We start from the raw sequence: 203520 nt of genomic DNA on the forward strand, positions 1-203520 counted from the left end.
CAAGAATGGATCTAAATTTCCTATGTAGAATTCTGATTGCGCAATTTGAGGGGTAATGGTTTGTTGAAGGACTAATAGTAGAAGATATCAAAGTTTTTAAACCTGAAGGGATAGCATCAAACACAATTGCATATTCTCTTGGGAGTACCGGAATTTTATATTCTAACAAAAATTCACTATAAGTAAATAAGTAACCTTCCTTGTTAAACAACTGACAGACAAGCAGTATTCCGTAATCATCCCAGTTCTTTAAAAACAATGACGTACGTTTGAAACATATTTTCTAGTTATTCCATATATAACATTTGTGAGGGGAAAAGTTATGCTTATATACCAAAGACCACCATAAAAGTAACTGTTTATGAAAATTAGAAAGTTTAACAGGAAGCTTTTCTATATTGTAGTTACATCTTGATTCAAAGTTAAATCCTCCTAAAGCCTCAAATACATATGTAGAAATAAAGTTCCATCATGAATTTGGGTGTATTAAGTACCTTTTGACCAATTTAATCTTAAATGTGGAGTGCAGAGTATGAAAATCGAGGATTCATTGGTCGAACTACAGTCACGTGACCAGTCGACAGTGACGTATGAGGAAGCGTTCGTGCATTCACAGGAAAATCCATGCTTAGATATAACGTGAGTACCTAAAAGCTTTACATTTATCACATCTATGACACACCTGTACATCTAACTGAATATTAATGTTGAACATAAGCCTATAAACCTAATAACTGAATGTTTAACTCGTAACGGCAAAGCTTTAGGTTATTTTTGTTTATAAAAAAAACCGTGCTAATCGAATAAATAGATTACATTCAGGGAAAGATTGTCTTACACACAAACACATTTGATCTGTTTTTATTTACTGTGTGGATGAACGACTGTTGTCATTATAAAAGATGTGCGTGAACGCTCACTACAGTATAAAAAACACGGATAGGTTTTAAACAACCAGCAGCAGAGGATTCCACATAGACCAGGGCTGTCCAACTCATTTTAGTTCAGTTCCACATTCAGCCTAATTTGATCTGAAATGGGCCGGACCAGTAAAATAATAACTGTGAAAAAAGTTTAATTATATTATGATCAGGTTTACATCTACAAAGTTTCCGTAAAAATCTGAATAACATGAACAACTTGAATTGTCTTAAGAAAAACAAAAGCAATTTTAACAATATTATGCCTCGGTTTATTAGTTTATCATTTACACATGTGCATTACAATCACACAAAACATTTAGTAACGGGCAGAATATTGGTAAAATTGCATTTACTTTTCTTAAGACATTTCCGTTTGTTCATATTTGTTCAGGTTATTCCCTTTTTTTTTTTTTTTTTTTTAAGTGTCATTTGGTAATGGAAGCATTTTCATGTAATTTTACTTATTTGCACCAAAAAACAAAGAGAAAATTTGGGGTGTCATTATTTATAGGTTATTATGATAATATTTTACTGGTCTGACCCACTTGAAATCCAACTGTATAACTGTAACTGTAATTGGACTGTATGTGGAACCTGAATTAAAATGATTTTGACACCATTGTTTGTTAATATCTTCAGTGTAATTGTTGCATTTCACAAATTTATCCTGTGGGCTGGATTGGACCCTTTGGCCCCTGGGCCGCATGTTTGACACCTGTGACATAGTGACACACCATTAGGTTTATCATATGACATTGTGTATTAGATTTATCTATTTAAATATTTAGATGTTGTGGTTGCTCTGTTCCATTAATGACAAGAAACTTCTTATTGTTCAGGTTAAAGATTTGATAAGAGCAGAAAAATGCCAATTTTTCCAAGAATTTCTCTAAAGCCAGAAGTTTGTGACCACCTAAAGAGCATCTTCTTAAACAAAGAGGTAGGATTAATTCATTTGTGTATTTATGTATTTATTTTTATGATGAATTCTAATGTTTTTGGAAAAGCATAGACCTCAGTCTAGGGTTTTCCCTTGATTTTCAGAGATCACCTGTTGTTTGGGTTCCAGTATATTGCTTAAGTTTTGGAGTTAGGTACATGGTTTCAGAGTCTGGCAGTTCTTGCACAAGGACATTTTGTGTTTTTCAATAAAGAAATATCTAGTGTTGAATCATTTTGGACCATTTTATTGTCATCCATGTGTAGAAAAAATTAAAAGATAAAAAAAAATTGTCCATATGTCTTCAGTGTACTGGCATTGATAACTGGCATAAGGCGTGGAAATGTATAGCATGTATGGCTTAATTTTTTTTTTTTTTATTTCATTTTTTGTTATTATTTTATCATATTTTGTCTTTTATAAAAGAAAAACTCAATAAAGATCAAGTCATAAAAAAATAAATAAAAGATTTAAAAAAAAAAAAAAAAGCATCCAAAATATAATTAAAACAATGCACACTGGGAACTAACTGCAATCATTAGATCCTGGAAAAGACTTTATAGTTACTTTTGATAGTCTCCACACTGATGTTGCCTTAATTTGGCTTAGGTGGTTCCCAAAATGGTTTGACTGTGATGTCCAAATGGTGGAGAAAACTGTGTATGTCTTTAAAAAAAGAAATGTCTTGTATTTCCACTAAACCATTTATGTATTTTTTTTTACTCTGACTTTATCTTGTTTTTGCTGCCTTCAGCTCTTAGCAGCTGTTGGCCATCAGGAAGCAGAATCCCGTTTCCAGAGGCTGCTCATGTGTCTGTCACACCCTCCGTCATACACATGTGTACGGGCCAGTACTCACCTAGCTCCACTGGAGGACATCAGACAAAAGCTGGGAGAAGAGCTGAAAAGGGTGAGGCTGTAAGGGTGACAAAGGAGATTTAGTCACTGTCTGAAGTTTTTGTGTGAGTTGACATCCCACACTGGGGGCAGGGTCAGTAGTTTAAAGCTCATCTGGAGCCATGTTGTTGTTGCAGCAGCAGCAGCAGATGTGCAGCTCATCACCAGAAGACGTCTATGCTCAGATTCTTCCACACCCACACATTCCAGATGTGCTTCTCCTTCCTGTGGATGGTCCGAGGTATGTAAGGAATGCCAGAAAAACATCCAACCGATCCGAATAAGTTACATAAAGTACACAGTCACAGCTAAATCACCGGGATTTGTTAAACCACTGGACTGTCTGTAGTTCAAGCCAATCCCACATAGAATTTCATGGAATGACTACAGAAAAACAGTGATGGGATCTAAGTACATTTACTTAAGTACACATTTTAGGTACTTTTACTTGATTCCTGTATTTCCATTTTATGCTACGTTATCCTTCTTCTCCGTTACATTTCAGAGGCAGATCTTTTTATTCCATTACATTAATACCTATCTTTCCCATCTTGGTCAGGACTCCCTCGAAAAAAAGGTTCTTAATGTCAGTGTTATTTTCCTGGTTAAATAAAGGGTAAATGGAATAAATAAATAAATAAATAAATAAATAAAAACATATGAGAGCTTTAGTTACTTTTCAGTTGTAGATTTGATTTGGTGACTAACAAGTTTTGAAGACATTATTTAAGAAGAAAACAGTGGTTTCCAATCTTAAGGTCTTCTGTCAAAAAGCAGAGTGTATCAGTGTATGTCAGATGTGTAGGAGGTGTTAACAGCCCCCCCAAACAAACTCTAAATTCAGCACATAGTTTATAGCCAATAAATGTTCATATTTATTACCTCTGCCAAGGAGGTTATGTTTTTGCTGGCGTTGGTTTGTCTGTCTGTCTGTCTGTCTGTCTATTTGTCTGTCTGTCCGTGTGCAAGATAACTCAAAAAGTTATGGACGGATTTGGATGAAAATTTCAGGAAATGTTGATACTGGCACAAGGAACAAATGATTAAATTTTGGTGGTGATTGGTGGGGGGGGGGGCACTGATCTGCCTTGGCGGAGGTCTGCGCTCTCCGAGTACTTTTCTAGTTTTTAAAAATGTTTCACCTAAAATCAATGTTTAGGGAAAAAGTCCACAAAATGAAAGTGGATTTGTGCATCACAGCATCCCTCTCCTATTAATCATGTCATTAGCCTTCACATTTATTCAATGTCCCTTTGTATTAAACTGGATCTAAACTAGTTAAAACTATCTCCACCTCCAGTAGCTCCATTAAGTCTTTCGGTGCCAGACAGTTAAGGGGCTAATAAGCCTTAAAAGCCTTAAAAGTGCCACAGAATTTTTCAGTATTTCGCGTCGTTCTTATAATATTCGAAGAATCCTGCAGGAAACCGCTCGGTAACATCCGGCATGTTCTCCAAAGCCGATCTGATCGGCCCGCGGCACTTTAAAGGTTGTATTCGTAAAGCCGATTTAATCGGCCCATGGCACTGAAAGAGTTAACATGCTGCAACAACAATGATGCATCACCATCAATAGTCTGTGACAACACAGGTCAGACAGTGGGACCAAACCAGTATGTTTACTTGAACTACATTTTGTTTCTAATACATGTGTAGTTTTACTTAAATAGGTTCTTTCATGAAGAACTTTTACTTATAATGTAATATTTTACTAGGTGTATTGGTTGTTTCATTAAGTAAACAATGAGAGTCCTGCTACTGTCATACCCAACCAACATCTCTTCACATGATTCTGAAATGATGATAGATGTTTTGAGCGTATGCAGCTTTTCATTGGTTTTTGATGCATAAAGTTGGAGATGTCTTATCATACCCATGCCTTCATTCTGTATTTCCAGACCTGTGCAGCAGCTCAGCTCCGAGGTGGTGGTTGGTGCTCAGTGTGGCAACGCTGTTCTGAGAGGAGCTCATGTTTTCGCTCCAGGGATCATTGCGAGTCCAAAGTGTAGGACATACTTTACATATTTTTAAATATTTCTGTATTTTCAAAAGATTATGTATTCATATCATGTTGTGTGTTTACTGTCTATTTGTCTGAGGACAGACATGAAGGCTGGAGATCTAGTGTCTGTCTTCTCAGACACTGAAGGGAAATGCACCAGAGGAGCCACAAGTTTCCAGGGGTTGAAAGTGTTTGTGGGTAATGGTGTTGCTGAGATGGATCGCTCCAGCATATTTTGCACAGATGAGCCTAAAAAGTAAGTGGCAAATAAGTAAAGAATGTTAAAATACATAATTAGAAAGACCACACACCCAAAAGTCACATCAGTGAAATAATTCTAGCTTTTGCCTCTCTGCAAGCTACCCAGTTGTGATTTTTAAAATTAATTTATTCAATCATTGATGACATATATTGTGTTAGTGGCCATTTTGGTGTTGCTGGCATCTATCACATGAGCTGAGAGACGCAACCACTGAACTAGAGATACAGCTGTGTTTATGACAAACATAACTTTCAACACTTTACCTTACACATTTTTTAAAAATTGATAAACATCATTTGTGTGATTGATGGCATAATTCAGACAAGGTCAAAAATTAATTTGTGTCGTGCGTGCCATTTACTACTGTACTGTAAGGTCTCATGGGGCACACAGGAAGAGGTGGGACTAAGGATCTCTATACATAACTGCAAACAATGGTGCACTAATTATCCCACCCATACAAATTCCAGGCCATTGTAACCTTGGAACATTATGGTTGGTACACATGATGTATGATGGCAAATGTGTGTTGTTGTTTTTTTCCATTTAGGGGTATAGGTGTACGAATGACAGAGCCACTTTATCAAAGTCCATCTTTTGATGGTGTTCTGCCCAGCCTGGCCTTCCTACAGGTATTATTATGTTACTGTATTATTATATTCTGTGTCAGAGTAATTACCTGTAATTTTCTATTAGCGTTAGAATGACACTATTCAGGTCAGTGTTTTTCAGCAGAATAGTCTCTTGTAAATGACAGTCATAGTTTTTAACCAATCACATAAATAACAAGTGTTGTTGCTCATATTTGTTCTCTCCTGTTTCTCGTATAGAATCTGCCTTCTGTGGTTGTGGGACATGTGCTTGGGCCTCGTCCAGGAGAACGTGTCCTGGATATGTGTGCAGCACCTGGAGGGAAGACCTGTCACATCGCTGCTCTCATGGGGGATCAGGTAACACCTGCAACGCTGGAGGCTAATGTTTGCTCCTTTGGGATTGGACTAAATATTCAGGCGTTAAAGGAGTTTAGTTCACAGATTAGTGAGTTTTGGTTTTTTTTTATTTATTTAATTATTTGTTTTTGATTTCAGGTTAGAGTTAGTTGGTTCCACAAGCACATACGTAATTTGGTTGTATTTCTGTTTTGAGCGATTGACCAGTTTTAGTTTTTTAAGTTGAGTTAGTTTACTTTTTCAGGTTTTATTAGCAAAGCCTTGACTTAGAGATGCTGAAAAAAATAAAATCAATTAATCACATCTAATGCGATTTACCAGACCATTGATATTAAAGATCACATACTGAACAAAGTCATTTTATTCTTGTACATTGTGAGAGCCTAAAATATTTATATAAGTATTTTTATTATTAAGTATTAGTACTTTTTATATAAGTATTACAAATTAGGTTACTGTCCAAATAGTTATGATTTTTTTTTCTTCTAGATTTTCGTGTAGTAGTAACTCCATTTACATTTTTATGTTGTTTCTTCCTGTCTCACACAGGGTGAGGTTGTGGCTCTTGACAGAATCCGAAACAAGATAGATCGCATTGGTCAAAATGCCCAGATGTTGCATTTACACTCTATCAAAGTTTATTGCTTCAACAGTACTCAGGCTGTGAGCAGTGACCCATCCCAGGACAGTGAAGGTACGGAATGAAGGCACTGTGTAAAACAGTATTCTGTGGAAATATATGAGTATGTACGGAGGTAACACTAGTAACCTGATCCAGGGCCTCCGTTCCCACCTGAGAGTTTTGACCGGGTGCTGTTGGATGCTCCCTGTAGTGGCCTTGGACAGAGACCCAACATGGCCAGCACTTGGAGCCTTAAGGAGATCTGTTCATACCAACCACTGCAGCGCAAATTAATACAAGCCGTAAGTTCAACCACACACACTAGCACTTTATCGCTACTATGTCAGTGATTCAATAGGATGTAGACAGTAACAGATTTTGACCAGTAGATGGCAGCATGGGACAGTTGCGCCGCACTGCTGAGTTTCAATGTAATTCCTTTATCACATCATAAAAGGGAAAGTAACTTAGCTAACTTAGCTTTTTTTTTTTTTTTTTTACATAATTAGATTTTTGAGTAGGTTTGTGGTTAAAAATGACTATGTTGCTGAAATATGTCACTGAGACAAACGAGGATGTGATTCACTGATACTGATACTGGTGTTCTGATAGATTAGAATAGCTTTTTACACTCAAATGAATGTCAGTCAATGCTGTTACAGGGAAAAAAGGGAATCACTGCTTTTTATTGTTACTACCCATATTTGTTCTTCTGTGTCAATGTGTATTATTCAGGCAATGTCTTTTATTATAGTAGCTTTCATATGTGTTGTATTGTGTTTATATGTGTTATTGTAAATGTGTACAGTATATGAGTGTTGATTAACAGAACAGAAAATGTAAAGGGTGTGGATACTTAAGCCTTAAGTATGTTTAGCAGCAGATGGATTACTAGACTTACTACTACTACTACTACTTACAGATTAGCGTCAATGCAGAGAACATTTATCCCAGTGACATATAGAACTCTGTCAGTATTTCCTGAAGGTTATTCAGTGTGCAGAATGCTCTTTTTGGAAGATACATGTCACCGTTTGTACATAAAACATGTTGAGAGCCTGTGAATTATGTGACAAGGTCTTAATATATTTATGAGCTGAAGCATAAATCCATGGGTGTTGTGTGTGTGTTTGCAGGCGGTGCGTTTGTTGAGGAAAGGCGGGGTTTTGGTGTACAGCACCTGCACAGTGACGCTCGCAGAGAACGAGGAGCAGGTAGCCTGGGCGCTCAGAACCTTCCCGTGCCTCACACTTCAACCTCAGGTAAAAGTCGTGTAAATCGATGCAAGTCTGCTCTATAATGTTAAGAAACCTCAGCAGCGCCTCTGTTCCTGCTTTTCTCAGGAGCCTCACATCGGTGCAGAGGGCATGTTGGGGGCTGGCTTGTCACCTGAGCAGCTGCGCCTCCTCCAGAGGTTCAGTCCCGAGCTGAACTGGGACCAGACGGAATCAGCTGTTCCACTCCCACACAGAGCCAACACAGACACTATAGGTTTTTTTATCGCCAAGTTCCTCAAACACTGACTGGAGGCCATGAATTCTGTTTCAAAACGGCAGCATCGGCTCTCACACGAGACTGCAGACGGGAACAATGGTGTTTATATTCAAACACTGTGTGCTTTGATGGGGCGGTGTTGACAAAGACGCTCGCTGCGCTGTTTACAGCATCTGCCTCTTAACAGCTGCTCTCTGAAACTGCGGGCCATATAGGGATAAGCTTTATAAACACAGAGGGCAGGAGAGAGAGAGAGAGGGGATGGGAGGGGGAGGCACGTGGGGATGGAGCAGGGGGGAGAGACTCAATGAGTATTGGCAAATGCAGCAGTGCTAGCGTCGCCATAACAACAGTGACGACACAGCTGCCATGGTGACAGAGGATTCGCTGGATCTCACAGCGTAGATCAGGAAGTAGCGTGCGGAAAGAGGTCATAAGAGGTATTAACAATTTAGTGCCTTTTAGCAGCGGGACAACTGGGACCTCTAATTAGCACTTCAGCTTCAAACAGAAAAACAACGCTGTGCTACGTTTGGTCAATATGTGCATTTGTCCAATTAAATGGAAGTTTCTTTAAACACTTGTTTGTGTGTACACTTTTTATGAGTTATTAAATTATTGGGGTACACTGGTGAAATGTGAAATACACACTGCAGTGCACTAATTCATCCAACGATAGCAGAGTTATGTGTCCATAAATCTGCACTGACACTCATCTATAGAATTTATGCCTGCAGTCTCCAAACGTGGGGCTGGTTCTCCTGTTGTGAGGCATATTGAGGACCTTCACACCGACCTCAGCCCAGTCCTTTGTTTTCTGTGGGATACCATCAGACTCTTATCAGTCCGTCCACACATCTGTCTGGAAATGCCAGCAGTCTGCACCTCAGCTCTCTACAGCTGTGCATTTTATGCAGGGAGGGTGGACTGTTAAAATGGCTGCTTCATTCATTGCAGTAGCTCGAGGTTTTCAAACTAGAGAGTGATTTTTCTTTGTTTAACAACAGCGAAAAGATTCTGGGATCACATCAGATCAGTCTGTGTCTTTGGGAGTTGCTTGTTCAGGTTATTTTGGAAGCATCTGTGTGTGAAGAAGCAGAAAAAAAACACAGCAGTTTCTTATTTTAGATTCATCCCCGCAGTATTGTCATTCATGTCCATGTTGTCATGACAACTCAGGAGGCATGACGGTGAGTCTACCTCAATTTTTCAGTAGAGTTTCAGACAACTATTTATAGACACTGTCTTCCTCCTGTCTGAGTCTTCTGACAAAACACACATCAAAATCTTCTCCCCTTCATCAATCCTTTGTTGCCAACTTTATTCTTTATATTTATGCATTATGTACATACACATGTACACTGTTAAAAAATCTGTAGTGCTACAAATGTAGCATAGAAATGGAGGAAGTACAATTTTCAGGCAAAATCAAACTAAAGTGAGGGATGGGGTGGGTGGAAATGTAAACAGAGGGACAGAGTGCATTCAAACCTATGTAATAAAGTCTATTCGAGTTAGGTTTCCAGTATCATGAACACAATCATGATATCTGCAGACGTTTAAAGTTGATCCAACCACCACAGTGTCTCTTTTAACAAGCACATGAGTAGGTGTTGGTGTGTCTTGAAACATCTTTTACACCATCACTTAGCGTTAATTAGATCCTGTTTGTGAGTCAGGGAGGTGGCTCAGGAAAGAGAGCAAATGACAAAAAGACTGTCATTGTCTTGGTAAACATTTAATTGTTTGGATTAGCTTTTGCAAATTAATTTCAGTGAGGAATATACTGAAGAGGATATCCAAACTTAACATTCTTTTAACTATGAACTGGGAATTAAAGTGGGAGTTCAACAACATTCATTAGAAAAAGGGGTCAGACTTAATAAAAGATTAACCTAAATGGAGGTTTGGTAGTAGACCAGCATTAAGTTGCAATGTTATATCAAATTGCTTTCACTTGAAACCAATGTGAATCAGTAAAAGTGCAGAATAAAGGGTGTATCAATGTTATAAAATGTTTCTGGACCCATACAAAGAGAACAGTACTGCATGTAAGAGAGGACGTTATTGAAGAACTCTTTTTGTCTTGTAAGGCAAGACTAAGGTGCACCTCGAAGGAGGCATAAATATGTCTGAATGTCTAGAACCATGGATGCAGAATTTAAAAAAAAAAAGGAACTACGCAATTAATGAACATAAAATTAAAAAGACCTCTGCAAATACAGCATCAAACTAAGTTTAGTCAACCATAGCTGTCAACCCCAGCAGTAGTCTGAAGGAACAAATTATTCAAGTGGTAGCAAGCAAAAAACAAAACAAAAAAAAAAAAAAACTAAACCAAAATATTAAAAACATTAAAAATTAAATTGCTAATCACAGAAAGCACAGCTCAGTACAGAAAAAAATTCTGCTTTCGTGTCATGCTTTGTCAAACACAGGTTTAAAATATGCATATTTGAGAATATTCATGCATATCCACACATAAACAACGTCTATGCATAGATACACACATACATATATATATATTTATATATATTTATATATTTATATTTGTATCTATGTAATCAAAATCCTGTCAATTAAAAAGTTGCAACAGCATTTACAAAGGACGTGTACATAAATAGGATGCTGTGGTTTCAGGGCATAGCAGCACGATGGGACAACAAAATGGTCTTTAAGAGGAAGTGAGTCCAAAAAGCTTCCCCTCTGTCTTTTTGGAGGAATCATGGGATTTTGGTCTGTTACTGGTGGATGTATGAGTCTCTGGCCCACTCCCCTGTGTCACCCCTCTTTTTGGGAGCCACCTCCCCCTCTCGGTCCCTGTCTCTATCCCGGTCGTAGTAGTGATGGTGGTGGTCGCGCGTGGGCCTGTGGTGGTGGTGCGAGCGCTGCTTGTTGCGTTCGTTATGGTCCTGTTCGCGCTCCTTGGACCGATGGTGTCCCGTGCTGTGGCCGGCCTCGTCCGCCCCGCGGTGATGGTGGTGGTGGTGGTGGTGGTTGTGGTCCCGGTGGGGCAGCGGCTCGTAACGTTGTTGCTGCTGGGGATGGCCTTCCCCTAGATCCTCCTCCACCTCCTCCTCCTCGTCCTCCTCCTCCTCCTCCTCCTGGTGGAGGAGCTGAGTACGCTGCTCCATGTAGGTAGAGTCTTTGCTCTCTCTGCTTTCTCTGCTCTCGGGTGTTTCTGAGTCCAGCGTCTCCTGCCGGGACAGGCCCCTGGCTCGACTGCTGTGGTGGTGGTGGTGATGGTGGTGATTGTGGTGCTCAGTCCTGGTGGAAGACGAACGGTGGTGGACGTGCTGGGCCCTCCTGGATGACTCTGTCCTTAGGGGCCTCTCCTCCTCGATGCCCTCTCCCTCGGCCTCAGCGTCTGCGTCCCCCTGGTCTTGGCTCTGGTGGTGGTGGTGGTGGTGGTGGTGATGGTGCTGGTGATCCTCTCTGGAGCCCTTTCTCTCCACTACTGCTTTATCTCCTTTCTGGTCAGTACCACTGCCCTATAGTAAATAACAAATGCCAGTCAACACAGGATCATGGATGGATGGGATTTTTAAACTATATATACAAATACATATTGTGCATATTAGAATGTTATATTAGAATATTATAACATAATTATTATGACTGCTTTGCTATAATTTCTATGTGCAATTGCAATTTTTTGCTACTGTTTTTTTAAAACAGTTATTGTATTGCTATTTTTCTTGTGGTATCGTATGTATATTCTGTGTTGTGCTGCTATTGGATCAATAAAATTCTATCTAATCTAATCTAATCTAATCTAATCTAATCTAATCTAATCTAATCTAATCAACATGACAAATCAACCACTGCAAACACACACACACAACCCATGCAGATTTATAGTTAGTGGTGGAATGTACATTTTGTGGTACATACATTGTTTCATAGTAGTAGTTCTACTTCACTTCTTCTCAGATGCCGAATCATGTGCTTTTTATTTCGCTACATTCTGCTTCAGTCACTTTTAAGATGAAGATTTAACACAATAAATAAATTAACAAGCTTTTAAGGACATTGTTAAAGATTAAACTAGTAGGTTCTAATCTTTGTGGCTTGTGTCTTTCAGATCTTTCACCTTTCATTTGTCTTTGAATTGTTAACTCCATCAAACAGTGATTTTTCTCTCTGAACTTTTCAGATGATTCATTCATTAATTATACACTTGTAATCATGAATTACGTCACCAGGAATGAAAGATGAGAGCCGTCATGTGATAAGGCCGTCTCTGTCTGTAAAACTGGATGTAAAACTAATGCTGCGATATTAATTACCTGTTGATGTCAAAAGCATTTTTCTGCTAATCCATCTCCATTTATTTTTGGGATATTTACTTGTAAAGGATTGTATTTGTATGAGTAAGGTAGAGGATCTAAGTAATTCTTCCACTGCTGTGAATATTCCCCCCACTCTGATCAGTGCGTTGGCTCATGTGCACATACATTCACAAAATGTGGAAGTATAAGATGTCACTACACCACACACTCTTGCTTGTCAACCTTCCATTTCAGATGAACAGATACTAGAGGGCACACATCTTAAAGGAAAAGGATGGCTTGCGTTTGTGTCCAGAACACAAGCAGAATCACCTGATCACTCAAGACCCTTTAACCAAGACCTCACACCGACTCACCACAAATAATCACAAGTCAAGCTCATTCCTGATCTTCTGAAAATTCAGCAAATTCCTCATTTTCAGTCTTACGTTTCCCATTGTGTTAGCAGTGAATGGAAAGAGGACAATTTAACCGGAGTGAAAAATAAATACACTTTATGTGAAAGTAATCATGTTATCTTATCAATTCCTGTACATCTCCATCTTCTATTTAGCTCCCTCTCATTGGAAGTACACTACATCCTCCTCTTTTCCACCGTTTTAACCTCTAGCGCTGCTTCTTGTCACCTCTCGTGCTATTTATAGGAACAGCTCCTCCACCTTTTCGAGTCTAGCGTCCTCTCGTACCTGCACACCAGGGACGGGGGCTGTGCTGGAGGGCAGAGGGGCTGTGGGCAGCTTTGTTAGCAGTGGGTCTGGTGGACTTGAGCTGGTGGGGTGAGTGCTTTTCCAGTAGGCCTCCAGGTAATCGGCCATGTGCTCACATGCGTCCTCCAGCTGGTTCTCATCCAGGATGATGTCAAACATTTCCTGAGACAGGGAAAGGCGCAGTCAGAGTTAAAGGAAAGCCAAAGGATACACGGCAAGGTCATGAAAACAACATGGTCTGTGACACTTAAGTATGACTTCCAAACATTTGTTCAAAAGAAAAAAATATTCTTGGAATGTTTTGAGAAAGAAGAAAAATCCTACTCATATTTTTATATAGAGAAAGGCAGAGCTGTTTGCGGGAAAACTGAATAAGACAATAAATAGCATGAGGCATTCATTCTGAGAAAATCTTTAACAGTAATTCCCAAAGGATATACGCTGCTCTTTGAATTACATTAAGCCTTCATTTTCACAAGCCTGGATGCTTGCTTCATTTTGTGAAATAATAACTAAGCAGATTACAGATGAACTGAAATAGAACTGGCAGGCAATGATAAAGCGCTGAAAAAATCGGACTTATCAGATGTGCATTAAGCTCAGAGCCAAAACTATCTCTAAAGGACAAAACTGGGTTTAAGTCAGCACTGATTTGGCTCGGCGGTGGGTACTCACAGGAGTGCACTGAGCCAGTTTGTCGGCTGCCACCATCTGGACGTTGAGGTGTTTGGCTTGAGACTTGCCTCTGGACTTGATGAGCCTCTGCAGCACCTGAAAGAACAGACCGTTTATAAAAAAGATTAAGCTCATTTCACCAGACAAACCTGAAGTAAAAAAAAAAAAAAAAAAATCTCCAACTTGTACTTCTTGTACTCTCAATTTCTGTGTCAATTTAAACTGTGAAAATTTCCTCAATGATTATCATCAGCCCTTGGTCCCTTCATCTTCTCCCAAGTCCTACATAGCTTTTTTTTTCTTGCTGCTAACAGTATTTTGACAGGATAACTGTAGCTCATAACACATTCATCTCTGAATCTTACAACTCACAGGATTTTACACCCCAGTATTTGTAATAACATTTCACACATCATTTATCATATATTGATTGAGGCTCACTATTTTGCAGGATTAATGGTTTAAACCAGTGGTGTCAAACTCATGTTAGTTCAGGGGCCACATAAGCCCAATATGACCTGCAGTGGGCTGGATCATTAAAATAACAAATAATAACATAATAATACATAAATAATATCAATTCTAAAACTTGTATGTCTTATTTCTGTGATTTAGAGTGAAAAAAGTAAAATTATATTATCAAAATTTCTACATCTACAAACTATCTTTTAAAAAAATAAGGAAAAACATGAACCATAACCAAAATGAAATTTATTAGGGAAAAAAAGTGCAATTTTAACAATTTATGCCATTATTTGGCCTCAGCTTCTCAGTTTTACATGTTCATTACAAAATACAGACCACAGTAGATCTACAAATCCACAAAACATTTAATAACAGACAGAATATTAGTTAAATTACTCTTAAATCTCTTAAGACACTTCAGATTGTTCATATTTGTTCAGGTTTTTCACATTTTTTGTAAAAGGCTTGTCTGTAAATGTTAACATTTTTGTGTAATTTTACTTTTTTTTTTACACTGAAACAAAGAGAAAAACATGTGGTTTTCGTTATTTATACTTTATTATGATAGTATTTTACTGGTCTGACCCACTTTAGATGGAATTGAACAAATTTTATTTTGACATCCTTGACTGTTAATATCTTCAGTGTAATTTTTGTATTTCACGTTCATCCTGCAGGCCGGATCGGACCCTTTGGTGGGCCGGTTTTGGCCCCTTGTCCGCCTGTTTGACACCCCTGGTTTAAACTGCCATGTTACTTTTTGCTACGTGCTTAGCATTAGCGCTAAAACAATTACTAATGGGGTAATAACTTTTATAAAAGACCCTCAGTGTAAAATATGAAATATAACCATTTATTAATAAGTTACTAACATTTGGCTTGTGTCAGTTATCTATCCCGTGTGTACACTTAAGAAATAACAATGAAACTTGTTACTGTTTTAAGTTAGCCTACGACACAAGAGTAGAGCCCTTATCTTTAGCTTAAAATTATATTGTATTGTTAACTCAAGCAAAATACAACACTTTTAACAAACTGCTTATGTATAACTGAAATTACACCAGTATTACATTAAACACCCTCGTAGCCCTTCATGTTAAGTGTATTGGTCATCATTATACAAACTACATTAGCAATTTACATAATGCTAAAAAATATCCTTTTAGCTAGTGCACTCACTGTTAGCATGCTAATTGCTAACAGTTTCCCCCAAAACAAACGATTTATAAATCTTTTATAATATGTTTATAATTCAAGGTGGTACCTAAATGACTAATAAACATTAGTCACTTTTATTTTTTTTTTTTTTAGAACTTCAAACCATGCTGTTCTTCCTGCTTTACTTGAGGCGTCTGCAGGAGGGCATTGAGAACAGGTGGTAAAGAGTATTTTATGTTCAGTGAAGTGTGATTCACACTGATGCCACTTTGGTTTAAAGCGTGCGTCTCATGCCTCCTTTCGCTCTCTGTGATTCTCTGTGTTTTCATAATTTAATTGATCACTGAATCATGGGTCTTTTTTTTAACGTGCTGAAGGTCACAGTGATGACTCAGATCCCTCGTGCATTCGCGGGCTTCGGGCGAGCAGTCACGTCTGACATGTCGCATTCCAAGTCACGGCCAGGGAGAAGCTCAGCGACACCAACACAACACGAACAGTGACGAGGCTCGGTGAGGAGGCACAAACACCAGAGTAAAGACGAGTAAAACTGAGATCACTCGTCACTCTGTAAGACTTGTTACTTGCTACTTTCTGCACTTATTTCAACATCAGCAAAGTACAAATTTGTGGTACTTCTACTTTAATCAAGTAATTCAGTTTTATTCATACTTCTCCTTCATGACATCCAAGAGGCAAATACTGTCTTTCACCACTATAGTATTTTAGATGCTTTAGATCAGTGATTCCCAACCTTTTTGAGCCATGGCACATATTTTACATTAGAAAAATCGCAAGGCACACCACCAAACAAAAATGTCCCAAAAAGTATATTTACCGTGTTATACGGATCGTATTAAATGGGAGTTGAATGTGACTTTAAATTTTGCAATGTCAGGTGAATATCATACATCATGCATCATGAACCAAAATGAAGAAGAGGAAAAGTAACGTTAGTAGTTGTCTCCTTAATCTTTACATTACAAAGTTGTTTTGCTCTCTTTTTATTTTTGCAAGTCTTAAGTTATATTCTGAGTTATATTTTCCAACTGTATCTTGTATTTTTATTTTAAGAGGTACTGAACAGTCAGGTTTGATTCGTGTGAGTGTGTGTGGTTTTGATTGAACTCACACCTGCCTGTGTTGAACTTAGAGCAAAGGTCATATTCAACCTAAAAGATCTAATTTTACATCTTTAGAAAGTAGTTGTGGTAAAAAGAGCATAGAGCAGAAAAACCAGAATATGAACTAGAGGATTTTTGTGGTCAGGACATGCTAGCCTAACAGTGCAGGTGCTAAGCCAAAGCGGTGCACATGTAAAAGCATGTGCTTTTCTTAGAATTAGCTTATGGAGTGACTGACATGTTCTGCCCAGTAACTATGATTAACCAATAATAAGCCTACGACAAATGACGTCATTGAATAATGGGAGTCTCCAAGAGTCACTAAAGACTATAAAAAGTAACAAAGGAAACTCTTATTAGGTCTGGCTTTTTTGCTTTTTCTCTCTGTAACGAAATGTGTGTTTGATGCCAGATTCTTTTTTTTTTAACTTCTGCCTGAAGCAATAAACAAAGCTATTGTTTTAACTTCTTAAACCTCAACCTTGCTTTTTGGTGACTTTTTCTTCATTCTCCTGTTGTGTTTCTCCAACACCGACTTCAAGTGGTAAGTCTTTTACCATATAGGTGAACCCCCATCTCCTGGCAGTTTGGGTTTTTATCCTAGCCTTTCAAACTTCACTGGGCATCTGAGTAGATAAAGAGACACCGATTTTGTACTTTGCATCACGTAGACGTTTCCAGTTATCCGCAAAGTTACTCTTCCGGTGGAACAATAATGGAAAATTTTGGAACAACGATCCATTTAACTAACGTAACTGTAGTTTTTTGAGATTCTTGAGTCTACGTGTTTTTCACCTGAAATAATGCAAATCTAGTCTCAGAACGAGAAAGCTGAGAGAGGTGCATCAGCGACCCCTCAGTTTATGGATTGAGGTCCGTTGTAGTATGATAGAGGCATAACCCCTCTGCCCCAACCCGATCTGTGGGTCCTGTGGATAACTTGCTGATCCACACATCACTAGTGAGGGGGGCTCAACAGAATGCACCACAAAGGGGCTGGTTCACTTTCACTTTTCACTTTGCAGAGGGAAACAGTAGACTGTTGTTATAGAGTGGATCATTGGTGCGTGTTGTCGTACAAATCTATATCACGCCGCTCCCTTAGAGTACCAATCAGGTGAAATTAGATAATCCTCCACGGCACACCTGATGATTTCTCACAGCACACTTATATGCCACGGCACAGTGGTTGGGAAACACTGCTTTAGATAAATACAATGTTCCATCCTTTTTCCTGACAGAGGAAACAAATGTGTTGATTTTGAATGTTTGTGACAAACACAAGGATTAAGCATTCCTTCATATGTTGAGAAAAGTCTGCATATTTCTAAGCTAAATAAACTCTATAAAAAAACATGGATTCACTGTAAAATGCACTAACAGAGATGAAAACAGGGCTGTTGGAAAAGATAATATTTTAGAGACATTTTATTTCTCAATGGACAACCTTGTGGATAATCTTATTAATGTATATTATATGAATAATATACAGTTACCCTGCACATCCTTAAAGAGGGTAACTGGTATTTGTGTATATTTTATTACTTATCATATTGATAATATTTGTCCAGTACATATTATACAAATTGTTTGTTCTATTAGTGTTTTAAGATGTATATTTAGGTATATTAAATGTACTTGAATGGAGCAACACATATTTGCATGGAGCACCTGTAACCACTCAGTTTCCTCCAGGATTAATAAAGTATTCTGAATCTGAATGAACTGAATGTGATGCATCGGAACACAACTTTAACTGTATAATACACACTTAAGCAGCAGTAATATAGATGAACAGACATGACAGACAGACAGATAGATAGATAGATTGAATTGAATTTATATTTAATCTAGAATATGATATAAAAACACTGACACAGGGACCATTTTACTGCATAATAACTCTAATTTTGTGTATTTTCACAGTAAGCTACAGCCTACTTCTTCCACTACTTCTTACCTTGGGAGAGGTGATCTTGACATAAACGATAATGGGTGCGAGGGACGTCTTCCCCAGCTGCGACGGGTGGTTGATGGTGTCTGCGTCCAGAACCACGAGCTGTAATGTCCGAGCCAGTTCGAAAATCCGCTCGATCTCACTCTGGACTTCAGCTGAGGGAACAGAGATGGTCGTCAGTGTAGAGGTTATACTGTTTACTCAGTAATGCACCTCAATGAGAGCAATGAAATGAAAAAGACCAATCCAACCACTTCATTATTTACAAAATCCTTCCAAGATGAAAATAAAACATAACTGCAGGTTCATGTAGTTTCTTGAGATCATGGTGTACAAGTATAAAATCAGTTTACACCGTCTGACTGTTAATAGACGGTGGTTTTATATTTGATGTCACGCATGGCTTCATCACGTTTTTTCAGCTTCTGTAAATGAAGATCTTGCAAATACTTGAAAAACTTTCCACCAAAAATATGTCTCAACAAAGTAAAGTAAATCTGCCACAATTAATTGATTGTCAACTACAAATTAATCAACAACCACTACATTTTGAAAATCAATAAATGGTTTGACTGCATTTTTAAGACAGAAAATGTCAAAATTCTCACATTCCATCATCTTGAACATGAACATTTTCTACTTTCTTTCCTCCTCAGTGATAACAAAATAAATATCTTTGTCCATTTATGGACATGCTGTGCTTTAGGAAACACATTTCTGACATTATATAGATTTAAAGACAGTGGTGTAGTCCAGGGAATACAGTGGTATGCGGCGTATACCTACTTATTTTTTAGTCAGCATTGTGTATACCCACTTCTAAATCCCCCTGATGTGCACCATTCAGTAGGATCTGAGCCCAGTTGCCCATTTTTTCTTCTAGGATGGTGAAGCCATGACCCACCCTACTCGGCCTCTAATTGGCTAGTACTGGCTGCCTTCACTGATTAGATTGGTTAACTTTAGGCATGAGGACTCAATGAGCCAATCAGAGGTAGAGAAGGGCGGGTCATTCCGAGGAAAATATTGCTAACTAGTGCTGGCCACCTCTGGAACCTGATTGACAGGTCACTGCACGTCTTGTTGAATGAAGTGCGATTATTGGAAATGTGAATGAGAAAGGCAGAATAAACGTCTTTCAAATGAGTGACACACATTGAGAGAACCTACTTTAATGGAATCCATAATTCTGAGGTAAGTTTTAAGGTGGTTTCAGAATGAGTCACTGTTTTAAACTACTGTCCATATGACTGCACAGTTAGAGGAGAAGAGATGTTGTCACCATTAGTTAAACCGTGTGAGTAGGCTAACGTTATGAAAGGCTAACGTTATGAAAGGCTAACATTATCCTATTGTAACTTGAGGGTTCGTTGGTGGTTAATAGTTCATTCTTGATAAAATGAGACTGCAGGATTGAGACGGATTTCTTCATACAACAGTGCTTTACTTTTCATGTGCCGTGACAGCTACAACACTTCCTGAAACAACATCTCACATGACCGAACCAGCCAATCAGGAACTAACAGTACCTAGATCAGTAAATGTAAATGATTTAGAGAACGCACATTCAACACATTATTTTAGCTGCTTATATACAACAAATGAAAATAATTAAATGTGTATATGTGTAAATAATAATTCTGCAAACATAAATGTAAATAGTTATTTGTGTAAACACTGTCAATATATTTTTTAACAAATACCTGAATTAACTTATTCCCTGTAATTTACTCCACTGTTAAACCTTGCATTCCTTCAACATAAATTATTCTAACTTCTGAGCCTTACACTATGTTAACCTCATGTTGAATACATTTGACATTCATGCAGCTGCTTGTGTGACCAATAATACCTACAAACTGCTCCTGATCAAGTCAAGGTGATAACAGTTTTGGATTTTTCATTATAGTTTAGTTTTACTTAGTTTTGACCTTTTTTTTTTCTCTAATTCAGTTAGTTTTAATTAGTTTTTAGAGCAAGTTTGCTAGTTTTTATTAGTTTTCGTTCTTTTCTAAATGCTTAGTTTTAGTTTTATTTTTTTCATATCATCGCGGTCGTATTCACATAAATCCCAGACAGGACTGTGCTGCTTTCTCCTAACTTTAGTCTCCATGTTGCCATGTAGAGTGGGGACGAGAGGACGACTCTAAACCACAAGTGACCAGAAGTGACGGACCATTAAGTGTCGTATGGTGGTGCTAGCTAAAATTGCTCGAGCAAAATAAATTAAAAATAAATCAATTTCATATCAATCCGACATTGATAAAAATGAAAATGATGGGAATTTTATCCATAATTTTTATATGTTTTAGTTAGGTTTGTAAGCACACAATACAGTTTCAGTTATCATTTTTTTCTTTTAATTATAGTTTTTATTTATCTCAGTTAACGAAAATGTTTTTTCAATTCTAGTTTTCATCCTTTCGTTAGTTTTTGTTAAGAATAATAACCATGGATCAAGTCATGATAATTTTATAATCGTGAGCAAATACTACTGATGGATTTTTGGGTAAACTAGAGTAGTCTGACATGTTATTGTTTCTAGAACAGGGCTTTTTTTCTGGACTACTTTAAAAAAAAACAGGCAAATATTGAGCGTAAACCCACTTCTCCAGGGACCACTACACCACTGCCTAAAGATGATTTAACTAACCAAAAATATGAGAGTAATTGACAATGAAAGTAATGTTAGTTGCAGCCGTATTATAATGGCAGTTCTTCAGAATAAAAATAACTACTTCTGGACTGTGACATGAAAATCAAAAACCAGAGCTCACACAGGAACATTCTTTACTGCCATCATATTGATCTCAAACTCACTGCCCTGCCGTTTTTCTTATTTTGTAATGATTTGCAATAACATGAGTTATTACTTCCTGTCAACAGCATCCATCATCCCTGTTGCCTAGATCCAAAATCCATCAGTCAGACTCCGATTTCCTCCGTTCTTTTTCCCTTAAATATTCATAAGACAGTGTGACCTGAGGGACAAGGTGTGAAACTACAATATCCCCGAGTAGAACAGCAAGTTATAACTTCTGTTACCTCTAATACATAGTGACTGTTACATCATACAACTCCCACTCCAGCAGATGACGATGACGACGGGGCACAATTCCCACTCTGAGAAACACAGCCAGGCTTCGTGAGTCCCAGTCACGACAAAGACTGAAGTAAACTGATAATAACAGGAAAACATTCCAGGCTAACAGCTCACGACTGAGTCACAAATTCACAAATTTTCCAGCTAATATGCCAGATGGGTGAGATAATTTCACTTGGTCCCAATGGAGAATTTTCCAGAAATGTTTTATTGTAATGAAGTTAGTGAATCAAGTGCTATTTTTGATTCAGGATAAGTGATTTAAATCTTGCATGAAATCTTGCATTTTAACCCATAAAGACTCAAACATCCTCCGCTGACCAAAACCATCTACCGACAGAAAATGAACCTCTAATCCTATCAATGCATGAAAATAATTCACATAAAATACAGTTTGTTTTCTTTTAATGGTCATCATCAGATAGGACCAATTTGGGCATTAAGAGGCTCTGTAGTTACCATAGAAACACCATCAACTACAGCACTGATGAAGTTACTACAGTTGTCCCTCACTATAACGTGGTTCACCTTTTGTGGCCTCGGTGTTTCACGGATTTTTTTTAGTGCAATTTTGCATGCTTTTTTTACAGTGTATGAACGTGCATTGAGTTCTGCATCCTGATTGGCTAAGGGACTGTAGACCATTGTCAATCAGTCTCCTCTGTGCCGTGTCTCCTGTACAGTACAGAATGCGTTCGACTTGCTAAATTTACATAAATGTTCGATCACTACCAATAACTATGTTCTTCACTTGGAAAAGACACCTGCACCGAGGCCTTCAGTGGAAAAAGATGCTACAGCGGCGCGGCGCCAGGACAAAGAGGCCCGGTCAATAAAGGTTATTCTACTTTTCTTCTGATTCACCAGTAAAACCCATGCAGTTTGACAAATGACAGTGGTTGTAGACACTTGTTCTATGGTCAGTCAATGATATATTTTGTGGGAAATGTCATTTTCCCCTCATTTAATTTTTTTTTAATATGATTACCTTTGAATTCACTCTGAGCTTTAATAAATATCTACATGATCATTAAATTAAATACAGGAAAATACATGATTTATATTTAAAAATGCTAAATGCAGAGGATAATAGTATAATAAATGGTGATAAATAAAAAAAAATACTAAATCATTTTTGAAGTTGTGACAAAGTTGTGTCACCAGTCACAAGTGTTTGCTCCTGGAGGATTCTGTTGGGTTTCTATAAATTTGATTTGATTTTGATTTGATTTGATAAAGCACTTTGTGAATCTGTCTGTGAAAAGTGCTCTATAAATAAAATTTATTTACTTACTTACAAAAACAGGTGTGGGTCTTTAAGGGTTAATGGATTAGTTACCTCCGCCAAGGAGGTTATGTTTTTGCCAGGGTTTGTCTGTTTGTTTGTCTGTCTGTTTGTTTGTTTGTCTGTCCGTTAGTGTGCAACATAACTCAAAAAGTTATGGACAGATTTGGATGAAATTTTCAGGGTTTGTTGGAAATGCGATGAGGAAGAAATTATTAAATTTTGGTGGTGATCGGGGGTGGGGGGGCCCACGGGGGGTGGGGGGGGGGGCACTGATCAGCCTTGGCGGAGGTCTGCGCTCTCCGAGTGCTTCTAGTTTCTTTTCTTTTCTTTTTTTTTTTAAACAAAAATTCTGTGTAATTTAAAGGCTCAGTGCAAAATGATTTAAGAGGATTTTTTTTTTGCAGAGAATGCAGTGAAGTGATTTAAATCCATGTGACACTCACTAAAATGATTCAGCTTTAATATTCTGTGTTCATTCATCATTGAAGTAGAGGTAACAGACACTTCCTCTTTATATTAGAGTATAATGGATGTCTGTAATCAGAGACAAACTGAGGTAAACTCTTTCTTTTCAGTCCTTTCCTGGGACTTCATGGGTTTATTTTTGGACTCTGCTGCAGCCGCTGACTGATGCTTACACTGATACATAACAAAAGTTGAGCCTTGCCACCCCTGTCTGACTCAGGAATCTGGGCCTTTCTAAACACATCAGCGCTCCAATCAAGCCCCGTCAAATCAGTACAGTTCTTGAACTTGTTATCGTGCGTTTTGCGCTATCTTTCATTCCTAACAGAAGAAATCAGCCAAGGCCACTCTGGGCCGTCGGGAGTTATCATTACCATTGTCAAGAGTTTTCTTTAATCGTTTCCTTCCTTTTCCACAAAAGCTGGTCTCCTTGAAAACATTATGAATCAAAACACCAGATGTTCCCAGGCATCGCAGTCATTTCTAGGACAAACATACCCAAGTTGGAGCGTGTGTTGGAGCGTTCAATGATGGCGTGCTTGCTGGGGTTGTTGAGGACTGAGCGTTTGGCAAGAGAGATGTCCGCCGTCACGCGAGTGATTGATATTCTGCCACAAGAGACAAGAAAAAACACCGGTTAACTACAAAGTATGCAGCTGATTTGATATGAAATAGAAACGCATACACTTATTTAGCCTAGGTAACAGATGTGAACTTTCTGATGTGTTAAAGAAAGACTTTTTCAGCCCAAATGTCTCAAGTAAACACACTGGGGCGAGGTCAAGGGAAGGTTAACGTCTGGTCAAAAAAATTCAATTCCAATAATTTACACCAAACTTATATTTTTGGGTAGGTAATTGCTAATATTTTCAAGGAAATGTATTTTGAAATGAAAAAAAAGATGTGAAAAAAAATGGAAGAGTTTTATGAGCATGAATGTTTGTAAAGTGACAAAGTTTTGTGCCATAATTCTGGGTTCATTATAAAAACTCGCACAAATAAACTAAATTTATTCCAAATACATTGATATTTGACTATTATATTATTTATGTCATATTCTAAACACACAGTGTTTAAACTTAATAAATGCATATATCTATGCAAAATACATTTGAATATAATGTTAATATTATTTGTATGATGTAAATATTGTAAAAAAAAAATAAAAAAATTATATGATATTGATAATTGAAATAAAAAAGTTTAATTTGATATTTACTTTTATTGTCCATCCATGACGCTGCCATTTGTCAAAACTCTTGCTATTTAAGTATGATAAAATATTTTTTTCCTCTAACCAGTTATTTGGTTGTCAGAGGAACATCACTTTTGAGAACTTTGTAATTCTCGCAAAAAATAGATGTTAATTTTTTGTCCATCCGTGATGCAGTAGTTTTTGAAAATTTTCATTTAAAAATATTTGAAACAAAATTTTGCCCTTTGAGTATGTTTAAGATGGCATTCAGACCTTTCCAATTATGTGTAATATTTGTCTTAAACTTGTCTGGTTCAAAAGTTATGAATCAAAAAGTAGTGGGCTGTCCATCTGTGACACCTTTGACCTCACCCACTGATCAACCATAACATTATGACCACTGACAGGAAAAGTGGCCACAACACTGATAATCTTTAGAGCTGAAACAATTAATCAATTAATCGGCTCGAATCAATTACAAAAAATATTCAGTTACAATTTTTCCTTTATTTATTATTATTTTAATTTCCTTTATTTTGCTGAAGCTAATCACTGGTTCCACTGTTGTGTTTCACACGGACGTTCATTGTGACGCACATGACGCCAGGATCAACACAAACAACATGGAGACGGGAACAAAAAGGCAGAAAATGTCAATATGTTCACTTTTCGTCACTGGAACCAGCACTTACTCCTCTAAACTTTCATACAAACATTAAAAATAATTTGTCTTCTTTTTTTCAGTTGTATATTAGTTCCATCTTAAGTTGTTAGTAGTTAGATACACATGTGTTGAAGACTGCAGTGAACATACTGTTTGTAGATGTCATTTGACTGGTTTGTTTCTATATAGATATTTTTTCTATATCATTTTAGTTTTATACTTTTTTAGTTGTTGTTTCAGCTGGTTCTGGAATAAAGGAAAAATTATTTGTCATTTAGGCATGTCTTTTTCACATTTTTACTATTTTTTTCCCACCAGTTCAAATAATCGTTGAAGTGAATGAAAGAGAATAATTGATAGATTAATTGATTTCAAAAAATAATCAATAACCGCAGCTTCAATTATCTTATTATAATGGGAGCTGTCTGTGGGTGGGACATATAAGCCAGAACGTGAACATTTAGTCTTTGAAACTAATGTGTTAGTAACAGATAGATGGGATCTGAGCCAATTTGACAAAAAAGTAACTCTGACGGACAGATCACTGGGTCAGAACATCTCCAGATGTTGTTGGGGATGTAATGGCTGATCAGCGTACATCATGAATTATCATAATGTTCACATTTTCAACACGATTTTGATTCTTGTTACATCTTAAGAGTAGTAACACCTCAGTGGAAGATGAGTTATGGACAATTAGACAAATAAAGAAGGTAGATGGACAATAAATGAAAGAGAAAAGTTACATGTTGACTCCAATGCTGAGACATAAACTACATTACATCAAACATTAGACCGAGCCCGTATGTAAAAGTATGTTAAAGTATACAACATGACCAGTGGAGTAGTCCAGACTTATTTTTCCAGTCAGCATTGTGTATACCCACTTCTAAATCCCCCTGATGTGCACCATTCAGTAATATTTGAGCCAAATTGTCCATTTTTTTCCTCAGATGGTGAAGCCTTGACCCACCCTCCTCTGCCTCTAATTGGCTAGTACTGGCTGCCTTCACTGATTAGATTGGTTAACTTTAGGCATGAGGACCGATGAGCCAATCAGAGGCAGAATAGGGCGGGTCATTCCAAGGAAAATATTGCCTCTGGAATCTGATTGGACACCTCAGGTGCCAGTGCCACCCCAGCTGATTGACAGGTTACTGCATGTCTCACTGAAAGATGCACAATTATTGGAAATGCGACCAAGAAAGGCAGAATAAACATCTGTCAAATGAGTGACACATATCGAGAGAACCTACTTTCATGGAATACATAATTCTGAGGTAAGTTTTAAGGTGGTTTCTAAATGAGTCACAGTTTTAAACTACTTTCCATATGACTGCACATTTAGAGGAGAAGTGATTTTGTTGCCAATAGCTAAACTGTGTGAGTAGGCTAACGTTATGAAAGGCTAACGTTATCCTAAGATTCCCTCATGTTGAATACATTTACATTTATGCAGCTGCTTGTGTGACCAATAATACCTACAAACTGCTCCTGATCAAGTCATGATAATTTGATGGATTTTGGGGTAAACTAAATAGAATAGTCTGACATGTCACTGTTTCTAGAACAGGGCTTTTTTCTGGACTACTTAAAAAAAAAGGCAAATATTGAGACCATACCTACTTCTCCAGGGACCTAAAGTCTCTTTTTAACATAGGTTTTGTCTTTTTAATATATTTTACACGTTTTTTCATCTTTTTACATACTTTGTTTCATGTTTGTCTTGTGTGTTTTCTGTTTTTTTCATCTCGTTACATAGTTTTTAGTGTTTTTTTTTCTCATCTGTTACATTTTCACCTTGTATTTTTGCATCATTTTTGTCATAATTTTTTTTTAATGTCGTTTTCATCTTGATATATTTACTTTGTTTACATCTTGCTATGTGTTGTTATGTCTTTTTTGTGTTGTATTTTATTTTATTTTATTTTATTTTTTTTACATTGTTTCTGTTTTGCTGCATCTTTGGCATCACTGTCATCTTATTCATTTCATATTATTTTCTTTTTTTACGAGGTCTTTTATGCAGTTTTCATCTTATCTCATCTTTTACGTTGCTGCGTGCTGTACGTCTTTTACACTTTTTCCTCTTGTTGACACACACTTCTTCTGTTTTGCTTAGAAAAATCAATTCACTTGTCATCATATTGTCACATATTTTACTTTTTATTTACCCTAACCCATTGAAAACACTTCCTTGACTCATGTTTAGTCCTGACCCTGAGTTTGGGAAAGGCAGCGTTAAAGAGTGAGAGTCAAAGCAAGAAAACAAACTGAATGGAGGTGAATATTTGTTAAATAAACACAAACTGATGTGATACAAGCAGTTCAATAAGCAAACAGTATTTCCTGCAGCTGCTGATGGCCTGAGTGGATTTCAGCGTTGTGTAACTCTGTGGCTTCTGTGGATGGTTCGATGGGAGGATAACTGAGCAGAGGACTCAGCGGTGAACAAGGAGAATCCTGCGTCGCTCTAGAGCCCATTATGGCCTATTAAGGACATGTACGGGGCCTATTTAAAGCAGCAGCACACACATCTCCAGGCCAAACAAACTTGTTACACACTCCCTCGGCTAACCTCAGGGGACAGATAAATACCAGCCTATAGAGTCGGAGACAGACGAGGAATGAGGAACGAGGAAGGAAGCAGGATGAGAGCTTGGATAGAAAAGTGAAGAACTCACCTTCCCTCGAATCTGTGTTTCAAAAAGTCGAACAGTGCTTTTTGCATCATGTCTGTCACCTGTGAACACAACATTTAGAGAAAAAAACAGTTAAAGGTGCTTGGACTTTGCTAATTAACTGAAAAACCAAGGCAATGATGTGTGCCCCATATTATATATCATTAGCCTCATAGCAGAATTGCCTGAGTCAGGGGTTCCCAAAGTGGGGGTTGGGACCCCCCGGGGGGTCGTGAGATGATTTTCAGAATCCTCTTGTTGTGACCTCTGAGATGATTAACACATTAATGACAGTATTGACACACTTAAAGACTGAAGGTATTAAGTTTTGCTTAGTACACTACCAGTCAAAAGTTTGGACTCACCTTCTCATTTACATGATATGAGATGGACCACAGATGGCCCACAAGTGCTCAGCATCTCTGGGAACTCCTTCAAGAATTTTGGAAAACATTTCAGGTGACTACCTTATGAAGCTCATCGAGAGAATGCCAAGAATGTGAAAAGCAGTAATAAAAGAAAAATGTGGCTATTTTTAAGAGTCTAAAATATAAAACATGCTTTGAGTTATGTCATACTTTTTTAAACTACATAATTCCATATGGGTTCATTCATACTTTTGATGCCTTCAGTGAGAATCTACGATGTAAATAATCAAGAAAATAAAGAAAAACCAGATGAGTCCAAACTTTTGACTGGTAGTGTAGGTCTTATGGAGAATAAGAGATGCTTTTATTTTGCAAGGGCAAAAGTTAGAATAATAGCAAATGGACAACAACCTGACGTTGACAAACAGGTAAGGCTTTGTTGGGTACAGGTTTGACTAATGGCATCGCATTAATGAAAATAAAAATAAAAAGGCCAATAAACGTTGTAAAACAGACACATTAACCTAAACTAGAAGCACTCGGAGAGCACAGACCTCCGCCAAGGCAGATCAGTGCCCTGGATTTGGATGAAAATTTCAGGAAATGTTGATACTGGCATAAGGAACAAATGATTACATTTTGGTGGTGATCGGGGATGGGCGTGGGGGGGGGGCACTGATCTGCCTTGGTGGAGGTCTGCGCTGTCTTTTCTAGAAAAGCACTCGTACAGCACAGACCTCTGCCAAGGCAGATCAGTGCCCACCCCCGATCATCACCAAAATTTAATCATCTATTCCTTGTGTCAGTATCAACATTTCCTGAAATTTTCATCCAAATCTGTCCATAACTTTTTGAGTTATCTTGCACACAGACAAATAGACAAACAGACAAACCAATGCTGACAAAAACATAACCTCCTTGGCGGAGGTAAAAAAACATTAACATAAAACCCTCTGTGAACCCCTAAACATAAAACAGAACACAATGAGTAGAATGTCAAGTACCCACAATGCAATGCAGCAAATATGCCACAGTATCATTTAAATCATATCCTGGTTAGGCTGTTCTGTTCTTTTGTGTTATGCCTGTGTTCGGATATGCCTGTTAGTGTGTGAGCGCACGTTTTTTTTTAATGCTTCAGTCACTTCAGGGATAGTGGGGGTCACCAGTCTCTGGCGCCATTATTTTGGGGGTCACGACTTTAAAAGTTTGGGAACCCCTGGCCTAACTCAAACACAAAAGGACAAAAGTATTGGGACACGTTGAATTCAGGTTTTTCTTTTCTAACAGAAGTCTGGGATACAAAACAATAATGACAAATATCATAATATACTTTTATGTTGTGAAAAATATTATTGCATTGGTTAGTTTGGTTTAAATTGTTATCTTTGCTTCCTAAATGCCTCAGAGATGGTTTTGACTTCATTTCTCTCAACTCTGATTTTTTTATGACTGTGATTTGAAATGTTTCACCTTTAAATTTCTAAAATATTTTTCATACTCTGATTGAAAATAATAATTTTCTACCACAACTAACCATCTACTTTCTTCACATCTCACTGAGGAAGAAAAATCTACCATTAAACTTTAAGGAAATATTGACGTTTAGAAGCTATATGGACAAAAATATTGGGACACATCATGGCTACAGCTGTAAGATAGAGATATAAACATCAATATTAATAAACAATATGATATTTATCACAATGTAAAACTATATTATGACATTTGTTATTATTGTTGTATATCCCAGACCCCTGTTAGAAAAGAAACACTTGAATTCAACGTGTCCCATTACTTTTGTCCATTTGTGTATGAGTTAGGCAGTTATACTATGAGGCTAATGAAATGTATGGCCTCCTGAGCTGGGAAAAAATGATCAAATCTACAAATTCATGTTTGTTCAGTTTGTAGATATAAGAACCGCCTCGTACTGAAATATGAGAGATGCAGCCAGAGGAGACTGCATAGAAAAAGTGCATTTGATCATGTCCGGTGTCAATCTTTGTATCTTTGCACCATGAACTCTGTTTTTTTTTCACCCTATCCCCCGAATCCTATCAAATCCATGAAAAAATACCAGCATGCGTCCATGTGTAATGTGTGAAAACTCTATGATGTCTTATATTTGTGCTTTGCATTATCCTGTGCTCTTCACTGCAAATTTCGAAGAAAAGGGTTCTGTGGTAGCGCACCAGTTGAGTCGCGATGTCCCTAATCACTGATCGCGATCTCGTTTGATGTACTCTGTGCTGGATGTACTCTGTGCTGTCAAATGACAATAAATAGCAATTCAATTCAATTCAATGAATACATTACTTGAAATTATAAATGTTATATATGGTTCTTTAAATGCTGAAAAGTTCTATAAATAAAGTTTAAAAAGAAAAAAAAAGAAGTGCATTTGGTGGGGACTCATTTGCAGTTACAGCTGCACATGAGTGGAACTCTATTCCAGAGAACTGACCTCTTTAAAATGCATCTAAAAACTGGTACATTAATAATTAAATCTGCCCACATTAGACGTTTTTAGCCCCGTCTCTTGTATTTTTAATAGGCTTAAGTCCAATGTGTATTTTACCAATCTTTTACTAAACTTACTATGTCTGATGTGTACTTAATTGTAATTTTTGTATTATAACACTCATCTTGTACTCTATGTAATTTCAATTTTATATTTTTTAGTTTATAACTTCATGCTACTTTTGAAAGTGACTATTTAACATCTGTCCAGGGACTGCAGATGAAAAATAGACATTGGGCAAACTGGCGCATTTACAGCAATGTTAATTAACGTACAATGTCCCTGTTAAATAAACCAATGAAATAAAAATAAATGAATATGACATGTGAAAGTTTTGGTGGCGGCGTTCACCTCATAGCCCTTCAGTGACGGTCCAACCAGAACCACAGGCCGCATGGAAGGCACAACATCGTACGGAGGAATGTGTTCCGTCTTCAGACAAGAGAAGAAGAAAAACATTTGCACACATTTACGGAGAAACACTGGCCTTTACAAATCACTAGAAGGGTTGGAACAAAAACTAGACCAAGACAATTTAAAAGCACTGGAATATTCTGAACCATGAAATGAGATGTTTAGGCCCATCTGGCAAAAAAAAAAAAAAAAAAAAAAAAAGTGTTTACTTCATTATTGTGTTGCAAAAATTCCAATAAACTACAATAACTCTTGACAAATTATAATCCAAAGTGAACTGTGTCATCTCATGGTTCAGGTGTGAGTAAAAAGGGAATATTTAACAGGAGACGTTAGTCGGACAGTGACAGAGGAGACAACTGAAAGACTTGGGAAGTTAAAGACGAAGACAGAGACGTATTATAAGTGTTTGGACACAGCGGGACCTCAGGTTGTGTCAAAGGACTGTATATGCTATGAAGCATTTAAATATAAGGTCAAAACACGGCATTCGAAATCTCTCTGACGGGACATTTTAGAGACAACTTGACAGATTAGTGTTGCTAAATGACCCACATTTTTACTTTTAAATTCATTTTTGCTTTAGTTGGACCATAAGGGATTATCCAAAACAAGGAGCTACTTTATATTGAAATAAATGTTGAAATGGCAGTCAATTAATGTTCCCTCTCTGATGGGACGTTACTGTGTTTTGACCCTATACTGTATTTCTATTCTTTTACTCTCTTTTATTATGATTTTATGTTCTGTACTCTTTTCTGACTGCATTTTAATTTTTTATTTTTTTTATCAGTTATTGTTTTAGCACTTTCCTTCTATTTACCTCTGGATGTTAATTTTATTTATGTAAAACTCATTGATTTGCCGTTGTGTATTAAATGTCTTATATAAATGCACTTGCCTTGCCCTTTATATTGAAACTTTAATTGATTATTGATGAGTATTTGAGCCAAAAAAAAAAAAAAAGCCTCTCCAGTGTACACATTTTCAGGTCTGTTTAGTTTCTGATGATCATAAACCAACTCAATATCTGTGTTTTTTATAGTTTTGATTAGAAAAAAACAAAAACAAAAACAAAAACAAAAACAAACAAACAAACAAAAAATTTATATATATATGTGAACCGATGCCTTGGGTAACTTTAATGAACTTGCATGCATGTGTCCACCCTACTGCATCCTTGCAGACTAGAACTACATCTGCAAATGGACGTCCATCAGTCCTGGTGCATCTATAGCCTGTCCATCCATGGGAGTGGATCTCTCCTTCACTGTGGTTCTCCCCGAGGTTTCTCCCTTTTCCCACTGGGTTTTGAGTTTTTCCTTGCCGAGAAGGAGGGTCTAAGGACGGGGGATGCCCAGGACGCTACTCATTTTCTTGCTGTTTATTTGACTGTTGTTTACTCCAACTGACTCTGTAAAGCCCTTTGAGATAACCTTGTTGTGATATTGGGCTATACAAATAAAGTTGAATTGAATTGAATATAATGAGTAAATTAAGAAATAACTATAACCTTAAAGTATTGGAAATGTGTTGAAACTATAGCATAGTAAAGCACTATATTGATTAAAAATGCCAAAATCAGGATTACTAGTAATTTTTTAATGACAGTTAGAGCTGATATAGAAAAAAATAACAAGTCCACATCAGTTGTAATAAATCCACAGCATCTTTTTTTTTTTTATCATTATTTTATTATTTCTCTAATTCTTCTCCTTGTGTCCATTGTAGATTATCAGAAACTTTGACAAAAACTAATATTAAATTTAAAAAAAAAGTCTAAAGAAGCATGTTCCTGTCGCCATCTGCTAGCGAATTAGTGAATTTGACACATCTAAGAATCCCAGGAGTCATCGGGAACTTCTAAAGCTAGAGAAATTAAAGGACATTGTTGGATTTTTCTAACGCAGTAAGACAATCTAAACTATAACAACTGTCACCACACTGAACTCCATAAAGTCATCACTCTGGTGTTTTCTTCCTCTTCAACTGCTTCACTCAATGTATCCTTAAAAATCATTTCCTATACTGTGCAATAACCCTACAAATGTGAATTATGTGCAATAAGTCATGACATAATCTTCTGTTCTGCAATAACAATTCAATATTTCTTCAGTATTTATCAAAATATGAATGCACTATTTTTCTATAGACTTGGGTTCATAGGTATACGTACTGTTAATACTGATAATATCATTCATAGATATACATACTGTCACACACTGTTAATACTGTTAATATCGTTCATACATACTGTCACACACTGTTAGTACTGAAAATTCGCATCTATTCATATTTTGTCTAATTTTTTAAATATTTCTTATTCTTTTTTAGCTCTATTCTTATGATACTTTGTAAAATGATAGAATTTCTATTCGATGTTCTTATCTTATTTTTAGTTTTGTAATGTTCTGTTTCCTCTATTCTTATTTTCTGCAGTACTAGTGTTTTATTAATATTGTTGCACTGCCTGGAGTACCATTCCTATTATACTGTATACACAATGACAATAAAGGCTATTGTACTGTAATGTACTGTATTGTATTCTACTGTATTGTATTGTATTGTATTTTATTGTATTGTATTGTATTCTACTGTATTCTACTGTACTGTATTGTATTCTACTGTATTCTACTGCATTGTATTGTATTTTATTGTATTGTATTATACTGTATTGTATTCTATTGTATAGCATTCTACTGTATTCTACTGTATTTTTTTGTATTGTATTGTATTCTACTGTATTCTTTTGTGTTGCATTGTCTTGTATTGTATTCTACTGTATTGTATTGTATTTTATTCCATTGTATTCTATTGTACTCTATTGTACTGTATTGTATTGTATTCTACTGTATTCTGTTGTATTCTACTGTATTGTATTGTATTGTATTGTATTGTATTCTTTTCTTTTCTTTTCTCCACTGGAGTCCAGACATCTCAGAGGTAGAGGACAGGTTGACTCCTTGTCTAGCTTCTCAAAAATACATTAGCTGAATGCATTAATGCAGTATATTTTCTGTCATTTCCTCCGGCCTGCTCTTATCTGCCTCCTGTCGTCACTATGATGAATGTTTAAGCGAATCTCACGTCGCCGTCTACCACCATTCTTCTTCCTTCCCTCCACTTCTAAACACTTTCTCTCTGACTAACATTTGCTGTCGTCATTGGGCCTCTCCCGGGACGCTGTGGGAACTGATGCACACACTCCTGCTGACTAACATGAGGGTATTCATGGACAATGCGGTTGGGCTCGAATACCTTTCACAGCCTGCGTTCGTCTTTGGTTTACTCTGTTAACGTCAGTAAGTCATGGGTGTTAACCATAATAACAGGTACTGTATTATCAGCCTGAAACCTGAAACTGCTGAGGTTTTCCTTTATTTGTGTGACCAGATACCTATGACACTGAAACAGTCCACTGCATTAAACACCAGTGTTGTATTTTTTCTATTTTCTGCCTACATATACTTTTTTGTGTGAACTGAACAAACATATTTTCAAACATTTATTTATATTTCCAGCACACCCTCACTCTGTCCACACTCGTATAATACAGTATAAATACATCACATTTGGGTGAAACTGAAGTTCTCACTATACTGATGTGTAAATCATTACCAGTGACAACTTTAACCCCATAACGCCAAATGCTTCATATTTGATACATGCGTTTTGAAGCCCTCTATATGATCAGTGTGATAGTTTTTTCTTGAAAAACCTGATGTATACAATTAGATACATGCAATACATGGATAATCCACCAGGGGGGAGGAATTCATTCACCAGAGGCCTTTCCAATGACACTACAAAACTGTCATTAATGAGGAAGGAGGTAGAACTTTGACAATTTTGAAAAGGAATTACTAATTTGTGAGACATTTTTGTGTTATATTATGTCGAGGCTTAAATCTGAAGGTGACCACGCCTTTTCTGTCAGGACCCCTCGACTTTGGAACGGCCTGCCCGAGGAGATAATCAGTGACATCTTTTAAATCACTTCTTAAAACACATTTTTATAGACTTGCTTTTATGTGATGTTTGTCCCTTTTTAATTTTTTAATTTTTTTTTTTTTTATTTTAATTTTATCCTGTTTGATTGTTAATTTATATTCTCATACATCATGTTGCTTTATCTCATTTCTTCATTTTTGCATTGATTTGACAGCATCATGTTATGTTATCCCTGCCCTCTTACTCCAATTCACTTAATTTATTTGAAGTGTCATGTTTTTGCATTTGTGGTACACATCTCTCTTATTGTGTTGCTTCTGTTTTTGTGTTTTTACTTACATCTTGTATCCTGTGTTGTGCCCTCTGCTTTGTCTGTCAAAGCACTTTGTAAACTTTGTTTTTAAAAGGTGCTATATAAATAAAGCTATTATTATTATTATTGGGCGACACGGTGGTGCAGTGGTTAGCACTCGTGCCTCACAGCAAGAAGGTCCTGGGTTCGATTCCAACACCAGTCGACGGGGGTGGGACCTTTCTGTGTGGAGTTTGCATGTTCTCCCCGTGTCTGCGTGGGTTCTCTCCGGGTACTCCGGCTTCCTCCCACCATCCAAAGACATGCACTAATAGGTTAACTGGTTAATCTAAATTGCCCATAGGTGTGAATGTGAGAGTGATTGTTTGTCTCTGTATGTTCAGCCCTGCGATGAACTGGCGACTTGTCCAGGGTGTACCCCGCCTTCACCCCTATGTAGCTGGGATAGGGTCCAAGCGACCCCCGTGACCCTAGTGAGGATAAAGCGGGTTCAGAAAATGAATGAATGAATTATTATTATTATTATGTATTTTTTGTTCAAAAATAATAATATTTGAGCATTGAGACCCAATGTATCAAATATGATACAAAATTGAAACTCATACATGGAAATTGATATTTGAAAAAAAAAAAAAAAAATTGGAGGTTGTTCAGAAGGACCAAAAAAGGCTCCAGTTTCAAAGAACTGGAATTTTCTGTTAATGGTTTAATGGTTCAGGCTTTACAGGGTTAACAAAGGATAACACTGAATAAAGAATTTAGTAGAATTTAGTAGAAATTAGTTATGGTCAGTGAGGGTGAACTTTGACTGTGTTTTGATATGAAAAATCATTATTTCTAAAGCTATTTTTAAAGCATTCTCTTGTATTTGTGTTATCTTCATTAAATAACATCAGACTAAACATTAATTCTTCAGATATGGCCAAAAACATGCTTTGTGAACTCACAGTGACTTTTAACCTCTGACACATCAGTCAATTTTGTGCCAAATGTCACCCATAAAGACCCAAACATTCACCGCCGACCTAAACCATCTACTGATGTAAAATATCCAATACCTGTTGATCCACTAATTCTATCAATACATGTAAATAATTGGTGTAAAATACAGTTTGTCATCTTTTCATGGTCATCAGACATGACCCATTTGCACGTTCATAGGCTCCATAGTGAACGTAGAAACACCATCATCTTGTACAACATTGATTGAACAGTAAAACCCATAGAGTTTGAGCAATGACAGTGGATGGGACACTTGTTTTATATTTAGTTAATGATATATTTGAGTGAAAAAGTCACTTTTTCTTCATTTTTTTCATTTTTGGTATAATAACTTTCAATTTTTTATTATCTATATGATAAATAAATTAAATACAGCAAAATACATGATTTTCAGTGGAAAAAATGCAAAGTACAGAGGATATTGTTATAATAGGTGGTGATAAATCACTTAAGAAAGATTAAATAGAGTGAAAAATGTATTGGGGAACTGCCGTAAAAGTAGCACTGGGTCTTTATGGTTTAAGTAAGTTCAGCAAAACTGAAAATCTTATCACCATCGCACCTAATTACAAACTTGTGTAACATTTTGCAATAATTAGAGAATGCAGTTATGGTCAAAAATATGCTTTGTATGATCATAATTATCTCTGTCAGGATAATGCGTTTGTAGCTGATGATCAACACACAAATAATTACAACAAAAGATTCCTGTTCATCTTATGCCAGTTGTTTGAAGCCTAACAACCACATACAAACAAAATTAAGAAAAGGAAGAGGCATTTTTGGCATTGAACACTAGACCACATACATAAAAACTGAATTCCTGTTTACTTTTTGGCTTTGTGTGAAATTACTAATGAGAAGTATCAGCGTAAATCCAGCTCCTCGTAATGAACAGAGTGCAAGAAGTTGTTTATTTTTCCTCAGCTGGATATATATACACACAGCTGATTATACAGCTGAGTGGAGGACAGCCATAAATAAATCCTAAAATTATTTCATTTACATCAAACTATTGCAATAAGATGATTATGTAATGATTGTGTCACAGTGATCTTGTCTTTTGACCACTAAGTTTCAATCTTCAGCTAAGTATACATTTAACCCTTTAACCTTTGACATGTCTGCGGTGACAGTTCTGAATGTATGATTTTTGTAAATATTCGTAAAAATTCAACGGTTTGCTTAATAATAATAATAATAATAATAATAATAATAATAATAATAATAATAATAATAATAATAATAATTCTACACATGCTGACAGAATAGACCTTGCAGTTTCCCTAGACATCTGAGCATGCTCAGTGCACGTCCCACCACCTGTGTAGTAGGAGGCAAATCCCAGTGCAGTGAATGAGACCGACTCACTATAAAAATAGGTGGTTTGGGCTTTTTTTTTTTTTTTTTTTTAACACTGTTTTCCTTATTGTTTTTTGTTGTTACTGTTGTTTGCAGTGATATGGTGATTTTCCTTAATTTTCTTTTTCCTTTTTTTTACCGTGTTATTACTGAGTTTTGACTGTGGAACTGGTTTTTGGAGTTCTACCAGGTGCCAAAAAGCAGCTGAACTGATTTAAAAAACAAAACAAAACAAAAACTGCTGGGACAAAATTCAAATATTTGTTGCTCAGTGTGTTCCAGTTCACAGTTCATGTTCAACATCCTAAATCCAATCCAATCCACCTTTATTTGTAAAGCACTTTAAAACAACTACAGTGGACCAAAGTGCTGTACAGAAAAATAAATAAAAAACAAAATAACAGAGTAAAATACAAGAATAGATTAATAAATAAATAAATAAATAAAATCTCTTACTGATGTTCATTCTGAGTGCCTTATTTAGTAAAAACCTGTAACACTTCTTCCTCTCTTTCCTCTCTTTGTCTTTTTCTGTTATTCCACCCTATTTTTACCCTAAAATACACATTAAAGCAAAACCACTGAAGAAAAGGAACACAAGCACATACTCACAGCAGCTTTTATGACATTGAATCAGACGCAGTTTCACAGCAGCGCATTTACTTGAAATAATGTCTCAGGGGTTAAAGGGTTAAAGCAATGTTTTTCAACCTTGGGGTCAGGACGCCACGTGGGGTCACCTGGAATTCAAATGGGGTTGCCTGAAATTTCTGGTAATTTATAAAAAACAAACAAATAAACAAAACAAAAACAAAAAAAAAAACATACCAATAAAAAATTTATCATGAGTTGAAAGAGACAATCACAATACATAAAAGACATCTGGTTCACCACCAGAACCAAAAAGGCAAAACATGACTGTTGTCATCTGTAAATATTGTGTGGGAGAGTGAGTGAGTGAGTGAGTGAATACCTCATATATAAATGCAACACTGGATCATGGAATTGTATGGTATGATTGTTTTAAATGATGTATATTTTATACTTGTACTGCAATGTTGTGGAAGAGCCCAACTGGGGACTGGAGTTGAGAATTAGCACTAGCTATTAACTCTATATGCATCACATCAGCTGCAAATTTGTAACTATATATATATATATATATATATATATATATATATATATATATATATATATATATTTTTTTTTTTTTTTTTTTTTTTGCATTGTCCCTGTCAAACAAACAAACAAACAAACAAATAAATAAATGAATAAATAAAGTTAGTAAGTAAATAAGTAAATAAATAAATAAATAAATAAATAAAGTAAGTAAGTAAATGAATAAACGAATAAATAAATAAATAAATAAATAAGTAAATGAATAAATAAATAAATAAACGAATAAATAAATAAATACATAAGTAAATAAATAAATAAATAAATACATAAATAAATAGGAACTGAAGCGCTGTGGTACTGTTTATCTGTCAAATGTTCATTGTGGTCGGTTTCAGATGCTGCAGCTCTTTCATAATTCATAGTTTGAGTTATTGTTTGTTCAGTATTAATTGTCAGCCTTGTAAATCCCAGCTGGACTGACTGTACATATCCTGACCAAGGAAAATAAAATTCTCACTTTGTGCAGTAATCTACACCTGACTTTTCTGCCTCCGTCCACAATAATATACATTATATAGACTAAACGCCGTCTAAAATGAATGTTTATTTGCAACATAGTACAGCAAACTATTACATGATCAAAAAAAATTTTCGCAAAAAAATGTCTCTGTTTTGAATGTCTGGGGTCGCCAGAAATTTGTGATGTTAAAATGGGGTCATGAGCCTAAAAAGGTTGGGAACCACTGAGTTAAAGGAAATCCCTTAATATGTATCTGAGCTATATCCAGACAGTCAGCTCACACTGAGGTCTCACTGGATCTGATTGACAGGTTCACTTCCAAACACAAGGATCACAAATAGAGCAGAGATTTGCAGGGGTAGTGGGAGGGGTGAGAGGTCAGAGCAGAGGCATTGTGTCATCCCCAGACCCTGCTGAGCCTGGGACAGCGAACAACACAACTTACCGACTTCTGCTTCTGCTTAGCTGTGGTGAGACGGAAGAGGAGAAAGAAGAGAGGTTAAGAACAGGCATGCATGCTAACGGCCGGTGGACATAGATGGCGGTGGAAGATGTGGACGAACAGGACGAGTGAGGCCGAGCAGCCACAGGCGTTTAGTCAGAGCGGTGCGGACGGACAGACAGAAGAAGAGGCTGGGGTCGTCCAGTTTACCTTCTTAAAGAAAGGCATTCGTTTCTCTTTTGCTAGGGGTGACATGACAGTGTTTGGACTGGCTTTAGGGGAGCGCAGGTTGACTGGAAGCTCATTGTCCTCTGGGTCTAAGCCTGTGGCGTCTATGTCAACGGCTACGCACACAGACAGACAACAGCACCGTCACACAGAGGTGAACACTTCATACTGACACAGGCACAGTGCGTAGGCCTCTACACAAACGACAAACCCAATGAAACAGGTACAAGGACAGTAACATGTGGAACCGACAGAAAAAAAGTCAACTTTACTGCATGATACGAATATAAAACTGAAACATTATTAAGTATCTCACCTCCAATTCAGTTGTTAAGGTTGAACGACCAAGTCATGTCACAGTAAGTACAAAGTCTTATTAAAAGATGCCTTTCCTGTAACTTACCAGAGGAAGGAGGAGTAGATTTCCGTGAATTAGGAACCACTTCACCTAAACTAGAGGATGAGTTTGCTCCCAATTTACTGAAACAAAAAAAGACGGAGAAATTACATTCACACACCAACATTGAAAACAATATACAGGGTGGGGAAGCAAAATTTACAATGAACATTTAGTTGTTTTTTCTCAGCAGGCACTACGTCAATTGTTTTGAAACCAAACATATATTGATGTCATAATCATACCTAACACTATTATCCATACCTTTTCAGAAACTTTTGCCCATGTGAGTAATCAGGAAAGCAAACGTCAAAGAGTGTGTGATTTGCTGAATGCACTCGTCACACCAAAGGAGATTTCAAAAATAATTGGAGTGTCCATAAAGACTGTTTATAATGGAAAGAAGAGAATGACTATGAGCAAAACTATTACGAGAAAGTCTGGAAGTGGAGGAAGCAACAAAAAATGTACCAAAGCTTTTATTAAAGCTCTCAAATCCAAAATCCTATAGGATCCAACCAGATCCATCCAGATACCAGGTATTGCCATGGCTTAAAGCAAACTACCCAGATGGAAATTATGTATGGACACAGGATGGTGCTCCAGCCCACACAGCTAGAAAAATACAAGATTTCTGCAAATCCAACTTTAGCAATTTTTGGGAATCATGTTTATGGCCGCCTTCTAGCCCAGATCTAAACCCTCTGGATTCTGCTATTTGGGGCGTTTTAGAACATGCTACCAATAGAACATCACACAGCAATGTCGACTTTCTTAAAGATACTATTAAAGAAGAATGGGAGAAGTTGTCACCCGAATATATGAGGAACACTTGCACAAGTTTCAGGAAGCGTGTGAAGGCAGTTATTGAGAAAGAAGGAGGACACATAGAATAAAAACATTTTCTATTATGTCAATTTTCTTGGGGCAAATAAATTCTCATGACTTTTAATAAACTAATTGGTCATACACTGTCTTTCAATCCCTGCCTCAAAATATTGTAAATTTTGCTTCCCCACCCTGTATACTGTTAGAATGCTCAAATAAATATTAAATGTTACATACAAACATAAGACTTAGTTAGAGTTCATATATCTATTAAGAGTCGTATTCATAAATGTTTTTTAAGGTGAGAAAGGTACATAGTTTGGACCTTATAACTGCACAAGCTGACATTATAATATTACATTTATTTTATTCTGTTTTTTTTTTTTCTATTTTGGTATTTTTCTACTATGTTTATTGTACCTTAGAGTTTTGTAATTTCAGTTTTCTGTATGTACATATGGCAAAACTGACAATAAAGCTGACTTTGACTTGACTTTTTGACTCATAATTCCAATTCCTCGTCCTTATGATCATATAACATTGATCCGGATCTCCTTACCTGGAGTGGAACTTGCCCTGTTTGGCTCTATGCTCCTGGAGGATACGAGTGTTTTCAAGCTTCACTGGACTGGGGATGAAACCAATTTCACAGCCTTCCTTCACCAGGCGTCCTATCCACCAGTCGTTGTTGAATTTCTGCGCATAATGAGTAAAGACAGTCACCTTCAGCCTTGTCCTTCCTCCTCTCCAGACCCTCATCCTTATTCTCCTTGGCATCGCAGCACAAACTCACCTCTTTGACGTGGAGGAAGTCTTTAGCCTCAAAGGAGACGGCCATGCCCGGCACGGGGACATCATCGTCAAGACTGGGGCTGTAGTTGACATTTGTGCGAACAGCAAATGCAACTGGTTTAGTCTGTTTGGACAAAACAAAGACAGAAGAGAAGGGAAAATGTCAGACTGAGCAAGAGATATGAAGCATCTGTTCATCTCTGGGTTTGGGCTGACTCATGTGGTAGAGTTGATAGTGGTTTACTTTATTAGTTTGATCCCCATTAGCTGCTGCACACCACAGCAGCTACTCTTCCTGGGGTCGTTAACAACATAACAAAGCACCGCAACTTCCCACAACTCGCTCAAACAAACAGGATGTACACACATTCAACACAACAATACAAAAACCAAAATTCAACAACAGCACACAATACAAAATAATTACAATAACAATAACAATAGCAACAACAACAGCAGCAACAGAAAAAAGAATAAATAAATAAATAAATAAACCTAAAAAACAGAAACAAAAAAACAAAAACAGCTCCACAACAAACAAAAGAAAAACAAACCATCTTGATGATGTCACTATAGGATGTGCAATAGCTCAAACAGTTCCATGAAAATTCTCAACCTTTTAAAAAAACTAACTGAATTTCTGAAATTAAAAACTGTGGCAGTGTACTCCATGCCACTATTGCACACCTCCCTGTATCTGATTTGTCTTACAGGCGGGCAACAGGAAACGTCTGTCCCCTGACTGGCATGTGGAATATTGATGGACGTCACAGAAGAAAGTCAGTTTACTGTAAAGGAGTTCCGCTGTTTTTGTAATTATGATATTTCTAGTAAATTTAACCAAAGAGTATCTAATTCTACCTTTTCCATGAAACCAGGCCAGGGGCTCATTTCTGCACTAGTTCGTTAAATCGTTAAGCTCCGCGCAACGCAAAATGTGTCCATTTAACGCATTTTGCGCTATTCCGTTTCTGGGCTCGCTCTTTGTTCGTTAACAACTAACGTAACACAAAATGCATTTGTGCATTAGTTCATTAACCCCAACGCAACGCAAAATGCACTATCCCGTTTCTGGGCTAGTTGGTAAAAATTTGTGTTCGCCCGGTTCCTCGTTAAAGGGCTGATTTTAATGCGGACCTCAGAGGTCCGTGTTAGAAGGAGGATGTATTCTTGTAGCTTAATTTTACTTCACTTCTGTCATGTATTTCCTTTGAAATATTATTTACATTTGAAAAAAAAGATTTTTAACACAAGTTTGACAATATCTTTAATGATATCAGATTTTTCCCATTGACATTTTGCGCCGATAAAAACAAATTTACCGAGTGAGGACTGATCCACTCACTGAAATTTATTCTCTATCGATTTATGGATAAATATAGATTAGTTCAGGACAAAGTGTGTGTGGCTTTGAGAGATGAATGAATGAATGAATGAATGAATGAGAACCGTATGGGGCCAGTGCCAGTGAACTGGTTCCACACACACCAGCGGGGGTGTGTGTGTCTGTGCGCGCGCGTAATGAGATATGAGTGCATGGGTGAAAGGAACGGAACAGAGTTCAGTTTGTCTGTACAGTCTGTTTGTTGTTCGGTGTGGTTACAGCCAACAGTGACTGTTTAGAGTTCTGTTCATAAAGTCACCAGTGCAGAATAACTGGGCTCATCCTTAGACGAACGATGTATATGTGTAAATAATTCAGTTCAGTTCAGAGTGTGTGTGTGTGGCTGGGCTTGGCCCCTTAGTTCCAGTGAAAGGAACTGGGAATGCTTCAGCATACCAAGACATTTTGGACAATTCCACGCTCCCAACTTTGTGGGAACAGTTTGGAGCTGGCCCCTTCCTCTTCCAACATGACTGTGCACCAGTGCACAAAGCAAGGTCCATAAAGGCATGGATGACAGAGTCTGGTGTGGATGAACTGGACTGGCCTGCACAGAGTCCTGACCTCAACCCCATAGAACACCTTTGGATGAATTAGAGCGGAGACTGAGAGCCAGGCCTTCTGTCCAACATCAGTGTGTGATCTCACAAATGTGCTTCTGGAAGAATGGTCCAAAATTCCCATGAAAACACTCCCAAACCTTGTGGACAGCCTTCCCAGAAGAGTTGAAGCTGTTGTAGCTGCAAAGGGTGGACCCACGTCATATTGAACCCCATAGACTAAGAATGGGATGGCACTGAAATTCATATGCGAGTCAAGGCAGGTGAGCAAATACTTTTGGCAATATAGTGTATGTGAGATGAACTGGCGACTCGTCCAGAGTGTACCCCGCCTTTGCCCAAAGGTAGCTGGGAAAGGCTCCAGCACCCCCCGTGACCCTAATGAGGATAAAACAGGTTCAAAAGATGAATGAATTGATCTGAATTATAATTTTTTGATTAATCCATTTCTGGATTTGTGAAATCCCACTTCAAGGATATTCACAGATTAAAATTTCTGGGATTCAACTAATAATTTTGACTGTTTTTCATCTTAGAATAGGACTTAACTCATATAATTATGCCTTTATTCTTCTAACATAACAACACTTTGTTCTTGAAAAATCATGACTTTATCCTTGGAATATGTTTTTTAACTTCATTGTGTTTTTTTTTTTTTTTTTTCATTATTATTATTATTCACCATTTAATGCATTACAGGATCAAATCCATATTAAGAAAAATGTGTTTTTGTCTAATTTTAGCTTGTTATATCTTGTTGCATCTTTTGTGTTTTCATTGTATTGCATCTTATATGTTGTGTTCATCTTCTACATCTTTGTCTTGGTGCTTCTTTTATATTGTTTTCATGTCATTACATCTCACATCTTACATCATCTTACATATTACGAATAAAACGTTACGAGCACGATCTGAGTCATTCTGACTTGTGTCTCCATAAATGAGTTCTTTGTTGCAGTGCTTCTCTGGTTTAAGTTTCATGTTTCATGATGCAACATGGTTAGAAACTGTCGAAATCACCACCAGAAGAACAGTAAAACAGGACCCTTGTCTTCACACAAACGACATGGTAAATGCTTCATAAATCAGCCCGGAAATGAATCAATAAATCAATCCTTTTGTGAGCTAATAAAACATTTCCTGTACCTCTGCAGGCTGTCGTACAACCACCATACTTCTGAGGACGTCTACATATAGAAAGGCTCATTTGTGGAACCCAGTATTGTTAGTATTTTCTTTCTTTCTTGGCAGGGATGTTTTTTTTTACAAAGCCACAGTAAATCTCCTCTGCCAACGGTGATGCAATACATTTTCTACAAAAAAGGGATTTGAATAGATTTAATAAGGTCACGTCATGACAAAAAAAAGCGAGAAACATATGCTTAAACACACTAAATCTAGACATCTGGACCTGTGTTACAAGACTAGAATTTACCCCACAGAAGACACACATCCCTTTAGAATTACATAAAATGCTTTTGGACATAATCTTAGAGTCAGTCTGGCAGCGATGGCAGCAACAGTTGGCAACATGGACATGGCCTCAACCAGATTACATTTAGTGTGTCTTTGACAGTGTGACAAGCCCAAGAGAAGTGGAATGAAAAGCCAAAACCAATGCACAGGAATGTAGCTGTAGAGTAATCTCCAAACATGGATTTGCACGCTCAGTATTTACCTGCAGATGAAAGAGGACGAGATGGAAGAGAGGGACTTTCGGAAGGATGTGCAATATTTAGTTCAAAGCTAAATTGAATCCTGTGTCAGACCTTTGATGCTGTAACTCACCCAATAATAAGATAATGAATAAAAAGTAGAAAGATGCTTCATATGTGACACATTGTACAAACAGGTTCCAAGCTTATTTTCGTGACAGTTACGGAGCGCAAACACTGAAATAAAGCAATTTGATACAATTATAGTAGGATTTAACATTGCATTTGGTTTGGTTTTATTATCATCTCATGTTTTTAAAAGCACTGACAACTAGGGGACACAAGATTTATCCAACAACACGTAAAACATTTCATAAACATTAACATAATAGAGTTTATTGTATTGGAGCCTGGACAATCAATCAAAATAAGAAGCTCAAACACAAGAATATAACCCTGTCCCATACGGGTTCCATCTGTACTGTCCCACATTTTACAATTCACTCTGCTGTAAATATGTATATAATCTGTATAGTTTTATTACTATTGTTATTATTATTTTACACATTTTTTGCCTTATCTTTAAGCAGTCTTGACCATTGAATTTCCCCATTGTGGGATCAATAAAGTCTAATCTAATCTAACCTAATCTAATCTAATCTAATCTAATCTGTTCTATTCTATTCTATTCTATTCTATTCTATTCTATTCTATTCTATTCTATTCTAATCTTATCTATTGTATTCTAATATAATTTATTCTAATTTAATTTAATCTGTTCTAATCTAATCTAATCTAATCTAAGTAATTTACAAAAACATAGAAACATTAAAAATATCCTTTTAGCTAGTGCCCTCACCGTTAGCATGCTAATTGCTAACAGTTTCCTCCAACATAAACCATTTATAAATCTTTTATACTATCTTTATAATTCAAGGTGGTACCTAAGTGACTAATAAACATCAGTCACTTTATTTAGAACTTAGAACAGTGTTGTTATTCCTGCTTTACATGAGGCTTCAGCAGGATGGTATTGAGAACAGGTGTTGAAGAGTATTTTATTTTCACTGATGTGTGGTTCACACCGGGTACGGTTACATGATGTTTTTTAAATCCTATTTATTTTTCCAGAAGAAATTAATCCGGAACTAAAGTACTTTCTCTTCTGTTTACATGGAAATGTTAAACCCAAATAAAATTTCACATGAGAAATGTTTATTTGGTTCTCGCAGCCCTTCTGTTAGCTTAGCTTAGCATAGTCACTGCATTTCCATGGTCACACGTAGCCAGTTTTTTAAAAGTGATTTGTCGTCTTTTGTCAGTGATTTTCTGAAATCCAATTCTCCCTAATTATTTCTTTAGATCTGCGACTTACTGCACTCATACAATCTTGGGACTGTTGTGTTGATGGAAGTTGGAAAATCTTTTTGTTGGAAGGGATGCATGCGCTAAATTAGCTTTGCTTTACCGTTTTAGCTTTGCATTAGTTTTTATTTCCCAAGATTTTATTACTGCAGTAAGTCACATGGCCATGATTTGAGCCTCAGATTGTGATCATACTGGACTAAAGTAATGATTAGGGAGAACTGAATTTCACAAAATCACTCATAAAATACTACAAATCACCAATAAAAGCCTGGCTACGTCTGACCTTAGGAACGAAGCAATTATGCTAAACTAGGCTAAGCTAAGCTAACGGAAGGGCTGCGAGAACAAGGCAATCGGTGCACTGCAGTGCACACTGTTTTGCCCACTCATCGAACTTATTAGTGCATGACAAATGAATTAATTAAAAAAAAAAAAAAAACAAGTGGTGAACTGTTCCTTCAGGGTTTTCAAGGCTGGCCCATCAGAATAGCCCACTCGAACGGTTTGGGTTGACTAGACTGCAGTGCATATTCTTCCGCTACCACAGAACGTGTGCGTCATCGTGACAAGACAACGAGCATGTGCAGAATGGCAGGAATAAAGTCCAAACGGAATAAAGGGTTTACATGTAAGAGGAATAATTTAGACCGGATTCAAAAGGGGATTAAACCAGTGACTTTAATCGGGTTTAAATTTAATTCAAACTTTTCTTTTTCAACTGGAATAAGGTGTTTACATGGGCATCTGAAATAGGATCTAACCTTTAATCATATTAAACCAGGAATAAAAATTGTCATGTAAACACACAGATTGATGCCACTTTGGTTTAAAGTGGCTTTTTTTTTTTTTTAATTGCTATTTTTCTTGTGGTGTTTCTTGTTTGTATGTTCAGTGTTGTGCTGTGATTGGAACCTTTATTTCCTGAGGGCAATAAAATTCTATCCAACCTAATCTAATCTAATCTAATCTAAAAAAAAATGTCTACAAAACCACCTGGAGCACAGAGATGGCTGAGAATTCTGTCCTGAATCCTTCATGTTAAATGTTGTATTCTTTGTTGCAATAGAATATATTGCTTTTAAGTCCAGAATGAAATGACTTTTTAAGGTGAATATCATCAGTTTATTAGGTATTAGTGTTGATTAGGTGTATTTGGGTCCATCCCTATTCAGAGCAGGCATCGCTGAGTGGAAACTAGTGCACTATGGGAGTAATTAATCAGATGAGTCCAGGGCTTTACAAAGGGACAAGCGTCTCCTTTTCATGGCTTTCCTCGTTCACCAATGCCTCACTGAAACACAACAGGTGTGAAGTGATAAACTATAGGGCAGTGCAGCAATAATTCATTAGTGAAAATCCTCCTGGAGTCTTTTTCCCTGTGCAGACACTAGTGTAAATATCCACAGGGCTGATGGTTGTAAGCTGGTTGTGTGTGTATGTGTTGGCGACATCTCCACTGACAAGATCATCCAATCCAGTGGGTGCACCGCCAGCACTCGTAGAGGACACAGCGCCCTTGGTGTTTGCACGCTTTGGAGTCACATGGATGTTGGAAGGTATAAGATCCATTAGTACGTGTATGTATGTAAGGGTATTCTCATGGTCCTCATGGGCCGCTGCCTCTTTCCTCCTCCCAGCTGCTCCACCCGGCTTTATCCATCAAGGCCGACTGTCACGTCATGTGATCTATCGACCTAATTGTGTTTTACAGCCAATCACACATGCTAACGGTCTAGGATTCTATATATGATGGTCCTTTACACAGCTGGGAACGGTGTTGGGACGTTTACTTTAGGAATGTAATAGGATTTATAAGGTCATTTAGATATTTTAGTAATTTAACTATACTAACAAATGTTTTAACTGGAGAATAGGGCTGCAAAATTATATAAGCACATACAATATTTAACTCAGGGGATGTAAACCTAGAAACATTGTCAAATCTTTATTACAACTTCTTCTACATAACGTGAATATAGTTTAATTTCCATCTCAAAATGACCCTCTGCATCCACTATAACTGATTTCATCTCCCTATCTACTGTATATAAATCTATAAATGAAGAGTATGTTATTTCAGGGTTAGGCAATATGGCCTAAAATGCTAAATGTCACATGATTATTTCTTTAAAAGGCTGATTTTTGGTCCTTAATGAAAATTGACAGAACCAGATGATTATCTGCGGTTTTAAGCTAATGTTTTTTCATGGCAAGGAGCTGAATATTTAGGAAATCTGGAACTAAAACATAGAAAAAAGTATTGTACCTGACAGTGTAAATAAAATAAACCCATAGGACAAACATATATATAAATATATTCAATATCATACACATAAATATGTATTTAATGGTAACCATCACAATAAAAATTATATCAAAATAATTAGCATTACTGTGTTTTGTCTTGCTCAATGCTATTTAAAAGCTAGATTTTTTTGATTGTGTGTCCAAGCAGTTGTGTTGTGTCCAGCAGTCACCGCAAAAGCATTTTGGCCATAGAAACCTGATGGTAAGGCTATTGTATTCCAGAATTACTAATATCTCCCAAAATATTGTTTTTGCTAGTCTGTTTCTTGATCAAAAATACATAAGTATGCCTAACAGCAGCAGTCAGCTCTTTCCAGATTATGTGTGAATCCCCGGACGCAAATTTGGTAGCGGAAGGTACCGCCTTTCTTGCCCCTGATTGGCTAGAATGTCTCTTCTCCGATTGGCTACTTGATCTGGCAGTTAACTCACATGCAGGGCAGGCTGTCAGCTGTACCTCAAACTGTCAGGCACTAGGTGATGCATCACTCAGTAATAATAATAATAATAATAATAATAATAATAATAATAATAATAATAATAATAATAATAATAATAACATTCTATAACTGCTTCTTGTTGAATTCTCATGTATATTCATACACTACAGGGCAGTCCACTAACATTCACAGTCAATTCTCACGTACAACACTAAGTCAGTTTAATAGTAGTTTAGTTAGTTTCCACATCATGGAGTACTAAACCTTCCATGATCCAAAGCAGCGCCTTAATCTCATTATTCAAAACCAAACTCAAAATCTGTCTGCTAAAGAAGTAATTCTACATTTCATACGACTATGCTGTTCATAAGTACATTTTTCATGATATGTGAAAATGAAATCCTATATGAGTCTTGATTGTTTGTTTTCACAGTAATAAAATATTGTGTATTTATTCTGTATACTAAAGATTTTTAAAACCTACATGTGAAGCTAAAGACAAATTTCCACATCTGCGGACAGTACAGTGGTTATTATTAATACTATGCTTTACTCTTGTTGGACAGTGACAAATGTCTTGTTCGGCTCTTTAAGACTGGGACACAGACAACAGGGTCTGAAGTTTTAAATCTGATCTGATCTTAAGGGGCACGGACGCAACATGAACAGAATAAAATGAACAGTCTGTCTGTGTAACAAACACATGGACATAGATGCACACGGGCAAATCCACTCCCCAGACACTCACACACATGCCACTTGGCTTTTATATTATAGATTGTGTATTTTCACGTCTCAAGTCTCTCCTTGAAAAGGATATTTCACTTCCAGGTTAAATAAAAGTTGAATAAAGACACTTAAAAAAAATCAAATCATCTGTCAAATACATTTTTGTCTTTTTCTATTATGAAGCAGTTTAGATTTTTTTTTTTTAATCAAAATGACTACAGTCTAGATCAGGGGTGTCAAACCCATTTTAGTTCAGGGGCCACATACAGCCTAATATGATCTGAAGTGGGCCAGACCAGTAAAATAATGGGATAAAAACGTATAAATAATATCTACTCCAAAATTTTCTCTATGTTTTTAAGTGAAAAAGTAACATTTCATAATGAAAATGTTTACATCTATGAACTGTACTTGAACGTAACATAAAAATATATGAACAACCTGAAAATTCTTCAGAAAAATAAGTGCAATTTTAACAATATTGCACCATAGTGTATCATTTATATATGTGCATTACAACTTACAGATCACAGTGGATCTAAATGCACAAAACATTTAGGAACAGGCAGAATATTGGTACAATTCCACATACTTCTCTTAAGACATTTCAGGCTGTTCTTATTTGTTCAGGTTATTCACATTTTTTGTCAAAGGCTAGTCTGTAAATGTAAACATTTTTGTGTAATTTTACTTTGTTTACACTGAAACAAAGAGAAAAAAATAGCTTTTTTTCATTATTTATAGGTTATTATGATAGTATTTTACTGGTCTTACCCACTTCAAATTGAATTGACCTAAAATGATTTTAACATCCTTGACTGTTAATATCTTCAGTGTAATTTTTGCATTTCACAAATTTATCCCACGGGCCAAATTGGAGCCTTTAGTGGGCCGGTTTTGGCCCCTGGGCCGCATGTTTGACACCTGTGATCTAGATGTAAAGTAGTTTCTTATATTCTTCCTTTGCACTGCTTTGATTACTCTTATTATAAATATGCTAAAAAAAAAAGGCAAAGGGAAGACATACAAAGCAACAGAATAAATGTTATGTTCTATATGGAAGCTTTTTAACCAAAAAATAATATTAAATAAAACCTATGTAATCACCACCAGATTAGACCTATTTGTGTTTCATACTTGACTTGAATGTGACGCTGCTGTTACTTTAACTGGTTCCTCTCCACCACACAGATCTCTTGGACCATACCCATGTTCCTGTGTGGTTCTTACGTAAGAACCGGCCTTCATTATGGATGCCATATTGACTGCAGCGAGAGAGGGAGTGAGAAGGACGGAGGTAGAAGGTTAAAGACTGTGGAGAGGGAATGGAGGAAAAAGCAGAAAGTGGACGATGACAGAAAGACGGAAGAAAGGCGGACAAGGATGGTGAAGAAGGAGGAGAGTGAAATTAAAAAAAGGTCAGAGTACAGGAAGTAAGAGGAGACGTGCAGATAAGAGATGAGATGAAGAAATAACCAGCGCGGGAGATGAGATCTGTAACTGGGAACCCTGGGAGGCAGCGCTGTGGACCGTCGCCAATTAACGCTGCACAATGCTTATCACAATATCGCATCACACTATGAATATTTCATGGAGTTACACCGCGGCGTTCTCTCTGTACTTACTCTGACTGAACACCTGCCCTTACTCTTGCTGATTTGCCACCTAACATGCCTCAGCCTTTCCATTAGCGGCTCACACACACGGCCTCCTGCCATAAATCAACATTCTCACTGTTTCTCCTTGGATGTTGAGGATCGATTGGAAATGAATTCAATGCAGCTCTGCATGCGCTGGCCTTAGGCTGTTCTGCCAGCATGTAAAATTCATTTTATATGGTCGAAAAAGAGCTATAACCTTCATTAATTTAATATGAGGAGATATTTCTGTAATTATTCAACGTTGTGTGCATTTATTGCATGTATTTATGTCGGGAATAATAAATTAAGGCTTGGGTTTTTGGTGAAAGCCTGTTTCCGATGTAGTTTTTTTTTTTTTTTTTTTTTTATCATTAAGTGCATTAACTGTGATCTGTCTTGTAAAATGAACAATACGTACGCTTTAATTAAACCAGTCAGATTCTATTTTCTATCTATTGTCCCTGGCGAGTTGAAGCTGCCGAGGTGACAGACTGAAACCAGAGAACGGTCCCTACAGAGAAAGCATGCCACTCATCAATTATGGCTGAAGCACTTCATCACTTCAACCAGCAGCCAGAGAGGTAGTTTATTTACATCCACTTGGACCATCTCTGATTGTACAAACTCACAAATGACAAAGAAAAACAACATTTATTCTCTCACACTATTCAAAAACACTCAGCAGCGTAATGTTATAACAATAATACAGTCAGTCTTAATCAACATCCAGGCCTAATAAATATATTACAGAGTTAAATATCACCACTGCAGACCAGACATAAACCAATTAATCTGTGAAAATAAGATGTTTTACGAACCACCAGTATTTACAGAATTCAGACTTAAATCATGATTCGACCCAAAATAGTAGCTCATAGAATAAAAATCACACTTAACCCTGTAAAGCCTGAACCTTTAAATCACTGACAGAAGTTTCCAGTTCTTTGAGACTAGAGGTTTTATTGGTCCTTCTGAACAACCCCCAGTTTTTTTTTTTTTTTTCAAATATCAATTTCCATGTATGAGTTTCAATTTTGTATCATATTTGATACATCGGGTCTCAGTGCTAAAGTATTATTATTTCTGAACAAACAAAAACATAATATAACACAAACATGTCTAACAAATTGGTAATTCCTTTTCAAAATTGGCAAAGTTCTTCCTCCTTCCTCATTAATGACAATCTTGTAGTGTCACTGGAAAGGCCTCTGGTGAACAAATTCCTCCCCCTGGTGGATTATCTGTGTATTGCATGTATCTAATTGTATACATCAGGTTTTTCAAGAAAAAAAAATCACACTGATCATGTAGAGGGCTTCAAAACTCATACATCAAACATAATACATTATAGGGCTAATTACCCATATTGTTTTTTACTGTTAATTCAATCTTCAGGTCCAGATTTATTCATTAACTGATTTTTTTTCTTTTTTTCATATCAGCTAGTTATAACTTTGACCCATGTGTTCAGTTCAGCAGTCAGATCTAGTTCATTTCCAAGGTGCAGCTATTTCTTCTTATTATTATATCAGCTCTTAAAATCCACCATCAGTCGACCTCTACCGTCCACAAAGCGTTGACGGTCAGGAGATGATGTGAAATGACCTTCTTGAAGTAAGACAGGATTAGACGCTCACTGTCAAACCAGGATCTACATCGCAGTGAAAAGCAGCATTCGTGTGTACATACATTTACTGAATATTCATTATGAGGAGGAGAAAATCTAATGTGGTCCATCATGACCTAAGAAGTCACAGTATTCTTTCTCAGTGTCATCTATAAAAATGGAGTTTCTGGAGTAAAAGAAACCAGAAATATAAGATCCAAACGGACAAACCAGAAACCTGGGAGAAGCAGGAGAAGATGCTGCTGTTCAACCAAAAGGAAATCTGGTTTGTGGATTGGTATTACAGAAAATGTAAAATGACACATTCCTGATGTTCAGAACTATTGTATACTATAACATATTTTATAACTCTGTCTCTGTTACCCACAACTGAACAATCCTCATTTTCATGTTTTATGCTGCACTGTTATTGTATATAAGTAGATAAATCTGTTTTAATGTATGTAGAGTTTTTCTTACTTTATTATTTGTTAAAATTGTTGTTACATTTTGTATTTATCTCATACTAGAGAGACAACAACTGCTGGTAAAGAAGGACTTGTATTTGTTACATACTTGGCAAATTGAGCAGATTCTGATTCTGATATGTCAAATTCATCAAACAAAATCAGAATACTTTATTAATCCCAAAGACAAATTATTGTGTGTTACTCTGTAGAGGTAGACCGATATATCAGCCAGCAAATACATTGATATTTGTCAATATCGAACGACAGCCTTAATTTTTTTTTTTTTTTTTTTTTTGAAAGCTGATATTCGATCGATAGCAAAAATATTATAAGATATTTGATCAGGCACCTGTGTGGGCAGCACTTGAAGTTCAATAAATGTTAGAAAAAAGAGTACTATGTGTATTAATAATTTCATTTATATTGCTGCATAAAAATCTTAATTATCTGAGTGTTTCCATTGTATATTACGGTTAACGTGCTTGAAAAAAAAAAAATCTGCCTTATATATTGGCCTCAAAAATTGGCTGTAGATATCAGCCATTGACTGACTAAATTAAAAAATAAATAAATAAAAACAGCATCGGCCTTAGAAAAACCCATATCGGGTGACCTCTATAACAGTTGTTTCATTCAAGTATAATAAAAAGTAGCAGAAAAGAAATTATCAATACAATAGAAGAATAAATAAATACATTCACACACACATACACACCAAATATACATATTAAAATACTTTATTCAGACACAATTAGAACAGAAATGTGTACATTATGTTCTAAACAATATATTAATGTGATAATTAAAGACATATAAATAAATCAATGGCTAAAATATTGTTGTATAATTATAATGATGAGCTTATAAGGTGGAATCAAACAGTCTAATGCTGTCCATGTGGCGCATTTGGGTGGAATCAGTCAATCCCTGAACGTGCTCCTGTGACAGTGACACTCATGGAGTGGGTGAGTGGAATTGTCCAGTATTGTCTTGATCTTGGACAACAGTCTGACTAGAGCTGGACTCTCTGATGGTGGTGTCAGTCAATCTTAAATAATCTCAAGTTGGATAAAAGCATGGCTAAATTCTAGTTTATGTTCCACTTTGATATGTGTTATCATCCAAACACCACTTGACCACATATGCTGTCATGTCCGCAATAAATGTCGAAACACGGATGTTAACAGCTGACTTAATAAAGCTCCTCTAGAGCCACGGACGACATGACACAACCTCCTTCATAGGTGAAGTAGCACTCAGAGTCATTAGCAAACTGATTAAAGCCTAATTAAACACAACAGACGATGATGTATAAACCTAAACATGTAACAACAAAGTCCATTTTCTTGCATTTTGCATCTATTGTGGTAGATGAAAGCCCTATTCACACAGGACTAGTTTTACCTGTGAACCTCTAGTAATTTGTAATAATTACAGATGGTCTGTGATCTTAATCCCATGATAATTCCACCACAAATTAATTTTCCTATTTCAGCAAATGCAATGGTGCTATGGTAATATTAGTCCTGTGCAAATCAAAATCTCTGTAATTTGGCGATATATGCAACATTTTTTGCTTTCTATGCACATTTATTCCCCTTATTTCCTGGGCCATGATGATGGTGGATCTGATAGTGCTAGTAAATCAAGTTTTAAAGTGTTTTTGGGGAAAATCGGGAGGCTTACATCATCTTATGGCATAGATATTCACTGAAAGAGCAAACTGAAATCTTTCAGAAGAGACGGATGGATGACAGACGACAGCTATTCTTTCAGCAGTTCTCTGTAAGTGGTGAACCTGCACTTGACATCAGAACTGAGGAATATAATGTCGGTGAATTAGAGTGAAAAACAGGCTTCATTTATCCCATGCAAATGCGCCGCATGAAACACAGACGTGAGGGTTACATTCCAAATCACCAGAGGTTTACAGGTTATACTGGGATTAAAATCAGAATCAACTATTATGCTGGTGTAATTATATCTCTGGTTATATTGTTTTAGTTTAATCATTAATCGGGACAAAAAAAAAAAGGATTTTAAAAAACCAAGTGTGCCAGCACTGACTTTCACTTTTAACTGTATTCTACACCTAGAATGTATGGGACTTCTTTGTTATTTTTATTTATTATATTTATTTGTTATTTACTCTCTTGTACTGTTTCCTTTTTAAATTTCCTTCATGTTTGCAACAGAGACTACAACCAATCTACACTAACCTAACCTGAACTAAACTAAACTAAACTAAACTAAACTAAACTAAACTAAACTAATCTAATCTAATCTAATCTAATCTAATCTAATCTAATCTAAAATAAAATAAACTAAAATAACTGTGATTTCCGGTCTATAAACCGCTACTTTTTTCACACACTGTGAACCCGCGGCTCAAACAATGATGCGGCTAATTTATGTTTGATGGGCTAATGATCGATCCAGCTGTCGAATAAGGAAATAGAGCTGCTGCACGTAAGCTTGACATTAATGAATCGATGGTGAGACGTTGGAGGCGGCAGTGTGAAGTGTGGGTGTGGCTTATAGTCAGGTGCGGCCTGGGGCACTGGTAAGGGGGGGGCTAAACATGACAAATTCATGGGGCCCAGCATTTGTGGGGGGCCAATTGAGCAGAGGAGGGGGTCCAGTGGATACAGGCTACAAGTTGTGAAAATTTCATGTAACATCTGCTGTATAACAGAGGCATAGAAGTCGGGAGTCGGACGTTGAAAGCATGTTAAGTTTTGGTTTCGTTTCATGCTAGTGTAAGTGACGTTATGTACAGACTGCACCCCCCTGAATTTATGAAGGGTCCACAATGTTTATGGTTTCTTGGGGCCCACAGCTGGTAGCGGCGCCCCTGGGTGGGGACAATAGTCTGGAAAGTAAAGAACTTTTTATTAGTACATTTTCTGAGATGCAAGTGTCATCATTTTTGCATCCTTAAAATTATTTACATATTTGGCCCACATATCATCAAACATTTTGGGTATCCTAGTCTTTTTCTTTTGTTCATTCTTGTTACTTAAATATTTGATGTTCCACTCCATCTCATCTCCAGGTTCCAGGTCTGTCAGTCAAACAGGAAAAAGGAGGTTCCCAACCCTTTTATAGCAGAAGCCATCAGGAACATACCAAGTGTGGCAGCAATCAGAGGGGAGTTTTGTTAGTTGGACAGATATTAACCTTTAAAATGCCCTAAACTATATTTGATCTGTTTTGAAACTTTTTGGGGGAGTTGTAAATAAAAGTACTAAAATAAGGTTTAAGTAGGGATATAAGTATATTTCCAGTAAATGGTAATTGCAAGGGAAAATGAACACTTATGGATGGTTTGGTCATGTGGGAGGGGCAACGGGTATATAAGGCCTGAAGCAGATGCTCCTCAAGGGACAAGTGTGGCCCTGCTTGTGTGGAGCAGGCTGCTGAAGCTGGTTGACTGTAGCCATGGACTGAGCTTTAATTTCTGTTGCTGATTCCCAGTGTTGGGCAAATTATTTTAAAAAAGTAATTAGTTATAGTTACTAGTTACTTTCCCAAAAAAAAGTAATTGACTTAGTAACAGAATTACTCCTTCATAAATGTAATTAGTTACCAGGGAAAGTAATTATTGCGTTACTTTTTTGAAAAACCTTCAAATATGTAAAAGGAAACAGATTTTTCAGCGTCTTTCACGGGCCAGTTGTATACAGTAGAACAGCAGACAGGTACTGAAGACCATGACTGTGGTGAGGCTGGGGTCCACCAAGGCCCGGCTGGGGTCCACCAGGGCCCGGCTGGGGTCCACCAGGGCCCGGCTTTTCCACCACATAAGTGCATATCTACATTTATATGAAGAAGATGCTCCTCCAGTTAATCCCACATCTCCACTTTTTTCAGTCGCTTCTCCCTGATCCAGCGGTAAATGTCTTCAGTCCAGTCAGTCGGACTCACTGGTAACTCCGCCCCTAAATTAGCTGCACACGGAACTGAGTAGTTCAAGTGCATGGGGTGTGCTGCGGACAACTCAAACTCGGACATGTCATTAGTCGTTCAGGTGAAGGCAGCATGGACAATTCAGACTCATGGACACACAGGTGAAGCATGAAGGCAGTGTGGGTAATTTGAATAGAAGAACGGCTCGTAAATGAACGGCTCGCAACAAAATGGTTCTTATCGTTCACTGAAAAGAGTCGTTCAAAAGACTTGACTCGTCCGCGAACGTCACACCTCTCGTGCTTGGCTGAGTGAACCAGGACAGAAAACAGCTGTTTGATATCAGTGCAAAGTAACACGCCACATTTCACTGCCGGTAATGGTAACGGCATTGTAATGTTTCAAATAGTAATTAATTAGATTACCCGTTACTGGAAAATAATAACGGCGTTAGTAACACTGCTTTGTTTACCGCCATTATTCCCAGCACTGTTGATTCCCGAGTTTCCTTATGTTCTGTCGAGCTGATTTTCTTTTCTTTTTTTTTTTTAAATTCACTTTTTTATTGACATTCTGCATCAATTTTGACAAAGATATTCATTTTAACCCTTTCATGCATAGTGGTCACTACAGTGGACAGTTATTCTACAGCTGTTCTCTTGTAGATTGATAGATTTTGTTGTTTTAGTTGCATAACAGCCAACACAGTGGACACTTACGCACCATCCCATAATACACTGCAAATCATACCATTACTGTAACTTTGCAGCTCTTGAGAAACCTGCAACATATTTGAATGTAAATCAATTGCTAATTGTTATTAGACTGTAATTAACAGGTTTAAAAAAAAAAAAAGAAGTTGTTATGTTTTGTTGTTTTTTGCATATTATTTGCATGAGTAATTATTATTATAGTATGTTAAAATGTGAGAAAACATCAGATTAGCGACATTCAAAAAACATTTATTTCATAGTTTTCACACAGTATGACAGTAAATGCATGTTTCTTTGCTTAAAAAATTAAACACATGGTGTCCAGCTGAGTGGATATTTTTGTTAATCCATGAAAAATAGGTTCACAAAAAAAAAAAAAATTAAAGTTCAGTAACATTGTTTTTTCATGCCTAAAAGGGAATAAAAACACTCAGGAAAAAAATCTTGATTAAGGTTCTCATAATTCATGCATGAATGGGTTAAATGTCATCAACATTATATTAGTCTGAATGTCCCATTTTTTTTAAACAATGAAACAAACAAAACGAACATTAACAAGTAGGGAGTGAATTGCAGTTATTGCATTTACTATATCTAATCTTCTATACAAAAATAAAAGCATCAAAGTCCGGTCTGCGTGCCATGATGTATTCCATCCATGTCTTCCAGTGCGTAACAAACAAGTCCTTCTTATAGTTCACCTCTGCAGTAAGCCTCTCCATCTTCTATATGTCCACTGTAATGTCCATCCACATGCTCAGCATTGGGCTTTCTGATGAAAGCCATTTTCTTGTGATGGCTTTTTTGGCCGCTATTAGCAGGATATTAAATAAATATTTGTCTCTCTTTGGCCATCCTTCTGGTATAAGTCCAAAAAATAAAGATTTACATTCAAAGGATAAGTGGCTCCTGATAATTTCTTGTGTTTCCTTATGTATTTCCTTCCAGTAATTTTCGCTAACTGAACAATTCCAGAAGAGATGATAATGACTTGCATTTGTATTACCACATTTTCTCCAGCAAATTGGGGAGTTATCTCTATAGTGGGACTTTTGATGTGGTGTAATGAAATATCTAATCAAGCTTTTCCAGCCAAACTCTTTCCAACTCTGTGAACTACTACACTTCCACTGATATTCCCAGACTCTTATCCACTCTTCTTCTGTCAGATCCAGTCCTCCCACTATTTCCCATTTTGTTTTTACATATAAAGTGGAATGTGTTTTCATGTTGACAAGCCCTTTATATAGACCTGAGATTATACCTCTATTTTTGTGTGAATCATAAACCTTTATGAATACATCCAATAACTGATTGCTTTTTTCTGCTAAATTTTTTATTTTTTTCATTAACAAAGTGTCTCAGCTGTAGGTAACGATAGAAATCTTGTCTCTCTAGAGCAGGGGTCTCAAACTCAGATCCTCGAGGGCCGGTATCCTGCATGTTTTGGATGTATCCCTCTTCCAACACACCTGATTCAAATGATAAGCCTATTATCAAGCTCTGCAGAAGCCTGATAATGACCGTCAGGTGTGCTGGAGGAGGGAAACAACTAAAACATGCAGGATACTGGCCCTCGAGGACCGGAGTTTGAGACCACGGCTCTAGAGCGTATTTCTCTTTAATTCTTTCAAAACTAAGTAGTGTATTATCCTTTATAATCTTACATATAGCCATTATGCCTTTATTCACCCACTCTTTAAATCTATTATCCAATTTATTTGGTGCAAATTGTGTGTCATATACACACCACTTAAGAATCACTATATCTTTTTCTAATTTATATTCGGTTATCACTGTTTTCCATATTTTTAGTCGAGCTGATTTTCATCAATTAATTTAGTTTTATTTTTTGGGTTTTTTTGGCTGTTTTTTTCATTAACACAGCTCTAACGGCTATGTACCTCGGACAATCACTGTAAATAAATTATACCACAGTGAAGCTCATTCCAGCCTCCTGGTGTGTTTCCTCCTCTACTTGGCCAATCGTCACACCCAGATTTTCTAATAATAACTGCGATAAGGAACAATTTACTATAAAATGTAGGGAAACTGTATATATTTTTGTTATATATTTTGGTTTTTGCTCATTTATGTGGGTGTTGTTACCTAATGAAGCGAGTACTTACATATTGCAGCCTCTTTACATAATGTGTTGTTACATTATATCAGCAAAGACATGACTTATACACTGTTCAGACACTGGTTCCAGTTATACAGGGTGGGGAAGCAAAATTTACAATGAACATTTAGTTGTTTTTTCTCAGCAGGCACTACGTCAATTGTTTTGAAACCAAACATATATTGATGTCATAATCATACCTAACACTATTATCCATACCTTTTCAGAAACTTTTGCCCATATGAGTAATCAGGAAAGCAAACGTCAAAGAGTGTGTGATTTGCTGAATGCACTCGTCACACCAAAGGAGATTTCAAAAATAGTTGGAGTGTCCATAAAGACTGTTTATAATGTAAAGAAGAGAATGACTATGAGCAAAACTATTACGAGAAAGTCTGGAAGTGGAGGAAGCAACAAAAAAACGTACCAAAGCTTTTATTAAAGCTCTCAAATCCAAAATCCTAAAGGATCCAACCAAATCCATGAGAAACATGGCAAATGAACTTGAGGTAGACAACAAGACCATTAGAAATGCAGTAAAATATGATTTGAAGTTAAAATCTTACACAAGAACACCAAAACACTTGTTGACAACAGCAACAAATCCAACTTTAGCAATTTTTGGGAATCATGTTTATGGCCGCCTTCTAGCCCAGATCTAAACCCCCTGGATTCTGCTATTTGGGGCGTTTTAGAACATGCTACCAATAGAACATCACACAGCAATGTTGACTTTCTTAAAGATACTATTAAAGAAGAATGGGAGAAGTTGTCACCTGAATATCTGAGGAACACTTGCGCAAGTTTCAGGAAGCGTGTGAAGGCAGTTATTGAGAAAGAAGGAGGACACATAGAATAAAAACATTTTCTATTATGTACATTTTCTTGTGGCAAATAAATTCTCATGACTTTCAATAAACTAATTGGTCATACACTGCCTTTCAATCCCTGCCTCAAAATATTGTAAATTTTGCTTCCCCACCCTGTATTTTTGTTATATATTTTGGTTTTTGCTCATTTATATGGGTGTTGTTACCTAATGAAGTGAGTACTTACATATTGCAGCCTCTTTACATAATGTGTTGTTACATTATATCAACAAAGACATGACTTATGCACTGTTCAGACACTGGTTCCAGTTATACATGGTATGTTGTTCATTGTGTCTCACTGCTCATAAAAGTCCACAGTCAGGGAGTCTGCAGTGCCTCTGACCTGGGCCAGACCACAGACAGGCTGCGTCTTACGAGTCATCTGTCATGTAAAATGCCAGAGGGGCTAATCTATGCCAACTTATCTTTTTAATTAGCGAGCCAGAAAGGGTGACTCTGGAAAATAACAGCATAGATCTACCGGAATGATCTGTCTTTGCCAGCTATAAGCTACCTGGAGACAGAGCGCAGGAGGAAAACGTCTGCAGGAATGGATGGATAGCCCAAAGCCCAGATCTTACAGCTAATGAGTGAGCTCCTGTTATAGACACTAAACACACGGCGAAAGACATTAAACCAATTTTTCAGGCACTTTCTTTAATAGAATATCATGAACTACCCAGTGAACTGGAAAGTGTAAAGCAGAGCATCAAAGTGCAGAATTATTTCACACATCAAAAGCATGAATCTTAACAGTGCCAGTGATTTGAGTGATTTTGCAGAAAGCCACTTTGATTGCAATTCCTGTTGCGCATGTGTGTGTTGTTTGTTTATATGATGCTAATTGTGGCCCAGAGCAGAGCAGGCGAGGCTTGGCTCAGATAAACAGAGACGCTGAGCCCTCGGAGGCCCCTAACCTCTCACATGGGCTGCCCCTAAAAGCTCTTCTTTCATCTAAAAAAAAAACAACAGCTGAAACAAGCGCCACTATTCTACTCTGTTACAGGATGCCCTTTTTAATGGGTAAGGGCTGGTTAAAATGCTATTGTACTATAAAAAAAGAGCCATTTTTACAGCCTAAGGATCATACTGGAAACTCAGATGGAAAAACACCTCACCCTGTGTTCTATCAAATCCACAACCCAGTCACTGCTGTACTTATCTGCAAACCACAGATACATGCAAGCCCAATATCAACATTATTTTAAAGGTTGAGTGGATAATATTTAGCGACAAAATGCTGTAGCCTGAAACTCTCACTCTAACCTACAGTGGCGGTTAAAAATGTGAAAAGTGAAGCAGTCCCTGTTAGAGCCAGCAGTTTGTGTGTTCTTTACTTTTTGATAAAAGTGATATTAAACTCAATACTCTTAAAAAACACTTAAAAAGGAGCAGAAAAGGAAATCCAATTAAAGGAAAGTAAAAGGAAATTCAATTCTGGGCTACTGTAGAAGCATCTTAAAGGACCATCTCTGCTCCCTCTGTGAATATAAAAGACTCACTTTAATATACAATGTAAAAACACAGCTATTGTTATTCTATTGATTAACCCTTTCATGCATGAATTATGATTAAAATTATGATTAAATCAATTTTTTTTTTCCTGAATGTTTTTATTCCTCTTTAGGCATGGAAAAAAAAATGTGATTGAAATTTTTTTATGAACCTATTTTTCATGGAGTTACAAATGTCCCCTCATTTCATTTTTGAAGCAAAGAAGCATGTATTTACTGACATACTGTGTGAAAACTATGAAATAAAATCATTTTTTATGCTGTGAATCTGATGTTTCCTCACATTTTAACATACTGAAATACTAGTTATTACTCACTCAGATAATATGCAACAAAAAAAACCCCAACTTTCTGTTTTAAAAGAAATTTAAATTACAGTCTAATAACAATTAGCAATTGATTTACACTCAAATATGTTACTGCAGATCAGGTTTAGCAAGAACAGGAACAGTAATGGTATGAATTGTAATGTATGGGGTGTTGCATAAGCGTCCACTGTGTTGGTTGATATGGAAGTAAAACAATAAAATCCATGAATATACAAGAGAACAGCTGTAGAATAACTGTCCACTGTAGTGACCACTGTGCATGAAAGGGTTAATAAAAATTAGAAGATATTTATGAACAATGACTCCCATTTCTGGTATCAGATCTAAAATACTGAACCTTTAACTATCTTTACCGTCAGATATGATTATGTTTAGGCACTGATAGTAACAGGTTGGGCTTGGTTTAATAGAGAAAAAAGTCTGTAACAATAAAACTACAAAATGTATTTAGTAATATTTAAACTAAATCTACAGCTGACCAAAATGCTCACAGGTTGAGAACAGAAACTTTAAGTCCACTCATAGTCTGGGCCTATTGTCTTCTCATTCGGGGCTCAAACACCAGACCAGTCCATTCGCAATTTTCCAAAACTATTACACAGTCGCGGAAAAAATTATTAGACCACCCTTGTTTTCTTCAGTTTCTTGTTCATTTTAATGCCTGGTACAACTAAAGGTACATTTGTTTGGACAAATATAATGATAACAACAAAAATAGCTCATAACAGTTTAATTTCAGAGCTGATATCTAACCATTTTCCATGTTTTCTTGATAATAACCAAAATCACTTCAGGTCTTACATCAATATCTATGGCATTGTACTGACAAAAACAGTGCTTTTAGACATTCCATGCTTTCTTTTCTGTCTGTTTTAGTCACATGACACACACAGGAGTTAGTACTTGATTGCATAACCATTGTTTTTGATGACTTTTGATGGTCTAATAATTTTTTCTGCGACTTTACTATAATACTGTTATGCTGCATTTCCACTCAGCCAAAGAGAAGAAATGAGACTACCAAAGCCCATGACTGAGGGTGGAGGGACTCAAGTCAACTTGGTGCCAATAATGCACGTCTAAGCTGGTTTGACAAGCACCAGTAAACATTAAAAAATGATAAGAACCAGGAGTGAAGCAGCACTTCAGTGCTGTTGAACAGTCCTTCATGTTGATGACTTGGATTTGACAGTGAAACGTTTAGAGTTTGTCAGATTCTGGCAGATCCATTAGTCTGCATATACAAGCATATTATTGTATTCACCATGTTGTCATGTTACTTACTGCTGATGCAAAACAGGTTGAGTTTAAGAATATGATGCTGATGTAGGACAATGGAAGACAATAGGGCTGGGTATCGTGGCCAATTTCCTTAATCGATTCAATTTAGGTTCATCAGGTTCTGAATCAATTGATCACGATTCAATTCTATCTGATATTGATTCGATTCAGTTTTAATTGATTGATTCAGGTTCACTTAGTGATGCCAAAGTACAATTTTGAGCTGTAGCCTGATTATTTGAGTACCTCAGCCATGCAACACATCAATACTGGCATCAATATTGACATTAGAAAAGAAATAAATGTGAGATCTCAGCAGTAAATAGATGAATCTGTTCTGAAATAATGAACAGGACAGAAACACTGGCATGTTTCTACAGTGGCTCACTGGCTGGTGGCTTCTAGTGTTAAGGTGCATTATTATCACCTATGGCTGAGTGTGGATCCAAGTTAATATTCCTAGAATGACCAGCTTCCGCGACCCGCCTTGGAGAGCCTCTGCCGATCAGACGGTCCGGGCGAACAGTTACTCTGCACTACTGGTGTGTAGGGGTGTAAGAAAATATAGGTTCTGCAATATATCGCAATGTTTCATTTCACAATTCTGTATCAATGTTTTTTGTTATTCAAATGCAGATATTGTGAAGGTTCATTTTTGGGTTTTTTTTTGGTTTATATTTTATCATTATTATTTAACAGTCTTTTATTAATTGATTTTAGTTCCTTTGTTGGGATTGCACTAAAATAATGTTATGATGTTAGTTATGAACAATAAAATATGAACATTTGAACAGGATCTTAAACTATAATGTCTGTAAAACATAATTTAAGTTTCAACACAGGAATATTTTGTGATATAGCATTAGATCCTGTTAAAATGAATAAAATGTGTTTAGTATTTGTGCATATTTCTGGTGTAATTCAATTTTTCAAGGAAATAATCATTTCAAAAAAGAAACAAACCACAAAATTGCCTTTTTAACAGTATCATGACATATCGTGATATATCGTGATCCTAGTATTGTGATTTGTATTGTATCACCAGATTTTTGCCAATACACAGCCCTACTCGTTTGAGTTTGAGGCCAGGAGGACCTGCCATGGAGGGGTTTTCCCCACCCTTCCTCCAGCCCCTCCCATGCCAGAATCTTTGCGAGCGAGACCAAGACCCGTCTCCCCCAGGGGCCCACGAGACGGAGACAGCCATGCCTCAGTGTTGGCAGTACCCGGGTCATGTACTCACGGTCCTGCTCTGAAAAATCAATCTCATCCACTATTAATTGATAACACAAAATTAAAAAATAAAATCTATCCAAAATCGATCAAATCAATTTTTTTACCCAGCCCTAGAAGACAACCAGTCATAATGTCAAATATCAGTTTAGTTGGTTTGAATGAATCAAACTGGTTTAAGCTTCTACACTGGACTGGACCAGATAAACCACAGAGTGACTGAACTATCTCATTATATAACACCACAAACAAAATCATGCCCTGCTCTTCCACAAAGTCTCATGCAAATCAGTACAGACGCTTTTGTTTACATGTGGCTGACAGACAGGACAGATTAAATAACCCCACTGGTATCAGTAAAATGCTGCAAAGGTATCTCAGAATATTTTAATGCCTTAACCGACACACCAATAGAAGGTGAACTCCAGCCTCTGGAGGTGAAATGACAAATCCAGAAACACACACTGGCAACATTTTCTCTGGCACTCGTGTTGGCATCCACACCCACACACCCCGCTGCCGTCCATAAGGCCCAGGTTTGAGTGTGAGCAGCGGCCACAGTTGGAGTCAGTACTAACCTTGGCCTTGTCGAGCTGTGCCTGAGCCTGTCGCTCTGCCTCTCTGCGCACTGCCTCCTTATCCTCCTCCAGGGACACATCGGAGTCTGATGGACGGCTGGTGTAGGAGTCGGCCGAACCCTGAGGAAACAAAAAAACATCAACACCTCAGCGACACACAAATACTGGAACTCCAAACCATTTGGATTCACACTTTGAAACTGACAGGTGTTATCAGCGGAGAAGCAGTGAGGCTCACAGAATGAGGAGGACTCTTAATTTGCTTTGCATTGACCTTCCTCTTCAAACAAATGTTCAACTTTCAGAGTTGGTGCTGCTCCCAAATGTTCATACACACCCACGCAAACCGAAGTGTTAAGCTTTGATCAAAGCAGTTAATTTCATGAAAGAACAAGCATGAAGTCTGTGCTTAAAGTGGATATGTGGAAAATTATGGACATTTCCACTTAGTCTGTGGAAGCATGCCAAAGGACACAAACTGTCTGTCACAGAACAACATTACCAGCAGCTCTTCTTCTATCCTTAGCTCTCACTAAGCTGCTCGCCTGCAGATTTGTTTTGATCCTTTTGTGACAAACACTGGGGGAATTGTAGAGGAACTGCACCAGGTCCCAGTATGTCTCTGTGTGATGTGTGGTTGCGACAGATCTACTCATAAACACCCACTGACAACCTCAAGACTGCAGCTGCACACTCACATCATATACTGTGTCCTATGTTACATGAAAACAGATCATAAATAATTGCTGAAGTAGATAAAGAAAAGCATTGGCACTACTGCATTCTAAAAAAAAGATCTAAAAATAGAGGAAGAGTCATGATTTTATTGGCAGTTGTTGGATGAATTAAAAATAAACACTAAATAAGCATTTGTTTAATGGCAGGTTTTACCAACGTGAAGGCAATCTGAGCCCTATCCTTACCTGCACGCTACTATGCCACCCACACAAGGTCTTTCATTCATCCCACTGCACCACAACACTCTGCTGTCTGAGTTAAAAATAGCCTCCTTCACTCTGTGCCTGATTAGAATTACCCAGCCATCACACACATACAAAGAAGGATCAGACCTCTCCCTCCTCTCCACTTACAATACCTGACTTATGTATAGAAACGTCCCAAGTGTTAGAACCACAGATAATACAAGGTTATTCATATTTATGATCATGACACCCTGCAGCTCATCAATTACATGTGTGTGTCTCATGCTCTCTACTTTGTACCTGATATGAATAACTCATTTGAAACCGTCCTCATTAACTATCCATGGGCGGCGTTTGCTGTCATCAGGTTTAAATTGGTCTACCATTCCCAAGCTGTGTGTAGTGTCATTGTATAAACACTGCTCAAGCAGGAGTTAGAATATGCAGCCCTCTCACACGAGCATTTAAATGACCTAAATCGGAAAGTTATTGTGCATTAGCCGCTCTTTTTATGAACTATATTTGGCCTTGAAAAGTACAGGTGAACATACCTGGCCCACTATGATTGTTTCATCATGTCACGGCTAATGACGGGGCGTGAGCAAGAACACAGTCCCAGTGGGTCATAGGGAGGTGATATGGAGCTGTGCCCAGAATCTGACAGCCATAACTGATAACAGCACCCAGCTCCTCATCATCACCGGCCAATACACAGCCGTGCCACACTGACCCCATACCACAGGCTGATGGATACGTTAGACACAAACACAGACTTCTGCTGCACAATGCACATGCACACACCAAACACAGGAACTTTTCACGATGTAAACACACTCGAAATCTGCTTACACAGGCATCAGAGTTCTTGACGCGACCTCCCTTGGCTCGTTTCAGCAAGCGGATCCAGGTGGCCTTCATCAGCCACGCTGGTCATTCAGCGTCCAGAGCCACTGCTCCCCCCTGTTACTGCTACAACTACACCTGACTGCACTGCTGTGGTCACCTTTGCACCAGCGCTGCAGCTACTGCTTTGGCTACAGGTACATTCAACACTGTTGCTACATCGACAGCTGATTCCTGTTACACCTTGGCTACCTTCATCTCGGGATAAATAAATCGCTTTGGAGTTACAGATCTTTATTCTGCTGCAGCTCCAGCTAGCTCTGCTGCTATCTGTAGAGCCACAGCTCCTGCTCCTCCTGCTGCTGCTGCTGTTGCTGCTGCAAAAGATGGGGAATCCACAGGAGCTCGCTGCCCCATGCATAATCTCAGCAGCTCTCTCCCCCGTCTGCCCCAGTCTCCTTGATGGCCGGAGTACTCAGACCGCCGCTGCAGGTGCTGAGGCTGACTCCCAGAATGAGTCAGGTGGTAGCGATGCTTCTCATCCTCTCTTTCCTCTGTCGCTGCTCCAGCTCTGGCTCCAGCCTCCACTCTCCTTCTCCTCCTCTTGCAATAGTCTCCTCGTGCTGCTCCAACAAGCAGTGATAACAACAGTTTTCCCGGTGCAGACTGTGACCGTTTCTCCTCTTGATGTAAATGAAGGTGCTGCTGCCTCTCAGGTGATCCCACTACCACCAACACCGATGCCAGTTTTCTCTCTCTCTGTCTCTGCGTCTCAGTCTGTCAGTGTGTGTCCTACACACTCCCCGGTGCTACTTCACTGATTCTGCCTCTCTATCTCTGTCTCTGCCCACCCCTCCTTCTTCTCCTCCTATGTCACTCCCCTCATTTTTTTTTCCCAGTTACCCCTTACAGTCAATCCATCTGCTGATTGCGTATTTGCAGTGATGAGCACTTGGCTCTGCATGTGTTGTGTGGGTATGTTTTATTGTGTCGATTTGTCTTTCTTTGCGGGCAAACACGGACATAAACACCTTAACATGAGCTGTTTATGGCCATGAAATGACATATTGTTATCTCAGAGGTAGAAATTTGCATATTGCATGAACTAAATCACTTCTTTTTATCACATTCATGCTTTAACAATATGATCCATCACATCAAGGCTGCATGAATCATTACTCTTATAATCAAATCACAAGATGTATGTCAGTCAAGACTACAAAAATGCAAAAACAAATTATTGCCACGATTTCCCAGAGGCCATGGCGATGGGTTTAGCAAACCTATGATCCATAGCCAAAATGATGCACTTCATTTACAATTACATCCTCTAATTCTCTCATTTTAAGAGCTGAAAGCAGCAAATGTTTAATATTTTTACTTAATCAATGACATAAATGAGTCATTCATTTTTATGTTAATTAAAAATTCAAAAGGCATGTCTTAGAAAAACGCAGAGAATAAGGTCCAATTGTAAATCATGTGACTAATTATCAGGCAAAGATTCAGAGAATTAAATGAAATGTATTTTTCTTCAAATCATCTCCTTTTTGGACTCTGCAGTGACATTTCTGAGGTAAAAGCTCTACATCGTTTCCTGTCAGGAACAGCTGGGATTCGCTACATGTGAGTGGAGCAGCCACACAGGACAAATGAAATATAATTACACTGTTAATTAAAAATTTCTCATCCTCATAAAGTGCCGTGCAACGTCAGCGTCTGATCCGGGATTATTCAGTACGTCCTGTTTTCCTTGCGCTGCCGCTCTGCTGACGCATGATGCTCCTCTGTATAACCCTTCCCGAGGTTGTGCGAGGTCAAAGGGTAAACTGAGGGAGGAGAAATTTGAAGAATCTGAAATGGGTATGTTGGTTTATGACCAGAAGCCGTTCCCCGAGGAGCACTAACTGTAGATCAAAGAATGACATGCTAATCAGTGGAGCTTATCATAACCAATCAATGACACGCCTCCTTCTGCTCAGGTTTTTTCAACCGGGACCGTGCACCTAAAAATGGCACATGAAAGGAAAAGAGTGGAGGAGAATAATGTGATTTTAGCTCATTAGGATCAATTAGCGTAATGAGGACGGCGATTACCTGAGGTAGATTATGTTTTGAGCAGAGATTGATGGCGGACAATATCAAATTACATTGTGTAACATCACTGACAGATAAAAGAGGAGCTAAATGTCCACAAGGAAAATTCAATCTCGTGATCTTGTCTTACCATCAAATTCTGTAATTGCATAATAGAGGGAAAAGGAGCAAATAAAACACAAGGCGGAAGAAATAATACAAATACCTTGTTATTGTACTTAAAGCAGCGTATGACTTTCATCACTAATTTTTCTTCAAATGTGTAAAACCCCAGTGATAGCCTAATTATTACCAATCCGGTAGACTTTCAGTGCTTATGCACCTAAATCACTTCCTTCGTGGTGAACAACTTCGAAGATGACTCCATCACAAGCAGTCCATTTGTTACCTCTGCCAAGGAGGTTATGTTTTTGCTGGCGTTAGTTTGTTTGTTTGTCTGTCCGTGTTCAAAATAACTCAAAAAGTTATGGACGGATTTGGATGAAATTTTCAGGAAATGTTGATACTGGCACAAGGAACAAATGATTAAATTTTGGTGGCGATCGGGGGGGGGGCTGATCTGCCTTGGCAGAGGTCTGCGCTCTCCAAGTACTTTTCTAGTTTACATACAGAACCAATGTCACTTGGGTCTTTTCAGAATTTTGTCACAAAGTGCACTGTGGGAAAGGGCTTTCCACACAGGCGCAGGAGCCACAAACATGGAAACAACAAGCAATGAAACCTTGTCTGCTACCGGGTCAGAAGAAATGGAAGGAATCACTGTAAGTCAATTATAATCTTATAATACGAAGTGTGTGATCACGAAAAACAATACTTAGACATCAGTTTCATGGCCTTTTCAGAGCATGCCATTGTGTAGGTTTATCATACATGCCTCACAAGCATACAGGGTATGGGCGGGCCCTCACTGCTCATTCATTCCTTACAGTATGTGTATGATAAGTCTACACAATTTCACCTTAAACGAATATGACAATAACGCATAAAATGATAATAATAAGCAATTAGTTGATCCACTTAAGGACATCATATTTGACCAAAATGATGTAAAAGACACAACAAGATCAAATGGCTGTGACACATTAGAAAAGGCATCATAATGCTTCAAGTTTTGCTGATTTGCACTTAGAATTGACATTATTTCCATTGTACTGCTGTTTAGAATGGCTTAATTGTCTTCTTACTGATATTATATAAATTCAGTTAGCTTTAGAAACAATCAGTGGAAATGTGCATTTATATACTTTTAAGACCCTATACTATTGAAGTTTTAGTGCAGTTAAGAAGTCTTCATTAATGTTATTATCTATAGCCTACTTCTACTTGAGTAAATAATGCACTTACACCATGTCTGAAATCAGTCCATTATCAGTGGTTACCACCTTACTCTGACCATTTGCCCATTTTTCATGTCTATGTGTGTGGTTTGATCTGGTGGTTTGACAGTGGCCTCCAGAGCTCACAGGGCAGGGCACAGATGCTCTGAATGTGGGGCTGTGGGGCTGTGGGTGGAGGCCAGTGGAGCTGTGAAGACTCAACTCAACAGAGGCAACGGTGACAAAGACTCACCGAGACAGACCGAGCCTCTGGCAGCCTGACAGGACCGACCTCTGGACTCACCACCACGCTGATACTGACAGCACAGTGAGCACCACCCACACAGGCCTCTAATAATAATCCAACAGCACTGAGATCCTCCTATGATCCTGATGACACTACAGGACTCACAACTCTGATCAAAGAAGTAGAAATATGTGTTTGTCTGAACCAGGGGTGGCCAACCCTGGTCCTGGAGAGCCACTATCCTGCATGCTTTAGATGTATCCCTCTTCCAACACACTTGATTCAAATGATAAGCCTATCATCAAGCTCTGCAGAAGCCTGATAACGACCGTCAGGTGTGCTGGAAGAGGGAAACATCTAAAACATGCAGGATAGTGGCTCTCCAGGACCAGGGTTGGCCACCCCTGGTCTAAACGATTGAGATGACCGACTAAGTGACTTAAAAATCCAATATATTCAGTAACATAAAACCTATTATAGGCATCTATGACTGGTTTGAGTGCTGTTCAGAAGCCTCAAGTTTGGTATTTTGACCATTGCCATCTTGTTTTTTCAGAAACAGCAGGGTCCATTTTTAGATTTCATTTGGAAGTTGTAGAAGAGTAAGGGGTAAACTGCCCACACTGACATCAGCTGTCATGTTTCACCAGGTGATAAGTTATAGCACACACAGTTGTGTTTGACAACAGTAACATAGAAAACATAATTAGCACTAGCTGAGCTAATTAGCAGGCCTAGCTGGAAAACCATATAATCCAATAAGAAGTAATGCTAACATTTGCTGTTAAGTTACACCAACAGACCAGGTATTGGAATTGAGTTTCAGTCATGTTCATGACCTCTGAGGGCCTTGTTGGGGTCATTTCCAAACCACAGCAACAACAGAGTTGCGGAGGAGGGAAAATATGTATTTTAATTAAAAATCTCTGCAGGTCTGACTCAACAACTGCGCCATGTGTCGATCAAAGCAGAAAGTATAGAAGCAAATGGATGAGCGATCACTTTCAGTCCAAAATGACAGATGTTTTATACTAATACACATATATGTAGCCACAACAACTACAGTTTTCCCTCTTATTAACCCTTTAAATTCTAAGCCTAAAATGGTCTACCTGGACTTTTTTTCTTATTTTGACTAATTAAAAGGTTAGGTTAGACATTAGGTGCTGTGAGTGGGTCCATTTGCCCATTTTTCTGGTGCACTTTTTTTTCCAGATCTTTCAAAATCATGCATTCATTTACAATTTACAGCATGTTATAATACTGATAGAATGGCTCCTTCTCCAGCTTCTTCTATACAGGCATGAGTGAAATTACCGTAATGACCCAATAAAACCTATAAAGTGCAAAGTCTCAGGTTTCAGAAACTGTTGGGATTTTTCCAATTGCAGAAACAGTGAAAGACTTACAGCCATCCAAACTGCATACGTGCAGGGTGTGTCAGGGATGACACGTCAGGTTTTAAAGAGTTAATATGTATTACACACAAGTTTACACTTTATATAGTTTAAACAGATAATATAGTTGTCAAAGAGCGTGAAATTAGCTTTAGTGAACAAAACTGTTTTTTCCCTGAGACTGTAAATCAGTTGATTTCTTCTGTAAAGTTGGTTATTTTAACACGACCTTCTATGGGGGTTGGGTTAGTTTTGGAGCCAGACTCAAGTGGTCGTTCAGTGAACTGCAGTATAAAACCTCTAAAAAGCAGCAAAATGCATAATGTTGCCTTTTTGTTTTTGCATGAAATAGTTTCAAAATCATCTTAATTCTTTGATCAATAAACAGCTTATCTTTCAGGTCTAAAACTGTTGAATAATGCAGAATTGAATGAAAGAAATCTACTGATCTGCTGCCATCCGCAATCGACAGAGTAAAGAAACAGAAGCCTGTGTGAAATGTGGCCATCTCATTTTAATTCATCAGCCGGTGAAAGAGGCATGAAGGAGGGAATTGAAAGGGCAACGCTCCTGTACTCTCTATACTGATTTTATTGATTCATACGGACAGAGATCCTTGCTGTTAAGACCACAGGTGACCTCCAGTTGCTGTGTTGGCATGGGAATCATTACATTAGGACATTACAAATCACTGTGGCGATTACCACAGTGGAGCAGGATGCTGGGAGTCAGTCGCTGCCGCCTCCCATATCTGTCAGAATCACTTATAGGGGATGGAGGAGCTACACCAGGGAACCTCCTCATGATCTGAAAGCTCTTATTTTATTATTTTTAGCCACTATAGGAGTTGTTTTCTGCATGGATATAAATAAATAGTTGTAGTCATGCAGAAGATAAAGGCTGTGGGTTGTAAAGTGCTTTCTTGGTCAAAGAGCCTTTGCATTTTAGCTGTGTCGTAACACACTGTACTGTACAGACCTCCACTGACTTGTTCTCCATGACTTAGTCACACTGTCCTTTCTCTGTGTTCCACCCTGTTCCCTGATCTCCATTTTAGCTCCCTTCACAGATCTGATCCCTGAGCAGCTACCCTTATGTTCTACCACTCAGTCATTTTCCTCCGCTTGTTTTTTACCTTTCCCCATTCTTTCCCACAAGGTCAAAACCCCTTACTCTAGTTCTCTCATTTCATTTCTTGTCTCAAGGGACAGGCTTCGGCTTTCCTAGACAGTTTTGCTTGAGAAGAAGAGGATGCGTACATGAATCTTTTAGGTTTTCTTGTCAAACATCCTTGAAAACAGTGGAACTGTCATAGTATGTTTCATCCCAGCTGTGCAGTAGCAGCTACATCAATGTCTGTTCAAGATTAATCCTCATTACAAATGTTAATTCTACCAACTCTACAAATATTAGTAAGTATACATTTTTAATTAACCCTTTGGTGCATGAATTATGAGAAATTTATTTTAAGATTTTCTGAGTGTTTTTATTCCTCTTTAGGCATGAAATAACCAATGGGACTGAAATTTCTTTAAAGAACCTATTTTTTTATGGAGTTACAAAAATGTCCACTCATCTGAACACCATGTGTTTAATTTTTGAAGCAAAGAAACATGTATTTAAAATGCATCAGAAAGTGATATTCTGTGTGGAAACTATGAAATGAAAACATTTTAATGCAGCTAATCGGATGTTTTTTCACATTTTAGCATACTCTAATATTAGTTTTTACTCACTTCCTGGAGACAAAAAAACCCTTTTTGTTCAAGAAAACTGTTAATTACGGTCGAATAACAATGAGCAACTGATTTACACTCACACATGTTACTGATCAGGTTTATCAAGAACTGTTAACTTACAGTAACTGTATGAAAGACAGTGTATGAGGTGGTGTGTCCACTGTGTTGGCTGATACGCAAATTTAACAATAAAACCCATGAATATACAAGAAAACAGCTGTAGAATGGCTGTCCACTGTAGTGACCACTATGCATGAAAGGGTTAAGAGCTTCAAAAGGTACTGATAGAGCTGACTTTTTTATTTTATGGCACAGGTTACAGCCTATATCTATAGCTCGATGACTCTTCAACATCACAGTTTATAGTCAGTATAAACGATCAGACTTAACTATGGATAAATATGATCCCTGCATCTTTCAGCTTAGTTTAACTGCTGGTAATACAAGTTTGTTTTTTTTAGTTAATCATTTTGCTTGGTGTGTAAAATGGCAGAAAAAGGTGAAAACTATCAAATTGGATTTTTCACTTTCCTTAGAAAACAATAAGTGGCCTATATACTTATAAGGTCAATGTGATGTTGCTGTTTTTGTTTTACATCTGGTATAACACAACAATTTAACACAAACAACAAATGAGACACCATATTGTTGAACGTAAATGAACATGTAATTACACCATTATATCTGCATTGTCTTCTGCTTCAGTGGACGTAATGTTCTGCAGTGCACTTAAAAAACTATTTGTATATGGGACAGCAAAATATGCCTCTTTTGTTTTTTGTTACAGGTCTGGTGACATAAGTGATGGTTAATGGAAATTATTTTTGAAGTGCAATGTAACTGGTATTTATTTCTTTTTGTGTTCAAACATCAAGTTTTCAATTTTAATAACTGACCATTCACTTTTTTAATTATCCAGCAGCAAAAAGGAATTAAACAAGAAGTTGCACATCCTGTCACACACAACTTGTCTCTGTTAAGATGAAAGCATCATCTTCAGACTAGCATTTTTCACTTTTTTTTTTGTAAAAATTATTATTTAATAATCATTTTTTCATCTAAAGTTTGACACATGCACATTTTTTCTTGCACTTAGTTTCTGTTGCTGCTTTGACCAGTGAATTTCACCGTTGTGGGATCAATAAAGTCTCATCTAATCTTATCTAAATGATATTATGGGTTGTGAACTGTGTATAGGCTGCAGGCTTATTTCAGTCTATTTATAGTCAATATTTAGTCAAACCCTGATGTATACGTCAAAAAGCCCACGTCGAACCACATATTTGTTTGTCATGCAGCCTAAAGGTATTCAGTTCACTGCAAAAGAGGTTTAAAGAATATAATATAATCATGAAATATTCAAATTTAACATAGAATCAGTTAGTCGTAGCAGTTGCTTAATTTAATAGTTTACAGTTTGTCACTTAATGGTTGCAGCTGTATTCCTTGGTGTCATTCTAACCAACAAACACATTTACTTTGAGCAAAGATACTTACATATTTATATTACTTATTACCTATGTATATCGTTGTTATGACTGCTATTACTATTATCACTTTATTATAACTTTTATCCTGTGACTTAAACTATATATGTATATTTATGAATATATGTGTATGTATATATATACACACACACACACACACACACACACACATATTGTGCATATTGTAATATTCTAACAAAACATATTAGTTATTTATTACTATTATATTACTTTATTTTTACTTTATTATTACTACTATTATTTTGCAGGGGTTTTTTTTTACCAGTACTTTCTGATGTGCAACTGATTGTTTTTTTTTCCACTACTGTTTTTTTTTTTTAATATATTTTTTGTATTACTATTTGCTTATAAATTTTTTTTTTATATTAGTATATTTCGTGTTGTGCTGCTATTGGAACCTCAATTTCCTGATGGCCCTGCCTAAGGGATCAGTAAAGTTCTATCTAATCTAATGTAATCTATTGTAATGTAATGTAATCTAATCTAATCTAATCTAATATGTAGATATTAAAGAAAACAGGATTTTAACTCCTTTAGGCTCAGGTTGGGACAACGAAAACTACTTGATTTAGATTTTTTTTCACCTCTGCCAAGGAGGTTATATTTTTGTCGGCATTGGTTTGTCTGTTTGTCTGTGTGCAAGATAACTCAAAAAGTTATGGACGGATTTGGATGAAAATTTCAGGAAATGTTGATACTGGCACAAGGAACAAATTATAAAATTTTGGTGGTGATCGGGGGTGGGCGGGGCCACTGATCTCCCTTGGTGGAGGTCTGCGCTCTACGAGTGGTTTTCTAGAAAAGACAGCGCAGACCTTTAATCATTTGTTCCTTGTGCCAGTATCAACCACCAAATACCAAACCATATTTGCACTCTCCTTTTTAAACACTTTTCTTTTATTCAAATTTATATGACTGTTTGTTTTATGTGTATGTTTATGTGTATGTTTTATGCTGCTGTAAACACTGTGAATTTCCCCATTGTGGGATCAATAAAGGAATATCTTATCTTATCTTAACATTTCCTGAAATTTTCATCCAAATCCGGGGCCCTGATCTGCCTTGGCGGAGGTCTGCACTCTCCAATGGCTTCTAGTTCGTTATTATTTCAAATGTAATTAGAAGTGGGTCTAAAAAGGACAATTTCAGTTACTAATCGTACAATATAGATATGCAAAGAGTACAAAGAGTTAATATGAATAATTGGATTAATGTGTGGCTCAGCCCCAACCCACTTGGAAAATGAACAAAATATGCAATGCTCAAACGAGTGTCAGCATTAAGTTTTACAAGGCATGGTGGTCAGGCTGCGCAGTACACCTCACATCCTGCATCATGATTGAAGAATGAAGACCACGGCTGATGCCAAGTCATGTTCAGCTCTGGCTGACGGACCGGGGCTGACTGCAGGGGGCTGACAATGGGCTGAGAGAGTTTCAGACTTGGCATGACTCATTCTTGGCTCAAACCAAAGCCTCTTTTTTGCAGCCATCTGTCCGTCACTGCCACTTCACTCAGTGGAACACAAAGTCAATTAAATCATCGGTCCACAAACAGCGCCTCCGTCGTCAAACGGAGACAATGGGAGAAGACATGACAGCCAAGAGTGAGAGATGCACGACTGCTGCAAGGGACGGCGGTTGATGTTTAACGCAGAGGGCTGAACACAAAGTGAGCGACTGGAAGCGGAACAGACTGTCAGTACATCTGTGAAAGCAACAGAAGAAAGTGAGCGCGGTGCGGGGAAATGAAACGAGCGCCTGAAAAGTGGGCGGGGTAATGATCCCTCTGGCGTGGAAACACAGGGATTGGAAGCATGGACGTCAAGGTGACACTGACAGGCCTGTGAAAAAAGTGTTTACCCAGCATTCCATGTGCCAGTGCATTAGATTAAATGCATCATCCCATTGAGGTGATGGACTCACTGGCTGTCAATCACATGACTGGATCCCAGAATGCAATGTGGCGCAGCAGGACACATAGAGACGAGCTGCAAGAGCGCCTGAAACTACCATGTTATAATGTACTTACATGTAATCACACATTTAAGATGATAAAACCCACAAATCTAAAATGGAATAAAATACAGGGTTATAGGTCATGACTAGATCTAATATTCTCATTTTTAGTCACTATATATATATATATATATATATATATATATATATATATATATATATATATATATATATATATATATTATCTGATATCCAGTAAAATAAGTGGAATAGTGTTAGTAGTCTCCAGAAATCCCACAGCACTGGTTACACATAACATTTATTTATTTTCTACGTATTTCTTATAACGCCTCCAATTCAGTTTGATAACAGAAAATAAACGTTGATGAAATATTATTGAATTGTACTAGACTTAGACTTAGACAGACTGTATTGTCATTAAGATATACAGCGTATACAGAACGAAATGTCATTGCATTTGCTTGCTACAGCATAGAGAACAGAACAAAAATATAGAATATAGACAGTAAAAATGTCAGATATGTAAAATATGGACAATATGTACACTGTGGAATATAGGCCGTACAGAAGGCATTAAACAGTGCAAATTACAGTGCAAATGTAATAAAATAGGGATTAAAAGTGTCTATCTGTGTTAGATTTATTTTAAAATTTAACACCAAGAAATAATTATTATTACTCCAAAAATGCATCAGTTTCAATTACTGTCATTATTGTCTGTATTTGGTATCAATATTAGCCCTTAAAAACGTCAGAAATATGATTTAGTCTTTTTGGCGGTGAAAAGAATGAATTTGTCGAACTGGAAAATTCACAAATCAATGTCTTACTCTACAGAAACATGGGTTTTTGAGTTTTTAAATCTCTTAGGTATGGGGCGAATAACAGATATTCTTAATAAAACTAATTTTAGAACTGAAACCATTTGGAACCAGGTGAGGGGGTGCATATCATCATCACAAATTTTAAGTTCAAAGATTAGAAATTCAGAGCAATAGGCAATTTCTCAGTTCTTTTTTCTTCAATCCTGATCCTTGCATACGAGGGCTGTTCAATAAGTTCATGGCCTCACCCAGAAATACTGGTTGTTATAATACAGGATGTTACATTCTTTCGTGATGGGATAGTGATGCTTGAACATCGATGGACCAAGTGCATTGCTGTAAATGGAGATTATGTTGAAAAATAAAATATAAATTATCAGTCTGTGTTGTTCTGTTCTGGGTGAGGCCATGAACTTATTGAACAGCCCTCGTAGGATCTGTGGATTCCCTTTGATCATTTAAATGATTATTTGTCTAAGTTGACAGGACTTGCACTGTCCTTTCATGTGGTATTGTTGTGAAAGATACTAACGTTCTGTCTTTGTCTGGTTTATGTTGAGGTTGTTGGTTTTTGTTTAAATCTGTGTTTATTGTTGTCATGTATAATTGCAAAAATTAATAAAATGTGGGAAAAAATAAAATAAAAACGTCAGAAATAAGTAAATGGAAATCATTTCAGATTGGTTCATATTACAATACTAAAAACATTAAAAAAAAAAAAAAAAAAAAAAAAAAAAAAAAAAAAAAAAAGGTTAGAACAGGTTTAGAGTTGAGAAGCTACAACTAGAGCACTTTGTTTTGTTTTATTTTCTATTTTTATTTATTTATTTATTGTTCAGCATCATAACACCAGAATGGTAGTCTGGCTGCCTTTTTGTGCTGAACAAATTTGCTTTGCCAAGGGAAACTTCATAAAGTATATGAGGCTCTGCTGTCTTCCTTATGACTTTCGTTGAACCACATTTCGATGCCAGACCTGATCTGAAGTAACAGGCAGAAGGAGAAGAAAGGGGGAGTAGAGCACTTTAGCCCGGGAAATGACTGCACTTTAACAACACTTTAGCAACCAAATTTTCTGTAATGAAGAAAAGTTTTTAGCTGTTAATCAGCCTTAATCACTACTAAATAAAAAAAATAAAATAAAAAAAACACATTATTGAGATTATAATCCATGAATCTCTTAAAACATGCAAGATTTTTGACACTTAAGAAACAGTTTGGCTTGAAATTGTGGGAAATTTGAACAGTATAGATCACAGGTGTCAAACATGTGGCCAGATTGTGGCCGGTCAAACATGTGAAAATTCAGCCCGCCAAAGGGTCCAGTCTGGCCCTTGGGATGAATTTGTTAAATGCAAAATTACACTAAAATATTAACAATCCTTTTAGTTCAGGTTCCACATTCAGACCAATTCAATCTCCAGTGGACAGGACCAGTAAAATACTATCATACTAACATATAAATAATGACAACTTCAAATGTTTCTCTTTGTAAATGTAAATATATTCATGTATTTACACTAAAACAAAGTATAATTTTGCAAAAAAATGTGAATAACCTGAAATGTCTTAAGAGAAGTAAGTACAATTTTAACAATATTCTGTCTGTTATTAAATGTTTTGTGTATTTGTAGATCCACTGTGGTAAACTGAGGCAGAATATTGTTAAAACTGCAAATATTTTTTCAGTTTGTTCATGTTATTCACATCGTTTGTATGGATAGTTTGTAGATGGAAACCTTTTCATAATGTAAATTAATTTTTTCGCTCTAAAACATAGAGAAAAGTTTGGAGTTGACATTATTTACAGGGTGGGGAAGCAAAATTTACAATATTTTGAGGCAGGGATTGAAAGACAGTGTATGACCAATTAGTTTATTGAAAGTCATGAGAATTTATTTGCCCCAAGAAAATGTACATAATAGAAAATGTTTTTATTCTATGTGTCCTCCTTCTTTCTCAATAACTGCCTTCACACGCTTCCTGAAATTTGTGCAAGTGTTCCTCAAATATTCAGGTGACCACTTCTCCCATTCTTCTTTAATAGTATCTTCCAGACCTTCTCGTAATAGTTTTGCTCATAGTCATTCTCTTCTTTCCATTATAAACAGTCTTTATGGACACTCCAACTATTTTTGAAATCTCCTTTGGTGTGACGAGTGCATTCAGCAAATCACACACTCTTTGACGTTTGCTTTCCTGATGACTCATATGGGCAAAAGTTTGTGAAAAGGTATGGATAATAGTGTTAGGTATGATTATGACATCAATATATGTTTGGTTTCAAAACAATTGACGTAGTGCCTGCTGAGAAAAAACAACTAAATGTTCATTGTAAATTTTGCTTCCCCACCTTGTATATATTATTATGTTATTATTTTACTGGTCCGGCCCACTTCAGATCAAATTTGGCTGAATCTGGCCCCTGAACTAATATGAGTTTGACAGCCCTGGTACAGATAATAGTAAACCTCAGCTGGCGATATTGATTGATATTAAATGTCCTGGACTCTGCTGTCCTTGTCCTTTATCTTTGTCCTACAAACACAGACGTACTTTTATTGGGTCACACCGCTGTTGCCGTATCTCAAATTCCCGTCATGCTACAGTAGAACAGATGTGGGGTGACAGGACCTTTACTGCTGTAAATGATGTGCTAATCCTTTTCCTCCAGTACAGTAAATATGACCTGCAACCGGCAGCAGAAGCAGCAGAGGCAGACGTCCCTTTAGGGCCGTGGCTCTCATTTCCAGTCAATGGCCTCACAGTTAGATCTAGTTTATCAGGCTGCTCCTGTTCTCTTGGGCCCCTCTGTGAAAACACGCTGCATACAGTATAGGATGATGGCCGATCAAGGGGATACAGTAATAGAGGCTCCTCTGGCGGCTCCGTGCTGCTATTTTGTGCTTGTGTCATCAATATTCTGGCAGCTTCCTGGTGCATGAAGCAGCCTGAGGATGATTGATGAAAATTGGGCAAGAGAGCAGAACGAGCTGCTAACCATCTTTGGTGGAGCAAAACATACCCCCCGACAAATGGGACGGTGATCGAGTAAAATGTTATCAGCCCCATTTATTTTATTTCATGAAGACAGAAATGGTACTTTAGAGCGGCCTCAGGCTAAATTAGTATAAATATGATGAATATGATGTAGAAATGTCGCAATGTTGCAAAACAAGCACGTAGAAATCCCCAAATTCCGTAAATAAATGACATTCAATCTCCTCTCAAATTAGTCTATAACATCTCATTACTGAGTGTGTTTTTACTGCGTCAGGGGAAAACACATTTTAAATTGGTTGAATAAATAAAGAGATGTGGTTGCAGCATTTTATTTGTAATTTCTAAACGTTTTCTTCCAGGGTGTTGATTTGAAGTCGTAACAAAGCAATTCTCTCCTTTCTAAAAAAAAAAAAAAAGTAGGTTTTTTCTCTAGAAAAAGAACTCAGGTGATCTATTCAAGTTGTTTATTTTAACCCATAAAGACCCAGGGCTACTTTTGTGTCAGTTCCCTAATAATTTTTTCTCTCTCTTTAACCTTTATTTAATTTAATTTAATTTATCACCATTTATTATAATATTATCCTCTGAATTTTGCATTTTGTCAGTGAAAATCAGTTATTTTCCTATATTTACTTCACTGATCATGTAGATGTTCATAAAAGCTCAGATTAAAGTTGAGGGTTATTGTAGTAGGAACAAAGAAAACTAAAGAAAAAGTGACTTTTTCAGCTAGATATCATTAACTGAGCATAAAAACAAGCATTTACATCCACTATCTTTGATCCAATGCCATGGGTTTTACTGGTGAATCAATGTTGTAGAAGATGACGGTGTTTCCATGGTAACTACGGAGCCACTGAACGTCCAAATGGGTCATATCTGATGACCATGAAAAGATGATCAACTGCATTTTACAACAATTATTTACATATATTGATAGGATTAATGGATCAACAGACATTAAACAGTTTACATCAGTAGATAAATTTGTTCATCAGTGGGTGTTTGGGTCTTTATGAGTTAATATACGCTGTTTGTTTGTTTGTTTGTTTGTTTGTTAATTTCAAGTATAACATTAAAACCAAACCACAAAAAGATTTATATAAAAAGAAAGAAAAACATTCAAAAAGGAGCGCAATGAAGTTTAACCTATAATCTCCTGCCCCCTTACTCCATCCTTCTACCTATCCTAAATTCTTATGTCAGATCCCATAAGTAACTCAAAAATCCTACACATATCAGACTAAATTCTGACTATGCACAAAACACAAAAATGCTGCACATTAGGGATGTAATGATTACCGGTATAACAATAAACCGCGGTAAAATTGCAGATGTTTAGTATTACCGTTTAAATTCTAATTATCATGATAACCGTGTTTGATTACTTTTCACTTTTCCGGAAAAAACGCCTATGTAAAGATCTGCTTTTATGTCAAATATTTGAGTATAGTTTTAATTTATTACAGTTTTAATTGTATATACTTAATATTTGGAACCAATATTCACTTTTAAAGTCTTTGAAAAGGTTCATTAAGCGTCTGTGTGTTATTTATGCAATAAATTATATACATTTTTCAAATCGGATTTTATATATTTTTGTGTGTGTTTTGTTCTGTTATGTTTTTATAGTAGACTAATTTCTTGAATTTCTTGAATCTTGAATTTCCCCCCAGGATCAATAAAGTATCTATCTATCTATCTATCTATCTATCTATCTATCTATCTATCTATCTATCTATCTATCTATCTATCTATCTATCTATCTATCTATCTATCTATCTATCTATCTATCTATCTATCTATCTATCTAGATTAAAGTGAAAAAAATAATAGACAGATGATATAAAGTTGTGCTGAAAAAACAGATCCCAAACATGGCTATAGTAAACATTTGTTTATATCGTATATAAAGGCAAAATCAAAAGGACTGAAAAACAGACAAAATAGGCTCAGACCACTAAGGGTTAATATTTAAATGTTTCTGCAACAGAAGGTACATTGTGCCAATTATTTTATTTTATTTTATGTTTTAAATACAACTTGGTTAAATTCTTTTGGTGTGTGTATTAGTACTTTTTGAACATTTTGAGCACAATTTCAATAATACCGCGATAATAATGGTAACTGTGATAATTTTGGTCACAGTAACCGTGATATAAAATTTTCGTATCGTTCCATCCCTAGTTTACATATCAAGGACAGACTGTCCATCTGACAACAGCATTTCACATTTGAAATTGCTGTCCATAACGATTGGAATAATTTTGTTTTCAGACACATTCCTCTTTTTATTCCTGTTTCTGCACATCAGTAATCACGTTTGACCAGGTTCGGTGATTACACACTCTTACATTCCTTTCCTCTCAGTCCAAACCATCAAACTTCTGTATCAAGTCCCAGAACAAGGCAGTAGAATCATGTTCTGATTTGATTTGCTCATCATTATGTCTGTGTTACAGCATTTCTACAAAAAACATTTCACTCTTTAAATACTTATTGAATAATGGTAGTTATTCTTTCAGTTTGATTATACACTACACATATTTTTTGCACTTTTTGAGGACCCTTGAGACAACAAAAAACTACCATAAAATCATTATATTGATATTTTTTCTGCACATATCTCTTAAGCTACTTCAGCTCTCCTCAAAAATACCAAATATTCAATAATTTTGTTCAGTGTTGGATGCTCATTGCAAAACAAAAAGCCTCAATGATTTACTCTGAACTCACATTTTTTAATCTAACATGAAATGATACTATTACAATTAAATAAATATTACTATTTTTTGATAAATGGAGGACTCTCATTATCAGCAATGCTCAGCCACCATTCTTCATTATAATCATATCAGATATTAATCTCATATTTTGTGTGTTATTTTAATAAACAATAGTATTCAAACTGACATGAGTTAAAAGTATGAAAATGATCGAACTCTGTTTAAGAGATTTACACAGAAAAAGCAGAAAAAATACTGTTATATGAAAATTTTATATCAGTGTTTTTGTACATGTGCATTTTTGACTCGAGGTCCACAGAGGGGCGTAAAGTAGAGGTATACACATACATATTTAACCCTCTAAGTGTGTGAAAATATTTATGACCTGTCAAGGTTTTGCATCACAGGGAAAATTTTCTATAACACTGGTCTACAATTTCTTAGAAATGATTTGCTTCAGAGATTAAATGTGCTAAATGTTACGTATTTTAATAAGATTAATTGGAAAATAAATGACAAAAGTGCCGGTTTGCTGATGTTTTCAAGGTATGTGATTAAGTGTTATTACACATTGGTTTATGTACATTTCTATAATAGTTTTATAAATCTTCCACTAAATAGAACCTGTAAAGTGAATGTATTCTAATGTGCAGACAGTGTTTTGAAGTAGATCTTGTCGCTCTGAGAGAAATATTCCTTTTGAGTCAAACCCATTCTCTCGTTAATTCTTGAATTTCACATTTTGACCCAAGGCTGTATCTTGGAAAGTTCAGCCAACCAGCATTTTTTACTTGATTTTTCTCTATCAGTGACTCTCATGTGGTAAAATTTCATTACTTTTATTCTGGAAGCATTTTCCTTGTAGACCGGTGTAACCTGAAAACAGTCCAGAAAAGTGGGTAGAATTTTTGTTGACAATTTGGTGAAATGCAATTGAATCAACATCAAAAATCAAACAGCACAGCTTTAAATGAAGACTCCTGTACAGATAAAAACATCTCAGTCTCCTATCAAGAAAAATCACAATCATTTCATAAGAAGAGGTGCAAATATTTTATTCCACTTGTATAAGCATCAGTGTACCCTCGTATCTACTGCCTGGCAAATGACCAAAATGACTGCGTCTTCAGTTATTCAATTAATTAGGGAACTGTTTCGACATTATAAACAGACTCTTGTACTTTGCCCTTTCCATGACCTGCAATTCATCCTCCGAGCACCACTTCATAATCACTCCACTATTCACAGCTCTCAGTGGCCGACACGGATCCTAACACGGCGACACTTAGAATCACACTGAAGGAGATGCAGGAGGTGTTGGCTGACGGGACAAACCGAGCCCAGAGAGAGTCACTTCAAACACATGGAGACTCTGAACTACCACCAATAAACAGACTCCTTATATAACCAAACAAGAGCTTCTGTGTTAATGTGAGGAGACGGTTTATTAAGGTTTGAACCGACAATAATGGGCATAAAACAACAAAACCAGAGATGCACCGTGATAATCTACAGGGTGGGGAAGCAAAATTTACAATGAACATTTAGTTGTTTTTTCTCAGCAGGCACTACGTCAATTGTTTTGAAACCAAACATATATTGATGTCATAATCATACCTAACACTAGTATCCATACCTTTTCAGAAACTTTTGCCCATATGAGTAATCAGGAAAGCAAACGTCAAAGAGTGTGCACTCGTCACACCAAAAGAGATTTCAAAAATAGTTGGAGTGTCCATAAAGACTGTTTTTAACAGGAGTGTCAAACTCATTATAATTCAGGGGCCACATTTAGCTAAATTTGATCTGAAGTGGGCCGGACCCGTAAATAATAATATAATAATATATAAATAATGTCAACTCCAAACTTTCCTCTGTGTTTTAGTGTGAAAAAAGTAAAATTACATTATGAAAATGTTCACATGTTTACAAACTATCCTTCAAAACAATGTGAATAACAAGAACAAACTGAAAAAATAAGTTCAATTTTAAGAATATTATGCTTCAGTTTATCATTTACTGACATAATATTATTAAAATTGCACTTACTTCTCTTAAGATATTTCAGGTTGTTCATATTTGTTCAGGTTATTCACATTTTTTGCGAAATTATACTTTGTTTTAGTGTAAATACATGAAAATGATTACATTTACAAAAGGAAAAATTTGGAATTGCCCATAAGTCGCTGGGATAGGCTCCAGCGGCCCCTGGGACCCTAGTGAGGATAAAGCGGGTTCAGAAAATGAATGAATGAATGAATGAATGAATGAGTATTTGTAAGTTACTAAAATAGTATTTTACTGATCCAACCCACTTTAGATCATATTGGTCTGAATGTGGAACCTGAGCTAAAATGATTGTTAATAAGTGTAATTTTTGCATTTCACACATTCATCCAAAGGGCCGGACTAAACCCTTTGGTGGGCCGGATTTGGCCCCCGGGCTGCATGTTTGACACCTGTGGTTTATAATGTAAAGAAGAAAATGACTATGAGCAAAACTATTACGAGAAAGTCTGGAAGATATGATTAAAGAAGAATGGGAGAAGTTCTCACCCCAATATTTGAGGAACACTTGCACAAGTTTCAGGAAGCGTGTGAAGGCAGTTATTGACAAAGAAGGAGGACACACAGAATAAAAACATTTTCTATTATGTCAATTTTCTTGTGGCAAATAAATTCTCATGGCTTTCAATAAACTAATTGGTCATACACTGTCTTTCAATCCCTGCCTCAAAATATTGTAAATTTTGCTTCCCCACCCTGTATACTCAGTGCCAATGAAAATGCAACACTTCACCTGTATAAGATAATCCCAGACAATTTCTTAACAACCTGAGACGGGCTGAGCTATTGTCACGCTTGAATGAACTTGTCTGCATTCATAAGACTTGTTTTTCTCATTGCTCAGCAATGAACTGCTCAACTTAAGGAATTGTGGTCAGTTAAGGAGTGGTCATGTTCTGTATATAAAGGCAAGCTGAAAAGCACCAAAATCATTTGCAATAACTCAGCGACGCCTAGACTGACACGTGACCACAGATGCCATGCTATAGGGCTCCTGGAGGCCGGAATCTCTGCTCGGCAGGTGGCGCGCCGTTTTGGATGCAATGTGTCCACCGTAGTCAGGATGCAACAGAGGCATGAAGAAACTGGCTCAACTGCAGACAGACCTGGCCCTGGACGAGCACGTGTGACCACGCCACAGCAGGACCGCTACATTGAGCTGCAGCACCTCCGGGACCGCTGTGTGATTTTTGGTCTCGGGGGTCCTTGAGTTTCTTTCTTTATCCTTATTTTTTGTCAACAAATTTGGATGTGATTTTTTATTTTTACTGTATAGAAATGGCCTATGATTAATTTCAAAGAGCTTATGGAATAAAAATCCTCATCGATTTAAAAAAAATATAAGAATCTTCAAGTGTTGTGTTTTCATTGGCACTGAGTATATATACCTCATTCACATCCATATATTATAGAGCAGGGGTGTCAAGCCACATTCAGCTAAATTTGATCTGCGGTGGGCCAAACCAGTAAAATAATAACATAATAATATGTAAATAAAGTCAACTGCAAACATTTTTTTGTATGTTTTAGAGTGAAAAAAGTAAATTTACATTTTGAGAAGGTTTACATCTACAAACTATCCTTTCAAAAGATGTGAATAACATGAACAAACTGAAAAAAATAAGTGTAATTTTAACAATATTATGCCTCAGTTTATCATTTACACACGTTTATTATAACTTATAGATACAGTGGATCTACAAATACGTAAAACATTTAACATCAGGCAGAATATTGGTAAAATTATACTTACTTCTCTTAAGACATTCCAGGTTGTTCATATTTGTTCAGGTTATTCAAATTTTTTGCAAAATTATACTTTGTTTTAGTGTAAATACATGAAAATAGTTACATTTACAAAGAGAAAAATTTGGAGTTGTCATTATTTATATGTTATTATGATAGTATTTTACTGGTCCTGCCCACTGGAGATTGAATTGGTCTGAATGTGGAACCTGAACTAAAAGGATTGTTATTTTCTTAGTGTAATTTTTGCATTTCACAAATTCATCCCAAGGGCCGGACTGGACCCTTTGGCGGGCTGAATTTGGCCCCCGGGCCGCATGTTTGACACCTGTGTTATATAGGGTATGCACGTGACTTCACCGCTAGTGGAAGTCACAGAGGTTCCGCCCACTGAGTGGCAGAAAGAGGGAGATGAGTAGCAGCATCAGCATCAGTACTGTCTAAACTTAAGAACAATATTTAATAAAAATGGGGAAGAGCTGTTGTGTGATTGACTGTATGAACAGGTTTGAAAAGCAGTCAGAGCTATTGTTTTACAGACACTGAAAGACAAAGAAAAGAGAAGTAGATGGATCCACAAATCCAGGAAACCAAACCTAGATCTGTGGATTGTTGTGTCAGGAAGCTCTAATATATGCTGTATTTTTGGGTCAAATCAGACCTTAAATTACATATTGTTTTGGCTAATGTTCCTTCTTAGTAAAGTTCCTGGTTTCATGATCAGATCTTTCATGGTATTTGTCTTTATTTTGTGATTCTGAACCTTGTGCTCCTACATGATTAGTAAACTAACTGAAACTGAGGCTAACCCAGTTTTTCAAGTTCGACGGAACTGGAGAATAAAGCTACGACGGAGTATTAGGGCCACATAAGAAAATAAAAACACTTGTCACTACGAGTATAAAGTCATAAAATATCGATATAAAACCCATAATTTTATGAGAATAAAGTCGAATACAAAAAGAATCACAATGTTATGAGAATAAAGTCGTAGTTATTAAAAAAATGTCATTCGTTTATGAGATTAAAGTCGTCATATTCCGACAATAAAGCTATAATATTACAAGAATAATGTCGTAATTTAAAAACAGGTGGGAAAAATATCATAATTTACCAGAATCCAGTGTTCCCCTGCTGGTCCACAGCAGTAGTATGTGTGTTGTATAAAGTACTGGATCTGAACTAGACTCAGTAAATCTCCTCAGTCCCAGTAGATCATGCATATCTTCACTGGGGTCAGTTCACGGTCTACTGTAAATGCACTGTGGATCAGCTGGTTCTGGGCCCTAGTTTTGGACCCTGGTTTTCAGTGATGATGAAACCATGTATATTTGTTTCAGGTAAAAATAGCGATGATCCCCTCCACCCTGGATCAGGTCCGGATCCTCCATTTCTGTCCACATGTCAGTGTTCATGGACCACTGGTTCTTTGGTAGCTCGTACAGATCCATGTCCAGTCCAACTGTCCTTAATTTAATTTCATATTTCACATTTTCCCGGTCTTGCTGTGTTTACCGCTATACTCCGTCATGTTGAGCAGGTTGGTTTTTGCCACTCAGTCTGACTTAGAGGGGGGAAGTGACGTACGTGCATACCCTCTATAGATGTTATTTCATGCTGATTTAATTCCCGTAAGAGCTACAGATTTGTGTTTAGCTTTTGTTGACTTTAGTGTGTGTTAACTGAGTTCATTTGGTTTATATTAATGTAATGATATGATGGCAGCTGGAGATTATTGCACTGCTTTATATTGTAATAATTTCTAATGCTCTGTCCAATCATTTCCATACTGGACACTCAATTTAATGCATTTAAGAACAATATCAACATTGCACTTAATAATTATGTATAGTTGCATTAAAATATCTCTCAAAATAAGAATAATAATAGCAAAAATGTATAAAACAACATATATTTTCATACCAAAGATGTTCATTGCATTGTATTATTTTGCACCTGATAATGTGGTTAGTACTGTTAGTTTTCCACTAAAGGAATCATGTTGGTTTAGTTTTAGCAAGTTGAATTTCCACTGCAGGTATGGTACTCAGCAGCATAAACTACCATAATGTCATGACACATCATAACATCGGCACTGGCTTGAGAGTCTGGTTTTGACCGGCTCTATATGTAAAGTGTCATGAGATAACTTTTGTTATGATTTGGCGCTATATAAATAAAATTTGACTTGACTTGATTTGATTTGAACATCATTGTCAGTGCGATGGCAGCTAAAACCGAGGTAGTCATGTGTTGAAGAATCACAATTAAAACTGTTATAATTTCCAAAATAAAACCTATATTAACATGTGTTTTTGATGTTCCCTGTAGTGGAAAAGAATTTCACAGATTTACTTAAAAAAAAAAAAATACAACCCGCACCGTCCACTGGAAAGGTCATTCCGTAAAAAAAAAATAAATAAAAGAATTATCTGAAAAAACTGTCGCATCATGCTGTTTGTAATCGAGGCAATTTAACCTGTTTAACCCTGACCATATTTTCAGGGGAAAAACGCCTAAAAAGACATACCCAAAGTAAGAATTACTTTTAAGAATTACTCCACAATAATAAGGTTCACATGGATGTTCTTGGTGTCTGTGGACATTTAGAGACCTCACAGAATCTATTCCCATTGTCTAAAATATTGTATCTATTACTATGCCTCAGTAAACTGTAACAAACTAAAAGAGAAATTGGAATTTTTTATCCTCGCCTGTTTTATTTCGGCTGAATTGACAATGATATGCATAAATTACTTGTTTGTGTCGGAGATTTTTAATAGCGTATATTTCACCGCACAAAGATTAAAAATCATGTTTGAACATTAAAGTTTGCACTAAAATCCACTTTTGATGTACTTTTATTAACATTAGGGTCTAAACTTTGAGCAAAAGTTGAAAAAAACATCCATTGTCCTTATTTATTATATTTTTATAGTAGATGAATATTAATATAATTTTTTCGGCCCACGGGCGGGCTGATAGGGCTAAAGGGGTTTAAAAAAAAAAAAAAAAAAAAAGCCAAAACTTTTACTTATTGGACCAAGAATATGTGAAAATTGAGATATTTTGCTAGCTTTATTTACCCATTTTTCAACATGTCAGGGCACATACTGACACAGTAATGACTGGATTGACCAACCTATGTTTGATGTTCCATTTATCATCCTTTTACATCACTTGGATCCTTGGTCAAGTTGATACAAGAAATAGGACCTAATAGTACCTGGTGGTCCCTGCTCTGATGTCAACATGAGGCAAATGCACCATGTACATGAGCAAATACATTGTAAATATGGATATAAAATTTTAATTTAAATAAAAATCTATATAATCATATAAAAAGCAGATGTATTTTTTCTCTTTACATCACAAGTGTATATGTTTTGTTTTCTGTCTTCCCTGCAATTTACTTTTGTATTTGTAACTGTATAATTTCCCCACAGTGGGATCAATAAAGTCTTATCTTATCCTATCTTATCTCATCTTATCTTATCTTATCCTATCTTATCTTATCTTATCTTATCAGATCTGATCTTATTAAATCAAGCTGATACTCTCAGTGAAAAAGCAGAATTGCATTAAAATCACGTCAACACGATTATTCGAGGCTAACAGTGATTATTTTTGTATAATGGGTTTAATCTCTTTATTCATCTTTATTTTCAAGTCTTTATTCACCTGCATAAAACACAAAAATAACATGTATCATCATTGTTCTACACTGTTATTTTTCTTTTTGTCTTTTCTTTCTTTTCTTTATTTATTTCGAACATGCAAAGAAACAAAATAAAACAAAACAAAACAACATTTAAATGAACAAAATCTATCTCCAAGCACACATAAGTCTGAATTTTGCATGGTCGAAAAGGAGTAGGCAGAAGTATAAACTTATTTAATCCTACCCCTCAGTGCTTTTACACCTTTATCATTAACTTAATACAAGAATCAAACAATACTATTTTCCTAATTTTAGCATCAAACCACAACAAATACATAATGCAGTAACTGAATTATACACAACAAAATGTTCATGTCAGTACAGTCATACAAACAGACTCAACAGTTTAGTTTAATTTTATTTTAATGATGTTCTGTCTTGGTCTACTTCTGCTATGAGTGGTTAATCTCACGACATTTACATAAAATTTCAGTGATAATATTTTGACAAACGCCATGAATTCAGAGTTAGTTGCACAAGTCGACACATTTTGGTTTTAAAGTGTATGAAAAAGGAGAGTCTGGTAACTTGCAGGAGGTGATTTGTCGTAATTGCAGTAAAAAGATGGTTGTCAAAAGCTAAAAAAAACATCTAAAAATGCACAAGTGGATCCGTCGCGCTACCAAACTCACCAAACATGGGCAGACCATCCCAGGCACAGACACAGAAGAGTGTGCAAACACCAATCTAACACGACCAAATGAGGTATGCAGCCAAAGACATGCACCAAACCTGCAGTTAAAGAAATGCTGCAAAAGTTTACAGAGCAGTATGGTTAACCAGATAAAACAAACATCTCCATAAACTACAATCCTTAAGTTAATCAAGTAAAGGATTAGATTCTGAAGGATTTAGAATAAGTTTACACTGATTAAACTCAAATATGATACTAATACTAATGTGATTTATTACATTTTTTTGGTAAAACATCACCTCAGGACAGAATGAACTAGACAATAATATCATCTCTGACAGTTACGTGTATGATTTCTATTCTATTCTATTCTATTCTATTCTATTCTATTCTATTCTATTCTATTCTATTCTATTTTATTTATTTATTTCAAACATGCAAAGAAACAAACAAACAAACAAACAAAAAAAAAAACGAGGCAAATTAAGACAAAAACAAAATAACATTTAAATGAACAGAATCTATCTCCAAGCACACACAAGTCTGAATTTTGCATGGTCGAAAAGGAGTAGGCAGAAGTATAAACTTATTTAATCCTACCCCTCAAGTGCTTTTAGACCTTTATCACTAACTTAACACAAGAATCAAACAATACTATTTCTCTAATTTTAGCATCGAACCACAACAAATACATAATGCAGTAGCTGAATTATACACAACAAAATGTCATCAGTTCATGTTTGACAGTGTTTATATTAAATGTATTAAAATAGCAGACATCAAAATGTGGACATGTGTTAGGAATATTTGGGGTATTGACATGTTGAATGGCTTTTGTTGAGGTTTACTGATTTCTAAGTGTCATTACTCAAGTTTAAAGGTGTGTGTGACAGCTGCTGAAAGTTACTGATTACTGTCACTGGAAATAGTTTCACTAGAGCATTATTCACACAAAACACAAACATTTAGAACACAGGTGTCAAACATGCGGCCCGGGGGCCAAATCTGGCACGCCAAAGGTTCCATTCCGGCCCGCAGGATGAAAGTGCAAAAATGAACCTGAACAGTCCAGGTTGTCAAAAATCATTTTGGTTCAGATTCCACATACAGACCAATGTGATCTACAGTAAAAATAACAACACAATAACCCATAAATAATGACAACAACAAATTTTCTTTGTGAAAAATTATGTGGAAAAAATTTAAGTGAAAAAATAACATTACACTGTGAAAATATTCACATTTACAAAACTATTCTTTCACAATAAAATGCAAATAAATACATAAATAAAAACAAAGGTGAACAACCCGAAATGTGCAATTTTAACAATATTCTGCCTTTTACTAAATGTTTTGTGCATTTATGGATTCACTGTAATCTGGAGTTGTGGTAACAGTAAGAGACATAATATTGTAGAAATTGTTCAAATTTTAGTTCCAAACTCCAAAATTTTAACAATTTTCTGCCTGTTACCAAATGTTTGTGTAACACTGTGTGTAATGTGCATGTATAAATAATAAGTCGAGGCATAATATTACTAAAATTGCACTAATTTTTCAAATAAAATGTCCATTTTTTCAGGTTATTGACATCTTTTTTGTAAAATGTAAATATTTTCATAAATTAATTGAGGGTTTTTTGTACTAAAACAAAAAGAAAAACTCGGATTTGTCATTATTCATCGGTTATTAAGTCATTATTTTACTGGTCTGGCTCGCTTGAGATCAAATTGGGCTAAATATGGAGCCCTGAACCAAAATGAGTTTGACACCCCTGATTTAGAAACTGGAGCAAAGTCCAGTCATGAACATTTCTGATGCTTCATTTCTGTACTAACGCGACTTGAATATCAATACTTTAAAGGCCTTATATAGTAAAGAGCCCTCCTTGTTTGGCTCACAGTGAAGTCCCTCCTGTGTTCAGCCAACCTTTTCGCTGTGTGCCGGTCGTTATACATAATGGACTCTCTCTACTTAAAGTTAGCTGGTCACGCAGCGGCGCCTGCAAATTTACATTTAACATACGAGACACTTAAAGGAGTCTTTTAGCCTCAAACCGACAGGCTGTAACAGAGTGCACTGAGTAAGACTTAGTAACTGAGGGGGAAAAATAGGAAGTGTATGATTACGCCCCTTTAAATGCTATTAACCTCCATTCTCCTGGAGACTTCCTCTTTGTTCAGAAGGAGAGTGAGAAGCAGAGGAAAAGTGTGAAAGGATATAAGGGTTGATTCAGACTCACCAGATCTGACTCCTCACTGCCGGAGTGATACATTTCTGCCCTACCCAAACTGTGCGCTGTTCAGCCCGGCCGGGGACAAAAACCTCCTCAGCTGTTGCCCATCTCCTCTCGGAGCTCAGGAACTCCTCTACCAGCCTGACCGCTTCCCTCTCACAAATCCACCCCCCACCACCACCACCACCACCACCACCACTACCACTACCACTACAACCCCTCGTCTCAGCTCCAGAGGGAAACGGCTTTGCCTCTGTAGCCGGAGCAGAGAAAGTTAGAGCCGGGAGGTGAAGTTAGTAAAGTCCTCTCAGCCCTTCTTTGGCCTAGTTTAGTCCCTGAGAGGCAGAGAAAAGGCGAGTGTCTTTCCCACGCTGGGAGAACACTCCTTCAGAACGCGCAACCGTCCTCCAGCTCCAAAAACAAGCCCCCCCTTTGCCCCCTGCCCCTCTCCTCTCCCCTCCCACCCACACACACATATACTCTCCCTGTTTCACACACACATACACACACATACACACACACAGCCAGTTAGGAAGTACAATTTCTGGCCAACAGGGCCGGCCTAAAAATTCCAGAAAGCACCAAAAGCAGCTGCACAGGCTTTTTATGTCTGTGTGAGTGTGTGATCTGGGGAGTTTACATGTGTTTCACTTTGCCTTAAAGACTCAGAGGAGAGGAAAGGCGACAGGATTTCAACTTACTGTACACACTCTCAAAAACAGAGGTACGAGATCAGAACATTTATGGACCTATAAGTACATTTTTTAAGAATGTTCTCTCAAAAGTACAATATTGGTCTTTAGGAGGCCAGAATTGCACCTTTAGACTATGAAAAAGAGTCCAAAATGATGTAAAGTACAAATTTGTACTATAAGGTACCATGCAGCATTAAAAAATGTGTGTAGACCATGAGAATAGACTATAGCACAGGTGTCAAACATGCGGCCCGGGGGCCAAATCTGGCCCGCCAAAGGGTTCAATCCGTCCCCTGGGATGAATTTGTGAAATGCAAAAATGACACTGAAGATATGAACAGTCAAGGATGGTAAAATCATTTTAGGTGATTTCAATCTAAAAATGATCAGACCAGTAAAATACTATCATAATTACCTATAAGTTATGAAAACTGCAAATTTTTGTCTTAGTTTTAGTGTAAAAAAGTTACATTACACAAGAATATTTACATTTACAGACTAGCCTTTATAAAAAAAAAAAAAAAATTAAAAAAAGTGAATATCTGAAATCTCTTAAGAGAAGTATGTGGAATTTTAACAATACTCTCCCTGTTATTAACTGTTTTGTGTATTTTTAGATCCACATTGATCTCTAAGTTGTGATTCACATGTGTAAATGATAAACTAATGTGTAATATTGTTAACATTGCACTTATTTTTCTAATATTTAAAAGTTGTTCATATTTGTTCATGTTACATTTGAGTACAATTCATAGATGTAAATTTTCATTACAGAATTTTACTTTTTCAAGTTCTTATCCTATTATTTATATTATTTTACTGGTCCGGCCCACTTTACATCGTATTAGGCTGAATGTGGCGCCTGAACTAAAATGAGTTTGACACCCCTGGGCTACAGGCTAGGATAACTGAACAGTAGGCCTAAATATAGTTAAAACATTAGGCTTAGTGCATTATTTATTATATATCATACTGTAATTACTCTATATTATATTTAACCCTTTCATGCATGAATTATGAGAACCTTAATCATAAGATTTTTCCTGAGAGTTTTTATTCCTCTTTAGGCATGAAAAAACAATGTGATTGAAAAATTTCTTCTGAAATATAAATTAAAAAAAATAAATAAATAATGAAAATATTTTTAAAAAATTCAAAAATACATTAAAAAAAAAAAAAAAATAATGAAAAAAAAAATCTTATGAACCTATTTTTCAGGAAGTTGCAAAAATGTCCACTCAGCTGGACACCACACGTTTAATTTTGATGCACAGAAACATGAATTTAGTGATAAACTGTGTGAAAACTATGGGGAGGGCTTGTGATTCTGGGGGTTTATACTCAGGAGAGATCTACATAATGTTACCAATTCATGTCAGAAAAGATATGGAGTGTCTTAAAACTTTAATAAAGATATGTGTCTAAAAAAAAAAAACAATGAAAAAACAACAAAATCCATGAATATACAATAGAACAGCTGTAGAATAACTGTCCACTGGAGCGACCAATGTGCATGAAAGGGTTAATAATAATTTGTGTTTTAATTTAATAGCCCAATTAGCTCAATGATAATAGCCTAATAATTTATTTAGCTTATTCGAACCTCTGATTATTGCCATAATCTCTGTTTGATCAAGTTTTCATTTTCACCTCCATGTCTTAGCTTAGCTATGCTTGCCTATGCCGTATTTTATTATTTTTTTTACTCAATTAGGCCACCGGTTCAAACTTAAACATCATGGCATTATCAACTATACGAGAGTTTTCTTTCTATGTGAAGTACTTAAGGTACAAAAATGGACCATTTCGAAAGGGTACAGAAATGTCTCTCAAAAAAGTACACCCCCAGTGACAAGCATTTGTACCCTTTTAAGCACAAGCTGGTACCTCTGTTTTTGAGAGTGCAGCAGTGGTTCTCGATCTCTTTCTGTCGGACCCCCCTTTGGAGGACCAAAAATCTCCAGGCCCCCCTCAACCCCAACAACATTCTAACGGTGGTGCTATTATAACTTTTATTGAAAGAAACATCAATACTGCAACAATACTTTTTGCTTTTCCTTCAATTATTTGTCCCAAAAATTGAAAGTAACTTAGATTTTTGTGTGAATGATACAAATAAACTCAACAAGACTGCTCCCTGAGACAATATTTTTCCAAATAAATATAGGAAATGCACAGTTATCTTACTACTATGACAGTAAAGTTCCTTTTTTTAGAACAACAAACAAATTTTGGTAACAAAGACAAACATTTTGACAATATTAGTGGCTGCAGTGAGCCCGTTTCCATTGCACATCTCAGAACATTAACCCTTTCATGCATGAATTATGAGAACCTTAATCAAGATTTTTTCCTGAGTGTTTTTATTCCTCTTTAGGCATGAAAAAAACAATACGATAGAATTTTTTTATGAACCTATTTTTCATTAAGTTACAAAAATCTCCACTCAGCTGGACAGCATACGGTTAATTTTTGAAGCTGAGAAACATGTATTTAAAACCCATCATCATAAAGTGATAGACTGTGTTAAAACTATGAAATAAAAACATTTTTAATGCAGCTAATCTGATGTTTTCTCACATTTTATCATATTCTAATACTAGTTATGGAGATAATATGCAAAAAAAAAAAAATTTTGTTTGAGAAAATTAGCAGCTGATTTACATTCAAAAATGTTAGTGCAGATCAGGTTTATCAGCAGAGTTACATTAATGTTCTGAATGTCAGTGTAGATGATGTATAAGCATCCACTGTGTTGGTTGATATCCTCCTGAGATCCAGGAAAGTGAAAATCTTTAGCTTTTTTACATTAAACAGTCATCTTGATTGGAAACTGCATAAAGCAACAGTTTTTTCAGATACATTTTCAAAATTATTTTCATTTTTTTTTATTTTTTAATGGAATGTCCTTTGCAATGAATAGCATTTTTTTATTAAAACTGTCAAACTTTAGTCCCTTACAGAGGACAAAAATGCATTGCTGGGTCTCAGGAGGACATGGAATTAAAACAACTAAACCCACTAATATACAAGAGAACAGCTGGAGAATATCTGTCCACTGGAGTGACCACTGTGCATGAAAGGGTTAAAGTGCAAACTGTACAAACTGTGCAAAAACACAAACATTGCACATTTTTCTTTTCCAGTCCAGTCCTTGTCCATTCTCCAAACCTAAACTCTTTGTCTAGTCTAGTCACACATCACCATGGCAGCAGATTTGTTTGTTGTACGTCCCTAAAATGAGTCCAGGGTGCTCCAAAACTAAAACATTAGTTCCACCTGCTACATGTTGTAACCTGAAAAAAAAAAAAAAAAAAAAACACCCAGGAGTGATCCCATGACCCCATCAGCAAGCTTTTGTGCCCCCCCTAGGGGCCCACCCCACAGTTTGAGAAACACTGCAGTGCAGGAACAACACATGTTCCCGGGACCAAAATGTCAGGAAGTAATCAGCTGCACGGCATCGACACTACGCTGTATCGGCTTTGATGGTCAAAGCTTATATCTGATGATGCACAAATTTGCTTTCATGCGCAAAAAATAAAGAAAAAGGAAGTAGCAAGTTTGGAGAAAAGTACATAAAAACACACTACAGCTATAAAATTAAAGTCTTATAAAAGTAATCAAGTGACACATGTCTATTAGCCGTCGCAGCTCTAGTGTAGCGCAGCTGGTGTGTGTCTGTAGTGGTTTGTATAAAACAGCAAAATCACTTCAAAGAGGCTTCAGCCCATCTCTTTATGATGTGACATCAGACACACTGAGGCTGTGATGTGTGCTTTGTAATCACTCTGCTGGGACGTCAGAGCTCGCATTTGAGTTTCTATTAAAACTGAAAAACATGAGTCAAAGCATGAGTTTGGAATCTGCCACAGCTTAGTCATGAGCGCATCAAATGAAGCCAGAGCTAATCGAATTTTTCCACCAATAATGAAGGTTCACAGCTACTTTATCCCAGGGGAGAGTCACACACACACACACACGCACACGCACACGCACGCACTAAAAAGCACAAACCTGCCAAATCATACAACTCTAAAAGTACACGCTCTGAGCTCTATTCGACATCACAGTAAAGCCCAGATTTGTATTTTCAGGGGGGAGAAAATGTTTTCTGGGCAGCCAAGCCTAAATCCTAGATTATATTGTGTTTGATCAGGGTTAACCCCTTTCTGAGGATTATCATGCAGGGCGTGTGTTCAGCACGTGATGCACTATGAGATGGTTATCCTCGTCTCACCAGCACAATGGACTCAAGTCCTGGGGCGTCATTTTGGAGAAAAACTCCTCTACTGGTGAAGATGACACTCATTTTAACCCTTTCATGCATACTGGTCACTACAGTGGACAGCTATTCTACAGCTTTTCTCTTCTATATTCATGGATTTTGTTGTTTTTGTTGTTTTATTTATTTCACACATATCTTTATTAAAGTTTTAAGACACTACATATCTTTTCTGACATGAATTGGTAACATTACAGGGTGGGGAAGCAAAATTTACAATGAACATTTAGTTGTTTTTTCTCAGCAGACACTACGTCAGTTGTTTTGAAATCAAACATATATTGATGTCATAATCATACCTAACACTATTATCCATACCTTTTCAGAAACTTTCGCCCATATGAGTAATCAGGAAAGCAAACGTCAAAGAGTGTGTGATTTGCTGAATACACTCGTCACACCAAAGGAGATTTCAAAAATAGTTGGAGTGTCCATAAAGACTGTTTATAATGGAAAGAAGAGAATGACTATGAGCAAAACTATTACCAGAAAGTCTGGAAGATACTATTAAAGAAGAATGGGAGAAGTTGTCACCTGAATATTTGAGGAACACTTGCGCAAGTTTCAGGAAGCGTGTGAAGGCAGTTATTGAGAAAGAAGGAGGACACACAGAATAAAAACATTTTCTATTATGTAAATTTCCTTGTGGCAAATAAATTCTCATGACTTTCAATAAACTAATTGGTCATACACTGTCTTTCAATCCCTGCCTCAAAATATTGTACATTTTGCTTCCCCACCCTGTATGTAGATCTCTTCTGAGCATAAACCCCCAGAATCACAAGCCGTCCCCATAGTTTTCACACAATTTATCAGTAAATACATGTTTCTCTGCATCAAAAATTAAATGTGTGGTGTCCAGCTGAGTGGACATTTTTGCAACTTCATGAAAAATAGATCCATAAGAATTTTTTTTTTTCATTATTAATTTTTTATGTGTTTTTTAAATTTTTAAAATAATTTTTTATTTTTTTATCTATTTTTCAGAAGAAAATTTTCAATCGCATTGTTTTTTTCATGCCTGAAGAAGAATAAAAACACTCAGGAAAAAAAGTTGATTAAGGTTCTCATAATTCGTGCATGAAAAGGTTAAATGTCATTTATATATATCTGACACTGTGTCTTTCTATTGAGGTATTCTTGTGCACAATCTAATCTTGTGAAAAAAGAAAAAAATTGCAATGAAATTGTACCACAAATTCCCTTAACATTAATGATATTTACCTCAGTATAAGTAATTATAGCTAAATACTGTATTATCATCTTATAGGTTGTCCTTTTATTTGGAATTTAACTTGTTTACATTTATATTACTCAAAGGTTAAAAGGTTTAAAGTTAAGGTTAACTTACTTTCTTATCCCTGTAATGAAATTCAGTTTGTGTTTTACTCATCCTAATACACAAACAGTTGTTCTTGTTTTCATATAAGTGATAAGTAAGAGCTCAGTTTGGATTTTTTTTTTTGCATTTTGATTTAGTTTCACAACGCTAAATCAAAAAGTAAAAAAAGAAAACAAAAAACAAAAAAAGACTTTAAATATTCATAAAAAACAGGAACTTTGACCTACTTTTCCCAAAATGTAATGAGATCTATTCTGGGTTACTGGCAATCTTTAAACCTAATTTGGTATGAATTCAACCAATAGTTTTGCTGCTAGAGTGTTAACAAACAAACAAACGGAACCAAAAACAATACCCCTTGTCTCTCCTTTAGGGGGGGCGGGGTAATAATATTTTTGGCTGCGTCACCCAGTGCTAATTTATCCCGTTTTAACATAATAAACACACCACATCTTCCATATAGATCATATGTCTCTGTGAAGATATCCACCTGCAATGGTAACATGAGGTCAAGTAAAATGAAGGTTAAAAACAGAATCTAATTAGATTCACCCCCAGAGGCAAACCCCTCCACGCTGAGCATGATGACAGCTGATCTAGAAGTGTGATCTGCTGTCTGTAAATGCTCACTAATAATGATTTTTTATGGGAGGTCTGCGACGCACAGCCATAAATCCAAAGCAATGGGGTTATGATAATTATACGGAAGCATCCAGTGAAGGCAAAATGAATGTCCCTCAATTAAAATAATGCACAGAAATCACCCTGTTTATTGGTCTTTGACATGCCTGCCAGGGTTTTATGCTGAGGCTGCTCACAGTAAAGTTTACTATGTATAATGTGTGCAATGTGTTCCAGCTCGAAGCCTCTACAACAGGGCTGTCAAACTCATTTTAGTTCAGGGGCCATGTTCGGCTAAATTTGATCTGCTGTGGGGTGGACCAGAAAAATAATAACATAATAACCTATAAATAATGACAACTCCAAATTGTTGTCTTTGTTTTAGTGTAAAAAAAAAACATTAAATTTTGAAAATACTTACTTTTATAAACTATCCCAAAAAAAACCAAACAAACAAACAAACAAAAACCTGGAAAAACTGAAATTTAAACTAAAAAATGTAAGAAAATTTAGTGCAATTTTAACAATATTATTCCTCAACTTATCATTTGTCCATGTGCATTATGGATCTGATCTACAAAGACACTAAACACTGAGGAACAGGCAACAAAATTGTTAAAATTGTGCTTAATTTTCTTTAGACATTTCAGGTTGTTTATATTGGTTCAGGTTATTCACGTTTTATTGTTACAGGATAGTTTGTAAATGTAAATATTTTCATAATTCAATGTTATTTTTTGCACTAAAACAAAGAAAAAATTTAAGTTGTTAATTCTAGAATTTTTTTTGGCTTAATTCAAGATTTTTTTTTTACTTAATTGAAGATTTTATTATTATTATAATTTTTTGGCTTAATTCAAGATTTTTTTTTTACGTAATTGAAGATTTTTTTTGGCTTAATTCAAGATTTTTTTTTTAACTTAATTGAAGATTTTTTTTTGGCTTAATTCAAGATTTTTTTTTACTTAATTGAAGATTTTTTTGGCTTAATTCAAGATTTTTTTACTTAATTAAAGATTTTTTTTGGCTTAATTGAAGATTTTTTTTTTTTTTTTTTGCTTAACTGAAGATTTTTTTTACTTAACTGAAGATTTTTTTTTTTTTTTACTTAATTCAAGATTTTTTTCCTTAATTCAAGCTAATTTTTTTTTTTTTTTTTTTTTTTTTTTTGCTTAATTCAATTCAAGACTGTGGAATTTTTGCACTTGGCAAAAACATCCCAGGGGCCGAATTGGACCCTTTGGGGGGGCCGCATTTGGCCCCTGGGCCACATGTTTGACACCCCTGCTCTACAAGCGGATACCCTATACACTGAGTCAAATTAAGAGAAGTAAATACAGCTATAGATTAGTATAATGTAATGATATAACATCGGACTGAACTGCTGACGACAATCATCCCCGCTCTGTGAATGGACTGGATTTGACAGATCAATGTCTCCTGTTTCTGCCAGCTCTGGGAAATCAGCGCCGGCATTGGCTTTGGCTTATCGATCAGTATATATGCACACAATGACGTGAGCGGGCATTCACACTGACAAGCACACAAAGGCCAGCGAGGAGAGCTTACAAAACCAGCATACAGTAATTGGACCACAAGGAAGGATCAATATAACACTCCAGTGTGTTACTTAAAAAAAAAAAAATGACATGGCCAACAGTTGCTCTTTCATTAGATGGTTACTAAAGAGTCACCTTGTGCAGAATGAACAGAGTGCCGACTTTACACTTGTGCTACTGATAATAACTAGCATACAAAGAATTTATTTTGCTGATACTGAGCTGCTCATGACTCATATTAATGGAATTTGGAAGTACACTTTAGCTTTTCTTCATAATGTGGCCAGTGTTTGTTGTCATCACTCTTTTACTTGTTGATGCTGTTGAATAAAAGTCCACAGAAAATTCCTTGCACACATATAAAGTTCAATTCAAACGCAAAAAGACACAATTTATTCTGTTTATCACTTGTTGGAACCTTTAAAGCGTAACAGCATTTTTCACCTGAATATTTAATACATCACAATATGAGAAAATCTGATTTTGCAACTTGAATAAATGCATATTTTTTTTTAAAATATATTGAAGAAAAATAATAATAAGCAGAGGGTTCACTGTTATTTTGTACTAATGTCATAAAGTTGCAGTTTATATTCTGTTAACTCTATTTATTTGGAGACCATAAGGCTTTATCTGGTCTCCAAATGATGAAATAATGCACTGCTATTATGATTTGAGGGTAAAACATTCTTAAAAATTAGAAGATTGAGAGCTTTTCTTTACAGACTGATGTGACTCCATTGGTGAAAAGTAGCTGATTATTATGAGAAAATGCCAAACCACAAAATTTACCTTGATAAACAAAAGCAACATATGACAGATAAATACCTGTGAAGGTGTGCACGTTACATATTGTGTATCACTGATGTGTCATATATATATAGCAAAGATAGCAATTATGGGCCCCATGAAAGGTAAATGTTGTGGTGGGCCCTTCTTAAAATAAAGTATCTGTAAATTTGTTGATGGAGGATGTATTTACGTAGTGCATTACTCTGGACCAAGGTTTTTAATCTTTAACAAAAACTAACCAAATGACAAAAACTAGAACTGAAAAAACACTTTTTTTTAACTGAAATAAATAAAAACTATAATTAAAAGATAAAAACAATAACTAACTGAAACTGTATTGTGTGTTTACAAAACTAACTAAAATGTATACAAATTATGGATTAAATTCTCTTCGTTTTCGTCTTTGTCAATGTTGGATTGATATGAAATCGATTTATCTCCCTCAAGAAATTTTAAAAACTAAGCATTTAGAAAATAACAAAAACGAATAAAAACTAGCAAACCTGCTCTAAAAACTAATTAAAACTAACTGAATTAGAGGAAAAAAAGTCTAAACTAAATAAAACTAAACTATAATGAAAAATCCAAAACTATTATAACCTTGCTCCGGACCTTGCACAAAATTTTCATCACTTCTAACCTATATCACTGGGCCCCATGAATTTGTCATGTTTACCCCCCCCCTTTATGGCACCCCAGGAGAAGATAGAAGCTTTATTGTCATTGCATAGTGAATACAATGAAATTGCACGTGCCCCCCTTATAAAAGAAACACAAATAACATTCAAACTACACTCTTCCCACACATAAACACATTCATCAAGCACAACAAACACACCCAACACATCAGTATTAAAATATTTCTGTATAAAAGTGCAACTATATAATTAAAATACTTTATAAAAGTGCATTCGTATAAAAGTCCTCTTGCTTGGATTTTTAAAGTGCTGGTGTCTCTGGTGTGAGTTGGTGGTTTAGATAGTGGATGGCTTTTGGGAAAAAACTGTTAATGAATCTGGTGGTATGTGATCTGATTGAATATACAATACAGGATATACAGGGTGGGGAAGCAAAATTTATAATATTTTGAGGCAGGGATTGAAAGACAGTGTATGACCAACTAGTTTATTGAAAGTCATGAGAATTTATTTGCCACAAGAAAATGTACATAATAGAAAATGTTTTTATTCTGTGTCCTCCTTCTTTCTCAATAACTGCCTTCACACGCTTCCTGAAACTTGCGCAAGTGTTCCTCAAATATTCGGGTGACAACTTCTCCCATTCTTCTTTAATAGTATCTTCCAGACTTTCTCGTAATAGTTTTGCTCATAGTCATTCTCTTCTTTCCATTATAAACAGTCTTTATGGACACTCCAACTATTTTTGAAATCTCCTTTGGTGTGACGAGTGCATTCAGCAAATCACACACTCTTTGACGTTTGCTTTCCTGATTACTCATATGGGCAAAAGTTTCTGAAAAGGTATGGATAATAGTGTTAGGTATGATTATGACATCAATATATGTTTGGTTTCAAAACAACTGACGTAGTGCCTGCTGAGAAAAAACAACTAAATGTTCATTGTAAATTTTGCTTCCCCACCCTGTAGATAGACTGTATTTCTATATAAGTAGGCAAAATAAATCCAAAATTAAAAGGACACTCCAATATATGGAAAGAAATCAACCAAAAAAGCAAACAAATGTCACACAAATGTCTACCATTGCAGTGGTGATGCTAGAACAGTCTATTGTGCATGTGCATTCATTACCATGAATATCCTCACATCCACTCCTCATGTTGCTTGGGGGTAAAAAGCAGATCGTTCACTGTCGCGTTGGTGAAAATTCATTCCGTGCGTCACACAGATGTTTCATCCAGACCCTTACAGTTACAGGAGATCCTCCTTGTAGCCTTTGGGCACAGACACTTAAAGTGCACACGACTCAGAGTTATTTCCGGTGCCTGGACACTGGAGTCATCGGGCCAATTTACGGCCATATCAGGACGGACACAGGTGGCAGACAGTTTCACGCTGCTGTAACTCCACAGTGGCCACCATTCGCTATAAAAGTAAACAGGCCAAAACACAACCTCAGATACACTGCCAAACACTTCCCTGTGACAAACTACTTGGGATCATGAGTTAATCTTGTTCCTCATATGAAGACATCATAACAGCGGACAAAACAACAACAGTTGTTGAAGGAAAGTGATGGATTGTGACCTGTAGCATACTGCCAGTGAGAAAACAACATCCAACAAATGCAACAGTGTTTTGTTTTCTGTCATAATTGTTATTACAACAGGCCATTATTCATATAAATGATGTTACAAGCATTAAGTAAACTCAAAAAGACCACTAATGGGCTAAAACACGCCACAATTAGATCACTGGAGGTCTGACAGAAAGGCCACTCTGAAGGCGTTTAGCTTTGCCAAGAATGCTATTACACAAATGAAACTCTCTGAGAGGACTTCAAGTACTGCTGGATAAATCTTTCAAGATCCCAGGATTAAAAATACCCCAGAATTATCTATTAGCTATAGGACTATTTTGCTGCCATTCTTTAGAATCTCAAAAAAACTCTTTAATTCATCATCAGATCTATTTACGTCGGACTGTGCTTTAAATTACGCTCGACATGAACAGTGTAAATCTAAAGAGTGTGACGGCTCTGATCCACGTTCATCATATGTGGATCAGACTGGAGAGTCCACGCTGGGCCCTGTGTGACTGTGATTCACATCTAATGAAACCCCCGGGGCCGGCAGCCAGCATCTGACTGAGGTTACCTAGCTACAACACATGCCAGGCCACTTGAGCCCAGAGACCATCTCTAATTACAGACAATGAGGGAACGACAGAGGGAGGCGGAGAGACGGAACGAAAGGAGAGATGAGATAGAGGACGGGAAGGAGAGGTAGAAGCCCCAGCTGTTCTGTTTCCCTGCTGTATCCTCCACTCCACCAAAGGGCATCCCGCTGGTGTGTGTACCAAACCTCAACATAGCACTGACGCTACTGCTCTAATCCGAGCAGAGTCCAGCACTTCCACGCCAATATGAAACACACCGCCAAAGTGGGCTGAAGCTTACCCATCCTGAGGTGTGTAGAGTCCATGAAGGCAGAAGGAGAGGGTCAAGCATGCCCAAAGGAAGGAAAATCATGAGTGCAGAGTTGCCAAACTGTCTGTGAAGGTAAAGACTTCTGAAGAGCTGGCATGAACAACAGTGCACACAGCGTTCAGCCTCCAAAGTGTAGGTTGCTCTGCTAAGTGAGTCACTTCACGCTGGCTGAACACATCAACACATCGGCTGTCCCACATGGAGTCAAAGGAAAGAACTGTTCAGCTGGCAAACCGGGACTGTCACAACCACCCAGTCACACACAGGTCCAACAAGCAGAGGCGCACACAGACCGCTCACTCTGTGTACAAACAGAAAACAGCTCACCTCTAAACCCTGTGAGTGCACACACAGGACGGACACTAAAGCAGATCAACAGGAGCAAAATAAGCCATCAACTCACAACTATGTTTTTACACTTATATGTATATTTCTTTAGTTATCATGTTGATAATATCTTGGGGCAGCCGTGGTCTACAGGGCTGGAGAGTCGGCTTGTGACCAAACGATCACCGGGTCAATTCCACAGACTGGCTGGAAAAGTTGTACAAATTGCTGTTCTAGTTGTGTGTTTTAATATGCATATTTGGTATTTATATATACACTACCAGTCAAAAGTTTCCTGTTTTTTTCTTTATTTTTATGATTATTTACATTGTAGATTTCCACTGAAGGGATCAAAACTATGAATGAATACAAATGGAACAAGAAAAGCACTCAGAGAGCGCTATCCCACCCCCCCCACCCCCCCGATCACCACCAAAATTTAATCATTTCTTCCTTATGCCAGTATCAACATTTCCTGAAAATTTCATGAAAGTCCGTCCATAACTTTTTGAGTTGTCTTGCTAACAAACAAACACGCAAACACACAATGCAAAGTGATCACAATCCCTCCTGGTGGAGGTAATTATGTAGTTAAAAAAGTGTGCGATAACTCATAACATGTTTTTTAGATTCTTTGAAATAGCCACATTTTGCTTTTATTAAGGCTTTGCACATTCTTGGCATTCTGTTGATGAGCTTCATGTGGTAGTCACCCGAAATGTTTTCCAAAAGTCTTGAAGGAGTTCCCAGTGATGCTTGTTGATCAACTATGGTCTATCTATCTATCAATCTATCTATCTATCTATCTATCTATCTATCTATCTATCTATCTATCTATCTATCTATCTATCTATCTATCTATCTATCTATCTATCTATCTATCTATCTTCAGATATGTATATGTTTGTATATTTAAAGCTTTATAAGTATTTTTCTTTTTCTGTTGTATTGATAATTTCTTTCCTGCTACTTTTTATTATACTTGAATGGAGCGACTCTAACACCCAATCATTTCCCCCTGGGATTAATAAAGTATTCTGATTCTGACCTCATCTTCACATCTCACATGAAGAGGATTTTGCAGAAAATGCAGCCTGTTCTTTTCTAACCCTGATATCTGAAAATGTAGTGATTGTGGTTTGGGTCACACTCAAAAGCAGGCATGTTTTTGTAGAGAACGACATTAAATTATAATGCATCACATTAGATTTCTTGGAAAATGAACAACTAAAGTCTAGATTTAGACACTGGGTAATCTAGCCAAAAGATCATCGGACCGTCTTTTGGGGTCCTTGGGGTCATTTGCACAAGTCCTACGGGCTTGTGCAAATGACAGTAATACTACAAATAAATGACAGTCAAAATTTATTCAAAATTAATTTGTTTTTGATCATGTAATAGTTTCCTAAATAATGTTGCAAATAAACATTTATTTTAGATGACATTTAGTCCATATAATGTATATTATTCTGGACGGAGGTAGAAAATCCAGGTGTAGATTACTGCACAAAGTGAGAATTTTATTTTCATTGGTCAGGATATGTACAGTCAGTCCAGCTTGGATTTACAAGACTGACAATTAATACTGAACAAACAAGAACTCAAACTATGAATTATGAAAGAGCTGCAGCATCTGAAACTGACCACAATGAACATTTGACAGATAAACAGAACCACAGTGCTTCAGTTTCAGCTTCACAGTTTGTCATGTCTATTATGGATTATGATTGTCTCTGTCAACTCACCATATATTTTTTTATTAGCAAGTTTGTTTGTTTTTTTTTTGTTTTTTTTTTGCTTTTTTTTTATCATTTGCTAGAAATTCCAGGCCACCCCATTTGAATTCCAGGCGACCCCACGTGGGGTCCCGACTCCAAGGTTGAAAAACACTGGGTTAGCACAACACTCTCTGTAAACTGAGAGTTTACACCTTGATTATTTATTTTTTTAATGACATGATCTGTATGATACATCTGAAAAGTAAGAAAACTAAAATTGTAAAAGAAAAATAAGATTGATTACAATCTACAACCATGATTTTGCGCAGCTCTAGCTAAAACCATCATAATAAACCATGTTTTACAAAAGAAAAAGAAAAATCTAAGCTTTGCATTTTATTGGTTAACCTTGTGTGACCTACTCTTTGTCAATACATGAAAGGTGACATAAAGACTTTTGTCCTGTCTTGTTTAGGAAAAAGTGGAAAAAAATGTGAATATAAAACCATGAAATCATAAAACACAGGATGTGCGGCCTCTGAAGATCTGTCCATACCTCTACAATCTGAAAAAAAGATGCTCTGTCAAAATGATATTTAGATTTTTAAAAGCAACTGGACTTATTACAGGACTGTGACACAATAGTGCATGATTAAATCTGCAGCAGATGAAATCAGGGATTCTAAAATACACATCTTCCTTCCACAGCTCTGTCTACTTAGTCCAAATCAAAATAATACATGTAAATACAGATGGATGACCTGACGTGGTTTCATTCTATTATAGATGCTATTATTTCCAAGCGTTAGGTCACATCTGAGTCAAACCTGCCAGAACCTGACCAGTGATTGGTAATCACAACTGTCAGTCATGTTTTAATGGTTTTAAAAGGCCTGTGATTGGACAAGATTTGGGTGTCTCGGGGTAGATTTTCTACCACCTGAAAACACCGGCAAGGAGTTGAGGCAGAAATCTCATATCCTCTGAGATCACGTGAATAAAAATGATGCTGAAAGGGAATTATGGGATTTTTGTCCAGTGATGCAAAAAAACAAAACAAAACTATGAAGGACTGCAGCTTTAAATGATGCCAAAGGAGATGCTCCTCTTGGTATCTTTATTGAACTCCACTGAACTGTCAAAACTCAACCCTGTTTCTCTAAAAGTCTCCAACAGAATCAACATTTACTTTTCAAATTTATGCAACTTAGCAGCATCTACTGTCAGCTAGTATAACTTTGTAAATAACACAGGACAACTATATTTATTTGGGACTTTCTGTGTAACGTCACAGCGACTATAAAGCCTCTTGTGCACTCTGGAGTAAAAAATAACTTATTTTTGTCAATTGAGCGCGAGAACCAGTGATGCTACTGTGCTCTAGTTTTTTAAAATATTACAGCGTTAGGGGAAGGGTCACGCTAAATATGGTTCTAGTATGTCATCGAGCTATGATTTCTGGCTCATCCAAAAAAAAAAAAAAAAATCCCAAAGACAAAAGCAGTCCGACAGTTCAGTTTAACTCCATAATCACAGTCTTTTCACGTGGTTATTTTCCAACATGTACACTGTCTTTAGAAACTGTGCATCACATTTACACTAATGTTAAGGAGCTTTTCTGGCATTTATTCATTTTCCCAATAAGATATACATCAGACAGCGTATTTACAAGGTACTTCTAAGATGCATGTAGTCAAACTGTTCCGTCTAGTCACATGCTTATCTTATCTGTACTGTACGTCTCTACAGGAAGGGGGGGGGGTTTCCAGCTGTACACAATAACACCCACGGGGGCAATTGCTAGTGTCCACTTGATCCCTTGACTCACTTTGTAATGATTGCTTCTCGCTGTAAGGAGATTTAGCCTTTCGACCAATCCAGGATTTAAAATATAGTTGTAAAGTATTGTAAAATTGACGTCAAAGCTGTCCATCTTTATTTTTCACACATCACAGGATGGTAGTTCGACAAAGAGACTGTACGAGCTGAGAAACTGTCTAAAAAGGAAGCAGATAAAAATATCTTTGTGCAATTTAGATAGATTATTTGACGTGTTTAGTCTTTTAAGCATTATTTAAATGGCAAAAATGACCAGTTCATTATAGAAGTAATCACCAGTAAAAACACGATCTCACATGCCAGCAAAAGAATTAATCGTTCTGACTAATTTCTCAACAACTCACTAGAGTTGTCTGCACATGGAAAGAGAAAGATGACCCCGCAGATTGTCTTTCACCTCCAGAAAAGCCTTGTGAGTGTCAATGCCTTTCTACAGTACAAAACGGCAAACACGGTTCCGCATGAATTCCTGATTAAAAACTATGCACTTAAACTAAGCTCATAGGTGCAATACCCGTGGAGAAGGCCTGCACTATGTAAGCAGACAGGATAAAGACTGTGGCACTCACACAAGCTGCACACGGCGCAAACCAGTCGCTACTATCAGAGGATTGTAAAAGCTTTCAAAAAAACAAGCCCGAGCTACAACTAATAGTACAAGCGATGGATAAAGAAGTAAACAGATGATTTACACAAAAAAACAAGAACAGGTTTTGTGTGTGTGTGTTTTTTTTTTACCTTTGGCTTCTTAGACATGCTCGTTCTCCCAAAAATGCCTGAGACACCTGTGTCGCCTCTCCGTTCTACAGCGACTGTAATGAATTATGCAAATCCCCTGGTTTTTGTTCAGAGTACCATGACCCAGGGGTGCAAGCAGCTGACGCCTGGCATAAAAAAAGCCATCCTCTTTGCTTCAGTCAGAAGGGATAACAGTTGAGTGCTGCTGCGCTGCCTGGCAAGTTCAACACAACCGGTGCCATTGAGGTTACATTTAGTGGAAGGGAAACGTTCTGTGGTCATCCTCCAGAGCTCTTCCAATAGCAAGTGTTATGGCTCGTGTTGAGTGAAGATGATCATCACACACACACACACACACACGGAGTGACATGGAGACACACACGCATGTACGAGCAGACACATACACTCACAGTTTAAGAGTGTTTAAGCTCTGTGGTGTCATGGTTAGCTCTGGTTAGTGAGTCTTCAGCTGGCTGGGCTTTAAGCTTTAATTTAAGAGTGACATCTGTTGCATGGTCGACTCAACAATACGATGCTGTACGTTGGAGGACAGAGGCACACGTCACATCCACAACATACCTTATAACTCCAGAAACCCTGACAGATTCATGCTGTTGTGATAGTTTTTTTTCAATTGATGGGATTCTGAGCTGCTGGGCTGTAAAGGCAGAGCTGCCTGCTGTAGTAAAACATGTGACCTCCTGCAGCTGTGCATCCACCACCAGACACACAGTCGGGCAGTAATAGCACCATCTGGAGTCCTAATCCGCCTGGTACTGCCCACCCCTGTGATTATGCATGTGGACCTCAGAGTCATTAGGCTTATTGGATAGACGATTAGATACCTGGGGTCAGCTGACCTCAAGGGGCGCTGCTGCTGCACCGAAAAGTGGACGTACGCCGCAAACTTCCACTGTACTCGTTACATGCTATAGTGCAGGGGTGTGAAACATGCAGCCCGGGGGCCAAATCCGGCCCACCAAACGGTTCAAACTGGCCCGTGGGATGAATTTGTGAAATACAAAAATTACACTGAAAATATTAACAATCAAGGATGTTAAAATAATTTTAGGTCAGTTAATTCTAAAGTGGATCAAAACAGTAAAATACAATCATAATAAACTATAAATAATGAAAACTGCAAATGTGTCTCTTTGTTTTAGTGTAAAAAATGTAAAATTACACAAAAATGTTCACATTTACAGACTAGTCTTTCACAAAAAAAGGTGAATTTCTGAAATGTCTTAAGAGGAGTATGTGGAATTTTAATAATATTCTGCCTGTTATTTAATGTTTGGTGTATTTGTAGATCCACTGTGATCTCTAAGTTGTGATTCACGTGTATAAATGATAAACTAAGGCGTAATATTGTTAACATTGCACTTATTTTACTAAAGATTTTTCAGGTTGTTCATATTTGTTCATGTTATGTTCAAGTACAATTCGTAGATGTAAACATTTTAATTAGGGAATTTTAAGTGTATTTTTGCGTGTATTGTAGGATTTTTGAGCATAATTAAGTGTATTTTTGTGTGTATTGTAGGATTTTTAAGCATAATTAAGTGTATTTTTGCATGTATTGTAGGATATTTAAGCATATTTGAGTGTATTTTTTATTTTACGGAATTTACTTTTTTCACTCAAAAGTTCTTATCCTATTGTTTATATTATTTTACTGGTTCGGCCCACTTTAGATCATGTTAGGCTGGATGTGGCCCCTGAACTAAAGTGAGTTTGACACCCCTGCTATAGTGGATACTGCTTTCATGATGACCATGAAAAGATGACAAACTGCATTTTACACCAATTATTTACATGTATTGGTAGGATTAGTGGATCAATGGGTATTAAACTATTTAGATCAGTAGATGCTTTTGGTCAGTGGTGGATGTTTGGGTCGTCATGGGTTACCCATAAAGACCCAAACGTCCACTGGCTCCATAGTGAATGTGGAAACATTGTCATCTTCCTAAGAAATCTCAGGTTGTTCACATTATTCATATTTTAAGGGAAACTTTGTAGATGTAAACATTTTCATAATGTAATTTTACTTTATTCTCTGTTATTATTTTACTGGTTCGGCCCACTTGAGTTCAAATTGGACTGAATGTGATCTATTAACTAAAATGAGTTTGACAGCCCGGATCTAGAAGATGAACTGTTTCTGAAAATGAATGAAGTAATGTCTGATCTGACATTGACCTTTTTTACATGTATTGATAGAATTAATGGTTCAACAGATACACTGTAAGACCGGATAAGTTGAGTTTACTTAAAAAATTTGAGTAAACTGGTTGCCTTAAAAAATTTAAGTAATGAGTAATGAAAACTTGAGTGTATTAAACTTAAATGCTTGATTTGAATGGAATTGCTATTTTAAGTATAACGCACTAAACGGCAAGTCAATTTACAAACTTAAAATTTGTCGCAATGTCAATTACTTTGTGTAATCATTAGACTTAATATCATCAGTTCATTGTACTCAGTTCAAAGTCGATTTAAATTAAAATCTTTTGCAATATAAATTACTTTGTATAATTATTCAACGTAATATGTTGTAGCATGGATGGAAGGTAGGCAGGAAATCAGCTCAATGTAATTTGCCAGTACAGGAAGTGCTTAAAATTTGGCAATGCATAAAACTTTACATAAACTGAAAACAGTTTCAGATGAACAGTACAGCCATTGTTCTTCCTATGGCTCTGACTCATGGTGCAGCTCTACAAAAATACAAAAACAAACACAAAAAGGCCAATAAACACTGCCATACACACATTAAGTCAAAATTAACAGTAACACCACAACCCCGCTGAACCCCTGCACAGAAAAATAACACATTTTCAACAACATGCCCAATACCCACAATGCAACGCGGAGATAAAAAGCTGTGGTCATGACTAAAACTCAGTGATTTAAAGCCACTCAACTTAAACTTTTTCGTACTTTTGACTATGTCTACAAATTAGTAGAATATACTGAACATTTTATAGTAATGTAATAAAACTTAAATCATTTAAGTACATTGTAGTTAAAGCATTTTAGTAAATACAAAGTCCGGGCTTACAGTGTATGAAACATTTTATTTCAATAGATACTTTTGGGCACCAGTGGCTGTTTGGGTCTTTAAGGGTTAAAAGTGTATCTAACTCATCAGAGCTCCTCAACAAATACTGCCCGTGTAATTAAATGTGGAATAGAAACTGATTGACAGAATGATATCTCATAATTGGACCTAAATTCCTGTAATCTTAATTGGTATTGATAATAAAATATTGTATCCAAGCCAACACTTCTACTCTGTACCCAGTATGGGGGAAAAACGCTAGAATTTCTTCTTTGTTCTGCAGCTCTTTCCTCCTGATCCAAATCAATAGAGTAATTATGAAAACAGACACGGTGCCCTGGAGATGAAAAGCCACTATTCCAAGGTTTCAAGTAAAAATAGATAAATAGAATCACAGAAATCTTAACAGTAATAGCTAATTACAGTTCTCCGTCAGATATTTAACCCAGTCCCAGAACTGTTACATTTTCTTCTTACCAAGGTTAAATCAACTGATGCACTACTCATATTTAAACAAACATGCTCTCACTATCTGTCTGCTTTTAAAGACCTTAGCTCTATGTGATATGTGTCTTATTTTAGTGTAACCTATTTACAAAATACATATATGCTTCAGCAAATTACCTCAAAGCTGTTATTTTTACCTCCGCCGAGGAGGTTCTGGTTTTACCGGCGTTGGTTTGTCTGTCTGTCTGTCCATGTGCAAGATAACTCAAAAAGTTATGGATGGATTTGGATGAAAATTTCAGGAAATGTTGATACTGGCACGAGGAACAAATGACTAAATTTTGGTGGTGATTGGGGGGGTGGGGGGGGCACTGATCTGCCTTGGCGGAGGTCTGCACTCTCCAAGTGCTTTTCTAGTTTCTTTTGAAATGTTGTGTAAATGTGTAGTATTCTCTAACTATGTATCTGCTTTAAAGTGTGACAGAGGCCAGAAAAGAAGAAGGAGGAGAAGAAGAAGAAGGAGTAGGAAGTGGAGAAGAAGAAAAAGAAGAAGAAGAGGTGGAGAAGAAGAAGAAGAAGAGGAAGGAGAGGAAGAAGAAGAAGGAGTAGGAAGTGGAGAAGAAGAAGGAGAAGAAGAAGAGGTGGAGAAGAAGGAGAAGAAGAAGGAGAAGAAGAAGAAGGAGAGGAAGAAGAAGGAGTAGGAAGTGGAGAAGAAGAAGGAGAAGAAGAAGAGGTGGAGAAGAAGGAGAAGAAGAAGGAGAAGGAGAGGAAGAAGACGGCGTAGGAAGTGGAGAAGAAGTAGAAGCAGAAGGGGTAGACTCTTCCTCAGTATAGTGTACATTGAACACACAGTGATAACCTTCTACTTTTAACCCTTCATTTGCTGAACATGTAGGAACTGCAGACTAGGAGCAGTGTTCTTTCATATCAGGCATTGGGGGAGAATTGGAGGGGGGGGGGTTTGAGTGCCTTGCTCAAGGGTACATGAACTAACAGTTTCTCTGACGGTCGAAGGAATCAAACCTTTCTCCAACCTTCCTAGACCTGATCCTGAAATCTTAAATGTATTTTTTTCATGGTACAGTATTTTTCAGAAGGTTTATGGTGACAGTTAAAGATGGTCTGGACGTTTTCTCCTTTTTGATGGTACATTTTCAGTAGCTGTTAATAATTAATGTCTGTGGATTAAAAACATGTTCTGTTTATTCTAAACCCTCCAAACAGCAGACTCTGTATGTGCGTACCCTCTGCCTGTGTTCTTACACTCGTCTGCTTCCAGTGACACACAGACCTTCTAAACTGCAGTCAGTGGACAGAAGAACCATGACGTCAGCAGTTACTGAACTCCTGTGTACATTCAACTGAGTTCTGGTCTCGATTAGAAAGTTATATTCAGTGCAAAGTTAAAATAAGTGTGAAGATAGAATGTAAAAACTATCACTTATTTTGATCACAATAATGACAAAATTGAATTTTTTTCTTAATTTATTAATTTTGTTTGGGAAATTTCACATCCACAAAAGTAGAGTGTCCAAAGTAACTCCGTTTTATTCGTTTTAATTGTGAATTTAAGGAATACATCAAAGCATTGAGATATTTAAATTAGATGAAGAGCATAAAAAGTGTCAAGTTATATGATATGTGGTTTAAAAAGGAAGAGAGTTAATGTTAGTTTTACTTTATTGGAACTTCTTTATTTATTTTTCTTATGTTGATTTATGTATTTTTGTTATTTATTCGACTGTTGAGAGCATATGTCTGTCTTTTTTTTTTTTTTTTTGTACACTTCAATTGGAGTTTGCACACTGTCCTGCCTTTATGGACAATGAACATGTGGTTGTGCAATGTTTGTGCCTTTTTTTGTATATTGAATATTTGAATAAAACAAATTAAAAAAAATAAATAAATAAAGTAGTTACTGAACTGAACCTGATGTTTGCTTTATATGGTAGCAAGAGAATTTTAAAGTCTATTCTCTGAGAGACAGGGAGCCAGTGTAGAGACCTCAGAACTGGACTGATGTGGTCCACTCTCTTGGTCTTAGTGAGGACTGGACCAGCAGCATTCTGGATCAGCTGCAGACATCTGATAGACTTTTTAGGCAGACCAGAGAAGATACTGTTACAGTAGTCAACTCAACTGAAGATAAACGCATGGAAAAGTTTTTCAAGGTCCTGCTGCGACATCAGTCCTTTAATCCTAGAAATATTCTTGAGGTGATAGTAAGCTGACTTTATAATTGTTTGTATTCGGTTTTTAAACTTCAGGTCTGACTCCATGACAACACCCAGATTCCTGGCCTGGTCTGAGGTTTTGAACTGAAGTGACTGGAGCTGCATGCTGATTTTAAGACGGTCCTCCTTGGGTCCAAAAATGACTACTTCTGTTTTTTTCTCTGTTTAACTATAGAAAATTATGGCCCATCCATTCAGATGTTTGCTCCATGCATTTACCCAGTGCTTATATGGGGCTATGGTCACCTGGGGACATTGAAATGTAGAGCTGTGTGTCATCTGCATAGTTATGGTAATCTATTTTGTTTTTTTCTATGATCTGAGCCAGTGGAAGCATGTAGATGTTGAATAGAAGGGGCCCCAGGGTGGAGCCTTGGGGGACTCCACATGTAATTTTGGTCTGCTCATATTTAAAGTTACCTATTGACACAAAATAATCCCTGCCCTTTAAGTAGGATGCAAACCAATCAAGAACTGTGCCAGATAGTCCCACCCAGTTTTCCAATCGATCAAGTCATATATCCTGGTCGACTGTGTTGAATGCAGCACTGAGGTCCAGTAACACTAAAATTGAACATCTGCCATGATCTGTGTTTAGCTAAGGCTAATCGCTAACTTACTGGCTTGGTAAAATGATAAACTTCATCAAGAGCTAATTAACAACATCATTTTACAGTGTTGTTGATTGAATCTATCTATGACTACAGTGGACATAGATGTCTGTCAGGGGGATAAAATGTTTTATTGAATAAACACAAACTCTAAAAGTCCAACGTAATATCATGACTTAAATGTAAATATATTAAACGTAAATATATACACACCACTTTTAATTGGTGTGTTATCTGTATGCATTATAAGCTTCTCGCGTGTATGTTCATGCAGCGTCAAATACCAGGCACTGAGGGTTTGGGTTAGAGTTATGTGAACTGGAGATCTTAGCGTCAATTGACATGAGAGTAAATGCCGTTGAATAACATGCGAAAGGTCGAAAATGCGTACGTATAGCACGCTAAATGCCATAAGAACTGACGTGACATACAACACGATTTCATGAGATCAGTCTCAAAAGTCAAACTCAGCAGGTGAGCAAAGACCTGTCAATCAAAGCCCAACATGGCAGACATGACGCTCCTCTTCATAGACTGTATTTCATCTAGTTTCAACTTTAATACACTTCTGCATTGGCTTCCTTTTGGAGCTGAGGTCGTTGTCCCTTGGCATGAAATGTACACTACCAGTCAAAAGTTTGGACTCACCTGGTTCTTCTTTATTTTCATGACTATTTACATTGTAGATTCTCACTAAAGGCATCAAAACTATGAATGAACACATATGGAATTATGGAGTTTTAAAAAAAGGTGTGACATAACTCAAAGCATGTTTTATATTTTAGATTCTTCAAAATAGTCACATTTTGCTTTTATTACGGTTTTGCACATTCTTGGCATTCTCTCGATGAGATTCATGAGGTAGACACCTGAAATGTTTTCCAAAAGTCTTGGAGGAGTTCCCAGTGATGCTGAGCACTTGTTGGCCATCTGTGGTCCATCTCATGCCATTTAAATGAGAAGGTGAGTCCAAACTTTTGACTGGTAGTGTAAGTAGCAAAGGTAACTGGCAAAACGATTCAGTTTATACCTTTTCATGACAGAGAAAACATTACATTTATTTTTTAAGCAAATTATTTTAAGGTACTCAACTTTGTGGGTCTATCTGTGCAGAATCCGGTTCAATCTGAGGACAGGGAGCCGGTCTGCGCAGAGCAGCAGCATGACATATGTACCATATGGTTGGGATGAGCAAAAGTAGAGCAGTGTTTCCCTCCGGAGGAAAATACATAAGCACATCTCAGTTTATGCACACGTGCACATGTACAATACACTGGACCAAAAATGCAAAGTAGTAACCACGGCAAACATCAACGCCTGTTTTGGAGAACACAACATATGGCGTACTGCGATCTAGGCTGGAGTGTTTACCTGCAGGTTCATCACATCATCACTGTGCAATTGTGTCACTTGCACCTGTACAGTAGCTCCACCAGGAGAGATGACGAATTACGTAACACAAAGGCTGAGCTGAGCGGCTGCAAGTCAAGCAACTGCACAACCAGAACGACTATTTTAACAAATTCAATACACAGACAAGAACTGGATGATGTAGTAAACTCTAACCTCTTCTCCACACCCCGCCCCCATTTTCCCAAGTAGCTGATTTCATCCTCGCAAAGCCACTCTCACTCTAATCCGCCCTGATCCGTCTGCACTGGCAAAGAATCAGATATCAAACTCACACACATTAAAAAACCTTGGACATCATAGATAGATAGGCAGCTAGATAAACTGTGATTTACTTATTGAAATAATTTTTACCGTTACTTCATATCTGTGCATGTTCTTTCTGCGCTTTGTCTTGGACTTAGTCTGTAATTTCAGTCCTTTTCCTTGTAACATGGGCAGAGTTGGCAGACTGATAACCAGATTTCATAAAGTGGGCATGTAGTAGCTTGTAGTTATATAATACTTAAATCTCTAAGCCTCTCTTTGGAATAGTCATTGGGCACAGGAGAATCAGAAACCAATAGAACTATAATGCAGTAGGTTTTGCATAATCTGTTAAATCAGAAAATCTTATCAATAGTCATAGAAAATGTTACGTGGGTTCAGTTGCTTTGAATGAAGATAAATCACATATAAAAGTTACAAACAACAGAGCAGAGGATACACCCCACAGCAAACACACCCCACTTACCCATGAGACATTTTTATTCTTGGTTTGTTTGATCATTTCAACGCCTGTATCACGGACAGAGGAGCCCCCTCCTCAGCAGAGTTCAGCCCCACAGCCTGGTGCATGGGCCGGTCTGGGCAGGCTCAGGGGGGACGGCCATAGGTCATCGACCCTCCAAACCTGCAAGCACGAGCTGCCTCCTCTGACAGAATCCAGCATCTGTCAGGTGGATCAGAGTCTGACGAGGAGGAGGAGGAGGAGGAGGAGGCGGAAGACGAAAAGGGGCAAAGTTTTCAAAGCCACGAAGTCCAAGATCGTGTAAGAAATATCCTGCAAAAGTCTGAGTGTGTGCCCCCTGACAGCACACAGCGACCTGATGGACTGATTATGTATTCACGCTGAGTATGAATATGAAACATCCAAGCAGGTTTAACCCCGCCCTGCTGAGCCTCGGCATGCACCCAATCGCGGAGCAGATCTTTGTGGCCAGCTCCCGAGGGTGAGCTTATAGAAGCATAAAGGATGAACATACTGAGTCTCTGGAGGCAGAACACAGGGGCTCGACTCTGATCGACACTTTCGGACATCAGGGACGTTAAAAAAAACACAACCTCACGTTCTTAAGGTCGTCAGATTTTTATGAAGCACTTCTCTTTTTCCTAAACACTCGTCCCTTCTCAAGTTTGTCTCAAGGGTTCTCATCCTGCTGGTACCTGTTGTCATGACATCGCTTTGCTAAGAGACAAGTACAGAGATGAGCATCCACAACAGAACGGGACTCCTTTTCCTCTTTCTTTTCTGTTCATTCAGTTGTGGAATTGAACCTTGACTTAATATCAAATCTACTTCCCAACATTAGTGTGATCTTTAAATGCGGCGCTGACCTTCTCTATTTAACATCTGCAGTGGAACTCACTTTTGTCTTGTGTTAAAACTAGAATGGCTCATAAAACAGGGGTGTCAAACTCATTTTAGTTCAGGGGCCACATTCAGCTAAATTTGATCTGCAGTGGGCCGAACTAGTAAAATAATAACATAATTATATATAAATAATGTCAACTCCAAACTTTTCTGTATGTTTTAGAGTGAAAAAAGTAAATTTGCATTATGAAAAGGTTTACATCTACAAACTATCCTTCAAAAGATATGAATAACATGAACAAATTGAGAAAAATAAGTGTCATTTTAACAATATTCTGCCTCAGTTTATCATTTCCACATGTACATTATAACTTACAGATCACAGTGGATCTACAAATACACAAACATTTAATAACAGGCAGAATCTTGTTAAAATTGTACTTACTTCTCTTAAGACATTTTAGGTTTGCTCAGGTTACTCATATTTTTTGCAAAATTATATTTTGTTTTAGTGTAAATAGACGAAAATATTTACATTTACAAAGTAAACATTTTGGAGTTGTCATTATTTATGTGTTATTATGATAGTATTTTACTAAATCCTGCCCGCTTGAGATTGAATTGGTCTGAATGTGGAACCTGAACTAAAAGGATTGTTAACATCTTAGTGTAATTTTTGCATTTCACAAGTTCATCCCAAGGGCCGGAGTGGACCCTTTGGCGGGCCGGATTTGGCCCCCGGGCCACATGTTTGACACCTGTGTCATAAAACATCAGTGAGTGTATCTTCAAATTTAAGCTGCATTTATGTGGAACTGAGCAGCACATCTCCTGATCTCTAGCAGACTACAAACTGTATAAACAAGCTGCAGTTGAACTGGAATAAAAAGGTGCCAGTGCTCTTAAAACAAAAGCCAGTTTTTATGGGGAAGGTGTGTTTTTAGTTGGTCTGGTTTATTTTTATTCTACAGCTGCACAAACTCTTAGCTCTTTTACAAACATACATAAAACAACCAGTGTTTCTAGAAATCCTGTTTTGAATACAAGCCTTTCTACAGCTCATGATCCATTTTTAACTCCCTTCCTTCCTGAGTGTCCTTTTAATTAATTGTCTGTAGTATCCATATGGGCCGACAGCCCTCCTCTGGTGCACAAGGTTGTCTGAATCTCTCCTCTGTTAATTGGCCTCAAAAAACAGCTGCTCCTGTTTTAAGTGATGCTCGACTTGGCCGTGTCTGAGGTGCCAGTTTAACACACAGCCCCTTTCGATTCTCTAATGACAGCAGAATGTCCACTTTCCTGCAGATTTTAAACCGTCTGTGGGTGGTTATGGGAGAGGACTGACAATAGATGACTTTATCAGAAACAAAGGAGGAAAAGATGGGATGAGATTAAAAAAAAAAAAAAGAAACATTGGGTACAATTACATGATGTTTTTTAAATCCGATTTATTTTTCCAGAAGAAATTAATTCGGAACTAAAGTATTTTCTCTTCTGTTTACATGGAAATGTTAAACCCGAATAAAGGTTTACATGAGGTATTAATGAGGTAGATAAGTGAGCAAAAGGGTTCTCGCAGCCCTTCTGTTAGCTTAGCTTAGCATAGTCACTGCATTCCCATGGTCACACGTAGCCAATTTTTTAAAGGTGATTTGTCGTCTTTTGTCAGTGATTTTCTGAAATCCGATTCTCCCTAATTATTTCTTTAGATCTGCGACTTACTGCACTCATACAATCTTGGGACTGTTGTGTTGACGGAAGTTGGAAAACCTTTTTGTTGGAAGGGATGCATGCGCTAAATTAGCTTTGCTTTACCGTTTTAGCTTTGCATTAGTTTTTATTTCCCAAGATTTTCTTACTGCAGTAAGTCACATGACCATGATTTGAGCCTCAGTTTGTGATCATATTGACCCCAGCGGACTAAAGGAATGATTAGGGAGAACTGAATTTCACAAAATCACTTATAAAATACTACAAATCACCGATAAAAGCCTGGCTACGTCTGACCAGAGGAATGAAGCGATTATGCTAAGCTAGGCTAAGCTAAGCTAACGGAAGGGCTGCGAGAACAAGGCAATTGGTGCACTGCAGTGCAAACTGATTTGCCCACTTACCGAACTCATTAGTTCATGACAAATGAATGAATAAAAAAACAAGTGGTGAACTCTTCCTTCAGGGTTTTCCAGGCTGGTAGATCCCATCAGAATAGCCCACTGGAACGGTTTGGTAAGACTAGACTGCATTGCATATTCTTCCGCTACCACAGAACGTGTGCGTCATCGCGACAGGACAAGACAACGAGCATGTGCAGAATGGAAGGAATAAAGTCCAAACGGAATAAAGGGTTTACATGTAAGAGGAATAATTTAGACCGGAATTAAAAGGGGATTAAACCAGTGACTTTAATCGGGTTTAAATTTAATCTGAACTTTTCTTTTTTAACTGGAATAAGGTGTTTACATGGGCATTTGAAATAGGATCAGAGGTGATTTCTCACAGACTGCAAGGGAAGCCCAGCTTTCCCTAAAATTACGTAAATTAAATGGTTAAATATGTTCGGTTGTGTTGACATTTCATTGACTACAAATGTGTTAGAACACGTTCATCTCACAGACAAGTTCGTTCAGAATCAGCTTTATCACAAATCAACGAACGCAATATTGTTCACTTCTCATACATTCTCGTTGCGCTGTTTTCTCATTCGATCTCTGCTCAGTGCATTTGCCCGTAGACGCTCAGCGTCCATGCACTTCAATGGGACTGAGTGGAACAGTTTTTTTCATTGTCTCAAAACTGGACGGTAAGTGGATAAATACCACGATGTTGTCCCGCCCCCGGACGCCGGGCGTCTCTGGGGGTGAATGGAGCTGTGGGCGGAGCTCGGCTGGGCTGGACGCCAGAATCCCACGTGCTGATTGGAGGATCAGTTGAAAGGCTGAATCCCGTTTGATTGACAGCTGTTTTCAGATCTACTCCTTCACTGACACAGTTCAGTTTAATACCACCGCGCGTTCTGCTGTGAAATGGAGAGAGAAACCACTACGAAATTACTCGTTCATTTCTTACACTGTAAATAAAACACACTCATTGTACTTCCTTGTTTCAATTTAACATAATTTCACTGTTTTCTTGTTTCAGTTAGATAATTTAATCATTTCTTGTTCGAGTTTAATATCGTTTTGTAGATAGTTAAATCAATCATACTGTCGGCTAGGTCGTTGTGAAAGGAGCATCTCTAGTTCAAAAAGGCTGAAGTCTTACACCCACAACACACTGGGCCAAGGCCGTCTAAGCAGCCTAGCTCTGCTGGACATTCAGAGGACACTGGTCCAGTCCCTGGAAAAGACACCTACTTGGTACGATAAGGTCACTGAGCATTTTCTTAAAAAGGAACAGAGGGCCGAATGTATGTTTAAATAACGACAATTTTTTTTTATGTAAGCCGACAATGAGCTTCCCCTGTCTGAAGGACAAGCAGCCGCCACTGAATAGGATCTAACCTTTAATCAGTTTAAACCAGGAATAAAAGTTGTCATGTAAACGCATGGATCATGGACGAAGAAGTGGAATATCCAAGCGAACTTTGTGTCTCTTTTTGATAGATTCATAAAGACTAAATGACTCTAAAAAAGCAGCAGAGGATCCACTCCAGACTGATTTCTTGCTCCATGTGCTGTAGTATAACGTAACAGTATGAATAGATGGACTTACTCCAGACCTCAAAGCAGCTGTTTTCCACTGATAGCATTAAACCAGCCAATATGACGGGCTGGAGGGAGCGTCTTCATATGCATGAGCCCTAGAGCTGCACAATATATTGTCTGAACATTATCGTCGCAGTGTACGTGTGCACAATAGTCACATCGCAGGTCCTGCAGTGTAGGAGGTAAATGAACTCAATGTGTTCTCATCTAATTTCAACCTGGGCACCTGACACACACTGCACACAGTGATCCACCAATCACAATTGTTCTTAATCAGTTTGCCAAAGCAGACCACGCCTCTTCACATGGAGTGAGTCGCTGGTACCAACATTGAAAAATAGCAACAAACCAGAGAAAATCACTGAAAACGAACACTTGGTGCCAAAAAGAAAAGCAACATCAGTTATCTGGAATTATTTCGGCTACAAGAAGGATGATTCTGAAACACGTGTTCTGTGTCGATAGTTTCTTGCACCTGCTGCCACAAGAGGAAACACGACTAATTTGTTTGACCATTTACGTCAGCGCCACACAGCTATTATATCCTCCTGAGTATTTTTGTCATATCATAATATATATCGCAGGGTTAAAAAAAATTCCAATGTCAGTTTTTTCCAATATTGTGCAGGTCTAATTAGCCCCCCTGACTCTATATGTCACTGATTTAAAAAAAAATCTGAAATCAGAAATGTCACTAACTGTTAATTTTAGTCAGCTTTGCAAATGATTTAAAGCAGTATCCAGGAAAGTCAGTGTTGAATATCAAAAGATATTAACCCATAAAGACCCAGTGCTAATTATGTGGCAGTTCCCAAATAAATGTTTCTATTGATTTAACCTTTCTTAAGTGATTTATCGCCATTTATAATTATATTATCCTCTGTGTTTTGCAATTTTCACCGTAAATCATATATTTTCCTATATAAATGAATGAATGAATATTTTATTTAAGTGTCAAACACTTACATGCCCAGCCCATATAGGCTTATATAACACTATTGACTTCAAAAACAGGAAGATGACCAACATATAAAGCATATACTTTTAATACATAAACATATACCTTTTCAACCATGCAAAATTCAGACTTGCACGTACTTGAAGGTAGATTCTGTTCATTTAAATGTTATTTTGTTTTTGTCTTAATTTGATTTGTTTTGTTTTATTTGGTTTCTTTGCATGTTGTGAAAATAAATAAATAAATAAATAAATACTCATCCCAATAACAATGACATCAAATAAGGTCATTTTAGTTCAGGATACAGTTCTCAGTCTAAGTTTCTATGCCTTCCCCATAAATCTTTGCCAAACTATATATTTCATTTTCAAATAACCAACTCAATATATCCCCATCAGGCATCCAAAACAAATCCTATACTTAATTTAGATGTTCATAAAAACTCAGAGGAAATTCATAGATTATTATATCAGAAACAGAGAAAACTGAAGAAAAAGTGACTCTTTCAGCAAAGACATCATTAACTGAACATAAACCCAGTGTGTCCATCCACTGTCATTGATCCAACTCCATGGGTTTTACTGGTGAATCAATGTTGTAGAAGATGACGTGTTTCCACGGTAACTACGGAGCCTCTGAACGTCCAAATGGGTCATATCTGATGACCATGAAAAGATGACAAACTGCACTTTACCCCAATTATTTACATGCATTGGTAGGATTAGTGGATCAATGGGTATTAAACGGTTTAGATCAGTAGATGCTTTTGGTCAGTGGTGGATGTTTGGGTCGTCATGGGTTACCCATAAAGACCCAAATGTCCACTGGCTCCATAGAGAACGTGGAAACACTGTCATTTTCTTAAGAAATCTCAGGTTGTTTACATTATTCATATTTTAAAGGAAACTTTGTAGACATAAACATTTTCATAATGTAATTTTACTTTATTCACTGTTATTATTTTGCTGGTTCAGCCCACTTGAGATCATAGTGGACTGAATGTGATCCATGAACTAAAATGAGTTTGACAGCCCTGATCTAGAAGATGAACTGTTTCTGAAAATGAATGAAGTAATGTCGGATCTGACATTGACCTTTGACCTTTCTGTGAAACTTTTAGTGACACAAATCAGATGACATAGGGATGTCTTAGGGATTTTTCCTGCCCTTGACCTTTGACCTTTTATGCAAAGTGTAATCACCTACAGTCACATCAAGATCTCACAAAATCAACAAGTAATCACATTCTACTTTCAGAACTGAACGATTCAAGAGATGTTTTAATTCTCAAAAGTAAAACCTGATTTTCTGAGTCCATACCATTCTGCTTTTATAGTTGCTATATATGGAAATATCAAATGTAGTTTCACATTTCATAGAAAAATGAATCGATCAGAAATAATTAATGAAACTACTGTTCCACTACGATGATCAATTGAAGTAACACATTGAGCTACAATGTGCTACAACATACCATTAATCATTTTATAGATGTAGTTTAAACTCTGAGGGGTACACTGCATCTTCCCCCCCATGACTTCACTATTTCCAGACCAATGAGGGGTTGAAATCTCAATAGTCGTAACTGAACCAGTGTGAGCGGACCCAGATTAAGCACAGCGTCCCTGACATCAGTGTTTCCAGGCTGGAGTGGAGCTATACTCAACATAAACCTCTGCAGATACAGTGTACATCACACTTTCCAGTCTCATGGTGAGGTGATAGATTATGTAAAAGTAGTAAAAAAAAAAAGTCCATCTAAATCCGAGACATTCCTCCGTGGCCAATTAGCCGCTCGGTTTCCGGACGTTTCTACAGTATATTCTCTGGAAAAGTCTAAGAATTTGCGAGCGCTGCCAAGGAAACCCTGCTCCAGTCTGGTCCTTGTTGGCCCGACACTCCTCCCTGGGCGTCCTTCCCAATGCCTGGAAAACTGGGAATTCCAGGTCACACTTTTGTCATGGGAGATTAGCTCACACGTAAGCTTTTCTGGTATTTTCTGGGAAATATTACACTCCTCTTTGTAATACCCCTGTGATTTTCTTTTCTTTGCTCATTCTTTTATGGAGTTCCTTTTATTTCCAGAAGCCAAGAACATACTTAGACTTTCAGGAAATACGTAACACTGACTCTTGAAGCTGTCGGTGACAATTAGCTGATTATATACCCGCATATTTTCAGACACCTGCAACATATTAGTGATGATAGAAATGTACTCTGCTGCCACATGCATCAAAGGTTTACCAACTATAACTGTCTATGCGTTTCTTTGGCCCCCTGCCGACACCGACTTCCTCAAATTCTTAGATTAGCACTGGCTACCGCTGCTGCATCACGGCAAGCAGAGGAGCGTAGAAAACAAAGGGGAGTTGGGTGAGGTGGGGGGGTGGGGGTTAGAGTTGGGCCTTCTGTCTTCAATTAGCTGAGTTTCCATGAGGAGTGTCTGGGACCGACTACTCAGTCTGTCAGACGGAGTCCCATCCGGCAAAGTCTCCGTGCTCCACATACCATCAAGAGCGGAATTGTGTTCTGCCCCATTTCATACGTAAAGCAGCGGTTTGGGGTCCCATATTGGAAACATGTGAGAGGGGTGTCACGGCAGCCGAGGTCCTCTGAAGGTCTACAGTTGCCGGACCGTCCTCTGGAAGCCAAAAGAGACCCCAAACAGCTTGAACTGCACTCATATTAATTTCAACAAGCTTCGGATGTGCACAGCAATTAAGCACAAACATATGTTGCCTGTGACCGTCTAGTGCACTGAACGGTTTGTTTTCATGCAAACACCTTACACAAGGGGCTTAGACGGTCCGGTGTGGAGTATCAACAGCTGGTTCTACACTAATCCACTCATCAGTTAAATTAAAGCTTACTCATTTGTAAAGTCAACCATGACCCGGTCTACCCCCGGCGCACATCACAAAATTCAGAATCGGACATCGTTGCACGTCACAGCATTTGTCTTCTCGGCGGTATCTAGGATAAAGTCTGTATCCAGGTTTAGGAGTCTTTAAAGTCCACATTGCTAGACAGAATACGTCATAGTGGGCTCACAAGTCCTGGTCCTTTTTCAAAGGTTCCTCCAAATGTGACGAAGAAAGCTGAAAGCTCTTGGCTGAGTATGAAGGACGCAATTGGTAGCAGACATGATATCATACTATATATATTCTATTGTGAGCACTTTACTTTTTTTCTTTTTTTCCTTCATGGTGCATTCAAGTGATCCTCATTACTCCTTCAAACTAGTGAATATCACACAGATATGTTCTCTTTATCAGGTGTGAAGCCCACTGAGGAAAAACCAGATGTTAGAAATTAACTTTTTTCCCCCAATTTGATGCTTTATTTGCTTGTTATCTGCAAGATTATTATCGTTAACGAAAAGTAACGAAATGACGAAAACTAGAATTGTAAAAACATTTTCGTAAACTGAAATAAATAAAAACTATAATTAAAAGAAAAAATGATAACTAACTGAAACTGTATTGTGTGCTTACAAAACTAACTAAAACTTGTAAAAAATTACGGCTAAAATTCCCTTTGTTTTCGTCTTTGTCAATGTCGGATTGATATAAAATTGATTTATTTCCCTCAAGCAATTTTAGCTGCTGGCACCATATGATATTTAACGGTCTGTCACTTCTCGTCACTTGTGGTTTAGAGTCATCTTCTTGTTCCCACTCTACCTGGAAACATGGAGACAGAAGTTGGGAGAAAGCAGCAGAGTCCTGTCTGGGATTTATTTGAATTTGACAGCGAAGAAGATAAAAGATGTAAAAAAAAACACTAAACTAAAACTAAGCATTTAGAAAATAACAAAAACTAATAAAAACTAGCAAACCTGCTCTAAAAACTAATTAAAACGAACTGAATTAGAGAAAAAAAAGACAAAACTAAATAAAACTAAACTATAATACAAAATCCAAAATTATTATAACCTTGGTTATCTGCTGATGTACTGAAGTTAAAATCCAAAACTGCACATGAAATTCATAAATACCTCTCCATCTTTTCCTCTGATATTTCAACTTTGCCACTTTATAGTAATTTGATCAGTTTTACTTTACCCACTAAACAAAGCCACCTGAATGCATGAGTGTGATACAGACTGATATGATGCTGCACGATATAAAACTTCACCCATCTATGTCTACTAGTGTTGCCATGGCAATGATTTAATTCATCTAAGACAGGGGTATCAAACTCATTTTAGTTCAGGGGTCACATTCAACTAAATTTGATCTGAAGTGGGCTGGACCAGTAAAACAATAACATAATAATATATCCATAATGCCAACTCCAAACTTTTCTCCATGTTTTAGAGTGAAAAAATTAAATTTACATTTTGAGAAGGTTTACATACAAATTATCCTTTCAAAAGATGTCAATAACATGAACAAACTGAAAAAAAATAAGTGTATTTTTAACAATATTATGCCTCAGTTTATCATTTACACATGTTCATTATAACTTATAGATACAGTGGATCTACAAATACGTAAAACATTTAATATCAGGTAGAATATTGGTAAAATTATACTTACTTCTCTTAAGACATTTCAGGTTGTTCATATTTGTTCAGATTATTCAATTTTTTTGCAAAATTATACTTTGTTTTAGTGAAAATACATGAAAATAGTTACATTTACAAAGAGAAAAATTTGGAGTTGTCATTATTTCTATGTTATTAGGATAGTATTTTACTGGTCCTGCCCACTTGAGATTGAATTTGTCTGAATGTGGAACCTGAACTAAAAGGATTTTTATTTTCTTAGTGTAATTTTTGCATTTCACAAATTCATCCTAAGGGCCGGACTGGACCCTTTGGCGGGCCGGATTTGGCCCCCGGGCTGCATGTTTGACACCTGTGATCTAAGACAATGAAATTAAAAAACTTCTTGCTATGAAAGCCACTTAGCTGTAAAGGTTTTGAGGCATCCCGTCTCTCTGTGGATATGATTTGTTTGTGCATTTATGAGTATGTGTGATGTGAGAGACAGAGTCCAGGTGTAACATGGCCATCTAGTGGTAAAGCACTAATAGGATCATCCTCATCTGCAGTGCTGGAGGACGGTTTGAATAAGGGGGATAACACCGTCATTTTTAAATTTCCCTTTTTTGTAATCAGTGTTGTCATTTATGTTATTGTCACTTACGTTAAAACCATCTTTCAGTTAGCCTCATGACAGAGTTACCATGTAAAAGCCTGCACTGGAGGAAAAATACACATATTGTGGCACTTCACATTTCATAGTATTCCTTTTCATAAGCTGCAACTTTTTGTTTCCATTGCATAACCGTCCAAAATCCAATCATACACATGCACTCTCTTGATTCCAGACACTAGCGCACATAAGACACATGACACAAACCAGAAAAACCCAATAAAAAGTCCAACTGTCGACAAAGCATGTGCCTGCGAAGTGAACCCGCTGCATTTGAAAACATCACAACCTCGGCTCTGTGTCCAAACTGCGGAATGAATCTGAAATTAAAGATTTATTGTGTCTGGGCGGCATGCACGATGAGAACAGAGCTCTGCAGAAAACTGTCAGCAGGAGAGTGCAAGTGAAATGTTTCAGCTCCTGCAGAATTCAGGACAGAAATCCACCAGTGAACAGATCCAGGGAGAAACCTGGCAAGCATCCACTGTCCGTTCAGTGTGGGTCTGTGGAGCACGCACATATGTGGATGCAACAGTGACATTTACAGTGAAGTTGTGCATTATGTGCAAACAGCTGGAGCCTGCATACAGACGCATGGCATCTCTGAATTATTCAACCGTTATGGCACAATCATAATAGAGCGCATTAAGCAAATTAATCTAAACATACGACTGACGGCTTCATCAGCTTTCCTTAATCTCTCTTTTGCACGCACGCTCACATCAAACCCATGAAATAAATCAAACTCACATATGGAAGCTGTGCTCTCCGACGATGGCCCAGCCCACAGCACGGCATGAAGGGGACCAGGGAGGGGAGGAATGGATGGCCGTCTCACAGACTCCCTGTCAGGCAGCAGCATCCGCTCAGCCTCGATCCATACCTGCACACTGGCCCACCAGGGCGCACGCCACCAAAATACGCAGTGAAGACCACCAGAACAGAGTAGATCCTGGATAGAGGAGGGGACTGAGACGTCTCCAAACCTGCCCTCTACTTCAGTCCTCCGACCCCGGCCCACCCCAACCCCACGTGTGCACCAATTCCCCCTGACTCAGGAACTCTTAAACTGTCAAAAAAAAAAAAAAAAAAAAACTCAGATTGTGACACCCCCACCTCCTCCACGCCTTCTACCCATTCTCAGGTTTGTTGCAGCAGACTGGCCAGAGCTGGGTCTACAGGTCTGGTCTGCGCTGGCTGTTTACCCCCACTCTGAAATCTGTAACAGCTCGGGGCTGCCAAATCCTCTGCAGTGCTGCTGAGAGGTACGGTGGCACAGTAGTTCAGCTGCTGGTGGATTTAGACGCACTCATCACACACAAGTTCCTTCTCAGCGTGGGGAGGTGGAGTTGTGAGTGTCCTTTATTGACCGCTGTCTCTTGCTTCCTAATGGACGGCGCCGCCTCTTAAATTCCCACCTCTTCTCTCTCTTTTCATCCAGTCTGCTCTTAAAGCCTTACTTGCTCTCTTCTTGACTTTGTGCCTTATCTTTCCCTCAGCTTTGACTCCTCTCTAAAGGTCTTCCATTGTGTGGTGATTCATCCTCTTTTCCTCCTTTGCATGTCTTTACTGCTCATACTTTCTCTCTGCTCAGTGGTTTGGACAGAGGCTGCTGGAGTGAGGCAGCTACTGGTTGTTGAATAGACTCCACTCTGCCGTTCGGCTCCAGCGTCTGTGTTTCATGCAGAGAGGCGAGCACAAGCACAACTGTGCCTGTGGTGCAGAGGGACGTCGCCCGCACACTTGGGTCATGCAGGAGTGCTGAGTGTGAACACGGGGCTGGCGTGATCTCTTCTGTCCCGCACCTCTCCTACTCTTCTGCCCTTCCCGTTGCTCTCAGGTGATTGAGCACAGATTGACATGCACCCTCGCTGCTGCATCAGCCAGAAAAATTCATGTTTTATTTAATGGCACATACTGAGATATATGGCAGAAACTGCAGAGGGTAGATTCACACACACAGCATGACCGTGGACGTGTTTGTGCAACTTAACCAGCACCAAGGGCAGATTACTATGAGTACATACAGCATGAGCAATGGACTGAATTTCAATGATTTATTATTGTCTTTTAGCCCAAGTTTCACAGAGCTTATTCGGTAAATTGATGTGTAAATGGTTTAGAAAATACAGATTTCAACCTGAGCATGCTTTAATTATACATAAGTCTAACTTTGTGGTGATGCACATTAACACAACTAGATGTAATGAAAGCAGAGAGATGAAAAAACAAAGAACAAGAATGTTATTTGGTATTTGTAATGACTTCAGGGCTGGTATGTAAACTACAAAAACACATTACATTATTTTTGTCCTTCACGCGAGCATCGGCGGACGTCCTTTTCCTCTATACATTCAATGTCAAACTAAATCTTCATATTATGCTGGGCTGACACTGAAGGATGTAAAACCGGATTGTTTCATGGAGAAGGGCAGCCTGTCTCTATTTCTTACAGTTGTTGTTTTGTCGAAGGAGCTGCACAGTAAATGTACTTTATCATAAAGAAAATAACAACATGATTTGTGCTGTCAGATAGAGCGCCGCTGATATAAGGACAAAGCTGCTCTGTCTCAACAAATCACAAGTGATATTCTTTGTATTCACCAAGACAGGGATATGTTTACAAAGTCCAATATTGTAAAATGATACACCCTAGAGACAAATTAAAAAGGAGACACCGTTGTCGTCTTTGTGCCTGACAGCGTTTCAGGCAGGCGTTCGGCACAGATGTGTGTAACCTGTTGTAAAGCTTTGTGATAATATCAGTATCTATATATCTCAGCTCAGTTTTGACAGACACTCAGCGCCACATAAACACGCCACTACCTTTCATCAGTATTGAAGCTTCTTAGTCTTCTGGCCATATTTCACCGGCTGACATGTGTCTGGAGTGATGGAAAGGCATCATTATAAACAGAGAGCTGTGCACCTTACAGTCAGAGAAGAATCCTATCTATCAGTTAATCTGCCAGAGCCTGTCTCCCTTTGAGAAGTAATCATTACTCAGCTGCTCCGTGGCAAACACTGCAGAGGTCCACGTCAGCAAACTGAAATACAGCCTTGATTATTTAGGTACGTCACAGCATTTCTGGACTGAGCTTCCAAGATTCACCTGAAGCAACGGGTAACTTCAACCAGGACATTTTAGAAAAAAAGTTATGTAAGAATTCATCTCTCTTTTTAATTAATGTGCTGTAATTAGGGATCTAACGATTACCAGTATAACGATAAACCGCGGTAAAATTGCAAACAGTTAGAATTACCGTTAAAATTCTAATTATCATGATAACCGTGTTTGATTACCGCACTTTTCCACGCCAATGTAAAGGTCTGATTTTATGTCAAATATTTGAGTATAGTTTTAAGTTATTACAATTTTAATTTTATATACCTAATATTTGGAACCAATATTCACTTTTAAAGTCTTTGAAAAGGTTTGTTAAGCATCTGTGTGTTATTTATGCAATAAATTCTATACATTTTTCAAATAGGATCTTGTATATATGTGTGTGTGTGTGTGTGTGTGTATAGCTAAATAAATAAATAAATAAATACATATATAAAATTTATTTATTTTTCTGGCCTTTTGTGTTGATATAGTAGGTTAAAGTGAAAAAAATAATCGACAGATGATATAAATGAAGTTGTGCTGAAAAAAACAGACACCAAACATGGGTATAGTAAACATTTCTGTATATAGTATATAAAGGCAAAATCAAAAGGACTGAAAAACGGACAAAATAGGCTCAGACCACTAACGGTTAATATTTGAATGTTTCTGCCAACAGAAAGTGCATTGAACCAATTATTTTATTTGTTTTTTTTTTTTTTTAATACAACTTGGTTAAATTATTTCAGTGTGTGTATAAGTACTTTTTGAACATTTGAGCACAATTTCAACAATACAGCGATAATAATGATAACCGTGATAATTTTTGTCACAATAACCGTGATATGAAATTTTCATATCGTTACATCCCTAGCTGTAATATATTGTTTTTTTTTTAGGGTGCCTATTGTCATCAGGCCAGGGACTACAGCAGGATACTAGCTACTAGCATGTTGGCTAAAGCTGCCCCTTTTTACTGTTATTGATACAGTTCATTAATTGGGATTGTCCACAATATAGCAAACTAATAATAATAATAATAATAATAATAATAATAATAATAATAATAATAATAATGATAATAAGAGTAACTGGCATTTTCTGATAAATTATTACATATAATAGTTATTGCAACATGTAGACTGTATGAAAAACCCATTATAAAGCGGTCTTACAAAGCACTGGTATTCTATCAACAAGAGAGAGAAGTTGCGTACCAGAATACATTCACAACTACCAAAACCACCAAGTAATTAACATTATTTTCCATTTCCAGACTGGATTATTCACCTCATTTATGAGAATAACTCTGTGTCTTATAATCTTCACCTGCTGCATCAGCTGATAGTTTACATTCTAGCTCTGTTAGCTTAGCTCTGGTTTTAGACAGAAAACAGCCACAGGGTTCTGTGTAGTGTTGATATTCCAAACTCTCATCTGTGGGAGTGAGTCATGTATCAGAACAGACTAACAAACACTAAAACCACCAACAAATCAATGCTATAAAACCACAGAATGCATCAATCACTGAATAAAGAATAAACCTAATTTTTTTGCACACATCTGTATTATGGTCTCATCAAGTTCATTTATTCATTCTAGGGATGCACCGATACCACTTTTTTCCAGACCGAGTACAAGTACAAGTACTTACATTTCATTACTTGCTGATACCAGGCACCAATATGAGTACTTACTAGTACCATTCCAGTTCTTAGTTCCTTTTGTAAATGTACTTTATTGTCGTTGTCATTAGTCTGACTGGAACAAAATGCTGCTACTGACATTTAATGTGTTGGAATGAGCGTTTCTCAATTAACCCACCAGGGGGCGCTGCTCTGAATTAACCATACTGGACAAATACCACAAAGAAGAGTAAAGTTATTTGAGGAGACAAAGAAGAAAGTCAGTAATAATAAACATGGAGATGACAGAGGTAACACTAATGTGATACTAATGTTGCAGCGTTTTCTTTAGTAAGGTTTAACAGCTGAGCTTCAGCAGGAAGAGAAAAGAGAAATGAGCGATAAGTTTCGTTTTCACTTCCGCTAACGGGGGTCCGCACCGCTCCATACTCCCGCTGGTATTCTCATTCTGTTTACACATCCACCAGCACCTGGAAAATGGATGGAATGTACGCAGAGGACGGACAGAACGATGCGTCCGTATCTGTGTCTTTAACATTACTTGCAGTCAGCGTTACTTTTATCACCGTCATTTATTTCGTTAAATCTCCACACTCTTCACACTCCACACACATTATTCCTCCTCTTCGTACCTGCTGCACTAAACTGTGAATGTCACACGGCCGTAAGTGGTATCGGTGCATTTGTATCGGAGTACACACACTGAGTATCGGAGCCGATGCCGATACTCATATTGGTATCGGTGCATCCCTACTTCTTGCTGTGAGACACGAGTGCTAACCACTGCACCACCTCATTAAGTTTTCTTCTTCAAATATAAATACACCTGTTAAATTTGACATTGGTTAAAATATCACAGTGTCTTATAACCTTCACCTGCTGCATCAGCTGATAGTTTACATCATAGCTCTGTTAGCTTAGCTCTGTTTTAGACAGAAAACAGCCACAGTAAAACCACAAATCACCTCTGTTTTCTGTACGGTTTATGTTTTCAGTAGCTGAACTAAAGATCTGTTTGGAATCCAACAAACAAGGTCAGAACTGCCACAGTTTAGCTTGAAATGTGGATCAACAAACAACAACTTAGCAAAGATAACATCACATAATAACTTTTTATCTTCATAAACCTGATACTTGAACTCACACATGTAGAAGAGAGAAGAGACTTTAGCATCAAATTGGATTCTTTTACTTCTTTTACTAGAGCTGTAGCTAGTAGTGAAAACAATTCTTGAAAGTTTTTTTCTTATGGTTCTCATTCTCATTTTCCTCACCACTTTAGACCAACAGTAGTGACTCACTACTCCCTCTAGTGGTCACATACATTCACAGTGAAACTTCAGCTCATGGCTGTGAATAAATTCAGCTCATATCTACACTGACATCTTTGACATAACATCAGAACTCTCAGATGATGCATTTAAGGCTTTTTTGTGGCTTTTAAAGTAAAAACATTACATATTCATGTGTCTTTTATGCTAAATTCTTCTTTATTCCCCAACATTAAATTAGACTGATGTTACGGTTCATTCTGATCTTAGCCTAAACACACACAACAGTAAAAGTAGGACCAATGTCTGGGTATCTCATCTCCATGTTCTATCAAGAGCCAATAACAGTTGAATGTGTGAGGTTGTCAGGTTCTGTTCTGTGTTAGAGTCCTGTGGTCTTGATGCAGGAGATCAGTCTCCCAACAGAAGTGGGTGGTACTTCCACTGGAGGAGAACTCAACCAATTAAATTAAAGTCCATATATGACTTCCTATCAGTGCTCAATAGTAACTATATGGATATCTCTAACCATTTCCATGTTATAAGCCATCAAACTATGGACCATTATAAGTAAAGGCAATTTTTTAATGTTTCAAAAATCCATCTAAAATTCCAAAATCAAAATTTCTCAAAACTGTGAACAAACTCTGTAGATATTGTCCCAAGGAAGATACATATAAAATTTGAAATGAATCTGAAAAGTAGTTTTATCGGAGATGAAGGAATGTTTGAAGAAATGAATAACAACCCAGGCACAACAAACCCCGCCCCTCGCACGTATTGTAACTTATTTTGGCATCGATCCAGCTGATGTCATCATGTCTATGCATGTGCGGATGTCAGCATATCGACTGCCTGTATATATGTGACAAGTTTGAAGTAAACTGAAACAAAATGTATGTTTTTATTAGGCCTGTAACAGTACACATACCGAACCGTTTCAGTACACACCTGTTCGGTTCGGTACACAGCTGTACCGAAACAGCACAGTATGATGAGAAAAAGAAAAAGGAACGAAAGACGTCGTTCAATGCGAAACTTTAAATCCGCACTAGTTTCACACGGACTTAATAAAGGAGCACACATTGACCTGGAATATGAAATAGCAGCTGATATAAGATTAAAAAAAAACAACAAATATGATGTGAACCTGGAAGGAAGAGCCTGAAGACCCTCCACCATCAGCACAGTCCAGTTTGGATCAGTTCAGGTTCAGGTGAAAGACAACAACGAGGAAAGAGACGCTAATAAGATGGACGTTGTTTGGCCCCTAGGAACTACGGTAGTTCTAAAACCACGACACCTGCTCTGTCTGTCTGTCTGTCTGTCTGTCTGTCTGTCATGCACCCTGTATAATAGAGGAATAAATAGAATATTGAAAGTATGTAAAGTTTCACTTTCATTTCACGACAGCGTTCGTTACGTTAGTTATGGACTGCACCCCCAGGTATATAACTGTGCACCCCCCCTTCCCCCCAGCTCTGACAAAAAAAAAAAAAAAAAAATCCCCCGTGCACACAGGCACACACAAATACACACAGTGTCTTAAACAGTTTGTTCTCTGTCCTAAAATAAATAATTTGGTTCATTGTGTTGTCAGTGTTTCTCTTCAGTTTGTTTAAACAGAATACCAGTTTACCCTCTTGTTAATGTTGCACTTCATGTGGAATTTTTATGTTATTTTTATGCAGAATGTGAACTGACAGAACTGTGATTAGATTTTTCTTGTTTGTTTAAAACTACAGGGAAAAGTGCAATACTAATGTTTAAAATACATTTAGTAATATTAATAATTTATTTTATTTTCTATTTGATTTGTAGCGGCAGAATTATATTATTCCTGTTTTTCTATATTCTATTGTCTCCAAAAATTGGGGGAAAAATGTTTTAAAAAATTCATAAATGCATTAATAGACATTTTGAGGGTTTTCTTTCTTCTTGTACCGAACCAAAAAAAAAATACAACCGTGGCTTTGAAAACCGAAAACGTACCAAACCAAAAATTTTGTGTACTGTTACAGGCCTAGTTTTCATAGACATTTGAAATTTTGCCTATTAGAGAATAGAATAGAACAGAATGTCTTTATTGTCATTATACATATGTACAACAAAATTAAAAGAGACAACTCTCTTGAGGTGCAAAGCAATTTAAAAGAAAAAAAGCATAAATATGTAAACAGAATAAAAACAAGCATGTCAACCAACCAAGAAATGGTAGAGATAAATACCATACTACCAGATGCACTTTGACCCTGGCTGAACTCTGAGGTTATATGTTAAATGTATATCCTTATTATAAGTAAATGGGAGAAAAAAAAAAAGATTTTAAACATTCATTAAAAAAAAATCTGAACTTTGACCTACTTTTCCCAAAATGTAACCACATCTCTTCTGGGTCACTGTCAATCTATAAAAACCAAATTTGGAATGATTTCAACCAATAGTTTTGCTGCTAGAGTGTTAACAAAGACAGAAAGTAAAAAACCGAACCAAAAACAATAGCCCTTGCCTCCCCTTCAGGGGGCGGGGTAATAAAGACAATGACAAAGATGACAAAGTTGACGACAACAACATTGATGACGACACCTGATACAGCGCCTTCACAATAGCTCATGGTTTATCAGCCGCTGAGGTAAAAATAAGATCAGCTTTTTAACAAATTCAACCAATCACAGGGACTTCATGTCAGAAGCTAACCTGGAAAAATTCATTCATTCATTTGCACTTATACTTTTAATGGGATTATTTTGATGTATTTCCTGAAAAACAGCATTTATTCCACATGTAAATACTACAGAGCAACTAAAACTGTGACTTTTGTCATTTATAACACAATATTATCAACAAAAAGCATGATCATTAATCCCAACCTAAAACAATAACCCCCTGTCAGACACTAAACCACTGTGATTGTGTGAGGAATGAACAGCGAAAAACGGATTTGTTACCCTTGGTGGACCTGCGTCATAAAAGACCATTTCAATCCATCACATGAGCAGCAAACACCTGGAGAGAACAGGAGGCTTTCAGGGTATGAAGAAGGAGCTAATTAAATGCATCCATCCTATGATTGAATAAATAGAGGCTGTGAAACGTAAACACTAACAGTCACTGGTTTATTAGATAAACCAGGCTAAAATAAATGCTCTCCTCTAAATGAGCACTCCAATAATACACACAGACTTTACATACAGGCTAGATTAAAAACCAGTGTGTGGGGATTAAAGTCCATATTATCTCATGTTGTTTTATGTTAAAATCACTAGTTTGTGTTTGATATAGAAACATGGTTAAAATGAAGACTTGAACCACTCATTACAGCAGCAGGCAGCTCTGACCTTGTCCACGGGGGGGGGGGGGGGGGGGGGGCTTTAAAATCATGCCAAATTAATCCAGTCTTCAGTCTATCGCAGTAGTGTCAACATAGCAGCCAAGAAACACCAGTTTACATCGCATAAAAAGAAGCATGACATGCACTGGTCAAATTTCTCTTCGTAGAAACTAATGCAATAATATTTCCTCTTATTTCCATTTGCATGTAATTTACAAATAGGAAAAATATATAAAATGAAATCTTTAATATAAAGTTTTAGCATCAAAATGTCTTTTACAAGTGGGATAAAACCACAATAACAATGGACTAGAAGGAGTTAGTACTGTGTTTTTCAACCTTGGGGCCACCTGAAATTTCTAGAAACTGATTAAAAAAATAATAATAATAATAATATTTTACTAATAAAAAATAAATGGTGAGTTAAGAAAGACAATCACAATACATAAAAAACATGACAAAGTGTGAAGCTGAAACTGAAGCACTGTGGTTCTGTTTATCTTTCAAATGTTCATTGTGGTCGGTTTCAGGTGCTGCAGCGCTTTCATAATTCATAGTTTGAGTTCTTGTTTGTTCAGTATTAATTGTCAGCCTTGTAAACACAAGCTGGACTGACTGTACATATCCTGACCAAACAAAATCAAATTCTCACTGCCTCTGTCCATAATAATAATCATTATACAGACTAAATGTTGTCTAAAATTCAAGTTTATTTGCGACATAGTACAGCAAACTATTACATGATCAAAAACAAATTAATTTTAGCAAAAAAAAAAAAAAGTCTCTGTTTTGAATGTCTGGGGTCACCAGAAATTTGTGATGTTAAAATGGGGTCACGACAACATAAAACATTACCTAAATATTTGGAGAGAATTTTGCAGGTTTTGTTTTGCTAACTAAACATGTTGTTCTATGTTTAGTTTTAGGGTTTTCCATTAGTGTTTATTTTTACTTTATTATAAGTGATTGCTTTTCAGACTGGGTTTAGTTTTAATAGGTTTTAAAGTAGATTTCTCAGTGTGGTTTACTTTTATTGTATCATGTTTGTAGTCAACTCATGTCTTGGTTTCATGTTACATGTTATATTTTATGTTATATTTTATATTTCATGTTACATGTTATATTAGGACAAATGTTAAAAGGATGACATCTTACTACAACACAAATCTACCTACTGGTATAAATGAAGTAACCTGGAAAAAAAAAACAAAAAACATACTAATAAAAAATATAAGGTGAGTTGAGAGAGACAATCCCAATCCATAACAGACATGACAAACTCTGAAGCTGAAACTGAAGCACTGTGGTTCTGTTTATCTGTCAAATGTTCATTGTGGTCGGTTTCAGATGCTGCAGCTCTTTCATAATTCATAGTTTGAGTTATTGTTTGTTCAGTATTAATTGTCAGCCTTGTAAATCCAAGCTGGACTGACTGTACATATCCTGACCAAGGAAAATCAAATTCTCATTTTGTGCAGTAATCTACACCTGGCTTTACTGCCTCTGTCCATAATAATATACATTATATAGACTAAATGTCATCTAAAATTAACCTTTATTTGCAACATAGTAGAGCAAACTATAGCATGATCAAAAAATAAATTAAATTTAGCCAAAAAAAAAAAAAGTCTCCATTTTGAATGTCTGGGGTCGGCAGAAATTTGTGATGTTAAAATGGGGTCACGACTAGGGGTGTTAGAAAATATCGGTTCTGCAGTATATCGCAATATTTCATTTTACGATACTGTATTGATTTTAAAAAGTACTGTATTGATATTTTTAGGTATTTATTCAAATGCATATATGGTGGATTTTCATTTTGTTTTTTATTTTTCCTTATTGTTTATATCTTATTTCTTATTATTTAACCCTGTTTTATTAAATAATGGTTATTTGAAGCATCCTAAAAGCACTTTTTACCGTTTTTACTGAGAGTGGCAGATGTTAGTTCCTTTGGAAACTAGGAGAATTAGAAAAACTTTGTGGTGTAGCATTAGATCCTGTTCTGATCAAATAAAAATGTGTTTAGTATTTGTGCATATTTCTGGTGTAATTCAGTTCTTCCAGGAAATTATCTGGGCCTCCCTAATCCGAATGACAAATGGTATGGAATTAACGAATGACGTAACCCGAACCCGAACCCGAACCCGAACCCGAACCCGAACCCGAACCCTAGCGGTCATTTGTTATTCCATGCCATTTGTCATTCGGATTAGGGAAGCCCAATTATCTTAAAAAAAAAAAGAAAACAAACAAAAAAATTGCCTTTTTAACCCTTTCATGCACGAATTATGAGAACTTTAGTCAAGAATTTTTTCTGGAGTGTTTTTATTCCTCTTTAGGCATGAAAAAAAAAAAAAACAATGCAATTAAAAAAATTTTTTAACCTTTTTTTCATGGAGTTAAAAAATGTCCACTCAGCTGGACATTTTTTAACTCCATGAAAATGTAAATAATTATTGTAAAATACAGTTCTTCATCTTTACATGGTCATCAGATATGACCATATTTGGACATTCAGAGGCCCCGTAGTTACCATGGAAACACCGTCATCTTCACCAACATTGATTCACCAGTAAAACCCATGGAATTGGATCAATGACAGTGGATGGAGACATTTGATTAATGACAAATTTGCTGAAAAAGTCACTTTTTTATGTTTTCGCTGTTTCTGATTTAAAAACCTTTGAATTTACTCTGAGTTTTAATGAACATCAACATGATCAGCAGATTAAATATAGGAAAATACCTACTTTACACTGAAAAAAATTCTAAATACAGAGGATAATAAAATGATAAATGGTGATAAATTCTGAAGAAAGGTTAAATAGAGAGGAAACAATCATTTGGGAACTGCCATGAAAAAAAGTGCTGGGTCTTTATGGGTTAAATATTAATAACATTTTATTTCCTTGCCTTTATATTCACTCATACAGATATTATTCAGGTACTGTTACAGAAGTTCAGGTTAAATTACATTGTAGAATGGCTGTCCACTGTAGTGACTACTATGGATGAAAGGGTTAACAGTATCATGATATATCGTGATATATCGTATCGTGATCCTAGTATTGTGATTTGTATCGTATCGCCAGATTCTTGCCGATACACAGCCCTAGTCACGACAACAAAAAACATAATCAAAATATTTGGAGAGAATTTTGCAGGTTTTGTTTTGCTAACGAAACATGTTATTCTATGTTTAGCTTTAGGGTTTTCCATTAGTGTTTATTTTCACTTTGTTATAATTAATTGCTTTTCAGTCTGGGTTTAGTTTTAATAGGTTTTAAAGTAGATTTCTCAGTGTGGTTTACTTTTATTGTATCATGTTTGTACAGGGTGGGGAAGCAAAATGTCCAATGAACATTTAGTTGTTTTTTCTCAGCAGGCACTACGTCAATTGTTTTGAAACCAAACATATATTGATGTCATAATCATACCTAACACTATTATCCATACCTTTTCAGAAACTTTTGTCCATATGAGTAATCAGGAAAGCAAACGTCAAAGAGTGTGTGATTTGCTGAATGCACTCGTCACACCAAAGGAGATTTCAAAAATAGTTGGAGTGTCCATAAAGACTGTTTATAATGGAAAGAAGAGAATGACTATGAGCAAAACTATTACGAGAAAGTCTGGAAGTGGAGGAAGCAACAAAAAACATACCAAAGCTTTTATTAAAGCTCTCAAATTCAAAATCCTAAAGGATCCAACCAAATCCATGAGAAAAATGGCAATTGAACTTGAGGTAGACATCAAGTCCATTAGAAATGCAGTAAAATATGATTTGAAGTTAAACTCTTACACAAGAACACCAAAACACTTGTTGACAACAGCAACAAATCCAACTTTAGCAATTTTTGGGAATCATGTTTTTGGCCGCCTTCTTGCCCAGATCTAAACCCTCTGGATTCTGCTATTTGGGGCGTTTTAGAACATGCTACCAATAGAACATCACACAGCAATGTCGACTTTCTTAAAAATACTATTAAAGAAGAATGGGAGAAGTTGTCACCCGAATATTTGAGGAACACTTGCGCAAGTTTCAGGAAGCGCGTGAAGGCAGTTATTGAGAAAGAAGAAGGACACATAGAATAAAAACATTTTCTATTAGGTCAATTTTCTTGTGGCAAATAAATTCTCATGACTTTCAATAAACTAATTGGTCGTACACTGTCTTTCAATCCCTGCCTCAAAATATTGTAAATTTTGCTTCCCCACCCTGTAGTCAACTCCTGTCTTGGTTGTTGTTATATTTGGATAAATGTTAAAAGGATGACATCTTACTGCAAAACAAATCGACCTAACCTCTAACCTGGAAAAAAAAAAGGGGGGTCATGAGCTAAAAAAGGTTGGGAACCACTGAGTTACTTCCATTCATTGCACTAGACATGTGCTTTAATGTCTTTTTCCACTAGATGGCAGTCTAGTGCTGCTAAGAGTTCCGCATTAGGCTCACATGCTTCCGCAAGAACAGAACAATGTTTAACCCGAGGCAATGTATCTGCAGCTGTACGGCACACACTATAAGTCATAGATTAACATATCATCTGGTTAACATATTATTGGAAAACTGTGGCATATGCAGCTCAAAGTTCAGACAGAGTTATTTTGGGGATAATGTTTCATGTTTCCAGTGGCTTGGACACAGTGGCAGCAACTCCATACGACTACAGTATGTCACCGGTGTCCGTTACATAAAAACTGTGCACGCTGCCAAATCTGATATCCAATAATGAGCTCTTTGCGTCACCCCCTCCTCTCCATTAAGTAGAGAAAAAATAATCTTGGGGAGCATGAAAAGGAAAAATGCCCGCAATCAGGCAGAGAATGAGAAGGGGTTTCCTGGCCTCACCGCACCCTCTCAGACGTTTAATCACTGAATCCATTCCTCTCATCTGCATGAACATAAGGAGCCAATAGATAGCAGGGCTTCAACTCCAACAGTACACCACAACAACAAAAAAAAAAAAAGAGCTTTGAATCCAGAAATAAATGTGAAACACACACAGAGCTACAGCGGACAGAAGGAGAGACATGACACACAGTGGAAGTGGGAGTCCTGGTGCAATAATTTACATAAACATAAGAAATGTGGGAAGCAGCAGGAGCTAAATCATGTCATAACTGTCTATAAGATACAGGAGAAACAGATTCTGTTGTCACTGTACATTACATCACGAAAGAAAGAAAAAAAGAGCTGGTGGAAAAATGCAAATTGGAAAAGAAAGCAGTGACATTCCATTTTAAAACAGTTTGATGTTCATATATATATATACAGTTAATAGGCATCCATTAAACCTTGCGGCCTGATCACAATCAAGGGGACCAGACAGGGTGCACATGTAACAGAGTTTAGGTATATAGTGTAGGATTCCACTTGTCAGCAATGACTTTTGTTGTGTTAATTACCTCCACCAAGGAGGTTATGTTTTTGCCAGGGTTTGTTTGTTTGTCTGTCCGTTAGTGTGCAATGTAACTCAAAAAGTTATGGACAGATTTTGATGAAATTTTCAGGGTTTGTTGGAAATGGGATAAGGAAGAAATGATTAACTTTTGGGGGTGATCCGGAAGAAATCCTGGATTCTGGATCACTTTGAAATTTTTGTTAACATTGTGGTAAATGGGGCCAAAATTTTCGTTTCCCAATATCTCGCTTAATTATTGACCAAAACTCATGAAATTTAACTCAGGAATTGACAATGGGGTCCTCTATCACATTTCAAAGGCTGATCCGGATCTGATCCAGAAGGCGGATTTTATTTTAAAAAATAAATGTAGGATTTGTATCACCGATTATGTGGGGAATTTTTGCGCTTGGCGGAGGTCTGCGCTCTCCGAGTGCTTTTCTAGTTCCAATTTTATTTTGGGGACATGAACCCCACACCCCTGCAAATTGGGGTCGTGCACCCCAGGAGATAGCAGCAGTTTTGTCGTTCTCTCCTGGTGAGTGCACGCATATTGGTCCTGTCTTTATTTTACATTTTTTTATTTTCTTTATGTCATATTTGAATAGGTGTTGTGTGCCGTTGTGTTGGTGTCATGATTGGCTTTCTGTTGAGTATGTTTTTTTTTTTGTTTTAATTGCATTGTTCTTTGTGTATGTGCGTGGAGTTAGCTAACTGTGATTTTCATTTTTTTTTTTTTTTTTTTTTTTTTAGCCTCAAGACGGACTGCAGGGTTTTCATTTAACGTATGTTTTTTTTTTTGTATGTATGCCAGGTATGTATTTTATTCACTTTATATTTACAATGTTAGTTAAAAAGCAGCAGTTTTGTCGTTCTCTCCTGCCTCAATACGGACTGCAGGGTTTTCATTTAACGTATGTTTTTTTTTTGTATGTGTGCCAGCATGCCAGAATAAACTGGTGAACAAGAAAAAAAAAGGGTTGTGTGAAAAAAAAAAACTCCTTGGCAACGCATCTGTACAGCCGCTACACACATATAGATAAAAAATAATAATGCTCTATCAAAAAGTCAGACAGGCCATTTTATTTGTCTGATATTTCTCTTTTAAAGTCCAAAATATTTTTGTATTATAGTGTCTACTAAAAATTTCACAGGCTTATACCCCTGTCAAATCAGAAATTATTGGGTGTACGGACACTCCAGCCTCCATATTTAATGCCTACAAAGATAAACAAATGTTTCAGCACTCAGGATAATCAGGCATTGTTTATTGCATAGATGTCATGTCCAAAGCATGTGTGCTGAAAAATTCCATATATCGACAGAAACAATCAGATTAGACCCACATATTTCAGGGTTCTCACTAGGATTTTTTGCCAGTCGGGCGTCAGACAATTCCAAGGCACACAAAGGGGTGTTGATTATATTGTTCTCATTTCCTGTCTGCAGCGCTTTGTGCCAAGACAAAGGAATATATTTTTTCAAATTCAAATCTCGTTATCATTACGCTGGACGATCACACACACACACACAAAAAAACACTACCACGCTGGTTGAAAGACAGCGTTGTGGGTCAAATCTCAGCGTCAGGGCCCCCCAGGGACAGCGTTGGGGGCCCTGACGTTCAATGACGCTAGCGAGAACTCTGTATTTTGATATGGTGTACAGACATGACTTGGTGTACGGACTCTACAAGATTGGAATGGAAATCTGGCTTATCACATGGTCACATCTCTGTTAGATCTGTAACTAAGTCTTCTGGTACAGGAGGAAAGAAACATTTGTGAACAAGTTCTAACAATATATCTATAAGGCATATACACAATATTATTGATGGAAGTATATTGGTGTACGGATACTACATGAATTTTGGTGAACAACGCACCATTGAAAACATGCGGTTCGACGTAAACATCCGTTTGCCACAGTGTTACCAAATTTTCTGCAGCCACGGAGCATACTAAAATCTGTCCAGTTGTGCATATTTAGTCAATAATACTTAAATAACAGGTTCCCCTTCTATTATTACAATTAAAGGGCTGTAAAAGAAGGGTTTTCACAACAAAATGGTTGATTGTCTTAATAATGAAAATAAGAATTGATAATCAAACAGCTGTTCAACAAAAATGATCAATAAATGAAAAGCAATGTGATGTGTGTATTTTGTAATAAAAAAGACACAGGAGTTGAGTAGTAATTATTTATTGTGTTACAAAACATTATGTACAATAATTTTGCTCTCTTATAACAATAAAATTGTGTCATGTCAGCTCCCAGACTGTGTCTGGATTTGTCTGTCTTTTCTGTTTTGTCTGTCATTTCCTGTTTTATTTTGTTAAGTTTCCCTCATGTGTCATGTCTGGTGTCTTTACTTCCTTTCCCTGATTGTGTCCACTTGTGCTGATTACCTGACTCCTCCCTGATTGTGTCCACCTGTGTCCAATTGTCTTCCCGCCCTCTTGTGTATTTAAACCCTGTGTCTTCCCCTGTTTGTTTGCCAGTTTGTGTTCTGCAACTTGTTGTGGTCACTCACCAGCGTTTTTGGATCCTGTTAGTCTGTCTGTCTGCCTGCCTGTTTTTGACCCGTTTTGTCCCTCGACCACCGATTCTGCCTGTGCCTATCCTGCCTGCTCGTCAACGACCTGGTTCGTGTACCTGACTCTGTCTCTGCCTTCTCCCCTTTAATACCTCAGCCTCCACCGATTATGTGTGCTTCGACCATCACCTGGATTTCTGACCGTGAGTTCTACCTGTCCCCCATGTACCGTTGCTTGTTTGACTGCTTTCCCGTGTATGACCTGGCTTGTTTTTTGACCTCCCTCTGTTTGTCCCTAGTGGGGATTCTGTTGGGGTTTTCCTGGCTCGGCCAAGCCGGTCGTCAGCCGTATCCACCCGCAGCCCAGACATTTATTCCCGGACTCAGTGGCATCACAGAATTATTATCTCTGTGTTGTATTATCTCACCTGTTAAAGTGTTTAATAAAAACACTCAACTTTATTTGTACTTTGTGGTCTTGCTTTTGGGTTCAGCCTTTGTACTTAGCCTATCACAAATTGTGCACATGTTTTCACGCTCATTGAGTTGCCATTTTATCAGTTTTTATCTGATTTTCTTCACATTCAGAGGATTGCAAGATCTAGTAATGAGATGGCCAAAGAAACATTTTGGGAATGGTTTTGTGGGGATCTTTTTGCAATACTGATTAATAACTGGTGCAAATATACTTGTGCACCTTGATTGTGATCAGGCCGTTATGTTGTAATGTAATTACTTTTCATAACATTAACCCTTAAATACCTATAGCTGTTTCTCTCTTCATCTAACCTTTCCTTAGTATACTAGTCAACATTTGCTAGGGATCAGTTTTATATTTGCACAATAATTGATGTTGTATAATATTTTGGGTGACTTCATATATTATGTGTGTACTTTGGCTAGTCATGTAAAGAAAAATGGACCAAAAGGTAAAAAAAACATGAATTTTTATTGCACTTTCTGGCAAAAGGGTGATACAACCCTAGAAATTAGAGTTCACAACAATTACGCTTCCAATTTTGTTTTTACTGAAACCACTCAGAATGTTCTGTAACACATACGGTGTGATGTCAATAATGTGTGTGGCCACCATCCGCATCCGCAGGCTGTACTCCACTGGGAAAGTAAATTTTCAAGTTTCCAGAATTACACCCCCGAATATAGCAAAGTTATAGTCCTGATCCCTAGCAAATGTTGACTAGTGTAATATGTCACCACTTATTATATTATCCTCTGTACTTTGCATTTTTCAGTGTAAATCATGTATTTTCCAATATTTAATTCACTGATCATGCAGATGTTCATGAACCCTCAGAGTTAATTCAAAGGTTATTATATGAAAACAGAGAAAACTGATGGAAAAAGTGACTTTTCAGCGAAACATTTTAATTAACTGAAGATAAAAACAAGCAGTTATTTGTGAAATTACACCGGTTTTATTGGTGAATCGATGGTTGAAGACACAAACTGATGAAACACAAACATGAACATTTTGTTGTGAATAATTCAGTTACTGCTTTATGGATTTGTTGTGGTTTGATGCTAAAATTAGGAAAATAGTATTGTTTGATTCTTGTATTAAGTTAATGATAAAGGTGTAAAAGCACTGAGGGGTTGGATTAAATAAGTTTATACTTCTTCCTACTCCTTTTCGACCATGCAATATTCAGACTCGTATGTGCTTGAAGAAAGATTCTGTTCATTTAAATGTTATTTTGTTTTTGTCTTAATTTGCTTTGTTTTGTTTTATTTTGTTTCTTTGTATGTAATAAATAAATACATACATACATACATACAGGGGTTGGACAAAATAATGGAAACACCTTAAAAAATCAACAAAATATAATTTAATATGGTGTAGGTCCGCCTTTTGCGGCAATTACAGCCTCAATTCTCCGAGGTATTGATTGATACAACTTGTGAATTGTTTCCAAAGGAATTTTAAGCCATTCTTCAGTTAGAATACCCTCCAACTCTTTTAGAGACGATGGCGGTGGAAATCGACGTCTTACTTGAATCTCTCAAACTGACCATAAATGCTCAATAATGTTGAGGTCTGGGGACTGTGCCGGCCATACGAGATGCTCAACTTCATTAGAATGTTCCTCATGCCATTCTTTAACAATTCTAGCTGTATGGATTGGGGCATTATCATCTTGAGGTGAAGGTGTTTCCATTATTTTGTCTAACCCCTGTACATACATAAATAAACAAATGGTTTCAGGTGTGATTTTGTCTAATTCTTCCAAATGTGCAACAGTTCAGGTCAGTGACACGACTCCAGACCAGGACGGACCCTGGATTGTGAACTTGTTGCTGTTAACAGTCTGGATGGTTCTTTCCACCTCTGGTCTTAAACACACACAGTCCATTTGTTCTAAAGTTGACCTGGAATAGTGACTGGACACAACAATGTGACCTGGCATTGTAGCGTTTCACAAAGGGTTGACGAAGTGTTGTTATTTTATGGGCTATAGATGGATGATGGTTCTTCTGATCGATCAGAGATTCCAACAGTCTTCTACATTTATCAGCAGCCGCAGCAACATGGACCTAGACTGTGACGACAACATTCACTGAACTTCAGGCTAAATGTACAAGAACCAAACGTCATCAGTGCGTCATCATTATCATCCTGTGCTGCTAAAACTGTCAGTTGTCACTTTTCCATTGGACATCTGCACAAAACTTTATCAATGTTTACTAAATGTCGAAAAAACAGAAGTGTGTAATGTCGGTTTTCTATTAAATAACAAATGCGATGATTTGTTTATCGCGAGATGGCACGAGAAGTCATTCCATAAACATGGTGACAAACGTAAATATGGTGTTGATTTACGGATATATTCATTATTATTATATATTACTCCTCTATCTCATACTAAATTAAAACATGATTGGGTTTCCTGGTATCTCCACACATACCGCGACATGTTTCCTGTTCTTCTTTGCTTGTTGTAACGTACGTCAACATCTGGTTTTTTAATTCACCTGACTCTAGTTGCAAAAAATGTCTTTGTGTGATATACCATTTGCGCTACTCCCAAAAAACCACCTCTTCATTCATGCATTTTCTGAACCCGCTTTATCCTCACTAGGGTCATGGGGGTCACTGGAGCCTATCCCAGCTACATAGGGGCAAAGGCGGGGTACACCCTGGACAAGTCGCCAGTTCATCACAGGGCTGAACATATCACTCTCAAACAATCAGTCACTCTCCCATTCACACCTATGGGCAATTTAGATTAACCAGTTAACCTATTAGTGCATGTCTTTGGATGGTGGGAGGAAGCCGGAGTACCCGGAGAGAACCCATGCAGACACGGTGAGAACATGCAAACTCCACACAGAAAGGTCCCACCCCCCGTCGACTGGTGTTGAAATCAAACCCAGGACCTTCTTGCTGTGAGGCACGAGTGCTAACCACTGCACCACCGTGTCACCTGAAGCTGAACCTGAACCTGGACCTGGACCTGGACCTGGGTTCATCCACTGGACCATCTGGTTCTGATGTAGACTGTAACATCTTCATCCTGTTGGATCCTGGTCCACCTACAGTTCCAACACTGTCAGAGTTTTGTCTCAGACTGACTTTGATCACATGACTGTGAACCAAGCCCGGATTAACCATATGGGCAACTGGGCAATTGCCCAGGGGCCCGCGACCTCTGAAGGGCCCTGGGTAGCTCGGGCATAATGAAAATATCTGGTTATCTTTTGCTTATAAATGAAACTGTCCGCTGCCCGGAGCCATTGCACTGCACAGAAACCCTGCTCCTGCTGTCTGTGACCGTGAGCTGAGACCCTCTCCTCATTGGTCAGTCCAAAAAGCGAATCAGCGGTGACGCAAATCAACGTGCGTGCACTGAGCGGGATGTGAGACGTCAAGAACCACATGACATACGCGACGTACGCGAATCAAAACATTATTATACATTATTGTTGAGAGAAAGCAGATTTCAAGATGTTTACATTGCACTCACTTTAACTCTCTTATTGAATTCTGAGGTGACAAGGGGATTTCTGTTTAAAATTCATATCTGATTCTATCAGATTATGTTTGTGTTTTGTCTGTGGGCTTTTTCTGACAATTCAATACATTTGTGTTGGCAAAAAGTGTTCTTAAATAAATACTGGATACTTTGGAAATGGTTTCTTATTTATTTTTTGTGAAAATGGAGGACACTTCCCTCTCTTTCTAATGTAGTGGATCAATTTTAGATTAAACTGATGCTAATGTGTTTTGTTTTCATATCATCATATGCAAGTGAGTGGCCTTGACAAGAGCTATAGTGGTGCACTTATAGTTCTACGAGCATTTACACATTTGTACATCAAAATGCATTTGATGATAGTTAGATATTGAAGTATGGGGTATATTTACATATATTCCTGGAACTTATTCTGTATTTTGCCAGATTATAGGGATCCTGGGGTTGGGGCCCTTGAATATTGTTGCCCAGGGTACAATGAAGTGTTAATCTGGCCCTGCTGTGAATGTCCCTCACTGTTTGATACTGCACCATGTTTTTTTTTTTTTTTTATCCACAACCACAGATAACGCTTCCTTTCAGGATCTTCTTCTGGGAAAACCGTCCATTTCACACTGTAAACCCGCTCTAGGCTTTAGAACTGTACCCATGCCCTTTATGGACTAAAATACATTCAGATTCCTCAAATATTCTGCACTGTAGAGGCTGAAACATCCAAGTCTCCTGCTGTTTTTCTTTGACAAACACTGTTTTTAGACAGAACGGTCATTTTCTCATCTGTTTCCTGATCCTTTCTTACTGAAAAATGAAACCTTTCTGGATTCATATGTACACTTATGTTAAATTTATTACATTTCATTACTTCTTCTGTGATTAATGACCATTGATGGGTGCATATGTGATTGACTTCTTGATTTTATTGTTTTATTTAGTTGTTTTTTTTTCTTTTTTACTTCAAAGTTTGAGACAAACTACCTAACTAACTAACTAAATAAATAAATGCTGCCTTTGGGCCAAATCATGAGTATAATTATCTGTTCATGTCATATCTTTAAAAATCATAATGTTATTTCATTATTTTAATTCATTATTTGCCTTAAATTTCTCCTTTTCTGACTATTTCTTGACCGAGTTGCAGCTTGAATGTGAAGAAAAAGGATGTAAACCAGACAAAACATGAAACACTGTCTATACATTTTTAATAATTCTTTTTTTCATTTGATCCGTCCAATGTTTTCTTTTCTTTTTTATTATTTTCTTTTTCTGTTTTGTATTTTATTTTATTTTGTTGTGTTTTATATTGATTTATTTTAATTTAATTAAATTTTTTATTTTCAACAGAACACTGACATTATCCTGCACCAGGACCTTAACTCTGTGCCTTCACTCTTTTCAGTTTTCTCTAATGTTTTCAGTCTCATTTTGTTGGTAAAATAAAGTATCCTTTCAGAAATAAAGCCAGGGGCCAAAAAATGGAGCTTAAAAAAAATATAAAACAGACGTGTCATGCACAGAACTCATGATTAAACACTTTAAACGGTTATAATATATCACCAAATGTGTGAAAGATCTCATTAAAACTCATCTTTTTTTATCCACATCAGATTTTTAGACGCTCTCTTTCCTCCTTTGTCTCATCCCGTTGTTTGTTCTCAGCTTTGTTTCACTCACTCACTGCAAAGCGCTTTGTTCACTCTGTTTTTAGAGAAGCACTATATAAAGAAAGTTTATTATTATTCAGGGTCATGGGGGGCTGGATCATTTCCCAGGATGCACTATGACAGAAGGCAGACTCTCCAAATGCACTACAGTCTAAAGATGGGCAATAACTCCCATTTACACCTGGAGGAAGTTTGAGTCTCCTGTATTAACACGAGAAAAAAAAACAACACATCCACCGAAAGATAAATGGGTCATTCCATAGCAATTCAACCAGTGGTCCCTGCATGACCCCCTCAGAAAATTCTGAAAAAATTCACACTTGTTCACCTACCAGATAAACGAACACATCCAAAATTTTCATGTCATATCTGTAATAGTTTAGGAGATACAGCCCTTTGAAAATTCATGTTTTTTTTTTTATTTTGCAAATTTGCTTTTCGGCCAACTTTGAGGAGCTCTATCTCCTTAGGTATTCAAGCCACACTGCTGAAACTTACTGTCTGGGGTGAAATCCCCCTGAAAAGACCATATTTTGCATCAAAATAATTGTAGGTGCCTTCATGTTTGGTCCATGAGGCATTGAAATCAGGCCAAAAGGCTAATTCTTCCAAATGTCCTCTCTCTTCAGGCTTGCACTGTGGCAGAATGAATGAATGTAGAGACCTCTTTTTTTTTTTTTTGCATGGATTCTTATGGTCAAGATGCAACAATATACTGCAAAAAGACTACATTTCAATGAAAGGTGTTGCTGTGAGGCAATGAATAAAATAGTTCGATTTCAATTTTTCACAAAAATACTCTTTATTTGAGCACCCAAATGACCATGTGGCCAGTTAATGAAAATTTTGAAATGTTTTACCAAGTCTTCATATATGTTTCAAGATGTTGTGCACAAAATTTTAGCTTTGGGATAGAACTGGTTCTATTTTTAATATTTTTTTTACTGCATGACTATATTTTCTTAAAATTGTATACAAACGTAGGTGTAAATGGCATTTTTAACAGTATAATGGCACTGATTATTGCACAAGTTATGATAATACTTGAAATATTTGAACTAGGGTGTGGAACTGCATGATGGGTCAGATAGAATAATTATAGATTTCCCAGAACTGGCTCAGGTTGATGCCTGTAGTAGAGACTTCTGGGAAATTGGATGGAGCTGGCTAGTTGACCCAAATTGACCAGGGTCAATGACATAAATGTAGCAAAGATTTCCCAGAATTTTTATGATGCTGGCCAGCCTAATTTTGGGAATTCTATTCATAATCCTGAACAAACTTATTCATCATGGAGGAAAAATGTGTTGTTGGATTGATTTTAAAGGATGAATGTCACAGAAAAATTAGGCTTATCTTCTCTTATCATATCTTATTCATAACCTGTAATGTTACATCTTTTACATTTCTTGTAGCAACTTCTGCCGTATTTTTATTTTTTCTTACATCTTGCAATCTTACGTATTTATTATCTCCTTCCTGCTACAGCTTTCATTTCATTTTCATCTTATTTCTTTCTAACACTAAACCATTAATCATCACAGATTAACGTCACCAGTCCTCTGTGAGGTGGGTTCTTTTCTTATACTGTACAGAAATGCAACACCTTCCTGCCTTCACCTCCACGTTTAACCCATAAAGACCCAGTGCTACATTTATGACAGTTCCCAAAAGAATTTTTCTCTCTATTTAACCTTCAGTGATTTATCACCATTTATTGTAATATTATCCCCTTCTTTTTCATTTTGTAATATAAACCATGTATTTAATTCACTTAATATATAGATGTAAATGAAAACTCAAAATAAATGTAAAGGTTATTATATCAAAACAGAGAAAACTAAAGAAAATGTAACTTCTGTAGTAAAACATCTACAATTTAATCTACATTTAGGTAATTTAATTAAAACTACACAACAGGACTGAATGGGTTTTCTAAACCCTTAAATACCCTGTGCTACTTTTGTGTCCTTTCCCACATGAATATATTATTTCTTAAGTGATTTATCATTATTTATTTGCTTTTTTTCAGTAAAAGTCTGATATTTTCCTATATTTAATGTACTGATCATGTAGATGTTCGTAAAGTTGAGGGTTATTATATCAGAAACAGAAAACTGAAGAAAAAGTGACTTGTTTAGTAAAATCTATCATTAACTGAACCTAAACCAAATGTCTTTATCCACGGTCATTTATCAATCTCATGGGTTTTACTGGTGAATCAGTGTTGTAGAAGATGACAGAACATCCAAATGGGTCATATCTGATGACCATGAAAACAAGACAAACTGCATTTTACACCAATTATTTACATGTATTGTTAGGATTAGTGGATCAGAAGATATTAAATATTTTAGATCAATAGATGGTTCTGGTTGGTGGTGGCTGTTTGGGTCTTTATGGGTTAAATCAGGATATTGATAAAAGCCAACCATCTCACAGAACTGATCAACTGCACTAAAAATAACCACAAACAGTGTTTCTTGTTGCTTAAGGAAGCTACATAGTGTTTACTTGTGTCAAATCATCATTCAAGATAATTTCATTACACAGAAAAATGCTTAAAACTGATTTCAAGGAGTTCTTACCAGCCATAGGAATCTGTCCATTATTTTCTAAAGTAACTGATTCATTGTTTGGTTTAAAAAGTGTCAAATAATATTGATCAGTGTTTCCCAAAGCACAAGAGGATGCCCTCAAATGTTTTTGTTTGGTCAGTAATCCAAAGATATTCAGTTTACTGTCATATAGGAGGAAATAATCTAGAAAACATTACATTTAAGAATTTAGAATCAGATAAATAAATTATTAACCCATAAAGACCCTTTGCTACTTTGTGGCAGTTCCCAAATAATTTTTCCCTATTTTTTTTTTAACCTTTCTTAAATGATTTATCGCCATTTATTCTAACATTATGCCCTACATTTAGCATTTTTCATTGAAAATCAGGTGTTTTCCTATATTCAATTCACTGATCATGTATATGTTCATAAAAGCTCAGACTGAAAGTTGAGGGTTATTATATGAAAAAAAGAGAAAACTGAAAAAAAGGTGACTTCTTCGGGAAAATCTATCAATAACTGAACAAACTAAGTGTCTCCATTCACTGTCATTGATCCAATTCCATGGGTTTTACAAGTGAATCAATGTTGTAGAAGATGACGGTGTTCCCACGGTAACCACGGAGCCTCTGAACATCCAAATGGGTCATATCTGATGACCATGAAAAGATGAAAAACTGCATTTTACACTAATAATTTACATGTTTTGATAGAATTAGTGGATCAACAGGTGTTAAACAGTTTACATCAGTAGATGCTTTTGTCCTCTGGCATGTTTGGGTCTTTATGGATTAAATATAGAAAAATACACTGAAAAATGTCAAATTCAGAGAACAGTAATATGGGAGATGCCACAAAAGTAGCACTGGGCCTTCAAGGGTTAATTATCCTACATTTAATTCACTGATCATGTAGATGTTCATAAAGTTGAGTAAAGTTGAGGGTTATTATATCAGAAACAGAGAAAACTGAAGAAAAAGTGACTTCTTTAGAAAAACATATCATAAACTAAGTGTCTCCATCCGCTGTCATTGATCCAACTCCATGGGTTTTACTGGTGAATCAATGTTGTAGAAGATGACAGAGTTTCCACGGTAACTACGGAGCCTCTGAACATCCAAATGGGTCATATCTGATGACCATGAAAAGATGACAAACTGTATTTTACACCAATTATTTACATGTATTGATAGGATAAGCAGATCAGCAGGTATTAAACAGTTCAGATCAGTAGGTGGTTCTGTTCTCTGGTGGATGTTTGGGTCTTTATGGGTTAAATAAAAAGAAACCATCCAGCTTCCATGTAGAAGTTTGTCCTCCTTCCTTCTGAATGGACGACTTAGCTCCAGTTATACAGCGACCTCAGTACTCCCACGGCTGTGCAGTCTGGTCTGGCTTGGACCCCCGCCCAGCCCCCCACCCCCACCCACGGGCATCAGGCCACAGCCACAGGGAACATCTCTCATCCTGTCTTAACCTCTTCTGCGTCTGTGCCCTCAGCTTTTCCTTCTGACTCATCTTTTAGGAGCTGTTTATACGCACTGACTGGAAGATGGTGTTTATGGCGATCGTGACACGCGGCCGATCGATCCAAACGGAGACCTCGGCGAGAATGTGAAGTTCTAAAGACGCCTACTGGAATGTGAGGACTGTGAGGCAGGTTAGACAGGAGGGAGGGAGGGCGGAAGAAAAATAAACACCATGGGTCATCTCTAAATCTTACTTTCATCGCTTTGTAGAAACACAGACTGGACGACAGCGAGGAGAGAAATGGTTTAGATGAAACGAAGACAAATACGAACAAGTGACAGATTGATGTATCAGCAGTGAGATAACCTACATGTGACTTTCCCAGCCAGTTCTGATTCCACCGTCTACATTAACAAAGGCCTCATTCCTGTGTGAAAAGTGAAAATAATCACAGGCGGCAGGCGATTTGACGAAAGTAAGGTCAAAATAAAAGTGGTGTTATGATAATAGGACTGAATACCGTACTTATATTATTATCCAAACAGAGGGGGAGTTACTGGAAGGGTTGCTATTTCTGGGGCCCTCTTGCGGCAAACATCTAAACGAAGATATTTCTGCTCAGAATAGACAGGCCTCACTGACCCTGAAACACATAACTCCTCCAAACGCTCCTCTACTCTATCGTCTTCCACTTTCTCTACTTCATTTTTGTAGGATGCAGTGTTACGTTACAGACCGGCTCTGTCTTTGTCTCTCAGCCTGATTGAGTTTTTTTTTATTTGTAATGACTCAGGCTGACGGGGGAACTCCTCAGACTGTGGGAATGGGTTTCAGATCCCAAGGGTGGTATTGTGGCGGTAAAATCCACCAGTTTCTCATTCAGGAGTTTAAGCCTTGAGAGACGATGCGGGCCAAGAAGGTGCTGTTTTGTTCTGATCCGCTCCAGTACGACGGACAAAACCAGAGCCGATGCGTGCCTCCTCCAAAAAAGGCAGAAACATTTAGGAAGGGTTGCGCATCCTTAACCCGGCCCATCCTGTCCCGTCCAGGTCTGCTCTACAAAGACCAGACACAGCCAGCCTGTACGTCGCAGTGTCTGCTTTATAACAGTCGGCTGCGTTGATGCACTCGACGCTCTGAGGATGCAGCTCCGAGCGGAGGCCTCCACTTTGTCAGGATCGTTAACATACTGTACCCGCCAGTGTTTACAGAGGACTTTCACTGCAACGCACATCTCATCCCTGATGGATGATGATGACTCAAGCTGGGCTCTTATGCCAGTTTGCATTTACTGACAGGGATTTACACACAACACAAGCGTTACATTCCTGAACCGAGCGTCTAGGGCCAGGAAATGTCATTATTCTTTGTGAGATTCTGGGGCACAGTAGGATCAGATGTTCCTTTTGTCCACCGAACTTAGTCTTTAGGGACTGACTGTACATGTTACAACACTGTAAAAAAGGAATATACTGACTTAAATAATAATGGATTAGATTTATATAGCGCCTTTCTATGAACTCATACTCAAAGCGCACAGTGGATCCATTATTCATTCTAGAGCCCGACCGATATGGGATTTTCGGGGCCAATATAGAAAATGGGGGCTAAAAAAAAGCCGATATCCATTATATCGGCCGATAACCGATATACTGGCCAATATATGAAATAAGAACATTGGTCTACACAGGATATAATAATTTTATATTAGATAATTGTGAACAGGTGGATAAACAGTTGCATAAATCTTTGTTTATCTCACAAATATATTTTACACAACTTTAAACCTCTATAATAGTCTTATATTAGACTGTTGTGTGACCTGTGTGGAACCATGGGTTGTAGATGTGGTAGTTTTTATGCTGGGGAGAGCAGACTTTTGAAAAAGATGTGAGTCTATATTTTATAGTAGGTGTGACATAAAAATTGTTTGGTAAATCATTCTTTCCGTGATTGTGTATAGGGGGGTGATAGCGTGATTGTCTGAGCAGAAGTGAAAGTGAAACTGAAAGGCTTCACTGTTCCTCTTACTCTACGGGCAGCACACACACACACACACACACACACACACACACAGGAGCAGCGAGCGACAGAATGTCTGCAGCAAAAAAAGTTAATAAATCAGCTTCATATTGGCCGATGTTGATTAATCGGTGATAAGCTATAATCGGCCCGATTAAAGCTATACCTACCGATGTGGCATTTCTCACAGCACTTAGTAAAAGTTTGAACATGAACAACCCGCCTCCCTCCAAAGCCCCGCCCCCTTCCGTCTGTCTGAGCTCTGAGGCTCCTCCTCCTCTCACCTGATGCACGATGCAAACGGAGGAGGAAGCAGAGGCGGAGGTCCGGTCCGTTTTGGCGTGTCCGTGGACCCCTCCCTCAGTAATCAGATCCATCATCCACCTGCCACGGGCCAGTGGCTCCTGTTCCATCAGTAGACCTGGTCTGTGCAGTACTGGGTCAGTGTCTTCACTGCAGTGCCCAGGGGATGGGCGCGCGCACTGTGAACACGTGGCCTCCGCGAATTTTCCGTGGACATTTGAGGTTTCATAGTCCATACAATTATCATCCTACATCATCTTACATGTGTGACACCAGGTACATGTACCTGTATGAGTCCCACCGTCATAAAAGCTGAGCTTTCTGCAGACCTGTTCAGTCCAGTACAGCTGACTTCTGGACTTTTATCTCCATCCTTCATTCATCAGACTCCCGTTTGTGCCCCTCAGCTGTTGTTTCTGTTCATAAATCCGTTTTTTCCCTTCCACATGTGCATGTCAGTTCTATCCAAACACATCCTAGACAGTAGACTGTGGTCAGTGACAGGAGGAGCAGTGCCAGTGAAGTGTCAAATTCAGAGGGACACATATGGGATGTGAGACGGTGATAATGGATCAGATGCTGGACGGCCGTAATGGATGATTGACAGGAGGCTCAGTCAGGTTGGGCCAATTATTTTATTCGGACCGACTAAAATGATTGGTCAGACTTTTATCAGAAATATATGAGAATTAAACATTTTTGAGTTTCAATACCTGGTGGATTTCTTTTACATTTTAGTTTGACACACACTTATTAGGAGCATTTTAAGATGACAAAAGAAAAGTGTAAAAATGCCACATCATACGGTATAGCTTTAATCTGCCGGCTGATTAATCGGTCGGGCTCTAATTCATTTGCTCTCACGTTCTCCCTCTGGTGGTGGTAAACTACATCTGTATCCACAGCTGTCCTGGGGCAGACTGACAGAAGCGTGGCTGACAGTCCACGCCTACGGCCCCTCCGACCACCACCGAACATTCATACGCACTCATACACCAGTGTGAGCAGAAGCACTGGAGGCAAGGAGGGTGAAGTGTCTTGCCCAAGGACACAACAGCATATGACTGGGACAGAGCAGGATTCAAACCGTCAACCCTTCGGTTATTGGATGACCTGCTCTACCATCTGAACCATGGCCGACTTAGATAAACTGACGTGAATTTGGAATATTTATGCTGAAAGATTTTTTTTTTAAATTTATTTACTTACTGACACATAAGTCCAATCCCAGTTCACCCCTTGGCCGCTCCCCCTTACCCCTACCCCTCCATTTTGTGCGTTGAAGGGGTAGGGGTGTCCCAATTCTCAATGAGTCAGTGGGGAGGGGCTAAGCTACGAACAGAGAGGAATGAGAAATCTCCCATAATTCTGTTTGAAAAAGTGCAGCAGTGTGATGAAAGAAACACACAAATGAACCTATTTTCTTCGTAAACAACTTAATCATTTGATCGTCCGTTTAATGCCGTTTCAATGTGATATAGACCATATTTCTGTGGTTTACAGTTGATAGCAGCAAAAAGATGACCACAGCCCATGCAACAGAGACGATTACAGCTGCTGACGGCATGGGGAATACTTTCAGAAACAAAGTTGTCACATCTGTTTATAGCAGCAGGGTTGTCCCATTTCATTGGAGAATGTTTCAACCACTACCCCTTGCAACTCCGTTTTAAGGGGTAGTGCCAAGCGCAAGGGCCGAGGGGTGAATTGGGATTGGGCCTAAATCTTGTGAAACTTGTTGGGGGATGAGTATGGATGACACAGTAACTGTTAACCATCTGCTTAAAATAAGAATTTCAGCATTCAATAATCCTTAGATAATACTTTCTTATTTTAAGAAAACTTCATAAGTGCAATTTTCTTACTGCACAGGAAAATATTTTTACTTGAAATAAGACATTTTAACCCAATAATGAGTTTAATTTTGTTATTTTTGTGCAGTCCTTTTTTGCAGTGAATGGGGCTGGAGCGTTTCTGCATGTGTGCGGTGTTTATTGTGTAAAAGCGCAGCTCTTACCTGACGAACCAGACTGTTTGTTGTTGTGTCAGAGGACGTGCTGCCATCTGAACCTTTAAATCGCCCTTTTCTTCGAGCTCCTTTGCTTTGAGACTTCACCAGAGCATTAAAGAAAAGAGCAAAATGATCAAAAAAAGTGTTTGACTGTAATATTATGACAGGCTTTATAAAATACATGTTCATTCTGTGGGTGGTCTCTAATAGTCTGTGGAAGCTGATACAGTCTGATATGAGGCTGGAAAAGTAAATGCACTTAAGCTGAAGTGCTCATGCAGCATGTGTTGCTCATAGCAACAGAAAAAACAGAAATCCATTTCAGATCTGCCTTTTATTCCAGACTTTTCCTCTGGGACATGTTCATTACGCGTATAAAGAGACAGATACAGAGACAGATCTGTGTGTTTCTGTGGAGTCCTTATGTAAAGAGGTCTGGAGGAAGAGGATGAGGTTTTATTAACTTCCCTGAGCCAAACAGAAAAAACCCATAATGCCTATTCCACATGGAAATGTAATAATGTTCACTCCAGTCTGTAATATTTGACCTGTGGGTTTCTAAGAAGGAAGGAAACAGCCAAATTATATGAAATATTTAAAAAAACAAACAAAAAAAAACAGATATTTGACTTTTAATTTCGACTATTAAACTTTTCACACTGGCTTTAACCCTTTCATGCATACTGGTCACTCCAGTGGACAGTTCTTCTCCAGCTGTTCTCTTGTATATTCATGGGTTTTGTTGTTTTAGTTCCATATCAGCCAACACAGTGGACACTTATGCACCATCCCATAATACACTGACATTCATACCATTACTTTAACTTTGCTGTTCTTGATAAAACTGATCTGCACTAACATGTTTGAGTGTAAATCACTTGTTATTTGTATTTGCATATTATTTCCATGAAGTGAGTAATAATTCACATTAGAATATGTTCAAATGGGAGAAAACATCAGATTCGCAGCATTAAATATGTTTTTATTTCATTGTTTTCATATTACTTTGTTACGGAAAAGGATTAGGGCCACTGGGTTTTAATCTCAGTATTCTGACTTTAAACCCAGAATTCTGACTTTTTTCCTCAGAATTCTGACTTTAATCTCAGTATTCTGACTTTTTTCCTGAGAATTCTGGCTTTTTTTCCTCAGAATTCTGACTTTAATCTCAGAATTCTGACTTTTTTTTTTTTCATAATAAAAATTAAAAACATACATATATTGGAGCTTATTTTAATTTACTGTATTTTTTTCCAGTGGCCCTAATCCTCTTCTGTACCTTCTAATATTGGGTTTTAAACACACATTTCTTTACTTCAAAAATTAAATGCATGGACATTTTTGTAACTCCATGAAAAAAAAATCGATCGCACTGTTTTGTTTTTTGTTTTTTTGTTTTTTGTTTTCATGTCTAAGGAGGAATAAAAACGCTCAAGAAAAAAATCTTTACTAAGGTTCTCATAATTCATGCATGAAAGGGTTAAAGTGACAAAAAAAAAAAAAAAAAAAAAGTGAATAAACCAGTCTCAGTGAAAGCAGTATTTAAGGATAACAGCCTTGACACGATTATTAGAAGAAAATAACCAGGAACACGCGCTCACGTGATGCTGTCTTTGCGCTTTTACGCATCTTAATTGAACTTTTAACAGCCAATAAGAGGCAAGAAACGGACACGATGAGGGCAGGTGGATCCGACGTGTCATCTTAAGGGTAATTAAAGCCTAACGGTCTCATAAAACATCATACTGATCTAATTTTAATGACTTACTTGTAACACCGGATGATCCAGGGGGTCCATGTGTTTGTCCACAGATGTTGCCTTTGGAGATGTCGACTTTTGGGTGTTACTGAGGACCATTACACCGTTTGGTAAAAGGAAACACTTAAAATAACCTGTCGGCTCGGGTATACTCCACGGGTGTGTGTTAATGTGAAACTAAACCGCATTTTTTCTGCTTTGTGGTAAAGCCAGTTGCCGGTGAAAGCTGCAGTCTGTGCGCCACCAAGAACCAAGTTAGAGGAGAGTAAAGGAGGAGCCTGTGCGCAGAGGAAGCCGGGTGTGTATCCCCTGTAGTTTAGTTCAGATGATGATGATGATGATGATTGGAAGTGGAAGATATGATCGCCTTCAGCATGTCAGAGCCTCCTCATCCTCTCGCTGTGCCTTCCTTCCCACACTGGAGGAGAGCTGAGCTGCTCCATGCGCCCTCATCCACCGCCAACACTCCTGCCTTCACAACAAAAGCACCAAATGAAAAGCACTGCCTCTCCACAAAACCTCCACATGACAACGACTTTACACTCAAGACATTTCATTAAAACTGCACTGTAAGCCCGGAATTTGTATTTCCTAAAATGCTTTAATTACAGTGCACTTAAATGATTTCAGTTTTATGATGTTACTATAAAATGTTCAGTATATTCTACTAATCTGTAGACATAGTTGAAAGTACGAACAAATTTAAGTTGAATGGAATTAAATCACTAAGTTTTAGTCATGACCACACCTTTTTATCTTCACATTGCATTGTGGGTATTGGGCATGTTGTTGAAAATGTGTTATTTTTCTGTGCAGGGGTTCAGCGGGGTTGTGGTGTTAGTGTTCATTTGGATTTAATGTGTGTATGGCTGTGTTTATTGGCCTTTTTGTGTTTGGTTTTGTATTTTTGTAGAGCTGCACCATCAGTCAGAGCCAGAGGAAGAACAATGGATTTACTGTTTGTCATAACGTTGAAGGGTAAGAATGATGTCATAATGACCAAAAATGATAAGTGACAGTGAATTATTATTCAACTAACTTTCAGTGATAAATCTTAACATTTTCAGAGCTATGTCACATGGGAATAAGATTTGGCATTATATGAAGTCAGAATTATTTGTGTTATCAATGAGAAATACAGTGTGTGTAAGGGGGTTTCTTACACTGTTAGCCTGGATAAGTAGAGTTTACTCAAGAAATTTGAGGTAAGTGATTGTACTTACATGATTTGACTAATGATCGACTAATCAATTGGTTTTAGTAGGTGCAACTTTAATGCCAAAACTATTGAACTTAAACTATTAAGTAGAAAACACTAAAAGACAAGTTATTTGTACTTTAAATTTGTTGTAAAATCAACCCCACTATCCAACCATTCAACTCAGCATTTTAAGTTACACTGACTAATTTTCTCAATTGCAGCCAGATTAATTTATCGGTGATTGAAAAACTTTTCTTAAGTTTATCAAACTCAAAATTTTATACCTGTTCAAAAGGGTTAGGTAATTATTTTACTAAAAGTGTTGCAGCATTAATGGAAATTGACTTAGCGCCAGTTGTCAGTATAGGAAATACTTATATTCTGTCAAATCATTACAATTTCAGATAAATGATAACAATTATAGACGAACAGTAAATCGATTGTTCTTCCTCTGGCTCTGACTCATGGTGCAGCTCTACAAAAATACAAAACCAAACACAAAAAGGCCAATAAACATTGCCATATACACATTAAATCCAAATTAACACTAACACCACAACCCCGCTGAACCCCTGCACAGAAAAATAACACATTTTCAACAACATGCCCAATACCCACAATGCAATGTGAAGATAAAAAGGTGTGGTCATGACTAAAACTTAGTGATTTAATTCCATTCAACTTAAACTTTTTCGTACTTTCAACTATGTCTACAGATTAGTAGAATATACTGAACATTTTATAGTCACATCATAAAACTGAAATCATTTAAGTGCGTTGTAATTAAAGCATTTTAGGAAATACAAATTCTGGGCTTACAGTGTTTGAAATGAACAATGGGAACCGAGTCTTTGTAAAAAGCCGTTCATTTTTTAATTTGTTTTTTTTTTTTTAAGGAGGGAGTGTCCAATTGCCTATCAGTTTACCAACATACTGTTCTTGTTCTGAGAATTGCACTACAGTTCAGGTATTTCAGTAATTGCAGCGATTAATCACTGTTGTGTTTTGTGCAATTTTTTCCGTATGTTTACACACATTTATTGTTTTTGTTTTGAGGAGAATAAAAAGTTTAAAAAAAAATGTTTTATTTTCTTCTTCCTTTTTAGGCTACAGACTAGTCCACATGTTTTTGGTCCAATTCCAGCATTTGCCTAATGTCACCTCTCATGTCATGTATTTAGCCACACATTTGAACTAACTATTCTTTTTTACAGTAAGATAATATTTACTGCCACGCCAATCAAACACCTTTAAAATGTAATGTCAACCATCACATGTAGCCTATTTAGTCATTCAAACACTGGTATTTCAAAATAATGTCAAAAACATAAAAGAAGCAGTCCTTTGAACGGCTCTTTTCAGTGAACGGCTCCCTTCAAAGAGCCAAAAGTCCCATCACTAATAAAAACCCAAACAGCCAACGACGAGCAAAACCATCTATTGATCTAAACTGTTAAATACCTGTTGATCCACTAATCCTATCAATACATGGAAATAATTGGTGTTAAATGCAGTTTGTCATCTTTTGGTCATCAGATATGACCCATTTGGACGTTCAGTCATCTTATACAACATTGATTCACCAGTAAAACCCATGGAGTTTATATAATATGTAATAATAATAATAATAATAATAATAACAATAATAATAATAATAATAATAAATATATAAGTGAATCCCCAAAGGAACTTTGTGTTGGTAAATGCAAGTTATGCAAATTTACAGGATTTCAGTTCTGTTGCAACATGTTGATGGTCATATGAACTATGTTTTCAGCTCAAAAATGTCCAATTTCATCACAATTAATGCTATATTTTCATGTCACAAATGGCCAAGTTATATTTTAACTGAATTTACCTGAAAAACAAATATTCTATTCATTTAGATTCCCCAGTTTTTCTTACAAGATTCTATCCTACATATCACGTTTTATTTTTACAGGTTGCAGTATGGAGTATGGTGCTGATCCATCCTGCTTATGTTACGCCAATACATACATGAAGAATGTCACACGTCACTTTTTAAATCAACAGTTTTCTAATAATAAGCATTTTTATAAAGAAATAACAATTCTATATTGTTATTTACTCTTTATTATGATGATAAACTATACAATAAATAATTCTGATCCTAGTTTTTGCACAGGGATCATTTGTGGAAACGGTGACATGGCTGCCGAGCATCAGTATGATGGGATCTGTAACAACCATGTCACATCCGTCCACTGACACATTTTGTGTTTTTGTGTCAGCTGTTATTGTTTTAGATCCACAATACTAACATTTATGAATAAGAGGAGAATTAGCAATAGTAAGTATATAAGTTTATTACTAATAAAGTACTGGTACTGACCAGAGCATCATGGGTAATGTCACGTCCGTCCAACCAGCAAAAGTTTGAATAGCACATACACGTGCTATTCAAAAGCCAATATTTCTGAAAATATAGCTTCCACTGTCAAATAATATCAGTAGTCTGTGCACAAATGTATTAGCATTATTTCAACACAGTTCTATGCATTTATGACAACTTTTTTTTTTGACAAAAATGGCCACTCATTTGACCCCCTAAGTAAATTTTAGCCGTTATATATCTTCTTTATTTAACCAGGTAAAAAAGCCTCTTTGAGATTGCAAATCTCTTTTTCAAGAGTGACCTGGCCAAGAAAAGCATAACACACAGTTTCTGACAAGACAAGACATAATCAACACATAATAAAAAAAAACAACAAAAAAAACATACAATCAGTAGTGACAAAACGATCATTTGTGCAAGTTTAAAAACAGTAACACTGACCTAGCTCACAGATCTCATGCTCCTTTAAAATAGCTTTAAATTCACCTATAGTATCAAGTTCAGATAGATTTAGCTTGTTTTTCAGGGCATTCCATGCAGAGAGTTTGATAAATCACAGTGGATAGACACAATTGGTTTATATTCAGTTAATGATATATTTTGCTGAAAAAGTCCCTTTTTCTTCAGTATTCTCTATTTTTTAATATAATAACCCTCAACTTTAATCTAAGATTTTGTGAACATCTGCATGATCAGGGAATTAAATATAGGAAAATACATGATATTCATTGAAGAAGTGCAAAATACAGAGGATAATTTCATAGAACATTGTGATAAATCAGTAAAGAAAAATTAAATACAGAGAAAAAAATATTTTGGAAGTGCCACAAAAGCAGCTCTGGGTCTTTACAGGTTCATTTAACATTTCTTTAGTGATTTATCATAATTTATTTAGCTTTTTTCAGCAAAAATCATGTATTTTCCTCCATTTAACTTACCGATCATGTAGATGTTCATAAAAGCTCAGAGTAATGTTAAGAGTTATTACATCAAAAACAGAGATAAACTAAAGAAAAAGTGACTTTTTCAGCCAAATATGTCATTAACTGAATGCAAAACCAGTCTCTCCATCCACTGTCATTGATCAAACTCAGTGGTTTTACTGGTGAATCAGTGCTGTAGAAGATGACTGAACATCCAAATGGGTCATATCTGATGACCATGAAAAGATGACAAACTGCATTTTACCTGAAATATTTACATGTATTGATAGGTTTATTATATATATTATATATATTTACATGTATTGATAGGTTTATTCTCTGGTGGCTGTTTGGGTCTTTATGGGTTAAATCAGGATATTGATAAAAGCCAACCATCTCACAGAACTAATCAGCTGCACTAAAAATAACCACAAACAGTGTTTCTTGTCGCTTGAGGAAGCTACATAGTGTTTACTTCTGTCAAATCATCATTCAGTCATTTCATTGCAAAAAAAAAAAAAAATCTTAAAACTGATTTCAAGGAGATTCTTACCAGCTATAGGAATCTGTCCATTATTTTCTAAAGTAACTGATTCATTGTTTGGTTTAAAAAGTGTCAAATAATGTTGATCATTGTTCCCCAAAGCACAACAGGATGCCCGCAACAGTTTTTGTTTGGTCAATAATCCAAAGATATTTAGTTTACTGTCATATAGGAGGAAAGAAACTAGAAAACATTACATTCAAAAAGCTGAAATCAGAGAAATTAATCACTAAAATAGTTGTACATACAGGAAATCAAGTAGTTGTTGCTCTTCTTTCTGGATATATGAGGTGAAGCTGGTAGAACTGGGATGGGATGACTGTGGACAGACATGAAAAGGACATTTCAGGGAACATCTTCACTATATTTTGCTGTATTTGTGAATCATTGGTGGTATGACTGAATGGATTTATCATAAGTGGGAAAAAAGGCAGAGTACCATTGTGTCTATTAACCTGGAAAGACCCAGTGCTACTTTTATGGCTGTTCCAAAATATTTTTTGTCTATATTTAACTTTTCTTAAGTGATTTATCACCATTTATTATGACATTATCCTCTGAATTTTGTATTTTTTCAGTGAACATCATGCATTTTCTTATATTTAATTTACTGATCATGTCGATGTTCATAAAAGCTCAGATTAAAGATGAAGGTTATTCTATTAAAAATAGAAAAAGTGACTTTTTCGCTAAAATATATCATTAACTGAACATAACACAAGCGTCTCCGTCCACTGTTATTGATCCAACTCCATGGGTTTTACTGGTGATTCAATGCTGTAGAAAATGATGCTGTTTCCATGGTAACTACATAGCCTCTGAACATCCAAACCCATAAAGACCCAGTGCTACTTATATGGCAGTTCCAAAATAGTTTTTTTCTCTATATTTAACTATTCTTAACTGAAATATCATCATTTATTTTAATATTATCCTCTGTATTTTGTGTTTTTAGCATAAAAATCTGGTATATTTAATTCATTGATCATGTAGAAACTAGAACACTGAGGTCATCAAACGCAGGGTTACTAGCGACTCCCAGGAATATTAAAAAGAAAATGGGGGACGCAGCCTTTACTAACTATGCACCAAAGTCATGGAATACAATTCCAAAAGACATTAGAGAAGCCAGTTCACTGAATATATTTAAAACCAAATTAAAAACATTTTTATTCTCATTAGCTTTTGAAAGGAGATAAAAATGGGGTTACAATTCAGGAACCAGGAATGTGCGGTTTTTATTTTTATTTTATTGTATTTCAGTTTTTATTTTTTATTTTATTGTATTTCTGTTTTTATTTTTTATTTTATTTTATTGTATTTCAAATTTCATCTTATTTCTTGCACTTCAAAAATTCTATGTATAATCAAACATTTTAATGTGCGCTGCTTTTATTTTTATTTTTATTTTATTGTATTTCTCTCAAATTTCATCTTATTTCTTGCACTTCAAAAATTCTATGCATAATCAAATATTTTAATGTGCGCTGTTTTTATATTTATTTTTATTTTATTGTATTTCTAATCAAATCTTAATGTATTTTAATATTGTATTTTTTCAATCAATGTGAAGCACTTTGGGCTACAATTTCTGTATGAAAGGTGCTATACAAATAAAGTTTATTATTATTATTATTATTATTATTATTATTATTATTATTATTATTATTATTATTATTATGTAGATGTTCATAAAAGCTCAGATTAAAGTTGAAAGTTATTATATCAAAAACAGAGACAAACTGAAGAAAAAGGGACTTTTTCAGCAAATCTATCACTAACTGAGCATAAACCAAGTGTCTCCATCCACTGTCGTTTATCAAACTCCGTGGGTTTTACTGGTGAATCAATGTTGTAGAAGATGACGGCGTTTCCATGGTAACTACAGAGCCTCTGAACGTCCAAATGGGTCATATCTGATGACCATGAAAAGATTATAAACTGCATTTTACACCAGTTATTTACATGCATTGATAGGATTAACCCTTTCATGCATAGTGGTCACTACAGTGGATGGCTATTCTACAGCTGTTCTCTTGTATATTCATGGATTTTGTTGTTCTTTTCTTTTTTCTTTTTTTTTTTACACATATCTTTATTACAGTTTTAAGACACTACATATCTTTTCTGACATGAATCGGTAACATTATGTAGATCTCTCCTGAGCATAAACCCCCAGAATCACAAGTCCTCCCCATAGTTTTCACACAATTTATCAGTAAATTCATGTTTCTGTGTGTCAAAAATTAAACGTGTGGTGTCCAGCTGAGTGGACATTTTTCCAACTTAATGAAAAACACGCTCATAAGATTTTTTTTCATTATTATTTTTTTTATGTTTTTTTTTTTCTTTTTAAATTTTATTTATTTAATTTTTTAATTTATTTTTCAGAAGAAAAATTTCAATCGCATTGTTTTTTTCATGCCTAAAGGGGAATAAAAACACTCAGGAAAAAAATTTGACTAAGGTTCTCATAATTCGTGCATGAAAGGGTTAATGGATCAACAGGTATTAAACAGTTTACATTAGTAGATGGTTTTGGTCGTCAGTGGCTGTTTGAGTGTTTATGGGTTAATGTACACACTACACATACAGTAAAATAACACAAACCAAACCTACAAACACACTCTTCCCTCCATGTCCTCTTAAAGTGTTCATTACTGCCCTCTTGTGGTTTCATTTGCTTTTTCAGTTCTTCTAGTCCAAACCAGAACTTGAGCTTTGCCCTTTTATCACTAACATAATGATAATTTAATTACAGCATGCACGATTTACTTAGAAATTACATTCATGTGGTGTTGAAACAAGAAAAATACCATGTACTGATGATTAACTATCGCAGAAAAAACCCTTTTACATTTCCTCTGTTGTGTTTTCTCTTATTTTTTCCAGCGCTCATGACTCGGAGGTCCATCTCCTGTTCTGACTGGTCTCTGCTGAGCTGAGTGAGGACGCTTACGGCCCAGATAACATGCCCTTCCTTCCTCCGTCCTGGCAGCAGTTGCTTTTAAAAGACAAACACATGCCAAAATGTGTTCGGTGCCAAAGAGCAGGTGCAAAAATGCAGAAATACACAGAAACATACAAATCAGTAGGTCAACGCTTTCCTGGAAATACCACAGGGCTTACCATTTCCAAAGTAACTGCAAAATGTGCTGGAATAAGAGAAAATGCAATGGGCTTCCTGCTATTGTTTGAACATTGCACGGGAAGTTGCAGTAAATGGTGTCAGCTTTTTCTGATGTGATAGACAAATAATCTCATGACACCAGCGAGATAAGTGACTTTACACTTGGACAGTATACGCTGAGAATGGTAAATTAACATAATCACCATGAAAAAACAAATAAGGCAAGTGCTTAAAGGCTGTTTGCTCATATTTTACAGGAACATGTTGATGTTTCTCGGAGCCGCCAGATGTTATCACACCAAGATGATTCAAAAAAGAGGGAAAACAATCCCTCCTCAAAAGCCCATCTATTGTTTCAGCATCACAAATCCATTTAAATGCACAAATAAGTCCGTTTAGTTTCATTGTTCTGATGAATTCATCATATTCTCATCTTCCTCCATGTTTTTTTTTTTTTTTTTTTTTTTCTCCGGGCCCACTCTACCCGGTAAAGAGCATGTGCGCTGTGTGGGCTGGATGGCTCCTGAGGTTCTGTCTTGTACAACGAGCATTAGTCATCCAGGTTGGTGGATGAACAGAACAAGTAGCTCAGGTGGGTGGAAGTGCCCTCATATTGGATCACAGAGAGGCCACAAACAAAGAACAATGCCTCTGAGATGAGAAAATGGAACAGAGCCTCAAAAATGTATTTTAAAGTTGCTTATATCTAACAAAGAGATAGTCGGTTCTGTAAATGAGAGCTTTTCATTAGGCCCGTCAGGTCGGTTATAGTTATAAGTTGTTCTAATCAAGAAAAAGTTCTCTTTTATGGGCGATTTTAACTGAATCACTGTTACTTGTACTAATTTTAAAAGAAAAAAACATTTTGTTGCTTTATACTAGGGATGCACCGATACCACTTTTTTTCCAGACCGAGTACAAGTACTTACATTTGAGTACTTGCCGATACCGAGTACAGATATGAGTACTTAATAATCCCATTACAGTTCTTAGTTACTTTTATAAATGTGCTTTATTGTCGTTGTCATTAGTCTGACTGGAACAAAGTGCTGCTACTGACATTTAATGTGTTGGAATGAGCGTTTGTCAATTAATCCACCAGGGGGCGCCGGTTTTAATCAACCATACTGGACAAATACCACGAAGAAGAGTAAAGTTTTTTGAGAAGAAGAAAGTCAGTAATAACAAACATGGAGACGACAGAGCTAACACTAATATGATACTAATGTTGCAGCGTTTTCTCTGGTATGGTTTAAAAGCTTAGTTTCAGCAGATAGAGAAAAGAGAAATGAGCGATTAGTTTTGTTTTTACTTCCGCTGGCGGTGGTCTGCACCGCTCCGTACCCCCAGCCGAGCCCTGGGTAGTTTTCATAAATGTGTCGGTAGTTTTTCTCTAACTCACACAGTCGCTCTTTGAACAGATCCGCTACCTCTACGGTTCCCGCTAGTATTCTCCGTCTGGGTACGCATCCGCAAAAACGGATGGAATGTAACGCAGAGGACGGACAGAACACTGCGTCCGTATCTGTCTGTGTCTTTAACGTCACTTGTAGTCAGCGTTACTTTTATCACCGTCATTTATTTTGAAAAATCTCCACACTCTTCACACTCCACACACATTATTCCAGCGCCGCGTACCTGCTGCACTGAACTGTGAATGTCACACGGCCATAAGTGGTATTGGTGCAGTTGTATCGGATTACTTTTACGAGTACGAATACGAGTACACACACTGAGTATTGGAACAGATGCCCGATACTCATATCGGAATTGGTGCATCCCTACTTTATACTGTTTTTTTAATTTTGCATGTAGATATCCCATAAATGCATTTCACATTTTTGTATGTTCAGTTCAAATATTTTAAAAAATTACCTAAAAATATCATTAGAGAGTTTAGAAAAATGAGCTCTGATGTTACGCCAAAAAATGCCAATGTTTTGGATAATAGAGAATGAACTGAAACTACTCATTCTAATGAACTGGTGGATATATGTGACCACTAGAGGGAGTATTGAGTTGCTCTACCAGTCTCCCATGGTGAAGACCACCACAGGGCCTCTGAGAGTGACCACATGGGATGAGAACCCATGAGAAACAACTTTTAGAGTCAAAAGCCACTTTTACACAGAGATCCTGGAAAAAAAGGTGAGATGGTGACCCAGATAGCAGTTACCTGTGGGCCAGATCCGCATTAAAGCCTTTACATCCGTTTATAGCTTACATCCGTTTTCTGACTTTGGACCAAATCTGCATCTGATCTGTCTTCCAGCTCTCTCTAGCAGTTGTGCTGGTTTATGGATTTGGCCCAGAACAGTCTCCCATCACACAACCAAGACTGATTTTCAAAGTCATAATGCTGATCTGGACCAGAATCGTAATGTGAATCTGGACCAGAGATGTAATACAAATCTGGGCCAACACGATTCTTGTGTATATTCTAGATGTGATTGAACGGAGCTGGGCCGGAGCTGGACCGTTTCTGTAGAAGATCTGTTCCGCAGAGCAGTACCTGTTTTGGCCCGATGTGCGTTTGGACACCGGGACGGATCTGCCAAATGGTTTCGGGCCGAGTCGGGGTGCGATTCTGTTCCAAATCCGTCCCAGTATCTCTTTGCTATCTGGAGATCCCACCTTTTTTCCACCATTGACTGATTCCCACAGCCAAGACAAAGGAGTAACAGAGGTGAAACCGGATGGACTTTTACACAGCGGACCTGCGTTCTGGAATCAAAGGGGCGGTGATGCAGCGCAGCGTATAGTGTCATGTATAACTTACACATCAGAAATACCCCGAGCATATTGGTGTTGCTAACCTCTCCAGAGTTCTTCACCATTCTACAAATGTTAGCATGGATAGAGTCCTCCACCCGAAGTGACAACAGCTCGTGGATCTCGGTGTCTCCCCAGTTCGACATCTTTCTGGTCGCATTGATATGTTTGTTTACTGTACATGACCCACGCTCAATTTTAAATCCCCCCCACCGTGGGGGTCGCACATGCAATACTTTATCAAAATGTCACACCTTGGTTGCGGAACGAGATGTGTTCCTTTTACAGAGCGTTCCAGAATCACGATTCCACCTTTATCACGGCTCTGTTACTACCTCCAGAGGCGTTACAGAACCACGACAGAGGTGGGACCAGATGATCCCACCATTTTATTTACACAGATGTAACAGAGTTCTGCTTCCACTTGCCCTCCACATATCAATTGTATGGGTGGTCATTCGGGGGCTCCTTCTTCTGGCTGGCGGAAACAGAAGTCCGTCAACCGATGAGGGATGCTCTAGGGTAGGTGTATATGCTCGGTCCGCTACACCAACAAAGTTTATTAATCATAAATTCCAATTGTAATTCGAGAAGAGCTGTTTCAGCACATATAATATTGTGTAGTGATCTCTTTGAAGTAAATTTGTTGTACATTAACATTTATGCATTTGGCAGACGCTTGACAAATGATACGATGAATTGACAAAATGATAAAAGCTGGTGGCACTGTCGTTGTTTTCTCCATTGAACACAGCTGGAAATAAAAAGAATGGAAGAATGGCATTTCATCTACACAGGTGAGTTTGATTATGTGGCTTATGAAGGTATAAAGTTATTATGAAATGTTATTATCTTGGCTAAGTTGCTGTTTGTTAGTTATTAGGAGGTTATGGTTTCATCAGGGTTTGTCTGTCTGTTAGCAAGATAACTCAAAAAGTTATGGATGGACTTTGATGAAATTTTCAGGAAATATTAATACTGGCACATTTTGGTGGTGATTGGGGGTGGGGGTGGGGCTGATCTGCTTGGCGGAGGTCTGTGCTCTCTCGTTGATTCATGGATCAGACTAAACCATGAGAGTTCTGACCTCGTTTGTTCGATTCCCAACCAATCTTTAGTGCAGATATTGCCAACACAAACTGCACAGAAAACAGAGGAGATTTGTGGTTTTACTGTGTCTGTTTTCTGTTTAAAAACAGAGCTAAGCTAACAGAGCTATAATGTAAACTATCAGCTCACACATCAAGATTTTAAATCAGTTGTTTTTGACCGACTGTCAAAACAAGCAGATATGAGTTTTATTACTCATACCATACCATAATATACCATAATATAGATGTGTGTAAACAATGAGCTTTATTCGTTATTCAGTGACTGATACAGTGTGTGGATAAATAGCTTTGGTTTGTTGGTGATGATACTGATATGTGATCTGATACATAACTGGGTCCAACTTTAGAATATCAACACGACATTCGACCCCCTTGAACAAAAAGTTTAAAAATGAATTGATGCAGTAATTACTCTGCTCTCTACTTCTCTTTTTTCCTCCTTACAGGTAGGATATAATAATAATAATAATAATAATGATAATAATAATACATCACACTTATATAGCAATATAAATTGATTTCTTACATAAAACACTAATTATTGATTTGAAATATTACCATGATACAAATTATCAGTTGTCCTCAGTTTCAGTCACAATAAATGTCAAATATACATTTTTTTAAAGATTAAAGCTGATTTTTCATCCTGAGACTAAACCACAAGAAACCAGATGGTTACTTGTGGTTTAACATCCTAATTTATGGTCAGAACATGACAAATATTTTTTAAAAAATGTAGAGATAAAATATTTAAAACAATAATATATTTTCTTTTTAATTTAAAGTTGATTAAAATTACTGTAAGTAAAAACAAACTCTTAAGCCTTTTTTTAAGTATAGATGACAATGTAAATATAATTAACCCTAAAGATGTCTGCAGTAATATTTATCGAAATACAGAATTATATTATGATATTTATTATTTTGGTTTTAAAGCCCAAGTTATCAATGAAACACCTGAATGAAATATGTCCCAAAATCTTTGACCATATTGTGTAATTAGTATTGTTTAGTTTCTTTCCCTATACAGCATATAAAGTAAAAAATATTTGCTGAAAATGCAAGAAATGAAAAATAGCGATTTGTGAAAGAGTCACCTGAATCATTCCACCGAATACAACAAGTACAAACTTAATAAAAACACCAATTATCTTCATAAATATCTCATTCACCCCATTACTAAAGTGACATCAGCATAAACTGCACACACATTTAGGTTTAGATTTATAACACTTTATATTTTGTTGGTCAGAATGGACCAAATCAAATGATCAAATGATTGTCTATAACCGTGTACATTCCACTGAACAAGACATTTCCACATTTGCATTATCACAGTTTTAACTTGATATTCAGTGTGATGATACCCTTCGTACCTTACATACAAAAATAAATCATGTATAAAAATAAGAGAGGATCCACAGAGGTGACGTACTGGTGATCCACGGCTGAGAATAAAACAAAATGAATCACTCAGCCTTTGACCGCATCACACTTCCTGATCACAGACACTAACACTGGAGTCGACAGCAGGAAGCTACAATCAACAAGTCAACGGAAACGCCACGAAACAACATGTGTGTTCTGCTGGACCCCGTGTGGATGAGTATCTCACATGGACATACTGTACGTGTTCAGAATCTGAGTTCATGTTCAAAGAGCGCCAGGAGTAGAAGGCAGGACCAGCCGAGCAGGAGGCCGACGTTCTGGAGGAAAAACATAAGACACGGCCTGCTGGTCTTCGCTCGACTCATCTCTGGAAGCTGAAAAGAGACGACAATGAAAAGACTGAGACATAAAACCACAACATGAGTAACACTGCAACTCCCCTCCACTCACCAGGTCACCATTACAGTTTACACAGTACAGGCACCACGTCTGTTCAAGTAGAAATTTTGCATCAGAAAACTTTAAAGGAGTGATGTTTTGCTTTTTTTTAAATGGAATTATGCATTTTAAAACATTTCCCTGTGGTCTACATAAACTGTAAATGCTCTGCTTGGGTCTGAATTCTTCATTAATTCAACTCCACAGGTCCATCTTCAACCCTATTTCTGAGTAATGACACCAGAAAGGTGGTTTTGAGCGCTGGCCCTTTAAATGCAAATGAACCACTTCAAGCCCCACCCCCTCCAGGTTGTTGGCAGTTCTGCAAAGTCCTATTCAACCACTTGTGTTTGTTAATACAACCAACAACTGAACATTTTAGGTAATCGGCTCGAAGTTTGGACATATTTTCAGTATGGACTACGACCGCTGCTGCTGACAAACAATTATGTCGTACTCGGAGAAATGTTGATTGAAAGTCTTGACCTTATACACTACAAACAAAAAGTTAAGGATATTTCATTTTTTTCTTTTTTTGTAATTTTTGCTATTTGTAAATAAAACTAAAAAAATGTGTTTCAATTCAATTCACACACAAAAAAGTAAAAAGCGCTGTGCAGAATCCCAAGTGAAAAAAAAAATCCCCAAAATTAAAAATATCATTAAGTTTTTGTTTGTAGTGTATGTGCAAATGTCGTGATGTAACTAGTAATAAAATGTAACAAATTAAGAAGGAATTTAAACAGGTTGTAGAAATCTGCCCCATTTTTGCCAAAATGAATATAAAGATAGCTTTGTAGCTCCTGGAGGGTTCAAATTCAAACTTTATGAACCATTAGGGTCCAAATACACAAATAAATGAAAAAAAGACTAATAAAAGTGGGTTTAGCAAAATATGACCCTTTAATGAAAATGGCAAAAATTCCACTTACTTGAGATATTTTTTTTTTTTTTTTTTTTTTTTTTTTTACCATTTCTTTGCAAAAGAATAAATGTACATGAAATGGAAACACCTTCATAGAGAGCATTTAATGCCCATGATTGATGCTGACTGATCAGCTGTTTCTGTCATCCAAGATATGCCGATAAAATGTTAAAACATGTCTTTTACAGTAGTGGTTCTCAACAGGGGGGGTGTGGCCAATAGGGAGCCTAGATGTTAACCCATAAAGACCCAGTGCTACTTATGTGGCAGTTCCCAAAGAGCTTTTTCTCTATATTTAACTATTCTTAAGTGAATTATCACAATATAATATAATATTATCCCCTGTATTTTGTGTTTTTACACTAAAAATCTGTTTTTTTTCCTATATTTAATTCACTGATCATGTAATGTTCATAAAAGCTCAGATTAATGTTGAAGGTTATTATATCAGAAACAGAGAGAACTGAAGAAAAAAGGACTTTTTCAGCAAAATATATCACTAACTGAACATAAACCAAGTGTCTCCATCCACTATTATTTATCCAACTCCATGGGTTTTACTGGTGAATCAATGCTGTAGAAGATGACGGTGTTTCCACGGTAACAGCAGAGCCTCTGAACGTCCAAATGGGTCATATCTGATGACCGTGAAAAGATAATAAACTGTATTTTACACCAATTATTTACATGTATTGATAGGATTAGTGGATCAACAGGTATTAAATAGTTTAGATCAGCTGATGGTTTTGGTCGATAATGGGTGTTTGGGTCTTTATGGGTTAAGATGTTTTTAAGAAAAATACAGAAAAACACTGTAAAGACAAAATAACAAGAGGAACAACTATCTATTTAAACAAATAGTCAATCTCTAGTGTTTCTTTTGTAGAAAATAACTGCCTAGAATGCCAGTAATAACCAATAAATATATTTAGTAGAGCCATGTATAACACTGGTCAACAACAAATTTATTGTTTACGTTTTTTGAGCTGATTTAGGATAATTTTGGTGTGCTGAATCCAAAAATCACATTAATTTTGCTCAATCAGGTCAACTTTCTGAACTATGCTACATATTGGCTTTTTAACATTTTTGCTTACATTTATGGGCATTTTCACATCATATGATACAAAATTCTTTCATATTTCTTGCAATAAATGAGTTCTGAAGATTTTACTTTTGCCAATTTATAATTAATGTTTTTTTTTTTTAATATTACAGGTGAATGAAATGGCTTCGACTAGAAGATCTTGTAAAAATAAGCCTGACGTATTCTGCTACATCTGCGGTGAATACACCATTGTACCTAACAGGAATCAAGTCACAAGTTTCATGAAGTGTGCTTACCAAACTTATTTTGGTATTAAACTTGGTGACCAAGATAAAGTTTACAAAAATGTAATCAATTTTGTGAGAAGATTAAATTTTTCAAAATCAAATTAGCAAAAAGACCTGACCTGATTGAGAAAAACAGATGTCATTTTTGGATTTAGCGGTGCAAAATGGTCCTAATTCAGTTGAAAAAACCTAGACAACTTGCAAAAAACATTTTTTGTAACCCAGTGTAATGTAGCCAACAGCGCCATCTACAGCTTAGATATTTCACTCAGAACAAGTTAATTCTTTTTTTTTTTTTCTGGTTTTTCAGATGTTTGTTTTAGATTCACTTGATATTTCGTGGAAACACAGCAACTGAAGTTCACCAGTTCCTACTACACTCAAAATCTGTTAAAAATAGTACAAAAAATAGAATTTAATAAACAAAAAATATAGGTGATTTCCTAAAACTGCTGTTCATGCATTCAATCAAACACACTATATTTAAATGATCAATGTATATTATTTAAAGGCTCAGTGTGTATTATGTAACGGTTCAAAGTGTGATATTTAAAGGTTCAATGTGACATATTTAGTGGACTGAATACCCTTGACTTGCGAAAGAATGCAACAAACAAAAAAGCCAAAGCATGGTCGGTCTGTTCTGGCCTTTTTGGTTAAGGAGATTATCACTGTGGTTCCACATTCAGGCCTAGTAGGTGACAGCAAAGAATGTTAAAGCTGGATGCCACACATATAACAGGAATAACAACAAGACAAAGAAGTACAGGAAGGAAAAGAATGAGGAGAAAAACAAGGAATGGAACCCTTATATCAGCTGTTTACACTGAGGAAACCAACTGCTGTTATATCCAGCTGAATCCACCCAAATGTGCAATACTGGACATGCAGTCATTTAGATCAGACACATGATTCAAGAACAGACAATACAAAACAGTAACATATAATAATTAGCATTCACCACTGGTAGGCCGTCATGACCAGCCTTCTCTGAATTGTGACGTCATAGTGGTGGTATTGAGAGGTGGACTGAGTGGAGTAAGTCCCCCCTGAAGGCCCAGGTACCAAATGCATGGCCCACCACTGGCATTCATACATACTGAGAAACATCCTCGTCCCTTACCATTTCTACTAGTGACAAGTAGAGGAACATCCCTGCAGTCACAGAGAAGATCCACTGCTGCACCTCTATCTCAGCGGAAACAAACAGCCCGATGTACAGGCCCATGAAGGCGGTGAGAGCGCTCAGAAAGTTCATTAGCGCAGCAGTCTTCACCGAAAGTCCTGAGTTCAGTAACACAGCGAAGTCCCCTTGGAGACAGAAAACACAGAAGATAAGCCGCTCAGTCCAGCAGAGGGTTTCCTGGCCTGGGCTAACAGACAATGAGAGCGTTCCCAGAGTTCGAGCCGTGACCTCTTACCCATCTCGTGTGGGATCTCATGGCACAGTATGGCCACGGTCGTCGCCATGCCAGTTTCAGTTGAAGAGGAGAAGGCCGCCCCGACAACTAGGCCATCTGCAAAGTTATGAAGGCTGTCTCCAACAATTACCATCACGGCCAGGAGAGGAACCCCTTGTCCTGGGAGCACAAAGAGAGTCTGTGCATCTAAAAGCTCCAGTTCAGACTGTGACAATCGCTCTGTCATGCCAAGCGACTAATTACAAAGTACATCGTGTTCAGACTGAAGGAGGCGTTGAACTTACTCTGATGAGGATGGCTCCTTGTGTTGGTGTGTTCAGGGGTTATTTCTGTACACTCCAAGTCATCCACCGGCCCCTAAAAACACAGATCCTCCTTAAACTGTGATTTATATTTGACAAAACTCAACTCAACTTTATTAATAAAGCACTTTAAAAACAACACAGTTAGCCAAAGTGCTGTACACAGACATAAAAGCAAATAAAAACTGAGTAACACAAACAAGAATGAATCCTTTAACCCCTGATGTGTCTGTGGTGCTCGTTTTTAATGAATGATTTGTTTAAAATATTCTTAAAAATTCAACCGTTTGCTCAAGAACAAACATTTTAAAACATGCTGATATGACACACCTTGTTTTTTCACAGACATCTGAGCATGCTCAGTGCGTCCCCTGACGCCTGTGGAATGGGGGGCAAAGCACAGAGCAGTGAGTGAGACTGACTCACTATAAAAAATAGACAGTTTGGGCTTCTTTTTTTTTTTTTTTTTAACTGTTTTCATAGTCATTTTTTGTTTTTACTGCTGTTTGCAGTGTTGACATGATTTTCCTTTATTCTATTTTATTTTTTCTGTGTTTTTACTTAGTTTTGACCATATAACTGCTTTTTCGAATGCAATCAGGTGTCAAAAAGCAGCTGGACTGATTTAGAAAAAAATGAGCCTGAGAACAAAAACTACTGAGCTAAAACTCAAATACTTGTTGTTCAGTGTGTTCCAGTTCACAGTTCATGTTTCACATCCTAAATCTCTTATGTATGTACATTCTGAGTGCCTTATTGAGTGAAAACCTGTCAAACTTCAATTCCTCTCTTTGTTTTTTTCTGTTATTCCCCCTGTTTTGACACTAAAACACACAGTAAAACAAAACCACTGAAGAAAAGGTACACAAGTACATACTCACAGCAGCTTGTATGAAATTCCAAACAGCCAATTTCATTTAAAAAATGTATCAGGGGTTAAAGGGTTAATAAAAGCAATTATGCATTAAAACAATAAAAGCCAATGTCTCACACTGAGTAAAAAGCCAAAGAGAAAATATATATTTTAGGAGAGGATTTAAAAACAGATCAGAAAATAATTTTGAAATCAGTTCAGAAATGAATAGGGAGCCAGTGAATTGATGCTAAAATTGGGTTGATATGGTCCTGATTTTGGCTCCAGTTAAAAGTTGAGCAGCAGCGTTTTAAACCAGCTGCAGTTGGGCAAGTGATGTCTGGCTAAACCCAACATAAAGAGCAAAAGTATAAAAGTTCTCATTAAGTTAAATCCTCCTGATTGAACTACAATACAAGAAAGGATACAACAACAGTACTGTTTGATATTGTTTACAAAACAACACAGAACAGCTGTGTTGTTTTGTGCTGTTCTGTTTTCTATGGCAGTGGTGCTCAAACTTTTTACAGCGGAATACCCCCTGAAATATATATATTTTTTTAGCCAAGTACCCCCAATTCTCACTTTGATTGTTGAACTGAAATTGAAAAAATGGGGCAAAATGTATTCCTGTGCCAAAGGTGTCCGTTTATATTTTCAAAACTTTGTAAACAAACAACATATTTAACTGTAATATATTAAAAATAACAAATCTTTATGAGTCAGTTTTGCAAAATATAAACTGAAAAGTGCCCTCATTCATTAATAACAAAAATAAATTGAATTGGTCCTTGAATAAATGAACCTTTCATCAACACATAATAATGACTTAATTACTCAAATAAACTCACCATGTCAGTTTTTAAAAATATTGATATGAAATAAGGTTATTATGCAAATGTATTTATTGTGTTTTATATTTCAGCATTAATTCTCATTACTTATGTCGTATTCAGTACATGATACCATACCATACCAACTTTATTTATAAAGCACTTTAAGAACTTTACGGCAGGCCAAAGTGCTGTACACCAAATATAAAACAAGGGATTAAATAAGTAAATAAAACTAGTGATAACACAGGGTGTTAAGTGGGCTAAGAACAACAAAATACAACCATCATAAAAACAAACACAAATTAAAATCTGTTAAGAACAGCATAAAAAAAACCAAAAAAACCCAAAAAACAGACATGTCACTCACTGATTAAAAGCTAATGAGAAAAAGTGCGTTTTTAGATGTGATTTAAAGACAGGTACAGACTGAGCCTGTCTAACAACTAAGGGCAAGTGGTTCCACAACTTTGGGGCGACAACAGAAAAGGCACGATCCCCACGAAGCTTCTTTTTAGTTTTTGGAACCACAAGCTGCAGCTGATCTGCTGACCTGAGACATGATGACAAAAATTTCAAGAACCCCTGGACTTCTTCCTAGTACCCCTGGGGGAATATGTACCCCCATTTGAGAAAGACTGTTCTGTGGTATAGTTATAAATGATAAGTATGGTATGATCTAACTTTAGCTCTCTTTCAGTACCTTAGTGGCTGACCTGTGCTTTTCAATAATCCAGTAAAATTGGGGTAGGACAATTGTAAACTAGGCTTCTTTTTTGGCTCCTTTTCAGACATAAAGTGTGGTTGAGGAACCACAGTGAGGTAGTTGTACATTGTGTGAATTTTTATTTTTTATTTTTGGTTGGCTGTGGCCTTTGACATGCTGGAGTGTTCTGTTGGATTTGTGGTTTCTCTTTGCCTTTTGTTTATCTTTATCTTCTATTCCTTCTTCCTGTTCAAAATAAAGTTTATCATTATCATTAATTCTGTCAAACGGGAAACACTGTCACAAGTACATGATATGATTGTGTTGCTGCTTTTGGATCCACAATGTGTTCACGTACAAACATGATTTACCACCAGCATTAAGTGTTTTCTGTTACAGCTCTGTTCATTCTCCAACATCCTACATACCCTGTTCCTTTACTGCCTCCTACACCATTGTTCATTTCCTGTTACATAAGAGAAATTAATTCAACTGATTTGCAACCAATTTTCTAACCGTGATTATGAATTCAGTGCATTCTTGTTATTCTTAACGTATTGTTTATGTGCTTGAGGGTTTGTTTGAGACACGAGGCAGAATCACGTCAACAGTGCCCTCTAGCACATTAATACTGTTTGTAATGAGTGCTTACGTAAGCCGACATAAGAAGTGGACAAGGGTTTCAGGATTGAGTGGGAATGAAGTATCACTGAGGTGGACTAAATTGTGCTGAGTTCGGTAAGTTCACAGTAGCTCAACACACTGTGAAAAACACAACCAGCACGATGACTTTCTTATTCTTTGCTCTTTGGTGCTTGATATGAAACACTGAAACCAGCCGAAGCTCTTTTAATATTATCGAGATACTAAGTGTTGGAATCTAACAGGTTACAGATAGTCGATAGCCTGTTAAAAGTGTCAAACATAATGTACGTTTAATTTCATCCATCAAAGTTGTGCATCTTACTACATTAGACTACTTAGTGATAACTTTTCTGACAAACATCTTAAACTGCATGATGGAAGTGAAAAATCAAACATATTGCTTCAGAAAAAATGAGTCCACTTTCAAAATAGTGAAAAGGGGCATTTGGGTTTTCTCGTGTTAAAATGAAAGACCAAAATCTGGATAAAAACCCATGAAATGTTTGCTTTATTTAATTTAAAAAAAAAAAAAACATCTTTATGCACATTAAAGCAGTGTATGACTTTCATCACAATGTTTTTTTCAAATGTGTAAAACCCCAGTGATATCTTAATTATCACTAATCCATTAGTCCTCTGTTTCCCAACCTTTTTGGGCTCGTGACTCCATTTTAACATCACAAATTTCTGGCGACCTCAGACATTCAAAATGGAGAGTATAGTATGATGTAATAGTTTACTATACTATGTTACAAATAAATGTTAATTTTACATGACATTAAGGCTATATAATGTATATTATTGTGGACAGAGGCAGAAAAGCCAGATGTAGATTACTGCGTAAAGGGAGAATTTTGTACAGTCGGTCCAAAGGCTCCAAATTAATACTGAAAAAAACAATAACTTAAACTATGAATTATGAAAGAGCTGCAGCATCTGAAACCGATCACAATGAACATTTGAAAGAAACAGTACCACAGTGTTTCAGGTTCAGCTTCAGAGTTTGTCATGTCTTTTACGTATTGTGATTGTCTCTCAACTCACCACATAATTTTTATTAGTAAATTTTTATTTTATTTTTATCAATTACTAGAAATTTCAGGCGACCCCATTTGAATTCCAGGCGACTCCACGTGGGGTCCCGACCCCAAGGTTGAAAAACACTGCATTAGTCTTTCCGTGCTTACACACCAGAAACCCTTCCCTCACGGTGATCAGCTTTGAAGAGGACTCCATCATAAACACAGTCCACTTGTTTACATAACAAACCAAAATGTCACTGAGGACTTTTCGGAAATTTTGTTGCGTGAAGTGCATTGTGGGAATGGGAATTCCATGCAGCAGCAGTATTGCTGTCTCTTGGTGAGTGCTAAACCCAAATGTCACCTTTACCTCCATCCACCGACTATACTCATTCTTTTAAACAACACTGGTGGACTGGATAATTTTATGCTGTAGGCTCATTTTCTTGCTGAATCTGTGACAAATTGCTTTTGCTTGGCTACCATTCCCACAATGTAATTCACAACAAAATTTCCGAAATGCCCTGAGTGATGATTTGGTTTGTTATGTAAACAAGTGGACTGTTTTTATGATAATAATAATGGATTGGATTTTATATGGCGCTTTTCTAGACACCCAAAGCACTTTACCTTATTGATCCATTATTCATTCGCTCTCACATTCTCCCTCTGGTGGTGGTAAACTACATATGTACCCACAGTTGCCCTGGGGCAGACTGACAGAAGCGTGGCTGCCAATTTGCACCTACGGCCCCTCCGACCACCACCGAACATTCATACATGGCACTGGAGGCAAGGAGGGTGAAGCGTCTTGCCCAAGGACACAACGGACTGACTAGGACAGAGTGGGATTTGAACCGCCAACCCTTTGGTTATTGAATGACCTGCTCTACCACCCGAGCCACGGCCGCCCCAAATGATGATGGAGTCATCTTCAAGGTTGTTCACCGTGAGGGAAGTGATTCAGGTGTGTAAGCACAATTAAATATGCTACTATTTTTTTCTAATACCTGTTTTTGTCACTGTCTCTAGTCTGATTTACATTGATGGCCTTGCAAAGTAATTAGTGTTCCAGAGAGCCCCAATAAATGGACTCATGTTATGACAGCCTATTATTGTGATAGCTTGTGGTTCTAATGTAGATCATTAGTGAAGAGAATGACTAGATTCAATAACAGGGGAGGTTTTGACCTGTTTGGCAATTTCTAATGTTAGAAAGTGTATTGTAGAAACATCACAGTTCATTTGGGCTAATATGGGGTCTGTTCTCAGCAGGGTGGTGGGAAAATCAGACCAGCAGAGGTTTGTCTGCAGTCTAAATACTGTACAAAGATGCTCAAGTTTTATAATGGAAGAAACCTGAAGTAGCATATAAATGAAGAACATATGATGTTAGCATACAATCTAGGAAAATTAATGTTTTAGGAACAATATACCAAAAGGTCATATCGAATGGCTGTTTCTACAGAAAATCACAGGTAGGCTGATAATTATTTCCAAAGCATTTTGTTTTTAACAGCACCGATAAACAAGCTCTGTGCTGTAGTGTGATGGTACAACTTTTCTCTGATTTCAGAAAGAAAATCCTGCTGAACTTCCAGCACTGTCAAAAAGTGTCAGTTAGCCAGTCACAGTCAGAGTGCATGGCTCTGATCTAGAAACAGATTTGATTTTCAGACCAGAAATGGAGCAAATACCAGGAGGAGCTGGGAAAAAGGCGCTGGAGAAAATGGACAATCTTTACAAACGGTGACAGTACTAATTAAAAACAGCTGACATTGTATACATATTTATGTTATAATTGTCATCCCCAGACCTCACTGTCTTGTTCTTGTTTTGTAAAATTAAAATGCTTCTACATAAAAAGTGTCAAAAAAAGAAATGGAGCAAATAGTCAGTCACTTAGAAGAACAAATATGCACCAAAATGAATACAGGCTTTCATGATGAGTAACTGTCATTTAATCACATATTTCTTACCACAAACTAACAGATTACAGCTGCAGTTAGCTCCCAGCTGGACTCAGTAAATAACAGAGAAGCCAGGAACAGTATGACAGAACAGAAGTGAGACTCACCAGCTGTATGGTGGAGATGGACTTGCCCCTCTGTGATTGGCCGTTACAGCTGAGCTCCAGTGGAAGGCCACTGGAATGACCCTGCAGACACAAGACAAAAGTTAGACCACTCATGACCATGTTAGACCAAGAAAATCAGATACAACACTGAATAAATAGATCCTTTCACTTTTCATTAACCCATAAAGACCCAAACGTCTACCATCTACCAAAACCATCTACTGATGTTTAATAACTTCTGATCCACTAATCCTATCTATACATGTAAATAATTCAGGTAAAATGCAGTTTGCCATCTTTTCATGGTCATCAGATATGACCCATTTGGACATCCAGCGGCTCTGTACTGAACATGGAAACATCGTCATCTTCTACAACATTGATTCACCAGGAAAACCCATGGAGTTAAACAAACAACAGTGAGTGGAGAGACTGGGTTTATGTTCAGTTAATGATAGATTTGCTGAAAAAGTCACTTTTCTTCAGTTTTCTCTGTTTTTGATGTAGCAACCCCCAACTTTACTCAAAGCTTTATGAACATCTACATGATTACTAAATTAAATGTAGGAAAATACTTGATTTTCACTGAAACAAGATAAAATACTGAAGATAATATTACAATAAATCACTAAAGGAAGATTAAATAATGAGCTGAAGGACTGTAAAAACATATTCCAACTGAAAAAATGGTATAAAGAAAGAACAATGAGATTATATGAACAGTTATAGGTTTTTCATTTGGCTTCATATTTGTTTTGTATTTTGTGACATATTTATTTACTTGCTTTGGACTGGTAAAATGTTTTTGCATCATTTTATCAGGTTTATATTTACTTATGTTTTGTACTTTCTGGATATGTAGTTTTGCACTTGGTTTTGTATTCATTTGGTACGATTTTTGGATGCATTTAGTTGGTTTGTCTGACTTTATACAGTATGATTTTAAAGCTAGTTGTGTATGGCTAACCATTAAGGTTATTATAGTTTAGAAGGAGGCAGGAAACATAAGATTTTCTTCATCCTGCTCCTTTTTGAGCATGGGTGTGTACATGTTTGTTGACTTGATGATTATTGAATGTTTACTGATGAAATGCACAACCATGAACGAAATGAAATAAATAAAATAAAATAAAATAAAATAAATATAGAGAAAAAATTCATTTAGGAACTGGCCTAAAAGTAACACTGGGTCTTTATGGGTTAATATCTAAATCTGTTTACAAAAATGGAACTCGTACATGACCATGAGATGGAACCACGAAAGAGAATATTTTTTCTATTAGGAAGAAGCCATAGATCCCAGCTATCATGCCTAGAATCTTCCACAGATACTCCTTCCCTTCTGTGATGTCCTTGTCATGGTGACTGTGAGAATCATCGTCATGGAGCCCAAGAATCTGCACAGGAATCCAAAACAGTGAGACATTTACTCCACAGCCAACACACCATATCTGCATACTGAATAATACCTTCACAGGTGCAGAGGATGGTGCATTTGTGTTCTACCTGTGGGATGAGGTGCAGGAGCGCATCTCCGGAGAGGGTCCCCACTGCCAGACCTACAAACAGCTGCAGGATGAGTGAGTAGGTTTCCTGGCAGGAGTTGAAGAAGATGAGGCAGAGGCCCAGCATGGAGCCCAGAGTGATGAGTAGGACGGCCGCAGTGCTGTAGCCGTACTCTGCAAAGACGGGACACTTCTAGTCTCAGTCCTCTACTTTCACAATTTTACAGTCTTTTACTACTTTCACAGTCAAGTCTTGGAGCTTTGAGTTTGATAACTATAAGACAGATACAAATAATTGATTATTGAGATTGCACTAGAGATTCTTGTGCAAGGTATCATGGCTTGATTGTTCTTTTTTCATTAATAAAAAGTTCAACTAATTTTTCAAATCGCAGTGATTTTTCTCTGCTATGCGCGTCAGACAAAGGAAAGCCCCGGCCTCAGCCTCTCAGCGACTCTTTTTTTGTTGAAGTTGCTACATATGCTGATGTTTTTTTCTAATATCCGTTGTCACTGTATCTTTAAACTGATTTGCATTAATGGCTGTGCAAAGTAATTAATGTTCCAGATAGCCACATAAATGGACTAATGCTATGACTGTTGATTATTGTGGTAGCTTGTGGTTCTAATGTAGGTCATTACCAGCACCATTACCAGCATTGTCAGCACCTTACTTCTACCTGTATATATCCTATTGGCTCTCATCTGTAGATAGAGTTAGCTTTTGTATATTCTTTCTGTATATTTTTGTTCATGTCAGAGTTCTAACATTACTTAGTATCACTGTAGTATCACAATGTACTAATATTTTATTCTGAAGCCCTTGCACAGTTCACTTTTCTTAACACTGTGATATTCCTGCTTTATTTTATTTTTCTTATACAGTCCCCTTTTGCACTACGTGTTTTGCTGCTAAATTGAACTGAGCTGCTAAAATGATTTTCATTGTTCCTGTGGCAGTGACAATAAAGATCTATTCTATTCTATTCTATTAGTGAAGAGAATGACTAGATTCAATAACGGGAGGTTTTGACCTGTTTGGCAATTTCTAATGTTAAGAAGTGTATTGTAGAAAAATCACAGTTCATTTGGGCTACTATGGGGTCTATTCTCAGGAGGGTGGTGGGGAAATCAGACCAGCAAAGGCTTTTCTTCAGTCTAAATCCTGTACAAAGATGCTCAAGTTTTATAATGGAGGAAAAAAAAATCCTGAAGTAGCATATAAATCAAGAACATATGACGTTAGCATACAGTCTAGGAAAATTAATGCTTTAAGAACATAATACCAGAAGGTCATTGAATGGCTGTTTCTACAGAAAATCACAGGTGGGCTAATAATTATTTCCAAAGCATTTTGTTGTCACCAGCACAGTTTATTTGGGCTAATTTGAAATGATGAGGTAAAATGTCTTACTCTCGAGAGCCGTGGGCAGAGATCCTCTGGTTTTTTGCTGTATGGACTCACAGGCATTGCCTAGCAACTGCTGAATGATGGCAGGACAAATTTGTCTGAAGTGCTCCTTAGAAATTGGCAAATGAGGATCCAGAGCAAAAATATCCACCAGCTGATTGGCTGAGAAGCACACCTGATTAGATTCAAAGAGAAAGATGCATTTGAGGGTGAGTAGGAGGCTCTTCACATCCAGGTTTACAGCATGTGCACAGTTTAAAGTGAGCCCACTGTGCTTTAAAGCGTGATTATATTGTTCTCTGACCCAGACATTATTAGTGTCTGTCTTACCTGTGCCCAGTCCATGCTCTGCCCCCCAGCCCCATGGTTACAATCCTCCAACTGATGCCCTGCTGTTTTATGTGAACTTCCAGTGATGCTCCTCCTCTTCCTCTGGTGAGAGTGTGCACTTCCTTCCCCTCCTACTCCCAGCTGATGAAGCAACTCTTCTAAATCTGAGCAGAGAAATAACAAAATTGGAGTAGCTGGTCAGATTCAACCAAATTGTTGATCTTATTAGAGAACAATACAAAAAAGGCTTTACAAAAAAGAGCTTAACTAAAGGTCACAAGATACTCACTTATTATTAAATATTTAAACTAGAATAACCTTCCAGTTCAAAACTAACATCTGGGATTAAAGCTCAGCAGGACCTGGAAAAACTAGTCCATGCATTCATCTTCAGTCGGTTTGATTATTGCAACAGTGTCTTTACAGGTCTACCTAAGAAATCCATTAGACAACTGCAGCTCATTCAGAACTCTGCTGCTAGAGTCCTCACTAAGACCAGAAAAGCGGACCACATCAGTCCAACTCTGAGGTCCTTCCACTGGTTACCTGTTCGTCAGAGGATAGACTTTAAAGTTCTGTTGCTGGTCTATAAAGCTCTGAATGGTTCAGGGCCAATCATCAGTGATCTCCTGACTCAGTATGAACCCACCAGACCCCTCAGGTCATCTGGATCTGGTCTTTTATCAGTTCCCAGAGACAGAACCAGACATGGAGAAGCTGCGTTCAGCTTCTATGCTCCACATGTCTGGAACAAACTTCCAGAAAACCTCAGATCAGCTGAAACACTCACGTTATTTAAATCCAGGTTAAAAACCCACCTGTTCTCAGCTGCATTTGAATAGAGTTTGTATTCTTTTAAGCTTAAAATTTGTATCTGTTTTATCTGTTTATCTGTTTTATCTATTTATCTGATTTTGTTTTGTTTGTTTGTTTTTCTCATGCCTATATTTTTTATTGCTTCTGCTGTAATGCTTTTAATGTTTTATGTAAAGCACTTTGAATTGTCTTGTACATGAAATGTGCTACATAAATAAACCTGCCTTGCCTTGCCTATGGATAACCAGCATTGTGTGCAAACAATTAATTTGATGCCTATTATATTATATTTCATCATGTTTTATTATTAGCAAAATGAAAATCCTTTGTCAACAGCAGTGTTTGTTTCTACTTTTCAACGCCCCTGAGAAGGAATATATTTACATAAATTTTCAGATACCTACAACCAGGAATTAATTTCTCAAATAGAAGTGATAAAACCGACACATTAAATAAAAGGCAAATGTCAGCCTGTTAAAGGTGTTAACATTATTAATGATGCCTGGGTGCAGAATATATCTGTAACCCGTGCGATGCTTATGTGAAATTTGTGTTGGAGTATGTGTTGTTGTGGTAGACTCTATGTCTAAGTAAGTTTGTCAACTTTTTAGCAACAAATGGAAGGACCCAAATACAGATGTATACAGTGGAAAACAAGGGAATTTATCAACACAAATTAAAAGTTAGAAAAACCCCCAATGAGAATTCACAAATCAGAGTCACAAGGACGGATAGAGGAGCATAGGACTGGAAACATGAACACTGATGTAATGAAGTGGGACAGAACAAAGGGAAGGTGAATGGTTTATATAGACTGTGATAAGGGAAAGGAAGGTGGAAAAGTGAAGAGAAAGACACAAAAGGAAGGTTGACAGTGGAGGAAGGTGTCACATAAAGTAAGACAAATAACTAAACAACACAAAATGAAAGTATTAGCTTCGACATGGACTCCACTAAGCTAACACTCTGTTCCACTGTAGAGGAAGGATAGAGGTCTACTGAGACATTTTGGGTCAGGCATAAATGTTGCATCTTTGAGTTTTCCTGGAAAAATCAGTGGGCAGTCTCTATGTAGGGATCACTCTAGATCAGTGTTTTTCAACCTTGGGTTCGGGACCCCATGTGGGGTCGCAGGGAATTCAAATGGGGTCGCCTGGAATTTCTAGTAATTGATAAAAATAAAATAAAAAAAACTTACAAATAAAAAATATATGGTGAGTTGAAAGAGACAATCCCAATACATAAAAGACATGGCAAACTCTGAGGCTGAAGCTGAAGCACTGTGGTACTGTTTATCTTTCAAATATTCATTGTAGTCGGTTTCAGATGCTGCAGCTCTTTCATAATTCATTGTTTGAGTTCTTGTTTGCTCAGTATTAATTTTCACCATGTAAATACAAGCTGGACTGACTGTACATATCCTGACCAAGGAAAATAAAATTCTCACTTTGTGCAGTAATCTACACCTGGCTTTTCTGCCTCCGTCCATAATAATATTCATTATATAGCCTGAATGTTGTCGAAAAATTAATGTTTATTTGTAATGTAGTATAACAAACTATTACATGATCAAAAACAAATTAATTTCACCAAAAAAAAAAAAATAAAGGCTCAGTTTTGAATATCTGGGGTTGCCAGAAATTTGAGATGTTAAAATAGGGTCACAAGCCAAAAAAGGTTGGGAACTACTGCTCTAGATGCTGTTATAGGCAACTTAGAAAGTCAGGAAAAATGAAATGTTCAATATCCTCCTGAGACTTAGTGATGTATTTTTGTCCTCTGTAGGGGACAAGATTTTCACAGCATTACTTAGAAAAAAACCAAAAAAAACAACAAAAAAAAACCCATCCACTGCAAAAGACATTCGGTAAAAAAAATAAAAAGAATTAAAAATGTGTCTAAAAAACTGCTGCATCATATCAACACAATTATTTAATGTAAAAACCTTTTACTTTCCTGGGTCTCAGATGGTATGTAAGATTTCTTTATGTGCTTACTTGTACTTTGTGACATTAGCTATCTACATTTCTAAGCTAATGGTAGTTAGTGATGCACAGTGTTGCAGCTGTGGAGGAAGAGGAGACACATGGAGGAAGTCAAGAGCTAACGTTCACTCTTTATTTCCTCCATCTGACCTGAACCATTGACATAGAAAACAGTATATCGTGACAGTTATCATTTCTGTAGTCAACTGAAACATTAAGGTTAAGGTTTAAAGTTAACTCGCTTTATTATCCCTGTGGGAAATTTCATCCATCCTAATTTACATAGAACCTAGCATTAGCTTTAGCATTAGCATTAGCACACTGCACACATCAGGAGCAGGGAGATGCCATACAGGGCACTCAGGTACCAACTCCAGATCTTCATCAGTGTCACAAACAGGGGCACTGACAGGAAAAGTAATATGTACTGTTTTTTATTGGTAGGGGAAACCAGAACACCTGGAAGAAACACGTGAAGTGTGGAGAGAACAGGTTAACTCAGCACAGGGAGCTAATCTGAGCTCATGTCAGTAAATGACTGGCTCCCAGCCAACGGGCATATGAAGCTAATGAAGTGACTTAAGTCTAAATCCAATGACATATTTCCTAACAGATAAGCTCAACAGTATTAATGTTAATAGGTTGCACAATGAGTGTAAAATAATTTTCTTATCCAGCACTTAATGTTGAAATTTACTGTTTTGCCAAGTCAGGTAGCTAGCGTTTAGTATTAGCTCACCCATGATCCTATATTGTCCAAATATGGTTACTTCTGGTTCCTAAAAGCCAACATAGTAAAGGCCAAATCACAGACTGGATTCAGAAAGGCAGTTTAGAAACCAGAGGGTGACGTCATGGTTCCTCCATCCACTACTTATGTGCAGTCTGTAGTCTCAGTTTTTGTCAGGCTCTGCAACAGAAACTGCTCCAAATAATTCTGTGCAATAAACCGTACTCATATGTATAATCTGTATACATGTCTATATATTAGGGTTGGGAATCTTAGGTGTAAGGCCGATACGATACGCATCTCAATACAGCATCTCCGATCCGATATATTAACCCTTTCATGCATAGTGGTCACTACAGTGAACAGCTGTTCTCTCATGGGTTATGTTGTTTTAGTTGGATGTCAGCCAACACAGTGGACGCTTATGCATCACCCCAACAATGGAATTCATACAATTACTGTTCTTACTGTTTGCTGTTCTTGATAAACCTGATCTGTACTAACATGTTCATTCATTCATTCATTCATTCATTCATTATCTGAACCCACTTTATCCTCACTAGGGTCACAGGGGTCGCTTGGAGCCTATCTCAGCTACATAGGGGCGAAGGCGGGGTACATCCTGGACAAGTCGCCAGTTCATCGCGGGGCAGAACATATAGAGACAAACAATCACACTCACATTCACACCTATGGGCAATTTAGATTAACCAGTTAACCTACTGGTGCATGTCTCTGGATGGTGGGAGGAAGCCGGAGTACCCGGAGAGAACCCACGCAGACACGAGGAGAACATGCAAACTCCACATAGAAAGGTCCCACCCCCCGTCGGCTGGTGTTGGAATCGAACCCAGGACCTTCTTGCTGTGAGGCACGAGTGCTAACCACTGCACCACCGTGTCGCCCTTGTACTAACATGTTTTAGTCTAAATTAATTGCTAATTGTTATTAGACTGTAATTAACAGTTTTCTTAAACAAAAAGTTTTTTTTTTTTTGCATTTTATCTCCATGAATTGAGTATGAACTAGTATTAGAGTATGTTAAAATGTCAGCATTAACAGCATTAAAAATGTTTTTATTTCATAGTTTCCACACAGTATATCACGCTCTGATGATGGGTTTTAAATGCATGTTTCTTTGCTTCAAAAATTAAATGCATGGTGTCCAGCTGAGTGGATGTTTTTGTAACTCCATGACAAAGAGGATCATAAAAAAAATTTCAATTGCATTGTTTTTTTCATACCTAAAGAGGAATAAAATCACTCAAGAAAAAAAATATTGACAAAGGTTCTCATAATTTATGCATGAAAGGGTTAAAGATATGTCTGTGGCATCTCGCAATGCGATACGATTCACACCCAAATCATGTGATGTATGTGCATAGGTGTACGTATGATCTCCCCTATCCAACCTGTGGCATGTTCAGCAGGTGCACAGCTGTAAATTGTATTTTTAGCTTTTTTGATTTGTCTTTATTTACGATTTTGCTCTTTTTTGCTCTTGTGTGCTTTGTTTGGACTCCACTGTTGCTGCTGTAAATCTGGAATTTCCCCTTGTGGGACTAATAAAGAACTATCTTACTTTATCTTATCTTATCTTATCTTATCTCATCGAAGCACAAACCAGACTCCAAAACAAATTTCACATGAGCACACAGTTCCAAATCATCCATTGTGTATCTTCACGGTACATCACAATCTGTTTGAGCAAGAGATATAACAAAGTGCTTCATACATTCTTACACACTGCACCTTGAACATAGCCATAAACTCACCGATAATCTGCAGATCACTTGTGCAGTTTAGAGACTGAAAGATATAGTCGGTAAAAAAGGCCGGGGAAGGCAGGTTCCTCCGTCTGAAACAGTGACCCTGCAGGATGTGGCTGATGATGGCGCCGGCCACATACGGCGCTGACGAAGCATCAGCACCTGAGCTTTCTTGTACATCAACATCTTCGAGGAGGTGAGCTGCATCGATACACTACAGGATAAGAGGTTAAAAGGTCATGTGTGGATGCTGATATTCAAATACACACCTCTGAAATAACGAAGCCTTACTTTCATATCAGATGAGGTAGAGGTGTCTCTGTGGGAGGGGATGTAGTGCTGATTAATGAGCTGCAGAATGCTCTCTGTTTCGTTGGATGATAGGATTTCGCTGTCCTCAGCTGGGTGCAAACTGGTGAGGGCTAAAAGGTAAAACTCATAGTTCCCAAAGGAGGAAGATGGAGAAGATGAGGAAATGGAGGCAGAATTTATAACACACAGATCTTCGAAGTTAATTATGTAGTAGAGCAGCACAGTTGAGATCTTTTGGTAGTCCTCCTCAGTAAGATAAGCCCTCCTGTTGTCCAGCACAGAGAGCGCTATGTCTGGTGTCAGGCACTGCAACAAGAAGACCACTGCTAAAAAAACATGACTAAATATAACATAATTACTCTGAAAGCAAACAGTACTAAATCAATCATGTGAGTATGGACTGACTCAGAGGAGAACGTGGCCTTAGATTTACATGTCAGCATCAAGTAGCAAAGAGGTCAGTTTGATAAAAGGCCCATTTTCTCCCTACTCACACTGAACTCTGCTTCCGAGAAAAGGACTAGCTTTGTGCTGCTGTTTGTGTGGAGCTGAGTTGAACACCCACCCAATTAGACCCACTCACAAAAACATAGAAAGCTGACCGAGTGTGTGAACCGCTACTTCTTGTCAGATGAAGAATCATAGCAAACAATGACAACTAACAGAAAGTCGCACTTCATATTTTTGTGCAAATATATACAATGACTCCTCTGAAGAATTTTTACACACCCATAATCCCATTGTTCTCCCCACCTGCACACACTTCATGGCCTTTACACTGTGGAGTAAGTACCTCTGACTCCACTGTGGAGTTTATTATGTCAAACTGAGGGATGCCTAAAGCCACTCAGCATGAATGCCCCATAGAGGTAAAGGACTTAAGCCTCACATTCACTCACATTCCTGCCATAACAACCACGTCTCCTGGAATAAGCAGACAAGAATGTGACAAATAATAACTTCATACACGTAGTAGATGTGTAAGAAAATATTATATTGAACATTGCCATATTTTGTTTATTTATTCGCAAAAATACAATATCAGTGTAAATATGTAATAGCTCTGATGCAGATAAGTAGCGAACAGTGGTTCATTTTGCCGCTAGACGGCAGAGTTGTAATCTACCTTCACCTTTTTGACTCCACTCTAATGAAATAGTGTAATGACAGGTTGTTACTTTGACACAAATGAAGTGTGTTTAAACTATGAAAGTTTTCCTAAAATTTGTCTAAAAATGGCAACATATTACGTAACTTACAATATCACAATATGTTGCAATATATCAAACTGTAACCATGTATCATGCTTAGGGCTGAAACAATTTACCGATTAATCAATTTGAATCGATTACAATTTTCCTGAATCGAAGCTTCGTTTCCTTAATTTTGCTGCCGTTAAACATTAGGTCCGCCGTTGTTTCACACAGACACTTACTGTGACGCACATGACGCCACGATCAACATAAAGTTGATGTTAGTTTAGTTGTTAGAAAGTTAGTAAGTTGGATACAAATGTGTTGAAGACTGCAGTGCACATATTGTTTGTAGATGTCATTTAACTTGTTTGTTGTTTATATATTTATAGATATTTTATATATATACTTTTATACTGTTGTTATTGTTGTTACTTCTACATAACTATTTTTTTATATTCTTTTACTTTTAAACTTTTTGTGGTTGTTTCATAATTTTTTTGGTCATTTTCAGACATCTTTTTCACTTTAAATTTTTTTTTTCCTGTTTAAATAATCAAATGGAAGGAAATACTTGATAGATTAACCGATTATAAAAAATAATTGATGGCTGCAGCTCTAATCATGATACATAGTCATATATCGTTACATTGCCAATGCACAGTCCTGTGACGTAGCTCAAAACTGTCCTTCTAGGGGCGCTGTTGCAGACATTACAGTGATACACATCCAAATTAAAGTCCAGACACTTGAGGCCTTACCTTGTCACAGACATCTGTGCCAAACTGCTCTGAACAGTGAACTGCCTGAAGAAGCTTGGTGATCAGGACACCCGTGTGGTTCCTCTGGAGCTGAGGCTCATCTCCTGTTTCCAGGGGCAGGTTTAAGGCCCTGAGAGCCTCCCGCAGGTACCCTTGCTCCTGTCCTGTGATCCCCCGGACCCTCCCCAGTAGACAAATCAGCAGCACCAGCAGCAACAGGGGAGAACTGCTCCTGAAGTGCATGTTAACACCAGCTCCCAGATGCTCTGACAACTGGTTTAAGGCTCGAAAAGAGATGAGTTCAAAGCTAAATAAGAGAGAAAACACAGAGGCAAGAAAAATTCAAGAACTATACGAATCAAGGTGAATAAGGAGAGGGAAAGAAAAGCTTTCAAAGAGGAGCAGAGGATGTGTTCTCTGAGGGAGGGGTTAATAATAGGCCCGCCTGATTTGGTGGAGGACTGGAGGGCTCGGTGGGCAACCCTTACAGTGCCGAACAGTCGGCCAAAGCCTGGGCCCCTCAGTCCACAACAAAAGGATTAGTGCAGGCAAGTGAGAGAGTACAGGGGCAGGGAGATGGGGGCATGATGGGGGAGAGGCAGTTTGTGGAGAAAATAATTAGTATTGAAAATAACTCCACTGTGATATGGCCACAGAGGGAAGCTGGGGTACGAGGTAGAAGCAGCGAAGACAAGTGCTGCTATTACATAAAAATGACTCAAACACACAGATTGAAGTTGAAAAGTTCATCTAAATTGCTGGTCAGGTCACTGGAAACACAATAATTACATAAAGTCTTATTCAGTTAACTATTCACTGTAATGTTTAAAGTGTTTTCACAATGGTTCTCGTACTGCACTGATTTCCTTTTTTAGCAGCATCACCTTCAGTTGTTTCGGGGCGTCTGATATGAGTGAACATGATGACTACGTGCCCCAGAGAACCCATGCATAAAACACTGGTGATGTTCAGAAAGAAGGCTGTCTTAGTCTGGATGATCTCTGAGTCACCATGGATCAAACACACAAACACATTCCACCATCCTCCCACACTGTACAGCCTGCAGGTCAAACCAACCCAGAGATAAGAGCACTAAACTGATGTTAAAATCTTAAATGCTACAATAATACCTGAGCTACATGAGAAAGCATATAGGATGAAGCAGGCCTACCTCAGCTGCTGTACCAAAGGGTTTGTTTTTCCTCCTCTGGCAGGACACACAGAAGATCCGATAGTTGTATTGGGCAGAATTCTTGGGTATTGGTGTTGTTTGTTAAACCTTCTTATGGGAATTGAGTAAGCTTCTGAGGATTAGCAGCGACAGCCTCAGAGGGCTGTGGTTTCCATGGAGAATGCTGCCTCATTTTCAACAGAAAATGGGAGGTGATGGGAGGAGGAGGGGGAGGTGGGGGGCTGCTTGTGGAGGTGATTGAACGACTGATAGAGCAATATTTCAGACTTGCTCTTATTGGATCTACACTCTGAACACCACCTTTTCTATCATATCATGACTAAAAACCGCACAAATAAAAGTTAAAAATCTGCACTTAAAGTTCAACAAATATTGATACAACTCCAATATAAGTGTAAGGAAATATTTACAGCACATTACCCCATTTTGGAGTAATGTTGGAGGCAGTGACTACAGTAGAAATTCTGGTACAAAATCTAATCACAAAAACACTTGTAGTTTATAGAACAACTTTACAATCTATATTATAAAAGCCCAGTGGCCTCTGTGTGTGCGCGTGTATGTGTCTGGGGACTCACACAAAATCCAGAAAGAGCTGACTGCTGCAGTTTGTCATACTTACGTATTGTTGGTCAAGGAACAGACTAGAGAAAACATCAAATTGATAGAACCAATATTTTGGGAGATATTAGTAATTTCGGAATACAATAGCTTTACAATCACTTTGCTGTACCCAGAAGCACCTGGTTATGAATTTTATGTAGTCCCTAATGAAACAAGCCACAAATACATCAGTCTAGCTTTAATAAAGTTGCTCAATACGACTATACACGTGTTGCTGGACTTTGTGATCTTCTATTCATTTACATTTGTGCCGTGTTGGGACTTGTTTTATTATGCAGATTTTATGCAGATTTTGAAATTCACTGACTGCTGCTTGTTTACTTGCACTCATTGCCCGGAGACAACAACGGTACATAACTTATGACCAGTGTCAGATAGAAAGTGACCCAAAGGTCAGTTTTCTATTATAGAATTCTGACAACCCCCCCCCCTTATGGAAATGTGACCCACCCCTATTAAATCACAAAATTTGGAAAAAAAAAAAAAGTTTTATTCAAAGTATATGTAAACACAAAACATGTTATGAAGAGCACAAAAATTAAAAATTTATAAACAATCATGTATTGTACAAATGTACAAGCACATGATATTACAAATCTGTGAATCTGTGATTAACAGATTTTTTTTTATTTTACAAAAAAAAAAAAAAAAGCAGCTATTGATTCACATAACCTTTACTCCAATCTGTTTTCACCCATTCAATGTTACATAGTTTTTGTTAGAAATATTACTAAATGCAAAAATATATATTAGAAATAAATACATAAAACCTTTTTTTGGGCAATTTTTTTCATAATTTAGGGTAGATTTCATGTCTATGATGTTCACCAACTCTAAAATGAACACAGATTATTTACTTACGGTGGCCCAGAGGTGCAACAGGCCAAGATGCCGTCAACTTTTCGCGTTAGCATTAGCTTAGCAACGAACCTTCACACAGTGCACACAAGGGCCATTTACCACTGAAAACTAACCCCAACCATACCCTAACCCTAACCTTAACCATTTAACGCCCATGCCTAACCTTGAGCAGACACTGGAACCGTATTTAATCATTTAACTGCTTTGCAAACTATATTAATGTAAATATCTATATTTTAAAATAACTTTATTTTTTAGCGCACGACCTCCACTTCCGGTGGAGTACTTCCTTAGCATTAGCCACATTAGCCGAAAGCCTTAAAATTTTTCAGCCTATCCTTTTATTTTTTGTGGTGGTCTTAATTTTAAAGCAAGGCACCTTTCGGGTAAACAGCGCCCCCGTAATTGAAAAGGTGAATGATGTTTTTTTTTTCTTATAGTGGATATTTTTTTGGGCTGCTCTCTTTTTTTTCTCATACTAGATACATTTTTTCACCTGTTCTTTTTTTTTTTTCTTATAGTGAATAATTTTTTGGGCTAGTAGATAATTTTTTTTGCCTGTTCTCTTTTTTTTTTTCTTTTAGTGGATAATTTTTTTGGCTGGTCTCTTTTTTTTCTTATAGGGGATTTTTTTTTCATCTAGTGGATAATTTATTTTAGGCTGTTCTCTTTTTTTTTCTTACAGTGGATAATTTTTTTGGGGCTGTTCTCTTTTTTTTCTTGTAGTAGATAATTTTTTTCATCTAGTGGATAATTTTTTTAGGCTGTTCTCTTTTTTTTTCTTGTAGTAGATAATTTTTTTCATGTAGTGGATAATTTTTTTTTAGGCTGTTCTCTTTTTTTTCTTATAGTGGATAATTTTTTTGGGCTGTTCTCTTTTTTTTCTTGAAGTAGATAATTTTTTTCATCTAGTGGATAATTT

The 203520-nt window shown here is 37.1% G+C and overlaps 3 protein-coding genes across 15 annotated transcripts; 1 reads left to right on the forward strand and 2 right to left on the reverse strand.

The window, feature by feature from the left end:
* The first annotated feature begins 576 nt into the window (after positions 1–576).
* nsun6 (NOP2/Sun RNA methyltransferase 6) lies at positions 577–10394 on the forward strand. Of its 6 annotated transcripts, none has more exons than XM_030123148.1 (12): positions 577–639; positions 1763–1863; positions 2618–2773; positions 2898–3001; positions 4658–4764; positions 4864–5017; positions 5574–5655; positions 5854–5973; positions 6523–6667; positions 6752–6897; positions 7732–7857; positions 7939–10394. In XM_030123148.1, the coding sequence occupies exons 2-12, from the start codon at positions 1789–1791 to the stop codon at positions 8116–8118; spliced, it is 1395 nt and encodes a 464-aa protein (XP_029979008.1). In that variant the 5' UTR covers positions 577–639; positions 1763–1788; the 3' UTR covers positions 8119–10394. The 6 variants fall into 6 exon arrangements, with proteins under 6 accessions (XP_029979008.1, XP_029979009.1, XP_029979006.1 ...); XM_030123149.1 differs by having other exon boundaries at positions 2901–3001; XM_030123146.1 differs by having other exon boundaries at positions 2895–3001; positions 7939–10251.
* On the reverse strand, positions 9814–165346 carry cacnb2a (calcium channel, voltage-dependent, beta 2a). Of its 8 annotated transcripts, none has more exons than XM_030123122.1 (14): positions 165135–165346; positions 163373–163465; positions 66834–66953; positions 42125–42247; positions 41891–42027; positions 40510–40586; positions 40089–40222; positions 31107–31187; positions 27867–27925; positions 23822–23931; positions 18471–18622; positions 13764–13859; positions 13068–13250; positions 9814–11580 (listed from the first exon to the last, which is right to left on the reverse strand). In XM_030123122.1, the coding sequence occupies exons 1-14, from the start codon at positions 165222–165224 to the stop codon at positions 10831–10833; spliced, it is 2205 nt and encodes a 734-aa protein (XP_029978982.1). In that variant the 5' UTR covers positions 165225–165346; the 3' UTR covers positions 9814–10830. The 8 variants fall into 8 exon arrangements, with proteins under 8 accessions (XP_029978982.1, XP_029978984.1, XP_029978986.1 ...); XM_030123124.1 differs by lacking the exon at positions 40089–40222 and adding an exon at positions 39882–39901 and having other exon boundaries at positions 165135–165342; XM_030123126.1 differs by lacking the exons at positions 163373–163465; positions 165135–165346 and adding an exon at positions 121382–121728.
* Positions 165347–178185: 12839 nt separating this feature from the next.
* On the reverse strand, positions 178186–201255 carry LOC115411162 (zinc transporter ZIP12-like). Its single transcript, XM_030123131.1, has 13 exons — positions 201093–201255; positions 199922–200228; positions 197947–198273; positions 197662–197869; positions 192356–192519; positions 192029–192200; positions 190616–190788; positions 190348–190506; positions 189110–189190; positions 182956–183028; positions 182672–182830; positions 182374–182561; positions 178186–178926 (listed from the first exon to the last, which is right to left on the reverse strand). The coding sequence occupies exons 2-13, from the start codon at positions 200162–200164 to the stop codon at positions 178798–178800; spliced, it is 2076 nt and encodes a 691-aa protein (XP_029978991.1). The 5' UTR covers positions 200165–200228; positions 201093–201255; the 3' UTR covers positions 178186–178797.
* Positions 201256–203520: the final 2265 nt, after the last annotated feature.

The sequence above is a fragment of the Sphaeramia orbicularis genome, chromosome 20, assembly GCF_902148855.1.
Source record: "Sphaeramia orbicularis chromosome 20, fSphaOr1.1, whole genome shotgun sequence".
Lineage (NCBI taxonomy): Eukaryota > Metazoa > Chordata > Actinopteri > Kurtiformes > Apogonidae > Sphaeramia > Sphaeramia orbicularis.

Coding starts and splice junctions, on each gene's coding strand:
- cacnb2a (XM_030123122.1), bottom strand. CDS start 165,224: ATGGTCCTCAGTAACACCCAAAAGTCGACATCTCCAAAGGCAACATCT. Junction 163,466..165,134: donor TGGATCATCCGGTGTTACAA/GTAAGTCATTAA, acceptor GCTCTGGTGAAG/TCTCAAAGCAAAGGAGCTCG. Junction 27,926..31,106: donor CGTCACTGAAGGGCTATGAG/GTGAACGCCGCC, acceptor TTGTGTTCACAG/GTGACAGACATGATGCAAAA.
- LOC115411162 (XM_030123131.1), bottom strand. CDS start 200,164: ATGCACTTCAGGAGCAGTTCTCCCCTGTTGCTGCTGGTGCTGCTGATT. Junction 190,507..190,615: donor TCCTGCACCTCATCCCACAG/GTAGAACACAAA, acceptor ATTCCTGTGCAG/ATTCTTGGGCTCCATGACGA. Junction 178,927..182,373: donor ACTTGTCACTAGTAGAAATG/GTAAGGGACGAG, acceptor GTCTCTTTTCAG/CTTCCAGAGATGAGTCGAGC.
- nsun6 (XM_030123146.1), top strand. CDS start 1,789: ATGCCAATTTTTCCAAGAATTTCTCTAAAGCCAGAAGTTTGTGACCAC. Junction 3,002..4,657: donor CTTCCTGTGGATGGTCCGAG/GTATGTAAGGAA, acceptor CTGTATTTCCAG/ACCTGTGCAGCAGCTCAGCT. Junction 5,656..5,853: donor CCAGCCTGGCCTTCCTACAG/GTATTATTATGT, acceptor TTTCTCGTATAG/AATCTGCCTTCTGTGGTTGT.